This window comes from Papio anubis, chromosome 15, assembly GCF_008728515.1.
Source record: "Papio anubis isolate 15944 chromosome 15, Panubis1.0, whole genome shotgun sequence".
Classification (NCBI taxonomy): domain Eukaryota; kingdom Metazoa; phylum Chordata; class Mammalia; order Primates; family Cercopithecidae; genus Papio; species Papio anubis.
This window is the reverse complement of record NC_044990.1, coordinates 59,350,394-59,638,751: the sequence shown is the minus strand read 5'-3', so window position 1 is coordinate 59,638,751 and position 288,358 is coordinate 59,350,394. Positions and strand designations below refer to the sequence as shown.

Genomic DNA, 288,358 nt, shown 5'->3' with positions numbered 1-288,358 from the left:
TTTGCCTAGAAGTAGAAAACAGAGTTACAAAGAAAAGGTATCCTTCCGCCTTCAACCAAGGAGAGCAAAAATTAACCAGTGATGACACCTGTAGACCCTTATGGACCTGGAGATGGTACCAGAGGAATCTACCTTAATGGGCTTTGCTAACCAGTCTTTATCTGCCATTTATTTACCCTTCTCCAAAGTGACCACCTGTGAAAACTCAAAGTCCTCTTCCTTTGTCTTATTCCTTCTCTAAAAATTTACTATTCATTGTTGAGGATGCTATATAAGCTGGAATTCAAAGCCACCGTTTTAGAATTACTCATTCTCTGAGAGTCTCCCATGTGTATATGAAATATATGTGTTAATATACTTTGTTTGTTTGTTTGTTTTTGAAACAGAGTCTCTCTCTGTTGCCCAGAATGGAGTGCAGTGGCACAATCTTGGCTCACTGCAAGCTCCGCCTCCCAAATTCACACCATTCTCCTGCCTCAGCCTCCCGAGTAGCTGGGACTACAGGAGCCGCCACCACGCCTGGCTAATTTTTTGTATTTTTAGTAGAGACGGGGTTTCACCTTGTTAGCCAGGATGGTCTCGATCTCCTGACCTTGTGATCAGCCTCGGCCTCCCGGGATTACAGGCGTGAGCCATCGTGACCCGCCACTTGTTTTTCTCTTGTTAATCTGTCTTCTGTAATAGGGATGTGTTCCAACTATGAACTTTTGGGGGTTGAGGAAAAATCCCTACACCGTAATTACAGGAAATCAACTATACCAGCTATCTAAATTCTGAGTGTGCTTAGAGTCCGATACAGCTTCATTTGCATATATAGGCAGCTAGGCTGATTTGGCCAGAGGGTAGGCAGTAGCTCACCAACCCTGGATTGGAATAATCACCATCAACTTCTCCTCCCCTTGGAGCTAAGAAAGCACCAACGCTCTTTTCCTCTTCAAAATGTGGAAAATACAGATACCAGGACCTGTTAATTCATCTCTGAGGAACTTAACTTCATTTTCAAGGTTTTACCTTCAAAGAAGTCATTCGCCCACCTCTGACCAAAAGAGATATCATTATTTCCACTATTTAAACAACAGTTCTCTCTATCTTAGTAGATAACAGCAGAGCTTATTTTAGGACTAGGAAGAATATAGAAGCTATTCTTACTAATTCTGTGACTGCGACTTTATCCTGTCTTTCTCTGAAAACATCACAGCAAAACATTTTGTTTCATGTACTAATGATGTTCTGTGTGTTTGTGCACACACTGGGTGTGTGTGCTGCCCCCTTATTATTACAGTGTTTAACAATGCTCTCTTTCTACAAAGAGAAAGTTTAAGGTAGTGGCTGAAAAACGCCGGCTCAGAAAGAAGGACAACAGAAATTTCAAACTTGGCTCTTAGTTACTAACTAGCGATCTTGCTTATTTTATTGTGTGTACTTCAGTTTCCTGGTACATAAGTGGTAATTGTAGTAGTACCTATCTCATTCAGTCATTTCAGTGATTAAATGAGCAGGTACATGCAAAACTGTTAGTTCCGCATGCTCATTGTACTATAAGCTTTTGGTAAATGTCAGCTATGTTATTATTATTATATTTCTTAGTGATGAGAAATTGTCAAATCTTCTGAAGCTTTTCAGTGTCATAGGCTTTGAACCAAGACGGGCTTTTGTTTTTTCTATGACAAAGAGCTGCAGTAGCAAATCATTTTCGTTTTCATTTTTAATAAGTCTGAATAAGCGCTGACCAGCGTTTATTTCTCATGTTGCTTATGGCAGGCTCTTCAAATTTAAAATAAATTAAGTACTATAATTACTCCAAAACTTAGGTATTTAAGTTATAATCAATGTATAAAAATAAATTAAATTTCCAAGACAGGGCCGGGCGCGGTGGCTCAAGCCTGTAATCCCAGCACTTTGGGAGGCCGAGACGGGTGGATCACAAGGTCAGGAGATCGAGACCAGCCTGGCTAATACGGTGAAACCCCGTCTCTACTAAAAAATACAAAAAAAACTAGCCGGGTGAGGTGGCGGGCACCTGTAGTCCCATCTACTCGGGAGGCTGAGGCAGGAGAATGGCGTAGACCCGGGAGGCGGAGCTTGCAGTGAGCTGAGATGCGGCCACTGCACTCCAGCCTGGGCGACAGAGTGAGACTCCGTCTCAAAAAAAAATAAATAAAAAAAAATAATAAATTTCCAAGACAAATTTGTATGTATTTTTCTGAAGTAAATATATGCTTATTTGTAGGATGACTGATATTTTATTTATTTTTATTTATTTCTGAGACAAAATCTGGCTCTTTCACCCATGTTGGAGTGCAGTGGCATGATCTCAGCTCACTACAACCTCTGCTTCCTGGTTCAAGCAATTCTCATGCCTCAGCCTACTGAGTAAGTGGGACTACAGGCGCACACCACCACTCCTGGCTAATTTTTGGTATTTTTCACAAAGACGGGGTTTTGTCATGTTGACCAGGCTGGTCTCGAATTCCTGACCTCAAGTAATCCACCCCACTTAGCCTCTCAAAGTGCTGGGATTGCAGGAGTGAGCCACAGCACTTGGCCCTGATTTTTTATTTTAACCTCGAGTGCAGAGAATTGAATTAATTATTTTACTCAGTTTACATTATTAATTGATCTGTGAAAAATTACACGCACACACATATACAAGCACACACACACAAGCACACATTTCCCTCCCCACAGAGGCAATCAATTTCATGATTTAATATGCATGTTTTCATTTCCATATGTTCTTTTATAATGGACATTTTTTACTTCATTTTCATGCTCTTTTAATTTATGTAAATACTACAGTAGCAGAGATTCCTAATTTTCTACCAAAATTCATTATCCCCTTATTCAATAGTAATAGAAATATAAATTACATTTTTCAGAATTTTCTGCAGTTTGGTGTGTCCATGTGGAATGAAAGCAAAGTGATATGAAACATTTCCAGGTCTGAGCCTCAGAATACTAAATGTGTTGTTTTTCTTCCTTCCTACTCTGTGCTACACAGATGTGGGGGTGATGTGGTTTCAAGTAGGCGAGTTAACAGCAGCGCTCCAAGGCACTGGTCCTCAGAGTGTTCTTCCCAGGCACATGGCAGCAGCCTCACCTCAGAAACTGTCAGTTTCAGCATTGTGAATTCTCTGGCTGTGTACCAGACCTACTCAGTCAGAAACTCAGAGATGGGGCCCGCAATCCGGTTTACAACCTTATAGGTGATATTGATACTTGCTGCAGATTGAGAAGCAAGCAGCAGTAAGACAAAGGAGATGGGTCCCTAAATGACTGTTAATAGCAAAGACCAGCCAAGATTTTTCCTTAGAGTTTCAGATAGTAAATATCTTAGACTTGGGGTCTCTCTCTCCTCCTTCGCTACTTCCTCTTTTCCTTCTTCCTATCCTCCCTTTTCTACTCCTCCTGCTTCTTTCACTTCCTTTAACAACCATTTACAAAGTTAAAAACCATGCTTAGCTAGCATGCAGATTGTATAAAAATAGACCAATAAAGAATATAATAGCTATGATAACCTTGGGCATATCACACAAACGTTTGGGTCTTATTGTTAAAGCAGCTTAATCTGGAACCTGAGTTAGAAGGAAAGTGGAAGTGTACATTTTTTGTGTCTTTTATTCAACTCTTTTTACTCTGCTCTAAAATTCTAAGATTAATCTACTTTTTGTTTGCATATTTGGTACATGTCTCTCTATGTCTTTATGTAGTTTACTGATTCAACCTATAGTCAAGTGCTTCATGTTGTGCTCTTACCACATTTTGCTATGCCCTACCCAGCCATGAACACAGATCACTTCCCTAATACTATGTAAAATACAATCCTCTATATGTAGACATTCCTTTGGCTCCTATTTCCAGGAGTTGAATGTTTGGGTCATATATTTATTTGATTAGACTTTTCCAAATTGATCTATAAATGGACTGCACTAGTTCACCCGCCCACCTGAAGTGTGGGAGTGATTTCCTGTCTTGCATACAACCAGCTCTCTGCATTACCCGGCTTTCTCAGGCATGCCTATTACAAAGGTGTAAAGAGACACTGCATTGCATTATTTTTTAGGATGCTCACAAGCCAAAGCTCATCAGTGACTTTCAGTCACTTACAAACATTTATGATAATTCCTACTATATGTGATAAAAATAAGCAATTATAATTGAAGCAATGTGTTTTAAATAGAAGTTTTAAATGTATATATAATTGAAACAAAAATAGAAGACATAAAATTGACATTATATATGCCCCCAGTATATAAAAAATATATAAATACTTAAGTACAAACAAGGAATGCTTGTATCTGTCTTTTGGGGGAGATGGTCAACTAATACACACTTTCCATTAGTGAAGAAGAATAAGATCAAGTGATCTATTGTATAAGTAACTATAATGACTGTAATTAATAACATGTATTATACTCTTGAAAATTACTCAGACAGTAGATTTTAAGTATCTCACCACAATCAATAATCATGTGAGGTAATGTATATGTTAATTAGCTCAATTTAGCTATTGCAAAATGTATACGTATTTTAAAACTATGTTTTATGCAATAAATATATACAATATTTTGTCAGTTAAAACAAAGCAAAATTTAAAATTAACTTGGCAAAAATAATAAAAGATTTTATAATTGAAAAAAATGTTTGAAAGAAGTGACAAAAATGTAAAGGGAACATCTTTGAACACTAAATATGCTGTGAAAACTTTAGAAAGAATGTGGACATTGAAATGGACAATAGCGACATGCAGCATTATTTTATTTATTTAGAATAATTATGGCATAATTTATTATGTGTACATACCCTTATTTATATTATTGTTCCCTAATTGTCAAACATTTGCTTTAGCCACAATTTCTGCTATCATAAATCACAGTACAGGGGGTATAGCATCCTTATAAATGCCACCTTGCATATATCCATAAGTATATTTTTAGGAGTAATTTCTGGAAGTAGTATGTTAGGGTAAATGGTATACATATTTCTAATTTCTTATATACATACTGACAAATTGTTTTTGAAGCGGTTACTCCAATTTTTATTTCCATAAAGGGCAAATGACTACTCACAATAATATTTATTTTTAAAGGGGTTTATGTTACTTTTTTTTTGATTTCTATTTTAAAATATTTCTTACATTTCATGCATGCAAAAATATATGTAATATGTATGATAGCTAAAATAATTACTAACACAAATTCCAACTTTCAGTAACTACATTAATAATTTGAGAATTTCACTTACCTTTGAAATCCACTGGTGTTCCTTGCTTTGCTCTCTAGAGGTCTTAAAATTTTTGCTGTTGGCAGGGCGCAGTGGTTCATGCCTGTAATTCCAGCACTTTGGGAGGCCGAGGTGGGGGGATCACCTGAGGTCAGGAGTTCAAGGCCAACCTGGCCAACATGGTGAAACCCTGCCTCTACTAAAAATAAAAAAAGAAATTAGCCTGGTGTGGTGGCGTATGCCTGTAATCTTGGCTACTAGGGAGGGTGAGTCAGGAGAATTGCTCAAATTCAGGAGACAGAGGTTGCAGCGAGCCAAGATTGCACCACTGCACTCCAGCCTGGACAACAGAGCAAGACCCCATCTCCCCCCCAAAAAAATTGCTGTCATTTTCTTTGCATTTATTTTCATTTTTCTACATATATTATCTATGTATACACACAAACCCCACATATATGTACATATAAATATATAATCAATGTATTTTACAATATGTTTTTCATTTTACTGGTTTTTGAAACCTATATTAAAGGTTAAATGCTATATTTTTCTATTATATAATCTTTAGCTAAATATTATACTTGTTAATTTAAGTTATGCAACTACCTTCATTTATTTTGATTGCTGCATAATGTTACATTCTGGTGACAGTCCACAACTTATTTATTCATTATTTTTTAAACAACATTTTCCAGGTTAATTTTGTTATCTACTATTTTACTTGGAACAATTTTGTACATTGGACAAGAATTTTTCTGTGGTATATATATCACGGAATGAAATCACTAAATCATGCTGTGTGCATTAGCAAACTTCCTTCTCACAAGTAACTGGTAACTCCTTAACCAACTTCAAGCATTGTTTGTACTATTTCAGATCCAGTATTTTTAGAACCTTTTTCAGATTTATCTTACTATCAGTTACTTCTGAGAGTTATGCATTCTCTATACATTGGCTTATCCATTGGGATGTGGCCATTTCCTTATCATTTTCTAACATTGTAGGGGTAGCAGTCAATCTGAGATGCAGCACCCTTTATTTGAAATCTTGTCAATCACCATGAGTACCAGACATGTGAACAAAACGTACTTGTTTTTCTTTACTTCAAATGACTATTTTCTACTGCAAAAATAGAAATAAGGAACATTAGACTCTTCACGTGAGATTGTTCTTTTCTAAAGTGCACATACGCCATAGAGATAAGTTGTATGTCTGTATATGTACATATATATGGACATGTGTGTGTGTATGTGTGTGCGTCAGCTGGCCAAGGGGTTAATTTTGCGTCTGAACAGACCAGTGTTGCCAGATATGCTGCCAGATAAATGAAACTGTTCAGAATTATAAGGCAGTTAATATCCTACATTTGTCTAGCAATTTAAACTCCCTTAAATACCTGTTTTGAGTCACTTTAATGGTTATTTTGAAGGGTTCCACCTGCCACCCGTGAATTAAAAGAACAAATTATATTCATAAATAATCAGCAAATTTCCAAATCTAAACAAAGAGCTGATGCAGTAAGGGAGAGAAAGAAAGAGAAAAAGCAGAAATGGAGGAGAGAGAAGATCTAGGGAAAAGAAAACTGTAAATTATGTAATTAATATAAATTAGATTAGGGTTTTTGTTTGTATTCCCTTCCCAATTTAAATGCTTGTTTTGGAGGAAATTGTTTACTTCCCCCCTTTTTTCAGTCTCTTTTTTTCCCAATCGTGTAGCTATCTTGTGCAATTCATTCATTTAGGATTAAGCTTTCAAACTAAGATGCACTATTTTAAGGCATTTTTTTTTTAAAGAACTAGTCTAAAATCCTATGATTTTAAAGACAACTATTATTATCAAGTATATACTTTCTCTTCTTGTTTTATCCCCAGTTACACGGAAAAAAAAGTCTAATATCAAAATGAATTTGTACTAGGATTCCAAACGCTTAAAAAATGTTTAGCAGACACACTAGTTGAGAAAAAATAGTATTGTTACTAACCATGTATGTTCTACCAAGAAGTAATTGTTAGTTGCATCACTATCACCAATATTAAAAATATTAGAAGAACCTAATTCCAGTATATTAAAAATGTATTTCTTGAATTTGAAAATTTATTTAGAATTACATAAAGGGTTGCTTCTATTTAAAATTAAGAAAATAGATAAATCATTTATCATAGAGGTGCTTATTTTATCTATATATGAAGCAAAATCACCCTGACATGCTCTCTTCTTCAAGAGGTTAATTGTTTTGGAAATATGGGCTTAAGTGAGACATAAGCAGGAGTTGAAATGAACTTTAGAAGTTCACGTTGCAAGTACTCCAACAAGTGTATAATTCAATCTGCCTTATCTCAACTTCAAAGAAATGTTTATACCTCAACACCGTATTCAACCCATAGACCTTCATAATGTGAAGACACTGACAAAGTGAAATATTTTCAAATTCAAGTTAACTTTTAGCCATTAAGTCCCAAATTAAATAAGTCTTTCTTCTCATTTTAAGTCTGTTACAGTGAGTATATCATGTTAAATTGCTTGACCATGGGTGTCAATAACAATTCAATATTACGATAATGAATAGAATCTATTTTGTCAATTGCTTAAGACACAACTAGTGGTCACGTGCCTTTAGGAAATATAGTAACTGCTTAATATCATTTTATAATATATTATCAGTAATATATTAAATGATAATTAATTGACTTATGAGTTGTGGAAATACTATAATCAATAACTTTACGTACATAGGGGAAATAAACTGGCAAATTAAAGAAATATCCTTCCTTTAAATGTCCTCTCACCTTCTCTTAAAGAGTAATTTAAGAGAAGAAAGGAAATTTTTGGACATTAGCTCACATTAAATCCATGAAATAGCTCATTTCCGTTTGTGGAAATACAGAAAAATTCCTTCTTATAACAATTTGTTATTCAAAACCTTTGCAGTGATTACTTTTGAAAAATGATGGAAGACTGTGATTAATGTTAAATGAACTTCTATTATTCACCAGGTACTTTACATATGCACCAGAGTCAATACTTAACACAACTGCTTGAAGTAAGAACTGCTAAATTTGTTTTCCTGTGACGAAGTGGAAATTCATAAGGATTATAATATTTCATTGAATTGAAAACCAATCCTATTCATTGAAAGATATGTATCCCCTTACTGCCAGGAGAAACAGAAAATGCTGCCAAACATGACTGTAAGACTTATCTGTAGACTGGTACTGACTCAAAATTGTTATTATGGTAGGTTTTATGTGGGTAAAGGATCCTGGTAGGATGGGTTGGGTGCCCCATGGATTAATGCCAGGTAGTAAAGCACCTGTGTAAGGCAAATAAGTTGGTGAGCTGAATCTAGTCCCGGGCCTCTCTGACTCCAAAGCCCCTGATTCTTCCATTGAACCTCACAGCCTCAGCTAGCTTCACAAAACAGGATGCATTTGACATTTTCCTTTATGAGAACTCATCTTTTCCTTAATGGCACCAGCAGTCTTTGTAACCTTCATGTGGAGGAAATCAAAGTGCATGGCAGTGTATTAATCAGAAAAACGGATTGTGCTTGCCTCCTCCTGCCAATCACTTGATAAGGAAAAACAAATAGCAAAGATTAGATCACAGCCTGCTCAAACGCTCCGCACTTGAAATAAATACATTTCAGCTTTCGTGAAAGTCCATTATGCACTGTTTGACTTTGATTAGCAGGGGGCATTTCATAAAGTATGAAAGAAAGGTACAGCTAGGAAAAGAAGGAAGAAACGTGTGAGCATATGTACTCACTGTTTAGTTAAACAGCTGATTCACCCCAGTCAAAGAAAACAGCAAAGGCTCTGACAATTACGAATGTCCTTGGCAAAAGGATGAATTTATCTGCCTGTAAACGAGACATCGCTTGAAAAGGCAGTGTCTGCAGCAAACAGAACACCAGCAGAGCATGACTTTAAAGAACAATCCGTACTTGCTCTTACACAGGAGAGATCCACAATTGCAACTTGATTGTAATCCTCACCTGGGAAATCTGAAATCACCACCTGTTTTCTTTGGATGCTTGTGTGACACACTCCAGTTGCTTTCTACAGAATTTAGAACATTCATTTACTCCAGTGGATACACTTGGAGCTTTACTCAATTGGATTCATTTTCATTAAGCAACTGACTCACCAGACTTATTAGACCTATGCAATTCACTGTGTTTCATAGTCACATCTTTACTTCTAAGTATACAGTACAAACATTGCTTCTACTTAATGGCATATTTTCATACAAATGCTATAATTGCTTGCCCTTTGTTAAAAAAAACCAAGATATTAAATGTAAGAATAGTTTGTTACTATGCAGTCAGTTGTCCTAAGAATATTGGAGAAACAGAGCAAGTGAAATAACATCAACCACTCCAAGTTCTAATTCACTTCATATGAGCTCTTCTACATTAAATTCCAAACACGTTAATAGGAACTTTATTTTTTCTATTCAATATCCTAAAATATTGTATTGTAAGAATTAAAGTAATTTTTATAGACAAAAACCTAATAATGTAGACTTATGATTGTCTGGAATGTAAAATAACCTATGCTACTTTTAGCATTTTATCTCTTGCAATTGTGTGAGTCATCATCTGCTACTTAACCCAGTAAGACAAATGATACTATGAACTGCATTGCAGTGCCAGTAAAGACATACAGATCCACAAAACTAGGTATATTTGTAGTTATCTGAGCAAACAAGTTAGCTAGAAAGATAAGGAAAAGCCTAGTAACTTATTTCAACAATATAGGCAAAGTCTATCAGAGCCCTCACGCCTCTGAGGGTTTAATATAGCAGTATGCAGCACTTACAATCACATAAAATAGCTAAAATAAACTTTTTTTCTAAATTGAGAATATCACTTACAGAATTGTAATTTAAATTATGAAATTAAATGTTTAAAAAACATGCAAAGTGTTTCTAGGATTATATATTTGTAAAATGAGCACAAAACATAGCAATAAGCCAAAGGTACAAATGTTCAACATATTAAAAAAAAAACAAACAGTTTTATCCTGAGTTTGATATAATCAAATATATTTAACCATTTTTAATCTACCAGAGAATAAAGATTGATTATGGTTAAGCAAGACCTTTGTCAGCTCATACTATTGGGGAATTTTTAGGATAGTATGATTATTGTACAAACGCCTAAAAAAAATTCAACTTTAGATTTTGCTGAGTGATACTGCCATCTACTGGTTTAATGTGTTGCAATATTGTAATGACTGACATCTGAATGCATTGGGTTTTCCAGGTACACCTGACAGATGTAGATATTCCTGAAGGTAGATAGGTCATTTAAGCTAAGAAATAAATAGAATCCGACACTGTCATGAATTATGATTTTTAAAGATTATACAGAATAAAGGGAAACGCTTTAGGCAAAATCATTTTAGAGCTTTCACTAAATTACTTAAAGTATGCTGTATATCAAAGATCTCAGTGTTTAATCAATGTTCTGCACAATTGGTTTATTGAACGTAATTTGTGCTGCAAAATTCAACAAAAATCCAACAAAAACTTGGTATTTGAGACAGACAATAGAAAAAAATAGAAAATGGTTCTTAGCTTGAAGTTTGCAAATTGAACAAATATATACACTAAAGAAAATTTAGCTAAAGGTGTTTCAGATGCATATTTTAAGTAAAAAATGAAGGTAGGACTTTGGAGTAGAAGGGAATTTGAAAGAGGGCTTGCATTTGAAAAAGAACAGACAAATAAAATGTGAGGAAACCACAGCTGGAGGAAAGATTGTAAAAAGTGAAAACAACAGGAGAAGGAGGAGATTTTTCTGTTTTAGTTTTTGCACAGTAACCACAAATGCATCCTTAATTCTGAGAAATGCAATTCTTGATTCCTACAGTACTCAAGGTTAACATGCATACTGAGTACAGGAACATTTGTGTTCATTCTTAACATTCTTAACATAGTAAAATGTCTAGTTTGGTCAGTCACAGTGACAAAGCTTGACTTGCATCGATCCGACTCTGCTAAACTACCCAAATAAAACACTTTATATTAGTAAAAGGGGAAAAGAGATTGTTTGCTATACAATCATTGAGTTTTGGTGACTTTATGAAACTCTGTTTCCTTGTACTCCTTGTTAAATTTGATGCTTTGAGACGTAAATTATACGGGAATATCTATTAAAGAGTAATATATATTATTGTTCCTCCCAACTTATACAAATTTATCTCAAAGATTTAAGATGCTACAGCTCTGGAAAATTCCCAGGATTCCCCTAAGGGGAGGGAGTAGCAGGCAGCAGTGGAACAGCTCCCAACCCAACTCAATGAAAGAGGAAGTCTTTGATCTGATACACGTGTGAGTGTATACATATGTATGCACACTCACATGCACTCACATACATGCACATGTAATTTGCTCTATACATCCAATTTTCTTTGAAGACATACTCTGCTGCTGAAGATAATTTTGAAAAATGATCAATTTAAAAATTGGAAATATGAAAACCAGGATTTGAATAAAGAGAGGAAAAAAATTGGGAAGAACAGCTTGAGTAGAAGTAGGAAAAGGGAAAAGTAGAGGGAGAACACGGTATATTGTTTTACCTTTTTTGCAAGCAATGCATTAAATTATTCAGTGGCTCAATTTATGTTGATAAATTTATGAATTGTACATGTGGTATATTTCCCACATGTTGATATTCAGTATGTATAGTTATTTTTTTAATTTAATTTTTTTAAGTTTATGCCATGGTATGCCCTTGCAATTCTTTTACTGGGTATATATACCAAAGCAATGGTCAACATTTCCATTAAGGAGCATATAAAAGGATAGGCATTATATACTTGTTTAGTTGCTAGGGAGTTGAGGCAACCTGTGTGTCCTTCCTTGAGTAAGCTTATAGAAAGTGGTGGATGGATATCATAGAATACCGTGCAGAAGATACAGAAATGCTGATGGTTTTGGAAAATGCAGTTGAAATATAAAGTAATCTATAAAATAGCATTATGTATTCAAACTTAAAATACACATGCACAATAATACATTTTCTATAGAAATATGTAAATATAAGGATTTGCACAAAACAGTGAAAATGGGAATAAAAGGAAACAATCAAACAAGCATATAAACAAGTCAATAAATAACAAAAAGCCTTAGACTGATGGCAATAATGTGTATGTTCGAGGAGTATGATGAACTCAAGCTTTTGTACCTGAGGCTTAACTAGGACAAGAAGAAAGACTAGAATTTTACCCTTCAATAGGGCGAATGAAATAGGACTTGAACAGGTGTGGAACTTGAAATCAACCTCAAGTTGTTGTTGTTGTTTTTCTTTCTAGAATGGAAAATATTTAGGTCTCAAATTTCCTGATGACTTTCTATATGAATTGACCTTTTCTATTTACACATAAAGCCAGATCTTTTCTAATTCCAATTTTTCTTTCATTTTAATTCTATATCTGCAGTTTCCTTGCATATATCACAAAACAATTTGCACACACAAAAAAATTACTTTGAACTGGGAAAAGTGACAAAAGCAGTTTCCTGAATGAGGCAGCATCACATTTGGGAACTCAATGTAGTCTTTCTTCTAGTGTCACACATTTATCATGAGCACAAAGAAAATATTTCATCCATTCATCTACTGTTTTTATAATTTCATACAGAAAAAAGGATTAAGCAGAAAAGTATTCCAACTACAATTACATTCAAGACATGACAAGATTTTGTTTTTATGTATACTATACTAGCAACAAATGCGATAAACAGGATTTCGGGAATATGACAGATTTGTCTCTGCCTCTGTAACTGGCAAACCACATATTTTCAGCCATGGAAAATCAAGTCTTCAGTTTTACTTTCTCATTATTAAAAGTGAGACTCTTGGCCAGGCATGGTGTATCATACCTGTAATCTCAGCACTTTGGGAGGTTGAGGCCCATGGACCACTTGAGGCCAGGAGTCTGAGACCAGCCTGGTCAACATAATGAAACCTCATCTCTACTAAAAATACAAAAAATTAGCTGGGCATGGTAGTGTACCCCTGTAATCCCAGCTACTTAGGAGGCTGAGGCACAAGAATCACTTGAACCTCAGAGGCAGAGGTTGCAGTGAACTGAGATAGTGCCACTGGACTCCGGTCTGGGTGACAGAGCATGACTCTGTTTAAAATAAAAAAGAAAGAAAGAAAGAAAAAAAAGTGAGGCTATCATACTCAGCATATCTCTTATTCAGTGAAAGAAGAAAAAATATCAAATTTAAAACAAAAATATGACCATATTAAACTAACCACTTACTGGCTCAACATAATTGTTTCTTGCAAGTAGAATTTTGGAATAAGTAATTGTAAGATTTTTTTTTTCAGAGTTAGAGATATAGCTGTTTTCTAAAAATAAATTAGTTAACTAGTATGGGAAATTTTCAACATTGAGTTATTCTTATTAAAAATTGCTAAGCAAGAAGATCAGTATTCCTAATACTATATTTTATATTTTAGAGACAACCCTCAGTTTATCTAAGGATAAAATAATAAGCATATTTAGAGTATAATTTCATTTTAGGAGTAGCCGTTTTCTAAAATTAGTCATCTTTTGTGCTGGCTTTATTAGGGCCAGACTGTGGTTGTAGTTAATAATCAGGAATACAAATAATGCTGCTTCTCCACTGACCTGAGGAGAATTCACATGAAGCCAATTCTTCACACTCATTCCCCTCTTCAATAAAGTTACATAGCATAATGAAAAAGAAGAACAATAAAGGACAGAGCTATACCTATCTTAAAAACATTTGGTAGAAAGTACTACATTTGTTGTTCTGTCATGAGTAAGGTATCATGGCATTATATGCAAACTAATATCAACTTTTATTTTTAATGCGTTTAACATGTAGTACCTCATTGTGACTTCACAAAAACTATAGGTGATAGAAAAGAGACATTTTAAATTTTCATTGTATAGATATGGAAACTAACTCCAATAATTTGTAACTTTCTCAGTATTTCAAGAAATAAATCCTAAAATTAGAATTCAATTATATTTCTTCTGTCTCAAGAGACAAACCAGATTCTTTACATATGGTGCATGTCTTGCTATGCATAGTCAATGTAGTATAGCTCTGTGTCTCCACCCAAATCTCATCTCCAGTTGTAATTCCCATAGTCCCCACCTGTTGAGGGCAGGACCAGGTGGGAGGTGATGAAATCATGGGAGCACTTTTCCCCATGCTGTTCTCATGACAGCGAGTGAGTTCTCATGAGATCTGATGGTCTTATAAGGCAGTTTTCCCTTCTCTTGCTCACTTTCTCTGTCACCTACCACCATGTAAGATGTGCCCCTTCCCTTTTCACCATGATTGTAAGTTTCCTGAAGCTTCCCTAGCCATGTGGAACTGTTAGTCAATTAAACTTCTTTTCTTTATAAATAACCCAGTTTTAGTTATGGTATATCTTTATAATAGTGTGAAAATGAACTAATGCAATAGTCTTATGTTTAAATTAGTCATCATGAAATGAGAACAAATAATGAAAAAGAGTAAAAAGATATAGATAAGAACAGTAATTTGCTAAAATACATGAGATATCGCACAACTGAAATTAGACTTGATCATGAGGGCATGGAGGATCACAGCAGAATTTAAAGCACAAAAAATATGTAAAAGCTATATTTTAGGAAGCATAATCTGGCAGAATTATTATCGAACGGGTTGAAATGTTAAAGGCCTTAAAATCAGAGAGAACAAGAAACTAATGCAATCATCCTGGTGTGAGGTAAGAGTCTACCTTATGGTTAAGGCAGATCAATTAATGAGAAAGAAACAAAATCCAGACATATTTTAATTAAAAGCATGATGAAATCAGGGACTTGATGTAAGTAGGTTAAAAAATGAGGCAGGGATAAAATTATGTGTGAAAATATTATATTCAATTATTTTTATTGATAGGGCAATATTCTTAAAACAATGCTTTAGTTATATTTAAAAATGCTCATGTTTAAACTTTTCATTCAAAGAAGAGATGGACTGATAATAAGTGTCTCCGTTCAAAGGGCATTTTTCCTAATCAAAGATATGAGCATGTGAAATAATTATAAGTGGAATTTCATTAACATGAAACAGAGCAAAAAAAGAAGAGCCTTTTGGCAAATAAGGCATGCTCACTGGTGAGCATAGCAGTAGCCCACTGGTCAGCCATTGCTTTTGTAAACAAGTTTTTTTATTTAAGAAAGAGAAAATAAAATCATACATTTAATAAACAAATATGTCACTTAATACTTGGAGAAGGTTAATTTTCCTTGAATTAATCTGTGAATTAGTTTCCCACATGTTGATATTCAGTATGTCCCTAATTATCTAAAACATGCACAATAAATTACCATTTTGACCACTTCAGAGTGTAAAATTCAGTTATATAACCATCATTACCATCTAATTCAAGAAACTTTTGATATGGTTTGGATGTATCCTGACCCAAATCTCATATTGAATTCCCATATGTTGTGGGAGGGACCCAGTAGGAGGTAATTAAATCATGGGGGCAGGTCTTTCCCATGCTATTCTCCTGACAGTGAATAAATCTTATGAGATCTGATAATTTTATAAGGGGAGGCTTCCCTGCAAAATCTCTGTCTTTGCCTGTCACCATCCATGTAAGATGTGACTTGCTCCTCCTTGCCTTCCACCATGATTGTGAGGTTTACCCAGCCATGTGGAACTGTAAGTCCATTGAACCACCTTTTTTCCCCAGTCTTGGGTATGTCTTTATCAGTGTGTGAAAATGGACTAATACAGTAAATTGATACCAGTATAGTAGGGCGTTGCTGAAAAGACACCCAAAAATGTGAAAACAACTTTGGAACTGGATAACAGGCAGAGGTTGGAACAAATTAGAGGGCTCAGAAGAAGACAGGAACATGTGGGAAAGTTCGGAACTTCCTAGAGACTTGTTGAATGACTTTGCCCAAAATACTGATGGTGACATGAACAATGAAGTCCAGGTTGAGGTGGTCTCAGATGGAGATGAGGAACTTGTTGGGAGCAAAGGAGACTCCTGTTTGGTTTTAGCACAGAGACTGGAGGCTTTTTGCCCCTTCCCTGGAGGATCTGTGAAACTTTGAGCTTGAGAGAGATTATTTGGGATATCTGACAGAGGAAATTTCAAAGCAAAGCATTCAAGAGGCGACTTGTGTGCTGTTAAAGGCATTCAGTTTTATAAGGGAAAGAGCATAAAAGCCCAGAAAATTTGCAGCCTGACAATTTAATAGAAAAATAAAATCCCATTTTCTGAAGAGAAATTCAAGCCTGTTGTAGAACTTTGCATAAGTAAAGAGGAGCCCAATGTTAATCACCAAGACAATGAGGAAAATACCTCCAGGACATGTCAGAGGTCTTCAAGGCATCTCCTCCCATCACAGGCCCTGACGCCTAGGAGGAAAATACGATTTCATGGGCCAGACCCAGGGTCCTTCAGCTGTGTGCAGCCTGGGGACTGGGTGCCTTGCATCCCAGCTGCTCTAGCCATGGTTAAAAGAGGCCAACGTAGAGCTTTGGCTGTGGCTTCAGAGAGTGCAAGCCACAAGCCTTGACAGCTTCCATGTAGTGTTGAGCCTGGGAGTGCACAGAAGTCAATAATTGGGGTTTGGGAACTTCTGCCTAGATTTCAGAAGATGTGTGGAATTGCCCGGATGCTCAGGCAGAAATTTGCCGCACAGGTGAGGCCCTCATTGAAAACCCCTGCTAGGGCAGTGCAGAAAGGAAATGTGCAGAAGGGCAGTGCAGAAGGGAAATGTGGGATCATTGCCCCCACACAGAGTTCCTACTGGGGCACCACCTAGTGGAGCTGTGAGAAGAGGGCCACCCTCCTCCACACCCCAGAATGGTAGATCTACTGACAGCTGGCACCATTCTCCTGGAAAAGTCACAGACACTGAACACCAGCCTGTGAAAACAGCCAGGAGGGAGGCTGTACCCTGCAATGCCACAGGGAGGGAGCTGCCTAAGACCATAGGAACCCACTTCTTGTATCAGTGGACCTTGATGTGAGACATAGAGTTGAAGGAGATTATTATGGAGATTTAAGATTTGACTGCCCTGCTGGATTTCAAACTTCGTGGGGCCTGTAGTCCTTTTGTTTTGGCCAATTTCTCCCTTTCGGAATGACTGTATTTATCCAATGCATGTACCCTCATTGTATCTAGGAAGTAACTAACTTGCTGTTGATTTTACCAGCTCATAGGCAAAAGGGACTTGCCTTGTCTCAGATGAGACTTTGGACTTCGGACTTTTGAGTTAATGCTGAAATGAGTTAAGACTTTGGGGGACTATTGGGAAGGTATGATTGGTTTTGAAATGTGAGGACATGAGGTTTGGGAGGGGCCGGGGTAGAATGATAGGGTTTGGCTGTGTCCCTATCCAAATCTCATCTTGGCAAACATCACTCACTCCCAGGCAAACGTTTATCTGCTTGCAGTCCCTATGGATTTGCTAATTCTGGATATCTGACATAAAATAAATTGTACAGTATGTGGTCTTTTGTGTCTGGCTTTCTTCACTTAGGATAATGTTCTCAAGGTTCGCCCACGTTGCAACTTGTATTAGTGCTTTATTCTCTTTGTGGATAAATAATATTCGATTGTATAGATATGGCCTAATTTCTTTATCCATTTACCAACTGATCAACATTCAGGGTGTTTCCACCTTTCAGCTATGATGATAGCACTGCTATGAACATTTGTTAAGGCATTTATGTTTGAACACCTATTTTCAATTTGGAGGGTATATATTTAGAAATGGAATTGCTGGGACGTGGTAATTCTATGTTTAACTTATTGTGGAGCCAGTGAGCTCCTTTTCACAGTAGCTTCACCATTGTATAGTCCCCAAAACAATGTATGAGGGTTTCAATTTTTCCACATCTTTGCCAACACTTGTTATTTTTCAATTTTTGTTTGTTATAGCCATTTTACTGCATATACAATGGTGTATTTCTGTAGTTTTGATTTCTGTTTCCCTAATAAAGACATTGAGAATCCTCTTTGTGTTGGCCATCTATATATCTTCTTTGGAGAAAAGAAGACTTTGCTCATTTTTATTAGATTATTTATTTGTCTGTTGTTGAGCTATATGGATATTTTATGTACTCTGGTTACAAAACTTGTATTAGATGTATGACATGCAAATTTTTTTCTATTTTGTACAGTAGTCTTTTCATTCACTTTTCTTTTCTCTCTCTCTCTCTCTTTTTTTTTTTTTTTTGGTGACAGGGTCTTGCTCTGTCACACAGATTGGAGTGCAGTGATGCAATCATGGTTCGCTGAAGCCTCCAACTCCCGTGCTTAAGCAATCCTCCTGCCTCAGCTTCCCAAGTAGCTGAGACTACAGTCATGTACCCCCACACCTGGCTAATTTTCTTTTCTTTCTTCTTCTTCTTCTTCTTTTTTTTTTTGGTAGAAACAGGGTCTTGCTATGTTCCCCAGGCTGGTCTCCAATTCCTGGGCTCAAGTGATCCTCCCACCTCAGCCTCACAAAGCACTAATTACAAGTGTGCCCAGCCTTTTCATTCCCTTCATAGTGTCCTTCAATGTACAATTTTTAAAAGTTTTGATGAAGTCCAATTTTTTCTCTTTTGTTGTGTGTGGGTTTGTTATCACATTTAAGAAATCATTACCAATTCAAGATCATGAAGATCCACCCTATCTTTTCTGTAAAAGTTGTATTGTTTTAGCTCTTCTATATAGTTTGTCTATCCTTTTTGAATTAATTTTTGTATGTGGTGTGAAATTAGGGTCCAACTTCCATTTTTTTGCCTGTAGATATCCAGTTTTCCCTGCACCACTTGTTAGTCTATTCTTTCCTTGGTGAGTACTCATAGCATCTTATTGAAAATCAATTGACCATAGATGTATTTATAATAATAATATTTCTAAAAACAAAATAATAGATGTGTTTCTGAACTCTGAATTGTATTACATCGATCTGTATGCCTATCCTTATGCCAGTATCACCTTGTTTGGATTAATGTGGCTTTGCATAGGTTTTGAAATTGAGAAGTGTGAGTCCTTTAACTTTATTCTTTTTGGAGATCATTTTGACTGTTCAGAGTCCCTGTAAATTTAAGAATTAGCTTTTCCATTTCTGCAAATTGACATTGAAATTTAAATGGGACATGTATTCCATCTGTAGGTCATTTGAGGGAATATTGTCATATTAAAAATGTAAAATATTCTAAAAATGAACATAGAATGTCTTCCCACTTATTTGGCTCTTTTTAAATTGCTATAACCAGTGTTTTGTAGTTTTCAGTGTCTAAGCTTGACAGCTTTTAACATTTATTTTTATTTTATTCTTTTGGATGCAATTGTAAATGAAATTATTTCCCTAATGCGTTTTTTGCTTGTTCATTGCTGGTATATAGAAATAAGCCTCATTTCTGGTGTATTCTGTAACTTTACTGAATGTATTAGTGCCCATAGCTTTTTATGGATTCTTTAGGATTTTCTCCATATAAATTCATGTTATTATTAATACAGTTTTACTTTTTAATTTTCAATTTGAATGCCTTTTTTTTTTTTTTTTGAGATAGCGCTCCCTCTGGCACCCAGGCTGGAGTGCAGTGGTGCGATCTCTCACTGCAGCCTCGAACTCCTGGGCTAAAGCAATCCCCCAACCTATACCTTCTGAGTAACTGGGAACATAGGCTTGCACCACCATACCTGGCTAATTTTTGGATATTTTATAATTACAGGGTTTCACCATGTTGCCCAAGCTGCTCTCAAACTCCTGAGCTTAAGTGATCTGCCCACCTCAGCCTTCCAAAGTGCTGGGATTGCAGGCATGAGGCACTGGGCCCAGCCATAATTGCTTTTTATATATTGAATCTCTCTTGCATTCCTGGGATAAATGCTATTTGTTCATGGTGTATAATCTTTTAAAATATGCTGTTGGATTTGGTTTGCTAGTGTTTTATTGAGGATTTTAGAAGATTCAACTTTTGTTTAGATTAGAGGGTATCTGTGCAGGTTTCTTACACGGGTATATTGTATGATGCTGGGGTTTGGGATGTGGATAATCCCATCATCCAGGTAGTGAGCATAGTACCCAATAGGTAGTTTTTCAGCCCACTCCCCACCTCTTTCCTTCACCTTTCTAGTAGCCCTAAGTTTGTATTATTACAATCTTTATGTCTGTGTGTACTCAAAGTTTAGCTCCCACTTATGTGAGAACATGTGGTATTTGGTTTTCTGTTCCTGTGTTCATTCACTTAGGATAATGGCCTCCAGCTGCATCCACTTTGCTGCAAAGTACAGGAATTCATTTTTTTTTAATGGCTGCATAGTGTCCCATAGGGTATCTATATCATATTTTCTTTATTCAATCCACCATTGATAGGCACCTAGGTTAATCCGATGTCTTTGCTATTGTGAATAGGACTACAATTAATATATGAGTGCATTCATCTTTTTTGTTGAATGATTTATTTTCTTTTGGGTATATGTCAAGTAATGGGATTGCTGGATTAAATGGTAAACAAGTTTCCTCTCTATATTCATAAGGAAAACTGGTCTGTAATTTTGTTTTACAGTGCTATAGTATTATGTCTGGGTTTCTTAACAGTAATGCTAAACTGAGGGAATGAGCTTGAAAATGTTCTCTTACATTTTTTGGAATAGTTTAAGAATGATCGGTATGCGTGCCTTTGTAAGTTGTTTGGTAGAATTAATCAACAAAGCATATAGTCCTCGGAATTTCTTTCTTATGAGGTCACGAACAGATGTTAAGTTTGTTCATTTTAATGTTGGAGGTAGGGGCTACCAGCCTAGGAATGCAGAGAGACTTTGGAAACTTAAAATCCATGGAAGTGGATTCCTGCCTGGTGTCTCCAAAAGGAACAAAGCCCTGTGGATCCATTTTAGATTCTGACTTCTGGAGCTACATGAGAATAAATCTGTGTTGTTTTAAGCCATTATGTCTGTAGCAGAATGTTATAACATCATTAGGGAACTAATACAGCAGATATTCAATTATATTTCAAAATCATGAATTTCACTGCACAGTTTAGCCAATAATTTCTAGTACAATCATGCATCACCTAATGACAGGGAAATGCTCTGAGAAATAAGTCATTAGGTTATTTTGTTGTTGTGTGGACATCATAGAGTGTATTTACAGTAACCTAGATGGTATTGCCTACTCCACTCTCAGGCTATGTGGTAAAGCCTATTGCTCCTGGGCTACAAACCTGTATAGCATGTTTCTGTACTGAATACCATACACAACTGTACCACAATGGTAAGGATTTGTATATCTAAACATAGAAAAGGTACAGTAAAAATAAAGTATTATATTATCTTATGAGATCACCATCGTATATGCAGTTCACTGTTGACCTAAATGTCATTCGCAGCTCAGGACTCTACATTTTCATTAGAATTTTGGACCTAGTCATATCCTTGTCATCTGTGAGCTATAAAACTACTTTTCTCTTTCAATATTGTTTATGACTCTTTTCAAGGTTTATACCCTGAGTTGTCCTTTTTTCACAGTTATATATGCAAAGTATTGGCAGGTTATATTAGTCTGTTCTCACACTGCTGTAAAGAAATACCTCACACTGGGCAATTTATTTAAAAAAAGAGGTTTAATTGGCTCAAGGTTCTGCAGACTTTACAGGAATCATAGCAGCTTCTGCTTCTGGGGAGGCCTCAGGAAACTCACAATCATGGTGGAAGGCGAAGCGGAAGCAGGCAGGGAGGAGAAAGAGAAGAGGGAAGTGTCACACACTTTTAAACAACCAGGTATCATGAGAAACTCTATCAAGAGAACATCACCAAAAGGGGAAATCTGCCGTCATGATTTAATCACCTACGATCAGGCCTCATCTCCAACACTGAGGATTACATTCTGACATGAAATTTTGAATAGGGACATAGATCCAAACAATATCACAGATATATGTATAAATATCATATTATGTTCTCTGAAAAGCTATATATATGAGAGAGAAAGCAGCGTAGATAATACCATATAGAATCCATTTATGCAATGTTGCATTGTGTTCTGTATCTGTCAATGTTAAATTGAAATAATATATATTATAAATTTGTTCATTTTCTATTTGCATTGGGAAATTTAGTTTATAATCAGAAAATGCTTCATTAGAATTTAAAGAAGAAGGCAATTGGTTTTGTTTGATTTGTTCACAGATATATTCTCACTAATTAAAGTAGCTCCTGGAATATAGTAGACATTTCAAGGTGTATATTAAATGAATATTGCATATATATGTACACATGTATATTACTCATATAAATTTATACTTTTGAGCTTTTATAATTATAACCTCTTGCATAATAGAATAATTATCATAAGCAACTTAAATATCTTAAACTATATCACAGTTTTTAAGCAAAACTCATAAAATTTTATATGAATTTATTATAATTACTATCTATGTTGTTACATTAAATTATAATTTATTTAAACTGAAGTAGAACATTGTTTTTTTAAAGTAATATAAGTGGCAAAGTTAGATCCATAGTTAGAGCTTACAGTTATATTTTAATGGTAATTGCTTTAAAAGCTGATGTTAATCTATAGGAACAATATACTTCCAATAGGTTGACCTTTTAGGGAAATGTTTCAACTGAATAAACTGATCTGGGAGTACACATTTATTATAAAATGTTTCATATGATTTGCAAAACTAACATCATTTACATAGCAAGTTAATTAGTAAATAATTATAAAAAAAAGATTAATCAAAAGGACATGTTACTTATACTTGATGAGTATGAACTCAATATTGTGATTTATTCTTTAGAGAATTGATTGTATATCATAAGTCAAAATGATTTTAAATAAAATTCTTCTCTGCATGCAAAGTAAAAGCAATGAAATATAATGACTAATAGGCAAGTGTTTGGAGTGTATAAATATAATAGGAAAAATTGGAGTTTGCACAAAACCAATTTCAGGGATGAGATTAGAAAAATTTGATAAGCGCCGGGCGCGGTGGCTCAAGCCTGTAATCCCAGCACTTTGGGAGGCCGAGACGGGTGGATCACGAGGTCAGGAGATCAAGACCATCCTGGCGAACACGATGAAACCCCGTCTCTACTAAAAAATACAAAAAACTAGCCGGGCGAGATGGCGGGCGCCTGTAGTCCCAGCTACTCGGGAGGCTGAGGCAGGAGAATGGCGTGAACCCGGGAGGTGGAGCTTGCAGTGAGCTGAGATCCGGCCACTGCACTCCAGCCTGGGCGGCAGAGCGAGACTCCGTCTCAAAAAAAAAAAAAAAAAAAAAAAAAGAAAAATTTGATAAGCAAAAGACCGTATTGAATGGGAAATTTATAAAGGAGACAAATGACAGACTTGCCTTCTGACTTTTTTTTTTTTTTAACATTTTTACAGCAATGAAAGTGATCATGTAAAGGGGTTCTAAGAAAAAGACTGAATTCAACATTTGGCAAAGAAAGTTTTTTAATTATGAAAACATAAACCAAGTTTGTTAACAATTGCTGACCAATTTTTTGAAACGCCCTGCTCCATTATTTTTTGTGATGCCCTGCTTCATTTGCTTTCTTGCTATGTATTTCATAAGACGAGTTTTTAAAGCAAGGCTTCTGCCCTCCAACTTACGGATGTTTAGTAATCTGCCCCCACCCCTACTCCCAGCCTATGCCAGTATCAGTGCTAGGTGCAAAAAACAAAAGAATGCAAGAACAGAAAAAAATTCTTCCCTAAGAGACCAAGATATTTACTTAGAACTATTATTGACACTTATCTAATGATCAGTTATCAAGATAATCTCAGTGTTGCCAATGATAGTAAATTCTGAATTGTTTTTATAAGGAATGACTTCAAAAAATTTAAAATATTACCTTATTTCCATAACTCCAAAGATAATAAAACAAAATATATTTAGAATAATTTTATGGTCTATTCAAATCAATACAAATACTAGAAAGTTTTTTCTCATTATCTCTTTTTTTGTGGTTTCTGTACTGTTTTGCCTTTTACTTCCTATAAATTTTAAACGTTCTCCTTCTTTGGATAAATGTGAGTATACATATATATGTACATGTATATATAAATGCATATAAAATAAGTAATGCACATAAATGTATATAAATAACACATATATTGTTACCTTAAGACATATATCTTAAGATAATATATTATTTTAATAATATATGTATATATGTGCAGGTACTTATTTGTGTGTGTATATATGTATGTATGGGTGTACATAGACACATACATTATTTACATGTGTATATGCATTTTTATGTATATTATGTATATGTATGTATTTTATGTATATGTATATTTTATGCATATGTATTTTTATGCTTGCATACATGTTTAAATGCTCATTCGTTCATTTTAATATAGAGAGATTCAAAAGAAAAGTTGTAGAAACCATATAATTATAATGTAAAAAGCTATTCAAACTTTTAAAATAGTAATAATATAATAAGATAAATTGGTCAATTTTCAGAAGATAAAAAATTAACCTAAATAATGATAATGTTTGAATGTTGTGATTTTAATTTAGAAATAAACAGATTAGTTACCATTTTGGTCAAATAAATACATTTTATCATTGCAACATATTTGGTTAAGTATAATCTGTGTTTTTTCAGTACTTTAAAAATGTTAATTTTTAAAAAAAATGTATATTTTTTAATGTCTATTAGAAGTATAACATGTAAGCAGAAGGTTATAAACATTGAATAATTCTAAGAGAAATAAATCATTTAACAAGTTTTATCAAATAAAACAAGTAAATCTAACTTTGAAGTGTTGTCTTTTCCCTGAATTTACTCCTAAAAAATAACATATTTTCATAATTACTAGCAGATTAGAAAGACATTTAAATTTGCCCAATTCTAATCCTGAGGGAAGCCTAATGATAAAATAGGAATTATATATTATTTTGCCTTCTTGAATCCTATGTTAATCACATTGTCTAAAAGTAGAAAGAATATTATTGATAAGAAGATTAAATATGCATAAAATTAGTTTTTATGCTTTTAAAGTTGACAAGATTAAGTGTCATGTTTATGTAAACATAGATTATATTAATTATGAAGTGCATGCTTTGGACCGATTTTCTAGTCAAGAATGACTTTGCCTGTTAATAGGATGACAATCGTCTTTACTTCTTTTAAAGAGTCACTAAACCAAGTTGAATGAATTAATTAACAAAGCACAGACAATACAAAATGTTAAAAAGTCTATACATCTGTTCTTTAAAAATAGATCTCATTTATCTGAAAAGGGAATTAGGATAACTGAAAAATGTCCCTATTGAAAAGTCAACACTAATAATAGAATACACATATTTAAAGTTGACAGAATATTGTTAAAAGAAAATCATTCCAAATATAAAACATTGTTATGATTTCGTAGGGTAGTTTGTTCTATGAGAAGACTCATGAAATATGTCTGCCCTGATTTTTAAAAAGCCTTGAACACTTTTATTTCCTCCAGAAGGAAGGGGGATGAAGACTGACTCTCTCCAGCAACTTGGGGTCATTTCATTAACCAATGCCTCAAAGAATGTACCCAGCCCTATGAAATGATAGACAAAAGCTTCAGAATAGTATCACATATTTCTGAATGTTATTAGAGTGAAAATTACATTCTCAAATCATTATATGTTAAGCTTGTTTCTTTGTGTGTGCAAGTCTTGAATATAATTAAAAACAAATACAATCTTATTCTCTAAATACTATACTATTCTCTAAACTTCATTTTGTTCTCCTCCTTATTTCATCTTACCCACCAATATGGTAAGACCAGTTTCTCTAACTTACCTCCGAAAACTATTGATTCCAAAATTGTTTATTTGGAAATCATACTGGAAGCCTATTTTCTGAGTCATAATATTCTGAGTTTGACACAATATTTTTCTGTGGTGTTCTGAGTTTTGACATTCTATCATTCCTTTTCCAGGAAGTAATGATACCCCTGTTTTATCCTGATTAGACTTTCTTATCGGCCAGTCTAATCATCAAGGAATAGTTTGAGAGCCAGCACTTTCTCAAGGCAAACTGTTCCTCTAAAAGATTAATACATTCACTCAATCTCTGGCATTTTGAGTTATTGGAAAACCTATCCAAACTCTTGATATATTGACATAAACATGATTGGAAAAATGAGTGTGATAAGATATAGTGTTTTCATGGTTTTTTTTTTATATTTGAAGCAAAAGGTCACCACAGGATATGAATGATGTAGTCTTACTATCAGTTTTGTCAATCATTGTTAATATTTGTGTTAGGAAAATATTTTAGGACTACTCTGCCATATCTTCGGTAAACACTAAAATATCCCATTTACAAATTAATCCATGTGTGTCTTAAATAATGTAAGATCAAAATAATATTTCTGTTGCTTCTGGCCCTTGATCTCTTAAAGAAAGCACCCTTCTTCGTAACTATTTTCTCACTAAATCTATTAATTTTTGCTCATTTTAAGGTAGTGGGAGGTAATTCTATTCTAATACATGAACAACTTGATTTTAAAATTCTTAGGACACATATTAAAAGTCAAATTGGTATCATTTTATGCCGAAGGAAATGAAGTTGATATAACAACATAACTTAAACATTAATGTTAGATTCAATGACCCCATGCTGACTTTGGATTAGTGTAATTATAAAAACTTTTCAAGCAAATTAAATTTTTATTTTAATTGAATGGAATGAGCCCTTGGCGGCATGAACTTTTTCACTAAGATTTATTTCTTTAGTCTGTCCATCAATCTTAATTGTGATTGGAGGAGTTACTTCATAACCGAGAAGTTTTGTTTAATGATACGTAATTCGAATAAGAGTTTTTTTTTTTTTGCTTTATGGTTTGAAGGAGATTGTTATTAATAAAATTGAGTTCTCATTGTCATTTTTCTTATAGTAGTGGTTTATGACTGTTTTCTTCTATTTTCTGTTTATTTTGTAACATTATTTTTGTGAATCAGCAATAACATTTCAATGCAGATAGGATGAAGGCTTAAGGTCTCTTACTGGTGTGCTTAGTTCAAGATGCCCATTTTAGTATATATACAATAAAATGTAATTTTTTTAGATAGTGTTTTTTGGGGGGAGAATAGGGAAGGTGGTTATATGTTTTCTGATTTTGTGCATCTTTTTTATGTCTGCAAGAACATTACACACCATCTCTTCCTTCCCCTCACTCCCAAGCCTATCAAGGGGAATCTTGCCTCTTGAAGTCACACAGTCTCCCCATAAATTACATTCATAGAATAGCATCTCTTAACAATTCCACCTTAGTTCAATACACTTCCATTTCCAATCTTTTGATTACCTAGTAGTCAATGCTCATATTAGTGATTTTATTCCTATTTTTATTGTGTCACTTTTCTTTATACACACGTGGAAACAACTTTTATGGAATGTTTCAAGAAATACCTCAGGTTCGTTTCATCCAAATTATTTTTTATTGGTGGGAAGGTGCTTCTTTACAAGCTGTTGTAAACAAATAGTATTTTTATATAAATAAAATGATTTAAATACTACATAAATGTTTATCTAAAAAATAAATGAGGCCGGGCGCGGTGGCTCAAGCCTGTAATCCCAGCACTTTAGGAGGCTGAGACGGGCGGATCACGAGGTCAGGAGATGGAGACCATCCTGGCTAACACGGTGAAACCCCGTCTCTACTAAAAAATACAAAAAATGTTTGGGGGTGGGCGCCTGTAGTCCCAGCTACTCGGGAGTCTGAGGCAGGAGAATGGCGTAAACCTGGGAAGCGGAGCTTGCAGTGAGCTGAGATCCGGCAACTGCACTCCAGCCTGGGTGACAGAGCCAGACTCCGTCTCAAAATAAATAAATAAATAAATAAATAAATAAATAAATAAATGACAAAGCGTAACATTTGTACCACAGTACTTACCATAATAAAAAGTAAATAATGGAAAAACATAACACAAATGAATAATTTCAAGTAAGTAATTGAAAACCATAACAGGTACACTGTAATTATTATACCAACATATCTCTTATATTTGTACCAAAATAGAGCAACTATAAACACAATTGATATCATGAAACAATATTTTGTGTTTGTTTAGATCCAGTGTAGTTAATAACACCATCACACTGTTCTGTAATATTTTTGTTAATCCCATTAATTAGAAATTAATTCACATCTTCAAGAATGATATAAAGGATAATCCTCCTTAGTTAATGCCAAACAACATTAGAATCTCAAGTTTCTCCTAGTATTGTACCTATCTAACATGTACTTAAGAAAGGAAGAATCTGAGTCAGCATTAACCTATTCATTAATACCTAAGCATTTATTTTATTTATTTATCTATTTAATTAATTAATTAATTAATTTATTTATTTTTAAGATGGAGTTTCACTCTTGTTGCCCAGGCTGGAGTGCAATGGTGCGATCTTGGCTCACTGCAACCTCTACCTCCTGGGTTCAAGTGATTCTCCTGACTCAGCCTCCCGAGTAGCTGGGATTACAGGCATGTACCACCATGCCCGCTAATTTTGTATTTTTAGTAGAGTCGGGGTTTCTCCATGTTGGTCAGGCTGGTCGCGAACTCCCAACCTCAGGTGATCTGCCTGCCTTGGCCTCCCAAAATGCTGGGATTACAAGCGTGAGCCACCGTGCCTGGCCTGCTCCTAAGCGTTTATTTTTAACCAAGTGTTCCATACTTGGTGAAGGCAACATAGGGCTGATTAAATCATAAAGCTTGCTAAATGAGCTAATATTTTTCTTTTAGAGAAAAAATTGTGAAATGTTTCTAGATTAAATAAAAAGTTAAATTTGAATATGTATTAAAATAAATTATAGTAGAATAGGAAATAACACAAGTAAAGAGAATATGAACTTTACTAAGTAGCTTGAAGACTTTAAGTCATATCTTTTGGATATCAAGTCAAGGTTAACCATGACTTTAAAAAAATGATATATAATTATTAAACATATTTTGGGGTTCATGGGGTATTTTGATACCTGTATACAATGTGTAATAATCAAATCAGGGTAATTTGGATATGAATTTCCTCATGGATCTTTTCTTTGCATTGGGAATATTACAGTTTTTCTCTTCTAGCTATTTTGAAACATACAATAAATTAACAAGTGTTAATTATCATTTTCTCACTGTACTTTTGAATACTAGAACTTATTCATTCTATCTAACAGTATTTTTGTACCTCTTAACCAAACCTCTATCGATGCCTTCATTAATGGCAAGATATTATCAAGCCTCTAATATTTATCCATTCTTTCAGCCATTCATGCATTTATTTAGGGAAAAAAATATTATGTAACAGGTAAACTACAGTTTTGTTAGGAATCTAATAGTAATATCATAGTATGGTAAAAGTTATGAGAGATAAATGTATAGTGCAATGTTCTGCTAAGGGCTGGCACACTTAATTCAGATGGAGGCTCAGCAAAGGCAAGTCTTGGGCTAAGTCATAACCAAAAATTAGGAACTAGCCCTGGCAGGAGAGGTGGTAAGAAAAGATATGAAATTGCAAACAGGAAAAAGGTCAAGAGGCAGAAGTGAGAAGGAACATGATAAATCCAGGGAACTAACAATTATTTTGGCATGTCTTAAGAGCAGTGTACATATGATTAAGAAGATGGTAGTACTTTTATTCCTAAAGAAGACATTTGAATCATTTCCTACATATTTTTGAAATGAATTGATGTTTAATCTGTAACCTAATTTGCGTTTTGCATATATGACTTTGGTAACAGCATGAAGCGTTTGTTGGAGTACAAGTCAAGCACAGATCAATAGATAGTGCCTGAAAAGCAGATCTTTTACAAGGATGCTTTGCTCTGGTTATTTTAAGGCAGGCCACCAGCGCTTTGTGCTCCACCTTTCCTAGGTAATTTTACTTTGGAAGATTTATTCTCATTGTCAGAAATCGTATCTTGATTCGAGCCCTTTGCCCAATTCCCAAATTTCCCCTGACTTTGTCACTCAGGATAACTGTTGAGATAATCAGTTTGTTTTCTCTTAATGACAAAATATACAAGAATCTTAGAAAACAGTAGCCTTAATTAGTCACAGGTAATTTTTGGAAATCATAATCCTAGAGCAATAAATCCCTTCTTAAAATGTCTAAGCCTATTTGAAGATAGTGATTCATTTGTCTTTGTCAGACCAAAATGTTCAAATTCCTTAAAAATACAAAACAATTGGAAGTATTCAATTACAATGTGTTCACGTTACTTTGATACACCAACTTTCTTTTTCTTCCCCCTTTGAAAAAATTACTTAAGTTCCTTAAATGAATATTAGAGGTGAGCCATGGGCTACTAAAAATGATAATATACTTACTGTTATTATGTCTCATTTAATCTTCACAGCCGACTTGTAGATGGATAATAATATCTAACGAAGGAAGAAATCAAGGCTCCAAAAGAACAAGTGACTTTAATAATGCTCAGCTATTAAATTACAGAGCCAAGAACCAAACTCAGTTCTCTTTGATGACAAAGGCAATTTCATTTCTATTACTATTACATGTCTCTTACTGTTTCTCTAAGAACTCTACAGCAAAGCTTGTCTTGAAAATAGAAATTTAGATTTCTTCTTTATTTGACTGAATTATGTTTTCCTTCTTACTCTAAGAATACCTAATTGTTTCTTTTCTAAATCTAATCTGAAAAATGCGAAGGACATTCTAGAAACTAAAATTAAATTCTTGGCAGTACCTTTCAAGAACCATGTTTCTGAGAAGTCTAGATATTAGTTTAATTTATAGTCTGACCTTGGTGGGTTAAAACATAATGCTTTTTTCTACTTACTTCAGCTATGCTCTGCTGAGTATTCAATTCCTTTTCTTTAATAATGTACCAGAAATGTTCTTGTCTCTCCAAATGCACTTCCCACCCTTTCCCCACACTGATCTCTTCCCTAGGGAGTTGACCTGTATGGAATAAATAGAGATGTCTCTTAACCTCTGGCTTCCAGTCTGACTGGCTAATGCGAAGCCAGGCAGGAGATCAGAAGAGGAGAATTAGGTCAGCACATTTATTTTCCAGCTCACCTGTGACTGGAGGTCACAGGTCCTCTTATTATGATTTGGCCATATGACTCTCCTTTGAGATCCAGTAACCATTCTCTCCTTCAGGTTTAAGGAAGCTGCAGTCCTGCTGTTGCTAACTCTGACTACTGTACTATCCTTTGTGTCTTTTTTGATGACCTGTTCACACCCTTGTTAATAGCCCATTTATTGAATTCTCTTCCTGAAATCATACTAAATTGAGTATAACATCAATTTTCTCTTAGGCTCCTGAGTGATAAAATGACATGGCAGAAGATCTTACAACTTTCTGACTAGTTGCGTGTATTAAAATATTCTCTGTTACTCAGTTTCACTCCAAATCATTTTTTTTTTTGTCATGTTAGAGAAAGAGAAAAAATAAATGAGACAGGTCATCTTCTGAGGAAATATCATTAATTGCTGTTGGTTAACTATGTTTCCTGATTTCACAACAACCGGCTGCTATGAATGGCATCTGTACAATGGCACTCTGGTGGTGCAAAGGTTTCAGTATTTCAGGGATCCTGTGGTGAGATGGAGGAGTTTGCTACAGAAGGACATTTTCTTTGATTACACCTCTGACAACCTGTAGAAAGTGGTCACTCCAAACCCTCTTGCTTCTGAGATTGTCTGCCCCAGCAAAGTCCTCAATTTCTAAAATGTTGGGTTGATGCTCCTCCTACCCTGACTCTTCATTTGATTTGCAAGATGTGTGTGTGGAGAGAAACACTCAAACCCTCTGTGGGTGGTTCATGGTCACGGATGCCTTCTCTTGCTTCAGTCTTTTGCTGATAAAGACTACAGGAATGGGTACTGGCTAGTTAAGAAGAATTTAATATTTAATAAATCCCAACAAGGTATCTTCCCACAATAATTTTAAGTTTTTGTTTCTGAATGTGGGATATTTAAAACCACTTTGTTCCTTATTTTTAACTTTTATTTAAGTTCAGATTTTCAAACGCAGGTTTGTTACATAGGTAAACTTGTGTCATGGTGGTTTGTTGTACAGATTATTTCATCATCCATGGTTTGTTTTTTTTTTTTCAAGATCCAAAAGAATGAGTTTTTAATGGAGAGACTTTGGGTATTTAAGTAACTGAGGCAGGTATTTAGGTAATTGAGGTAGGTATTTTAGCAAAATAGCTTTGTCAATTGCCATGACAACTGGAGTCTTCCATTTGGATGGATCAGACACTGAGTTGCCAGTCCAGTGACACAAGTTCCAGGGCCCACCTTCCTGTAAGACTTTGACCTACAGGTTAGTCCACTAAATCTCTTTCAAACTCAGGGCACACTAACGCTCAGCATTTGATAGTTTAAATATCTCCGATGGCACATCTGCCCTGCCCCGTTCACGCTGGCCTGGTAGGTGAGCTTCTAAAACCAAGAAAATAGACCTGATTCTCAGCTGAAAGAGATATTGAGGAGCTGCCTAAGCCAGAGATAACGTGTTAGTTACATCTATTCCTTGGGTGACACTCTCATCCCAAGTCATGATTACCTCCCATGCTGCTTGGGATTGGAGAGGATCCAGGTTTTGGTGGGCTATTAACTTACATAATTTGGTAGAATCTCTGTAAGGAAAAAAAAAAACCTCAATATGAGAAATACAATTTAGGTATAAAAGTGAATATTTAAAATGAGAAAAGAAATCGCAACATGTTACAAATTTATAAATATTGAAAAATTGACAAATTTCATAAATACTATCTGGAACCGCCAGACTTCATCAGGAAAAGATGGACCAGTAACCAGGATGTCTGGTAGGCCGAGGTGGGCGAATCTCATCACCTAGGTTTAAGCCTAGTACCCATTAGTTATTTCTCCTGATCTTCTCCCTCCTCCCACGCTCCCCCCTCTGAAAGGCGCCAGTGTGTGTTATTCCCCTCTATGTGTCCATGTGTTCTCATCATTTAGCTCCTCCTCCTGAGAACATATAAGACTCACAATGAAAACAAAGTGGTTTTGTTTTGCTGCAGTATGGACTTAAGAGGCAAGAACCTGTCACTCCATCTCTGCATAATCCAATCAGATCACGCCTCATCATAACTTCCTATCTTCCCAATAGCTAACCTTTGTCTATCCAACCTTCCCCCCAGGCCCCAGCGCAGGGAGACAGCTTTTCCTCCTATTTCCTTGCCAGTTGACTTGCAATAAAACTTTTCTTTTCTCGGCTGGGCTCGGTGGCTCAACGCCTGTAATCCCAGCACTTTGGGAGTCCGAGGTGGGTGGATCACGAGGTCAGGAGATCGAGACCGTCCCGGCTAATATGGTGAAACCCTGTTTCTACTAAAAATACAAAATAGCCGGGGGTGATGGCGGGTGCGTGTAGTCCCAGCTACTGGGAGGCTGAGGCAGGAGAATGGAGTGAACCCGGGAGGTGGAGCTTGCAGTGAGCCAAGATCTGGCCACTGCACTCCAGCCTGGGTGACAAAGCAAGACTCCATCTCAAAAACAACAACAACAAAACCTTTCTTTTCTCAAAAGCCAGTGCCATTGTATTGACCTCTTTGTGTGGCGCAGGAACGAGCCCATTGTTTGCTCAGTAACATTCCCCTTATACAGTTACATCTACAAAAAATGAGTCTATCATTTATTGCAGTCTCTCAAGAGGCATGTGTTAGAGACAATACATGTATACTTCTTTCCAAATATCAGGTATGTAAAAATGGCATGCGATAGCCCTTTGAGTGTGGAGATAAATCACTTGAAGGGGTAAGAACACTTATAAAAACATTGGTAGTGTAATCTCAGTGACAGATGTATGAGAGCTTATTATACTTCTCTCTTTAACATATAGTTGCATTTGTTTGTAATAAATGGTTTTATAAGTGCTAAAAGTTCACAACAAATATATATTTCATTACAAACTATGGAACTGAAAGCCACATTAATAGTCTGTTTCCCACTGCACTTAGAACAACATCTAAACTTCTTAACTGACCTACCTGCCAAAGTCCAATGGTCACAATGTGCTACTACTATACTGGTAATTCTTTCTGCTTATTGACAAACCAAGTGATTTCTACCTGAGGTGATTTGACCTGCTTGGAATCCCTCGTCTTGAATGCTCTTCTGCTCATTCCTTACGTGGCTGGCCATTTGTCACCTTTCAGCTCTCATTTTTAAGTAGCAACTTTTCAGTGTGGCTTTCTGTGACCAACATATCCAAGAGAAGCTCCCGCCACCCAAATTATTTCATTTCAGAGCATCATTCTGCTTTGTTTATAATCCTCATCATGGCTTTTAATACCACCTTGTCAGATCTTCAAATGTATTAACTGCCCCTGCTGTTGTATTCAACTTTGAATCCCTACAGTGTCCGGTAAGTAGAAAGTGCTCAAAATGCTTGATAGGTGATGAAATCTAGTTTGAATAAATTGGAATGAAAAAACCTAGCTCTTTACTTTCAAATAATCAGTAGGGTGGGACTGTGGTGGACTCATAATTAAATTCCACTGTAAGATTATTTTTACCATCAAGTGCTAGTGAAATGTTCTCTAAGCTTTCCCATTTTAATGTTGAGAAAGTCTTATGCAAACATCATCATTACCTTTGAAATATTTTGTATTTGGTTAGATTCAATATCTTCACTATGAACCTTTTTGTGTGAGAAAATTAACTCCTATTTGGGTAACTGATTACTAGTCAATTACTCTATAAATTGAAGGTAAACAATTTTAGATCCAGTATAGTTGTTAATAAACCAATCACTGCTGTTTTATAATGTCTTTATTAATCCCATTAATTAAAAGTTAATTCACACCTTCAGGAAGCAAACACAAACAAAAGAATTCCCAACAGAATGCTCAATTGCAGTGTTAGCAAATACCAAAGAAATCAATCAAGACAGCAGTTTACTCACATCTTCATTTATACAGGTATAATCAACCACATTTCTTAATCCCTTTGTCAGGAAGAATAAATGTTCAATTTGTTTTCTAACCACTTGCTTAAGTACCAAACACCTGTACTGTGTAGATACAGCATTAATCATTCTACCATCCATTTATGTCCTCTCTCAGTTTCTTTATCTTGCCATTATAGTTCTCAGTTTACTTTTTTAAGACTTTTTCTATGACATAAGAAAGTCTGCACTTGATGCAAAGTACTTTATATAACCCTACTGAAACTGATGAGATCATACTCTTTTTCCTTAAGGAAGTGTTCAAACTCAGTTTTATGTGTATTGGATGCTTACATAATTAGGAATAATTTGGTTAATCTTCCACTAGTAAAAGAATTTGTTTAATTATTTGAAAATCTCACATCACACTCAAATTTACATGAATTTCTGCTGGAAGTAAAAGCAGGAATTTAATAGAGACAATTATGAGAAACTCAGGCCTATGACCTTGAAATAGTGGAGGAAAACAATCAGCTACAAAGAAGAAAACAAATGAGCTATAAAAAACAATGAGGAAAACAGGGAAATATAACATGTAAACAGAAGGAGCACAACGGAAGGTGAGAGGGAGAAACAAAATGAAATGAGTTGGGGGCACAAAATGTGGTATGGGAGAAGGGAAGAAGAGAGCATATTTCGATGTAAAGGTAATGCAGGGGATTGGAAACAAAAAAAATGTGTTATTAAATGGATCTGATCACAAACAAAAAGCAGAATTTGGAGAAGAGAAGAAGTAGAGAAAGGAGGTAGAAGCAAAAAAGAGTAGTAAGAGGAAAAAAATCTGAGAAAAACAGGGAAATTAAGCAAAGTATAAAGGGAGACTGAAAAAATAGAGAAGCTGTCCACCCTAAAGAATGGCTATTCATTAAGTAGAGCCATTATATGCTCTAAGATAAATAGTCATGTCCTTTCTTACTACAGGGATATGGTTTGACTGTTTCCCCATCCAGATCTCTCATCTTGAATTGCAATCCCCATAATCCCTACATGTCTAGGGAGAGACTTGATGGGAGGTGATTGGATCATAGGGTTGATTTTTCCTATGCTGCCCTCATGATAGTGAGTGAGTTCTCATGAGATCTGATGGTTTTATAAGCATCTGGCACTTCCCCTGTTTGCACTTCTCTCTCTTGCTGCCATATGAAGAAGGTCATTGCCTTCCTTTCTGCCATGACTATAAATTTCCTGAGGCCTCTCCAGCCACGTGGAACTGTGAGTCAATGAAACTTCTTTTCTTTATAAATTGCCCAGTCTTGGGTATTTCTTTATAGCAATGTGAAAACAGACTAATATATACAGAAATAAGTGAATCATAATCAGAAATTTCTAAAGGAGACTCACAAGCAATAAAATTAATGGAACATCCAGCTCATGTCTGTAATCCCAGCACTTTGGGAGGCTGAGGCGGGTGGATCACGAGGTCAGGAGATTGAGACCATCCTGGCTAACATGGTGAAATCCTGTCTGTACTAAAAAAAAAAAAAAAAAAAAAAACAACTAGCAGTGCGAGGTGGCAGGCACCTGTAGTCCCAGCTACTTGGGAGGCTGAGGCAGGAGGATGGCATGAACCCGGGAGGCGGAGCTTGCAGTGAGCCGAGATCTCGCCACTGCACTCTATCCTGGGTGACAGAGCAGGACTCTGTCTCAAAAAAAAAAAAAAAATGAAAAGAAAAAAGAAAAAAAAATTAATGGGAGATCCGGTAGAAAGAATATGCTTCCAATTACAGCCAATTGATGCCATGTAGAAACGGGGTCCTATATTTCCAGTTCTTCTTATCTTTGTATGTGGTACATACAAAGTATGTATGTGGGTATGTTTGACATTGTGTGCTACCTACTCCAAATCTGTTCTCTTTTTCCTTGTGAATTAAAAAAAAAAAGTATTCTGGAAAGACAGCAAGTATTTAACTCTAGTGGTTATTTCTGGTCTTTCTTTCAGCTAAGAATGTCTATGTGAATCAATTGTGAATCAAAAAGTAAATCAACTGTAGTGGGTTTTAGGACTATGACAACATTTTTGTTCTCTTCATAAAAGATGATCAATGTGACTAGCATCTTCTTTGTTCCTCTTCCTTACTTAAAGAATATGTGATCTTTGGAGCTTCAATATCCATCTTGAGACACTGGAATCAATACTGTTGAGTAGCTAAATCAATAGCAACAATATCTTCACTATGAACCTTTTTGTGGGAGAAAATTAACTCTTATTTGGGTAACTGATCACTAGTCAATTACTCTATAAACTGAAGGTAAACATATTGTAAATAAAGTAGTGGAAATGTAGATTACTTTGTAATTTACTTTAACATTTTCAGTGATACTCATATTTTAATGCTATCTTTGACACACTAAAGGTGCCTGCAGACCAGATCCTGACCACTGGCAAGAAAACTGACTTCTACATACTGACTCATTTTGGCAAATGAGCGAGAATTTACCACTCCAAGTTAATGTGTTACACTCAAAGTATTTGTTTGTGAAGAACTAAATTTATTCTAAAGAAATTTTATTTGGAAGTTTTGTCTTGGTCAATCATACAATTCCTTTATAATTAATATTATTCACATCTATAGAAACATGTTCTTGAAGTTTACCCCTTGCCCTTGATGTTGTCCATGCTGCCCCCTTTTTCTCTATCTCCTTTACGCTTATTTTCTCTGTGCCCTCTATGAAATTGAAGTTCAGATCTTATTTTAATCAGATTGTCACTTCCCAATAGAAAAGTGCCCAGGTGCTCCTATCTGCAAGTCCAGAGCCAGCAGAGATACACCTAGAAGACAGCAGGGTCATAGTATACAGAAGCAGGATGCAGAAGCAAAAGCAACAACCAGTCCTGTATGCAGAAAACCTGAAGGGAAACAAGGCTTTTTAAGAAAGGACCATTGATACAACAATGTGTTAAGGTGGAACATAAGTGCACATTCAAGAAAAGTAATATGGGCCAAGAAACAGAAAATGCCATCACAATAAAAAAGAATGTGGTAAAATAAGACTGTGGGACACTGAGAGGAATCCAAAGATGATACATGATGCACAAATAAAAAAGGAGTCAGAAATAGAAGTAAAACTAATTTCTAATTCAAACTGGCACATGAAATTTCATATCATTAAGACATTCAAAAGTTTAACTCTTTAGATGTTATTATGTACGTACACTCTATATTTACCATTTACTTAGGTCTATAATAAAATGCATATAGTTTTCACTTATTAATATGAGTTCATTATTATCTGTTTAATTGTTTCATGAATTCACGTTGAAAAACCCATATCTCAAATTTAAAATATAAATGCATGAATTGACAAAACTTAATGTATGTTTACAATAAATATTTTGGAACATATATAAGGAGAGATAGGCAAATAACATTCTTGCCAAAACACTACATTCACAATGCTTATTTCTTTTGGATGTTCTACTAGTAAAATAATTTTTGATTATATTAATTATATTTACATTTATTATATATAATTAGGTTTCTGTTGGTAATAAATACGCCTTTTTAAAATTTCTACACATCGCTCTGTCTCTTAAATTGCATGTTATCCATTCTGATTTGTTTTTCATATTGTTAGTATTACTTTTAACTGACAATACAATTTTTGGATGTTATTTTATAATTATACTGAACATATTATAGGATATAATTTTGTAGAAACTATAAATTTGTGGACGGTTTCCTCAACACAGATAAATTTTTATTTTCTTTCTGAACATTGGTTGGGTCATTTTAGTTACACGTTGAGGTTGGATAACACAGTGAGTTGTATTACTCTACAAAACTTATTCTGGTATTTTTCTCAAGCATAATGACACTTAATAGAAAATCTCTTTAATATGTGTGTTCTAAGCTGATAAGTACAGAAACCGTTCCCACGCCTTTACACTTGGCAGTATGTTTTCCTACTTGTTTATGATACACCATCACAGGTGAAAGCCAGACTGAACATTATTCCCTTTTTGTGCTTTGTCAAGCTATAAAAGCATACATATTTAGTATTTGTCCTCTACAGTTCTACTCTGTCCCCTGGAAATTATGCATACCCAGAATGTAATCAAGAGGTATATTTTCTCTAGTTTCAGAAAACTGTCATTTACATAAAAATTAGAAATTGAATTACAATATCTAAAAGAGCAATTCATTGTATTTGTTGCTTATTCTTTATCAATATTCTATAGGCCTTAAGGCCTTTCTTTTAGAGGTTTTCTGTGTTTCTGGGGCTGAATTTGCAACGCATTGCCAGTTGCTTTCTTCTATGAATCTGGCAGTTGAAGACATATATAAGGAGAGATAGGCAAATAACGTTCTTGCCAAAATACTACATTCACAATATTTATTTCTTTTGAGTATCCTACTAGTAAAATAATTTTTGATTATATTAATTATAATCAAATTATAATTTGAGTTTGGGGAAGAGAAAAATCTTCTGTTCTCTAGTCTAAGTCCGTATTATACCAATTGTAGAGCACAGATTTCAGCTTCCTTTATCGTTGCTAGCAACAGCCATTCCATGTCCCTCAGGGGTACTTACATCAGCCAACCATGTTGTTTTGTATTTCTGAGTTCCAGAACTTAGGTCTAAGCACCAACGGTTCTGTGGTTTTCCAGAGGTCTGAACCCTAACTATGTGGTATGCCCCTCAGACGTCTGATCACATAGCATAATGATCAGTTCCTGAAATCAATCCTGCTATGGTCTGAATGCTTGAGTCCCCTCATAATTCATATGTTGAAACCTAATCCCTAATGGGATGGTGTTAGGAGGTGGGAGCTTTGGGAGGTGATTAGATCATGAGAGTAGAGATCCTTTATGAGTGGGATTAGTGCACTTATAAAAGAGGCCTGAAGAGCTTTCTTGGCAATTCTGCCAAGTGAGGAGGCAGCAACATGACAACTTCCGGTGTCCCTCATCAGACACTAAATCTGCTAGTACCTTAATCTTTCACCTCCCAGGCACCAGAATTGTGAGAAATCAATTTCTATCTTTACAAGCTATCCAGTGTATCATATTTGTTATAGCAGCCCAAATCAATGAAGACAGGTTTATATTACTGTAAACACGTTTTTATATTCCCCTCAGCCTAGATATGGGAACTGCTTCCTGCAAGCAATATCTTTGTTACCTGAGCATCACCTTTTTTTACTTCCAATTTTGTTACATGTATAACTAATTCCCTGTTTGAAATTCTTTTTGTTTAAATAGTTAGTGTGGGTTCAATAGTCTTCAATGGACCCTGACTGCCAAAGTATTTGGTAGTGGGAACAGGTTTTATTCCTCACCCTCTAACACACTAAAGGGTCTCAGGTAGTTGCAATCTTTGCACATTAGATCCAATTAATATGATATCAGAAATGTAATGGGTCAGCATGTTATTCCATGGGATGCCAAGATGATCAAGATCTAGACTGACTAAAATGTGGTAGAAGGCAGAAAGGTTGGCATGACTCTGAGGCAAAACTATGAAGATACACATTTGTTGCTGCAAGGTGAGAACAAACATGTTGCTGGCACTGCACTGCCAATTGGTCTGAAATAAGGATCTGCAAACCAGAGCAACCAGACGGACCACATTCATCCCACTGTCTTTTTGCTTATGTGTTTGCTTTTAAATTTTATTGGAATCCTGTCATATTCATTTCTTTACATATTGCCTCTGGCTGATTTTATTAACGGTGGAGGGTGTCCAGGTTGTTGGCGCCTCGAATAAAGAATTGGACAAAACTTACAGACAAAGCAAGGAAGGGACTAAGGGATTTATCGAAAATAAAGTACACTCCACGGTGTGAGAGCAGGCCGAGCACAGGGGCTCGAAGGCCCCATTACAGAATTTTTTGAGACTTTAAATACCCCCTCGAGGATTCCATTGGTTATTTCAGGTACACCCTGTGTAAATGGAGAGAAATAAGTAAAGTTACAAAGTCATTTACGGCCCATGACCTATGGAGAGGATATTTCCTGTTATAGCTGAAGTGTAAACTGACTTTATGTTCCCACCCTCCAGACCCCATTTTCCTGCCACAGTTTTGTGCTACACAAAAGCTAAGTATTTGTGTTAGAGACAAAATGGTCTAGAAAGCCTAAAATATTTACTAGCTGTCCCTTTACAGAAAAACAAAAACAACAGCAACAAAATAAAACATCTCTGACCCTTTGTGTTAGTTTTCCACAGAACTCCGAGATTAAGGTGCATTGGTAGGGCCATGTTCCCCCTGAAAGCACTAGGAAAATGCCTGTTTCAGGCTTCTAATAGTTCCTTGGTTCGTGGCAGGATATCTCCAGTCTTCACATAGTGTTCTCCCTGTGTGTGTGTCTGGTCCAAATTTCCCCTAGAGGATTTCAATTATATTCCACCAAACTCCTGTATGAGCTCATGTTAACTCATCACATCTTCAATGATCCTATTTACAAATAAGATCACATTCTGAGGTATTGCCGGTTAGTACTTCAACACAGGAATTTCAGGGGGACACATTTCATCCCATGGCACTCCTGGTATAGAAAAAAATCATCTGCTAAATCATTAACCGAATGTCATGTGTTAGAGTATATAAGGACTTGTTTCCTTAATTTACCACAGCTGGAAAAGCAGCTGCAATTTACGTCTTCCCCAATGAAGTTCATGTTAATTCGTAATAATTTCTCAAGATCTTTTCTCGTATAGCATGGATAAAGGAGTTATTTATATAACATTGTGATAAGAACTACTAGCTCTGCATCTTTGAAGTCTTTTATAGTGACACTAATCTCTGCAAGACTCACAGGGAAGTAGTATTGCTCTTGGATTACAAACAAATAGGGAGAAACATTTTCATGGACTTGCATGTGGTTATTCTTACGATAATAATTCACCTCGCCAGTTAGAGAACTGAAGGTGGGTATTCTGTCAGTTACTGAATATAATTTTATTATTAGAAACTAAGTACACACTATAAGATATTTATGTAGATAAACTTGATTGAAGAAGAACTTGAATCAAGACTACTTATTTGGACTGACTTTCATAATCCCCAGTTTGACCAACGATCCTTAATGCCATTTTTGGTTACTGATGCTCTCACGGCCCAATAACGAGATGAAGATGAACTGGGAAGGAAGAGAGTTTTTATTTCTGTAATTGGTTGGAAAAGACCTGGAAAATATCACCAGACCAACTCAAAATTACAAAGTCTTTCAGAGCTTATCTACCTTCTAAGCTATATGTCTACGTGTAAGTGTGCGTTCATCTAAAGACAAAAGTCGTTAACTTCTTTTAATCTATAACTAAGATCTGAGTCCTCAAGACTGTCCTCTGGAGTCTCAGTAAATTTACTTAATCTAAATGGGTCCAGGTGCTGAGGTGATTACCCTTATCTTGTCTCCTGCTAAATCAGGGAGGTTTGGGGAATTCCTTCATACCCCCGGTAAACTTGTTTGTGGAGACCTGGGGATTTTCTTCAGATCCCTAATAAAAGTTGTTTAATCCCAAACGGGTTCTGTTAAGAATTCCTTCGTTATTTTGTCAGGTTTTAAGGCCCAGGAAAGACCTAGGCAAAACTCTTGGTGGGCTTTTGTTACATTCCAGCCGTTGTATAAGAACACTGCCTCTTTCAGTCTTTAATATTTCACTTAACCACTCAGAACTGAAACAGTTGTTATGGAAGCCTGCGTTAGTGAGACATGACCTGCCACAAAACCAGAATCAATGACTGGAAATCTACCAAATTTTCCCTTTCCGTGATACACAGTAAACACAGAAAAGACTGAAAGTCTTTTTAGAGAAAGACTGGAGGAAGATCTATAATTTATATTTTTGAAGGGACTCTGACAAGTGCTTCAATAAATAAGGTTTCTGTCCACCAAATCCAGAGTTTGTGTTACAAAAATCAAGTAATACTTTAACTGACTGCCATTCTACTCAAACTTAGGATTCTGTTATTAATTAGCATCTGTCAAAGATCCATGGGAGTCACAGAACTCCTGTTATGTCTTTGTTTCTGCTGTTTATTATAGAACATATTCCCCTTCTTTCTGCTTTAATATATAAATATTTTGTTGGGCTTGCACCCTTCCGGGATCCTTCATCATCACTGTAAAAAGAAAGCTCATCTCAGTGAATGATTCATTTCCATCATCTTCCCCAGCCTACAGAGGACTGCTGCCACAGTGCATTTTAATGATGTGTCTCTCTCCATTCTGGTCATGTATTATCGCTGCCTTAGGGAAGGGGATATCCTTTCAGGCCTCTTATACTATATAATGGGGAAGCAGATGGCACATGATACATCTATTCCAACACTCCTATTTTCCTAAGCTTTTGGATTTTTTCCCTCTACATTATGTTAGAGAATTTCTGATATTTCAGCCTCACTGAATGTTGGCAACCATTAAGCCCAGATTTCAGTCAGCAAAGCTAGCAAATTATTAGAGCAGATTTAACATATTAAATGCAGAGTCTCTGAGAAGTGCAGCTATATCAACACATTTGGCCCTGTCCAATGGTACATTCTGTACTCTTTCAAAAGACATCCTTAGAATTGATTCCCACACATATTCTGCAGGCTGGAATAATACAAATCAACAAAATCTGAGCCTTTTTGTTCTAGTAACACCATCTCTTTCTTTTATTCTAGTGACATCATCTATTCCTTTATTGTTTCCTCAGCTATACAAATGGTAGCTGCTTCCTACAGTTATTAATCTTTGAATTATTTCATTACCCCTTTCTTGCTATTTCAGATTTTTCAATCTCATCTGTGTAACTCACTTATGTATTAAATTCTCTCTCTTTGACATAGTTGCTATTTATGTTTACTGTCAAGACACAGACTAATTGAGTTACAGAATAATAGATTCAGATAGAAAACACTGAAATGAAAATATTTTGGAATATGCTAAAATAGTTTTGATTTTAGCGATATTGTTTTTAATTTTTACCTCTGGAATTCTCTGTATTGATAAGCAAATTAACTCAGCAATAGTTACCTATAGAAATGAAAATTGGTATCAACTAATTCAACTTTCCATCGTTTAGAAAGTTTCATACAATTCTAATTGAAAAAGTTTATTCTCCATTGTTAAAATATTTTTTAAATATTAGAAGCTTTAAAAATTCTCAAATTCTGCTTATTTATATTAATTTGAAATTTCTAATCATCACTTCTTAACCTATCCTTTGGATTTGAATAAATGATAATTAAATGACAGATATTTCTTTAAATGCTTGAACACAGCTATAGTCTAAGACCTTAATTCATTTCCATTCATAGCTCTCAATATTTTAGTGTCCCTTAATGAAAACTTTTAAAGAATTCAATCCATTGAATTGAAAATAAGTGTGTTATATAATGCTAGAAGTTTCTGATGACCACCCCTCCCACTTGTCCACCTGTTGAGAAATATTTTTTCCACTATCATCTCCCTTTTGGGTGATGAAAATGTTCTAGAACTAGACAATGTGATGGTTGCACAATACTGTGAATGTACCAATGTCAGGAGCTCAGCTGGGGGTGAGACAGAGTAGAGACAAGACTCATCCCCACCATCTCACACCCCACTGAGGGTATCTACTGCAATTGGTGGGGAGCAGGGCCCCCATGACCATCTGACGCTCACAACTTAAATCTTGCCTAAGGTGACATACCCACTGATTGCTAGACTTTGAGGAAGCTAAAATAAACAGCTCCCAACATAAAATTTACTTAAGAGAGTTAGCCCTATCTTCCCCATAGGCACAAGACCAGAAAGATCAACCTTTACCTTAGCTTCATTATAATACCAAGGATCACCCCCGGGGTGGAGATTTCACATGCTAATGAGACATGCAATGCCTGAAGAAGCCTGTCACCAAACTGGGCAGGTACCAGTCACTCACTGCCTCTATATACTTAAAAGTCACTCCTTTCTTGCTTTAACCTCTTCAAAATTACTCTCCATACTCTCTTTGGGGAGTCAGCCAGAGAATTCTTTCTGTCTTGTGCTGCCTCCATTAAGCCCAGACATCAACTCCAGTAAAGCCTTGTTGGGCAAAACTCTTTTTGCCTCACATTTATTTCTAACACATTGAGGGTCTGAGAACCTGTGGTCAGTACCTGAGAGACCTGACATGTCATGTGTCAAAGTTGTCCTTTTAGATAAGTCAAAATGAAATTAACAGCCAGGTCTGTTAATCCTTTCCTGAAATAGTGCACGGAAGAGGCTAACCCAGGGAAAGTTCCAGTTCTTACACAGTTCCATTTTTCCACATGTAACGGTGTCATAAAAGGGTTAGGTGGATCAGCACAGGCTTGGAGGTCATTTCACTGCCAAGGGAATGTAAACAAAAGGCCCCAGCTGCTTTATGGACTAGAGGCCAGAGGAAGTGGGAGGGGGAAGGGCTAAGAACGATAAATTGCTGAGTCCCCAGTCAGAGTGGGGAACACTGTCTTCAAATCTCCTGCACCCATAGTGAGATCTTAGTAGAGAAAGGCTTTTGTCCAATAAAGACCATAAAGAAAGGCTTTTTGTCCAATAAAGACCACCATCTGAACGGTGGCACCCGGGCTAGAATTGCAGCTATGCCTGAGTACGTGGCTGGCCTGGGGAGCCTGAGTCCTCGAGGAATACAGCTTTCTTCAGAGACGGCAGTGTGTTGTGCATGCACCAAGTCTGGTGTGGAGAGGGCAGCCTTTCTCCTTGAGGCCTGCCAGGTAAACCCTTCGTACTTGCCTATACTTGTGCCTAAAAAAAATTACAGGTAAGGATTTAGCCTGGAGTAAGGTTTTAGCTAACTGCCACTGAATTGTGCACTTTAAATAGTATATTTTCAGATATGTGCATTTTACCACAATCGAAAAAGCTTTAAAACATGGATTGCATTGATAATTTTTTTTATAAAAATATGGAGTTAGGTATAGAAAGAAAGAATTTCCCTTGGTAATTCTATTTTATAATAATAGAGAATTATAATACAATTGTATCATAATATATTTTTTCTGCATTATAATACAGAATCATCTAGATTTTCTGAAATCTAAGGTATTATATCTTATTTTGCGTTAATTATTTATTTATTTTTATTTACTTTTTTCTTTTTTGAGATGGAATTTTGCTCTCATTGCCCAGGCTGGAGTGCAATGGCGCTATCTTGGCTCACCGCAACCTCTGCCTCCTGGGTTCAGGCTATTCTCCTGCCTCAGCCTCCTGAGTAGCTGGCGTTACAGGCCTGTGCCACCAGGTCTGGCTAATTTTGTATTTTCAGTAGAGACGGGGTTTCTCCGTGTTAGTCAGGCTGGTCTCAAACTCCTGACCTCAAGTGATCTACCCGCCTCGGCCTCCCATAGTGCTGGGATTACAGGCGTGAGCCATATAAGATACATTCCACTTGATTAATCATGATGTTGTCAGTGAACCAAATTGAGTACAAAGTTAGCAGTTCTGTTTGCTCATTTTATTTGTTATCAACAAAGCCACTATTGGCATTTTGGTTGCATGATTCATCTATGCTGTGAAGAAATTTTCTGGGTCATGGAAAACAGTTTGCTTTCTTGACCTCCGTGGTTGAAATTCTGTTCCCTCTTTGCAGTCATTATTATAAACTCCAAAATTCACACATTTCCAAAAAATTCCTTTCACCCCTCATTCCCAGAGGAGGGGGGGAGGGTATTGCCTTCTTTCACCTGAGTAGCATTTATCTGCTAAAAGAAATCAGGAAGTAAATCCAATGTTTTGGTGTGATTTTATAAAAGTACAGCCATTCGACAGAATATTTTTATTATAGCTATTTATTTTCTTGACATAATTTTTTAATAGTGTAAGGAAAATGATATCACCTGTCTGACTAGTTGGCTTATTAAGAATGCTCATGTTATTAACATGTAGACTTCTGTCGAGTCATTTGCACTTTTGACAAATAGCATTACTACATTTACATTTGTTTAAAAATAATTCTAAATTAAAATAAAGTTAATCGTAGCTTTTTAAAATATGAAAAAATTTTACACTTATCTAGCTGATTTTAAAGATGACTGGTTTTAAATGGGGATCTATCTAATATTGCATTACATCTTTAAATCCAACCTATGCATTTCAAATAAATGTTATATTTGTATGTATATTGTATACATTGTGTAAAATCATTCGAATATTGCAAGTACTCTCCATGATTATATATCAGTCTTGTTTGTGTATATCCCCAAAGTGTTTTTAACTAATACCTACACTTCCTTGTGAGAAGCACCCTGTATCTACATCATTTTTATTTTTCTATATTAAAACTATGTTTTATACTCCATTGTATTTTACGGACCTGTTTCATCTCAGCATATTTTTTCTTTCTCCTCATATTTTACCTTAAGTTCTTTTTTAACGGTAGAGTTGATATTGCCAATCGATAACTTAAGGTTTTCATAAAAGACACTCTCTTAATACCCAGGGGCTCATCGCTCTGATATCACAAAAACAACATTCCACACACACACACACACACACAAATCCACTCATCGAGGCAGTGTAACTAGTCATTTCCTATATTATCCTTTATTTTTCAAAGTCATCACCATAAGTTTCTGACAGTACTTTAAAACTGTTTTAAAAGTTCAGTTAGAAGAAAAAATTTACAAAGCATAATATTAACATATATAATTTATATATTATATATATTATTTATATATATTTTAATTGTATATAATTTAATGGATATAATTTAATAAATATATTATATATAAATTATATATAATATAATAAATATATTTTATATATAAATTATATATAATATATTATACATATATTATATAATATATTATATAAATAATATAAATTTTATATAATATATAATATAAAATTTATATATTAATATATTATATATAATTTACATATAATACATATAAATAGACTTTGAACATTTGTAAATGTTTTGGATATAAAAAAATACTGAAGATGTAGTCATTTTGGGCAGCTGCATTCCATATTTAGGGAAAGTTATACACCGTTACATGTGGAAAAATGGAACAATGTAGGACTTGGAACTTTCCCTGGGTTGGCCTCTTTCATGTACTATTTCAACTTTGTAAATTTTTTCTTTTAACTGAACTTTTAAAACAGTTTTAAAATACTGTCAAGAAACTTATGGTGATGACTTTGAAAAATAAAGGATAATATAGGAAATGACTAGTTACACTGCCTCGGTGAGTGGATTTGTGTGTGTGTGTGTGTGTGTGTGTGTGTGTGGAATGTTGTTTTTGTGATATCAGAGCAATGAGCCCCTGGGTATTAAGAGAGTGTCTTTTATGAAAACCTTAAGTTATCGATTGGCAATATCAACTCCACTGTTTAAAAAGAACTTAAGGTAAAATATGAGGAGAAAGAAAAAAAAATGCTGAGATGAAACAGGTCCGTAAAATACAATGTAGTATAAAACATAGTTTTAATATAGAAAAATAAAAATGATGTAGATACAGGGTGCTTCTCACAAGGAAGTACAGGAATTAGCTAAAAATACTTTGGGGATATACACAAAGAAGACTCATATATAAACATTTATATATATTTATAGATAATATATATAATATATATAAATAGACTTTGAACATTTTTTTGTTTTACTGCTTTTAGAAAATAATCACATTATATAAATACATCATTACATATCTATTATATAATAAAGTTTTGTAAAAATGCATTTATTAGTGTGAGATATACTAGGAACATGCATAACATATCTCATTTTCTTTCAATATTTTAATAATATTTAACTTTTTTTGAAAAAAAATAGGGTATAACTTTCCCTAAATATGGAATGCAGCTGCCCAAAATGACTAGATCTTCAGTTTTTTTAATATCCAAAGGAGAAAATTCATCCAATATCTATCTGGCTCTTGTTTAAAAGTTTATGGCTACATAATTGTCAAGATTTTCTTTATCTGATGTCGTCTTTGTCTTATAAGAGTAATATAGGAAATGTATGATACATGAAACATGTTTAAGATTCAGGTTAGTTTCCCTCTTCTTAGAAACATAAAAACATAAGAAGATTTCTTATATTTAGGAAAGAAATAGCTAATTGTATACCATATGTAAATTTAATCAATATTTAATATTATATAATAAAGTGCATTGGCAAAACTTTGACAAATAATAATAATTTATACTTACAATATTGATGCCACTTTTTTTTTTTCCAAACGATGGGGAACTCCCTCTGTTTACCAGGATGTAGTGTAGTGGCAGGATCATAGCTCACTGCAGCCTGGAACTGCTGGACTCAAGGCATGCTCCCATCTAGGCAGCCCAAATAGCTAGGATTATAGGTATAAGCCACAGTGCCTGGCTATGGCTCTTTTTAAATTAATGATTTTTCTACAAGTTATATATCCTATGGAATACAATTTACCATTTTCTTAGCTGAAATGTAAGCATGTAATATTGAGAAGAGCCTGAATAACATTTATTTATTATACATAATAAAAAATATAACAAATTACATAGAGTAGATGTCAGCAATGCTATAGATATTTTACTTTTTCTCTCTTGTTTTGGTAATATTGTAATTATTATGCAAAAAGACCACAAAGTTAATGCAAGATGGTAACATTTTTTTCTTCTGAGCAAAGACATGTCCAGGTTAGCTTCATTTCTTCTGACTGCTGATAAAAGTTTCCTGAGATAACCACTTATTGAACTGATTCCAAGCGGTTAGATGGCTTTAATGAAGAACTTTTTCCTTAGCTGAAGCAAGCTAATAATCCTAATTTAGGTGTGCTCTTGCTGGTCTTTGACTGGTGGCCTTCCACAGAAAGTTCAGTGATACAGAACTTGAATACTGGCCTCTGACTTCGTGTCTTTGAATACTGCACTCATTCACACTGAACCATGAGAAACAGAATTCCTTCTCCTTTTAAGACACTACATTATAGTTTTCTATTAGTAAAGGTGGATTAATCTAACTTATTTGTGTGTGTGTGTATTTCAAATACAAACATATATTTTAAAAACCCAATGTGAGAGCAACTTGTTACTCCACAGAATTTCTAAAAAGAAAAAAAAGTAAAATAAATTACTTCAAAGTCTTTCTAATTCCGGATAACCTAACATTTCACTGTCAAAACAAAATGACATACAAACAGCAAAGTAAAGTTGAAAAAATGTTAGAAAGGAAAATGTTCTTATTTTGGAAAAGGTGTGTGATATAGAAAAATATAAAGAAAAGGATCACCTAAAGACAAATAATTTTAAATATTATTATTTATTAACATTCACTTTTTTCTCAGTGTATTTTACATGAACAAAATTATATTATTGTACAACTTTTAATTTTGTTTTCTTATAAGTATCATTTACTTTGAGTCATTTATTATATTTTGGTAGATATTACATAAGCATCTTTTTTGGTATTTCATAATATAATTTACACAGATTTGGCATAATCTACTTTGTAGTTCCTTCACTGTAATCTTTTGATTATTTCTAACTCATCATTATAAGTATACAAAAATTTTGCAAATAGGTTTTAATATAAAGTTTCTCAAGATAGAGGCTCAAGTGGTGAAATTTTTTAATACACACGTTATAGCTATTGTATCCTACCAAACTACTTTTCAAAATTGTTGCATCAATGTATATATGAAGTTGTATATGATAGCACCTATTTTACCATTCTTTAGATTTTATTGTTTTTCAGTGTTTAAAAATACAAAGACTTAAAGACACTTACTTTATGTTTTTTATTCACTTCCATATACTCTCATCCCCCATGTAATAACAAATACTTGAGTGAATACAATATTATTCTTATTTTATTTTTATTTACTTCATTATTAGTAAGTGTGTAGTTTAGCTCAATTTGTATGTCATTGGTATTTAACGTTTTCTTGAAACATATGCTGGTTTTTGCTCATTCAGATTGCAACATAAAGATAAAAGCACTTTCCTCTCTCCAGACAAGGGAACATGTAACAGTGAAGAAATTCACTGACCAGATTGCTAGGAAAAAAGTTAAAGGGGTTGTATATGCTAAAAAGAAAGGAAGTGACTCATTAAGAACAAAAAGAAAATATTCTAACTATGTGAGAATGAGTCCATAGGCCTGTGTCCACCTGGTTAAAGCAAGTACCATTGTTGATTGGTCAAGATTGTGTCTACAGTTAGGTCCAGAAAGAGTTTGGCACACTGAGGTCACAAAAATTCATGGTTCTTTATCAGTTATGTCTGCTAAGAACCAGTTGTGGTAAAATAAATGCTCTGGTTTGGAATCTTTTAAGCTAGTGCTAATGTAATTGGAAGATTTCTTCTATACAAAATAGAGACTTAATTTTTTTTTTAAATTGGCTTGAGATAGGTATACATAACTAAAGATCTTAATCTCCTATTTATTCATTAAACTTTATTGAAACACTTGGTTTTTTGTTTCTATTGATATAGAAAAATTTTGTCTGTGTGTTTGTGTGTGTGTTTCATTTTATGAGAAGGCAAAGCTATTTGTATTCTCCTATAATTTAAGTCTACTTCTTAAAGACTGTCAATGAAGTTCTTTCCCACTCACAAATTAAAAGAGACTAAAATCTCAGAGTTCAACCCATGTATTAGACCATTTTCATGCTGCTGATAAAGACATACCTGGGACTAGGCAATTTACAAAAGAAAGAGGTGCAATGGACTTGTAGTTGCATGTGGCTGAGGAGGCTTCACAATCATGGTGGAAGGTGAAAGGCATGTCTCACATGGCTGCAGACAAGAGAAGAGAGCTTGTGCATGGAAACTCCAGTTTATAAAACCATCAGAACTCATGAGAATCATTCACTATCATGATAACAGCACAGGACAGACCCAGCACCACAATTCAATTATCTCCCACTGTGTGCCTCCCACAACACTGGGGAATTATGGGAGTACAATTCAAGATGAGATTTGGGTGGGGACACAGCCAAATCATATCATTCCACTCATGGCTCCTGACAAATCTCATGTCCTCAGATTTCAAAACCAATCATGCCTTCTCAATAGTCCCCCAAAGTCTTAACTCATTTCGGCATTAACTCAAAAATCCACAGTCCAAAGTCTCATCTGAGACAAGGTAAGTCCCTTCCAACTATGAGCCTGTAAAATCAAAAGAAAGTCAGTTACTTTCTAGATACAATAGAGGTACAGGCAGTGGATAAACACACACATTCTAAATGCGAGAAATTGGCTGTAACAAAGGGGCTACACAGGCCCCATGCAAGTCCAAAATCTAGTGCAGCAGTTAAATCTTAAAGCTCCAAAATGATCTCCTTTGACTCCATGTTTCACTACCAGGTCAAGTTGATGCAAGAGGTAGGTTCCCATGGTCTTTGTCAAGAGGTAGGTGCCCCTGTGGCTTTGAAGGGTACTGCCTCCCTCCCATCTATTTTCACAGACTGGCATTGAGTGTCTGCAGCTTTTCCAGATGTGTGGTTCAAGCTGTCAGTACATCTATCATTCTAGGGTCTGGAGGAGGGTGGCCCTCTTCTCACAATTCCACTAGGTGGTACCCCAGAAGGGACTGTGTGTGGGGGCACTGACTCCACATTTTCTTTCTGCACTGCCCTAGCAGAGTTTCTACATGAGGGCCCCACTCCTGCAGCAAACTTCTGCCTGGGCATTCAGTTGGTTCCATACATCTTCTGAAATCTAGGCAGAAGTTCCCAAACTCCAATTCCTGACTTCTATGCACTCTCAGGCTCAACATCATGTGGAAGCTGCCATGGCTTGGGGCTTGCACTCTCTGAAGCCACACCCAAAGCTCTACATTTGTCCTGTTTAGCCACATCTGGAGTGACTGGGAGGTAGGGAACCAAACCTCTAGGCTGCATACTGCATGGGGACCCTGGGCCTGACCCACAAAACCATTATTTCCTCCTATGCCCCTGGGCCTGTGATGAGTCAGGCTGACGTGAAGGCCTCTGACATATCTTCCCTGGAGATATTTTCTGATTGTCTAGGGGATTCGCATTCAGCTCCTCATTACTTATGTAAATTTCTGCAGCTAGTTTGAATTTCTCCCCAGAAAATGGGGTTTTCTTTTCTATCAAATTGTCAGGCTGCAAATTTTCTGAATTTTTGTGCTCTGCTTCCCATATAAAACTGAATGCCTTTAGCAGCAACCAAGTCACCCCTCGAATACTTTGCCTCTTAGAAATTTCTTCTGCCAGATACATTAGATCATCTCTCAAGTTCAAAGTTCCACAAATCTCTAGGGCAGGTGCAAAATGCCACCAGTCTTTTTGCTAAAAACACAACAAGAGTCACCTTTGGTCCTTTTCCCAACAAGTTCCTCATCTCCATCTGAGACCACCTCAGCCTGCATTTCATAGTCCATATCATTATCAGCATTGTAGCCAAACCCATTCAACAGGTCTCTAGGGAGTTCCAAACTTTTCCACATCTTTCTGTGTTCTTCTGAGTCCTCCAGACTGTTCCAACCCCTGCCTACTACCCAGTTCCAAAATCACACATTTTCGGGTATCTTTACAGTAGCACCTCACTCTACTGGTACCAATTTACTGTTTTAGCCCATGTTCACACTGCTGAGAAAGACACACATGAGACTGGGCAATTTACAAAATAAAGAAGTTAAAGGGACTCACAGTTCCACATGGCTGGGGAGGCCTCACAATCACGGTGGAAGATGAAAGGCACGTTTCACGTGGCAGTAGACAAGAGAGAGAGCTTGTGCCAGTAAACTCCCCTTTATAAAACCATCAGATCTCATGAGACTCATTCACTATCATGAGAACAGCATGTTTCTCTGACCCCCATAATTCAATTATCTCCCACTTGTGTCCTCCTACAACATATGAGAATTATTGTAGTATAATTCAAGATGAGATTTGGGTGCAGACACAGAGCCAAACCATATCAAATCCCAAAAAAACCTGTTGCTTATCAGGATTGAGTGGACACACATGCATACACACATATACATAATTGTTTGAATTGGGCAAGATTGAAATGAGGGTGGCAAAGACCAATCTGGTTACTGGAAGAATAACTTTTTCCAATAATGGGGAGAGTGCTAGATTGGAGTTGTTTGTGTATCTAACTCCCATGACTATGAGCTATGAGTAGACAATTGGGATGAGGTTTTGATGAAAGTGAGGCCTTCCTTCAAATAACAGGCCTACTGGTTTATTCACCAATAATATGAAGTTATTTCATGAAAAAATCAAATGAAACTAATAAATAAAGTATATAAAAATCATATGCAAGTTCTCAGAATAGTGCCTGTATGTAATTGCTCACTTTAGTGTTGTACTTTTATCATTATTCTAGTTCAAAATTGATGCTTGACTAGTTCTTGGTTTTGTTTGCATTCAATTCCCCTGAGTGTTTCAGTTAGTTGAAATTTCTCAGTCTCTGATATACAGGTCATTTACTTCATTGATCTATATTGTCAGAAATTTTTGTATTGTTTAGTGATTTCTTAAAGCTTTATTTGCAAGTTTGGTTAGAGTACACAAGAGTTCATAAACTCCTGTCATTTTACCAGGAAGTTAAATTTTCTCAATTTAGTTTCTTATTATAAAGTTATACATGGAAATGTGAGAATTCTGAGACAGTGAAGAAGTTGAAAATTAAATAAATAATTCACACCTTTACCACTAGAAAGTAATCCTAAGAACAATTCAATTCACTTTTTAAAATTCTCTATTACAGATATAATTTATATAATGAAGTAATATGTAGTATTTTGTAAAATACTTTTTCCACTTTATCTAAACATTTATTTTTGTTATGAGGAAAAGTTCAGGTTTCTATTAAATGTTAAGATGCCTTAATTTCTCAGAATGTTGAGAACACAATAGATCTTATGGATACATCAATAACGAAATAAGAAACTTCATTCTTCTTTCTGCTCTTGCCTGTCCATCTTCCACATCTTCTTTACCTTGTTTAATTTTTCCTTCATCTTGATCAACTGCTAACACATGATATAATATACATACTCTACTGTTTATGGTTTCTCTCTCTCTTTTAAAAATAAGCTTACATTAGAATATTTTATTTTTTCATTGATATACCTTGACTGACAGAAACAAGGCTGACACTGAATAGACATTCAATAAACTTTGTTCAATAATTGAATGAATGGGTGATTTCAAACAATAGTAACCATATCATATTTTAGTTTCTTAAGCAAGAAACTGGAAATCTATTGAGATGATGGAATAGATGGGATACTAGCTAACCAAGTGTGGGAAAAGACAGAAAGCAAGGAAGTTTCTGCAGGCAAGAGGGAGAACACAGAAAATACAGTATCTGGAAGTGAAGATGGTCTGCTTTGGACTCTGCAGCCACTAACCTTGTTGCGCCAAAGTTATAACGGTTTATTTTCAAAGTAGCTCTTGCATTGTTGGCTAAAGAGTCAGAATTCTATTAAAGATTGTTAGGGGCCGGGCGCGGTGGCTCAAGCCTGTAATCCCAGCACTTTGGGAGGCCGAGACGGGTGAATCACGAGGTCAGGAGATCGAGACCATCCTGGCTAACACGGTGAAACCCCGTCTCTACTAAAAAATACAAAAAACTAGCCGGGCGCGGTGGCAGGCGCCTGTAGTCCCAGCTACTCGGGAGGCTGAGGCAGGAGAATGGCGTGAACCCGGGAGGCGGAGCTTGCAGTGAGCTGAGATCTGGCCACTGCACTCCAGCCTGGGCGACAGAGCCAGACTCTGTCTCAAAAAAAAAAAAAAAAAGATTGTTAGGATGGTGTCTTAGTTTGTTTAGTGTTGCTGTATAAAAGTTATGTTGATAATTTTTCTTTGAATCCTGGTAATTTATAACTTATGATATAATATATGTACTATATGTATTTACTCAGAAAAAAGGTTTATTTAGCTCGCTGTTCTCCTGCCTAGAAGTTTCAAGATTTGGCATAGGTGTGGGCCTCAGGCTGCTTCCGCTTATGTTGGAAGGCAAAGCAATTCATCATGTGAAGAGATTACATGGTGAAAGAGAGACTGGAAAGATGTGCTAAGCGATCTTTCAAAAATAGCTCTCATGGAAACTAAGAGTAATAACTCACTCACATTCCCTGTCCCCCATCCCAGGGCTGGAATCAATCTGTTTATGAGAAATCCACTCACATGACTCAAACATCTTCCATTAGGCCCTACCACCAACACTGGGGATCAAATTTCAACATGATGTTTTGGGGGCAAACATCCAATTACTCAAATTGGATACATTCAGTTTCATTGCCTAAAATCTGATTATATAAGTGGAAAGGAGAGGTGAAAACTTGATTTCCTTGGCTTCCAATGTGAGAGGCAGTCACCACAAATTGGCCTTAAGAATAAAAATCTGCAGGAGTATGTTCATTCCACTAAAAAAAAGTAACATTAAGAATGGACCAAATCCTGGGAAAAGCAAAATAATATAAAATCCAAAATAATACCTACATGTTCATTATAACTATTCACCATTGAAATACAAGATTTAAAAGCTATTTTTGAATATATATTTTAAGAGAATTAATATTTTCAACAGTAATTTCATTTATTCCTTTCCAATTTCAATGCTTTTTTGCCTAATTGCTCTGGCAAGGACATGCAGTACTTTGCTGAGTAAATGTGGCAAGAGTCGGCAACTTTGTCATCTTTCTGATCTTAAATGAAGAGTGTTTATTTTTTCACTGTTGTGTATGATGTTATGGGCAGACTTGTCATACATGACATTTATTATCTGGAGGTTAATTCTTTCTATGCCTTGTTTGTTGAGAGTTTTTATTATGAAATAGTGCTGAATTTTGTCAATTGCTTTTTGGACATCAATTGAGATGATTACATGATTTTTATGCTTCATTCTGTTAATGTGGTGTATCATATTAATTGGCTTGCGTATGCTGAATGATCCTTACTTCTCAGGAATAACTCCCGCTTAGTTGTGGTAGATGGTCCTTTTAATTTGATGTTAAATTTGTTTAGTTAGTGTTTTGTTGAGGGTTTTTGCATCTGTGTTTATCAGGGAGATTAGTCTGTAGTTTTCTTTTCTTGCGGTGTCTTTGGCTTTGGTATCAGGGTAATGCTGGCCACGTAAAATAACTTTGGAAATATTCCCTTCTCCTCAATTTTGTGGAAGCATTAATTGACATTAATTCTTTCTTAAACATTTGGTAGAATTTACCAGTGATACCATCTGATTCTGGACTTTACATTGTTAGGACATTGTAATAAATGTAAATTAATCATATATTTATTGTTTCCAGTTAAATCTTTTTACTTATTATGTGTTTGTTCAAATTTTCTATTTCTTCGTGATTCTGTCATTGTAGATTATGTTTCAAGAAATGAATCTATGTCTTCTGGGTTTTTGAATTTGTTGGTGTATAATCATTCACAGTAGTTTCTATAATACTTTTCATTTATGTATATAGTTTTAATGTCTACTCTTTTATTTCTAAGTATATTTATTTGAGCATTTTCTTCTTAGTATAATGTTCATTAATTTTGCTTATCATTTTAAAAAACCAACCTTAATTTTGTCAGTTTTAAAAATTGCTTTTCCACTCTCTATTTTTTTCTGTTCCAATCTTTATTATTTCCTTTCTTCTGCTAACTTTGTTTGGGTTGAATTGGTTTTTCTTTTAGTAGTTTCTTGAGGTATAAAAGTAGATTTTAAAATGACATGATATTATATGTAGAAATTCCTAAAGACTCCACAAGAAAATTCTTAGAACTAGTAAGCCAATTCATTAAAGCTGTAGAATAAAATATCAACATATATCTGGCATTTGAATAAATACCCAGTAGGAATAAGGACTACCCAGTAGTATTACAGCTCATGTCTATGATCTCAGTGCTTTGGGAGGCCAGGGTAGAAGGATTGCTTGAAGCCAGGAGTTCAAAACCAATCAGAGCAACATCGTGGGACCCTGTGTCTACTAAAAATAAAAATAAATATAAATCAACTGGGTGCAGTGGCGCATGCCTATAATCCCAGCCTCCTGGGAGGCTGAGGCTGGAAGATTGCTTCAGCTCAGGAGTTCAAGGGTGGAGTGAGCTAGAATCATGCCACTCCACTCCAACCTGAATGTCTTGTCTCAAAAATGAAAAATTATCAACATAAATCACAACTTGAAATAATATTGTTAAAATTATCATACTTCTCAAAGTGATCAACAGTTCCAGTGTAATTCCTATCACTATAACAATGACATATTTACAGAAATAGAAAAAAAATTCCTAAAATTTTAATTGAACCACAAAAGACCCCAAATGGCAAAAGCAATCCTGAGCAAAAGGTGGAGGCATTGCATTACCTGACTTCAAATTGTACTATAAATCTATAGTAATCAAAATGGGATAGTACTGACATAAGAACAGACACATATAACAATGCAACAGAATAGAAAATCCCAAATTCAGACATTTATAGTCAGCTCATTTTTAATAAAGGTTCCAATAATATACATTGGGAAAATGATAGCTTCTTCAATAAATGATGCCAGAAAAACTAGATATTCGTAGGCAGAAAAATGATACCAGACCCCTTCTAGTACCATATACAAAAATCAAGTCACAATGGATTAAAGACTTAAATCTAAGACCTAACACTGTGATACTACTAGAAGAAAACTTTGGGGAAACTCTCCAGGACATTTTGTCTGTGCAAAGATTTATTGAGTAAGATCACAAAAGAAAGCATAGGCAACCAAAGCAAAAATGGACAAGTGGGATCTCATCAAGCTAAAAAGCTTCTACACACCAAAGGAAACAACTGAAAAAGTGAAGAGATAACCTATGGCGTGGGAGGAAATATTTGCAAACTATTTATTCAACAAGGGATTTTAATATCCTGACTAGACAAGGAACTTAACGGAAAAAAAAATGTGATTAAAAAATGGGCAAAAGCTCTAAATAGACATTTCTCAAAAGAAGGTACAAAATGGCGAAATATATGAAAAAAATGCTCAGCACCACTAATCATCAGAGAAATGTAGATCAAAAGCACAGTGAGACATCATTTCAGTGCAGTTAGACTGACTTTCATCAAAAACAAAAGAAAATCAAATAAAAACAAGTGCCGGCGAGTATGCAGAGAAAAAGGGAATTCTTATTTATGGTCGGAATGAAGGTTAAATTGCTACTGCCATTATGGAAAACAGTTTAGAAGTTTAACAAAGAACCTAAAATAGAACTATGATATATGATCCAGCAATCTCACTACTGGGTATTTATTCAAAGGAAAGAGAGTCAGTATATCAAAAGATACCTGCACCCCCATAATTATTGCAGCACTATTCACAATAGCCAGGATATTAACCTAAATATTCATCACTAGATGAATGGATTTTTAAAATGTGGCATATATATACAATGGCATACTATCCAGCTATAAAAATAATGCAATTTTGTCATTCACAGCAACATAGATGAACCTGGAGGACATTATGTTAACTGAAATAAGTCAAGCACAGAGACATAAACAGTAGAATGTCTCACCCATATGTGGGAGCTAAAAAAATTGAGCTCATAAAAGTAGAGAGTAGAATTGTAATTGTTAGAGTCTGGGAAGGGAAGCAGGGTGGGGGAATAGGGAGAGGTTGGTTAATGCATAGGAGAAATAAGTTTTAGTGTTCTAAAGGACTGTCAGGTGACTACAATTGACAATAATTTATGATATATTTGCAAATAGCTAGAAGAGATGGTTTTGAATGTTCCCAACAATAATAAATAATATAAATATTTGAGATGATGGATATGCTAATTACCCTGATTTGATTATTACACATTATATACATGTATGAAAATATAATTATTATGTCAATTAAAAATTAAATTAAATTTTAAAAATCAACGCACAAAAATCAGATCTGTTTGTGTACACTAACCATGAAATATCCAAAAAAGAAATAAATCAATTTTATCTTTCATAAAAGAGATTTAAATACTTAGGAACAAACTTCACCAAGGAAGTGAAGGACTTCATCACTGAAAACTGAAAAAAAATCAATGAAAGAAATTAAAGACACAAATTAATGGAAAGACATTTTGTGTTCATAGGTGGAGGACCTAATATTGATGACATGTACACACTACCTAAAATTATCTATAGATTAAATGCTATTCCCATCAACATCCCAAATGACAATTTTTTTTACAGAAAGAGAACAATTTTAAAATTTATAAGTGACCACAAAAAAAATCAAAGTAGCTAGAACAATCTTGATAAAGAAGAGCAGAGTTGGAGAAATCATAGTTCTTTATTCAAAATATATTACAAGGCTACAGGAATTAAAACAGTATGGTACTGGCATAAACCTAGACACATATAACAATGAAACAGAACAGAAAGCCTAGAAATAAACTCACACATATACGGTCAATTGATCTTTGACAAGAGTGTCAATAGTGTACATTTAGGAAAGGACTGTTTTTATTTAAATATTGGGAAACTGGATGTCTACATGCAAAAGAATGAAATTGGACTCTATCTTACAACAGACAAAAATCTTAGCTCAAAATGGATTAAAGTCTTAAAAAAGTAATACTTCAAATTAAGACTATTAGAAGAAAACATAAAAGTCTCTGGACATTTGGCAATAACGTATTGGATATGACACCAAAAACACAGGTAGCAAAAGCAAAAATAGATGTCAGACCATATAAAACTAAAGGCTTCTGCACGACAAGGAAACATTCAACAGGATGAAAGTGCAACCCACATAATGAGAGAAAGTATTTGCAAATCATATATTTGATCAGGGGTATTCAAAATATGTAAGGAGCTCCTACAACTCAATAGCAAAAAATAAAAATACGAACTTAAAATACTAATAACCCAACCTTAAAAATGGGGAAAGGACTTCAATAGACATTTCTCCAAAGAATATTTACAAATAGCCAACTGGTATGCAAAAAGAGTGCTTAATGTCACTAATCATTAGGGAAATGCAAATCAAAACCACAAAAGGATATCACCTTACTCCTGTTAGGAGGGCCTTTTAAAAAAAAAACACACATGCAAGATAACAAGTGTTGGTGAGGCTGTGAAAAAAAGTGTAACACTTGTACACTATTGTCAGGAATGTAAAATGATGCAGCTGCTATGGAAAACAACAGGGAGGTTCCCCAAAAAATTGGAAATAGAACTACCATATGAACCATCAACCCTACCTGTACATATATAATATAAGTGAAATCAGGATCTTGAAGAAATAGCTTCACTCCATGTTAATTGCAGATTTATTCACAATAACTAAAATATGGAAACAACCCAAATGTTTATCAATGGATGAATAAAATAATTGTGACATAATCATACAATGGAATATTATTCAGCCTTAAAATGTAACGTTTTATTTATTGTATTGATCATTGCTTTCCCTAACATGTTAATCCACTCTAAGAAGGAAGTTCACATTGCTATTATATGTAGTCAATTCAATGAAATTCAAATATTTATGATGATATCTATTTGAAAATGAAGCATATAGCTTCATATTCATTACTTTTAGCTTTTAATGAAGGAGATCTTGGAGTCTAGGACACTGCATGTAGTATGACCAATTAAATTAGATTGTGTGTGTGTGTGTGTGTGTTTATTTTTAACGTGTGAGGTTCCTTTTTGTAAAAAAAATGCAGACTTTGTTCTTTGGCTTTTTTGACCACTTTTATCAAATTGTTTTTGAAATATTGTCTAATCCTATTTTGGTATCATAAATTTACAATTCATATACATCTATGAATATATTACATAGATATATACAATCATATATATATTGTTTCCTTGGCCCATGTCAAAATATATATATTTCTCTCCCAAACGTGTATATATACACATTTTAGAAATAAGTGTATTTATAACTGCAAATAATACATAATATATATGAAAAGTTTTATTTGAAAAAAATATATTTATTTCTAAAGCAGCAGGGTAGGTACAGCACCATTTTAATGTTATTCCCTTTGAAAAATTATTTAAAGAGCCCTGAAAATAATCCTTTCAGCTCTCCAAAAAACCCATTTCATTATCTTATTTTGTAACCAAAATGCATATTCGTAAAAATTTAATGCAGATAATGAAGCATAGCATTATACCCTGTCAATGAGGACACCAATCATATGCAAAAATATAAAATGAAAAGACTGCAGTTTAATGGACTACACAAAAATAACAGTCTTATCATTTGCACTTAGCCTGGTTTCCCAGGGAAACAAGAACTATAAAACTAGTGCTCTCATACTTTTGATAGAAAATAAAAGTTAAATGATAATTATAACTATTAGGCTATCAGTCATACTGTCAGTCTCTATAATGTTAATAAATTTGGCCTTTGCAGCCAATTTCAGAAAAGTTTGCAATGATCTGAGTCTTGATGCTGGGTAAGAATATAAAACATCAAGAAAATAGAAGCAAATTTAATACTGAGATGTATAAAGAGCAAGTGACAAGAAAATGTCAGGAACTTAGCATTTATTCTTATTTTAAGTATAGATGTAAAATTTTGTGACAAATTTTATGCATGCCCTTGTTTTGAAGTGTATGTGGGCCTTTATAAGATTTACAGGGAAAAGAACTTTAATAAAATACATTACTCTTCAACATATCATTTATTTCCCTATTGAAATACGCCCAGCAGGTTCATGGTAACTACTTGAGTAATAAATGTTCTCTAATATCTCTACTGGAGATCCCTCTGTCTTCTTGCCTTATCAGAAATTCTGCTGAAATTCTTGGCTACAGACACCATTCTTTCTCCTATTCATTTATTGTTCCCTTGGCCCACATCAAAACCACTTCCTGTCATGAATTTTCAACTAAGTACATGCCATCAAATAGTACCTTTTCATATCTTTATTGTGAAAAACCATATTTATTCCTGATTTTTAGCATAAGTAGATTAATTTTAAAACTGGCTTGGATTTTTCATCTTCAGAAACTTTTGGTAAGACTTCTCCTATCATCTTGTTAGTATGCTAACAATTACAATGATGAAAATCTAAAACTATCAGCTTTAAAGTTTTTCATTCTCATCATTCTCTATGCTTTTATTATAATTATATGTATATCCGTAAGAGTGAACCTACAAATTGCATTTTCGTGACAGTATGAGAAAGACTTGTCCAAAAACCTTGAATTCAGAAAGTGTGTTCTTGCTTAACAGAAGCATACATATTCTTCTGTCTCTAAGAGTTTGTATCACAATTGCAGGATTCGTGTATACTGAGATTTTGCTTGTGAAAATTACCTGTGAAAAGTAATTATTTTAACTTTGGAAATTATTATTTCAATTATTATTAAAATAGCCAAATGACAATTTTTAAAATGAAACATATTCTGAGATATGTGTCTCCATTCTGCAATAAGGTAATATTTATCTTATCTCTATTTTGGAAATAATAGTTAATGTGCTTTTGCTTTATGTATTTTTATTTTCTTAAGCAATTTAACACAATATTCAAGAGTTGAGCCTGGAGAATGTGGCATTTGCGTGACATGGTTCTCTTTGTTATTTTGGGGCCTTTATATTTGCCCTAACCACTCCTATTGACTCTTCTCATGATATTTAGTTTTCATTTTTATTTCTCTGATTAAATTCCACCTCCCTAGAGAGCCTTCCTCTGAATGCCTCTGCTTAATTATTATCTATCACAGCACAGTTCATGTCATTCATCATGCTATAACAGTTTGCCTGCACTTTCATAAGTCTGCATTGCCCATTAGAACGTGCAGATACATGAAAAAGATCTGGCCTCTTGGAACCTAGATCTATCCTGTCAAAGCACCATATCAATCTGTTGAGGGTCACTGGAGAACAATGACACCTTCCAGCACATGAAGGACATTCACTCACACATTTACTTAATAATATTTATACAGACCTCACTTTGCCCAAAAACCGACTGCACTATGGTCATGGCACGCAATGTAGACAGGGTGACACATGGTTTTTGAGGGGTAAAACTGAAAAGCCAAAAGGCAAATTTCACTAGAGTGTGACACGTGCTATGGAAGGGCAGGTATAACCCAAAGTGCAATGGGAGCAGGTACGGAGGGCCAGGAAAAGCTCCCTGAAGGAAGAGACCTGCAAGCTGAGGTGAGAAATACGGTAGCATTTATCTAGGTAATAAGAAAGAAGAAAGCTTTCTAAGTAGAGAGAAGTACATTTCCATAAACCTAGATGAAATTAACATGAAGTTGTATTTAGGAAATTCACAGTCGAGTATCACTATGGCCTAGTCACAGTTATACTTGAACATGAGCTTGAGTTTGAGGTTGCATGACAAAAGGTGAATTGTAAAGGCACCCCAACATCCAATCATGAAAAGTCCCATTAATCAAGTGGCATATCACATAAGGAGTGGAGATATTGTGTCTTTTATTGTCACCTACAAAAATTGTATGGGAATAATAGAAAATGGATAAAGAAAATGTGGTACATGCACACTATGGAATACAATGCAGCCATAAAAAAGACAAGATTGTGTCCTTTGCAGGGACAATGGATGCAGCTGGTGGCCATTATCCTTAGCAAACTAACACAGGAACAAAAAACCAAATACCACCTGTTCTCACTTATAAAATGGAGCTAAATGATGAGAACACATGGACACACAGAGGGGGATAACACACACTGGGGCCTATTGGCGGGTTCGGGGTGGGAGGAGGGAGAGGATCAGGAAAAATAACTAATGGGTACTAGGCTTAATACCTGGGTGATGAAATATCTATACAATGAACCCCTGTGACACAATTTTACCTATGTAACAAACCTGCACTTGTACCCCTGAACTTAAAATAAAAGTTAAAAAAAGAAAATGAAAGATGACTTGCGTGTTTTAGACCAAATCATTCAATTTAAAGACTATATCCTGAGAAAGAAAGCTGGATTTCTCATTCTGTTTCTCAGATACATACATTTTACTACTAGCTTTACAAAGAAAAGCTGAGAGCATCTCCAGATCTTAAGACGTAACATGTGAGAAGAGCAAGAAGGAGTTTTGGTATATTTCTTTAGCATTACGTAAAATGAGCTTTCTAAATTTTCTGTAACGTCCTATACATGATGAATAAAGGTCATTCCTACAAGATATTTCCTGATGTAGTTTAATGCAGGTTCACACACTGGCTGCCATATTTTTTCACAATCCTAGCCCATTCATTTCTATCCTTTCTCATGTGTAGTTCTGGGCACAGAAGTTCATTAACATTTGACTAGCATCTAGGTGTAAGCCATTTTACAACTTATATATAGTTTGAAAATGCTACTAGCTCCTGGAACCACCTTCTGATTTGTCAAATGAATACGCTGTTTGGTCGACATCCACGCCTAGTACAGGCATTGAGCTAGCATCAGAAGCCAGATTTCCTGAAGCCCAGTACAGTGTTCCTTTCTTCTGCTATAATCTCTTTCTCAGCAGCTGGATAATGTATGGGGGATGAGATGATAACCATTACACTTATTTTTCTTTATGTAAAAAGGAGATCGAGAAATTAAAGTAAGTTTTATAAGCTTTAGTGCAATTATCATTTTGGTTGTGATGATAGTAAATTGAGATTAAAATATTGTTCCATCTATCCTGGGATATATACAATTGTCTTTGAAAAATATAACAATCCATGGATTTGGTTAGCATACTTTTGTGATATTCAAACAGTTACATGATAAAACTACATCTGAAATGAAACAATTTAATGTAGAAATAAGATCAACCTGTTTATTTTCAATAAACATTCTTGCTATCTAAAATTGTCCACACGGTAAAAGCAGAGGAGATTTGTTCAGAATATAGCTTCTAATGAACTGATATAAAAACCATTAGTTTAGTTTGACATGTTTAGCATTGGTATTAGAGCAAAAAAAAAAAAAAAAAGGCTTTCTTTCTTTCTTTGCTTTAGTGTGATTTATTTTCAACTCCTCTTTATTTCGATTTTATATAACTGTAACAGTGTTCACACTTTTTGCTATATTTTATTTCAGAAACAATGGTTTTGCTAATTTAATGTTTAAAATAAAAGGACTAATAGGTATGTATTTATCTACTATATAAATTATAAAAGAATACTTTAAATCACAAATACGCCGGTACAGAGAATACAAGCTAATCTTTTTAGTCTGTGCATAAATCAAATAGGAAAATAGCCCACAGAAGCACATTGGGATTTTTTGAGGAAAATGCAGCCATCACATAAATGATATTAGAGAAGCTGGGATCATGATTGGGCGTTCTTAATTGGTTAATATGAAACTTTGAATTATCTCCAGGTCTTGTTACCTTTCTTTGGTGTTGCCTTTTATTAATCATGTAGGAATCCCTAGGGAATTAAATTTCTCTTTCATGTGCTGTTAGACTGTTTACAACAAAACATTTTTAAATAAATTATCAAGTTAATTCTCAATGTTTTTAAAAACTAAAAAATAATAGCCTTAATGTATAAACAATATTGCATAACGTTTTTGAGACAGGGTCTCATTTTGTCACCCAGGCTGGAGTGCAGTGGCACAATCATAGCTCACTGTAACCTAAACTTCTAGGCTCAAAGGATGCTCCCACCCCAGCGTCCCAAGTAGCCAGGAGTACAAGCACATACCACTGTGTCTGGCTACCTTTTTCTTTTAGTTTTTGTAAAGATAAGGTCTTGCCTTGTTGCCCAGATATTAAACTCCTGTGTTCAAGAAATCCTCCTGACTCAGCCTCCAAAGTGCTGGGATTATAGGTATGATCCACCGTACCCAGCCCAAGGTTTTAACTTAATATATAACATCATTGATTTTTAAGGCACAACATGATTTTATATATCACAAGAAATAGTATAATTGTAAGACCTACTGATTGTTACATGCATCTCACTTTTATATATGTTAAAATGTGGCCGGGCGCGGTGGCTCACGCCTGTAATCCCAGCACTTTGGGAGGCCGAGGCGGGCGGATCACGAGGTCAGGAGATCGAGACCATCCTGGCTAACATGGTGAAACCCCATCTCTACTAAAAATGCAAAAAATTAGCCGGGCGAGGCGGCGGGCGCCTGTAGTCCCAGCTACTCGGGAGGCTGAGGCAGGAGAATGGCGTGAACCCGGGAGGCGGAGCTTGCAGTGAGCCGAGATCGCGCCACTGCACTCCAGCCTGGGCGACAGAGCGAGACTCTGTCTCAAAAAAAAAAAAAAAAAAAAGTGAAAAAGGTGTTTTTAGGATTGATGACATAGGATATCTATTTGGTTAATTCAAATAAATAACAAAAGAGACATTTCTTCAGACTGTTTTGCAGTGATAATTTTGGAATGTTGAAAAGAGTCTCCAGTAAGTATATAAGATTGTAGCCAAGAGGCATGTCACCATTTGTTTGGTGGGATAGGAGCAAACATAAGCAATGGGCTGCATTTTATATTCTTTAGAGTACTAAACTTCATTATAGCAGTCAGCAATACAGGTATACTTTAGAAATAAAGAATCTGAACTCTACAATATCTGCATTAGTCAGATTAGACGATTTTTTTTTTTTTTTTTTTTTTACTGTGATATCATCCCACCAAAGCTCAATGGCTTAGCACATCAAAACTTAGTTCCTTGATTACCTAAAGTCCGATGAAACTTTTGGGGATCTACAAGGTAGTTCTTATCAACATAAAATAGTTTTCTTCAGATTTTGTGCTGTAAGTTCAATCTGTGGCCTCTGGAGTTACAGAAATGACACAGAGCTGATAAGCCACATTGGGGCATCAATCCTCTCCACCTTCTGTAGCCAGACTATTCATGCGACTCTTGACTAACTACAAGGGCAACTGGTAAATGTTGTGTAGCTCATGGATATTTAGTAATCACTAAATTTTCAGAATATTTCTCTAAAACTCTTTCTTCTAGCATATGCGTATTAGGAATGTTTTTACAAAACATTTCTTTAATTCTAACAATACTGAAATTGAAAGTGAGATGTTCTCTGTCATCATGAAAAAAAATATTTCCTTGGGTCTCTGGTAAATGAACCATTTGCTCCCACCATCTTGCTCAATTTAAAACCAAGTCATACTTCTATTATAAGTGTTAGGCAGAATAACATATATTGATTTACATTTTGGTTTTCTCCTGTCAAGACTATGTTCAATTTGAGACCAGGCTAGCTAGCTATAGTGTTGCCACAGCATTTGTATTGCCTACAGGAACAGTGTGTACTACAATGGACTCAGTATCATATGATAATGTATTTAATATGTGTCTATTCATAACTCTGGTCACATGTCTAGCATTCTTTTTTTGTTTTACTTTTTTAGAAAAATTAAATTTCAGTTCTCTTGATTCTTTGAATTTATATAAATGTATCCCAAATTGAAATAATTGTATTAAAGGGGTTAGACATTAACAATTATTATTTATATGTACCTGAACAAAATATGAGAAAATAATTGATTGACCAAATTCATCATAAAAGCAAGTAGCTATAATTAAGAAAATTGCAATTGTGTGGCAATGCAGAGATTTGAGAGGTCAGTATTGATAAAGTTGTGTCAACTTGAAAGCCTGGCATACACATTTTCCGGTTCTCAGTTTTTAATCACTTTTCAGTTCAAATATCACAAGATTTTTCAGGTCTTCTATTATAGATAATATAGGTGTTTTGTCTGTCAGTGAGACCTATTGGTATTTAATATGATTAATATCAACAAATAGATTGAGCACAGTTTTAATATATACTCAAATGAAATAAATGTGATCCTAATCTTCCATAGAACAAAAGAAATTCACTGTTACTTTGTATCATTAATTATAGACTTTGTACTGTCTATTGTGGACACATCAAAAATTTTGTTTAAAAATAATATAGACATTTCAATGTTTTACAGATATATTTTACAGAAATATCTCAAATACCTTATATACATGTGTTTTAATGTTGTATGATTTATCACAAATTTGATACCTGAGAACATTAATCTGTTTGTCTTTGAATTGTTGACGGAATCAGAGTTTCTATTACTGAATCAGTATAATAGCTGTAGCCAAATCTAAGAAATGGCATGCCCTTTGAATTCAAAACAAAAGCAATACCCTCAACATTTTAAGCTGCATTTTTAAAGTTTTGCTTTCTCTAATTGTACATACAGTATAACATTATTCATGAATAATAATCAAAACAAACATTTCCAAAGCACTCATATGAGTCAGGCATCATCCGTTTATCTACCAATCTTCACAGCAACTCTGTGGTATAGCTAGGTTTTATTATGGCTGTTTCACAGTGGAGGAAACTAAGGCTGGGAAAACATTGAGAATATTGCCCAACATCTGGGTCTTCATAACGTGAGCTTTTAAAAATTGTATGCATAAGATCTTTAGAGTGAAAATAAGTTGGTGTTTGGGTTTTCAGCCTCTTTCTGAACTATAGAGTTCTCTCCAGGCTACCTTGTATAAATTTGAGAGTTCAGCATCACTTTCCAATGAGACCCAAAGATTCAGGAGCTTAGAGTTGTGACTAGACCACTGATGGAGACATCAGAAATGTTTAACCCAACCTTGATCCTAGAGTCTTCACAAATGCTCACTGAAAAAAATTCCCAGGACAATGTAGACCTCTCATAACTTCTCCTTTGAAATATTAGTAAAGAACCTTCCCAACCTGACCCCTCTACCAGAAAGTTTACCCAAACAACAGGGGAGAAGAGAAAAGATATTTCAGAACACCAGAGATTGCTTGCTTTGCAGAAGGACAGGAGTAATGACATTGTTATTGTTATCTGTAGGGAAACAAAGGATGGTACTTGAGATATCCATTACTCAAGAGATTTTCTTCGTTTGAAAGAAAACTAACACACAATGAGCTTAAGGGTGTTAAGAATGAATGAAGAAGTAGACCATTTAAATGTGGCTGAAGTTCCTGTCTTTATCATGATGAGATTCTTTTGAAAATTCTAGAATAGGGAATTACGCCAAGTCAATTGAAGCATAAACCCTATTCTTGTATATTTCTTTCTTGCTGGTGATTTTATTCAGCAGGTTGAGAAAGCAGCACTATGATAGGAGAGGCTGTATACTCATAATTTTAATAACCTATGATAAATGATGTCTTTTTCTTATAGCATTTTTTCCTTCTTATCTTAATACCAGTAATTTATATGGGATCTGTATAGTTTGAATGTATTTTAGTAACTTCAATACACTTTAGCTCAACTTTTTGATTTGACCCAAAGGAGTACCAATAGGTCTCATGTACTCCCATGTGCTTTAGAAGGCGGGCCCAACACCAAGAATTTGAAGCAGGCTGGGCACAGTGGATCAGGTCTTTAATTGCAGCACTTTGGGAGGCCGAGGTGGGAGAATTTCTTGAGCTCAGGAGTTCAAGACCAGCCTGGGCAAATAGTGAGACCTTATCTCTACTAAAAAGACTTACAAAAAGTATCAGCTGGGCATGGTGGCATGTTCCTGTAGTCCCAGCTACTTGGGATACTGAGGCAGGATCGTTTGGGTCCAGGAGGTTGAGGTTGCAGTGAGCTGTGATCACACCACTTCAGTCCAGCCTGGGTGACAGATTGAGACCCAGTCTCAAAAAAACAAGACAACAGACCAGGCGTGATGGCTCATGCCTATAATCCCAGCACTTTGGGAGGCTGAGGTGGGTGGATCACTTGAGGCCAGGCCAACATAGTGAAACCCCATCTCTACTAAAAATGAAAGAATTAGCCAGGCATGGTGGCATGTGCTATAGTCCTAGCTACTCAGGAAACTGAGGTGAGGTGTTAAAATAGCTTAAACCCGGGAGGCTGAGGTTGCAGTGAGCAGAAATCTCACCACTGCACTCTAGCCTGGGTGACAGAGCGAGACTCCTCAAACACACAAACAGAAACAAAAACAAAACAAAATAAAAATGAAGGAAAGCAACCTGTGGGGAAATAATATAAATAAAACACTGGGTAGTTTGACAAGAGCATAATAATCAATTAGATTTTCTGATTTTCAAAAATTTGAATTGCAATAAAAGAAAATTCTGATGTGTTATGTTTTAAATTTTCAGTCACAAACAAATGTACAAAATAATAAAGTTGACATCTTTATTTACCTTTACAAACAATGAAGACAAAAGAGTTCTGATAAAACATTCAGGTAATAAAACCTGCTTATAATTTTGACCACATAATTCAATAGTAATCATTTAATATATAACACATAATAGTGGAAGGAAATAAGAAATATAGGCAAAAAAGAGAAGACAGGAAGAAAAACAGTTTCAGAATGAAAAGGAGAAACAAGCCACATGAATATGAGGGACCATGATAGATATACTGCAGAGTAAATTGTGCATACTTATTTACTTTTATATAATTTTATATTAAAATTATACATCAATTATTGATAACAATTATATTAGAAAACACAATGTGACTATATGTTCAATGATAAAAGTTACCCTTTCATTAGGAAATAGGTTAAAAATAGGAAATAGACATAGTGTAAAATAAGGATGGAATACAACATATCATAAAACACTAATCAAAATAAGCTGGAAGACATTATCAATGTTAGGAACAGGACAGTTCAGACAAGAAATATTTCCATGGAAATACCGAACATTACATAACCATAGAGGTAGATACACCATAAAGACATACTAATCCTTAATATGTATGCACCTTACAACCGAGATTCAAACATATGTAAAAAATAACTGAAAGATTTGTACAAATTTGTAACAATGCTGGAAAAACTTAACATTTCTCTTATAGCAATCAAAACACAAATAGACAGGATATCATTAGGTTGTGAAGACCAGAACTTCACTATCAAATGTCAGTTTGTCTGCATTGACGTTTATAGAACACTTCGCCAAATGAGATAAAAATATTCATTTTTTAAGTCACATAAAATATTAATAACCAAAACTTATTTTCTAGTACATAAAACAAATCTCAGATGTTGAAAATATTGAAAACATACAACTTATAGTCTCTACTCACGTTATTACCCCTGAAATCAGTCATAAAAAGTGTTTGAAAAATCTACAAATATTTGGAAACTAAACAACATACTTTAGTAAGATATTTCTACATAAATTTATGCGTCTATGAGGAGGAAAAATTTAAAAGTACTTTTAACTGAGTGAAATGAAAACAGAATTGTATCACTCAATGTCCAGAGAGCTATGGCAACATATCAAAATGTGTAGGATGCAGTTTTTGGAGAGAAACACACAGCATCATATGCTTGTATTAGAGAATATGAAAGCTTTTATATCAATGATCTAAAATTTGACTTAAAGTAGAAATGCAAAAGCAAAGTAAATCCAAACTAAATAAAAAAATAAATAAAAACAGAGACAATTAAAAAAATTTGAAACTGAAAGACAACAGAAATTTTTTAAAAGAAATGTATTTTTGATACAACCAATAATATTGATAAATTTATAGTCAGACTGATAACAAAGTGAGAAACAGAAGACACAAATTATCAAGTTAAAAATTATATCAGTATGCCACCACATAGAGAGATAAGTAAAAAGGTAACAAGTGTACATTATAAACAACTTTATGCCAAAAAATTGTAACTGAGATGAAATTGACATATTCCTTGAAAGATACAAATTACCAATATTTACTCAAAAAGGAAGAGGCAATCAGAATAGTACTATACCTATTAGAGAAATTAAACTCATTGTTAAAAAAATTAAACTCAAACGGTGAAAACTACAAGCCAAGATATGTTAACCAGCTATTAAAAATTTAAGAAAAACACACCAATTGTACCATAAAAACAATTTCAGAAAGTAGGAAAGGAGTGAATGCTTTCCAACCCATATTGTGATACTTGGAATATCCTGAAATCAAAACTAGTAAAGACTTACAGGGAAAGAAAACTGTAAACTAACATCCCTGACGAGCACAGATGCAAAATTTCTCAAAATATATGGGGAATTAAATATAATAATATACAAGAAAGATGATAAAGTAAGATTTACCCAATGAAAGTAAGATTGCATCAACATTTGAACAATGAAAATCAATCAAGGTAACTAACAATATCAAAAACAAAAACATAATTTGATTATCTTCAGAAATACGCAAAAAGCAATTGAGAAAACTCAATTTCCATTTATCATGAAAACTCGGAATAAAACATATCTTCCATAACCTTATTAATAGTATTTACAAAATATGTATAGCTAACACCGTAACATAATTGTGAAAGACAGTACTTTCACTAGGACCAGAAACGTGGCAAAGATGTTCACTTTCACCACTCCTGTTAAGCATTATATTGGAGATCAATGAAGAAAAAATCATCTTTTCATGAAACATCGAAGGTGAATCAGCACAGCTGTAGGGAATCATCCCATTGCTGAGGGAGCTCTCACCAAAAGGCTCCTGCAGTTTTTTGGCCTGAAGATCCTGGACTAGGAGAAGGGGAAATTCTAGGAGTTGAAAAGTACTGAGAATTGAGTAGAGTGGAGAAAAGTGTCTTCAAGCTACCTCCCTTTCTTATGATAAGTCCAGAGGTACCTGAGAGAGGGCCTCAATGGAACCCCAATTCCCCATAAAGATACTTCCAGATAGAAGCACCTAAGCTGGGAATGCAGCGGTGCCTGAATCCTCGACTTCCCCTTCCTGAAGAGTCTGAAATCGGTGGGCTATGCCCCAAGCCTGGTGTGGGGAGGGCAACTTTCCCCATGAAGCCTTCGTGGTGAAGTCTTTGTAATTGCCTGTGGTTGGGCCTGGAAAATAACCCTAGGTTTTTAGCCACAAGTCGGAATACTTACATTTCATTTAAAAAGTGTTATTTTTCCTATTGCTATTGGAACTTATTGTATTTATAAAGGAAATGAACATCTTCTCATTATTTCATAGACGTGATTCCAGTAATCTGTATAAGCATTATCTGTTTTGAAGAAACCCATCAGAAAAATTGTCAGACATGTAACATCACTGAAGGATCATTCTTAGATAACTGTGTTCAACTGACCCCTTGGTTATAATCTATTCAGGTTTTAATGGTCTTCTTAAAAAAATTTAGAAGTTGATATTTTATTAGGGTTTAATGAAGAAAAAAGGAGTCACTTTATATACCTCAAATGTCAGATGTTTTAATGCAGAGAATTAGAGACATGTGAAATATTTGAAAGAAAAGGCTAAGGGAATGAGGTACCTGGATCTGGCACTGACAACCTCAGCTTCTATACCACCAGCACAGATTTCCAAAGCTCACATAGAAGCCACTGAGAACCACCTGTCTGCCATCCTTGCATGCATCTGACTGTAACTGTCTTCAACAAACATGACTTTAACTGCTTTTCCATTTTCTGTATTTCATACAAGGGCCTCTTCTAGGACATAGATTGGCATAAGGGCAAAGGGCATATGAAAATGTACAACAGACACTGTGAGGTACACAGAAAAGGATCATCCAATGATAAAAAGAAACATGAAAGAAAGGTATGAGGCTTCATCAGAGAACTGGATAGTGGAGACAGTATAATGGGACTGCCCATAATTTTATGATTTTACATTCTTTACCCTTGGGTAGATTCTATGCCTGTGGGACTAATAAGCTTTGATTTAGGCATGACCTAAATGGTAAGAGGTCCAGGAAAAGCTGAAGCAGGAAAGGGAATGAATACACTCAGTTAACTACTACAATAAGAAAAAAAAAAAAAAATCCAACACTCAAAGCAACATTTTAACAGATGGTTAATCAACAATGTCATCTTCCTACCTGGAGAATAGTATCAGGGTTAATACATTCATAAATACATGAAAAATCAGTAGAGAAATTCAACCAATACCACTGTTACTTTAAAAAAAATGAGCTACTTTAGATACTATTTTGAAGATTAATATGGTACTTTGCCTAAAATTTTCATGCAGAATATAATTTTCAAAGGCATTTTTGTATTAAAAATCACATTGCTGAGTAGAAGAAATAAAGGAATGCGAAACAGTATATTTAATTTACTATAAATATTTAGATGATTAACATTACAGAATGGATTTCCTTTTCTTCTCTTGTATTAAAGCATCTATGCAGAGTTTTGGTCATTGTTTTATATGTTTAGTAGATTTTTGCCTTTCATGTAATTCCTCTAAAAATCTACGCCATGACATAGCTCTTTGTTTGTCAGGTCTATCAGGGTAATGCAAGTCAATTAAATTTCAGCAGAACATGTAATTACTGTTGGGAGTCCCTCTGCAAGATTTTCAATTTCTCTTTAGGGATTTAGAACTGAACAATGAATAATTTTGGTTTAATTAAAATTCAAGTGCCAAATCCCTCAAGGCTCATTTTACAGAGAGATCTGCCAATCAGTCAATTGACAGACTCATAAAACTCTTGCTCACTCTGTGACTATCTTTTCCCTCATGTTATAACCCCCCAGTGAAGGTCTTTTGTTTGCTGATATTTCATCCTACATATCTTGTAATTTGGCAATCTCATAATGAAAGAAGTGACATCCTATTCCAAAGTAATGACTTATGTACAGCAAGTTATACAGTCCCAATCTGCACTAGTCTCTCTTGCATGATGTAAGACGACAATGTGGCGATTTTCTTTCTTCTCTTAGTGTTACTATTACACCATTTACAGCAATACTTGAAAACTAAGTGACCTTCTCACTGAAACCAATGGTACACGTTGGAGAGCCTATTTATTCACTTTATCATTTGTTAAATATTTATTGATAAGCTACTATGTCACAGTCAACCTCTATCTGTTAAAAGTACAAAAGAGAGCAATATAAACATGTTTTCTGTTGTAGCAGGCCGAATAGGCAAGTGGGGAAAGCAAAAGATTTAATAAGAAAATACTACAACGTGAGACAGATATATTGACTAGGTAAGTAAAAGGTATGACTGGACAAAACTCAACCAAAAACATCAAAGAAAGTTTAAGTGATTCTGATCTGACACTTGCGTGAGTAGGAGGTAGCAAGGTAAGGAGTTTGTAGATGTGGGAGGATATGCCTTAGGCATGTGTAATCAGGGGCTGGGTCAAATGTGGGAAGAAAATTGTGGATACATTGTGGGGTGTAAAAATTATGAGTATGGGGGTTGGGAAAATTATCCAGGTGAAATAAATAGTGTGTGAGGTAGTGATTAGAGGAGGCACAACACTTTATAGAATTTAGATAAACTTCTTAGAGATTATCCACTACAAGGGGACTAGATTATTACAAATCAATAACTAAAACATTTTGTAAAGTAGAGTTTGTTTTAAGGAAAGGAAAAGGAATTCATAGTTTTTATAGAGAAAAGTGATAAAAATTAATCTGGAAGTCTTAATGATAATTTTTTCATACTCATAGAAAGTGTATTAAATTTTACTTGTGGAGTGACTAGCCAAATTCAGAACTTGAATATTGGCTGGATTGCTTCATCTGTAATTTTTACATTTGGAAAATAGCTTCACAATTTTCCTCCCACATTTGACCCAGCTCATGATTACACACACTACAAATTTAGACACATTAACAAATATTACTGTATCCCAGATGAGGAGTATAGTCCACTTAAGTACCAATCGACATAAACACAAATAAATTCATAGTTATAAAATCCATTGAATATTCAAGTTGGTAAATAATTTACAATATTTCATTTTTAGAGGAATAATCTAGGCTTCAAGTTGGGGGACCCACTTGAGTGCTGCCATCCAAATGGATAAGTGAGGGGCTCGTTCAAGAGAGTAAAGAATTGTCTATAGAGATTATAAAAAATGACAAAAAAGTGACACGAATGTCATCTGTGGTCAAGTTGTAAAGAGCATGAATATTACACTTGATGAGTCAGAATGGTCTTCAATATCAGCTAAAATTAATAACTACAGTATGTTGTCTTTTATATATAAGGAATAACTCCAATCTTTCTATATAAGTGTTTAGTTTAAGTATTAAAATAATATCCATCAACATCAAAAGAAAAGCTGTAGAGATAAGATTTGGCATAATCATGAGGAGTATCATCAAAGTAAAAACATATACACTCTTACAATAATGCCATATATACGAACAGAACCAGAAAAGAGCATTGTAGCTTCTAATGTGTCCAAGATATATGGCTTCAATAGAATAACAGCAGAAGAGCATAATGATTATAATAACTGAGAGGCACAAAGGCATTCTTCGAAGTGTGTTCTCTATGTGGCTAAAAGCTATTTGTTGATTTCTTTGATATCCGTAGTGCTGTGGGGAAGATTTTACATGGATTATTTCATTTATCTTCACAGCAACCTGAAGAAAGTATATTATAACCCATATTAGATAAATGAGGTTTCTGAGGTATAAAGTGGCTAAAAATCTTTCCCAAATTCTTACCAGTGTTGGAGGCAGGATTCTGAGCATGGTTTGAGCTAACCCACTCCCAGTATTTTATATATAAAACATTCTAAATATTTTACTTTTTAGTAAAATGAGAACGCCAGCTTATACTGGTTACTGAGAATACATTATTAAATTTCCGAGAATTTTCTAAGTGAATGGCATCATGTTGACAGTTTGAAATAATCCATGGTGGGGATATTTAAATGACAGAAATCTGAAAATATTATAAATCAGGGTCATTTTAAAAAGTTGGTTGTCAAACATTTACCAGTGCACCTATAGATACATTAAGCCAATCAGAAGAGAAGCAAACTGTGGTAGGGTCACAGACTGTGTTAAGATATATGTGTGAGGCAGTGCTCCTTTCACAGGGGCCCTAGCTGCAGGGGGTCTGTTCCTGCAGACCCTTGATTTGGCAATGGATGAATAAAGTACACTAACACAAAGATATTCTGCTTTGCCAGTCCAGTTGAGGGGCCCAGCTGCTTACAGGCTCCCTGCTAGCAGAGTCCTGTAAACAGTTGCGACTGGGCCCTGATCAGCTATTGAGTCTCACATGTATTCAGTAAGACGAATTAACAAAAGTTGTGAGTAAACACGAATTAACAAAAGTTGTGAGTAAACACCACTAGAGGGTAAAGATTAAAGGCCAGGTTCTGAGGCCTAAAGCAAACACTATTTGCTGGTAATAAACTTCTGCCAACCCCTGAGTAGGAGGCGGTAATGTACGCACGGTAGGACAAAGGTCAGTCTTAAGCCCATGTAAGTAAACAGGTTGGTAATATAAATTTCCCACATTCTTTTGTACTTGGACCCTAATCTTTCTGGCTGCTGCAAAGAGACCCTGGCTCTCTTCAGCCAAGCAATCTGAAGCTATGCAAACTTTTAGGCCTTCCAAGAGAGTTTTTGGCTATTACTATAACGATCTTTAATATTTTTTCCACCAGTTTGAACCACAACATATGTGTATATTCTGCAGTATGTTGAGAGATTATGTTTTGCTGTAATAAATAAAGCTTGAAAGATGAATTATGTAAACCACATAGAAAGGAAATAATTTAAGATGCAGATGTCTCAATAAGTACATGGTCTGTGTGTGTGTGTGTGTGTGTGTGCACGCGCGCACATGCATGTGAGCCCACATATGGTGGGGAAGCAAAGTTAGTTAACTGGAGGCAGAAAAATTTGGTTTGGTAATAAAAACCGTAAAGCAAATACATGCATCAGAGTTTATCAGAGTAAGGTTGTGATTGTGTTACTGGAGTGTCCTGAATATCACCAGAATATTTTTCCCTGCAAAATGTGCACAGAAGTAAAAAGAAAAGATCAAGAACCAAGGAAGGTGCTAAAAACAAAGGTATTGCACTCTTTGAGGCCGTAGCAGACCAGAAGGAAAGCTCTGGTCTGAGGAGCAGTTCAAGTATAGGCTTCCAGAAATTCAGCAAAAACTTCTGGCACAAAATCTGAATAGTGCTGGTCCTGAAGTCTGTTTACTGCTCCTTTTATTTTTTCTAACTTTTGGATTGTAGAAATTAAGAGTAAACATTCCATACAAAGTCTCCCTCGTTTCCACTAGCCCTGTAGCATCTTACTCATTTTACCTGTGAAAGAAGGCACCACAAAGTTGTAAGAGAATGAAGAATATTTACTATTATAAGAATCATCTATTTAAAGTAAAGTTTATAAAGCTAAAAGTTTAAAATAATCACTAGAGTTACTTGTTATCCAGATATATTTAGATTCAAAATTTACATGATGATTGTTAGAAAACTTTCAGTCATTTGATTAGAGATAATTAGTTTTAATCTATTAGACTGTCCCATGAAGAGTTGAACATAATTTGATTGTTCATACAGAAGAGTAATTTCTTCTTGCAGTAATTATTGACTCTTGATAATGATCAGTTATTAAAATAATTATTCCTCTTAAAAGACCCTACTGATCCAACCACTGATTACTATGGCATCCCTCTTCAGAGGAAGAGTTATTTAACAATTACTATTTCTCAATGACTCTGCATCTAGCTATACAACAAAAAAGTATAATAAGTTCTTATTTCAAATTCATGGAGAATATACATAGCATTAAGAACAGGAATGGCTGTCAAAATAGGTAATATTTATTTTCCTTTTCTTCTAAGAGTTAGAACACTTTTTTTTTTTAATCTGGCACTATATTTGAATAGAATTTTAGAACCTATTAGAAGCTTCCACATTCAGCAACTTGCTTAGTAATCATATCTATCCTATGAGATAGTAATGTAGATATCATAATAGTATATTTACAAATGAAGAAATTAAAAATTAAAAATATTAAGAAACTATTCCCCCAAAATCATTGCTATGGGACTATAAGTAAATATACCCACTTTTATGTAGTCATATGTTCCCTATTGTGTACCTTGAAGACTGGTGGCTTATGTCTGTACTTCCACTTCATGTACTATTTTTTAACATTTAGATATTATAGTTACAAAGAGAAAAAGGAGAACAGAAGGAAATGAGAAAAGAAAGGAAGACAATTAACAAATTAAAAAAAAGGAAATAATTAAAATTGGTTTATATAATAGATATTTCTATAACACAATATGCTGTTTGTCAATAGTTAAACGTCTTGTTGGAAAACTTTCTATATACGTTTCTTGGAACAGTTTCTGCGTGAGTTTAATCATAATGACTTTTTAAAAAGTTGTCGCAAGGCTAACATTTTGTGAAACAAAATTTGCTGAGTAGCACTTCTGTTTTTTTCTGAGAGCATTTCCCCAAGAACTGAGTAAATGAGAATTTACTCTACAACAATAGATAGATACACTTTGATCCAGAGGGAGTAGAAGATATACTGCATTACCCCCATGCGCTCTTTGGAAATGATATTATTCATTTCAGTGTTCAAACAAAGGGTAATTTGTAAAGGTTGCAGGCTCTGCAGAGTCGTTTTGTCAAATTGTTAAAGCTTTCTGATTTCTTTAGGGACTGTTTCAACTGTCACACCATTCAGGACACATCCAGAGGCCAGCTCATTTGACAGTGGTTTGGGGAAACATATTTGTCTGAATATCAATTTCCTGTCACTTTACATGCCATCTTTATAAATTATTGAAGCAATTATAAGAATGGAGAACACAGTGATTTTCAATGTGCCGTATTTGACTATAATAAGAGAGAGACTTTACAAAAGCAGTGATGCATTAAAGCTTGTATTATTTGGTCACTACTTCTTGAGCCATTTTCTTATAAATGTCCATCAGTCTGATAGACTTTTCCTCTAAAAGTGAAACATAATATCTGACATATTTTTGGTGGTTTAATGCTTCATAAAAATAAAAAAGAACGATTATTTTGCAGTAGTTTGATGTTACAGAGTAGAAAAATAAACCACCAACAAGTTAAATGACTCTCCAAAATCCCCTAGAAAATTAGTGGCAAAGACACAGCCGTAAGTGGAATTCCTGATTCTTAATGTAAGGCTGCTTTTCATCAGAACCTGGTAAATCCATTTTCAACTCAATGTTATTCAAAACACTTTAATTCTGATATGTAGTGGTTGAGACTAAGGGCTCTGGAGTGCATTTGCCTGGCGCCACTACTTGGAAGCTCGGACCTGGAGCAGGTGACAGAACTCATCTGCACCTCAGTTTCCTCATTTTCAAAACTGAGTTTTGAATGGAGCCGAACTCAGATCATTAAATAAATTAACATGAATTCTAATTTTAAGTGCATAGAACAATGTCTTGCCCATGATATTCAAAGTGTTAGCCATTATTACAATGTTTTGACTAGTGATTATTTATGGAACATAACAAACCACTCCAGAATTTAGTGGTTTAAAGTAATAATTTTTGTTCATGAATCTGCAATTTAAAGAGGTATTGCGGGTTTTTACTTGTCACTGCCTCTCATTGTGTCATCTGAGGAGCCTTGGATAGTGTAATTGTTATGGATTGTATTGCATTGTGCTCAGAGAACTTAGATTCTAATTTATTGATACTTTGTACTTCTTGATATTCCTTTTGTGGTTTAACACATGGTCAACGATTTTTGTTTGACTGTTTTTATGTGTCAAGTGTGGTTTTAAAAAATGTGTTCTCTATTTTTTGCAGAATTCTATGGATGTCTATTACATTAAGTGTTTATTGTGTTAGATCTCTGTATCTTAACTACTGTTTGATCTAGAAATTTTGAGAGAGTAAATTTAGAATACTGCACTTTTATACTTTTTTGACATGTTTTTCAGTTTAGATATTTTCACGTACAAAAAGATTCAGATTATATTTTTTTCCTAAATGTATAATTTTCCTACATTTTATCATTAAGGAAAAAATAATTTTATTTGTACATCTTATAATTAACATCATTCTTTGTTAGTGTTTTCCTGATATATATTCTATATTTTTACTTTATTTTTCTGTTTAATTACATGCTTTCTACATATATACTTAAAATTTATGTAACAGCTTTTTATAACCATCATAATCTCTGCTTTGAACAGGCAATTTTAATGTTTCAGTTTATTTTAGTTATAAATACAATGGAAAATATTTCTCTCATTTTGTGTTTTCTACTTGGTATGCTTTCCTTTTATTTTCCTCCTCATTCATTCTTCCATAAAATTTACCAGATTCTGTTGGTTACCTAATTTTCTTCTACAATTTTGAAATGTATTCATTTTTATATTACTTTTGCAGCAAAGCCTTTGAAATTTTAACAGATTTGTCACAGTGCAATGTTGTTATCTCTTTTCTACCAAAGAATAAATGCACAAAATAACATTATTCTGGTTTTTTCCATCCTCCATATTTCTTTGTTATTTTAGTTTTAGCTCGTTTTTGGTAATCCAGGAACAAATAATTTCTGTAAATTTATAATCAAAGTTTGCAGAATTTTACTTTGACAGATATTTATGAACATCTGCAATCACATACCAAAGTGAAAGAATAGTAAACTGAACCCATGCTCAGCAATCATCAGATCTTTATCAGTATTTTTTGTCCATTCTTCATCCCACCTTTTTCGCTGCAGTATTTTAAAGCAATTTCTACCAATCACATCATTTTACCGCAGACACTCAATTTTGCATAGCAAAGAGATGAAAATATTAGTATCACTCCTTTAAAGTTAATATTCAGAGTTTCTTTAAACAAAAAATTTCATTTAATTTCCTCCTGTAATATCTGATTACACATGGTAAATCTGCTTTTACATTGTGCTACTTCCTAATTTTTTGATGTATGCAATATACCCTTAATATTCTACTTCTAGGTGGACCAAATGTGTATATGATACATATTTGCTCCTTGACCTTGATTGATTTTTTTTTTTGTCTGTGGTTCTCAGGTCTTCCTTTAATAACTGAAAATGTACAGTCATTATCATCACAAATATTATCTTATTCTATCACTCTGTTCAGGATATCTTATCAGACTCTTTAAATCTGTTACCCAACGTTCTTAAACTGCTTCATTACTTTTATCTCTATCTTCATTAATTTTATCTCATAAAATAAAATTTATCACATAAAATTCTCAGCTGTATTCTGTGTTATTCTTTTGGCTCTTTTTTTTCATTTCTGTAAAAATCTCCTGAAGTTTATAAATTCATTAGTTCTTTATAAACCTTCACTTATTTTTTTCGGTGCATATTGCATCTTATGACAACATACATTCATAACAAGAAGTTTTCATTATTTTTCATCCAAATTTGTTTTTTTATTCATACTCTTTTTGCTGTTTTATGGTTTCTATTCTTTATCTTTTTATTCATTTAAATACATTTGTGTACCTTCCAAATTGTTGTGTTATCTCCTCACTCATAGGCGTTATTCTTTCATATGCTAAATCTTTCGCCTGCTAAATCTTTCTCGTGGTGGTTTGTTTCAGTGCATGTTTTATAAGTTTTGATACTGAGCTCACCATCTGTAAGCATTTACTTTCCTGTGGAGTCCAATGTGTGCTCTATAATTGAGGATTCAATAAATTTTTGACTTTTCCAAGGCTCCAGAGTTTTCACTATTGTGGGATCAGCTTTCATGATCAGTCTTCATAATTTAGAATTTAATTAAGACATGAGCATTTTAAAATTTCTTACAGAATAGACAACATTTTAAGCAACGATTTCTTTTGTCAGTCACAAATTTCTTGCCATATCACAGGCCAAAAGAGGATGTTGATCTAATCCCATTTTCATGACTAGCCATCTCATTGATGTTTCGACTTTATGCTAAAGGCTCAGGAGAAGTCTTTCCTGTATTAAAACCTGAATCATCCCATAGGACAAATATACTGTCTGATAGTCTTATTAGCTCTCAAATTGTTAGCTCTCACTTTGTGCACCAGTTTCAAGTTACTTCTTTTTCTCTGATGCCCAGCGACTCTGCTGTGTTTCATTCATGTCTGAACATGTATTTTAAACATCATAATGTTAATTTCAGTGTATTACTGTGTATATGTAGCAAGGGTAGGAAATATGTGACCCAATATTTTGTCTAAAATATCTATAATTGTATAATTTATTAACAATTCTCTTTTCAGGCCAGGTGAGGTGGCTCACGCCTGTAATCTCAGCACTTTTGGGAGGCTGAGACGGGCGGATCACAAGGTCAGGAGATTGAGATCATCCTGGCTAACACGGTGAAACCCCGTCTCTACTAAAAAACACAAAAAATTAGTGGGACGTGGTGGCGGGAGCCTGTAGTCCCAGCTACTTGGGAGGCTGAGGCAGGAGAATGGTGTGAACTCGGGAGGCAGAGCTTGCAGTGAGCCAAGATTGCGCCACTGCACTCCAGCCTGGGCGACAGAGCAAGACTCTGTCTCAAAAAACAAAAACAAAAACAAACAAACAAAAAACAGTTCTCTTTTCAAAATTAAGTGATTCAACAAACTTTCATCTAAGGTATTTTAAAAATAAAACATATTTATGCAGTTACCTTACTAATCCAGAACAACTCTGTCAGCATTACACATATTACATGGAAATTATTTGTGTTGGATGGTAGAAAAAATATGTATTATTAAGTGACTAATATTACTAACTGGAATGCAATTTTTTATTATTAAAAGAAACAGTCAAGGACATGCTCTCTTAGTGAAATAAAAGTGAACAAGAATCTAAATTACAAAATACAACAACTACTAGGCTTAGAATCAGGCAAGATCTGAGTTTGAATACCACCTCTGCAAGCAACAGTCTGATTCAGGATGCATCATTTTACTTCTGAAAATCTGCTATCTCATAGGGTTTTATGATAGGGTCATTATTAAAAGTATTCTAAAGTCTGTGAAGATCTATAAATATGTTAATCATTTTAACTACTAGATAGTATTTTATTTCACTGTGAATTTGTGGTAAAATAATTATGGCCAGAAATGCATATATCAAGAGGTTATGAATGGCTCATTAAGAAAAGAGAAAAAAAAAGAAAAGTGGAGAGAACAAAACAAATTATAAAAAGTGGCTAAAATACCTTTTATGAATGTATTTTAACTTTCTAGTTTTATTTTAAACACATAAGGGAATCTCATTTTGTATTAAAATTGTTTGCATAGCACTTTATAAAGTACCTTTACGTGGTTTACTAGTTTCCTACAGCTTCTGTAATAAAGTCCCACAAACTTTTTGGGTTAAAACAACAGAAATTTGTTTCTCTCACAGTTCTGAGTCTAGAAGTCTGAAAACAAGATGCCAGCACCCTCTCTGTGATGGCTCTAGGAGAATTTCTTTCAGGCATTTCCCTTAGCTTCCAGGATTACTGTAAATCTTTGGTGTTCCTTGGCTTGTAAATATATCACTGTAATATCTATATCTCCATCATCATATAGTGTGTTCTTGTGGATTTCTGTCTCTGTATCTCTTCTTCTTCTTCTTCTTCTTTTTCTTCTTCTTCTTTTTTTTTTTTTTTGCAAGGATAGCAGTCATTTGGAATTGGGGGATCAGCCTATTCCAGTATGACTTCATCTTGACTTTATCACATTTGCAAAGACGCTATTTCCAAATAAAGTCATATTCACAGGTACAATTTAGGGTTTGAACATATCTTTATCAGGGATACAATTTCACTGACAATACCTAGACATTAGAAAGAAAATAAGCATAAAATATGAACAACTCTATGCCCACAAATTTGGAAAGTTAGGAGTGAGGGAACAATTTATTGAAAGACACAAAATACCAAAACTCACTCAAGAAGAAAGAAATGATTTGAATAGCCTTATGTCAGGCGAAGAAATTAAGTTAATGCATATCTGAGTGCCGAGACAAGTGCTGACAAAAAGGATTCTTTGATTAATTTTACCAAATATTTAAGGATGAAATGGTTATTCTACATCAACTTTTTTCAAAAAACAGGAGCAACAGAGATTACTTTCCAACTCATCTTATGAGACCGGCTTTGTATTAACAGCAAAAACAGATAAATGTATTATAAGAAAGGAAACTATAGATCAATACTTCTCATGATCACAGACATAAAACAAGGGTAAAAAATGCTAGCAATCTCGGGAGGCTGAGGCAGGAGAATGGCGGGAACCCGGGAGGCGGAGCTTGCAGTGAGCTGAGATCCGGCCACTGCACTCCAGCCTGGGCGCCAGAGCGAGACTCCGTCTCAAAAAAAAAAAAAAAAAAAAAAAATGCTAGCAATCTGAGTCTGAAAATATGTAAAAGGATAATACACCACACTAAGTGGGGTTTAATTAATGAATGCAAGACTGGTTCAACATTTCAGTCAAGAAATGCAATTTATCATATTAACAGACTGGATAAGAAGAAAAAATGAAAAACCATATTGTTAGAGAAAAATCATTCAAAAAATACAACACATTCAAAAAACTACAGAGGGAATTTCCTTAATCTAATAAAAGACATGTAGGACAAACTTCCAGCTAATATCATAATTAATGGAGACAGACTGAAGACTTACTCCCCTAAGATCAGAAAGGAAGGATGGCCTCTCCCAAAACTTCTATCCACTATTGTACTGAAAGTCCTTACTAGTGTAGTTGATCATACAAAAATCAAAAATATACAGAGTAGAGAGGAGACCAAGAAATAAAACTCTTTATTCACAGAAGACAATATTGTCTATGTGGAGAAACCCCAAAGAATTAAAGAAAAAAATGCTGGAACTAAAACGCAAGCCTGACAAGATTGCATGATACAAAGACACAATGTGAATATATAAAAGTGAATTGCTATTTTATGAGAAATTGGAATTTGAAGTTAAAAAATCTATTTACAATAGCAATGGAAACCAAAATGCTTAAATTAAAATCTAATAAATATGTACAGTGCCTGAATTTGGAAAGCTACAAAATACTGATGAAAAAACTCAGAGAGATATTTCTGTTTATAGATTGAAAGACTCAATATTAAGATGTCAGTTCTTCTCAGCTTAAAATACAGGTTGAAGGCATTGTCAATGACAATTCCAACAATTTGTTTTATAGATACTGAAAAACTGATTCTAAAATATGTATTAAAAGCCAAAAATCTCTAATAACCATAAAAACACTGAAGATAAACTAATTTAGATTAATCATACCACCTGATTTTCAGCCTTACCAAATGGCTACAGTAAGGAGGACAATGTGATATTGGCAAAGGAATAGGAACATGGATCAATGAAACAGAATGGAGTATGCAGAAATAGAATTAAGCAAGCACAGTCAACTGAGTGTTTTTTATAAAGTGCAGGGCAATTTAATGGTTAAATTATAGTCTTTCAACACATAGTTCTTCAGTGCTTGGGTGTCCATATTTTAAGGAAAGAATCTAGATACATAGCTTACCACTTATAAATACATTAACTTGAATAAATCATAAATGTAAACAAAATCTATAGGACTGAGTTTGAAAATGAGTGATCAGATATAACCCAAAAGCATACCCATGATTTTTTTTTTTAAGAAATGATGCTTGACTTTTTTAAAATTAGAAAACATTTTTTCTTTTCTTTTCTTTTTTTTTTTTTTGAGACGGAGTTTCTCTCTTGTCACCCGGGCTGGAGTGCAATGGCGTGATCTCGGCTCACCCCAACCTATGCCTCCTGGGTTCAAGGATTCTCTTGCCTCAACCTACCGAGTAGCTGGGATTGTAGGCATGCGCCATCACGCCTGGCTAATTTTGTATTTTTAGTAGAGACGGGGTTTCTCCGTGTTGGTCAGGCTGGTCTGGAACTCCTGACCTCAGGTGATTCACCCTCCTCGGCCTCTCAAAGTGCTGGGATTACAGGCATGAGCCACTGCGCAGAAGACACTGTTAAGAGAATCGTTCATTAAATCACAGACTGGGAGAAAATATTTGCAAAGTACATAGCAGTTAAAGACTTTTATCCAAATTTACAAAGAACTCTTAAAAGTCAAAACAAAAAACATAACAAAACAAAACAAAAACAATGAATAAAGGACAAAAGATTAAAAGACATCTCACTAAAGAAGATACACAGTTGGCAAATAAGCATATAAAAAGATTTTATTTATTTATTTGTTTATTTAGAGACGGAGTCTCGCTCTGTCGCTCAGGCTGAAGTGCAGTGGTGCGATCTCGGCTTGCTACAAGCTCCGACTCTTGGGTTCACGTTCTCCTGCCTCAACCTTCGGAGTAGCTGGGACTACAGGCGCCCGCCCCCACGCCCTGCTAACTTTCTATATTTTTAGTAGAGATGAGATTTCACTGTGTTAGCCAGGATGGTCTCGATTTCTTGACCTCGTGATCTGCCCGCCTTGGCCTCCCAAAGTGTTGGGATTACAGGCGTGAGCCACCGCACCCAGCTGCATATAAAAAGATTTTTAACAAATTTTGTCATTAAGAAAATGCAAATTAAAACAAAAATAATGTATTACTCTACATCTATGACAATGGTTAAAATCCAAGAAACTAAAATTATTATCAATTTCTAACAGGAATACAGAAGAACTAGAACCCTTGTTCATTGCTACCAAGCATGCCAAATGACACAGTCACTTCGGAAGATAGTTGGCAATTTCTTGCAAAGGTAAAAATTATCTTACAACATAATCCAGCAATTGCATTTCTAGAAATTTACCCAATCAGAAAATTTATGTTCACACAAAAGTCTGCATTCTAAAACTTATATCAAATTTATTCATAAGCTCCAAACCTGGAAGCAACCAACATATTCTTTGATAGGTAACTGGCTAAACAAACTTTAGAATATTATTTAATGATCTAAAAGAATCAGCTATTAAACCACACATTGAAACCTCACACAATTTCATGACATTATGCAGAAACAAAAACAATTGATATAATAAACAAATAAGTGTTTAACAGAGGTTTTTGTATAGGCCAGTTGAGTAGATGACGTACAGTGTATTTTTTAGGGTAGTAAATGTATTGTGTATGAAACTGTAATGGTCAAAATTCACAGAATTTCACAGGACAAAGAGGAAGCGTTCATAGAGTGAAATAATAAAAAAAAAAATCATTCAAGGGGTTGGAAGGTTCAAGGATGGAATACAGACAATAGTAGAGAATCTAACACTGTAAGAAACACATGAAATAACCTCTTTTAAGGAGGTTGGGGAAGAAGGTTCTGACCAAACTATCTTTGGAAATAAGCGAACATTCAAAGACTAAAAGCAAAAAGATCCATACATAAGTTTCGGTAAAGTTGTCCCAGTGATGATTTCGGTTAACAGTCCTGAAACATACATATATAACAGAATTGACGTAAATGCATGATGGATAGTAGGAGCAAGTTTCTCACTTCTGGAATAGGAGATTACAGACAAGAAAGAGAGAAAAACTAGAATAAACCATGTAATACTGGATCAATTCATCCATAGAAACTATTATTGTAATGTAGATACAGATGATATCCACAGAAATTTTTATGAGTATATGTATATACATGAGTTTTATAAATTTCCTTGCTGTCATTTGGAAAGTCCTAGAATCAATAACACCTCAGTAGCAATTAACACATCCGGAGCCCAGATGCTGGTTTCTAATAACATTTGCTGAGAAAAGGAAGCTGAGCTCCTTAAAGAAGTGGTTCAATCTAGGGCTTCAGCAGGAATACACAAGATGAGCTTAGAGTATCTTGTAGTATCAGAAAGTAGGGAAGTACTCAAAAATTAAAAAATGTAATTACTGGGGTACTTCAAAGAAACAGAGGAGCCAACAGAAACAGTCGCAATGGCTAAATCCAGCCCAGTGAATGAGAGGGAGATACACACACACACACACACACAGAGAGAAAGAGAGAGGGAGAGATTCTACCTTCACAATGAGACACAGCATATCTTTCCATTCCTTAATAGTGGACTGTGTATAACGACTATGCTCCAACATGTACAGCATGGAAGGGCAGAGTGAAAGAGTATCTGAATAATTAAGAAAACTAACAAATATACTATCTCAGCTAGGTGATGAAATTTAACTTCAAAAGTGACAAATTAAACTGATGGCATGTATCCTTAATGTGATGTGATGAGATTGACACTTTATTTCAGTGGTTTTCTTCCCTCAAACTCATAATTTCAACCTAATCATCAGGAAACCACCAAACAAATCCCAACTGAGAAACATCAAAATATTCACCAATACTCCTCAAAACTTTCCAGGTCATCAAAAATAAGGAAAGTCTGAGAAAATAGTCATAGTCAGAAAAAGCCAAAGGAGAATGACAAGTGAAGGTAATGTGTATTCTGGATGGGATCCTAGAACAGAAAAGTGATATTTGGAGAAATTGAGGTAATCTAAAAAAAGTATGGACTTTTGTTAATAAAATGTATCCATATTTGTTTATTAATAGCGACAATTATACTTTATACTAAGCTTTGGATATATGTCTTTGCTATCTTTGTAACTTATTTCTGAACCTAAAACCATTTTAAATAAAATAAAATATAATTGTTTATTAAAATATATGTGTATGTGTATACACACAACCCTACATACACACACACACGAAGAAAGAGTTCTTTGTATTTATAAAGTGACTAAATGACACTACATTGTGGTTCTTACTCTAAATAATTTTAACCCATGAATACTGATGAAACAATAAAAATTATTGTTCCATATTAATATTTATTGTCTAATATGACAAAACAAGTATGACAGCATCACTTTTCACAGTCTCTTCCATTCCTGTACTGATTAAGGAGAATTATTTTTTGCTTTCTCTATTTGAAATCTTTGATGTGCAAAATCAAGATAATGTTTGAGGAGATAAGTTGAAGATTTCTAAGTCTCACTTAATGGATTCTTTAAGTAGGGCATATTTACTGGCAGGAAAACAAATGAAGAGATCCAGAAGTGATAGTTAAATAGATTGAAATACACACACACAAATACACACACACACACAGAGAAGAGAGAATTCTTTATATTTATGAAGGGACTAGATGACCTATATTGTGGTTCTTGCTCTAGATGATTTTAACCCATGATTATTGGTAAAACAATAAAAATCATTATTCTATATCAATATTTGTTGTTTCTAATATGACAAAACAATATTATTGCAAGACTTCTCAGTATCGTCTATTCCTGTACTGATTAAGGATAATTATTTTTCGCTTTCTCTGTAAACCTTTGATGTGCAAAATCAAGATAATGTTTGAAGAGATGAATTGAAGATTTCTAAGGCTCACTTGGTGAATTTATTTAAGTAGGGAATATTACTGAACAGAAAACAAATGAACAGATCTAGAAGTGTTAGTTGAATAGACTAAAAATTTAAAATTCAGTCCAGGCTGATATAGATGGAAAATTTAGAGGAGATTGAAAAGGAAAGAGAAATTTGGGGACCCTCTAGTATATGTAGTATATATAATATGAAGAAGAATTAAGAAGTTTCTCTGTGTTAAAAGCACATTTTTGGCATTTTGAATTTCTTCAATAGAGATGTAAAATCTTTTTCAATTACTTTTTGGTCTATTATACTTGCTTTAAGTATATCTATAATGAGAATAGATTCTAAATATCTCGACATTATATAAGTTATAGCTACTTTCAAACTTGTCTCGGCAAAGACTACTATCATGGGAGCAGAAATTTAGTAAAATTAGCTCATTGTTTCTAGGCTATAAAATTTTCTTAAAGGTCAGTTGTAAAACTGAATATTTTTCCTCTTTACAAGTCTCAGCAGTAATACAGTTATTTCAGTTTTGTGACAATGGCACGTGTCCATTTGTCTACATAGCAAGTAGTATGCACAGATTATCTTCTCAAATTCTGTATGTATTTTGTGATATATTTAATAATCTTACTGTCTTAATTCTACATGACTTTAATTTATAAGCTTTTAGGTTTAACATTATCTTATGTATTTGAACTGCTCGCTATCCCTAGAAATTAAGCTACAGGCCAATACACTTTACATAAATAATGGTAATTGACAGGATTAAAATAGGAAACTGGCAGGCCACAGTGGCTCACACTGGGAAGTCCAGTGCTTTGAGAAGCAAAGGTAGGAGGATTGCTTGAGCGCAGGAGTTCAAGACCAACTTGAGCAACATAATGAGGTCTTGCTTTTAAAATAAATAAATGAATAAATAATTAGCTGGGTGTGGTGATGTGCATCTGTAGTCCCAGCTACTCATAAGGCTCAGGTGGGAAGATGGCTGAAGCCTGAGATTGAGGCAACAGTGAGCCATTCACACCACTACATTGCAGCCTGAGTGACAGAGTGAGCCCCCATCTCAACAACAACAACAACAACAAAAGGCAACTAAATTGAAGTAACTGAATTAAAGTAAGTGAATTACTGTGTTAGTTTACTGTATCTTCTCTCATAGTAGGAAATAATGCATTCAGAATGATGGTTCAGCAAATGTACCATACAATAACCTTGTAATAATTAAGATAAGTAAAACAAATATTTAAAAACAACTGGAAAGTTGTATAAAGTTTTTATTTTAGTCATTCATCAATTCTCCCATTATAAGACTGTTGGTATTATATTTCTTGGTGAAAAAAAGGAAAGTAGAACCAGAAACTGTTAATTTAGATTAAAATATATTTTTATGAAAGAGTATTAAGTAATTCACAGAACTGGGTTTGATCTAGAACCAAGGGAAAAAAGTAGAGTCAAGATCCTATAACCAGAAAAATGTTCCCAGGGAATAGCTGCTGGCACTTTGGCCATTGGATAACTGGCTCTGAATCTCCACCGAAGCCACCTCAAATAAATCTTAAATGGCCCTGTACCTTTGACTATAACACAAGTGACCAATATTTATTGGTAGAAGTCTAATGATTAGACTCTGAGGATAAGTTGGACTTACGTGGCTGAGTAGAACAAAGTTATTTCAGCTCAATTACGTCTATACTGAAGGTTGTACAGAGGCTCATATTTTCATTTGCATTGGTATAGACAAAGACATCATGTGTGTGAATTGTCCCAAAAGACAGACTGACTCCTAGAATATATTTGAGAAACTCATAAACGTCTTTAAGAAGAAAAGACTTAGCTTTGCAACCCACAAGTGGATAAACAAGCCCAGTTTATAACTGTACCAACTTAGCACAACTTAGCAAGGCCTTTGCAGCACCTTACAATGCTTCCTTATCTCTTACCTAATGAAATATAGCAATATTGGGAAAACACTGGAATTGAAATTGGTGAGTGTAGGTGTATTTATCAGTTTCTCTCTCATTAACTGAGTGACCTTGGTAAAATTATCAGTGAGTTTCAATTTATATATATATATGTATGTGTATATATATGTGTATGTGTGTGTGTGTGTGTGTACATATTGTGTGTGTGTCTGTGTGTGTGTGTGTGTGTGTGAAGAGAGAGCATATATTCTTATAAGAATACCCTTCCTAGAGCGTATAAAACCGAACTGTACTCTGACCACCCTGGACACATGCTGTCAGGACTCCTGAGGCTGTGGCATGGGCATATGTCCTTAACCTTGGCAAAATAAACTTTCTAAATATATACTCTCTCTCTACTCTCTCTTTCTTTTCTGGCAGTGTTTTTCAAAGGATCAAATTAAATGAAATAATGTATCTGAAATGTTTTATGAACCCTAAAGCAATGTAAGTTATGTTTGTTAATTAATCATCACTCAGATCACTCAAAGATCCTTGTGAGATTTTCAAAGCACTGCAATTGATGAACAATAAATGATAATCATGATAAATAAATATAATAAAGAGCACTAAATTTATTACACTGTTCAGAATTCCTACAATGCCTACTTAGAATTATAACATTAAGCAAAAAAAATATAGAGCTTCATTATTCTCTGTATATAAAGTATCAAACTTATACTGAAGTAATAACCAGCAAGTAAAACAGATTTACTTCTTACAGAAATATAATTGGGCATTGATGGAGAATTTTTCCTCAAACCCAGGCATTTGTATCAGAGATATTTCTGTAAATTGAAGAAAAACGATTCTCTAAATTTAGCATCTGTTAAAGCCTATAAACAGTAAATAAAGAAAAGCTATCTTAGTAGTATCATAAACAACAGAGCATCACCATAACTTTAATGCAAGGAACAAAAAGAAAGTAATGGCATGGTGGTTTTAGAGCTATGTGGTCATTCTTCATGCAGGTAAGGTAACCCATTAACAATGCTTTGCATAAGGTAGTTTGCTAGGATCAGACTATTCTAGGACTACAGAGATCTACAGCTGTTTGCTGTAGACAAGAAAAGGCAGAATGGAAACAATGCAACTCAAGTCCACACTGACCTGAGCTAGCTTCATTGCTGGGAAAAATGCAGCCAAGAATCAAGGATAAAGACAGACCAGAAAACCAAAATAACAACCAAAACAAAGAGGATAAAAAATAGGATCATAGCAGACGGGAGTGGTGAATCGGGAAATTTATTTCAGAGCTAAAGTTTTGCTTAAGTTTTCTTTTAATATAGTTCCTAATATGTGATAGATAAGATTATTAGTTTGGAATTTTAAATATCCTGTAGAGAATCAGATTCTTGGCTTGAAGTTGGAAAAGCTGTTCACATCAGAATGTGCACTTCGTATTCCAATAAGAATATATATATTTTTTATACTTTATGTTCTAGGGTACATGTGCACAACGTGCAGGTTTGTTACATATGTATACATGTGCCATGTTGGTGTGCTGCACCCATTAACTCGTCATTTACATTAGGTATATCTCTAATGTTATCCCTTCCCCCTTCCCCTACCCCACAATAGGCCCCCATGTGTGATGTTCCCCTTCCTGTGTCAAAGTGTTCTCATTGTTCAATTCCCACCTATGAGTGAGAACATGCAGTGTTTGGTTTTCTGTTCTTGCGATAGTTTGCTGAGAATGATGGTTTCCAGCTGCATCCATGTCCCTACAAAGGACACAAACTCATCCTTTTTTATGGCTGCATAGTATTCCATGGTGTATATGTGCCACATTTTCTTAATCCAGTCTGTCATTGATGGACATTTGGGTTGGTTCCAAGTCTTTGCTATTGTGAATAGTGCCGCAATAAACATACGTGTGCATGTGTCTTCATAGCAGTGTGATTTATAATCCTTTGGGTATATACCCAGTAGTGGGATCCTGGGTCAAATAGTATTTCTAGTTCTAGATCCTTGAGGAATCACCACACAGTCTTCCACAGTGGTTGAACTAGTTTACAGTCCCACCAACACTGTAAAAGTGTTCCTATTTCTCCACATCCTCTCCAGCACCTGTTGTTTCCTGACTTTTTAATGATTGCCATTCTAACTGGTGTGAGATGGCATCTCATTGTGGTTTTGATTTGCATTTCTCTGATGGCCAGTGATGATGAGCATTTTTTCATGTGTCTGTTGGCTACATAAATGTCTTCTTTTGAGAAGTGTCTGTTCATATCCTTTGCCCACTTTTTGATGGGGTTGTTTGTTTTTTTCTTGTACATTTGTTTGAGTTCTTTGTAGGTTCTGGATATTAGCCCTTTGTCAGATGGGTAGATTGCAAACATTTCCTCCCATTCTGTAGGTTGCGTGTTCACTCTGATGGTAGTTTCTTTTGCAGCGCAGAAGCTCTTTAGTTTAATTAGATCCCATTTGTCAGTTTTGACTTTTGTTGCCATTGCTTTTGGTGATTTAGACATGAAGTCCTTGCCCATGCCTATGTCCTGAATGCTATTGCCTAGGTTTTCTACTAGGGTTTTTATGGTTTTAGGTCTAAGATTTAAGTCTCTAATCCATCCTGAATTAATTTTTGTATAAGTAGTAAGGAAGGGATCCAATTTCAGCTTTTATTTTAAGGCTTGTTTTATTTTAATGGCTGATCTATGTAATCACGGAGGCCAGTATGTACAGACAAAGGGGGAGCTTTTATTTATTGGTCTCTTCCTCCTTGGACAAAGTCTTGATGATCTCCTCCTTCTTGGCCTGGAGGCGTTCTTCATGGCGTTTGCCTGCTTCCTTTTTCTTAGACCTGCGGGCCTCAGCCTGGTCAGCCAGGAGCTTCTTGAGGGCCTTGTCTGCCTTCAGCTTGTGGATGTGTTCCATGAGAATATGTGGCCACAGCCGTGAGTATGCTCAGGCTTCAGAAGAGGCTCGCCTCTAGTGTCCTCCACTGTGGGAAGAAGAAGGTCTGGTTAGACACCAGTGAGACCAATGAAATAGCCAGTGCCAACTCCCGTCAGCAGATCCAGAAGCTGATCAAAGATGGGCTGATCAACTGCAAGCCTGTGACGGTCCATTCCTGGGCGCCATGACGGAAAAACACCTTGGCCCGCCTGAAGGGCAGGCACATGGGCATAGGTAAGAGGAAGGGTACCAGCCAATGCCCGAATGCCAAAGAAGGTCACGTGGATGAGGAGAATGAGGATTCTGCTCCGGTTGCTCAGAAGACACTGTGAGTCTAAGAAGATTGATCACCACGTGTATCACAGCCTGTACCTGAAGGTGAAGGGGAATGTGCTCAAGAATAGCTTAAAATAGGAGGACAGAATCACTAATTTATTGGTTATAGCCACTTGGTCAGTTTTGAAAAAATTATCATTTAGATGTGAAATATAGGCCAAATAATGAAATAAAAATAGAATATATTTGTTAGAAGAAACATGGTCAAATGAAGTATGAGAAACATGTCAAAATTATAAACTATGTGAAAGGAAAATAAATCTTGGGGCCCCCAAATCATGAAGCTAAAGAGAAAAGTCAAGGTGGGAACTGCTTAGGGCCAACCTGCCTCTCATTCTATTCAAAGTCACCCCTCTGCCCGCTGACATAAATACATATCTGAGTGCCTCCTTTGGAGGCTAATCAGAAACTCCAAAGAATGCAACCGTTTGTCTCTTATCTACCTGTGACCTGGAAGTCGCCTCCCCATTTCAAGTTTTCCCACCTTTGCTTCAAGTTGCCAGTCTTTCTAGATCAAGCTGATGTTCATCTTGCATATGTTGATTCCTGTCTTATGTCTCCCTAGAATGTATAAAACCAAACTGTGCTCTGACCACCTTGGGCACATGTTGTCAGGACTCCTGAGGCTGTGTCACGGGCACGTGTCCTCAACCTTGGCAAAGTCAACTTTCTCAGTTAACTGAGACCTGTCTCAAATTTTCGAGATTCACAACTAGAAAGTAGTAAAGCAATAATTGGACCAGTCATTTCAGCAGCAAGAAAGAAAACTATCCTTTTCTCAGCAAAATGTGGATCAATAATGTGGTACAGAAGAAATTCACTGGTAGTAAAAATGTTGCAAAAACTATGTAGAGAATTAACTACCAATGATAAAAAGAAATGATATATATCATAACACATTCTTTCTTAATATTTATACCTACCTTGAGAGCAAGTATTAATTTCTGCACTTGAAAGGTGAGGAAAATAAGGCTCAAAGAAAATATTTGCTTTCCCCAAAGCCAGATACATTAAAGTCACTCAGGATTTAAAACTTACATCTCTCATTTTCTTAAATCTTATCTTCTTTTCTTTTTTTGCCTTTATTTGATTTAACATATTTTTTAAAACATAAATTTTGTTGTGTATATTTGGGCTTTATAGCATAATGTTATGGGATACATAGAGATAGTAAAATGGTTATTATTGTGAAGAAATTAACACAGCTGTCATCTTATAGTTACTTTTTTGTGACAAGAGCAGCACAATCTAACTTAACAAAAATCTCTAACATAATACAATTGTATTAACCATACTTACAATGTTGCACATTAGCTCTCTAGACTTATTTATGCTACATATCTACTATTTTGACCTCCATCTCCTCATTTTCCCGCCCTTCCTCCCACCTTCCACTCCTGATAACCACTGTTTTATTGTCTATCTCTGTATATTTGAAATTCTTTGTTTCCCAGATTCCACATATATGTGAGATAATGCATTATCTTTGAGTTTCTGACTTATTTCACCTATAATGTCCTCCAGATTATCCACAGTGTGGCAAATGGCAGTATCTCCTTCATTTTTAAGGCTGAATAATATTTATTGATTATATATAGCACATTTTCTTTATCCGTTGGTCCATCTGTGATCATTTAAGTTGTTTCCATATCTTGGCTATCATGATTAATGCTGCAATGAACATGAAAGTACAGATATCTTTACCATAGTGATTTCATTTCCCTTGCATATATAAGCATAAGAAGGATTGCTGCGTCATATGGCAATTCTATTTTAAACCTCTTTAGGAATCTCCATGGTCTTTTTCATAAGGGCTGTACCAGTCTACCTTCCCACCAACAGCATATGAGGGTTCCCTTTTCTCCACAACCTTGCCAACATTTGTCTTCTCTTGTGTTTTTGTAATAGCCATCCTAATGGTGTGAGGTAATAGCTTATATTGGTTTTAATTTCCATGTGCCTTATGATTCATGAGGTTAAATGCCTTCCATAAACCTGCTGGCCATTTTTATGTCTTCTTTGCAGAAATGTCAGTTCATATCCTTAGCCCATTTTTAAACTAGGTTATTTGTTTTCCTGCTATTGAGTTTTAAGTGTTCTTTATAAATTTGTGATATTAGCCTCTTATTGTATACGTGATTTACAAATATTTTTTCTAAATCCATAGGATGCTTTTCATTTTGTGAATGATTTCCTTTGCTGTGGAGAAGCTTTTTAGTTTTATGTAGTCCTATTAATTTAGTTTTGCTTTTGCAGTCTGAGTTTTTTGTGTGATATCCAAAAAATCATTACCAAAGCCAATGTAAAGAACTTTCAAACAAAGATTGTTCCAAACAGTAATATGTAATTATTAGTAGTATTTTAACTAAGTTTTGGGAGAAATTGAGTGTGATGGCCTATCTACAGAAATAAGATTGGGAGAATATATCAGAGAGTACATCCATTTCAGGATAGTTATTGCTTTATTTATCAAATCCTAGAGATGAAAATAATACAGTCTATAATTATTTCAAGTCTCTGTATATGCCACATATTTTATATTTATTTGCTTTTCTTAAGTATCCTGAAAAGTTAATATTCTATGACCCATTTACATGTGAAAAAAAGTGAGTTTCAGAAATTAGGTAATTTTTTTCCTAAATCACAAGGCAGTGGTAATGGAGGATTCAAGATAGAAGAACCAGATAAAAATTAGCAAGAATGTAGAGGAAATCAATAACACCATCCATCAACAGTATCTAATTGACATTTACAGAACCCTACATGTTATAATAACAAAATATATAATCTTTTAAGCATTAATGAAACATATACTAAAACAGGTCATATTCTTGGCCATAAAACAAACTTCAACAAATTTAAAAATTATAGTCCTACAGAGCATGTTCTAACCACCATAAAATCAAACCAGCAATTGAAAAAAAAAAAGAAAGAAAAATCTCTAAACACTTGAAAATAAACAATATGCTTTTAAAAAATTATATGCATCAAATTAAGTAAAATAAACTAAAAATACAACATATCCAAATTGATGAGACACAATTTAAGCAGTGCTGAGAGGAAAATTGATAGTATTAAATGCTTACATTAGAAAATAGAAAATATCTCCAATAAATAATCTAAACTCCTATCTCACGAACCTAGAAAAAGAAGAGCAAAATAAGCCATGAGCAAGCAGAAGGAAGGAAACGATAAAAGAAAGAACAGACATAAATGAAATAAAAAACAGAAAAGTAATACATAAAATCAGTGAAACAAAAATCTGGATTTTTGAAAAGTTCAATAAAATTGAAAATATCTAGCACCGTTCATGAGAAATAAAATAAAAAGCTTACAAATTAGTAATATCAGAAATAAACAGGGGCTATAACTACAGACAAGTGCTGACATCAAAAGACGGATAAGAAAAGGTAATGAACAACTATATTACAGATTAAAGAACTGCAAGCCTCTCATACCTTATTTAAGAAAGAGTCTCGGTTGGGTGCAGTGGTTCACGCCTGTAATTCCAGCACATTGGGAGGCCAAAGCGGGCAGATCACCTGAGGTCAGGAGTTCGAGACCAGCCTGACCAACATGGAGAAACCCCATCTCTGCTAAAAATACAAAATTAGCCGGATGTGGCAGCATGCACCTGTAATCCCAGCTATATGGGAGGCTGAGGCAGGAGAATCGCTTGAACCCAGGAGGTGGAGGGGTTGTTGTGAGTGGGAATCATGCCACTGCACTCCAGCCTGGGCAACAAGAGCAAACTCCGTCTGAAAAAAAAAAAAAAAAAAAAAGGAAGAGTGTAAGTGTCCAGGAAATTATCCATTTCTTCTAGATTTTCTAGTTTATTTGCGTAGAGGTGTTTATAGTATTCTCTGATGGTAGTTTGTATTTCTGTGAGGTTGGTGGTGATATCCCCTTTATCATTTTTTATTGTGTCTATTTGATTCTTCTCTCTTTTCTTCTTTATTAGTCTTGCTAGTGGTCTGTCAATTTTGTTGATCTTTTCAAAAAACTAACTCCTGGATTCATTGATTTTTTGGAGGGTTTTTTGTGTCTCTATCTCCTTCAGTTCTGCTCTGATCTTAGTTATTTCTTGCCTTCTGCTAGCTTTTGGATGCGTTTGCTCTTGCTTCTCTAGTTCTTTTAATTGTGATGTTAGAGTGTCAATTTTAGATCTTTCCTGCTTTCTCTTGTGGGCATTTAGTGCTATAAATTTCCCTCTACACACTGCTTTAAATGTGTCCCAGAGATTCTGGTATGTTGTATCTTTGTTCTCATTGGTTTCAAAGAACATCTTTATTTCTGCCTTCATTTCGTTATGTACCCAGTAGTCATTCAGGAGCAGGTTGTTCAGTTTCCATGTAGTTGAGCGGTTTGGATTGAGTTTCTTACTTCTGAGTTCTAGTTTGATTGCACTGTGGTCTGAGAGACAGTTTGTTATAATTTCTGTTCTTGTACATTTGCTGAGGAGTACTTTACTTCCAATTATGTGGTCAATTTTGGAATAAGTGCGATGTGGTGCTGAGAAGAATGTATATTCTGTTGATTTGGGGTGGAGAGTTCTATAGATGTCTATTAGGTCTGCTTGCTGCAGAGATGAGTTCAATTCCTGGATATCCTTGTTAACTTTCTGTCTCGTTGATCTGTCTAATGTTGACAGTGGAGTGTTGAAGTCTCCCATTATTATTGTATGGGAGTCTAAGTCTCTTTGTAAGTCTCTAAGGACTTGCTTTATGAATCTGGGTGCTCCTGTATTGGGTGCATATATATTTAGGATAGTTAGCTCTTCCTGTTGAATTGATCCTTTTACCATTATGTAATGGCCTTCTTTGTCTCTTTTGATCTTTGATGGTTTACAGTCTGTTTTATCAGAGACTAGTATTGCAACCCCTGCTTTTTTTTGTTCTCCATTTGCTTGGTAAATCTTCCTCCATCCCTTTATTTTGAGCCTATGTATGTCTCTGCATGTGAGATGGGTCTCCTGAATACAGCAGACTGATGGGTCTTGACTCTTTATCCAGTTTGCCAGTCTGTGTCTTTTAATTGGAGCATTTAGTCCATTTACATTTAAGGTTAATATTGTTATGTGTGAACTTGATCCTGCCATTATGATATTAACTGGTTATTTTGCTCGTTAGTTGATGCAGTTTCTTCCCAGCCTAAATGGTCTTTACATTTTAGCATGGTTTTGCAATGGCTGGTACCGGTTGTTCCTTTCCATGTTTAGTGCTTCCTTCAGGGTCTCTTGTAAGGCAGGCCTGGTGGTGACAAAATCTCTAAGCATTTGCTTATCTGTAAAGGGTTTTATTTCTCCTTCATTTATGAAACTTAGTTTGGCTGGATATGAAATTCTGGGTTTAAAATTCTTTTCTTTAAGAATGTTGAATATTGGCCCCCACTCTCTTCTAGCTTGTAGAGTTTCTGCCAAGAGATCTGCTGTTAGTCTGATGGGCTTCCCTTTGTGGGTAACCCGACCTTTCTCTCTGGCTGCCCTTAAGATTTTTTCCTTCATTTCAACTTTGGTGATTCTGGCAATTATGTGTCTTGGAGTTGCTCTTCTCGAGGAGTATCTTTGTGGCGTTCTCTGTATTTCCTGGATTTGAATGTTGGCCTGCCCTACTAGGTTGGGGAAGTTCTCCTGGATGATATCCTGAAGAGTGTTTTCCAACTTGGTTCCATTTTCCCCCTCACTTTCAGGCACCCCAATCAGACATAGATTTGGTCTTTTTACATAATCCCATACTTCTTGCAGGCTTTGTTCATTTCTTCTTCTTCTTTTTTCTTTTGGTTTCTCTTCTCGCCTCATTTCATTCATTTGATCCTCAATCGCTGATACTCTTTCTTCCAGTTGATCGACTCGGTTACTGAAGACAAACCCACAGCCAATATCATACTGAATGGGCAAAAACTGGAAAAATTCCCTTTGAAAACTGGCATAAGACAGGGATGCCCTCTCTCACCACTCCTATTCAACATAGTGTTGGAAGTTCTGGCCAGGGCAATCAGGCAAGAGAAAGAAATCAAGGGTATTCAGTTAGGAAAAGAAGAAGTCAAATTGTCCCTCTTTGCAGATGACATGATTGTATATTTAGAAAACCCCATTGTCTCAGCCCCAAATCTCCTTAAGCTGATAAGCAACTTCAGCAAAGTCTCAGGTTACAAAATCAATGTGCAAAAATCACAAGCATTCTTATACACCAGTAACAGAAAAACAGAGAGCCAAACCATAAATGAACTCCCATTCACAATAGCTTCAAAGAGAATAAAATACCTAGGAATCCAACTGACAAGGGATGTAAAGGACCTCTTCAAGGAGAACTACAAACCACTGCTCAGTGAAATAAAAGAGGACACAAACAAATGGAAGAACATATCATGCTCATGGATAGGAAGAATCAATATCGTGAAAATAGCCATACTGCCCAAGGTTATTTATCGATTCAATGCCATCCCCATCAAGTTACCAATGAGTTTCTTCACATAATTGGAAAAAACTGCTTTAAAGTTCATATGGAACCAAAAAAGAGCCCGCATCTCCAAGACAATCCTAAGTCAAAAGAACAAAGCTGGAGGCATCACGCTACCTGACTTCAAACTATACTACAAGGCTACAGTAACCAAAACAGCATGGTACTGGTACCAAAACAGAGATATAGACCAATGGAACAGAACAGAGTCCTCAGAAAGAATGCCACACATCTACAGCCATCTGATCTTTGACAAACCTGAGAGAAACAAGAAATGGGGAAAGGATTCCCTATTTAATAAATGGTGCTAGGAAAATTGGCTAGCCATAAGTAGAAAGCTGAAACTGGATCCTTTCCTTACTCCTTATATGAAAATTAATTCAAGATGGATTAGAGACTTAAATGTTAGACCTAATACCATAAAAATCCTAGAGGAAAACCTAGGTAGTACCATTCAGGACATAGGCATGGGCAAAGACTTCATGTCTAAAACACCAAAAGCAACGGCAGCAAAAGCTAAAATTGACAAATGGGATCTCATTAAACTAAAGAGCTTCTGCACAGCAAAAGAAACTACCATCAGAGTGAACACGCAACCTACAGAATGGGAGAACATTTTTGCAATCTACCCATCTGACAAAGGGCTAATATCCAGAACCTACAAAGAACTCAAACAAATTTACAAGAAAAAAACAAACAACCCCATCAAAAAGTGGGCAAAGGATATGAACAGACATTTCTCAAAAGAAGACATTCATACAGCCAACAGACACATGAAAAAATGCTCATCATCACTGGCCATCAGAGAAATGCAAATCAAAACCACAATGAGATACCATCTCACACCAGTTAGAATGGCGATCATTAAAAAGTCAGGAAACAACAGGTGCTGGAGAGGATGTGGAGAAATAGGAACACTTTTACACTGTTGCTGGGATTGTAAACTAGTTTAACCATTATGGAAAACAGTATGGCGATTCCTCAAGGATCTAGAACTAGATGTACCATATGACCCAGCCATCCCATTACTGGGTATATACCCAAAGGATTATAAATCATGCTGCTATAAAGACACATGCACACGTATGTTTATTGCGGCACTATTCACAATAGCAAAGACTTGGAATCAACCCAAATGTCCATCAGTGACAGACTGGATTAAGAAAATGTGGCACATATACACCGTGGAATACTATGCAGCCATAAAAAAGGATGAGTTTGTGTCCTTTGTAGGGACATGGATGCAGCTGGAAACCATCATTCTTAGCAAACTATCACAAGAACAGAAAACTAAACACCGCATGTTCTCACTCATAGGTGGGAACTGAACAATGAGATCACTTGGACTCTGGAAGGGGAACATCACACACCGGGGCCTATCATGGGGAGGGGGGAGGGGGGAGGGATTGCATTGGGAGTTATACCTGATGTAAATGACGAGTTGATGGGTGCTGACGAGTTGATGGGTGCAGCACAGCAACATGGCACAAGTACACATATGTAACAAACCTGCACGTTATGCACATGTACCCTAGAACTTAAAGTATAATAATAAAAAAATAAAAATAAATAAATAAATAAATAAATAAATAAAAAGGGAATCGCTAAAAACCCAAAGACAACACGGAAGACATAAAAAGAATGTTAGAGGGAATTTTAGCCTTGTATACTACAGGTACAGTAAATATAACACCTCACATTCACAGGAATTCAAAACATATTTAAAAACCCTTTCCTAATTAGAGAACAGCATTTTATTATTCTGTTTAGAATGACAGGAGATGAATGCGGAGGGGAAAAAGCTCACTAGCTAGGATAGAAGATGAGATGAGCTTCTGCAAGAAGCTCTGCTTTCATTTCTCTCCTGGTATATTTTATTTATGAGGCATCATTAATACATATTAGGAGTCAGTTTTACACAAGATAATCTGAGGGGAAAAAAAAACTATTTCTTGAAGAAAGATGGCCTCATTTGTTATCCAGTGTTTTATTATTATTTTCTTGTCAGAGAACAAATTGAAAATTTTAGTCTATTTTCTCTTATACACAAAGATATAATCTTTATGCCACATTTTGAAATATCATGAAGTTACTTCCTTGATTCAAATTTCTCCTGAGCATGTCAGGTTGCTCAATTTTACTTCAATTATTTCAATAATTTAATATTTACTGGTTTGGGAAATAATACTTTAATTTCAAACCAAAGGAAATGCAATACTGCACAAATTTCTAGATGGTCAACACCAATCCAAAATGTTGCACTTAAATTATTTACTATAGAAATTGCTTTAACTCTTCCATGGCTTCTGGTACAGTCTTTAGGACTCTGTTGGTCACTCAACTCTTCAGAGTTCTTTGTAAAGTTCATTCACTATCATGTAGTCTTGGTCTTAACATAATGTCATCATTGACTAGGAATATACCTCTTCTCCTATATGATTTTATTCACTTATTTGAAACACTTCTAACATTGAAAAACTAGGCTCACATCCCAACATATTCACCCAGGAGACTCATATTTCTCTGAGAAGCGTCAGTAAACACGTATTCAATAACTTTAGTATTTATCATATTTAGGTGACATCTGTGTCTACTTGCACTTGATTTTGAGCTCCTTGAGGCTTGGTTCATATATTAGTCTCTACATTCTCAGTGCATAGTATAATACCTAACCTGTACTGAGACTCAATGAACAACAAGCATGTTAAAAAATAACCAGTAAATAAATGAATCAATGTGGGATTAACATGACATCCATCTCATTTATTCAGCGAAAAAGAATCACGCATGCTCCATATGGCAGGCAAAGGCTGATTGTACAAGTGTTAAAAAAAAAAAAAATCAGACATTTTTGTGTTGCATGTACTTTAATTGTATTTGCCTAAAAATGTTGTATCTATTATAATTTAAAGGTCAGCCAACATTTTAACTTTTTAAATGTAATTAAAAAGATGCTATTAATCATGTTCCTAGAGTCAATTTTCCACTCTTGGGATTGCAGCAGAAGACGCAAGGTCATTTGGGTATATGGTCCTGAAACATTTGATAGCAGAGTGGTTAATCTGTGAGTCTGAGATCTGGACTCTGCTATGTATTACCTGTAGGGCCTGGGGCAAATCAGTTCACCTTTCTATGTTTTTCTATGTTTTGATTTCCTCTTTAAAAATGGGGAATAATAATAAGACCTATATAAATGGTTGCCATCAAGCTTCAATAAGTGAATTTATGTGAGTAACAATGGAACAACACCTGGCACATGGTAAGCTCTTGACAAATGTACTCATTATTATTTTTATAAGACTATTTGTCACTAAATGAAAGCATTCTAGTATGACTACTTAATTGAAGTTTAATTTTATGGAGAAAAATGTAGTTTCCTCTTTCTATAAAATGTCTACCCAATAAGTGTGACCATCACTTGTATACATATCTTGCTCTCTTAAATTCCTGTTTCTTGAAAAAATGACTACAAAGATATATCTGAAAAAATATTGTTGCTTATTTTATTTTGGGCACAGAGGGTCACCGGATTTTATTTATGCATATGTTTTTGGATTTGGTCCTAAGACAATCTTCAAGGGTAAAGAAATACCAAGGTAGTGAGGCTTTTCATAAAAATGTACAGATGGAATTATTTTGCCTCTCCAAAACCCTAATTAATAAATTTAAATAAACTTTTTGCAGAAGAAGAATAAGCCATATTATAAAGAAGGGAAAAGATTCCATGAGGTACTTAATGTAGTAATGTATATACTATCCTCCACACCTCTTCACCAAATAAGTGTGTCAGTACAATTATTTCTCCATCCAAAGGCTTGTCTGGCATTACCCTTTCAATTGAATCTTAACATGTGTGCACAGATACACTTGTGCACACACACAAACACACAAATTTAATCAACCTGCCTTCTGAATTACCTGTTTACCCTGCAAAAGTTTTATATTATTAAGTGTAAGAAAATGTATTACTGTAGTGCTGTTATTCTCAGTCAAATAGGTTGGTTCATGTGCCATGCATCTTAGCACAAAAAATTGTGCCCAATAATGCTTTGTTGAGCCAAACCTAATTCAAAGTAAATAGAAAAGCTCGTATTGTAGAGATAGAAGTTCAAAGGTCAAGGCTATCTATATAGAGTGCAAGAGTCTGAGTTGGGTATGGCCTAATTTATGTATGGCTTCAGACATTAAAATTTCTTCCTACCCACTCTTGAAACAGCTTTGGGTTTCACAAAATATTCACTTTAAACTTGATCGTTAAAATTAATAATAGCATAATTCTAGTTCAGTCCTTTTAAAGCATAAAATTCTCAGACATTCTATGACAATGCAAAATGGAAAGAAATGGGAATAGAGAATCACAGGAGTTTTATGAGTAATGCCATGTTTCTTTATATTATTTTTATTAAAAATAATAGTTGTAAACACCTGTGAGCTAACAATGATAATGTCTAGATGCCTACAAATGTATCCCCCGAGGTGTCAATAAAATTTAATCATCAGATTATATTGGGGATCTACTGCTGGTCAATTTACTAGGGGACATATTATCACCAGGTGAGTTTTCTTAATTCTCAGTGATTCTAAATCAAATGTCAGCCTCTGTGCCTCTTCCTTAAAACAATTTAATTGTTCTTGCACTTATAACTGTCATCTGAGGCATAGTAAAAAGAAATTTCAACAGAGAAGTGACAATTAGAATATAGCGTGTCCTCAAGGATTTTATCCAGAGAGATTCCATTATGTAAATTGCTAACTGTCTTGCCTCTGAATTCAATTCCAAGGCACAAGGATATTCAAAATTAAATCAAGTTGGAGTTATAAAGTGAACTTCCAATACAACTGGCAACTTGAGATTTTTTCCTTCTCTTTCCAAATTCCAAATCTTAATTATTCTCTGTTGTCTTAAAACCTCTTGAGTTCAATATAATCATATATAATATGTGAGAATTGGCATATACTGACTGCAGGCAGAAAAAAAAAATGACTTTTCTACTCACTTTACATAAGATAATCTAATTATTTCTTGAAAAGAGCACATGTGATTGATGATACCTCTTAGGAAAATTTACTAATCTGGAGGAATGTATTTATGCTTTTATTCACAGCAGGGTTTTATATTAAAACATTAAAGAAAATGACAGGTTTGTAAACACTTTTTTCTAAAGATACTCTCTGATCTTTTCTCATCTGTTGTTTCAGGCTCTGCTTTTTAGAATCTCTTCTACAAAGATAAATGTATTGTCTTTGGTACAATCTCTCACTCGTTGTTTTTTACTTATGCCCCTTAGATTCTTGTATCTGTGTTGAAACCTATAGTTTGCAACAAAGAAATTTTTTACATGTGGAACGTAGAGGGTTTGAGAATTTACTAACACAAGAAGCAGGCAATTAATTCCTGAGAGGAATTTACATTGAACAAAATACATACTATTAAAAATAATCGCAAAAAACGTGATTATTCTTGCAACAACCTAATATGAATAATAAATCCAGCTTACTTTAATATAAATTTGTGTACTTATATATCTGTTTATATTTCAGATGGCCTCTAGATAGAAAAAGCGGGTGGTATCCTGAAGCCAGTTCATACAGCCTCACAGGAGCAAATTTTATGTTTCTCTTCCCAACTCCACATTCAGCAATGATACATTTGTTGCTTGAAATTGGTCATAGTTTGTGTATTTATACCACAGAAAGCTGCAAACAGCTTAAAATCGGCTTCGGAGAACAGTTGTTGAACATTTACCAGCACACCATTAGTGAAAGTATGGGTCAAAACTAACACCCCTATAAACATAATCTTGAAGTTTAATTCTACAGATACCCAGGCCTAACTTTTGAAGGAAAATAGAAGTTAATAAAGACGTGTAACCAATTGTTGTTAATTCTTACAATTTTCCTGCCTCAGCATCCATTTTGAGTACAAGTTTAACTTTCTCCTATGAGAGGCAGGGCTTGGTCACCATCGACAAAGTTTCCAGTTCTACACCACGCTCAAATGGCCCAAGCCTGCTAGCCAGAGATAAGAACTTAGAGGCATCTCTTCTGTCTAGTCCACTGGGCTCCTGCTTTCCTGCCAGCTCCTTTAAAGGAATCATTCAGACATTTGCACAAAGTGACCCACACCCTCCCTATTCCCATATATATTCAATGTTGCTATTTCTCTCTCTCTCTCCGTATGCTCCTGAAGGCTCTTCCTGACCCAGACAGATGAACGAATGCCCTCCTTACTGATTGTACTCTCTTTACTCAGGATGTGTAAGCACAAAGTCTTCGAGCTTGTTTTCTATTGTGGTGGTGTATTGAATGTGTGCCTTCTATTTGAAGAACTATGGGCTTCCCAAGGATGCTGAGGAGAACACAAAGGTAGGCTCCTAGAGCCAGAGTAATGGTCAGGCAGGCATAAACAGCACATGAGTCTGGGTAAGAGTCCCGGACCAGTATACTGACTAACCTCCATAATTTCATAAGACAAGTCCCAGTATACCTCCCAGTATAAATAAGTTTCCCGTGTGAGGGAACCTCGCGATCACAGGTCCAACAAATAGACATTAACCCATCCACCAGGTTAAAAATGTATCCCAAGGAAGTCCACTAAACACAAATGTTCCGCTCCCATATTTTCATTAGGGCAGGGTTGCTAGCTAATCTGGTATTGGAACCCCAATTTAACTGGGCATTCCGAAAATACTATTTTATTCAATCCATATTTTAAAGATGGAGGCTAGATGTTGTTTTCCTATTACTGGAATACAGAATATATCTACACTAAAATAGAATATTTAATTATTTATAGATATTTAAAGTCAATTGTTAATACCATTCCTTTAATGCATTTTAGTAACTGCACTGTTTATTGGGAATCATTGAGTTTAAATTCAATTATTAGAAATGTATCTGAAACAGTAATTTTTTAAAAAGATTGTTTTAAATATACGTATATTAGTGTGAAGATTTTGTTTTGTTCACTACTATATGTCTGTATCCTAGAATAAAGTCAGATAATAGAAAATGAATAGTCTTAAATAATCTGAATTTAAAATAAAAATCATACCCTCCATTTGAATGTTGATGTGAAGTTTTTTTATGTGTATCTCTATTGCTTATCTAAATGCTCTCAATATTCCTATGAATTATGCAATATCAGGTTCATTTTATAGATGCAAAAACAAATTACTTTTCTTGCTGCATCTTTGCACAGCTTCTTTTATCTTACTAATATTCATTCACTAACAACCTCTAACTAGAAGATGAGGTCTCTATCTTCACTACAATTATCTTAGTCTGGATCAAATCAAAAAGTCCAGAATTTGTAATTTCTACATTAAAAACCGTAGAGCTTATAATTTTCTTTCACCACAAATCAGTCATAGTATCTTGGACAGGACAGATACAGGCTTGTTCATCTTTAATCTAACCTCATTGTGAAAACTCTGACAATGCTCACTAAAATATGTTATGGAAATTTGAAATTTGAAAAAAGAAGATATACTGATCACATTTATCTAGAGAAACAGAACCAATAGAATGTGTATGTATGTATGTGTCTGTATATGTGTGTATGAAGATTTATTATAAGGACTTGTCTCATGAAATTATGGAGGCTAGTGAGTCAAAAATCTGCAGTGTGCAGGATGGGCTGGCAGGCCCAAGATTTGAGTTTTTAAGTAAACTTTTTATACAACCCAATGAAAACTTGTAAACATAAAAACTTCAGCTTTTGATTCAAGTGTCCAATGATAACGCCAAGGCTGGAGTGCTTAGGAAGTAAACATTCATTTAAGAAGTATTTCATTTAAGAAGTATTCCTTTAAGAAATATTTCAGACTGGGAACGGTGGCTCCGCCTGTAATCACAGCACTTTGGGTGGCCAAGGTGGGCGGATCATGAAGTCAGGAGTTTGAAACCAGCCTGGCCAATATGGTGAAATGCTGTCTCTACTAAAAATACAAATACTAGCCAGGCATTGTGGCGGGCACCTGTAGTCCCAGCTATTCAGGATTCTGAGGCAGGAGACTCGCTTGAACCCAGGAGGCAGAGGTTGCAGTGAGCCAAGATCGCACCACTGCACTCCAGCGTGGGTGACAGAGTGAGACTACGTCTCACAAAAAAAAAAAAAAAAAAAAAAAAAGAAGTATTGAGTAAACATTCATTTAAGAAGTATTTCTTAGGTACTTCCTGAATACATCCTAGGCAAGGGGTTTGTGGTAAGCATGCTCTAGATTTTTCTCATTTCTCTCAATAAGTTAAATAGATTTCAGATTCAAAATTATTTAGGTTGATTGAATATTTCATGGGGGAATTCGATTTTATGAAGATCTAGAATGCTTTAAATTTCATGAGAAGTCCTCAGAAATGCTTTATAATATGTATTCATTATTTTTATTATGGCTTCTTAACCTTGATGTGTTTAGGGACATTACTGTGCTATTTTTAAGAGCAGGTGCTTTGGAGTAGCACCCTTAGGTTCTAAGCATCGTCCCAGGCACTTGACACGCAATGGTAAATATGACAAACACTGCCATGGGCCTCAAAACTATTTTCCAACCATTACAGGTGACAATAGTCCTGACCTTCTCTGTGTCCCGCAGAACTAAATCTCTCTATTATATATTTTAGCACCGAAACCTACTTCAGGGGTGTTTTCTCTTCTGTGAATGTGCCTAACCACAATGCTAAACACAGAGTCTATTCAATACAAATTGACTAGTTGAATTGAATTAGGCATGAGGTGCATTTTCAGTGAAAGGCTTCCAATAAAGAGCAGCACTTACTATTTTCTGCCAGAAACAATATGTGGCACTGGTTGAAAGAAAAGATAAAGTGGTATATTTTCAGCTCGGATCACATATTTTCAGCTCGGATCAGTTAGTGGCAGTAATATTCTGTATGTAGTTTTTCCATATTTATTTCTCAGAATCATAAAAATAGGGTATTTTAACGCTGGACATTTCTCAGAGTTTGGTTATAGTTTTCTAAAGATGTTTTTAGAGGAGTATATGCTTTCTTGCTGTAACTCCTGTTTTGTGTTGACCTCGCACTATTGCAACAATACTTGCGTCTTTTTTTCCCATTAGTCAAATTTAAAAAATATTCACGGTTTTCATACACGCAGTGTGTGTTTGTGTGCGTGTGTCTGTCTCTGTGGATTATGACAATGTTGCATGCATGTCTTAGCATTTTATATTAGTATTCTATTTAACAACATATAAAATTTTCTATGTCAATATGAGTATTAATAAACATGACTTTTAAATGATTCTGTAATATTTCATCATACAAAGTCACTATATAAACAGGCTCCAAATGATTCAAATTTAAGTTACCAATTCTATCATCATCATAAAAGTGACCACCTAGGTAATGAATATTTGTGCTTCATTTCATTTTTTCTCTTCTCACGTATCTCTTTCTTTTTATCTCTTATGTATAACAGCAATAATAAAATACAAATTCATAACCCATGTTTGAGTAATGGATATGCTATTTGCAGGTGATGAGAAGCCACATTGTTCTTCACTCTATTCTTTCAATTTCTGGATCAAAGACCACAATTCACAGTGGAAGAGATTTTGGCATCCAGATGGGATGGCAACCAGGCCACAGGAAATGTTTTCTGACAACTTAGAGATTCACTTTTCGGAAATACGCCATGACCATTGCCTAGGGATCTGAAAACATGAGATGGTATTCTCAAGGTAAAAGCAACTCAACTCAAAATGTTGCTTTTCACATAAGAGAGAAAATGAAAATCAATTGCAGCTCTCTGTATAAAAAGAGAGCAAAGAATAACCATGCATGCTTCTGAAAGTTTTATCTTCTTGTAAGGATTAAAGTAAAAAAAAAGTATTTTCAAGGGTAACAATTAGTCTATATTTTGAGGTTCTAAAATCAATTTTTAACAAAGACTAGAAATAAAGAATTATATTGCCTCTAAGTGTAGATGAATCATACTTTATAAATACAGTAAGAATATTGAAGTTATTGGTACACTAAGAAAGTAATAAAATTAAATGTAACTGTGAATATCAATGTGTGTGTTAGTATATGAATTAAATAGCATTTAAACTCTCACCAAAGAAAGATGATAGATGATACATAGATAGATAGATACATAGATAGATATAGATAGATAGATAGATAAAGATAGAGAGATAGATAGATAGATAGATAAATAGATCCTCAAAGGGAATTTTACTGAATGCTTGTGTAGCTTAATTATAAGTAAGTAAAAATAATTGAATCTTAGAGTACATTGAATTTTAAAGCTGGAAAAGTTTTTAAGAATGAAATAATTTAGTTCCTTTGCTTCACCAGTATGAAAACTGAATTTAAAAAAATAAAAATCAATTTAGCTGATGCTTAAGCAATTTAAAAAGAGTAAAAACTTTCTTTGTTTAAATGAATCATAATTAAAATAACTTTTGAGACAATTTATTGATTGAAAGCTGAATGAGAATCATTGGCAATGTAGACATTACAAAAATCACAGGTCAGGAAGAGTACTGGCTTTTCTTTTAGGCCTATCTGGAGAATGTATCTAGCAAGTAAATATATATAAGGCATAAGAGTTTACCTGCATTTCTAATATGATAAAGTCAAGTGAAATGTGAAGATTTCAGAGGGCAGCCATAAATGTCATCATAAGTAGAGTTAGAACACAGATTAGGAACAATTTAAACAGTTAGAAAAGCTAATGCAAAGGTCATGCTACTCACAAACCATGAGGACTTCAATTTTCATGACATTTTCTCTAAGGATGTGAAGTTCACAATCTCCAAAGGACCATTTAAGTTCTATCTCATAAAACTGGAAGGCTTTCTTTTTTCACAGTCAATGACCAACTAATAAGACAAGTGATTAGAGAGAAAGCAGTCCTAAGAAACAGAGCAAACATAATAAAATTACTTGGCATTCTTAATTTGGAAACTCTACTAATTTAATCAGATCCAGCAAGTTTGATGAATACAAATATTGGAGCCTGAAGGAGATATACTGAATATCAGAATACTAGATTAATTAAATATAATGAATAATAGAAAACAAACTAAAACATCAGGCTGAAGCTACAGGAGGCAAATTCCAGTTATTTATTTATTGTCTTGATCAGGTTATTTAATTTTTCTGAGTTAAAATTTTCATATTTTGTAAACTAAAATAAATATATATTTATTTCAAGATTCCTGGGCATTAAAGTAACAGCATATATAAAAGTTCTTATATAGTTAATACATACTTATACATTTTAAAAATCATAGCCTAAAATATAGGTTATAAAATATTGCATGTGATTTGGATAAACAATTGAAAATTAAATACATAATGGAAACAAAATAAATATATCACTTTCATGCTTACATATGTGCAGAGACAAGCTTGGCTGGGAAGACCCTAACTCAGCAGTGCTAGAGGAATTAAAGACACACACAGAAATATAAAGGTGTGGAATGGGAAATCAGGGCTCTCACAGCCTTCAGAGCTGAGAGCCTCAAACAGAGATTTACTTACATATTTATTGACAGCAAGTCAGTGATACACATCATTTCTATAGATAATATATTAACTAAAAGTATTCCTTATGTGAAATAAAGGAATGGACTGAAATAAAGATGGGCTCTGGCTAGTTATCTACAGTAGGAGCATGTCCTTAATGCACAGATCACTCATACTATTGTTTGTGGTTTAAGAACACCTTTAAGCGGTTTTCTGCCCTGGGTGGGCCAGGTGTCCCTTGCCCTCATTCCGGTAAATCCACAACCTTCCAGTGTGGGCGTTATGGCCACCACGAACATGTCACAGTGCTGCAGAGATTTTGTTTATGGCCAGTTTTTGGGCCCATTTATGGCCAGATTTTGGGGGCCTATTCCCAACGCATATGTAAAATGAAGATGAGAATAGAGAATTGATATGGTTTGGCTGCATCTCTACCCAAATCTCATCTTTAATTGTTGCTCGCATAATCCTCATGTGTTGTGGGAGGGACCCAGCGGGAAGTAATTGAATCATGGGGGCAGGTGTTTCCCATTCTGTTCCCATGAGAGTGAATAATTCTCCTGGGATCTGATGGTTTTATAAAGGGCAGTTCCCCTGCCCATGTTCTCTTATCTGCTGCCATGTAAGATGTGCCTTTGCTCCTCCTTTGTCATCTGCCATGATTGTGAGGCCTAAAATATACGTTGTACAATATTGCATGTGATTTGGATAAATAATTGAAAATTAAATACATAAGGGAGACAAAATAAATATATCCTCCCCAGTCATGTGGAACTGTGAGTTCATTAAACCTCTTCCCTTTATAATTACCCAGTCTCCAGTATGTCATTATTAGTAGCATGAGAACAGACTAATACAAGAATTTTTCTTAATGTAATCAGAATCAAATGCTAAATCTTAGCTATCTGAATATTTAAAGTAAAAGCCTTCTTATCTTATTTGTTGAAATGATGTCTTTACCATATAATTTTATTTTTATAATTTGACTAGATATATTAGCACCTTGTATAGTATTTTTGCAAAATATGGCTTCATTTTCCATTTAACAAGTCCCAGTCTTTCTTAAGCAATAAGAACATTGGAATGAAGATAAGAATAAAGTAGAATTGCAATGCTACCTTTATACTTCCACAAAAGATGAAGAACAGTTCACATTTACATAAAATTATATTTTCATTGAATTAAGTTAAGAAGAGTTGAATAATATCTTCCTTCTGACATATGGGAGTACAACATTCCAGACCAAAAGCATTGCATTTTAAGTAGTTGTCTCTGGAACGCCTGCTTTCCAATAATTACCTTGATTCTAGTGAGAAATACTTGCTTATCTCCCTCCCAATTAATAATTATTGCCCTTGTTTTATTTGCATGTCCCAGGTACTGAAAAACTGAAATGATATATTTGACTCAGGAGGAAAATATTAAAAATAATTCCCTTGTTATAAGTTTTGGTGATGTTATTCTTTATATATCTCACACATTTATCATACTAGGACAGCTTTGACATTATTTCTTATTATTAAGTTTAATACCACTGTCTTATTTACTAAATCTTTTGTTTATCTGTCATACTTTGTGCTTCTATATTTTGGGCTCTATATAGGAAACCAGGGAAGATATAGATGTTCCACATAAAAATCAAATTCACATATGATGCCATCAGCGAAATACCAAAAATGGCTGCTTGGAAGCTGCAAATGCCATACAAATATTCTTATGGCAATGAGGCTAGAAATGGGGAAAAAGTGAGAGGCTTCCTCAGTTTCTAACTGTCTTAATTGAGAATCGCAACCACCCTGTGTGTTTGCAGAGGAAATAGAGACTTTGTAAGCTTCTTCAATCTATTGCTTAAGAACATGTGGAGAAAGGGAATACTGGACATTTGGAAGAGCTCACATAGTGTTGCTGAAACTCCATTTTAGACTGAGAACTGCTCTTAGACATATTTGTCCTGAAAGTTTGATGGGAACTTCTCTTGTCGAAAGTTGCGCTAAACTACCACAAGGGGTTTTTCTTAGAGTTCTTTCATCAGGGACCCTGTGACAAGTAATAAAAGCTGCAAAACAGAATGCCAAGCAATACTCTTAGGGTAAGATATGGTATGTTAAAGCCTGTTGGACTGTTTATAGGTTATTTGGTGAATGTAAATATATCAAACATTACTACACTTTTCTGTATGTGATCACTTAATTTTAAAAATATTGTACTTACTTGCTCCTTATCTCATTATATATGCCAATTTCAAAATATACCACATGAATGTATCCTGTTTTAACTGTAGAAAAGGGGAAAAATATTTTTCAACCAGACTGGCAAATACAACATAAATGTTTAAAATGTTTATCACAAAGGACATCTTTTACATTTAGAATACTACTCTGCCATCTAGGGGAAAACTAAGAATCTAACACCCAGTGGGAGAAAAATTCAACTAGAATGAATTCTTCATACTTAGAATGCAAAATTATGCCAAGTAAATAGTGTAAAAGGCCGGATCCGGTGGTTTACGCCTGTAATCCCAGCACTTTGGGAGGCCGAGGCAGGCAGATCATGAGGTCAGGAGTTCGAGACCAGCCTGGTCAGCATAGTGAAACTCACTCTCTACTAAAAATACGAAAAATTAGCCTGGCATGGTGGCACGTGCCTGTAGTCCCAGCTACTCAGGAGGCTGATGCAGGAGAATTGCTTGAACCCAGCAGGTGGAGGTTGCAGTGAGCCGAGATCGTGCCATTGCACTCCAGCCTGGCAACAGAGTAAGACTCCGTCTCAAAAAAAATTAAAATATATATATATACACACACACACATATACACACACACACACGCATATATATACATATATAGTGTAAAGTCACCATCAACAGTAAGATTTTTTACTAACCTTGTTAATGTAGATCATAGAGGTAATAACACCAAAAAGACAATATTTACAAAAATAAATCGACACGTGTTTAGCAGCAAAACGAGTAAAATGTGACTATATTGATCTTTGCTTCTTTTCGTTATACAGATGATATCTAATCTTCAAATAAATTGCATCTGAAAATTATTTGCTCTCTTTGTGTCTCATTTATAAAATTCTTTGGCCGCAAATGTAGTGTTGGAATGCAGTTTCTAACTGCTGATGCCTTTTTCTTTTTAGATGATTGACCTTTATGTTCAATGTCGTAAATATATTAAAGCCACTCTCCACACCTCCTTGCATATATAACAAGAGCAAAAGCACTGACTGTGCATTCACAGGTCACTTTCATAGAATGTTTAAATTTTTAAAAATATTTCTAATCCAGTATTGCTTTTTCTTAAGGAAGTGAAAGAGGTATTGCTTAAATAATTTTTCTGGGAATAGCAGTTTGCTGATTATATATGTATGTAATATGTCATCAAGAAATAGAGAGAATGTTACATATTATGTAATATATAATATAGCATATTATATAATACATAATCAAGAAATAGAAATCTCTCTCTCTCTCTCTATATATATATATATATACACAATCTATATATCATGTAGTCCCCCTCTATATATATATGGGGAGGGACTACGTAACGATATATAGATTGTAATGCATCACTAACTTTTGTTGTTGTTGCCATTGCTGTTTCTTGCCTATGTTCAGCTTAGCACATTCCCTTTGTGTACAATCTGTGATTTCAGGCACAAAAATAAAGGAAGGTGCATGAAAAAGTCACTTTTCATTATTATGGAGCGAATTTCTGTTAGGCAACAAGAAAACTCTCAGTAGCTTGTACTGAACTCCTGCTGTCTTTTAAAAGGTCTTTATGCAAATTGGCATTTTTATGTAGGTTACCTTGTGAAGAGAAGCTAATTCGGCGAAGGTCAATTTATCTCAAAGCAAGTGTGAAATGTGTAGTTTGTTGAATTGATCTATTATTTCATTTAATATTAAAATAAACCACAATTCAGTTCAGGTGAAAGCCAAACTGTTAAAATGACCATAACTCATGAATAAAATAAAATATGTACTTTTCAAAATAGTTAGATAATGAGATCTATTCCGTCATCAAATAAATGACTTTTTGGAAACTATTAACAAGAAAGAGTATATTATTGTTCTAAGAAAAATGTGGGCCAGGAGCGATGGCTCACGCCAGTAATTGCAGCACTTTGGGAGGCTGATGGGGGAGGATCAACTGAGGTCAGTAGTTCGAGACCAGCCTGGCCAGCATGGTGAAACCCCATCTCTATAAATATACAAAAATTAACCAGGCATGGTGGCGCCTGCCTGTAATCCCAGCTACTCAGGAGGTTGAGGTAGGAGAATTGCTTGAACCCAGGATGGGGAGGTTGCAGTGATCTGAGATCATGCTGCTGAACTCCACCCAGGGTGACAGAGTGAGACTTGGTCTCAAAAAAAAAAGATACAAAAATGTGTTTGCTTGTTTTTTCTATTAGTATCTCAGTACAGTTTCATTGTGCCCTTCTGAATTATTAAGGCTTAATATCTAAAATGATCTTTTCTGTCTTTCTAAAAAGACTCTTTAAATGTAAAATAGAATACAGATGCAAGAAAACTATAAACAGCAGTCACATGGCTTAGTAAATTATTATAAATTTTAATAATGTAAAAACTACAAAATCCAAGAAATATAACAAAGTCACAAACATAGAGACTCCTCATGGGCTCAGATTCAGTCTCAAAACCACCCTTTCCCTCAAGATCAGCCGGCATCCTGACTCGTATATTAGTCATTTCCTTTCATCTTATCAACATTTTATCCTCCAGGTGTGCTTCGCAAATTACAATTTAGTCTTGCCAACTTTATTTTATGTTTCAGTCTTTTTTAATCTACAGATTCCCTTCTGTCCTTTTTGTTTCCTTGTAACTTATCTGTTGAAAATCATGTGGTGTTTGACCTTTAGATTTTTTTGCAGTCTGGATTTTGCTGATTGCATACTCATTTCAGGATGTTCCTCTGTCATTTACACCTTTTGCAAATTGTCAGTTGGCCACAGAGTTTTCATCAGATTCGTTTTCAATTCCTTTGGCAAGACTATAGGTATTGTCTTGTCTTATCAAGAGGCATGTCTTGTGGTATAAACAGTGGTTGACCTTCCGTGACTAAATCAATTGCTGCCTAGTGAGTAGCAAATGGCAATAGTCAAATTAAAGGTAAAAATACAGTTCAACTACTGCCTGAGTCCACTTGGGCCACTATAACAAATAATCACAAACTAGAAATTTATTTCTCATAGTTCTGGAAGCTGGAATGTCCACGGCCAAGGCAGACTCAGTGTCTAATCAGAGCCCAGTTCCTGGCTTATAGACAGTGCCTTGTTTCTGTGTCCTTACATGGTGGAAGGGATGAGGAATGTCTCTCAGACCTCTTATAAGGGCATGAATCTTATTCACAAGGGGCCCAACCTATTACTTAATCATTGCCCAAAGGCCCCACCTCCTGAAACCATCCAACTTGGGAGTGAGGATTTCAAAACAGAGATTTTGGGGAGACAAGTATTCAGACCATAGCAACTACTATTTGGTTTCATAGTAATATAACTCCTTTGGAAGGACAGGATAAATCTTTTCCTTTTGTATCTTATTTTAAGGATAATGATTTGCTTCCCTATTATTTTCCTAAAATTGGCTAGCTATTATTATTAAGAAATTATAACTTTAAACATATTTGATGAATCTAAGTTAGTCTTATATATCATCACTTTTGGAGCTCAAATTGTAAAATGTTTGACAGTGGCAGCCTCTTCAATATGACACCTGAGTCTTTTTGACATAACCCTTAGCTATCTAAAAAAGAAAAGGCATGTCTATTACTGGACACAAAGATTATTTATCTCAATTTTTATTGTTTATATACATAACATGTCTGTAATCCAATAAAGAAATACACATATACACTATGAATATAAATCATCCACATTAAATAGATATCAAAAGAAGAAGATACATAAAGGGCCCAAATGTTGGAATTACTAGGAAAAAAAATACTTATAAATAACTTTTGCATTGTAAAGAATCTAGTGGAAAAGGTATCAAATATGCATGACCAGATATAGAATATTATAATATACAGAAATGGAAACTCTAAAAATGAGATTAATGAAAACACATGCATGTACACACACAAATAAACACACATGCATACATACGTGTAAGAAATGAAACTGTCCTCAGTGGGTTATCAGCAAATTGAACACAGCAGAGAAAAGAATCACTGAATTTGAAGACAATTGTTAAAAGTTATTCCAACTGAAATTTTTTAAAAAGTTGGAAAAAGAAACAGAACAAATACAAACTGATCTCAGAGAAATGAAAACTTATTTCCACACAAAATTCTGCTCATGAGGCCAGGCGCGGTGGCTCATGCCTGTAATCCCAGCACTTTGGGAGGCCCAGGTGGGCAGATCACCTGCAGTTAGGAGTTCAAGACCAATCTGACCAAATGGTGAAACTCCATCTCTACTAAAAATACAAAATTAGCTGGGCGTGGTGGCACATACCTTTAATCCCAGCTACTCAGGAGGCGGAGGCAGGAGAATCGATTAAACCTGGGAGGCAGAGGTTGCAGTGAGCTGAGATTGTGACACTGCACTCCAGCCTGGCGACACAGCAAGACTCTGTCCCAAAATAAAAAAAAATAATAATAATACCCAAAAATACGTAGTAGCACACGATTAATACATGCAACAACTTGGATGGATCTCAAGAACATTATTCTGGGTGAACAAAAGTTAATCTTAAAAAGTTGTGTGGCTTCATTTATATAACATTTTCAAAATAACAAAATCAGAGATATGGAGAACGTACTAGTGATTGATATGGATTAAGAAAGGGGTGAGAAGCAACTTTAAAAGAATAGCACAAACTATTGCCTTGCCAATTTCCAACTTTTTAAATTTATTTTTGATAGCAATTTATATATATATATTAATTTTATTATTACTCCATTTTTATGCCTTCGTATTTATTTATTTCTTCAAACATTTTAATATACTGTGCTGTACTTGTCATAGATTTTCTAGACTGAAATTTAATTCTCTTGTTTTTCTTCTTTATTTGGGAAGTGAAGTTTATGGATTTTCTTCTGTGGATTTTTCTAGATTGAATACACAGATTCTAGTATGTTGGACTATCTTCATTGCTATTTTCAATGTTTTGTAATTATGTATACTTGTGTCTCTCTTAGGCAGAAACATATATAAAGGCATGTTTTCTTTTTGCCATGTTGATGGGAGCTTTTTTTCCAGTTGTGTTTAATTTCTGATTTTATTGCATTTTGCTCCAATATTTTTATATGATTTTCATTTTTATAATTTATAGAATTATTTTAGTACAGCCTAAGATACAGTCAATAACAATATTATTTTTAATTTAGTTAAAAAGTCTATTCCCTAATAATAGAGGAGTTCAATATATGAGACTGTGTATATATGTGTGAATATATATATATATAGTGTATATGTGTATATATATACACACTTTCTACATAAAAAGAGTATAAAATATTTTGTGATCCTCAAAACTATTGGGAGAGTGATATCAGCACTCTCCTACTAAAATAGGAGAGTGATCCATTAGTAATGAATGTTACATAGCATTTCATTCCATAAATGTATGAAATATTATATATCCATTATGCTGATAATTTATGAGTTTTCAATTTGGGACTGTGATGAATAGAGCTGGTAACAGCAGCTAACTAAAGGCCATTAAATGAACATATTTATGTGCCTCTGCTGGGTTTAAACCTAAAAATGGAATTTCTGTGTCAGAGGGTATTCAGATGTTCATCTTTAACAGATACTGGCAAAGACTTTTTTAAGGTGTTTGTCAGATATTCTCTTTTCACCAATATTCTGTGACTTTTCTGGTTGCTAAATGTTTTTGCCAGTATTTTGTATTTAATTAAAAATATTTTAACAACAATAGGTAATATATTGTCTCCTATGAAATGCTTGTTCTTTTGTCTATTTCTGCTAGAATAATCTTTTTGAAATTGATTTATAATAAATCTTTATTTATATATTTACTAATATTTATAGTAATTTTTATATGCTATAGATAATAATACTTTGTTAAATATCTTTATTGTGAATATGTTTTCTCATATTTTGGGATACACGATTTCTTAAATGCAATGAAGTCTAATTTACTAGTTTCCAGGTTTTTTTTGAGTGCTCTCAGTGTCCTAGATAAAGATTTGTGCCTTTCTCTAAGGACATACAAATATCCTCCTGTGTATTCTTCTCAAAACTTTATTGGTTACCTGTGTACATTTAGATCTACAATTAATATGGATTGATTATGTTTATCCTTGCAATTAAAGATCAAGAGAAAATTATTTTCTATACAGTTTTCCAATTCATTTGGCATTATATAGTAACAAAATCAGTCGTTCATCACTGTATATATGAGGATCTACTTCTGGACATAATATACTTTTTAAAACATTGATAGACTTTATTGTTTAGAGCTGTTTCAGGTTTGTAGACAAAAATTAGTGGAAACTATAGTAAGCTGCTTTGTGCTTCCCTCACCTAACACTCCTTCCACACAGCTTCCCTTTTTATCAATATTTTGAAATACTATGGTACATTTCTTACAATCGATGAGAAAATATGATACATTACTATTAACGAAATTCCATAGTTTCCATTAGGGTTCACTCTTTGTATTGTACAAGCTATGGGCTTTGACAAAACCATAATGAGAAGTAACCACCATTATAGTATCATAACCACCTATTTATCCCTCCCTCCCTTCCCACCAACCACTGGAAACCACAGCTCTTACTGTTTTTATTATCTTTTCCAGAAAGACATATAGTTAGAATCAGTCTGGTATGTAGCCTTTTCAGATTAGCTACTTTTATTTAATACTTGACAATATTTATATGAGTATCCTCCATGTCTTTTTGTTACTCGATACTTCATTTTTTTATAACTGAATAAAATTCCATTGCAAGGATTACCAGTCCATTTATCCATTCACCTACAAGATTACATCTTGGTTGCTTCCAAATTGTGGCAATTAAGAAAAAATGCTATAACCATTAATGTGCAGGTTTTTGTGAGGACATATGTTTTAAGTAAATACTCATACCAAGAGTATGATTACTAGATCTTACCATAAGACGAGGTTTAGTTTTGTAAGAAACTGCAAATTGTCTTCCAAAGTGGCTGTACAATTTTAGTTTTCCACCAATAATAAATGACAGTTTCTTTTGCTCCACGTTCTTTTGTTTGGTTGTATTAGGATTTTAAATCTCCTTAATTATAAGATTGGGAATTAGTCAAACTATATGTCTTCTGGAAAAATAAACCTAGTAATATATGTTGATGATGAAAATAATAGTCTGGGGTACAGTAAATGACATTTTGTATGGCAAAAGTTAGCGCTGGCCTTCAGTCCTGCTCTGATACAAAGCCAAATAATATAGCAATTCTAATGTTAAAACTCTATGAATTACCTCCTTTCAGATTGTTCTGTGAAAACTGAGCTAGATACTCCTTTTCACAGATGGTGTCACCGGCCTGTACCCTATATGGCGATACGTGAAACAACTCGTTTCACTACGCTTGCAGATGATCAAGAACATCCGGCCTTACATCTAAATAGGAGGACCTAGAGTAGTTTACATTGAGGTCATGAAACAGCTGGGGAAGTCTCCCATGTGTACCTCTCCTGAGCATTTAATTAACTGTCTGCGATATCTGTAACCTCTTCAAAACAGTCTGCATAGTCATTTGGATAAACATTTAAAATATTCTACATTTATTAGTATTCTAATAAATAATTACAGCTACCACTGAATCTACAACATACATTTACTGGCACATAAAACAAATTGCAAAGTGTGATTGCTTATATATTCTTCTGAATAATATGAAAGAACCACTTAGAAACTATGGCACTTCACACCTATATGGTCAACTGTGTATACCTTAAAGGGTTTTCACATGGGATTTAGATTAAACATACCTGCACATGTGCATTAAATATAATAAATATAATAGGTATTATGTATAAGTATTTCATATGAATATTTTTGGATATTCATGTTTATAAGCTGTTACATTTGAAGTAAAATTCACTCCATACAGCTATGAAAAAATGTGTATTAAAAAATAAAGTATCTCAACTAGTTTCCTTTTTTAAAGCAGAATTCAAAGAAAATAATGTCCAATTCTGCCTATACTGATAGATGACATTAATGAGATAGTGCGTTTATTGTGTTATTCTCAGTGTCTGCAACTTCACTATAACATAAGGAGAAATTACCCAATCTTTTTTCATAAGGATGACAACTTGCACTTTGGCAAATAATGACTAAAATGACTTTGTACAAATATTTTTCATCCATAAGCCTTATTCTCAAAGTTATCGGGATTTAAATTAATCATTATTATGTTTTTATAATGTCACCTTTTAAGGAACTCAAGATTGATAGGTATAATTTGAAGGGCAGTGCGCCCCAAACATCTAAATACCCACTGCACATATCATGCTGACTGATATCTCACTATTAAAGATTTATTCCACTGGGATAGAGTTTTAAGAAATTTACATATTCAAAATATCCAAAGAAGAGGTAAATTTAAAAATTTGAAAGCTCACACTAAGTCTCTATTTTTACCAGTGGCTACCTGATCAGGCAGGAACTAGACAAAAGCTAGGTGAAAACAAGTTAGAGAGAAAGGGATAAGAGACAGCAGAAGCACTCACTTTCTATAGGGTCAGGAGAGGGTGCCAGAGCTCCACTGCTTATACTTTACATATGTAGGGACAGCCAATCTTGTATACATACTCACGAATCTGAGAGTATAACAACATTTTGCCAACCTAGCTCTTAACATTGATAAAGCATGGCTTCCTCTAAATTATTATCTCTTCAAATTTAAGTGTCTTGGTTTTATTTTGGAGCATCCTCTGCCAAAAGCAGATATTAATTCTATGACACTTAATTTGTAAAAAAGCTTAATGCACAATGGTCAAGGGCATTGGAAATACACAGATGTAGATTTCATATCTAGCTCCATCAAATGCAATGTGTGACACCATATTGACTTCAATTTCCTGGTTTCCAAATATAGAGAACAAAGACAATAACACTGGGTTGAATTGCTTGCAACTAATGTTTACAGTTTATGCATATAACATACTATTTCTCACACTGAAACATTTGATAACATTTTAAATATTCATAATTGTTTTATCCAATGTAAAATATTTATAATAGTTTCTCTCCTTACCTCAAGTTTATTGTAAAGATTTAATTAAATAAGCTATGAATAATGATGTCTGGTAAAATGTAAGATGCATATAAATGGGGTAAGTGTGTGTGCTAAACTAATACTACTGTCCCTTCATTAACTTAGGAGCACTGGACAATTAGACTATTTTATTAGACTTTGCTTATTTTATAGAGTATTGTAGGACAGTGCTTCTCTGAAGAACAGACATAATCTCTGCATTAATGGGAAATCTATAGTAGGAAGCAGTCATAAGCTTTTGGTTTTATTTTGGTTTTGCTTTGGTTTTTTGCTTTTATTACCTTTAGGACATGCTTCCTCAGTGCTCGAACTCCAAACTGAGTTAGTGTTAATGCATGGATTTGAGTCTTCCTTTCTCTATTCGGGTAAATGTGGCTCTCACTGCCTCTATATTACAACATGTCAGATAAGTTTATGTGTAATGTGTTTTGAAATTATTCACAAAAATTGGTTATCCCATCCTTTATATTCTATAAGTTTTAATATGGTATTTCCTTTTGCAATAATTGGCCCATGAGTCTTTTAAATAAACTTTTGCATAATTACAGCAACAGAAATACTATGAATTTTATAGAACATGCCATGCCATGGTCTTTTTATATTTATTTATTTATTTTTTATAAACAAGGTCGTATTTTGCCACACAGGCTGAAGTGCAGTGGCACGATCAAAACTCACTACAACTTCCTAGATCTCCTGGGCTCAAGTGATTCTCTCATTTCCACTTTCTAGGTAACTGGGACTAGAGGCATGTGCTACCAGTCCCAGCAAGTTTTTATTTTTTTTAAAATTTTTTGTAGAGACAATAGTTTCACCATGTTGCCCAAACTGATCTCAAGCCTCTGGGCTTAAAAAATCTGCCTGCCTCCACCTCCCAAACTGCTGGAATTATAGGTGTGAACCACTCATTGCACCCAGCCCGTGCCATGATCTTTAAATATCAATTGGCTGCATTCTCTGCACTAGAGTAAAAATATATATACAATTTTAAAAGGCTTAAGCTGCTATAACCCAAGAAGACCATGGTGCTTTTAAAGATACTTAATCAAAGGTCAAGAATAAGAAATGTTGAATGAAAGAAAAATTTATAATCACTTTTTTAATGTAAAATAATTTTTATGTTATTTATTTAATCATTAAAGAAGAATTGTGGTTTTGATAGTTTTAAAGGTTACAATCTTGTGGTTATAATTATCATAATTACCTAACCTTATGTATGTTAGGCAAACTTTAATGAAATTCATTTTGTCACAAATTCTTTACTGAATAAACTAATTTATTTAAAAAAATAAGGAACTTAGAAATTCCCAAGTAATCTTAGTTAATACAACTAAAAGATGGCCATATGGCATGGCTGCAATAGTCATAACCGTTTTCAAAAACTCAGTTATTTTCTAGATGGAACTGTGGCCTTAGATACAATTTCAGATCTATATTTAGCTAAAATGTTGCAAAATTGGGTAAGGACATATTCCTACACTTCTAAAGCAGGCTTTTGGCCATTTGCCTACTTTATTAGACTGTATTTATTGAGTCAGAGAACATACTAGAATTAAAGGCTAGAATTCACAGTTTTGGAAACCAAATATATGTTGTAGCAGGGAGAAATATTTCTGCCTTTGATCTGTGACCAATAAATCACAAGACAGCGCCCATCTTCAGATGAAATAGAATATTTGGCCACAGTCACTTTGATATCACTCTTACTAAAGTGTCATCACGCCAGCCCTGTCAAGTACTTAATTACAGAATTGCTTTTACCGGGAAATACACACAGTTGATATTTTTCACCATATTCATCTCAAGCCTTACCACCTTTTAAGGAAACTCTTAATGTCTACATTTTTATTAATTTGTGTAATTTAATTTTGAAGTTTTTTTAATTTGGAAAAAACATTCATCGTATTTTAGGACTGTGAGAACTGAATTTTGAGTATAAATCAGAGCAATCGTTTTGGAGAGCAATTTGGTAATATTTTGAATTTTGCTATCAGACAACATAAAATTTCACATGCACACACATACACTAATATATGAACAAATATTTTTCCAGTCCCTTTGCCTGATCAACAATTAATCATTTTGTTATGAAGATGCATATCCTCTTTTATGTAGAAGAAAGTTTCTTCTATTATTTAATTGATTATTCTTCTCCTCTTTATCTTCAATTTTTTCTGTATTTCCTAATTCATGTATATCAGACCTACTTCCATTCTCCAGCTTGCTCCTCTTGTAACTGATCTTTTTGCAAAATCATATTGTTTCTAAATTTAATAAAATATGGCTGGGCACGGTGGCTCATGCCTGTAATCCCAGCACTTTGGGAGACTGAGGCGGGCGGATCACCTGAGGTCGGGAGTTCGAGACATGGAGAAACCCCGTCTCTACTAAAAGTACAAAATTAGCTGGGGTGGTGGCTCACACCTGTAATCCTAGCTACTCGGGAGGCTGAGGCAGGAGAATCGCTTGAACCGGGGAGGTGGAATTTGCGGTGAGCTGAGACTGGGGCATTCCACTCCAGCCTGGGCAACGAGAACAAAAATCCATCGCAAAAAAAAGAAAAAAAAAAAAGAAAAAGAAAATATCTTGATCTCGATTTCTCTACTGTTTAATCTTACAATCATTGCCCCCTTGATAGTATTTTATTTTAATATGCTATTTTTGTTTGTCAGTTGAAAGCATATTCTCCAAACTCAATTTGTTTTCTTCATATTGATGACATTTGTTTTCAAATATTGTAGGCACTATGTACAACATACTGTAAGGAGACAGGATGCCTTTTACAAATTACCATATTCTTTTCAAAATTCTAAAATAATCCTTTTTTCTTTTCCAACCATGGAGTCATTTAATGTGCCTAATGATATTTCTGTATTCTCTCTTTTAATACATTCTTTTTGGAAGTTTAAATGTGTTCTGTCAGATATATTGCAGACCCTTCTTCAAATACCTGTATGACAGATAAAGGGAGAAGGAAGAAATTTGTGTTGACTCTGATTTTTTTTTGTATTCTGCTGATCCAGTTTGCCATAATGCGTGCAGGCTTAGTTAATCATGTGGGCAGCTGTAAACTAGGCCGGGGGCCTGAACTTTGTTGAGTTGTTCCAAGCAGGAACTCTGGTAACTGTAGATTCTGAGTCATGCTTAGGGGCACCTGCTCCCCTGTAACCACCACACTTGCTAGCTTGACAGCATCCTCAGTTTTTGCCAGATTGGGAGCTTAACAAGGATCAATGCCAAGTCAGAATTCTACTGGAGTGAACTGCCAGGCAAGGCAAGTATAGGGCACAAGACACCGTTGCTCAAGGTTTTGTTTGCTTTGCTCTGTGTTTCGGTACTAGCTCAAAGATAGTTGGTGCACAGTTCCTCTTTTCTAAAAGATACAATTGCCCTTTTACAAACCCCACTACAATGCCTACATTTTACTCGGGCCACATTTCATGCCAAGTGTTGGTTAGAGATGAGTTTTGTGCCCAGGACATCACGGAGGTAGCCCTGTCACCATTTTCTGAACAGCTCAGCTTGTTCCTACCAACAATCCCATTGCTTCATCTTGATCTAAGCTTCTGCAAATCAAACTCTGGGAGTTTTCTAGTGCTTTTGGATAATTTCATTTACTGTTTAAAAGCAAAATGAAACATAACACATATAAAAAATATTTTCTTTGTATTGGTAGCTCATATCTATTCATATCCTGTATAGATATCTCTAGTGCATTGTTGGCACTCTTCTGATTTAGGATTTTTATCCTTTTTATTATTTTGAAAAATTGCCCTTTATTATTACAGACATGATTTTGAAACAATGGAAATCTAAGAAGAAATTGCTCATTAATGTCTTCCAAAATAAAATTTCTGTTTTAATTTGGTCATAAGATCTTCCAGACCATGTCTTTGAATAATCAATTTTGACATATTTATATACCTACATACATATAATACTTAGGTATAATATTATGTGTTATCTCTCAAATATGCATAGCTATCCATACATACAGCCCTTTGTTTTTCTTCCCTCACATCATCCCTTATCCCCTGTCCTACCCACTACAGGGAGGCAAGATTAGCACTTTGGAGGTGGGGCCTTGTGGGAGGTGATTATATCATGGGGACAGAATTCTCCCTTTTTTAAGTTCTTTGAAAATTCTCCAAAGAATTTTCAAATTCTTTGAAATTAATTGAAATGATGAGATGAAGGAAGAGAAGAAGGGGGAGGGAGAACAGAGGTGAAACTTAAATCAAGTCAAAGTCCAAAACGGCATGGCGGTTTTGGAAAAAACTCAGGCATTGTCTGGCTTACTCAATTTCTGCTCTTTGTATTGCTTTTTCAGTGGATAAAATTTTATCACCAGCTCACCTCAGGATCTTCCAAACATACCATCATTTTTTTTCTTCCTTTTCTAGTTTTCTTCTTAAAAACTAATATTATTAGGGCTTTTATTTTATAGAAATGCCTACTTTATTTAAGAAATATCTATGAATACATTATAACATATGAGTCACTAGCTTTACATCTATTTAGGTTCGTAAATATTTTCAACTTACGTTTGTGTTTTCTAATGCTTATAGTTCATACAGTTACTTTTGGATTTCCAGAATGCTTTGGGTAATTTATTTGAAAAGCAGTGTCTTATAGATATAAGGAAACACCCCCAGATGGATTGAAGAAGCAAAAGTTAAAATGAACATTTGTCACATGGAACTGACTTCTTCAGTAGGCAAAGGCTGTGATGGCTGTACAATATTCCCCTTACTCTCTACTTCTATTTCCAAGTACTTAAATATCCTTAAAAAATATAAAGCTTTACTGGAAGGTGTGAAAATTTAATATGATTTGGATCTGTGTCCCCATCCAAATCTCATGTTGAGTTGTAATCCTCAGTGTCGGAGGTGGGGCCTGGTGGGAGGTGATTTTATCAAAGGGATGGAGTCCCCAAGAATGGTTTAGCACCATTCCCCTAGTGCTATTCTCCTGACAGAGTTCTCACAAGATCTGCTTGTTTAAAAGTGTGTAGCACCTCCCTTCTTCTCTCTCTTCTTCCTGCTCTGGTCATGGAAGACGTGCCTGCTCTTCCTTCGCCTTCTTCCATGACTTTTAAGTTTCCTGAGGCCTTCCCAGAAACCAAGCAGATGCCAGAATCACACTTCCTGTACAGCCTGTGGAACCATGAGCCAATTTAACTTCTTTTCTTTATAAATTACTCAGTCTCAGGTATTTATAGCAACGTGAGAATGGACTAATATATAATTCTATCAGAAATATCCTGCCTTACCTGTGCCTAATTTTGACCTTGATGGCTTTTGATCTACTTGAACAGAGTTCGTTATTGTGCTACTTCAGCACCTAAGAGATGCTATTGTTCCTTCCTGTTAGAGACCTATGATAAAGATTTCTCTGAAGCAAATGTACTTTTCCAGGAGTAATATTTAGCATAGTGTCCTCTCCTCCCCACTTGTAGAATATTCTTTATACAAGGATATCAAACAAGTAGTATATCAGAAAAGATTATCAAGTCTCATAGCTTTATGTTCAAAGTTATGTTTTAAGTCCAATAGATTAAGAAAGATACATTACCACTTCTTCTCTGAGCAAATCAAAGGAAGAAATATTTTATAGTTATTAAAATCACTATTTCTCTCTCTGTGTTGCTCTCTTTCTATTTCAGCCTTTCCCTCACTTTTATTCCTCTTTTAAGCCTGTTTTAATAATATTTAAGTAACTGCTCTGTCCTAGATAATGAAACTTGTCTAATATAGAAATTTTTGGAATGACTCATTTACTGTATTGGTTCACCTTGTGTGACAAGTATACTGAAGAGTTTATAAAGAATGACAACGTGGTGAATTGCTCTAATTGAATCAATGATCTAAATAGCCTTTTATATCTTAAATAATTCTGTTTAGCTCAAGCCATAAAAGTGACAATAATTTTAAGGGATATGCTATTGAAAATTGCTGTTCTCTTCAATATATTAAATCTTAACTTCAGGCCTAGAACTCTATTAATGAAAATATAATTTCAGCCTTACCAACGCATTCATGAAAGTGAATTGATCTTTATACAGTGTATTGAAAAAAATAATGGCATTTTTTTCTTACAAATGAAAGCTGTAGGTATGTTTGGAATTGTTTATTTCTTTTTTTGCTACTGCATTATGAGAAAAATGGTCCACAAATGCTAAAAAACCAAAAATCTAGTTTGGTGTACCTTGTTTCAGTAGTCTAAAAAAATTTATCAAACTTAATTGGAGATAACATTGGGATTAAAAACTAGCATGGCTTAACTTTATTTTTTAGTTAAGTATCTGGTATTTGTTCTTGGGGCATTACCTAACTACCTTTATATAAGTTAGGTATGCAGTACATAAGACATTTGTTAAAATTATAGATTCATGGAGCACACGTGCAGGTTCATTACATAGATATGTTGCATAATGCTGGGATTTGGGCTTCTACTGAACCTGCTGCCCAAATAGTTAACATTGGATCCAGTAGGTAGTTTTTCAACCCTTGCCCCACTCCCTCTCTCTTCCCTTTTGAAGTCCCCAGTATCTATTGTTTCTGCCTTTATGTCTATGAGCAACACAAAAAACTTAGGACCCTTTTTTGCAAATGATGGAAAATTTTATCAAAAGTGCCTTAAATAAGATGGAAATTTATTACCACGAAATTGAAATATTCAGCTCGTATTAATTTCAAGCACAGATAAACAGGAATGTTACAATTAGTAATTATTTTGTCTTTTTTATTCATCAGTAAAGTCTACATTTCATCTTTTTTTTCAGTATGTTCAGTTAAACAACCATCATCACTACCTAATTTTAGTATAATTTCATCACTACAGAAGGAAACCCCATACTCATTATGAATTACTCCTAGTCCCCACTTCTCCAGTCATAGGCAGCCAGTAGTGTACTTTCTGTCTCGACGGATTAGCCTAGTCTAGATTTTACTATAAATAGTATCATATAGTACATGGTCTTTTGTGATTGGTTTCTTTTACTTAGCATAATGTTCTTCAGGTACAACCATGTTGTCATATGCATCAGTATTTGATTCCTTTTTATATCCAAATAACATTTGTGGTATACTACAGTGTATATGGATATGCAACATATGTTAATCCTTTCTTCAGTTGATGCATATTTAAGTTGCTTCTATTTTGGGATTCTAAGTGGGCAGTCTTTTCACTTTCCAGATGGTGTTCTTAAAATGCAAAATTTTGTTATGTATTTGTCATGTACAACATGACAGTTTAAAGTACATATATATTATATAATAGTTTAATCTAGCTAATTAATAATGTTTGGCCTTAGCTAGTTATAGTTTTGGGATAATAATGCTTAACATCCACTGTCTATGCATTTTTCAAGAACACAATATATCATCATTAACTTTAGTCACCATACAGCCACCTTGTGCAACACATCTCTTGAACTTATTTCTTCTAACTGTAATTACGTATCCGTGGATCTACATCATCTAGTCACTCAATCCCTGCCAACAACCTCAACCTCTGGTGACCATGGTTTTACACTCTACTTCTATGACATCAACATTTTTAGATTCCACATTTAAATGAGCTCATGTGGAATCTGTCAATCTGTGCCTAGCTTAGTTCAATTAGCATAATGTCTTCCATGTTTTTCCATGTTGTTGCAAATGATTATGATGAAATCTAAAGTATTTATATATTTTCTTTGGTTACTTGTACTTTGGATGTCATATATAGAAAATCATTGTATAACCCAAGCTCACAGATTTGCTCCTATGTTTTCTTTTGATTTGTATAGTTTTACCTCTCACATTTAGGTCAACGGTCAGTTTTAAGTTCATTTTTATAGATAGTGTGAAGTAGAAGTCCAACTTCATTTTTTTTTTTTTTGCATGGATAACCAATTATTTCAGCCACATGGTTAAAAGACTATCACTCTCCCACTTGAGTTGCCTTGGTACCCTTGTCAAAAATACTTTTACTATGAACATAATGGTTTATTTTTTGATGCCATTTCTTTTCCATTGATGTAAATATCTCTTCTGCTCTAGTACCATACAGTCCTTATTACTGAAAATGTTTTACTAAGTTATGACATTAGGAGAAATATCTTCTACTTTTGTTCTAATTTTAAAGATTGTTTAAAATATTCTGCATCCTTTACATTTCTGTACAAAATTTAGTATTAGCTTCTAACATTCCACAGACATAAAAAATGAGAATTTCTTTGAGATTGTTTGAATCCACAATATGATTAGTTTGTGGAGTATTTCAATTTTAATGATATTAAGTTGACCAATCACTGAACATGGAATTGCTTTATGTTTGTTTAGATATTGTCTCACCTTCAACAATATTTTGTAATTTTCAGTGCACAAGCCTTGAATTTCTTTTGCTAAATCTATTTCTCTGTTTTATTTATTTTTTGATACTATAGGAAATGGAATTGTTTTCTTCACATAATTTTTATATTCTTCACTATTACTATAGGGAATTACTATTGTTTTTGTATGCTAATTATGTATTCTGTTGTCTTACTGAATTTACTAGTCATATTAGACATAATCAGCTGTGGGCGTGTTTGCTTATGCTTGTGTGTGTATTTCTTAGGATTTTATATATAGAAGGTCATCTTATTTATAAGTAGAGATAAATCATGACCTCTTCCTTTCCAAAATGATTTTCATTTTTAAAAAATTTTTATTATCTATTTTATTATTTTTAATTTTATGTGTACATAATAAGCATATATACTAATGGGGTAAATAAGATATTTTGATACAGACATGCAATGCATAATAATCACATCTGGATGAATGGAATATCCATTACCTCAAGCATTTATCCTTTGTGTTATAAATAATCCAATTATACTCTTTCAGTTATTTTAAAATATACAATAAAATTATTATTGACCACAGTAACAATGTTGTGCTAGTAAATACAAAGTCTTAGTCATTCTTTCTAACTATTTTCTTATACCCATTAACCATCCTCACCCCCTTGTCCCTCTCTTCCCGACCTCTGGTAACCATCCTTCTACTCTCTATCTTGATGAGCTCAATTGTTTTAATTTTTAGCTCCCACAAATCAATGAGAATGTGTGGAGATTGTCTTTCTGTGCCTGGCTTCTTTCACTTAACACAATGACCTCCAGTTCCATTCATGTTGTTGCAAATGACAGATCTTATTCTTTTTTTTTTTTTTTAATGACTGAATAGTGCTTCGTTGTGTATATGTACCGCATTTTATTTATCCATTAATCTGTTGATAGACATTTAGGTTGCTTCCAAATCTTAGCTATTGTGAACAATGCTGCAACAAACAAGGGAGTGCAGATGTCTCTTCAATCAACTGACTTTCTTTCTTTGGGTATATACTCAGCAGTGGGATTGCTGAATCATATGCTAGCTGTATTTTTAGTTTTTTCAGTAATACCCAAACTGTTCTCCATAGTGGTTGTACTAACTTACGTTTCCACCAACAGTGTACAAAGATTCACTTTTCTTCACATCTTTGCCAGCATTTGCTATTGCCTGCCTTTTGGATATAAGTCATTTTAACTGGGGAGAAAATATATCTCATTGTAGTTTTGATTGGCTTTTCTTTGATGATCAATGATGTTTAATACCTCTTCATATGCCTGTTTGCAATTTGTATGTCTTCCTTTGAGAAATGTCCATTCAATTCTTTTGACCCTAGTACCTTTTTCCTATGGAATTGTTTGAACTCCTTATATGTCTGGTTCTTAATTACTTGTCAGATGGGTGGTTTGCAGATATATCTCCCATTCTGTCTGTTGTCTCTTCACTTTGTTGATTGTCTCCTCTGCTATGCAAAAGCTTTTTAACTTGATGTAATTCCACTTGTCGATTTTTGCTTTGATTGCCTGTGCTTGTGGGGTATTACTCAAGAAATTTTGCCCAGATCAATGTCCTGGGGATCGTCCCCAAAGTTTTCTTGTAGTAGTTTCATAGTTTGAGGTTTTAAATTTAAGTCTTTAATCCACTTTAATTTCACATTTCTATATGGCAAGAGATAAGGATCTAGTTTCATTCTTTTGCATATTGATATCCAGTTTTTCTAGCACCATTTAATGAAGATGGTGTGTTTTCTTCAGCATAGGTTCTTGGCATCTTTGTCAAACATGAGTTTACTGTGAGTGTGTGGATTTGTTTCTGGGTTCTCTATTCTGTTTCATCAGCCTCTGTGTCTCTTTCTATGCCAGTACCATGCTGTTTTGATTACTATAGCTCTGTAGTATAATTTGAAGTCAGGTAATGTGATTCCTCCAGGTTTTTTTTCCCTCTCAAAATAGCTTTGGCTATCTAAATTTTAGGAATTTTTTTCTATTCCTTTGAAGAATGTCATTGGTATTTTGATAGGGATTGCATTGAATCTGTAGATTGCTTTGGGTAGTATGGACATTTTAATAATATTGATTATTCCAATCCATGAACATATAAAATTTATCAGTTTTGGGGAATCCTTTTCAATTTATTTCATCAGTGTTTTATAGTTTTCATTATAGAGGGTTTTTATGAGTTTGATTAAATTAATTCCTAGGTATTAAATTTATTTGCGGTTATTATAAATGGAATTACTTTCTTGTTTCTTTTTTCAAATTGCTCACTATTGGCATATAGAATTTCTGAATTATTGCATGCTAATTTTGCATTCTACAACTTTATTGCATTTGTTTTTCAGTTCTAACAAATGTTGTATGGAGTCTTTAGGTTTTTTCAAATACAAGATTATATCATCTGCAAACAAGGATAATTTGATGTCTTCCATCCACTTTGTATGTCCTTTCTTTCTTTCTTTTGTCTGACTGCTCTAGCTAGAACTTCCAGTACTATGTGAAATAACAGTAGGGAAAGTGGGCATCCTTGTTGTTTTCCAGATCTTAGGTGAAAGGCTCTCGATTTTTCCTCATTCAGCACAATACTAGCTGTTGATCTGTAATACATGGCTTTTATTATTTTGACGTATGCTCCTCTTATACCCAATTTTTTAAGGATTTTTATCATACTCTGATCTTTTCTTCTACTAAGAAGAAAATGCTGAATTTTATTAGATGCTTTTGTGGCATCAACTGAAATGACTGCATGATATTTATCATTCATTCTGTTGATATGATGTAGAATATTAATTGATTTGTGTATGTTGAACCATGTTTGCATTCCAGGGAAAATCCCACTTGGTCATGATAAATGATCTTTGTAATGTATTATTGAATTTACTTTGTTAATATTTTGTTGAAGATTTATACACCAATATTCATCAGAGATATTTTCCTGTCATTTTCTTTTTTATGATGTGTCTTTGTCTGCTTTTGCTAGCAGGGTAATACTGGCCTCGTAGCATGAGTTTGTAAGTATTTCCTCCTCCTCTATCTTTCAGAATAACTTGAGTAGGATTGGTATTAGTTCTTTAAATGTTTGCTAGAATTCAGCAGTGAAGACATCAAATCCCAGGCTTTTCTTTACTACCAGAATTTTTATTACAGCTTCCATCTCATTACTTGTTACTGGTCTATTCAAGTTTTCAATTTCTTCCTGGTTCAATCTTTCTAGGTAGTATGTATCTAAGAATCTGTCCATTTCTTCTAGATTTTCCAATTTATTGACATATAGTTACAAATAGTAGCCACAATGATTCTTTGATTTCCTGTAGTATCAGTTGTAATGTCTCCTCTTTCATTTCTAATTTTATTTCTTTGTATTTTCTCTCTTTTTTTCTTAGTCTAGCTAAAGGTTTTTCAGTTTTGTTTATCTTTTCAAAAGAGCAACTTTTTATGTCATTGATCTTTTGCATTGTCTTCTTCATCTCAAATTCATTTATTTCTGCTCTGATCTTTATTATTTCTTTTCTTCTACTAATTTTGGGCTAGTTTGTTGTTGCCTTTGTAGTCTTTAAGATGCATTATTAGATTGTTCATTTGATGCTTTTTTTCTTTTTTGATGTAGACATTTACAGCTATAAACTTTCCTCTTAGTCGTCCTTTTGCCGTATCACATTAGAACAGAAACTACAGAAATTCAAAGGTTTTAGTATGTTTTCATTATTATTTGTTGCAATAAATTTTTTCAATTTTTTCTTGATTTCTTCATTGACCCACTGATTATTCAGAAGCATATTGTTTGATTTCCATGTATTTTTATGGTTTCCAAAATTCCTCTTGTAATTAATTTCTAGTTTTATTGGGGTCAGAGAAGATGCTTGATGCTATTTCCATTGTTCTGAATGTTTTAAGACTTGTTTCATGACCTAACATATTAACACCCATACTTAGGGATGATACATATGATGAGGAAAACATTGTATACTCTGTAGCTGTTGGATGAAATATTTTTTAAATACCTATTAGATCCATTTGGCCTATAATGCAGATTAAGTCTAATGTTTCTTTGTTGATTTTCTGTCTGGAAGATCTTTCCATAGCTGAAAGTGGAGTGTTGAAGTCTCCAATAAATAGTGTATTGGGGCCTATCTCTCTCTTTAGCTATAATAATATTTGCTTTATATATCTGGATGCTTCACTGGAGCATGTTTTATAACCTAAATAATTAAATATTTTTTAAATGTGATATAATTTTACATGATTTTAATGGTGCTTATGTAATACAACTTGTGTAAGATATTTATGAATGGTTTTCAAAGCTTCTTGAATATTACAATATAGTATTCTTTACAAATGTTTGTTTGTAACTCTATCATACTGGGGTAGAATCCTAATAAAAGGATTGCAAAGTCAAAGGTCATGAACATTTTAAAGGCTTTTATACATATTTTCTGATCACCTTCTAGAAGATATTACCAGTTTGCTCTTCCTTCAGACAGTATGAGATTACTTTATTCCAAGTATGTGATAAAATTATTATTTAGACCATTGAACTAAATGCATGCTTAACTTCCAGTTCTTGCACATCCAGATGTGTGTTATTTTTGTCTAATAACAATCCTGAATTTAAAGTATAGTGTGATTTTCAATACACAAGTTTGGCAAACACTCACTTCTAAAGATGTATATTTTTTCGTGGATATAACTGAAAGGCAGCTGTAGATGAAAGAATTGAATGTGTTTGTTGGCAAAAGTGATTTTGCTATGTAACACTGGAAAACAATTGAGTTTTAAATGTGACTTACGCATGAAATTTAGTATCAGTCTCCAAAGGGAGCATCTAAGCCCTGCTTGGAAGAAGAGTATATATAATATAAGTTTGCTAGAAATACTAGTTGTGTTACTGATATACTAGTTGTGTTACTGATAATTATCATTTTTTTTTACATATTTGAGTTTATACCTATTAACTCATTTATGTGTTCTATTTTCCCATTTCTTCTTTTTTTTTTCATTCTTGTGAACTAATTTTATTTTATTTTAATATTTTTCTCCTCCTGGTTTGGAATAATGAACATTTCTAGTTTGAATGGTTATCTCAAGAACTACTGTATAAATAATTAACTTAGTAAGGCCTAAAACTAATCAATATCTGTAAAATAGTAGAAGGACTTTTGTCTTTATATAATAATACAAGGAAATTGTCTTTCAACCCCTTCTGATATGCTATTGTTGCTTTGTATTTTAGTTTTTCTTTTCAGTTTACATACGACAATCTAACTTTATTTTACCTTCAATATTTCTTTGGATTCTTGAACACATCTATATTTTTGTTCTCTCTATTCCTATTCTATCTAAAATCTTCCATTTTAAAATATTTCTCTGTGTTCTGAAATAGCATCTCTTAGAATTTCCTTTTTGAAGATACCATAATGCAAATACCCTAAGCTTGATCTAAAAGTAGTTTCATTCTTAAAAGATCTTTTATATGTCTAAAATTAAAGCTGGGCATTTCATTCCTCTAAAAATATTGAAGATGGTATTTCATTCTCATTTAACATTTTATGCTGCCATGAAATTGAATTGTCCTTTTAGTGGCTGTTGCTTCTATGGTAGTTAGTCTTATCTCTCAGGGTGTCTTTCTGATCTTTTCTTTTTTATCTGTGTTTTGCTTTTTTACTTTACTATTTCCAGATGTACATTTCTTTTCACTTATCTTGATCGTGATTGATTGAGATTTTAAAATCTGTTGAGTAGTATATGTATCAGAAAACTTTTAATGGGTCACCTTAGATCTCTTGGCTTCTGTCCATGAGATCCTCAGCAATTTTGTTTTCACTTCAGTAACTGATGTATATTTCAACTCTAGGTGATCTTCACCTATGTGTATAAACCCCACAGTTCTTTGCCTTGCACATGTCATATCTTCTGCCTCCTAAACTCTAAAATTCCCTGGTTCTGTTCAGCACCCTGATGCACAGTTAGCGTTTCAAAGGAGTAAGTTTTGGACAATGGGTTTAGGAGAAAATACGTTTTTCTTTCTAAGAACACCAGTTAGGACAGTTGTTAATAAATTCATCTTAAGCAATAGTTACTTTCAATAGGACTTGGGAGCAGAATAATTTAATGGACTGATAGTAACATGGACACCATTGGCTTTTAGAGGTGAGATGGTGATAATCTGTCATAAAGTGGCAGTAAAACTACTGAGGTTTTAACACGTTTAATTGGGAGAGGGTGCGGGCAGAAGCTGAGGTGTTGGAAAGAGCAGTGGTTGTTGTAGTTGACTTGTATGATGGCAATGATAATTATACGGATTTTGGAGATGGTTGGCTTCTGTAAATGACATTGAAATTTTTGCAAAATGAAAAAGCCGCTGGGCAACTTATTTCATACTGCCAAGTCAGTAGTTTTGAATCGAAACGTAATGACAATTGAAATGACATTGAAATTTTTGCAAAATGAAAAAGCCACTGGGCAACTCATTTCATACTGTGAAAAGTCAGTAGTTCTTATCCATGGATTTTAGGCAGACTGTAATATATTGTCTCTTACAGCCACAAAAAAGACTGCACTGAAATTTAGCCCTACATGTAGCCCTACAAAGCAGCCTAATTTTAATGGTTCCAAGAAGGATTGTACCACTAGAATAAATAGTAATTTTTTTTAAAAAAATCACATTCTGGAAAAAGTTGAAGAAGTTAATGCAACTTAACTTATTAAAAGACTTAAAAAATAGGTTGTCTCGCCTCCCTTTTGAAAACCAGATGGATTGTGGCAGATGACAATGGGCTATGATAATCCTAAACCACCCTGCTGGATGTTGTGTGTTTACTGGAGCAGATCAACATAGCCTTTATCATTTGTAATATTGTTATTGACCTAACACATGTATTCTCTTCAGTCCCCATCAATAAAAACAATAAAAACCTGTTTGTCTTTACAGGACAATGCATATTCTCTGTATTGCCCCAGGACAATATTTATTCTCTTGCTCTTTACCATAAATTAGTCTGTTGGGCGCATTATTATCTTGCATTCCACAGAATATTGTACTATTGAATTGGTGATATTTTACTAATTGTAATTATATTGGGCTGGAAGTAACAAGTATCCTAGAGGCTCTGTTTAGGCAAATGTTTTCCAGAGAGGAGATGAAAACCTGTGAAGAGTCAAGTTCTTTTACATCCACGAAGATGCTGTGGTCCAGTGGCCTGGAGTGTGCTTTCTGATATTAGGGGCAAGTTGTTGCACCTCACATTTATTATCTCTAAAAAACAGGTAGAGTACCTGAGCACCCATGTGCTGATTTTTCTAGGGATGAAGGTAAGATTCAGGCAAAATACTCTTCTAAATATAATTCTGCTAACGTTACAAATGGAGCAAAGAACTTTGATAAAAACCTGGCGTATACAATGAAGTAGTGTACCTTTTTGAAAGGACAGAAGAATGATCCTTAGTAGCCCAAGAACTAGTTTTACATAGCTATCACAGTTCACACATTATTGGTTCAATTTCATGAAACACTCTGACGTTTTGGATAAAGTAAAAACAACATTTTCACACCATGGTAATATAAAAATTCTAACTCTAATAAACCATACATTAAAATAAAAACAATTGTTTTATGTAATTGTTTTATCTTTGGAAAAGTGAGATATATCTCTGATATGTTTCCAAGGGATTTTTGCCAAAGTCATGCTATAACATTTTGTGCAATACATGGATAAGTATTTATTGAAAAGAAAATTTTCAACTGAATCATGATTTCTAGTGTTCAAACATTGTCATCACAAATCAAAAGAAAATAACATTATATGCTATACTTAATAAAATAGCTTAAGAGAATATGAATTTCCAAATATTTCCTTATGGTCTTTTTTGATAGGAATGCATCAACTTGATATTATTAAAATTAATTTTTGAGATTACCTATTATAGGACAAGTATTTTATTACTGACTTTTCTTGTTGAGATTCATTGGAATGGAAAAATTAAATAAGAAAATAATTCATGATTCAAGTCATTTTTTCTTTGAAGTTTCTCAAATTAATTGGGGGTAATTATGAAATAATTATGATACTTTAGAAGATAACGATGTCTCTGAATGAAGAATAGATTAGGATGGTGGAAGTGGGAACAGTAAGATCTGTCAGAAGGCATTGAAGTAGTTTATGTAGTTATGTAGTTATGTAGCAGGTATATAGTTATGTAGCAGGTGAAGTACTTTGGAAATGATATAAACAAGGACCGTAGTATGAAACGAAGAGAAGTGCATGAATTTAGCATATTTTCTGGATTTTAAGCTGTTAGAAATTGCTAATGAATTCAATCTGTGAGAGAGCTGAAGGTGAAAAAATATCAGGGATAATTAATAAATTTTTTATCTAATATGTAGTAAAGTATTATGTAATTATCGGGGGGACAACATTGGGAAAATAACAGCGTTACAAGGGTAGAAACCAAAATTTTTCTTTGAATATGTAAAGTTTGAGATACAGAGTGGTTATTTAAGTGGTGGTATCAAGAGACTGCTAAAAATATCTTCCACTTAAATTATGAGTCAGACCTGGCTGCTGAAATGTGTGAGTTGTCAATGTACAAATGTTATAAAAAACTAAGCTATTTTCCAATAGTGAAGGAATGTGGATAGAGAGGCAGAGATTAAGACTAAAGTTAAGGATACCCCAACACTGTAATTCACAAAAAAGAACAAAACACATTAAAGAAGACTAAGAAGGGGCCAGCAGATCAGAAAGAAACCCAGATAATGTGGCTTCAGAAAACAAAGAGAACACATTTGAAAACTAAGAAGTGGTGGCAAGAGGCAGAGTAAGATGGTTGATATGGTTTGGCCCTGTGCCCCCATCCAAATCTCATCTCAAATTGTAATCCCCATGTGTTATAGGAAGGGCAGGGTGGGTGGTGATTAGATCATGAGGGCAGATTTCTCCGTTGCCATTCTCATGATAGTGAGTTCTGACAAGATCTGATACTTTAAAAGTGTAGTACCTCCCCCTTCACTCTCTCTTTCCTATGCCATGTAAGACTTGCCTTGTTTCCCCTTCACCTTCCACCACGATTATAAGCTTCCTAAGGCCTCCCCAGTCATGCAGAACTGTGAATCAGTTAAACCTCTTTTCTTTATAAATTACCTAGTCTCAGGTATGTCTTTATAGCAGTGTGGGAACAGACTAATGCAATGGCTGAATAGAAGCCTCCATCGACGTTCCTCCCCACAAGAACACCAAATTTAACATCTATCTACACAAAAAAATACTTTCATGAGAACCAAAAATCAGGTAAGCAATCACAGTACCTGGGTGTAACTTCATATTGCTTAAAGAGGTACTGAAAAGGGTAGGAAAGACAGTCTTGAATTGCTGACATCACCCTTTCCCCATCCCTTGGTAGTGACCATATGGTGCTGACAGAAATTCTGTGCACTTGTGGGACTTTGCATGGGAATACAGTGCTGCCAACACTGGGCAGAACTCAGCTGATGCCCATGAAGGGAATATTTAGAACAGCCCTATCCAGAGGGGAATTGCTCATCCCAGTAGTCAGAACTTAAATACCAGCAATGCTGGCCACCATGGGCTAAATTAGTCTGGGGCCCTAAATAAACTTGAAAGGGAGTCTAGGCCACACGGACTGCAACTCCTAGGCATGTCCTAGTGCTGTGTTGTGCTTGGAGCCTGCGGACTTGGGAGTCACATGACCTAGTGAGACACAGCAAGGGTAGCCAAGGGAGTGTTTGTGCCACCCTTTCCTCAACCCAAGGCACCACAGCTCACAGCTGCAAAGGAGACTCCTTCCTTCTGCTTGAGGAAAGGTGAGATAAAATTAAGGAGGATTTTGTCTTGCAACTTGAAGAGCAGCTCAGCCACACTAGAACAGGGCAAAAAGCAGAGCTGCGAAGTCCACACCCCAGGCCCTAACTTCTGGAGAGTATTTCTAGATACACCATGGGCCAGAAGGGAGCCCACTGCCCTGAAGGGAGGAACCCAGTCCTAGCGGGATTTATCACTTCCCGACTACAAGCTGACTGAAGAGTCTTTGGGCCTTATGTGAATGTTAGCAGTACCCTGGCAGGCCTCCACAACGGCCTGTGGTGGTTGGACATGGAAAACCCTCCTCTGCCTGGGGAAAGGAGAGGGAAGAGTGGGGAAGGACTTTGTCTTGTGGTTTTGGTGCCGGCTCAGATGCACTAGAATAGAATAGCAGGTAGATTTCTTAGGTTTCCGACTCCAGGCCCTTGCTCCCAGACAGCGTCTCTGAACCTGCCTATAATCCCTTCTCTTCAAGAGAAGGGAATAAGACTGGCTGATGATAGAGCCTGCTGATACAGCCCTAGGACCTTAAGCAAACATAGGCAGTGGCCAGGTAGTAGTTATAGTGGGCTTGGTGTGAGATTCAGTTCTGTGCGGGCTTCAGGTCTGACAGAGTGCAGTTCCAGTGGTGCTGACCACTGAGGTGGTTGTGTCAACCCTCCCCCATCTCCAGGAAGCTCAGCTCACAGCAACTCTGTTTGGGAGAAAGTAGGAAAGAGAACAAGAGTCTCTGTCTGGTAATCAAGGGAATTCTTCTGGATCTTATCCAAGACCTCCAAGACCACCAAGGCAGTACCTCTACAATCTGCAAGAACCACAGCATTACCTACTGTGGGGTATCCCCTAATGCAGGTAAGGCTGCAGTGACCAAAAACTGAGATCACAACCCCCAAGTTCCTTCAAATACCTGGGAAGCCTACAAGCCCAGACTGCAAAGACTACAATAAATACCTAGCTTTTCAATGCCCACATACCAACAAACATCCACAAGCATCAAGACTATCCAGGAAAACATGACCTCACCAAAAGAAATAAGTAAGGTACCAGGGGCCAATCTTGGAGAAGCAGAAATGCGTGACCTTTCAGAGAGAGAATTCAAAATAGGTGTGCTGAGGAACTTTAAAGAAATTCAAGATAACACAGAGAAGTAATTCAGAATTCTATTAGAAAAATTTTATAAAGAGATTGAAATAATTAGAAAGAACCAAACAAAAATTCTGGAGTTGAAAATGCAGTTGACGGCCAGGTACAGTGTCTCATGCCTGTAATTCCAACAATTTGGGAGCCCAAGGCAGGTGAACTGCTTGAGCACAGAAGTTTGAGAACAACCTAAGTAACATGGTGAAGCTCTATCTCTACAAAAAAAAAAAAGAAAAAAAAAAGAAAAAAAAAAGAAAAAGAAAAAGAAAAAAAAGAAAAGAAAAAATTAGCCAGGCATGGTAGTACATGCCTGTAGTCCCAGCTACTTGGGAGGCTGAGCTGGGAGGATCACTTGAGCCTGAGAGGTAGAGGCTGCAATAAGCCATGATCATGCCACTGCACTCCAGCCTGAGTGAGACAGCAAGACCATTTCTCAAAGAAAAAAAAAACTTAAAAGAGAAAGAAAATGCAACTGACATGCTGAAGAATGCATCAGATTCTCTTAACAGGAGAATTGATCAAGCAGAAGAAATAAGTGAGCTTGAAGATAAACCATACAAAAATACACAGTCCGAGAAGACAAAACAAAAAGTAATACAACGGAATAAAGCACACCTGGAAGATCTAGAAAATGGCCTCAAAGGAGCAAATTTAAGAGTTATTGGCCTTAAAGAGGAGGTAGACAGCAAGGGCTAAAACTTATATTCAAAGGGACATAACAGAGAACTTCTCAAACCTAGAGAAAAATAACAGTGTTTGAGTCCAAGAAGGTTAAAGAACACCTAGCAAATGTAACACAAGGAAAACCAACTGAAGGCATTTAATAATCAAATCCCCAAAGGCTGAAGGATGGATCCTCAAAGCAGCAAGGGAAAAGAAACAAATAACATAAAATGGGGCTTCAATACAATTTACAGCAGACTTTTCAGTGAAAACCTTACAGACCAGGAGAGAGAGAAATGACATAAAATTCTGAAGGAAAAAACTTTTACCCTAGAATTTGTGTATCTGGGAAAAATATCCTTAAAATGTGAAGGCGAAATAAACACTTTCCCAAACAAATAAAAGCTAAGAGATTTGATCAACACCAGATCTGTACTACAAAAAAATTGCTAAAGAGACTTCTTCAATCTGGGGAAAAAGATGTGAATGAGCAATAAGAAATCTTCTGAAGGTGCAAAACTATCTGTGAATAGTGAGTACACAGAAAACACAGAATATTATAAAAATGTAAATGTGGTATTTAAATTACTGCTATCTTAAGTAGAAAGATGAAAAGATGAATTGATTAAAAATAATAACTACAATTTCCAATGCATAGACAGCATAGTAAGATATAAATAAAAACAACAAAAATATAAAAAATGAGGAGACAAACTTAAAGTTTAGAGGTTTTATTAGTTTTCTCTTTGCTTACATGGTAATTTGTGCAATCACTATTAAGTTGGCATCATTTTAAGATAATGGGCTATAAGATAAGTGCAAGTTTCAAATCTAAAAACATGTAATAGATAAACAAAAAATAAAAAGTCAGAAGTTAAAACACACCAGCAGAGAAAAATGCCTTCACTAAAAGGAAGACAGGAAAGAAAAAATACAAACGTAAAAGGAAGACAGGAAGGAAGGAAGGAAGGAAGGAGGGAAGGAAGGAAGAGAAGATTACAAAACAACCAGAAAACAAATAACAAAATGGCAGGAGTAAGTCCCTACTTATCAATAATAAAGATTAGTAAAAATGGACGAAATTATCAAATCAAAACACATTGAGTGGCCGAATGGAAAAAAAAAAAAAAATACACACAGAACAAGACCAAGTGATCTGTTGCTTACAATGACCACACTTCAGTTATAAAGACAAGCATAGACTGAAAATAAAAAAAATTGAGAACCATTCCATGCCCATGGAAAAAAAAAAGTAGTAGGAGTAGCTATGCTTATTTTAGACAAATAAATCTCAAGATAAAAAGTATAAGAAGAGACAAATAGGTCACTATAAAATGATAAAGGGGTCAATTCAGCAGGAGGATATAATTATGAATATATATCCACCAACACTGAAGCACAAGTATACCATTGTACCATTTTCTCCACATTCCCAACACTTGTTATCTTTTGTGTCTTTGATAACAGTCATGCTAAAACATGTGAGGAGATATCTCAGGGTGGTTTTGAGTTGCATTTCCCTGACGATTGGTGATGTTTAGCATCTTTTAATATACCTTTTGGCTATTTGTATGTTTTTTGGTTTGGTAGTTTTTTTAAGGTAAATGCATACTTAACATACAACCACCAGTTTCCCTCCTAGTTATCTACTCAGGAGAAATAAAAATATATGCTCATACAAAGACTGGTCTTTATTTCAGAGCAGTATTATTCATAATTGTCTAAAACTGGTCAGTAGATAAGTAAACTTTGATATATCCATACAAAGGAACACTACTAAACAGTTAAATGAAACAAACTACTAATACACACCACAACATAGATGAATCTCAAAAACATTATGCTAAGTAAAATAAGCCAAGCCCAAAAAGAATATATACTGTATATTCTCCTTAATATGAAATCCTAGAAAAGACCCAACTATAATCACGTTAAACAAAGTAGCATTTCAGATCAAAAGAGGCTACAGATATTGATGACAAAGGGGCATGAGGGAAGTTTTTAAGATGATGAAAATATTCTAAATCTTGATTGTGGTCATGATAACTTGACTGCACACATTTGTCAATCTCACTAAGCTGTGTACTTAGGAAAGATAATTTATTCCATAGAAATTTAATTCAATGAAGTTGATATAGTAGATTATTAGCACAGCATTTTCCTTTTATACATTTTGCCATTTATTTTCTTCTGTACTTATTCATTTTCTTTTGTGTTAAACTGAGTGATATAGTTTGGCTGTATCTCCACAAAAATCTCATAATGAATTGTGATTCCCACAATTCCCACATGTACTGGGAGGGACCCACTGGGAGGTAATTGAATCATCGGGGTGGGTCTTTCTTATGATAGTAAGTCTCATGAGATCTGCACAAGTTCTCTCTCTTTGCCTGCCACCATCCATGTAAGATGTGACTTGCTCCTCCTTGCCTTCCACCATATGAGGCCTCCCCAGCCATGTGGAACTGTATGTTCATTAAATCTCTTTTTCTTCCCAGTCTCAGGTATGTCATTATCAGATGCATGAAAATGGACTAATATGTTGTGGAACAAGCAAATTAAGACTATCTGCCTTTTGGCAATTAAAAGTCTGGTGCTGATAATAAAGAGTACAGTTTCATGGGTCTGCACAAAATACTAAGGGCACAGATGACAAAGTAAGAGGTAGGAATCCAGTAGTGGGAATGCATTCATATATGAAGCCTGTAAATATATTAAGTAATGTGAGGTCCTTAACTTTCTCTATTTTTTTTTTTAATCAAGTGAGTGGACAAATAATTGTGGTGGGTAAAAGAATCTCAAGAAGATACACTCAGAGTGAGTTTTAAAATGTCACTAGCAGACAAAACGGGTGGAATTCCTCGGGATAATCATTCTAAATACACAAGTATATTGCATATAATGGCTTTTGGGGAAAGCAAGCAGGATTAATTTGTCTTATTTAAAGCTTAAAAAATGCATAAGGGGAAAGTAAAAAGAATGACAGTATTACTGGTAAATGACTCAGATTAAGAAGGGCAGTCATGCATCTATGTTCAGTACTAATTTGGAAATGACAATGGCATTGGAATTAGATAGTAATAGCTTTGAATTTTTAGATTGTTTTGAACAATATATTTATTTTAATAATATTGATTCTTCCTATCCATGAGCATGGGATGTTTTTCCATTTGTCTGTGTCATTTACAATTTTTAAAATCAGTGTTTGTAGTTTTCCATGTAGAGGTTTTTCACCTCCTTGGTTAAATGAATTGCTTGGAATTTTTATTGTGGCTACTTTAAATGGGATTATATTCTTGATTTGGTTCTCAGCCTGAGCATTTTTGGTGTATATAAATACAGCTGATTTCTGTGCATTAATTTTGTTTTCTGAAAGTTTACTGAAATTATTCATCAGGTCTGGGAGGCTTTTGGAAGAATTCGTAATGTTTTCTAGGTAGATCTAGTCATCAGTAAACAGAGATAATTTGACCTCCTCGTTTCCAATTTGGATGCCTTTTATTTTTACCTCTTGCCTGATTGCTCTGGTTAATACTTCCAGTACTATGTTAAACAGGAGTGGTGAGACTGGACATCTTTGTCTTGTTCCAATTCTTAGAGAAAATGCTTTTGACATTTTCGCATTAAATGTGATACCGGCTGTGGGTTTGTCATGTACGGCTTTTATTATTTTGAGTTATGTTTCTTCAATGTCTAGTTTATTGAAGGTTTTTATCATGAAAGGATGTTGGATTTTATTAAAGGCTTTTTCTGTGTCTATTAAGATAATCATATGGTTTTGTTTTTAATTCTGTTTAGTGATGAATCAGATTTATTAATTTGTATTAAAACACCCCTGCAACCCCAGAATAAAACACACTTGATTATGATGAATTATGTTTTTGAAGTGCTGCTGGATTCAGTTTGCTAGTATTTTGTTGAAAATTTTTGGAGGTTGTTCATATGGGATTTCTGCCGGAGGTTTCCTCTTTTTTTCTTGGGTCCTTGCCAGATTTTTGGTATCAGGAAGTCTCTCTTTGTCAATTTTTTTGAACCCTTGCAGTAAGATGGGTACTAAACCTTTCTTGCATAGCTGGTAGAAGTCAGGTATGAGTCCATCCAATACAGGGCTCTTTTAGTGAGTAGATTTGTTATTAGTGACTCAACTTCATAGCTCATTATTGTTATGTTCAGAATTTACATTTCTTCCTGATTCAATCATAGGAGGTTGTATCTAGCAATTTATCCTTTTTCTCCCGGTTTTCTAGTTAGTGAACATAGTGTTCAATGATAGTCTTACATATATGTCTGTGGTATCAGTTGTAACATCATGGGTATCATTTCTGGTGCAGCTTATTAAAATATTCTCTCTTTTGTTCTTCATTAATCTAGGCAGTGGTCCATCAATTTTGTTTCTTCTTAGGCGTGCTAGTTCCTGTTTCTTCCTTCATAGTTGCTCATGAATGCCCACCTCAAGACTTTTATTTGTTCTCCCTCTACCTGAGAGATTCTTCCCCAAGTCTTCTTGTTGACTGACTACATCTCGTCTTTCAGAACACCCAATTCCATCTACCTTTTCAAAAAACCAACTTTACATTTTGTTGATACATCGTATGATTTATTTGGTCCCATTTCATTAAGTTCTGCCTTGATCTTTGTTATTTATTTTCCTATGCTACCTTTGGCTTTGGTTTGTTCTTGTTTCTCTAGTTCCTTGAAGTGCAATGTTACTTTTTTTGTGTTAATGTGAGATCTTTCCAGCTTCTTAATATAGACATTTAGCACTATGCACATTCCTCTTAACATTGCTTTTGCTGTATCCTGGAGGTTACTGTGTATATGCTGTGTATATATTTTCATTTGTTTCAAATTTTTTTTCTGATTTCTGCCCAATTTTGTTATTCACTCAAAAATCAGTCAGGAGCAACCTGTTTATTTTCCATGTCCTTGTGTAGTTTTGAGAGTTCCTCTTTGTATTGATTTCTACTTTTCCACACTGTTGTCTAAGAAAATACTCGATATGATTTTGATTCTTTTGAATTTATTGAGACTTGCTTTGTGACCAAGTAGATGGTCAATTTTGGAGAATGTTTCATGCATAGATGAGAAAAATGTATATTCTGCAGTTGGTGAGTAGAATGTTCTATAGCTATATATTAGGTCAATTTGGTCAAGAGTTTAATTTATGTCCAGAGTTTCTTTGTTAGTTTTCTACTTCAATGATCTGTTTAGTGTTGTCACTGGGGTGTTGAATTCCCACACTATAGTATATAGCTATCTATCTCTTTTTCTTAGGTCTAGTAGTGGTTCTTTAACAAATCTGTGTGCTCCAGTGATGGTTGTGTATATATTTAAGATAGTTATATGTTCTTGCTGAATTAACCCTTCTATCATTATATAATACCCTTCTTTGATTTGTTGTGTTTTGTTTTATTGTTGTTGATTTAAAGTCTGTTTTATACAGCAAAAAATAAAAATGCCTGGTCTTTTTGGTTTTCCATTTGCATAACATATTTTTCTCTTACTTTGAGCTTGTGGGTGTCATTATTCATTCGGGGTCCTTTGAGGGCAGCAGATGATTGGGTTTTTACTTTTATCCAATTTGCCAGTCTATATCTTTTAAGTGGAGCATTTAGGCCATTTACATTCAAAGTTAATATTGACACGTGAAGTTTTGTTCCTGTCATAGTATTTTTAGGTAGTTGCTTTGTAGTCTCAATAGTGTATTTGCTTTATAGGATATGTGTACTTTGTATTTATGAGTGCTTTTGTTGTAGCAAGTTCATCTTTTCATTTCCATATTTAGAACTACTCTGAGCATTTTTTGTAGCGCCAGTCTAGTTGTGACAATTGCCCTTAGCATTTCCTTGTATGGGAATGACTTGATTACTCATTTATTTATTAAGCTTAGTTTGGCAGGATATACAATTTTGGCTGGCATTATTTTTCTTTAAGGAGTCTAAAAGTAGGCTCACAATCTCTTTTGGCATGTAAGGTTTCTGCTGGGAAATCCACTGTTAGCCTTGATGGGTGTACCTTTATAGGTGATTTGACCCTTTTATCTAGCTGCCTTTAAGATTTTTTCTTTAGTGTTGACTTTGAATAGTCAGATGATCATGTGTCTTGGTGAAGTTTTTCTTGTACATTATCTTACAGGTATTCTCTAAATTTCTTGTATCTGGGTGTCTACCTTTCTGGGAAGACTAGGGAAATTTTCCTGAATTATTCTCTCAAATATTTTTTTTTCAATTTGCTTATTTTTTCTTCTCTCTCAGGAATGTTTTATAAGCTTTGGTCATAGCTTTCATCAACTTAGGTAATCCCATATTTCTCTAAAGCTTAGTTTAATTAAAAACGATTTTTTTCTTTATTTTTGTCTGACTAGGTTAATTCAAAAAACTGATCTTCAAGCTCTGAAAATTTTTCTTCTGCTTGGTCTAGTCTATTAGTAAAGCTTCCAACTATATTTTGAAATTTCTTTAGTAAATTTTTCAATTCCAGAATTTCTACTTGTTTTTCCATTAAATACAGCAGTCTCATCTTTTATATCCTGAATCATTTTTCTGGATTCTTTGCTTTGATTTTCAATTTTTTCTTGAAAAACCTTGAAACTCAGGTTTTTTGTTCTGCTAGTGTCTTCACACTGATTCCTTCTCATCTGAAGCAACAGTTGCTTTTATTTTTTTTATTTGCTATCATTTGAACGGAATTTTCTACATTTTATTCTTTTTTCCCTTGAGGATATGACTGCGGTGTGTATTGCGTATGATTATTTGGCTTCATTTTTGGGTGCTTTCAGGGGGCCACGTCTCTATATAGGTTTCTTTGTTGTGGATACCCTCTCTGTTGTGGTTTTCTCAGATGCTGCTTGTTGTAATGATGTATTGGACGTATGAGCTGATGCACTATCTTCTACAGGGCTGAGACTGCACAGGTCTCATAAAGCTTATCTCATTCACTAGCACTGGGCCCTTCTGACAGCAGCTTTTTATTGGTACAATTCAGTATTCCATGCAGTAGGTGTCACTTAAGAGTAAAAGCCACCCACTCTCCAGGACCCTGTTAATGAGGGGAGGAACCTACCCTAATAGGAGAAGAAGGGAATAAGCATATTGGGGTATGCTGAGATATTGGGGGCAGGGTTGAGGCACTGCACTAGCTGCTTATCCTGGGCAAGTAGGAACATGCTCTGCTTTCATATCAGGGCCCTGTTGCAGGGTTTGTGACCTTTAGTTCATATAATCATTGTCCTCTGCCTCCTATCTGTGACGAAGAACCAAAGAAATTCCCTTCTGGTGGCTACTACAAAATAGGTTTCAGGGCTAAGCCTCTTCCCCCAGTCCAGAGCAGACAAACAGCTCTGTGATTTGTCTGCCCTTTATGGCCAGGATAGTACTGCCTTATGTAATGAGCAGGAGATGGGCCCAACCCTTCACTCTGTTGTGTCTGCAACAGTGGATGGGGGCAACAGGAGATAACCCCTTTCTCATTTCTATTTCCAGCAGTCAATTCCACCCCCTTCATCAATTGACTCCATGTCCATGTTTCCTTTGTCCCAAGGGCAGATTGGAGGGCTGTGCTGCCCTCTTCCCTAAAGGCAGCCCACACTGAGGGCTAGATCTTTAAGGAACCCACAGCTCCTCAGGGATCTGCTGGCACCATATGGTTGTCAAAGTCAGAGCAGGTCATGGGCTATGTTTGTGAGGTATCTGGTGATGTGGCAACCTAAGGGCTGAAGTCCCCTGGGGAGAACAGTGGCCTATAGTACATGTACAACCAGTGTGGCACCTGCCAGTTCAATTTGTGTATGGGAATACCTGCACGAACTGACCACCCAATTTATTGTCCTTAGCAAGGTCCCATCACCACTAACATCCTTGTCTGGATTGTGAGAGCAGAGGGGCTCCCCAACACTTTGGAGGAGATCAGATTGTCACACAAGTGAGGAGACAAGAGAAGCCATGACTTACCCTTTTCATGGTCCAGGTTTCTAGGGAGACAATCTTTGCCAGTCTCTTGCTGCTTTCCTCTTTTGTGCCCCAGGTTGTTCCCATGGATGCTCCAACAGGTCCTTGCTCCATTCCCTCAGATTTCCATTTAAATCATGGCCATTCGCCTGTAACTTTGATCTTTCTGAGGAGAGCTAGCATCCAACATCCGTAGTCAGCCAACTTGAGAAAAAAAAAAAGAGAAAAAAACTATGAAAACTTTTAAGGTAAAAGTAATTTCATGATTAGCCTTCTTTGTGCTGGTTTTCATTTATTCTGAAATTAGTTTTAAAGCAACCCTTACACATACACACAAATAAAAAAGTATTTAACAGTGACAATCAGTGTAATATACTTTAGAAATATTTCCCTTCCAAAGACATAGCATGGATTTATTGAATGCCATTTGAGAAGATCCTTGAGAGTTTTATAATTTAAGTTTCAAGTAGGAATTACACTCTGTGTCTCTCAGCAATATTCATGACAGGTCTTACTGCAGAATGTCATTCAGTAAAATACTCTGCATGAGTTTGAATGTAATAATTTTACTCATAAAAAATCAATGCAATAAATCTACTGATTCAGCATTAAAATTTACCTCAAAAAAAGAAATAATTTGTCTTGTCAAAATACCATTTCACCACTAACTAGACACTTTTTCAAAGTCTCACTTTTCTAAAGGATTAGATAGAGCTCTCATCCCATAGGATAATCAGAAAGCTTGATAAATCAATGTTGTTTATATTCAAAGTATATTTGAGACTTCAGAGTTTATCAATTGCAAAGGAGAATTAAATGAATAATTTTTCAGTTAATGTTAACATAATTTGTGGAAATCATCCTACGCTCATATTATATGCAGTTTTTTAGGGGGTGGGGTTAGTATTAATTAAACTGTATATATAAAATTTGGGCTACATGCATTATCTCATTCAATCCCGACAACACCCATATCAAATAAATATTTTTTTCTTTTTCTCATGGATGTAGAAAGTGGAATTTATATACACTAATGAGTTAACTGTCTTAGTTTATCAAATATTTAATTTGTGCCAGGAACATTCCTAAGCATTTTATACATGTTACCTAATGTTATGGCTACAACCAGTTAGGGAAATACACATACAGACAGAGTGATAAACACACACGCAGAAAATACATTTTACATCAGAGAGTTACCTGACCAAGGACTACACTTCTTTTGCTTTTCTCTAAGACCAACCCAATGATAATTCCTTGACTTAACTATTTTTGTTTACTAATGTAAAGCAGAGATTAGGTGTTCAATAATTTTGGCTTGAAAATATGACAAATTAATAGGAGAATGAATGAACAAATATTGAATACTTCTATTTTACTTCCCATACAGTTAATATAATGTATTTTAAAATACTGACTTAAGAAATTTAATTAGAGAGCTCAATTTATTTGAGATATCCCTATGTTTTACAATCAAAACTGAGTAAAGAATTTTATAAATTATGAACTATGTAATCAAAAAGTTATTTTTGAATGTTAATTTGTGTGTGAGTACATATCTTTATCTGTTTTGGTTTACTCGTGCCTGCTTCCCCTGACACCATGATTTATAGTTATAAGTGCAAGTGAGATGTGAGTTGTTACATGTGCACACTGAGATTGACTGTGAAAATTGCATGTAGCTACGGATTAATACAGTCAGAGGTATGGGATTTTCTGTTCTTTTTGTACTCTACTAACAGATGGACCCACTGTTTTGCTGGAAAGTGGAGCCAATTTGTCTGGCTTTGAAGAAAACAGGAGAAAAGAAGATATAGTAGGGACACTTTAATGGTGAAGAAAGAGCAAGCCATTGACCCAGCTAATAAAAGTTATTGCTTATAAGTACCGCGCGCTAACTGATTGCGCCACTGGACGGGAAGGGGAACATCACACACCGGGGCCTATTGTGGGGAGGGAGGGGGGGAGGGATGGCATTGGGAGTTACACCTGATGTAAATGATGAGTTGATGGGTGCTGATGAGTTGATGGGTGCAGCACACCAACATGGCACATGTATACACACGTAACAAACCTGCACATTGTGCACATGTACCCTAGAACTTAAAGTACAATAAAAAAAAAGTTATTGCTAATATTAGTTTATCATGTATTAGATGCAAGTTTATACTGTTTATCACCATTTGATGTTTAAATTTTGTTTATTGGAGCTCAAAATTGAGGTGGAAGTAATGCTTTCTGAAAAAATGAATTTAAAACTTTTACATTGTGGAAAGAAAAAGAACTCTGCGGACCTATCAGTTTGCTGGGGCTGCCATTTGAAAATAAACCAATTCAGGTTGCTTGAACAACAAAAATTTACTTCTTCATAGATCTGGAGGCCAGAAGTCCAAGAGCAAGGTGTCAGCAGGGTTGGTTTCTTCAGAGACTTCGCTTCTTGGCTTGTAAATGGCTGTCTTCTCCTTGTGCCTTTACATGGTCTTTCTTCTGTCTGTGTCATTTTCTTCTAAGAATACCAGTCCTATTGGACTAGGCCCACATCAGTGACCTCATTTTACTTTAATCACCTTTTAAAAAATCTTATCTTTAAATGAGAAGCTGAATGTTAGAAACTCAATATATGAATTTGGGGAAAGGGACAATTCAACTCATAATAGGAGATGGTGTAAAGAATCACCTGGCTAAGTCATCTGATTTGTACTAATCATCTTTTGATGTAGACAGGTACCTCAGCCTTAGTACTGAGGAGGGCATGGGAGAGGCAATTTCATAGCATCCTGTCTCTGCAAATCCCTCTGGAGAAAACTGCAGAGAAATATATTCAATTTAGGGAGAAAATTGACAATACATTATATTATTATTGATTCGAATAAAATGGGACATAGAAATGCATGAAATATCTGGTGAAATATTTTAAATGCATAAAGAGTAATTTATATTGTGTTCTAATTTAATCTGGCTAAAATTATTACTAAAAATATTGAAAAAATCAGTTTGAAGGAAATGTATACAATCAAAATTTTGTGATAAAATTTTCATATCTACATATTTTTAGACAATGACATCTGTAATATTATTATAAATGTTTAGCAATTCCAAGCTTGAGGCAAACTCCACAGATAGATTAACTGTATTTCATTAGGTGATAGAAAAGGAGATCATCATAGATTGACAATATTTCATCCTACAGTTTTCTACATTTAAGCTCAAGAAGAATGCATCATAAATACAGTATGTTTTCTTAACACCTTATACTACTAGTAGCTTTCTTTTTTCTTTTTTTTTTTTTAGTCTAATCTTCATTCTATAAACTATTTTCAGTTGAGAATCTAATAAATACAAGTTGGAGAGATATATTAGCAAATTGTTCACTTTTAACTAAAACACTAGAGGGCACCCTTTCTTTCTGTTAGAACATGTCCTCTGCTGCTAAATTATATGCCATGGAAATATCATAAAGGATTGCTATGTAAAAATAATATTAATTTTATTTTGCATATTTATGGGCTCGCTTTTGTATTTAACCAGTAATAATTTTGCTGATCCCAAAAGTCACAGCGTATTATTTTAAATAATATGAAGATGATTTTTAATGGAAATGAATTATAAGCCAGAAATGTCAGTGTCACTGAGCTATTCAAGAGCCAGATGTCTCCCTAGTGTCACGATAGGGAACAAAAATAAGGCTGGGTTTGGCATGACTTGTGGTGTTTATTAAGTATAATTTATCGTAAATTTCTGTGTTTAGGATTAGGAATTATTTGTACTGAATACTGAATACCCTGAATGTGTATTCCTATCTTCTATGTTCTCAAATGAATAGCACACTACTGCTAGGTTAACCCAGTTTTAAACAGAATGTAAGCAAGACTGGGCCTAGAGGAAAGAACAGAAGTTGAAAATTCAGTGAGGACCCAGCAAATCATAATTGCCAATATTTATTTAGTGTCTGTTTTTGTCGATCACTTGTGTAAGCATTTTCATTACAATATTTAATTGATACTACATTGAGTCATTATTTACTATTTTCATTCTCATTTAATATAGAATAAAATATAGTATTATAAGAACAGATAAACTAACATGAAATGTGTCTTTGAATTCTGCTCTACCTCATCAGAAACCTAGGGCAAAAGGGAGCTGCTACAGCTGCAATTTTGGCTGGGCAACAAGACTTGCCACCAGGGTTAGCTTGTGCTGACCTGGTCTGCATGTGGTATTACTGGTTTACCAGCCTGCTTCCCTGAGATAGTGGTGCATCAAGACCCCGTCTGCTCTAACCCCAGGCTGAAATTCAGGCATTTGGAGCATCATTTGCCTAGACCATCAGCCTGAGGTGCCCCGCTCCTCCTGGACATAAATCAAGGTATAGTGGGGCCCTCTTTGCTCCATGCTTAGGCAGATCTCCAGGCATTTGAAGCAACCACTCAGCTGTATTAGCCCAACTCACCCCACCCTTCCTGGATGTAGATCGCAGTGAGTAGGGTTCTCTCTGTTCCATGTCCAGGCATACCTCCAGGCATCTAGAGCACTTGCTTGCCTGGATGACAGCCTCATCTTCTCCACCCTTCCTAGACATAGATCATAGATCATGGTTCAGGGAGGAGCTTTCTGCTTCATGCCCAGGCAGACCTCCAAGTATTTGGAGTAATCTTTCATCTGGTTCATCAGTCTCATATGCCCCACTCTTCCTGAGCTTACATCATGGTGCAGTGAGGTTCTCACGGCATCGTGGTGCAGTGAGCCCAGGCAGAGATCCAGGCATTCAGAGCACATACTCACTGGGATTGGCAGCCTCTCTCACCCTACTCTTCCTGTGCAGAAATCTTCTTGCATAGAGGCCCTCTCTACTCCAACCCAGGCCCATTTCTAGGCATCTAGAGCACCTGTTTGCCTCAAATAGTGGCCTGAGCTACCCCATACTTCCCGTGCAGAAATCCTGGTGCATGGAGGGGACTCTATCCTTGATATACAGGCAGATCTCCAGGCATCTGGTGCACTCACTATTCTAAAATTAGGAGTTGAGACCAGCCACCATCCCAATGGAGAGAACATGGGGCCAGAAAGGCTTCCTAGATCCACATTTAGACACATTTGTGGGTGCTTGGTGCCCACCCACTGAATTCTTCCTCAGTTTTGGTGCTTATGCTGGCAATTGGGGGACCTGTAGGTGAACCTGCCTAGGCCAGCCCTGCCTATCTTGGCCCCAGTCCCCCAAGACTAAGCAGAGAGCTAAGACCACTGTGTACTTCATGAATCAGCCCATTTCCTGAGGAAACAGAGAGGTTATCTAAATAACAAGATCAAGTATATCTCAGCCACATTGGCTGCAGCTGGCTATTACCTATAAGTACCATCTATTGACTTGTAGGTCAAACTGCACAGCCCAATATAAAACCTGGTGACAGACATGCATAGGGCTATAGAAACAAAGCCAAAAGACCCTGCTCAGTATTCTCAAGAGTCACATCCTATAGGGAAGAGGGAAAGGAATAGAAAAAAAATATATAGGGAATAAAACCAAAATAAAATATTCTACCTGTATGAAAATAATTACAAAATTGTAAATGTTAATGTCCCAAGATGAGAAGGAAACAGCACAAGAATTTGGGCACCATGAAAAAGCTAAATGTAATGACACACCAAAGGATTGCAGGAGCTCTCCAGCAATGTAATCAAAATGAAAACTGAGAAATTATAGATAAATATTTGAAGCATGGATTGCAAGGAAGCTCAAAAAGATCCAAGACAACACAAACAAAATTAACATGAAGAAACTTCTAAAGCAATCTAGTAAATGATGAAACAGATAAACATTCTAAAAAGAAATAAATCTGAGCATCTGGAACTGAAAAACTCACTTAAGGAATTTCAAAATACAATTGAGAGCTTTAGCAATAGACTGGACCAAGAAAAAGAAACAATTTAAGTGCCTGAAGACCAGTCTTTTTAACTAACACAGTCAGACCAAGAAAAATAAATAATTTAAGAGCTTGAAGACGAGTCTTTTTAACGAATACAATCAGACAAAAAATTTTTAAACAATTTTTTAAAATATACAAAGTCTTTGAGAAATTTGCGGTAATACAATGTATGCAAACCTAAAAATTATTTGGTATTGCTGGAAGAGAAGGAGAAAAACAAATACTGTGAACAAATAATCCAAAAAAATGTTCCAACTCTTCCTAGGGAGGTTGGTATCTAGGTGCAAGAAATCCAGAGAATACCTGCAAGATACTGTAGAAAACAAACATCACCAAGGTATACAGTCATCAGACTCTCTGAAGTCAATGTAAAAGAAAAATTCTTAAAGGCGGCTAGAGAAAAAGGTTAGATCATGTATAAAGGGAACCCCAACAGGCTAACGGTGGATTTATCAGTAGATATCTTACAATCCAGGAAGGATTGGGGGCCTATTTTCATCATTCTTTAAGAAAAATTTCATCCAAGAATTTTTATATCCTACCAAACTAAACTTCATAATCAAAAGAGAAATAGGACCTTTTCCCAACAATCAAGGGCTAAGGGAATTAGTTACCAAGAAAAAAGCCTTACAATAGATCCTTAAGGGAGTTCTAAATGTGAAAATAAAAGAATGAAACCTGCTATCACAAAACCATAGTAAAATACATAGCCCACAGACCCTATAAAGCAATGGCACAGTAGAAACTACAGAGGAACCAGTGACAACTTCATGATAGGATTAAAACCTCACATATCAATATTAACCTTGAATGTAAATACTCTAAATGCCTCCATTTAAAAGGCACACAGTGGCAAGATGGATAAAAATACAAGACCCATCCATCTTCTATTTTCAAAAGACCTGTCTCACATGGGTTGATGTAAACTGAGAAAAAAAGAAATCTACCACATAAAAAGAAAACAAGGCCGGGTGCAGTGGCTCACATCTGTAAACCCAGCAGTTTGGGAGACCAAGGCGGGTGGATCCCCTGAGGTCAGGAGTTTGAGACCAGCCTGACTAACATGGTGACACCCCATCTCTACTAAAAATACAAAATTAGTTGGGTGTGGCAGCCACCTGTAATCCCAGCTACTTGGGAGTCTGAGGCAGGAAAATTACTTGAACCCAGGAGGCGCAGGTTGCATTGAGCTGAGACCATGCCATTGCACTCCTGCCTGGGCAAAAAGAGTGAAACTCTATCTCAAAAGAAAAAAGAAAAAGAAAACAAAAATGAGCAGGGGTCACTATGACTATATCATACAAAACAGACTTTAATCCAATAATAAAAAATGATAAAGAATAGCATTATGTAATAATAAAGTGTTCAATTAACAAGAAGGCTTATCTATTCTAAATATATACACATCCAACATTGGAGCACCCAGATTTATAAAGTAAGTACTTCTAAACCCACAACAAGACATACACAACCTCACAATAATATTAAGGGACTTCAGTGCCCCACTGACAGTGTTAAAGAGTTCTTTAAGGCAGAAACTAACAAAGAAATTTTGGACTTATATTCAACATTTGGCTAATTGAACCTAACAGACTTCTACAGAGTACTTCACCTGTCAGACTCATCTGCACACAAAATATACTCCAAGATTGACCACACAGTCTCCCATAAAGCAAGCCTCAATAATGAAAGAAAGGAAGAAAGAAAGAAAAAGAAAGAAAGAAAGAAAGAAAGAAAGGAAGGAAGAAAGAAAGGAAGAAAGGAAGAAAGGAAGAAAGACCATGCCAACCACACTCTTGTACCACAGTGGAAGAAACATACAAACGAATACCAAGAAGATCTCTCAATACCACACAATTGCATGGAAATTAAACAACTTTCTCCTGAATGACTTTTAGGTGAACAACAAAGTAAGGCACAAATTAAGAAGTTATTTGAAATAACTGAAAACAGAGAAATGGCATACCAACATCTACGGACTGTAGGAAAAGCAGTGTTAAGAGGAAAGATTAAAGTATAAATCACCAATCTTAAAATGTTAGAAAGACCTCAAATTAATGATCTAAAGTCACACCTACAGGAACTAGAAAAAAACAGAACAAAGTAATCCCAAAGGTAGCAGAAAAAAAATCACTAAAGTCAGAGCAGAACTGAATGAAATTGAGACCCAAAATTTAAGGTCAGTGAAACCAAAGGTTGGTTCTTTGAAAGAATAAACAAGATCAATAGACTAATAACTAGATCACCACAAAGGAGAAAAGTTTAAAATAAGCATAATCAGAAACAACAAAGGTGGCATTACAACCTATCTCACAGAAATACAAAAGATGCTGAGACTGTTATGAACACCTATATGCACACAAACTAGAAAATATAGAGAAAGTAAATTCTCAGAAACACACAATTTCCCAAGATTGAACGGGAATGAAATTGAAACCCAACAGACCAAAATCAAGTTCTGAAACTGAAGCAGTATTTAAAAAAATCAATCAACAAAAGCCCTGTACCAGATGGATTCATAGCCAAATACTAAAGGACATGCAAAGAAGAGCTGGTACCAATTCTGTTAAAACTATTCAAAAAAATTTGAAGACGGACTATTTCCCAAGTTATCTAAAAAGCCAGCAACACCCTGATAGTAAAGCCTAGCAAAGACACAATAAAAAAAGAAAACAACTGTCCAATATCCTCGACGACCAAAGATGCAAAAATAATAAAATACTAGCAAACCGAACCCAACAGCACTCCTATTCAGTATATCACAGGAATACTGGCCAGAGAAATTTGTCAGAGCCATGAGGCCCCCTTTCCAGGCCCTAGTTCCTGGAAAATATTTCTAGACACATCCTGGCCATAAGGGAGCCCATTGCCTGCAGGAAGGAATCTAGTCCTGGCAGGACCCATCACCTACTTACTAAAGAGCCTTTGGGGTCTGAATAACCAGCAGTGATACTCATGTCATATGCTATGGGCTTTGGGTGAGACTCCACGACATGTAGGCTTCATGTGAGACTCAGCACAATCCCAGCTGTGTTGGCTACTAGGAGAGACGCCTTCTGCTGGAGAAAAGAAGAGGAAAAAATAAAGGGGACTTTGTTTTGCACCCTAGGTACCAGCTTGACCACAATAGGTCGGAACACAAAGTAGGCTCTTGGGGTCCTGAATTCAAGGCCTTGGCTCTTGGGTGGCATTTCTGGACCTGCCCTGGGACAGAGAGGAGTCCACTGCACTGAAGGGTGAGTCCTAGGCCTGACAGCATTCATCACAAGACGACTGAAGAGCACTTGGGGCTCAAGGGAACAGCTCTCATTGCCTTGCAGTACTACCCATAAGCCTGTGGTGTTGGTTCCCATAAGGTGAAGTGCCTCTCCTTGTGGAAAAAGGAGGAAAGAGTGAGAAGAATTCTTTCCCATAGTTGAGTACCAGCTCAGCGGCACTGTAATACACCAGGTAGACTTCTAAGCTGTATGACTTCAGTCCCTGGCTCCTAGAAGGTAATACTGGACTCACCCAGGGCCTAAGGGAACTTATCACCCTGAAGGAAAGGATAGAGGCCTGGCTTGCTTCACTACCTGCTGCTTGTGGAGACCCAGGGACGTAAGCGAACACAAGCAGTAGCCAGTAGTTGTTACAGCGGGTTTTGGCTGTGCTGCCGCCAGGTCAGACCTAACACAGTCCCAGAGGCTGAGGTTACAGAGGTGCTCATTTCATCCCACCCCAAACTCTGGATGGCTCAAAACAGAGAGAAAATCCATTTGTTTGGGAAAAAGTAAAGAAGGACAGGAAGCGTTTCTGCCTGGTGATACAGAGAATTTTTTTCAATTTTATCCAAGACCATCAAGCCGTTACCTCTATGATCCTGCAAGAACTACAGCATTACTGGGCTTGGAGTTTCCCCTAATGCAGATACAGCTTAGATCTCAACACCAAAGTCCTTCCAAATATCTGGAAAGCCTTCCCAAAAAGGACGGGTACAAACTAGCTGAGTCCGCTAAGTCTACAACACATATCTAACTCTTCGATGCCCAGACACTAAAAAAATTAACATGTATCAAAAACTTCCAGAAAAACGTGACTTCAACCAATAAATTATACAAGGCACCAGGGACCATCCTTTCAGATAGAGAATTCAAAATTACTGTCTTGAGAAAACTCAAAGAAATTCAAGATAACACAGAGAAGGAATTGAGAACTCTACCAATTACATTTAGCAAATAAATTGAAATAATGAAAAAGAATCAAGCAGAAATTATTGAGCTGATAAATACAATTCACATGCTATAGCATGTATCAGATTCTCTTAATACCAGAATTGTTTGAGCAGAAGAAAGAATGTATCAGATTCTCTTAATAGCAGAATTGTTTGAGCAGAAGAAAGAGCTTGAAGACAGGCTATTTAAAAATACATAGAGAACCCCCCCAAGAAAACACACACAATGAAGCCCACCTACAAGATGTAGAAAATAGACTCAAAAAGGCAAATCTAAGAGTTATTGGCCTTAAAGAGGAGGTAGAGAGAGAGGGCTAGAAAGTTTATTCAAAGAGACAATAACAGAGGAATCTCCAAACGTGGAGAAAGATACCGATATTGAAATACAAAAGGATTATTGACCACCAAGCAGATTTAACCCCAAGAAGACTACCTGAAGGCATTTAATAATCAAATCCCCAAAGATCAAGAATAAAGAAAGGGTCCTAAAACTAGCAAGATAAAATAAACAAATAACATATTATAAAGTTCCAATACAACTTAAGAAGACTTTTCAGTAGAAAAGTCTGAAAAGCCTTACAGGCCAGGAAAGAGTGCTGTGATATGTTTAAAATTCTGAAGGAAATCCACTTTTATCCTAGAACAGTACATGTGGTGAAACTTGCCTTCAAACATGAAGAAGAAATAACTTCCCCAGATAAACAAAAGCTGCGGAAATTCCTCAATACCAGGTGCATCATATAATGAATGCTAAAGGGAGTATTTCATCAGAAAGAAAAGAACATTAATCAGCAATAAGAAATTATCTGAAGGTACAAATCTCACTGGTAATAGTAAGTGCACAGACAAATACAGAATAATATAATACTTAATTCTAGTATGTAAAGTACTCTTTTTTTAAATTATACTTTAAGTTCTAGGGTACATGTGCACAACGTGCAGGTTTGTTACATATGTATACATGCGCCATGTTGGTGTGCTGCGCCCATTAACTCGTCATTTACATTAGGTATATCTCCTAGGGCTATCCCTCCCCCCTCCCCTCTCCCCACAATAGGACCCGGTGTGTGATGCTCCGCTTCCTGTGAACAATGAGATCATTTGGACACAGGAAGGGGAGTAAAGTACTCTTAAGTAGAAAGAATAAACATTGAACCGATCAAAAGTAATAACTACAATAACTTTTCAAGGCACAAATACTACAATAAGATATAAGTAAAAGAGGGCCAGGCGCGGTGACTCACACCTGTAATTCCAGCACTTTGGGAGGCTGAGACAGGTGGATCATGAGGTCAGGAGATCAACATCATCTTGGCTAACACGGTGAAACCCCATTTCCTCTAAAAATACAAAAAATTAGCCAGGCGTGGTGGCAGTGCCTGTAGTCCCAGCTACTCAGGAGGCTGAGGCAGGAAAATGGTGTGAACCTGGGAGGTGGAGCTTGCAATGAGCCGAGATCACACCACTGCACTGCAGCCTGGGTGACAGAGTGAGACTCCATCTCAAAAAAAAAAAAAAAAAAAAAAAAAAAGATATAAGTAAAAGCAACAAAAATCTAAAATGTGGGGGATATAGGATGTAGAATTTGTATTAGTTTTCTATTTGTTTATGCAAACAGTGTTAAGTTGTTATCAGCATACATTATGGGTTATATGATGGTCTTTACAAGCCTGATGGTAACAACAAATGTGAAAACATGCCAAGGATACAAAAAAAAAAAAAAAATAAAAAGCAAGACATCAAATTCTAACACCAGAGAAAAATCACCTTCACTAAATGGAAGACAGGAAGGAAAGAAAAAAGGAAGAAAAGACCAGAAAACAAATAGCAAAATGGCAGGAGTAATTCCTTACTTATAATCAATTACATCGAATGTAAATGGACTAAATTATCTGTATTAGTCCGTTTTCACACTGCTATAAAGACACTACCCAAGACTGAGTAATTTAATAAACAAAGGAGGTTTAATTGACTCACTGCTCCCGATGGCTGGGAAGGTCTCAGAGAATTTATAATCATGGCAGAAGGGGAAGCAGGCACCTTCTTCATAAGGTGGCAGGAGAGACAGAGAGAGTGTGTGTAGGAGGAAATGTCAAACTTATAAAACCATCATATCTCATGAGAACTCATGCATTATCATGAGAACACCATGGGGCAAACTGCCCCAGTGATCCAATCACCTCTCACCAGGTTTATCCCTCAACACCTGGGGATTACAATTCAAGATGAGATTTGGGTGGGGACACAAAGCTTAACCATATCATTCTGCCCCTAGCCCTTTCCAAATCTCATGCCTTTTCACATTTTAAAACCAATCATGCCTTCCCAACAGTCGCCCAAAGTCTTAACTCATTTCAGCATTTACTCAAAAGTCCACAGTCCAAAGTCTCATCTGAGACACGGCAAGTCTCTTCTGTCTATGAGCCTGTAAAATCAAAAGCAAGTTAGTTACTTCCTAGATACAATGGGGGTACAGGCACTGGGTAAATGCTCCCATGTCAAATAAGAGAAATCAGCCAAAACAAAGGCTACAGGCCCCACATGAGTTCAAAACCCAGTGGGGCAGTCATTAAATCTTAAAGCTTCAAAATAATCTCTTCTGATTCCATGACTCACATCCAGATCAAGATGATGCAAGAGATGGGCTCTCATGGCCCTGGGCAGCTCTGCCACTATGCCTTTACAGGGTACAGCCTCCACAGCTGCTTTCACAGCTGATTTCATGGCTGGCATTGAGCATCTGTGGCTTTTCCAGGTGCATGGTGCAAACTTTCAGTTCATCTATCATTCTGGGATCTGGAAGACAGTGGCCCTCTTCTCACGGCCCCACTAGGCAATGCCCTAGTGGGAAGTCTGTGTGGGGGCTCCAACCCCATATTTCCCTTCTGCACTGCCCTAGCAGAGGTTGCCCATGAAGGGTCCACCCCTGCAGCAGACTTCTGCCTGAACATCCAGGCATTTTTATACATCCTCTGAAATCTAGGGAGAGGTTCCCAAACCTTAATTTTTTACTTCTGTGTACCTGCAGGCGCAACACCATGTGGAAGCTACTAAGGCTTGGGAATTGTACCCTCTGAAGCAATGGTCGAAGCTGTACATTGGCCCCTTTTAGCCACGATTGGAGTTTAAGCAGCTGGGACACAGGGCACCATGTCCTGAGGTGGCACAGAGCAGCAGGGGCCCTGGGCTTGGCCCACAAAACCATTTTTCTCCCTAGTCCTCTGGGCCTGTGATAGGAAGGGCTGATTCCAAGATCTCTGACATGTCTGGAGACATTTTCTCCATTGTCTTGGCTATTAACATTTGGCTCCCCATTACCTATGCAAATTTCTTCAGCTGGTATGAATTTCTCCCCAAAAAATGGGTTTTTCTCTCTCTTGATTCATCAGGCTGCAAACTTTTATATTCTTCTTCCCTTTTAAGCATAAGTTTAAATTTCAGATTATTTATCTCAAGTTCAAAGTTCCACAGATCTCTAAGGCAGGGGCAAAATGCCACTAGTCACTACACTAAAACATAGCATGAGTGACCTTTACTGCAGTTCCCAGTGAGTTCCTAATCTTCATCTGAGACAACCTCAGCCTGGACTTCATCAACCATAACAGCATTTTGGTCAAAACCATTCAACAAGTCTCTAGGAATTTCCAAAATTTCCCACATCTTCCTGTCTTCCTCTGAGCCCTCCAAACTGTTCCAACTTCTGCCTGATACCCAGTTCCAAAGTCACTTTCACATTTTTGGGTACCCACTTTTCATAGCAGTACCCCACTTTCTGAGATACCAATTTACCGTATTAGTTCATTTTCACACTGCAATAAAAATACTATCCAGAATTGGGTAATTTATAAACAAAGGAGTTTTCATTGACTCACAGGTCCACCTGGCTGGAGAAGCCTCAGGACACTTACGATCATGGCAGAAGGGGAAGCTGGCACCTTCTTCACTATCTGATGGAAGAAACAGAGAGAGTGTGTATAGGAGGAAATGTCAAACACTTGTAAAATCATCAAATCTTATGAGAACTCACACATTATCACAAGAAAAGCATGGGAAAAACTACTTCTGTGACCCAGTTACCTCCCAGCAGGTCTCTCCCTCAACTCCTGGGAATTACGATCCAAGAAGAGATTTGGGTGGGAACACAGAACCTAACCATATCACTCTCCTATCAAGAAACATAGAGTGTTTAAATTGATTTTTTTTAAAAAAAGATACCCAGTGATCTGTTGCCTACATTTTACCTATGCATGCACACACGGACTGTACAAAGGGATGGAAAAAGATATTCCATGCCAGTGGAAACAAGATAAAGCAGGAGTAGCTACACTTATATCAGATGAAATAGATTTCAAAACAAAAAGTCCAGGAAACAAGAAGGTCACTATATAATGATAAAGGAGTCAATTTATCGAGAAAATAATAACAATTGTAACTATATATAGACCCAGTGCTAGAGCACCCAAATACATACAGCAAATATTATTAGAGCAAAAGAGAGAAATAGACCCCAATATGATAATAGCCAGAGACATCAACACCCCACTTTCAGCATTATACAGATCTTCCAGACAGAAAATCAACAAAGAAACATCAGACTTAATCTGCACTATAGTCCGAATTGGCCAAAAAGTTATTTACATAACATGCCATCCAATGGTGGCAGTATAGACACTGTTTCCTTAGCACATACATTATTCACAAGAATAGACCATATTTTAGCTCACAAAATAAGTCTTAAAACATTTTTAAAAATGAAATAATATCAAGCACTTTCTTTGACCACAATAGAGTAAAACTAAAAATCAATAACGAAAGGAATTTTGGAAACTATACAAACATATGCAAATTAAAAAATATGCTCCTGAATGACCAGTGATTATTTGTATTACAGTCTTTATTTCAAATTTATTTCCATTCTGATCTTTAGTATTTATTTTGTTCTACTTATTTTGAATTTGGTTTGCTCTTGCTTTTCTAGCTCTTTAAGATGCATCTTTAAGTTGTTTATTTGATGTTTTTCTTCCTTTTGATGAAGGAAGTTAAAACTACAATCTTCCATCTTAGTATTACTTTTTATTGTGTTCCATAAATTTTGGTATTTGTATTTTTATCATTTGTTTCAAGAAATTTTTTAATTTTTTTCTCAAGATAATAAAAGCCATACATAAGCCCCACAGCTAGTATTATACTGAATGGCGGAAAACCTGAAAGCCTTTCCAGTAAGATCTGGAACATGACAAGGATGTTCGCTGTCATCACTGTTCTTCAACATGGTCCTGGAAGTCCTACTTAGAGGAATCAGACAATAGAAAGATATAAAGGACAACTGAATTGGAGAAGAAGAAGTCAAATTATCCTTGTTTGCAGATGATATAATCTTATATTTGGAAAAACCTAAAGAATCCACTAAAGAAGTATTAGAACTAATAAATAAATTCAGTACAGTTGCAGAATACAAAACAACATACAAAAATCAGTAGCATTTCTATATGCCAAAAGCAAATAATCATAAAAAGAAATCAAGAAAATAATACCATATGATAGCTACAAGATAAAATATCTAGGAATTTATTTAAGCAAAGGAGTAAAAGATCTCCACAATGAAAACTATAAAATATTGATTTGATAAATTGAAGAAGTCACAAAGAAATGGAAATATATTCCCTGTTAATGGACTGTAAGACTTAATATTGTTAATAAAATGTTCATACTATCCAAAGCAACCTCAATAAAAATTTAATGCAATCTCAATAAAAATACCAATGACATTATTCTCAGAAATAGATAAAACAATTATAAAATGTATATGGAACCACAAATAGCTAAAGATATCCTAAGGGAAATATAATAAAACTGGAGGAATCACATTATCTGACTAAAAATTACCATACAGATCTATAGTAACTAAAACATCATGTTTCTGGCTTAATACACACATGGATCAGAAGAAGAGAACAGAGAACCCAGAGATGAATCCATATGTCTACTGTGAACTCATTTTTGACAAGGATGCTTTGTCAAAAGCATCTTTGTACTTTTTTGACAAAAAGTACATATATTGGAAAAAGTACATTCTCATCAATAACGTGCTAGGAAAACTAGAAATCCATATGCAATTAGATTCCAATCTCTCACCATTTGATCTTTGATACAAATATCAAGTCAAAATGGGTTAACGACTTAAATCTAAGATCTCAAACTATGAAACAACTAAAAGAAAGCTTTGGAGAAACTCATGAGGGCATTGGAGTGGGCAAAAATTTCTTAAGTAATACCCGCAATCACAAACAAAGTAAAAATGAACAAATGGCATTACATCATGTTAAAAAGCTTCTGTACAGCAAAGAAAGCCATTAACAAAGTGAAGAGACCACCCACAGAATGGGTACATATTTGTAAACTGCTTATCTGAGAAGGATTCTTAACCAGAACATATAAGGAGCTCAAACAACTCTATAGGAAAAAAGTCTAATAATCTGATTTAAAAATGGGCGAAAGATCTGAGTTGACGTTTCTCAAAAGTAGACATATAAATGGTGAACAGGTATATAATAAGGTGATCAATATCATTGACTATAAGATAAATGCAAATCAAAACTACTATTAGATATTATCTCACCCTTGTTAAAATGACTTTTATCCAAAAGTCAGACGATAACAAATGCTGGCAAGAATGTGGAGAAAAGAGAAACCTCATACACCATTAATAAGAAATGTAAAATATCACAACCCCTATGGAGGACAGTTTGGAGGTTCCTCAAAAAACAAAAAATTAGAGCTGCCATACAATGAAGTAATACCACTTTTAGGTACATAACCAGAAGAAAGAAATCAGGATATCAAAGAGATATCTGCACTCTGATATTTATTGCAACACTCTTTACAATATCCAAGATTCGGAAGCAACCTAAGTGTCCATCGACAGATGAATGGATAATGAAAATGTGGTACATATACACAATGGAGTACTATTTAGCTATAAAAAGTGAGATCCTGTCATTTGCAACAACATGGATGGAGCTGGAGGTCATTATGTTAAGTAAAATAAATAAGCCAGGCACAGAAATACAAAGTTTGCATGTTTCATTGATTGGTGGGAGCTAAAAATTAAAACAATTGAATTTATGGAGATAAAGAGTAGAGAAGTGGTTATCAGAAGCTAGGAAACCTAGTGGGCGTGGGGGATGGGGTTAGGGGAAGTAGGGCTGGTTAATGAGTACAAAAAATAGAGAAAATAAACACGATCTAGTATTTGATAGCAAAAGAGGATGACTATTGTCAATAATAATTTAATTGTACATTTAAAGGTAACTAAAAGAGTATAATTGGATTGTTTGTAACACAAAAAATAAATGCTGGAGGTTATGGATACCCTATTTACCCTGGTATGTTAATTATAAATTACATGCCTGTATTAAAATATCTCACATAATCCATAAATATATACACCTATTATGCACCCACAACAATAAAAAACAAACCACAAAGACATACTATCTCATACCATCATAATGGCTATTATTTAAAAGGCAAAAAACAACCCATGCTAGTGAGGCTGTGGAGAAGAGGGAATGCTCATTCACTGTTGTTGGGAATGTAAATTAGTCCAGTCACTGTGAAAAGCAATCTGGAGATTTCTTTAAAAACTATAAACATAACGATCTTTTGACTCAGCAATCCCATTAATCATTATATACCTCCTAAAAACCAAACTTTTCTCCCAAAAAGACACACATTCGCATGTCATCACCATACTATTCACAATAGCAAAGACATGGGATCAACGTAGGTGGCCATCAGTGGTGAATTGGATAAAGCAAATGTACTAAATATGCACTGTGGAATACTATGCAGCCATGAAAAGAACAAAATCATGTTCTTTGTAGCAAAATGGATGCAGCTGGAGGCCGTTATTCTAAGCAAATTACTGCAAGGACAGAAAATCAAATACTGCATGTTCTCAGTTATAACTGAGAGCTAAACATTGGGTAGTCATGGACGTAAAAATTGTAACGATGGATACATGGAACTATTAGATGAGGGAGAAGGACAAGGATTAGAAAACTAACTATTGGGCACTATGCTAAGCCTTTGGGTGATAAAATCATTGATAATCCAAACCTCAGCATCATACCATCATGCAATATACTCAGGTAACAAACCTGTGAATGTTCTCCTATAACTAAAATAAATCTGAGAAGGAAAAAGTGTGTCTTAGTCCATTGGTGTTGCTAAAACAAAATACCACACAGGCTGGGTAATTTATAAATAATATAATTTATTTCTCAAATTTCTGGATACTAGAAGTCCAAGATCAAGGCACTGGCAAGATTCATCTTGTGAAGGTTCAGACTCTGCTTCCAATATGGAGACTTGAACTATATTCTCACATGGCTTAAGGTCTAAGGGAAAAAAAACGCCTTGCCAGTTCCTTCCAATTTCTTTATTAGGTTTGAAAATACTACTAATTCCCTTCATGAGCACTCCATTATTTAATCACCTTCTAAAGGTTTTGCTTTTTAGTACTATCACATTGACAATTCAGTTTTAACATATGAACTTTAAGGGATGCATTAAAGCCTAGCAAAAGGTATTTGCACATTTTGGGAAACTACAAAGTTTTGATTTCATTTAGTTGTGATAATAAAAAGTCAGAATGTTTCTGTTTTTTTTTTTTTTCTTTTTAAGACACAGGTTCTCACCCTGTCACCAAGGGTGGCATGTATATGTGTGATCATGCCTCACTGTAACCTCAGACTCATGGGCTCAAGTGATCCTCTTGCCTTTGCCTCCTGAGTAAGTAGGACCACAGGCAAGTGCCACCTCACTCAGCTAATTATTATTTTTAATTTGTATGTTTGTTTGTGCGTGTGTGTGTACCTGGAGTCTCACTTTGTTGACCAGGCTGGTCTCAAACTCCTGGTCTCAGACAGACCTCCAGCCTTGGTCTCTCAAAGTACCGGAATTACAAGCATGAGTGACCATGCCCAGCAAGAATGGTTTCTTGCAGTTTTATCTGTAGGAACAGTGGTTATGTTGGTGTGTGGCATTGCAAACTATGAGGGCACAGTGATATATTTATTTTGAGTGGTTGGTAAACTTGAGAATATTCATTGATTACTAAGTCATTGATATAGTTTGGATATTTTGTCCTACCCAAATGTCATGTTGAATGATAACTCCCAATGCTGGAGGTAAGGCTTGGTAGGAGGTGTTTGGGTCATGGGAGACGATCCGTCATGGCTTGATTCTGTCTTCATGATTGTGAGTTCTCATGAGATCTGGTCATTTAAAAGTGTGGCACCTCCTCTACTCTCTCCTTGTTGCTCCTACTTTTGTCATGTGAAGTTTCTGTTCCCATTCCACCTTCTGCCATGAGTGAAAGCTCTCCTGAAGCAGATGCTATCATGCAAAATGACAACATTCTAAGAGAATTGAGTTGTATCATGTATGTGGCAGTATATGCTTTACATCAGCAACCAATATATGGAGATGTCTCTCCCATAAGCCAGAATGCACAGGAGTACATTGTTCTGAAAATCAAGATGTGGAAGTGGGTGAGTCTCAACTTTGAGTTGCACTGAATGCACATCTTAGTTTTCAATGGAAAAATGCTTCTATCTGACGCCATCAACAACTGCCTCTCCCTCCTAAAATCGCGGACCCATGAGTTCCCTCTGTTATCTCAAAAACTCTAACTTCATCAGAGAACACACACTCCTCACAGATTTGAGTTTCAGCTCTATAGTACCCCTTCTCTGAATTTTTGAGTTTTTAAACTTCCAAGCTCTTATCCTTGTTTCCTGAGTCTTAGCTCAGCTGCAGTTACTTCCTCTCTGCTACACTAGTGTTCGCTGCTTCTTCAATAGCCTAGTTAACAGCAACAGTATTCTTAGTTAATAATTCTTCATATAAAAACCTATCTAGTTGTTTCTGTCTCCTGACAGGGGTGGACCAGTGTTGATATATTGAATGCAACTCATTAAGCTATTTGGGAAATATAAAGTACTTGAAGACTATTTCACAGAAATAGGTATAATTTTAAACAGACCTTGCCTCTCAGGTGGGTAACATTTGAATATATATGTCTCATTTACTTTGTGTTGCTATAACATAATACCTAAGGCTGGTTAATATATAAAGAAAATAGGTTTGTTTGGCTCACAATTTTTGTGGCTGGAAAGTCCAAGAGCATGGTGCCAGCATCAGTTCAGATTCTAGTGAGGGCTGTTGTGCTGTGTCATAACATGGTAGAAGGTCAAAGGGAAAGTGGACACATATAGGGGGAAACCATGAGGGGCATCCTTTCTTTATAACTACCTGCTCTTGCAGGAACTAATCCACTCCCACGGATTAGTGCAGTCACTAACGAGTCCCTTAAGAGTGAGAGAAAGAGCAAAAAACTCATTCAGTACTTTAAGAGTGATGCCAAGCCATACATGAAAGTGGAACCCCGTGACCCAAATGCCTCCCATTAGGCAGGTCACACCTCTAAAGGTTTTACCTTGCCACATTGGTGCACTGGGTAATAAGGTTCCAACATGAGTTTGGTGGGGACACTCAAACTTTAGCTTATGATTACCTAAATATCCTGCCAATATCTAAATATTTCCTCCTGGTATACAGGAAATAAGAATTTCTCTCTTTGGAATTTATAAAAATTAGTTGGAATTGTAGTAACAAATTGTTAAGAGATAAGTACTCTGACAATTAACAAGTTAGCCTTACTAAGGCATAGATGTATTTCAAATTTAAAAAAATCACAGTTTACAATATTAAAAATTTGCACAGCATTAGAAACTAAAATGTCTTTCAGGACTTTAGTAAATGAATACAACTTTTATTACTGGATCTCTGCATTTTAAAATACATTCATTCTTGTATGCTTCATATGCTGCCAATAATGCAGTGGTATGAAACAAAAATTATGAAACCAGCATCCAAATTTCAAGAATTAGCATTGCCACTTTTCAGTTTGGTGTGGAGATGATTAATCTCTTCATAATAGTTTTTATCTCATAGGTTACAGTGGTAAATTAATGAGTTAAAATACACAAAAGAGGAAGAAGGGTTTAACAAAATGGCCAAATAGATCGCTCCAGTTATCATTCCTCTCCAGGAACATCAAATTGAACAAATATTGACACAAGAAAGCATCTTCATAAGCACCAAACAGTCAAAGGAAAAAAAGTATTAGACATTTTTCCTGGTAAGCCAGAAAATTTTCCCATCTTCCCCAAGTCCACGAAGGTTGTTTATCGAGGAGACGGCAAGATGCAGTGTTTCTGGGTTTACAGCACCCCATGGTGCAAAAATGGCTTCAGTGACTACAGGTTTAGGTTACAACACTCAATGCACTTTGAAAACAGGTTTGTTTGGCTCACAATTATGGTGGCTGGAAAGACCAAGAGCATGGTTACAGCATCTATTCAGCTTTGAAATAGAAGCTGAAAAGCTTCTATTCTTCCATTCTTCGAAATCCCTCCCAAAAAGGACAGGTATAAACAAGTTCAGACTATAATGATTAAAATAAATACCTAACTCATTGATACTCAGACATTGACAAATGTCCACAAGAATTAAGCACATCAGGAAAACATCAGTCTCACCAAATAGACTAAATAAGGAACCAGAGTCCAATCCCAGAGTGACATATATGTGACCTCTCAGTCAGGGAATTCAAAATAGTTTTCCTAAGGAAGCTCAATGAAATTCAAGATAACACAGAGAAGGAATTAAGAATCCTATGGCAGATATTTAACAAAGAAATTGAAATAATTTTTAAAAACCAGCAGAAATGCTGGAGCTGAACAATTCTATTGATAAACTGAAAAATGCGTCAGAGTCTCCCAGTAGCAGAATTGATCAAGCAGAAGAATTAGTGAGCTCAAAATCAGGTTATATGAAAATACAGAGTCAGAGGAGAAAGGGAAATTTGAAAAAGAAGGAAGAACACCAACAAGATATAGAAAATAGCCTCCAAAGGGCAAATCTAAGAGGTTTTTTTTTTTGTTTTTTTTTTTTTTTTTTTTTTTTACCTTAAAGTAGAGGTAGAGAGAGAGATTGGGGTAGAAGAGAGATTCTTGTGAAAGAAAGTCAAAGAACACAGAGAAGATTCAACCCAAATAAGACTATCTCAAGGTATATAACAATCAAACTTACAAAGGTCGAGGATAAAGAAAGGATCTCAAAAACAACAACAAAAAAGAAGCAAATAACACAAAGAAGACTTGTTTACATCTGGCAGCAGAATATTCAGTGAAAACATTACAGGCGAGGAGAAAGGGGGATGGTATATTCTAAGAACTGAAGGAAAAATTCTTCCAATATTACAGAGTTACAATATTTAATATTATATATATAATCCAGAATATTATATCCAGCAAAACTACCCTTCAAATGTGGAGAAATGCTTTACCAAACACACACACACACACAAAACCCATAAAAGCTTTAGAAGAGAAACTCCTAGTAGAAAATGTTATGTGAATGTCACCAACAGAATGTATGTTGTTAAATGAATAAATGTATAAATGAAAATCAGACTGCAGAGATTTTAAGAGTTGAATGTTAATCATGGAAATTAAAATTTCAGCAAGAAAGTGGGCCTCCTATAATGATGTTACCTACTTTCTCTGAATAGCACAATTTGATATCAACATAAAGATTTATTTTAGTAGAAAAATTTTAACATATCATAAAATTATTTGTCCTGCATTAGAATTATAAAATTTTGCTGCGTTTAAGTCAGATGTTTCCTCTAGTGTCTAAGAAGCACAATGAATTAATATTTCAAAGATTAGCCAGGTGTTCACATTCACAATAATCAACATAATATTTATCTTGATATAACATTATATGAAATTAGGGTAGCCGTAATTGCTGGCTGCAAGGAGGATTTGCAAGAATTTTATTAAAACTTCTAATCAATTGTACAAGAAAAGCTTAGGCAAACACTCTAGGTATAACTCAAGGAATTATATGACTATATATTGCACACTTATATGTTTTATATCTTAAAATATAATGATCTCTTATACGAAAATACGTGTTGCCACTTTGTGACATGATCTTTCCCATTCTTCCCAAGGCTGACTCATTTTGAGGGTTTTGTATATCACCGTCTTGCTAATTGTGTAAGTCCTACCTTGATCTAACTATAAAAGAATTGTGATATAGTTATTGCCAGGTATAACTAAATGCATAGTCATTGTGTATACCAATTAGTTTTAGTTCACAAGAACTACTATATACTTTTGCAAAGTGTTAAATTCTCATCTATTTCTGTTACTGCATAGTTTTGGAATTTGAGTGTATTCTAAATATAGTATTAATAGTGACTGAAGGAAATACCTTTTTTTTGAAGGAAGGTCTTAGAATTATCTACTATACCATAGGAATGAAAAAATAGCTAATGAATAATTGGGAAAATTACTTTTAAAAAACTATCTATGTAGAAATCAGTGAGTTTTAAGGACTTCCTAGATAAATACACTTAAGTGCATATAAATGCACCATCAGATTTAAGTATAGGCTTTTTGATATTTGACATCTCATGTGTCAACACTAAAGTTAAGGAAAAAAGAATTGAGAAAGTTAAGCACAAAGGTAAAAAATATTAGTAGCAAAATGTCCACTTATAAATTACAGCATAATAAAGATTCATGCTCAATTTAAAGTATCTTGTATTTTTAAAGATTAAAAAATGTAATTATATACCCAAATTTTGCTGCATAATTCTTCATGGGCCCCATATTCCTTGCAAGACCATTGCTTTTTTTCTGCAGATGATAGCAATAAATGTATCTTTAAAATATTTTACTTCATTATGGCCTTAGGGAGAACACTACACTGGATTTTCTGAAAGTATTATGCCCATGATTTCCAGGGCTTGCCATGTGCCTGGGAAATTTCTCCCTTTGGACTTTCCCTTTCCGTTCATTAACTCATTTCTACCACACCCCAGATCCCCGGCAGAGACACTGGGTCACAGAAACACAAATGCACCACCTCTTACTTTACTGTTAAAAACAGAATTTGAACCCGAGCAAGCCTTAAATATTTTATTTTTAAAGTAGAAAAGTGTCTCCGATTAGATTTACTTTTAATAAAATAATTTTTACTACTTCATTTTCTTTAAAATAAAATGTAAGGGGCAATACCAAAGAAAATACAACAAAGCAAAGATTTATAAATAATCTATGATTTTAAGACTGATAAATCTCTAAGGTATTTAATGCATATAATTATAACAATGCACCAAGAAGGGGAAACCTACAAAGTAACTTCGCGAAGGCTAATACGTTGATTGAGTTTGCAGCTGCAGTACTTGCTTAGGGTAGAAAACAGAGCAAATACTAAGCAAGGTGAAAGTTCCAAAATTTTTTAATGTCTATTTTATCAAATTGCACCACGATGTATTCTTTTTCCGTATAGCCTTTATATTCAGTAACTATTTCTACTTTTTATCCTAAAATAAAAATTACCCATTGTAGTAACAATGATGGTGGTGTATTTTATTTCACAAATAAAATAAAGACAGGCAAATTTTTTTCGTAAAAGATCAGGTTGTATATTTAAGTCTGTGTGACCATAAGACCATAAGGCCTCTCTCACAGCTAGTCAACTCTGCCATAATAGAGCAAAGGTAGATATAAGCAATTCATAAACAAAAGGATGTAGTAGTGTTCCAATAAAACTTTGTTTACAAAGATGACCAATGGACTGGATTCTGAACACAGCCATAGATGGCAGTCTCTGTGACTGATACTTAAGTGTCATATATTTGCAATTCTGCTAACATTTCATGAATGATTTAAAACTGCAAAATGGATCAAAATATTTTGTTTGCTGCAAGTTATTAGAATCCTTCAATCAAAAATATTTTATATTAGGATATGCTTATCTTCCTAATACATTACTGTTTTTTATATTCTAGGAACCGGTTATTTATAATATACATAAGCGGCATTAATATTAATTTTGCTACCAGTATAACAATGGAAATAATTCGTGAGCAAAAAAAGACACAAAAGATAATGCGATGTAGAGAATGTTTGAGCTAAAATAGGAAGAAATCATTGTAATTTATACCTCTCAAATTACAGTTAAAAAATGAGTCTGCTGGGCGCCGTGGCTCACGCCTGTAATCCCAGCACTTTGGGAAGCCGAGGTGGGCGGATCACGAGGTCAGGAGATCGAGACCATCGTGGATAACACGGTGAAACCCCGTCTCTACTAAAAATACAAAAAAATTAGCCGGGCGAGGTGGCGGGTGCCTGTAGTCCCAGCTACTTGGAAGGCTGAGGCAGGAGAACGGCGTGAACCCGGGAGGTGGAGCTTGCAGTGAGTCGAGATCGCGCCACTGCACTCCTAGTGTGGAAATATGTTGATGCCACTCAGAGTTGTTACAAAACCAAGATTTTTAAGTTCAGGGGTACATGTGCAGGTTTGTTATACAGATAAACTTGTGTCACAGGGGGGTTTTGTACAGGTTACTTCGTCACTCAGCTATTAAGCCTAGTACCCATTAATTAATTTTCCTGTTCCTCTCTCTCTTCCCACTTTCTATCCTCTGATAGACCACACTGTGTTTCCCTCAAAGTGTCCATGTGTTCTCATCATTTAGCTCCCACTTATAAGTGAGAACATGCAGTATTTGATTTTCTATTCCTGCATAAATATTGCTAAAGATTATGGCCTCCAGTTCCATCCATGTTTCTGCGAAGGACAAAATGTCATTCTTTTTGTGGCTGCATAGTATTCCATAGTGCATATGTATCACATTTTTAAAATTTAGTCTATCATTGGTGGACATTTTGGTTGATTCCATGTCTTTGCTATTGTGAGTAGTGCTGCAATGAACATACATGTGCATGTGTCCATAATAGAACAATTTATATTCCTCTGGGCATGTACCTAGTAGTGGGATTGCTGAGTTGAAGGGTTTTTCTGTTTTTAGTTCTTAGATGAATTGCCACAATCTTCCACAATTATTGAACTAATTTACACATCCACCAACAGTGTATAAGCATTCTTTTTACTCTGAAACCTTGCTAGCATCTGTTAGTTTCTGATTTTTTAATAATAGCCATTCTGACTGGCAGGAGATAGTATCTCATTGTGGTTTTGATTTGCATTTTTCTAATAATCAGTGATATTGGGCTTTTTTTTTAAATGATTGTTGGTCACATGTATGTCTTCTTTTGAAAAGTGTCTGTTCATGTTCTTTGCCCACTTTGTAATGGGGTGGTTTGATTTTTCTCTTGTAGATTTAAGTTCCTTATAGATGTTGGATATTAGATCTTTGTTAAATGCACATTTTGCAAGAATTTTCTCCCATTTTATCAGCTGTGTGTTTCACTTTTGACAGTGTCCTTTGCTGTGCAGAAGCTTTTTAGTTTAATTAGATCCCATTTGTCAAGTTTGCTTTTGTTGCAAAATTGCTTTTGTCTTCATCATGAAATCTTCACCCGTTCCTATGTCCTGAATGGTACTGCATAGGTTGTCTTCCAAGGTGCTATGGTTTGGCTGTGTCCCCACCCAAATCTCATCTTGAATTTCTATAATTCCCATGTGTTGTGGAAGGGACCCAGTGGGAGACAGTTGAATCATGAAGGTGTGTCTTTTCTGTGGTATTCTTATGATAGTGAGTAAGTCTCACAAGATCTAATGGTTTTATAAAGGGAGTTTCCCTGCAGAAGTTCTCTTCTCTTGTCTGCCACCACGTGAGACATGACTTTCACCTTCTGCCATGATGGTGAGGCCTCTCCAGCCATGTGGAACTGTGAGTCCATTAAACCTCTTTCTTTTGTAAATTGCCCAGTCTCGGGTATGTTTTTATCAACAGCATGAAAACAGACTAATACAGTAAATTGATACTGGGAATGGGGCACTGCTGAAAAGATACCCAAAAATATGTAATTGGCTTTGGAACAGGGTAACGGGCAGAGGTTGAAACAGTTTGGAGGGTTCAAAAGAAGACAGAAAAAGGTGGAAAAGTATGGAATACCCTAAAGACTTGTTGAATAGCTTTGACCAAAATACTGATAATAATATGGACAATGAAATCCAGGCTGAGGTGGACTCAGATGGAAATGAGGAACTTGTTGGGAACTGGAGCAAAGGTGACTCTTGTTATCTTTTAGCGAAGAGACTGGCAGCGTTTTGTCCCTGCCCTAGAGATATGTGGAACTTTGAGCTTGAGGGAGATGATTTAAGATTAACTGGTGGAAGAAATTTTGTTTGTTTGTTTGTTTTAAAGAACATCTTTATTTACGCCTTAATTTCGTTATTTACCCAGTAGTCATTCAGGAGCAGGTTGTTTGGTTTCCATGTATTTGTGTGGTTTTGAGTGAGTTTCTTAATCCTGAGTTCTAATTTGATTTCACTGTGGTCTGAGAGACCGTTTGTTATAATGAAATTTGCTTAGAAGAAATTTCTAAGCAAATATGCTTTGCTCCTAGTTAACACCCATGAGACAGCTAACTCAGATTTTCATAATCCTTATTCTTCTGCATTTAGGAAGATAGTGAAATGGATGGAGCAGTAGGGATGGAGCTCTTAGGGATCTGTGAGGCCTCCAAGCATAGAAATAAAGGAAAATCTGAAGTTTCTTAAAGAGAAATTCCAGGCACTTAGCTAGCCTTGAGACCTAAAACAGCAACTTGATAAGCAGGAAGGTAATAGTAGCTTAATACAGAGTTAGAATCACATGAATGTTGTGTTCCTTATAGAAACTAAAGAAAGCAGCCAGACGTGGTGGGCTTATGCCTGTAATCCCAGAACTGTGGGAGGCTGAGGTGGGTGAATCACTGGAGGTCAGGAGTTCAAGACCAGCCTGGCCAACATGGTGAAACCCCATCTCTACTAAAAATACAAAAATTAGCCGCACATGTTGGCGCACACCTGTAATCCCAGTTACTCCAGAGGCTGAGGCAGGAGAATTGCTTGAACACAGAAGGCAGAGGTTAAAGTGAGCGGAGATTGCACCACTGGACTCCAGCCTGGGCAACAGAGCAAGACTCTGTCTCAAAGAAAGAAAGAAAGAAACGAAAGAAAGCATCTTAACATAGATGTCCATGTGTTGTCTTCAGAAACTCAGACCGACACCAAATAGATCTATTGGCACATAGACCTCAGATGGGGGAAGCTGAAGACCAAACTCTGATCACAGTTCTTGGTTCTGAATTTCTTCCTGAGAGTCATGGATGAGGTCATGCCCATGAGCCGAAGCTAACATTCTTTTCTGCTTATCTCAAATTTTTAGACAAATCTTGACTTCCTTAACCAATTAAAATTGGAAAATCTTTGAATCCACTTATGATCTGTGGGCCTCCACTTCTAGATGTCCTTCCTTTTTAGGTCAAGCCAATGTAACCTTCATGTGTCAATTTATTACTTTGCCTGTAACCTCTGCCTCCCCTCTCCCCGACATTTAAAAATCCTTACCTGTAAGCCATCTGGGAGCTCAAGTCTTAAGCATGAGCTGCCCAATTTTCCCAGCTTGACGCCTTGCAATTAAACACCTTCCTTTTCCCACTGCAAACCTTGGTATGAATATCTGCTCTTCCTGGGCTCGGCTTGCAGACTCCAGTTTGGTTTGATAACAATAGTGAATGTGAAGCTATAAAGAAAGCACATGGGACATTGTCAGCTTCAATGTGATCACTCAGAGGTGCTCTGCCATTGCTCAAGAGCTATCAGTGGACAATTCCTTCCTTAGTGACTCCTCTCATTTGAGAATGAGGGTTTGTGTGTCGCATTCAACTGTTGTAAGAAAAAATAGCCCTTTCAACTTAGAGTTGGTAATATCCATGAATTAGAAAATAGTGAAATCTAATAATAAATAATACGTTAAATCTTTCAATAGATTTCTGTTTCAACTGTTCTCATCCCTATATGTCTTTTCTGTCCTCGTTTTCTTTGATTTATGGAATCTGTTTGTATCAACTTTTTTTCCCTTCTCTCTAAATAGCTTTTTCTTCTCCTAGTCTGACGATTATACTTTATTGTCATAATATACAATTCTTGTTACGAGCGAAACCTCATTTTATTTTTCCACTTACTCTGCAGCGATCTCGCATAGTTGGCTTTAGTATAAAGCTCCTGGCTAGTCACCCAGCCACTCCCCCACACAGCCAGCTATTCACAATTAGTACAAATCCCTCAATTCAATTTTATTCAATGCAGTTCAATTCAAAGCGGCTCAATTCAAGTCAGTTGAACTCATTCTACCACATGTTGGTGCCAATTCTAATTCTATCCTCTTCTCTCTCTTTTTGTTTTCTTTTCTTTCTTTTTTTCTGTGGATGATCAAAGCATACATGAGAAATAGACCTGGTAATTTGATCAATCATTCAGCTATCCTTTCTTTGCAGGGTGGATGTTTACAATTGTGTGCCACTCTTGACTATTTCCAGTTTTCCATACACATCTTATTTAATGCATCGATACTCCTTTCTTCAGTGCTTTAAGATTTATTTATTACTTCCAGAACTCTTCCCTTTTTAGAACTACTCAGTTAACTTCCCATTTTGACTCACACTGATTGTTTTTGTTTTACAAGAGCAGGAACTTCCATAATCATAAGATTTGTGATGGCATTACAAATTTACTAAATTTGTAAATTTGTAAATAAAGGACACTCACTTTTATAATATATCGTGACAGAGAATCTGTGATATATTTTTTAAAATTTCACAGCTTTAAAGCTCCTGAATTATTTCTACTCTTGTGTTTGTTATAATTTTTTCTAACATGTCTATTCTTCTTCCTCAAGTCTTTGTACATACATCTGATCATTTTACCTTTTTTTTTTTTTTTACTCTTTATAAATTGAGAGATTCTGTCCAATATCATTAACATTGTTATTTTGTGCTTTAGGCCAACTTTCTCCATTTTTAAAAACTAAGAATTACCCCTCCTCTATTTTTCTCTCATCAGTAAACTATTTTCTAATTGATACAGTCATTAAAGTTTATTTTGAGTCTTTAAATGATATTATATTTTATTTTCAGGTAATTTTGAATCTGGATGTGTCTCACAAATGTTATCAATATTAGCAAAATATGAATTTGCTGTTTACTCTGTTACTGCTTTATACTCTATATGATGGACACATCTAATATATATTTGTGTGATACGTTAGTAAGGAATATCAACAAATATTTACAAGGAAGCAATTGAATTCAGGGTAGTGATATTAAAGTGGATCGATAAGTTACAATCCACGCTTTACACAGTAAATGTCTTCTCCTGTCACTCTTTTCCAGGTAAGCGAATGGCATCACCATCAACTGAGTAGCTCTGGCTCAACCTTGGGATTGATACTTGATTCCTCTCAAGTTCTTATACTCAACTTCTTGTTCATTAGCTGCAAAATATATGCCAAATCCAGCAGTCTCTCACTAATAACTTCCTCCAATCTTTCCCTGGACTGCATGTGAACCTTCCAGGTAGTCTCTTTGTTTCTACTCTTAGTTAAAATAGTTCATTTGCAGTCAGAATAATGTCTCCAAACTGACATCAAATTATATCATTTTCTTCCAATGGCTTGCATAGTAATTAGGTTAAAAACAAAATTCCTTATAACGTCTTGCAAGGTCCTACAGGATTTGGCCTCATCCATTAGGACTTTATCTCTTTGAATTCTTCTTCTTATTTGCTTGGCTTCATCCACAAAGACGTTCTTTTTATTCCTCAAACACCCAATGCTCACTCCCTTTTTTGAGCTTTTGCTGTGACTTAATGATCCTAGGCCTAGAAAACCTACCTCTTAGGTGTTATTTGGGGTGTCTCTTTCTTTTCTAGAGCATTTTATTTATTTATTTATTTGCTGTGTCAAGCATTAGGGAGTCCATAAAACTCAATATTTTTCTCAACAGGATCTTTTAGTTTAGATATCTACCATAGCTTAGAGGTAGCAAAAGCCTAAGGCTTCAGAACTATGATTTTCTAGACTATAGTGAGGAATCTGGGATTAAGAGGATTTACCTCAAATGAGAAGCATATATTAATACAGTTTCTACAGTTCTCACATTTTTATTTGATGAGACTCAACTCTTAGATTTTGAGCTAGCAGAGATGTTCTCCTGCAAGAATGCCCTCTGAACCATGCCTCTAAGAAACAAGAACAAAAATCACAATGTCAGCACACTGATTTAATCATCTGTTCACTTTTTGCTGCCTTTATTTAACAGAGCCTTCTTGCCTTACTAAAATAACAATTCAGTTTGTTATGTGAATGTTGTACAGTTTTCCTGAACCATAGCTATCATGGGAAAAAATGCTTTAAATATAATATTAACCATTAAGGGGACGGATGAATGTGTAAAGAGTTTTATAAGATTGCACAACAAAATAACAAGAAGATTTTTAATGAATAAGAACAATGAAATTCTATGCCTCTGAGCCAAAAGGGAAAGTATATGAAGGATAACATTTAATAAGTACTTGACCCCATTATACTTGTTACTTTTAAGAGACTTAAACTCTCTGAACCTTGGTTTTTTCATGAATAAAGTGGGGATAAAATTTGACAGTTGTGAGGCCTCACAACAATAGAGACAGTGACAGGTTGAGTATTCTTAGCATTATTTCATGGGCCACAGAATAAGGTAATGTTGACCATAAACCTTTTCATGAATTAACTTTTTCTCTTTCTTTCTTTCTTTCCGTTTTCTTTATTTCTTCTTTCTTTCTTCTCTCTCTCTCTTTCTTTTTCTTTCTTCCTTCCTTCCTCTTTTTTTTTTTTTTTTTTGAGACAGAGTCTCACTGTGTTGCCCAGGCTGGAGTACAATGGTGTGATCTCCTCGGCTCATTGCAACCTCCGCCTCCCAGGTTCAAACGATTCTCCTGCCTCAGCCTCCCAAGTAGCTGGGATAACAGACGTGCACCACCACACCTGGTTAATTTTTGTATTTTTAGTAGAGATGGGGTTTCACCATGTTGGCCAGTCTAGTCTTAAACTCCTGACCCCAAGTGATTCACTCGCCTCGGCCTCCCAAAGTGCTGGGATTACAGGCATGAACCAACAACCAACCAATATTTCTAACTAATGTAGAATGACTGACTTGAACTAAAAACTATGATTTGGAAACTTAGTGAACATTTTTCCATCAGTTTCCAGTCTTACCATGATCTATTTTGGAATCTTTAGCTTTAAAACTCAAAGTTTTACTTTTTGGTGGCTAAAAATTTAAACAAAGGGCAGACATAAATAACTACATAGTACATCTTACTATTTGGTAAAAGGTTATTTACAAGAAAAATGCCATTTTAGATAGAAACAAGTTTTCTATTGGTGTTCTAATGGTGGTGTTTTAACATAGTTCATATGAATTTATAGAGCTGACAACTTTCTATAAAAATGCAATTAGCAACATAGTGTCTGGTGATCACTTTAAAGGCCTTCCATTCCTTCGTCCTCTGCATTATCCCTTCTGACAATATTTTTGAGTCAGTGTAACACATTTTATATGTGTGCATGTGTGTGTAAGTGAATTATATAAAGCATTATATATAAAGTCTGTGGGATAACATGTAGTGCCTCTTAAGCACTCATGAATGATATCTATCATTATTATTCTGATTCTAAGTCCTGTGATCATTCCATTATGGTTATTATTCTACTATTGATATCACAGATATAAAAATTTACCTAGTATCCCTATTTGCATAAATGCTCCAAATGAAATTTTTTTTCAAGTGGAGCCTTTTTTTATTTATACAACAAAATTTTTTCGTACTTTATTCTTTCAAACAGATTCAATTGCTTTAACATTAAGTCAAATGTTAAAGCAATTTTAGTTAGAAATCTTTTTCTTATTTTCTTGTGGTTAGGACTTGACAGTGAATACACCCGTTGTATGACTTAGAAAGCACATCACCAGAGCACGTGTTTTGAGTGCCCTCTAGTGGTCTTTCAATCAGTAACAGCCAACGTCACCACTATAGATTTTCCGCAGAAGCTCCTGTTTTTCCAATCAAGGAAATAATCTTCAAAGGGGACAAATAAACTGCCTTCTGTTACAATTCTTGGAAAAACTCAAATAAAGGAGAAATTTATCAAATCATTTTTTCAATTATAGAAAGTTATATTGCAATATTTTATTTTTTTTAACTGAATACTATTATGTAGAAATCGTAAACAGTGGTATAATAAATACGCTTTGCAGAAACTATAAACGTTGTTATAGGCCGGGCACGGTGGCTCACGCCTGTAATCCCAGCACTTTGGGAGGCCGAGGCGGGCGGATCACGAGGTCAGGAAATCGAGACCAACCTCGCCAACACGGTGAAACCCCGTCTCTACTAAGAATGCAAAAATTAGCTGGGCAGCTGGGCGTGGTGGTGTGTGCCTGTAATCCCAGCCAGTTGGGAGGCTGAGGCAGGAGAATCGCTTGAACCAGGGAGTCAGAGGTTGCAGTGAGCTGAGATGGTGCCACTGCACTCCAGCCTGGGCGACAGAGAGGGACTCCATCTCAAAATAAAAAATAAAAATAATAATAATTTTAAAAAGTTGTTATAAAGGCATTATTCTGTGGTCAAGCGTGGCGGCTTACACCTGTAATTCCAGAACTTTGGGAGACATAGGAGGGAGAATCACTTGAGCCCACCCAGGAGTTCGAGTCCAGCCTAGGGAAAAAGAGAGACCCCGTCTCTACAAAAAAAAAAAAAAAAAAAAAAGAAATTTAATTTGCCAAGCATGGTGGCACATGCCTGCAGTGTCAGCTACTTGGGAAGCTGAGGTGGGAGGATCATCGCTTGAGCCTGAGATGAGGCTGCAGTGAGCCGTGATTGCACCACTCTACTCCAGCCTGGGTGACAGAGCTAGACCCTGTCTCAAAAACTAATAAATAAATAATTAATTAAATACAAAGTTGTTATAAAGTTACCTTGTTAATAAAAGAAGTTCTATTTTCTTTGCCATTCCTCCATCATGGCTTTTGTTTTTCCCTTACTGCCTTTCTTTTAAAACTTCCTTATTAACCTTGTTTTACTATTTTTTACATACATTGAGTTATCTATTTAAGTGTATTTAAGCATTTAAAAGTGCCTGACACATTAATATCTTAATAAATGTTAAATAAATAAAATCCTAACTGAACGATAAATTATCTAGTTAAATGAGAGAACGTTTAAACTCAATCATGACTGTAAATAAATACCACCCATAGAACATTTTTATTAGCCATGGAATCTTCTAGTTCATCCTGAATTATGTATTGTATTATACTTTCAAAGTAAATACAAGAATTTTTGTTTGATAACTGAAGGGAACTAATAGGTGACCGTGTCTTCATACGTGTTGTTCTCTGAACACATTTTGTAGATGAGATTTAGTTCTTTTTTCTCATTTTAGAATTATATTTCAAATTGTGATTTAAATTCTTCTTTGAATCATATTATAATCAGGAAATGGTTTTCTGTGTTCAGCATGGTATTATATCATATATCGATATAGCATATTATATCGATAGACTCTATCGATATAATAAAATAAAGTCATAGAACTAGAGCTCCCAGGGGGCAAAATGGTTTTCAGGGAAGTGTTGGGATGTCCTACACAGGCTCACTGCCCAGTGCCACCTTTCGACTTTACTCCTGGCATTCCAGTGCAGTGCTCCTCAGCAGTCCCAGCTGTGGCTCAAGCAGGGTCAGGTGTGGTTTGGTTTGCCACTCCAGAGGGCACAAGCTGTAAACCTTTGCAGTGTCCACATGGTGCTAATTCTGCAGGTTCACAGAGCTTGCAAGCTGTGGGAAAATGGCTGCCTCCACCTAGATTTTAAAAGACGTGTCAGACAGCCTGAGGGCCCAGGAAGAAACCTGCCACAGAGATGGAGTCATCACAGAGTTCCCACTAGGGCAATGCCTAGTGTAGTCACAATGGTGGGGTTACCTCTAAGACCCCAGAACCGTAGAGCTACCAGCATGCAACTCCAGCATGGGAGAGCTGCTGCATGAGTGCACCCTGCAAAGCTTTGGGGGCTGGGCTTCATGAGCCATTGGGGGTTCAATGTGTCTTGGTGGTGGGACATGGAGTCAAGGAAGATTATTCTGGAACCTCAAGATTTAATGCTGTTTGTCCTGTTAATATTTGCACTTACTTGAGACCAGTTATCTTTTTTTGTTGTTGCTTATTTATTTATTTGTTTATTTATTTGGAATGGGAATGTCTATCTTATGCCTGCTCCACCATTGCAATTTGGAAATATAAGACTTACTTGATTTTACAGGCTCACAGCTGGAGGTAATTTTGCCTCAGGATAAATAGTGCTGTAACCACCCAAAAACAGTTTCTTCTCACCTGCTTCCCAGATACAGCCGATTTATTAAGACAGGGAAATTGCTATAGAGAAAGAATTTAATGCATGTAGAGTCAGCTAAATGGGAGATAGGAGTTTTCTTATTAGTCAAATCAGCCTTTCTGAAAATTTGAAGGCTAGGGTTTTTAAAAGATAGTTTGGTGGGCAGGGGGCTAGCAAAGCGGAATGCTGACTTGTTGGGTCGGGGATTAAATCACCGGGAGTCAAGCTGTCCTCTTGTGCTGAATCTGTTACTGGGTAGGGACCGCAAAACCAGAAGAGCGAGTTTACTGATCTGGGTGAAGCCAGCTGATCCATCACGACCCAGGGTCTGAAAACTACCTCAAACACCAATGTCAGGTTTTCTAATATTAATGTTAGCTATAGGAACAATTGGGGAGGTTAATGATCTTGTGGCCTCAGACTGCATAATTTTTAATATTGTGGCTAATTTGTTAGTTTTATAAACACAATCTGGTCTTGAGACCAGGAGAGGGTTTGTTTTGGGAAGGAGCTGTTATCATCTTTGTTTTGAAGTTTAAGTATAAACTAAATTCCTCCCGAAGTTAGTTTGGCCAATGCTTAGGAATGAACAAGGGTGGCTTGGAGGTTAAAGGCAAGATGGAGTCGGTTAGGTCAGATCTCTTTCCCTGTCATAATTTTCTCACTGTGATGACTTCTGTAGAGGTGGTTTCAGTGCCTTGAGTCTCACCCATATCTAATTTAGATGAAACTCTGGACTTTAGACTTACAAGTGATGTTGCAATGAGCTAAGATTTTTCGAGCTAATGGCGTGGAATGAATGTATTTTGTATGTGAGAAGAACATAAGTTTTGAGGGCCAGGAGCAGACAGCTATGGTTGTGTGTTTGTCTCTTCCAAAACTCATGTGAAAATGTAATTGCTGTTGTGATGATATTGGGAGGTATGACCTTTAAGAGGCATCTAGGTCATGAAGTCTCTTACCTCATGTACGAACTAATGCCATTATTGTGAGAGTGGGTTTTGCCCTATCTTGCTCTCTTTCTTGCCCTTTCTTTGTCCTTCTGTCATGCAATGCCTTCCACCACATTATGACACAGCAAGAAGGCCCTCACAAGGTGCCAGCACCTTGATATTGGACTTCCAGCCTACAGAACTGTGAGTCAATAAATTTCTGTTCATTATAAAGTAGTCAATCTCAGGTATTCTTTTATAGCAGTACAAAATGGACTAAGAGAGCTAATTTATTCAGTTAGGCAGAATTTATTCTGCTTATATGCAGGAGTAGCCAGGGACTCTCTCTTTATAAACATATCTTAAAGGATGGGTTATCCTGAAAAGCAGATATGAAGAATTGTGGAAAAGGTCTATCTCAACAGTTAGCTGTGGAGTGTATGATTTAATACAAATAAATACAACTGTAAATGTTCATATATAGTTCAGTTAGGCTTTTTTGTCGTTGTTTTGTTTTGTTTTTTTGAGATGGAGTCTAGCTGTGTCACCCAGGCTCTGTCTTGGCTCACTGCAACCTCCGCCTCCTAGGTTCAAGCAATTCTCTGCCTCAGCCTCCCGAGTAGCTGGGATTACAGGTGTCCACCACCACGCCCGGCTCATTTTTGTATTTTTAATAGAGATGGGGTTTCACCATCTTGGCCTGGCTGGTCTTGAACTCCTGACCTCGTGATCCACCCGCCTTGGCCTCCCAGAGCACTGGATTACATGCGTGAGCCACTGCACCTGGCCTATAGTTCAGTTTTTAAAATGCATTTGGACTTCAATTCCAAACTGAATGACTCATTTAAATATTGTTCACATTTTGTTGAATAATATTTTTAAAGCAATAACAACCGTATATCCAGTCGGCCTCCATTTACTTCTGAACTCAAGAAGAATAGCTCATGCCGTAAATGACAAAGAGCAGCACTTACAATTGGCAACATACTGAAGTCATTCACTCTCAGCTAAAAGATATGATCATTTCTAGTATAGCTTTTTACTTTTATTTTCTTTCTTTCTTCCTTTTTTCTTTCTTTTGTTCCTTTTTTTTTTCTAGAAACATTTTTAGCATATATCTAGCCAATCAACTAAATTTGCTACTCATGCTACTTTGCTAACATTCATCAAAACAGTAAATCCTACTTAGGTCTGATAATTTAATTTCTGAGGTATGCATGGTCCCTATCTTACAACAAAAGTATAATTTTTATTTTTAATAATGCATAAAAGCTGATAGGAGGTTATTGCTAATCTAGAGAGTTCCATCAGCTACAGGAAAATCATGGCCAACTTGCTTACTCATCTATGTAATCACTTAGAATTGTGGGTAAAATTTAATTTGTACAATTGTTTATTTGTTGAGCCGTATCTTTAATGCTTCATAGCTCCACCTAAGAATCCAGGTAGTTTTTGTAGATTTTTTTATTATATAGCTCTTAGAAAAGGGGAATCATGATTATAAAACAAAACTAAAAACAATCTACTTTTATGGAATAAAATGATTATTCTGAAAATATTCTATAAGAACAAAACAGATATTTAGTTATTTTCCAAAGAAGTCATGTAGAGCAGGGTTTTCAATACTCAGTCTCCTAAGGATTGTGATAGGAATTTAGAGTGGTGGTCTATGATGAAATCTTCCTGGTACCTCTTTACTTAAGTCTCCTTGAATGGAGCTTGAAATAATGCAATCTACACCTTTAAAAAATGAATCTTAGGACAAGTGCGGTGGCTCACGCCTGTAATCCCAGCCCTTTGGGAGGCCGACGTGGGCAGATCACCTGAGGTCAGGAGTTTAAGAGCAGTCTGGCCAACATGGTGAAACCCCATCTCTGCTAAAAATACAAAAATTAGCCTGGCATGGTGGTATGCCTGTACAGGTGGGTGCCTTTAATCCCATCTACTCCGGAGGCTGAGGCAGGAGAATTGCTTGAACCCAGGTGGCAGAGGTTGCAGTGAGCCGAGATCACATCATTGCACTCCAGCTTGGGTGACAAGAGCGAAACTCCATCTCAGAAAATAAATAAATAAATAAATAAATAAATAAATAAATAAAATAAATAAAGAAGGATCTTAGAGCTTTAATAAAATGATAGATTATATAACAATAGCCAACTCCAACTCTAATTCCAACAGTGCCAGTTTTTATATTACCTAATTGAGTCCTCACAATAATCCTATGAAGTAGGAAATAAGGAATACAGGGAAACAAAGGATTAGTAAGCCTAAGTCATTTCCCTGAGGTTACACAGCTGGTAAGTTATATAACCAGTGAGTCACATAACTCATTCTTGAGCACAATTAAGCCATCAACAAATATATAATTGTCTGAATGAAGATCTATGCTAATCAAAACAAAAAACTGTCAAATCTCCTCTTTTTATAACAGGGTACATGTATACATTGATTTTTTAAAATGGATTTAAAATACCCAGTACTTTAAAAGAGTATATTTCATGTCCAGAATGATGGTTTCGAAATGCAGAACTGCAGCCATCATGTTGTCTCTCTAACTGACAGTTGCCAGGGGTAATAATATAAATTCAACACAGTGAAAGACAAAATACATCATGCCATTAAGGAGATGATCTTACTCAGGTCATTGCAACAGAGAGATTCTTCATTAGCGGGGAACATCTCAAGGAAGAGATTGAAAACCTGGGATATTATAAAACAAGGGAATCATGAGCAAGATGGATAGAAATCTTATCTGAGTCACTTAAGGATATTGAAGTATATGTGGGAACAGTAGTTATTTGGGATAAGACATTTTGGAACATGAAAGGGGAAAGGGTGGGGGAATTTATCATCCTTTGCTGTTTTCCAATGGCAAGGGCTCAGGCAAACTCTAACATGGTCAACACAGTAACATAATCTTTCTGAACATTCTTGTTCTAGATATGCTTCTATATTTCCTCAAATTTTAACAACTGACCTGAAAAGCATTGATCACTGCATATTTTAAAGTACTAAGTTTTTCCTAAATTAATTTGCCACAGCAATAAATTTTTACAAATGCTTATCACCCCAAATTATTTAAATGTGTACTATAAGTTGAGCATACCAAATCCAAAAATCTGAAATCCAAAATGCTCTCAAATTTGAAACTTTTGAGCATCAACATGATACCACAAGTGGAAAATTTTACACCTGTCATTATGTGATGAGTTGCAGTCAAAATTCAGGTGCACAACACAAAGCTTACTTAGTGTCCCCAAGGGGGAAAAATAATCTTTCCAGCCTTCTTCATCTGTGATATATCTTTTACATTGACTTACCCCCCACGAAGCATGCACAAAGGTTAATAAAATGCCATGTGTGCAGGGTGAATATGTCAATGGCAGCCTCCACACAATGCCCTACATGGGGCCAAGATCCATGTGCATTACCCACTGCTCTGGCTTATTTCATTGCATGGTAAAAAGATTTTGCTGGAAATCTGTCCAAAGGGTCTGGATGATGCCCCTCTAGGTAAATGCACATGAGTACACGAATTTATGCTTGTCTATATCACAGAAAGTAAAGCTGTTGAATAGCTGACAGCAACGTGCATAAACAACTTTACAGAAAAAATTATGATACTGCATAACCATCACATGTGACCTAAGGAAACAGAAGGATAAACTGTTGAAGTTCTCTGGTGAAACTGATGAACAGAACTTAATGAAAAATAGGCCAGGGGTTCACGCCTGTAATCCCAGCACTTTGGGAGGCTGAGGCAGGTGGATCCCTTGAGGTCAGGAGTTCTCAAACCAGCTCACAACATAGTGAAACACTGTCTCTACCTGTACATAAAATTAGCTGTATGGTGCACACCTGTAATCCCAGCCACCAGGAGGCTGAGATAATGAGAATTGATTGAACCCAGGAGGCAGAGGTTGCAGTGAGCTGAGATTGTGCCACTGCACTCCAGCCTAGGCAACCGACTCAAGAGCAGTGAGTAATGCATATGGATCTTGGCCCCATGTAGGGCATTGTGTGGAGGCTGCCATTGACATATTCACCCTGCACACATGGCATTTTATTAATCTTTGTGTGTGTGTACTCAGCTGTGAACTGGTGGAGGCATACATCACAGATGAAGACATTTTCCCCCTGGGGACACTAAGTAAGCTTTGTGTTGTGCACCTGCATTTTGACTGCAACTCATCACATAACGACAGGTAAAATTTTCCACTTGTGGTATCATGTTGATGCTCAAAAGTTTCAAATTTGAGAGCATTTTGGATTTCAGATTTTTGGATTAGGTATGCTCAACTTAGACTCTGCTAAAGACTCTGTCAAAAACAAAAAAAGAAGTTAATGAAAAGTAGAAAAAAACTACATAAAGCTAAAAAATGAGACGAAGTATTAAAGGGGTGCATCCATCAGTGTGGCAGTAAACACATACAACTTAATGGTATGCTGATCATGAAACAAGCAAAGGTGTATCACAATGAACTGAAAATTGAAGGAAACTATAAATACTCAACAGGCTAGTTGCAAACATTTAAGAAAAAACATGGCATTAAATTTTTAGATGTGTGATAATAAAGCATCTGCTGATCATGAAGCAGCAGAGAAACTCATTGATTTGCCAAAGTCACTACTGATGAAAATATGACACAAGACCAAGTACATAACACTGATGAAACATCACTGTTTCGGTGTTCTTGCCCCAGAAAGACATTTACTACAGCTGATGAGACACCACTACAGGAATTAAAACTGCTAAGGATAGAATAACTGTACTGGGATGTGCTAATGCAGCAGGCAAGCATAAGTGTAAATTAGCTGTGTTTGGGAAGATCTTGCATCCTTGCTTTTTTCAAGGAGTAAGTTTCTTACCACTTCATTATTATGAGAGATTTTGTCATTCCTTGACAAATTTGTCTGCTCATTCTTTATCTGAAATACCCATTACAAGTTATATTTCCAAAAGTGACTTCATTCATTCAACCATGTAACCAAGGTATCTATAATCAATGACACATAAATATAAAAACCCCTTCTTGAGCAGCATGCTAGCAGTAATGAACAAAGGCAAGGGTGCAGAAGGCTTTCAAAGAAGTCAGCATTGTATTCATCAGAGTTCATGTCTATATCATATATATGTGTGTGTGTGTGTATATATATATATATATATATATATATGAATGAAAGGGTACTTATTAGAAGAGTTGGCCTATGTGATTGTGGAAGCTGAGAAGTCACATGACAAGCTTTCTGCAAGCTGAAGACCCCAGGATGCTAATTGCATGCATGAGTCCAAATCCAAATGCCTTGGAACAAGAAGAGCCAATGGTGTAATTCTCAGTCCAAACCATTGATTTAAGTCTTGGAGTCTAAAGGCTGCAGAACTGGAGTTGTTGTCCATGGACAGGAGAGGGAGAGTGTATCCCAGCTCTAGAAGACAGACCAACATATTTGCCTCTTCTCTGTTTTTCTTTTCTCCAGGCCCCCAGCAGATGGGATGGTGTCTGCCTATGTTGGGGACACATATTCCCCACCCAGTCCACACAGACTCACATGCTAATTTCCTCTGAAAACACCTTCATAAAGACACTCAAAAATAATGCTTTACCAGGTTTCTAGGTATTCCTTAAGTCAATTAATTGGATACCTAAAACTAAGTTTCACAAGCTTGAAGGATGCCATGTATGCTGTTGCCAATGCTTGGAACATGGTGACTAAAGACACAGTTGAGCATGCCTGGCACAACCACTGGCCTGTGACTACTTTCAGTGATAATAAAATATAAAATGTTGACTTTGAAGGATTCCACATGTCAAGAGAAAATAAAATTGTATCTGGCCTCCTTACATATGCAAAAACTACTCCTTCAGAGTCTGTTAGTAAGCTTGAAGAAGTGAACATTGAAGATGTTTTTAACATTAATAATGAAGTTCCCGTTGTTAATTCATTGACTAGTGAAATAACTGAAATGGTTCTGAATCAAGGAGATAGTGATAATAGTGATGATGAAGATGACCCCTTCAACACTGCAGAAATAGTGCCTGCAGATGATATAATGAAAATGTACAATGGACTCACTGAAGGACTAGAGCAGCCTGCATTCATAACTGAACAAGAAATCACTTCAGTTTTCAAAATGAAAGGAGCACTTTAAGACAAAAATGTTCGTTAATGAGGCAAATGACTCTGGAAATAACATAAAAGACGCATCTAGCAGAATGCCTCCTAATCCCTAGAGGACACATTTCCTGCTTCTGACGTTTCTTCTCATCTTGAAAAAAAAAAATACAGCGTACAGTAAACTTTTAATCAAAACACAGCATCAAAGGTGGAGACTGCCGTTGCTTGTTGTTGCTGTTGTTTAAAGAATGATGCAGGTATTCTGCTGATACTATTGTGCTGCTAAATTATTCTAAACATACTATTTTTTCACTATGTTAATATGTCTTTTTTACTGTTAAGTAATTATGTGTGAGTAAGTGTTAGAAAATTATTGCTTATCAATAGCATATAAAGTCAGAGTAAGCAATAATGGTGATGTCAAACAACCACAGACTGTCCACATGGGTGGCTGAGATAGTGACACCTTTGCTTTCTGATGGTTCAGTGTACACAAACTTTGTTTCATGCATGTAATGTTTTAAAATATTGTATAAAATACCTTCAGCCTAGTATAAGTATATGCATAAGCATACATATATATGAAACATACATATGAAACAAACATATATATGAAACATATATATGAACATATATATCAACATACATATGAAACAAACATATATATGAAACACAAATAAATTTTGTGTTTAGATTTGGGCCCTATTCCCAAGATATCTTATTATGTATATGCAAATATTCCAAAAATCCAAAACATCCTAAATTCAGAAGTGGTCTCACGCACTCAACTAGTATTTTATAATTTAAACAGAATTGCCTTAAAATACTCAAATCTACGGAAGAAATAAAAAGAAATGTAAGCATGAAAAGGGAAATTTGAGTATAAGGAGTCTTCTTTGTGTATAAAAAAATGCAACAGCAATACTGAAAAAAGTCTGCAAATCCAAAAGTCAGAAAATAATAAAAAGCAATATAAAACAATTTGCTTTAATACTTTCCAAGGAAATGACTATAAGAAATTTACTTGTAATCTATGTAATTTGGAATTTTTTTTTCATTTGTGGCTTGGTTTGGATTCAGTTCCAGCCATATTAATGGCCAAAAAAGCCACATTATATCTTAGGGATTAAAAGAACACTTTCATGTACAGACATAGGATAAGAACTTCATGAGACAGTTTGGGGCATGCAAATATGCAGAATGCTGTTTACTAATGGGCATTTTTATTAACTTAGAGGTATAAAGTTACAGTTTTCTTCTAGTTAGTTGGTTAATAAATACTTCCTGGCCCACAGAAATTAGTCTTAGGCAAGTATACAATAACTGAGGGCCATGCAGAAATTCCAATGGGCTTTTAAAGGTGGTCTATCTACCCCTATAATGATGAATATAACCAGCTACATAAAGATCTAGGGGTCCATGACTGAGTATAGAGCATGAACAAAAGAGCCAATCTAAAGCAGACTTTAATGTGGTAATGTTTATCTCTGGATTCTTTATGTTTCCTTTACCAGGATCTGGGACAAATTTCCCCCAAAATTTCTACTCTTGACGCTCTCTGTGTAAATGATTATACACTTACTCATGTCTACAGGTTATTTTTCTCTTTGCCATTCACCAGAAGTAACCCCTCTCAAAGTATTGATCTTTGGGTAACCATTACTGGTTTCATTTCTTGTTCAAACAGGTAATTGTTATGGCAGCTGAATTTATGTCTACACACAGACACTTTCTCTGTATTAAAGCTGTTGGCACATGTACCACTTCAAAGTCAAATCGCCTGAGGTTTGACATCCTCTACCATAGAGCAATGCCTGTCTTCTGCAGTGGTTTCACTGTCTCAGATTAAAAGCAATTCCTTCTTGTTTACAAGTTGAAATAGACCTAGTCTATGAAAGGTCTCTGTTTTTCCTCTATTATTTTCCACAATGTAATGAGAATACCCTGAAAATTGATTATATACAAATAACAAATGTTAAACCAATGATTTCTATTTCATACATGATTATTTGGAAATCTTAATTCGACCTAATGTCTAAGGCAAATACACATGCACAAAAACATGAATACATATAAATTAACTTGTGATAATTTTAAGTCCCTAAGTCTCAGGAACTAGAACACACACACACACACACACACACACACACACACACACACAGAGATATGTAGAGTCATGCATCACTTAACAATGAGGATAAATTTTAAGAAATATGTCTTTAGGCCCTTCCATCATTGTTTGACCATTATAGAGTACACACAGGCCTAGGTGGTATAACCTACTACATCCCGAGGCTATATGGTATAGCCTATTACTCCTAAGCTAAACTTGTACAGCATATTACTGTATTGAATAACAAAGACAATTGTAACACAATGGTAAATATTTGTGTATGTAAACATATTTAAACATAGACAAGATAATGTGCTGTGCTACAGAATATGGCATCTACAACATCACCAGGCAATAAAAAATTTTCAACTACACTATAGTCTTATGGAACCACTCTTGTGCATGGGGTTCATTGTTGACTGAAACGTCATTACAGTATATGACTGTATAGTACAGTTACACAATGGATAAGATTTCAGGGATTCATAAACATATTGTAATATTTTAAAATACAGGGTTTTTTTTATATAGGCCACTCAATTCCATAGATTGTTAAATTTTAAAAGTCTAGGAAATTTATCTCACTCTGACTTACTTGAGAGTATTTGATAATTCAACTGCTGATGTTTCTATAGACAGCTGTGTTTATTGTATCAAGTGAATCTAGCAAGTTGAAAACTTTCTGTTTCTAAATCAAAAAACGACCTATTTTATATAAATCTCCTCTGTGGAAACAGAGAACAGGAATTCTTTTAAGTGCTGTGTTACTCATCAATATGCAAAATGCAAAGTATTTTTGTAGTAAGATATGAAAAGTTTTTTTTAAAAAAATGCTGAATAAGTTGAGAATCTGAAAGGAATACCTCTTGAAAATCTGAATCAAACTTCATTTTAATATTGCCAATTTATTTAACAATTTCAGCCAAGTAAGACACAGTAGCATACTCTGAAGCTCATTTTTCTTCTTTTCTAGCTACTAACATTTCCATCCAACTTCTGCTGCTGAAAATAATAGATGACAAAGTTTCTTTCTTATCTAATTATAATTGAAAAATCCATTCATCACCCAGGTGTGGGAAAACTTGGCCCTGGGTACAGATCTTGGAGCACAGAGGAATTTGCCCTATAAGTCTCTTTCCTGTCTACTGCCCCTTAGGGATCCTATTCACAACCAGGTGGAAGAAAAGTTTACTTCTTCACAGGGCCCAGGGAATTCTTGCTCTTCCTCCCCATACATACTCCTAAGCATCACACTTTCATCAATAATACCAGATGCTGCCACTAATGACCTTGGGAAGAATTCCACTGGTAGTTTAAAAAACAACTTTTAAAATGAAAGAATCACAGAAACATGAAAGAATAAAAAAGAGAGAGAAAGAGATAGAAAGGGAGAGAATGAAAAAAAGAAAGTAAGAAATAGAGAAAAAGAGGAAGAAAGAAAGAGAAAAAGGTACAAAAATGACAGACGAAGACGGATGAGAAAAGGAAGTAAATTTGACAAAAGGTCATCCCATTTCTTATCATTGTCTCATGAGAATTACATCTGCCTGCATTTTCTCATTTTTTTAATAATTGAACTTGCAAAATTTTAGTTAGAGAAGCAAATATATAGAATTGTCATTTTAGTAAAGTACCTGGTTCTCTCAGTGTTTGTATAATAATTGAATTCTCTCTCTCCCTACATCCCTCTATCTCTGTCTCTGTGCACTCTACCTTTAACTTTATTGCAAATAGCAAAGTATTGATTCTTTTAAAAAGCCCAGCATCCTGTGTGAGAATGCCAATTGTAACACCGCATTAGCTCTGAAACCTCTTTGCTAATAGTGAATCTCTTTGGCAGTTGTTCCGGAACTGCTGACAAGACATACTGCTATCTCTTCAATTTCATCTTCCTCTTCTTTCCTCCCTTTGGGAGAAGAACATCTGTATGCCTTAGAGGGAGTTAAATATGTTAGGACAGATCTCTTGCCTTTCAGCCTACTAATAATTATTTTACTTTTTTCTCCCCAGCTCATTCTGTAGGGTTGGAGTTTTTTCTAGGGATCCTATATCAAAAGCCATATCTAGTCACAGAATTAATTCTCAGTCAAGACATATTTAGGGAGGCTCCACTTTATGTCAAGAAATGTGCTTAGTCATTGGATTTAAGAACTCAAGTCAAAGTCTTTTCATTTGGGGGAAAGTAATCTAACATTAGACTCAGAGTGTGGTTTTCATTTTTCAAGAGCCTTTTAAAATAGAAAATACAAAAATCACACTTATGCGTGCTTTCTAAAATAATCCTATCTGTTTGGTACGTATTCTTAAAACGAAATCCTGAAGTAAAATATGTAAGTATATTCTGACTGTGTGTTACCATTTGGAAACAAGGACTTTGAACATTGAAGTATTTTAAGCTTTGAAGAATGGAGTGCAGAATTTATATTTTGTGTTCGAACAAACAACCACGAGGTTTAAACTATAGAATTAGGCATAAGTGAGAAAGGTAGCAGAATAGTGAGTATGAACAGGAAAGGTAGATAAGATTTTTTAAAGAACGTACAACTGGACACTAGACCTTTCTTTGTGTCTCTGATTTCCAAAAGACAAGCAACACTCTCTGGTAAGGATAAGTGCTTTTCAGAAATATTTCTATGTTATTTCACCTTTCTGGACCTCTGGAAAATAAGGATTATGAATACTACAAGAATTAAATCTAATAGTACTTTAATCATTGAATCAACAATGTCTGACTTTATAGAATAATAACCTAGGTAGGGGAAAAGATATGAATTTTGGAGCCTGACTGACCAATAGATGGGAACATTTACCAATGATTCTGAGTCTCAATTTCTTCACCAGTAAAGCACCTAGAATTGAATGTGATAGAGTAGACTGGGGCTAAATCAGTATATTAGTAGAGAAAGGTTTTGAATAGCAGAGAAAGTCACTTTGTATCAGATCAAAGACTTTATTTTTAACTACTTAAAATTATAAATATAAATTCATATTGTGAAATCCCCCTTTTCACTTTTCTCTCACTTTTCAATACCATGGACTCATTCTTATAACTTAGAATTTTTCTTTCATTCTTTGTTTTCTTGTTTGCCGGCTTTAAATAATCCTGTAATTTCAGTTATCCTCATTCATGTAGGAAAATATTGTTCATTAAACTGTTGGTTAACTAAAATGAGGGTTTATGTCTCTTTTTACTTTTTTAGTTTAGTTATCCAACATTATTGTGTATATTAAACATTTCATAAATGCTAAATGAATGAATAAATTATATAATAATTCATTTTACTAGCTGGAAAATATATATTATCATTTCTGCATATATACAGAAAGCCATACCAAACTGCTATGCAGGAGAACAAGGGACAATCCTCAAATGGTGGAATTTCAGGTATAATTGAAATAAATGTTCTGGAGGGAAGATATACAAGGGACATCTCCAATTACATCAAACAAATCAAAGAAATAGTTTTAATATTGTCTTTGGATACAACTATAATTTTCCACTTATCAGTATCTAAGATTTAATTAGTTATGCATATAATGTTGGAATACATTATTTCAGTTTGCTTTGCTATATGCATTTGTTCATTTACCCATTGTCTATGTATCTTTCTTTTATTAATACCTATGAATGGAGCATTCACTATACAGAAAGACTCTTCCAGTTCTGGGGAAACAAGGGTGAATAATAATATCTTTATACTCTAAAGTGTCACTGAGATATTTAACGATATAAACATATAGTATGTTAAAATTAGCTGAGGAAATTAAGCATAATAGTAACATCTTGGTAAGTAACTTGAAGATGATATAATGAATCTTATGTGAGCCCATAAGTCAAATATAGTTTTTTTGTTTACTACTATTTCATTTATGTAATTTCTAGACCTCAGAGCTGCTTTTAGCTTTGAATTTTTATAAAAATTGTAACCACCTGTAGTAATATGTCTTAAGTATTCTGACCTAGTTATTTTACTTCTAGATCACTGCAATAACAAAATAAATAGATGATCACGATGAGGGGTTTATAAGCACAAGTCATATGTGCATTGTACTAAAGTACTATTCAACTTCATCCTCACTCTAGAACAAGGTGGGTGAAGCTGAAGACTCTGGCTGAAAAAATTTCTGGTTTCATAACAGGAAAGGATAGACTGACTGTTAGAGATTCTGATTCTTAGTGAATCTGCCTAGAAGTAACACTTACCTTCACATTCAGTTGTTCAGAGGAAATTACATGGCCAAGCCAGAGTACCAGTGTGAAGAAAGACAAGGCTTCCCAGGAGAGAGGCAGAATCTATTTCTGAATAATAATAAATCACCACAAGGAGCCTTTATACCCAAACAAATGAAGTATGACCCTGGCCTGGAATAGTATGATTGCAGAATACACAGACATCAGTAGACAGTATTAGCATATATTTTGTGGAAAGAATGAATAATTAGTAAATGAATTGAACTGAAAAGAAAAAGTAAGGTGACTCCTAAGTTTTATCTTTACACACCCACAGTAATGTTGTCATTTACTCAAATGGAGAAGTGCTAAGAGGGAAGCAAATTGGGATAGGAATATTCACGGATTCTGTTTTTGACATGCAATTAAAGAAGTCAAATAGTCCACATATACTGGCCTACTGTATATCCAGCACTGTGAAAAATTGAGACTATAGCAGTAAAGTACTCAGATAGAGTCTAGTATTTAAGTATTCAAGTTCAAGAATTGGTATAATTCAGTAAATAAACACATGATAAATAAACAAGTAATATGGGGTAAAGAATGACCCTATGGGGATGAAATAGCACTAAGAAATGGCCTTCTGAGGCCATTGCATTTGGAGTAAGATGTGAATGATGAGTAATCACTACATATGTAAATATATTCTGAACTAAAGGAAGAGATGAAGTAAAGGCCTTGAGATAAAAATGCACTTGACTATTTTGAGAGATGGAAGGCCATTATGACTAAATTATAGTGAATAAGGGAAGAAAGGTGAGAGATGAGAATCAAGCAATCAGATGGATGACTAATCCTCTAAGATCTTGTCACCATAGTAATAAATATGTATTTAATTACTGTTGAAATTGGAAGGTTTTATTAATCATAGGATAATCATAATCTGAGTTGAACGTTAGAAGGGTTACTCTGGCTACTGTGTGGAATACGGGTATTAGGAGTGCAAGGCTGGAGTCTTGCTGTCTGATGGAAGCTATCAGGCATAGCGCTTGGATTTTTTTTTTCTACCTGTACATTTTTAGGTAGAAGCAAAACTGTCTGATCTTCTCAAAGATGTAGAGAAACAATCTATAAAGTGGTAGAACAAGGAGGGATCTTCCTTTGCTAATCAATAAATCTTTTTATTAAACAGGTTAGAGCTGATTAAAATTATTACCAGAAGAGAATTTCTTTGTTTTGTAAATGTGTCCATTTTATTCACTAACTACCTGTTACAAATATATTGGTAATGTTAGAATAATTCCTTTCCATTGCATCAAGTTTAAAAGCTTTTCCAAAGCAAAGGATATGATCAACAAAGTGAAGAAACAACACGCAGAATGGAAGAAAATATTTGCAAACCACCTATCTGACAAGGGATTAATAACCAAAATATATAGGGAGCTCAAACAACTCTATAGAAAAAAATCTAATAATCTTCTCAAAAAAATGGCCAAAAGATTTGAATACACATTTCTCAAAAGAAAACATACAAATGACGAACAGGTATATGAAAAGGTGCTTAACATCATCAGTTATCGGGGAATTCCAAGTGAATATTAAAATGAGATATTATCTCACCCCAGTTAAAATGGCTTATATCCCAAAGATAGGCAATCCCAAATGCTGGCAAGAATTTAGAGAAAAGGAATCCTTTTACATTTTGGTGGAAATGTAAATTAGTACAACCACTATGGAGAACAGTTTGGAGCTTCCTCAAAAAGCTGAGAAAAGAGCTACCACATGATCCAGCAATACCACTGCTGTGTATATACCCAAAAGAAAGGAAATCAATACATCAAAGAGATATCTGCAATCCCGTGTTTGTTGCAGAACTGTTCACAATAACCCAGGGTTGAAAGCAACCTGAGTGTCCACCAGCAGACGAATGGATAAAGAAAATGTGGCATGTATACACAATGAAGTACTATTCAGCCATAAAAAAGAACGCTGTCCAGTCATTTGCAACACCATGGATGGAACTGGAGGTCATTATGTTAAGTGAAATAGGCCAGGCACAGAAAGACAAACACTGCATGTTCTCACTTACTTGTGGGATTTAAAAATCAAAACAATTGAATTCATGGAGATAGAGAGTAGAAGGATGATTACCAGAGGCTGGGAAGGGCAGTAGGGGGATTGGCAGGAGGTGGGGTTGGTTAATGTGTACAAAACAAAATAGAAAGAATGAATAAGACCTACAATTTGATAGCACAACAGGGTGACTATAGTCAATAATAACTTAATTGTACTTTCTAAAATAACTTAGAGTGTAATTGAATTGTTTGTGACTCAAAGGTTAAATGCTTAAGGGGATTGACACCGCATTCCCCATGATGTGCTTATGTCACATTGCATGCCTCTGTCAAAACATCTCATGTACTACATAACTATATATACCTATTAGTACCCACAAAAATTAAAAAAAATAATAAAAATAAATTTTAAAAGTTAAAAAATAATTGTCTTTGAAAAACAGGAAGAACACTTGGACACTCAGTGTATAACTAGCTGAGAAAAAAACGAAATAATGAAAGAACACTTATTAACCCAAAATAATGGAGGGAAGGAAAGCTAAAGTAACAAAATGAGTAGGACAGATATAATAAAATGACAAACTTGAAACCAACTACATTAGTGAATATATTAAACATAAATCGATCAAATATTTAATAAAAATAAAAATGCTTACACTAGATTAAAGACTAATATCCAAAAATATACTGGTCACAATAGAATATACCAAAAAGATTTTTTTAAGCTGAAACTCAATGGACGTTAGCGTTCAAACACGAGTCAAAGAAGTGGTGATGTTTTGGTAGTAGGATTCGGGCAACAAGTGATAGCAAACGTAAGAAAATACACTTTATAATGATAAATGACTTAATCCAATACAAATTTTAATAATTTAGCAATTGTGAACCATGATAATTGTAATAATGCAGCTAATGTTTAAGATCAGTACACACACAGGAAAAATTGACAGGCCTTAAAAAAGAAAGAGGAAAATACACAACCACTCTGGCATGATTTCATTTGTACACTTTGATTTCAGTATGACATACTGCAAAAGAAAAATTTGATAATAAATACCATAGTGGCTAGGCATGGTGGCTCATGCCTGTAATCCCAGCACTTTGGGAGGCCGAAGGGGTGGATCATGAGGTCAGGAATTCGAGACCAGCGTGGCCAAGAGACCAGCCTGGCCAATATGGTGAAACCCCGTCTCTACTAAAAATGCAAAAATTAGCCAGGTGTAGTGGTGGGCAGCTGTAATCCCAGCTACTCAGGACGCTGAGGCAGGAGAATTGCTTGAACCTGGGAGGCGGAGGTTGCAGTGAACCAAGATCGCGCCGTTGCACTCCAGCCTGGGCAACAGAGTGAGACTCTGACTCAAGAAAAATAAAAAATAAAAAATAAAAAATTCCATAGCATATTAGGGCAGGTGAGTGTGAATCTACTTACAGTACGGTGTAAATTGGAAAGGTAGACAGTCTCAGATTAGGAAGTCCTTGACGTACTATGCTATGATGAGGAGTTTCTACTTTTTCATAGAGGCTATGAAGCTCTAGAAAGGATTATTTGGCAGGAATGACATAATTATATTTGCTTTAAAAGATTACTCTCACGATAATATGAAAAAGGTATTGGAAGGGGCAATCCAGGAAGGATAAAAAACTAGTTATAGAGCTACTATAATAACTCTGAAATAAATCTGTTTTTAAAGCAGGAAAATAGTACCATCTGAGAAACAGAATTGACATGATCTAATTACTGATTGGATAATTGACTTGAGAGAGTATTTAGAATTTGAGTTTTCTGTTTTGGGTAGTCAGAGGGTAATACTATGGAATTGTCTGGGGAATACAAAAGAAAAGTCCAGATTGAAGAGAATGACTATAGTGATTTCAGTATAGGGTTTATTTTATTGAATCTGGCTTTTCTAGGCCTCATGACAGAGGCCTGGACTGGAAATTTGGGAGCTTTGATGTATACAAGAAATAACTGAGAAACAAAGTTCTTGGTTTCTTGGGAGTAGAGAAGAAAAAGGTGGGCTAATCTTTGACTCATTTAGAACGATGACCATAGCAATTCATACTCATGTAAACAACATTAAGTTTGCTTTTTTAAAAAAGTAGTTCATTGAATAAAAACATTTTCAACCGCTTATTTGAAAGATAATATAGTATATATATTTTAGGAAATAAGGAAGTAACTTTGCCTATATGTTTTTCTGATTTCAATTTACAGCTAAAGCCAAAATCAACACGCATACAGAAAAATACACACAAACATACATAAACACACACAAATTGAGCAAGTTAGCATTATAACACATTTTGAAAATATCCTATGAAGAATTGTGCATGTTTCTTAATGTTTCCATTTTAATGACATGAATTATAAGTATATTTATTTTCCTGTGATTTTTATTATTAAAGTTTAGTTTTTAAAAAGATACCGAAATCTATAAATATATTGACTCATTTGAATGTAGATCATTTTAGCTCACAGAATTTACTTCCCCAAGTTCTTATATATTACTTATAATTTCAAGGCAGAATTTAGTAAGTGGATAAATGGAGGTAGGGAATGTCTGGTAGCTGAACATGCTGTATATAAAATAGTAATAAGTGTCCATTTAGTGTTTAGCTGGATTCTACTCTATTCTGTTGCCATTAAAAAGTTAAGATAGTAGGGAAGAGAGTACACACATTCTCAGGATAGCAATACAATATATAAAAGGTTAGAGTGATTGAAAGGAAATTACGTAATACAATTTGAGTTAAATAAAGAATAAATCCTAGAAGTTAAATCTCTCAATTATCAATATCTTTTTAATTGTTCTTTATTTTTTGACTTTCAGTTTAACCAAATAAGCATATATCCTCATAATGAATGAAATGTGGATAGCTGACTTGCTAATTTAAGCTGGTAGATAGAAGGAAGAAATTAATACTATAAGTTTAAAAGTTCTTCATATTCCTCGAATATTTTCTGTATGCATTTTCCTATGCTTTACCTAGTTGGTACTTAAGCACAGGAAAGCTCAATTTATGTCACTAAAAATGTTACTGCTGGAGTATGCTGGACAATTCCACATTTTCCCCATTTGAGTTAATTCCTAGGACTTTTCCTATTTGTTGAATATATTATGTTCATACTTTCAGAAATATCAACATAAAAATTATTATAGTCTACAGGGATAACTGCTGCTTATGAAATATTGAATTAAATAAAAATAGGGTATTACTTTCAAATACTAATATTTTCCCAATTCCCATGTTCATGGATTTTCCCCAATTATTTCTAACACATGACATCTTTAACTTGGAAGATTACTTGAAATGTTTCAAATGTTTGTATAACATTACTACCGAGCACTTAAATTTTTCATGAAGTTATGAACTCTTAATCCTGAGAGTATAATGAAATATGTGCCATATTAATTTAACTTTATGTGCTTAAATAGGGGAATAAGAAAATAAAAAAATATAAAGATAGATAATTTAAATTGTATGCAGAATGACTTAGCAGTCCAAGATTTAGGAAAACGTTAAAGTTGAGATATTTCTTCTTTCTTCATCATCAAAAAATAAAATTCCTGTGGTAGAGAATCAGACACCATTTTTATAATGCAAGTTATATATCAGTTCCCCTCTTTGAGACTAACTTGGAATAGTTTACACAAATTAAGCGTCTTCAACTCAAGGCCATTTAAACATTTCAGTTCAGAAGGAAGTGAGATGGGCCTTCATGAATTAACCTCAGTAATATCTGCTGGAACACTTTCTAATGCTGGCTAAAGTGCATTCCTGTGTATTTCCACTTAAGCCATCTGCCAATCTTAATGCTTATTCCTGAGGGAGGAAAACTTCCAGAGCTATTTCTCATTTAATTTTCAAGGACATCCTGTTTAGGTACTTATCAAAAGAATAGGAGAATTGATGCCAAATACCACAAGCCCTAGTTTAGAAAACTTAATGGGTTGGAGACTGAAGTAATAACCTACATTTAAAAGGAACTGTAGCTTACTTCCTTTGTCTTTAGTAAATACTTAGACAGTATGGCTGTTATGCTGACATGCGTTTTTAAAATGACAGTACTTTGCTCTATAAGCATTAAGGGATTTCTAAGGCAAACAGTTGTTTACCTTTCCCGGGATGGTAACTAAATATTTTAGTGCACGAGAGCCATGATTCTCTGTGTTTCTAGATTGCAAGATAAAAGTGAAACATCTAATTCTTTCAGAAAAGAAATTATCTAACATAAAGATTTTTCTATTATATGTGTAGATAACAAAAGAACAAGCCAAATTAGATAGCTGTGCCCACTAATAATATGTTAAATTTAGTATGTTACACCCTTTCTTATCAACAGTAAATATTTAACTGTGAGATTTAATTTCACAATCTAACTCTGAAAATAACCTAATTCTCAATATTCCTGCTGTAAAATGCCATATAAGATCAACATAAACATATTTTGATTTTGAAAAACTTTGTATTTGAGTGACAAAAAGATTAGGGAAAAATGTATTTGCTTTTTATTACACCAAGGCAGTAAATTATAATTTGAATATATAATGTCTTTAGTGGAACAACAAGATAACACACTATCTTTTCTCCGTGTGCTGTATAAAGGGATTTTTGCGAGCAGGTTAATAAAAACTGAAATCAAATAATATTTTAAAAACACTTCTGATCAGACTGGGCAAATTTACCATTCCTTTTAGTTGGCACTAAAGCAAGACACCCAGTTAACTTTTTGCCATTACTTAATAATATAATTTTATCTACTGCATTGAGATACTCAACAAACCTTAATTGAACATATCTTCATGTTACATTTGTGCGTAGGTTGAATGTATAGCTACTTAAATGATGTCATTCCAAGGGCTCCTGTTCAAGGAAAATATTCTCAAATGTTCTGACTTAACATTATACCCTTAAGACTTATTTCTTTGATGCCTCAAGTCCTAAAGACTTTTGGGACTCCAAAAGCTTTCAACATATCTTTAATTTTTTTTTGGAGGGGGCGTTCATGTGGACAAGAGGAGGTTTTATTCAATAAGGAAGAGGGGTATTAATTAGATTTAGAAAGGGGATAGCCGAGTGATATGACCCAATTTGTACTTTTTTATACTTTTACTTTCGGTTCAGGGGTATATGTGCAGGTTTGTTACATAGGTAAACTTGCGTCATAGGAGTTTGTTGTACAGATTATTTCATCACCCAGGTATTAAGCCTAGAATCCATTAGTTATTTTTTCCTGATCCTCTCCCTCCTCCCACATTCCACCCTCCAATAGTCCCCAGTGTGTGTTGTTCCCTTCTCTGTGTCCATGTGTTCTCATCATTTAGCTCCCACTTACGGGTGAGAAGGTGCAGTGTTTCGTTTCTGCTACTGTTAATGCAGTTTGCAAAGGATAATGGCCTCCAGCTCCATTCATACCATTACATTTCTCTATTTACTAAAGAAATTAAGACTCAGAAAAGGCCTATGTTACACCAACAGGTTAAAGTTAGACTAAGTTGTGGGGCTTCTGACTCCTGGTCAGAAGTCAGACTCCTGGCTTTTTTTTTTTTTTTGGCATATCTCTAGCAATTAACATAGTCATGATTTAATTTTGCTTCCTTATAGAGGAGATTGATTGGAGTGGAGGAAACAGGTCAGGATATGGTTTTTCTAGTGAGTCAGCATCACAAGAGAAAGAAATTCAGAAATAAATCCTATTGAAACACACAATGAATCACAGGGAGAGGTACATCTGTTCAGAAGCTAATCACAAATGTAAGATAAATATAAAAAGTGTCAATTTCAAATGGATTACTGGTCAAACACCAAGAAAATTATGGGCGGTAAAGTGCAAATTTAGCATCAGATTAGGGATAATTTCAGAGCTAGCAATGACTTGCTAGCAATGACCAGCTTGTTGTCTCCCTCTAGTCTATTTTCAATGGGTATAAACCTATTGTAGTAAAGGTATTCTATGTATTAAATGTATGAGTAGGAACAGCCAGATTGTACATGGTTGGCATATGAACATATAAGAACAGATTTAAGATGGTTTAATGAAAGAGGCAGACAAAGGGCACAAGATTATACCAAGAAAACTTTCCTCCCTTTCAAAGATATCTATATATATTAAGGAAAATATTCTGAAAATCTTACATATATGCCAATTATTTTATACCTATGTAAACATTTTCCATTTACCTCTGAATTTCATTATGTTAACAGAGTTATGTGGGAAAATAGACTCTGGTGTATGATTATATTTGATTACTATTTGAACGATAGCATACTTTTAACATATGTATTCATCAGCAAGGAAATTACACAGTAGTTTAATTTTCTGTAGATTGCCTGATAAATATTGAACTCTTAGAGGAAAATTGATGCAAATTTTAGTGAAAGGTGACTACCAACTAAGAGTTAAGCTACTTTATAGTGACATTGTAATAGGACATTTAAATATGGTCTTTTTGAAGAGACGCGTGGTGCAATTGCCAAAAAGTTAAAATAAAGCTAACTCTTCCTTTAGTTTTTGCAGATATGTGAGTAGCTGCAAATCTCTGCTAAATGCAATTGACTTCATTTTACTTGATGAGTTCAATCTCACTACTAACTTGTCAGGGAAAGTGCAGAGACATTGCCTATGACTATGTATAATGTCCATCACTATTGAAAACATATTACATGGAATTTTGTTGGGAATAAAATAAATCAGGAATAACTTATGCTATTTTTTTCTTGCTCTGTCTTTTTTACTCTTTAACAACTCAAAATAACAGCTCACATTTCCAATGGTTGGAGATTTTGTTAGTATTGTTTAGCCTGAAGGAAATATAACTTCAGCTTTCCAAAGAGCATATATTTTAACTATAATGGTATAATATTTATCAGTTTTCTAAGTGTGATATTATTTGAGAACAACAAGAGGTTAAAATAATATCACAACTTGTATACAGCAATTACCTATATATTGGGAAATTAAAAGTGATTACTAGTAATATGAGCCTGTGCCATATTTCTTTATGTTTAGTGGAGAGTTCAAGTTTCTTAACTTTCTCTTGTTAAGTTTTAGTACATTTGTTATCTTGTAAAACTGTGATGAGGCTGAAATTTTCATGTAAAAGACTAAAGTTGTCATTAATATTGCTTATATTTAATTTTTTCAGAATCTATGGTTATATTTTTCAGAGGTATAATTGATTTTTCTATTTGACCATAAACTTTTTTTGTAAAGAAACAACTACTGGCTTTATGTTTTATTAATTCCATTACTTGATCCATTAATGCTTGATCTTATTTTTATTACCATTTAAGACTGTTTTAATGTTATTTTCTGGCATCCCTATCTAATACTTACTTTACACATTTGAATGCCTTTAGCTTCATTTGGGAGCACTTATGGCTATGAGTAGAGATATCAAAGTATTCTGAAGGCATTAAAATATATAAATACCAATTATTTTATTATATATCTCTTTCCTGCATGTATTATATGCAATATATATGTTTTCAATTGTATATGCAAACATTCATTTTCTTCTTTTTTAAACTTTCATCTTAAGTTCAAGGGTACATGTGCAGTTTTGTTACATAGATAAACTGTGTTGTGGGAGTATGTTGTACAGATTATTTAATTACCCAGGTAGTAAGCCTAGCATCCATTAGTTACTTTTTGTGACCCTCTCCCTCCACTCCTTGTTCTCACCCTCCACCATCTGACAGGCCTCAGTGTGTGTTGTTCCCCTCTACGTGTCCATGTGGTCTCATCATTTAGCTCCCACTAACATGCAGTATTTGATTTTCTGTTCTTGTGTTAGTTTGCTAAGGATAATGGCCTCCAGCTCCATTCATGTTCCTGCAAAGGACATGATCTCATTCTTTTTCATGGCTGCATAATATTCCATGGTGTATATGTACCACATTTTCTTTATCCAGTCTATCACTGATGGACATTTAAGTTGATTCCATGTTTTTGCTCTTGTGAATAGCATTGCAATGAACATTTGCATACATGTGTCTTTATGGTAGAATGCTTTATATTCCTCTGGGTATATGACCAGTAATGGGATTGCTAGGTCAAATGGCAGTTCTGCTTTTAGCTGCTTGAGGAATTGCCATACAGCTTTCCACAGTGGTTGAATTAATCTAAACTCCCACCAACAGCATGTAAGTGTTCTGTTTCTCCACAACCTCAACAGCATCTGCGATTTTTTCACTTATTAATTAGAGCCATTCTGATTGGTATGAGATGGTATCTCATTGTGGTTTTGATTTGCATTTCTCTAATGATCAGTGATATGGAACTTTTTTCATATGATTGTTGGTGGCATAAACATTCATTTTCTACATAGTCTAATTTTACTCCTGTTTTCACTGTAGGAATTATTGGAGGCTATGTTAAAATTTTTAACTGATTGAACTTTGTTAATAATTTTAACAATTCTAATTTGTAATATTATAGTCCAAAAATTTGGGCAGTGCTATTGAATTTATCACAACATTTATATGTGCATTATGATATGTTTATTTTTTACTGTTCTCTGGGTACTTGTAAAGGCTATATGTTCAGTCTTTATGATAGAATATTTTACATGCATTTATAAAATGTATTTGCATAATTCAGATAAACATTTAATTAATAATATTTTATAAGTATTAATGGTATTTTTTAGTTTTGTTAATAATTAACATTATTTAAACTTCATCACTTTTGTCTACTTGATCTATCTAAATAATGTACATTGCCCTCCTGGATACATCTGCAAATCCATCAACTTCTACTTTTTAAAACTTTTTCTTTTGTGATAATTGTAGTTTTACATTTATGATATGTTATATAGAGAGATCCTGTGTGCCTTTTACCTCATCCCTCTTAACAGTAACATCTTACAAGTCAGGATATTGACATTTACATAGACAAGATACAGAACATTTCTATTCACACAAGCTGCCCTTTAACTGTGACACCCACTTCCCTCTTATCATCACACCATCTTAATCCCTGGCAACTAACAATCTGTTTTCTATATCTATCATTTTTCTCATCTTAAGAACATTATACAAATGGGACCACATAGTATGTAACATTTTGGAGCTGACTTTTCTCATTCAGTATCATTCTTTATAGATGCACACAGGTTATCACATTGTATTGATAATTTGTTTATTTTGATTGATGAGTCATGTTTCATGATATGCATGTACCAGAGTTTTCGGGGTTATCTTTTAACTATTGATCTGTGGAAGGAAAACTGAATTTTTCCAGTTTTTAGCTATTATAAGTAAATCTAATACAAATATTTATGTAAAGCTTTTTGCATAAATGTTAGTTTTTATTTCTCTGAGATAAATGCCCAAGGGAATGATTATTGGGTAAAATGCTAATTGAATGTTTAGTTTTATAAGAACAGCCAAACTGTTACACAGAGTAGCTATAGTATTATATATTCCCACCAGCAATCTAGTTTCTTCCCATCCTCACCCACATCTGATGTTATTTTTTAAAAATTTTAGCCATTCTGATAGGTATTACTTTTTACTCACTTAAAACTTAAAGAAACAATTCACACTAAATCATTAATATAAATTTGGAATTTGAAGTCATAAACATAAAATCTCTAAGAAATATTTTGGACAGAAATAAAAAAATATTGCTGAGTAGTGGTCACATTCAATTTAGGGAAGAAGAAGAAGGAAGGAACCTGAAAAAGAAATGGAGAAATGACACAAAAATAAACAATTTGTCATGGAAGCAAATAAAATAGAAAGTTGTAGAAATTAGTGACTTTGTATTAATTTTGTATAATGCAGACTGCTTTTCTGTAGTGAGATGGAGTTTTTAATTTCCATTTCTCTACTGGCTAATGATGTTGAGCAACTTTTTATGTACTTACTAGCTATCTGTATGTACTCTTTGCTTTAACTATGTGTCAGGTCTTTTGCCCATTTTCTACCTGATTTTTCTTTTTTATACTATTGTCTTTTGACATGTCTTTATATATTCTAGTTACTATCCTTTTGTTGGATATATGGCTTGCAAATATTTTCTCCAAGTCTACAGCTTGTCTTTTTATCCACTTAAGAGAGTCTTTTGTAGAGCAAAAATATTTTAATTTTGATGCACTCAATTTATCAGTTTTTTTATTATGGATAATTAAGGGGGTCAAGTCTCAGAACCTTTCCCTCAGCCTAGATGATGATGACTATTTCCATTCTTTTTTCTAAAAATTTTTATGGTTTTATATTTTACATTTAATGGCCCTTTTTGAGATCAATTTAAATAAGATATGAAGTTTAGGTTGAGGTTTTTTTTTTAAAGCAAGAGGTGCCCAATGGCTCCAGCATCAACAGCATGCTTTTACTACCTACTTGATCTAGATTATCAATCACGTGTCCTATTCATAACATCAGTTCCTCTGTTTACATACTGTCTTGGCATCTAATCTACATGTGTGATCGGTGTTTGAAACTCAAATTTTCACACTTATACTAATAATTTCCACTGCAAACTCAGTTTTTTCTATACTTCTTATTGAGATTTTTGGCTCAACCATCCTCCAAGCAAATGGAATTACAATGTGGAAGGTAGTCTATGTATTTTTTTGACTGTCCCAATGTAAATCTCTTATGTGACATTTCCTATGGATTCTAATTCCAAAATAGCTCTTGAATCCATCTCCTTCTACTCATTTCTGTTTCCACTTTCAGAATACATGCATTATCTCAATTTCTGAATAGTTTTTTATTAAACTAGACTCAGACTAAGATACAAAGCTCACCCTCCCCATCCAATTCTTTCCTATAAAGAGTAACCAAAGTGAGCTTTTAAGTATCCCTTTTATTTAAACCTTGGCCTTTCCTTTCTCTTCAGTTTTATCTCTGGCTCTTTCTTAACCTTAACTCACATTCTACACATTTTAAGTTACTTGGTCCTGCTATGTACCTTGTAATCTTCTGCAGGTCTGTATGTTTGTAAACATTATTTACTCTCCTCTCTATCTGGAAATTATTCTTTTGGATTCAGTTCAACCATATATTTTTTATCTAAATGTTTCTGATTTTCACTCTCCATACTCTATAATTAGGGGCATCAGAAAGAATTTACCTCCTTTTTTCCCTTCACCTTTTCTACCTTTTACATTCAACTGCTATGCCATTTATCACGCTAAATTGGGATTATTTGTATATATTCATTTCTCCAATGCTATGGGTTATTTTTTAAGAGACTGTCTTTTTTACATTTGTGTCCTCTGTCTCACATAGCATGAGGAAAATAGTAAGTGTTAAATAAAAGTTTATTTAATGGTAGGGACTTAATTATTTTTTATTTGTGCTGACACTAGACAGGGGTAGATCTTTCTGAAGCTATCTTTAGTGATCTGACTTGTTACTAACTGATTCCATTCATAAGCTTTCCATGTTCATCACAGAGATTAAATATTAATTTTTTTAAAAAAATTATTATTCTGAGAATGTGCAATTCGGGTGTATAGGGATTTAAGTGCATCAACAAGTATATTGAGTGGGACATTAAATATTGTCAGATTTATTCCAACCTCTTTCAGATCAATTTCTTCCTCTGATTTCTATCTTTAGCATTTAGTTCAAGCCTATAGCACTTTGTGTAAATTATACTATAATTCATAGATTGTTCTCTCTACCTGTAGCTTCTCTCTCACTTCAGTTCTATTTTGTATTCAAAAACAAAGGAAATAATGAAGAAACAAGCTACCAAAATTTTGCTCAAAAATCTTTAATAGTTTATATTTCTCCAAAATGTAGTGTAATTTCTCAATCTCTTATTCATAATTGCAAATATACTAGTAGTCGTGAAAAGAAAAAAAATATGTATATGTTTGTGGCAAATTCATTTAAAAGTAATGCCTGACCTACATTGGATTTAGACTACTTAGTCATTTTTGTCCCACTCAGAAATAATATTTGTATGTTTTGTTGCAGATATAGTAGCATATTTGATCATAAGGTGCTGCCTCTAAGTTCATTTGTGTACCATACATTTAATATACTTCATATGTACCATATTAACAGCAGCCACAAAAATTAAACTAGAACAACGAAAGAAAGAAAGAAAGAGGAAAAGAAAGAAATGAAGGCAAGAAAGAAAATGACAAGAAACAAAAGAAAAAAGTTACAAAAGTAAAATATTATGGACATATAGTACCTCAAATGTCTAACATTCTAGACTGCCCACTTTCTGTCTTTCCTCCAGCACCATGTACTATGTTTATTCTTCCCACAGTTAGCAAATGCAGGGTATCCCAATGTAATTGTTTTATCTGAATTGGAGATTGTATATTTAAGTGATTCAATTTCAAATTTTTATTAATAATTCTAATAGTCACATTTGTCATTGAAACTGTTATCATTTTACAATTACTGATATTTAAACACTACACTTCAACAGTACTTGTGTATTATTTATCATTTTCCTGACAAATCTTTGTACCTCCACTTAGTGTTATTTCATATTTTGTATGAAATACAAAAACATATCTTTGAACCTCCAGTTCGTGCTATTTCAATGTTGCCTCTTCTGTGTATTCTTCTTCCAATGTCTCTGTATTGAATCCAACTGCAAGATTCTTCACTGCCAATTAAAATACCATAGTGAAATTTTTCATGACCATCATCACTGTAATATATTGAAAAGTATTCACTTTGTCATGGTAAAGTTACCTCTGATACTTTATCTTGGAAAAGTCATAACTTTTCAGTCAATGTGTACATTCATATAACACAGACATGGTATCTGATTTGCTTACTTCACTAAAATTCTGTTGGAATCAAATGATATTAAATATGTGATGCTACATTTTGAATTAAACCCTTTAACGTCTCTAAAAATTGAAAGTATTATTATCATTAGTTGGTCTTATTCTCTTTAACTCTTAGAAGATTCCTAACGTTCATGTATATTTAATTTTATTTTACTTAAAAGCAAGGGGCCGGGCACGGTGGCTCACACCTGTAATCCCAACACTTTGGAAGGCCAAGGCGGGCGGATCACGAGGTCAGGGATCGAGACCATCCTGGATAAGATGGTGAAACCCGTCTCCACTAAAAAAATACAAAAAATTAGCCGGGCGTAGTGGCGGGCGCCTGTAGTCCCAGCTACCCGGGAGGCTGAGGCAGGAGAATGACGTGAACTTAGGAGGCGGAGCTTGCAGTGAGCTGAGATCGTACCACTGCACTCCAGCCTGGGAGATAGAGCAAGACTCTGTCTTTAAAAAAAAAAAAAAAAAAGCAAGAAGCATATTATTATATGTCCCAAAAAATGTAGACCTAGAAACTAATAAATTTTAAAAGGTATTATACAAGAAAGTATATATGTATAAGTTTACTGGATAAATGAACAAGTCATCAAACAACAGCTTAATGTCCATATTTACAATATATTTATCTAACCCAGGGATCAGCAAAATTTTCTGTAATAGGGCCAGATCATAAAAGCAACAGATAACAAATATATTAGAATTTGCAGGCATGTAGTCCCTGTAGCAACTACTAAATTCTACTTTTGTAATGTGAAAGAATTTTAACACAACAGATAAATAAATGGTTATGCCTGTGCTTTAATAAAACTTTATGGACACTGCAATTTCAATTTCGTATGATTTTCATGTGTTTTGTTTTGTTTTGTTTTGTTTTGTTTTGAGACTGAGTCTCACTCTGTTGCCCAGGCTACAGTGTAGTGGCCCAATCTCAGCTCACTGCAACCTGCGCCTCCCAGGTTCGAGCAGTTCTCCCACCTCAGCCTCCCTAGTATCTGGGATTACAAGCATGTGCCACCACACCCAGCTACTTTTTGTATTTTTAGTAGAGACAAAGTTTCGCCATGTTGGCCAGGCTGCTCTCAAACTCCTGACCTCAAGTGATATGGCCCCCTTGGCCTCCCACAGTGTTGGGATTACAGGTGCAAGCTACTGCACCTGGCCAATTTTCATGTTTTGCAAAACTCCATTTTCCTTTTGTCTTCATTCATTTAAAAATTTCAAAAAATGTGTTAGTTTATAAGCTATACAAAACAGGTGGTAGATAAAATTTGATCTATGAGCCACAATTTGTTGATCCCTGATCATTTAACAAGTAACCTCTGACATTCATCAAATTTAAAAGTTTAATATATGAGATAATTTAATTGTTGAAATGATCACATTATCTATTGCTTGTTAAAAATGAATACAGAAATTATTCATTTACAAACATTAGGCAACAATTGATGGTATATGGGCTGCATGGAGAAGGAAATAGAAACCAAGAGAAATTTTTGGTTTATTTGTGAAAAAAGATTGAGACAATCATTAGGATGGCGTTATTTATAGATAATTTGGAATATAGAGTGTTTGAGACATTCTTTGGAAAAAATAAAAAGTTACAGCTCTACTTCTCTAAATTTTAGAGGTGTAGCCAAATCTTCTTGCAGTTACTAGAATTCTTACAGAAAATTTTTCCCTTACCATGTACAAACAGCCTGAAAAATAAAATGAAATGCTCTGAGAGATGTCTTCCATCAACAATATACACCCTGTTTTCCTTTATTATTTCCATTTTCCTCTCTTCTTTATCTTGTATTTTCTAATCCTCTCTAGCTTTGAGAAAGACAGGTATATTTTTGTTTAGCTTATACCCACATTCTTCTTCCTCTGCAGTAATTATTACATCATGTAAAAGCCATCTTTCAGAATTATTACGTTGAAAATGTATTGTTTGAAAACATCTTGGCAGTTATTTAATCTATTATTTATCTTCATTAACTAATGAACAAATACAATCTTGAAGAGTCCAATAAAATCTCAAATTAAATGTTGAGAATATGTTTAAAATAATATGATACAGGGTTTCTCTATTTTTCGTTTTTGGAGGATTTTTTTGGTTATTATTCTATCTATCAGAAATGTAACAAAAAGGAGGTTAAGCTCTGTTCATGCTTGAAAAAGAAAGAAACCATTTAAATCAACCAACTCTTCACATCAAATTACTAGAAGTTAATTGTTGGCAAAACACATCTTCTGATTATTATATTTCTTCAATCTTAATGTGCATACCCAAGTGGCTGGGCATCAAATACATTGATATACCAAAGTTAGATTCTAGTTAAATGGGACACAAACTAAGGAACAATTTTCAGCGATTCCATAGCTAATCATAGCATCTTATGCAATAGTATGTTTTACTTAGTCACAATAGCTAGATTTAAGAAACATAAAATTGGGACAAACCATAGTTCTTTGTTTTGTTTTTAAGTTTTGCTTTATAGAAAGAGAATATCAATTTTTAAAATATATATTCTGGAGTTATATTTATTTGATAAATGAAGATTATCTTTTTTCCTAACATTTTCATAGTTTATTCAAAAATTGTAAGATTGTGTCATGCTATGATTTAATATGTTGTTAGAGACAATGACATAATTAAAAAGACTATTTATGTTTTCTTTTACCATTCTGAATTAGGGATGTAATGTAAGTAATCATAGCAGAGAAGTCATTCAGAGATAATGGAAGTTTATAACTGATCAGGAAACAGGAAGAACAACTAAATGAGTAATCCTAAAAAGGTGTTAAGCCACAATTGTAAAAAACAGATTTATTTATCTATTAAATTACCTACTAACTTTGAAGCTGCATAACTGTTTAGCTGCTTTCTGACCAGGAAAATACAGATACATCAAAAATCTGCAGTCTTCTATAAGATCAACTTGATTGTTTATTAAACATCATGTCAAATATGCTAAGATTTTCTACAATGATATTTGAATTAAAAAAAAAAAACTTTAGAAAAAAATCACGTGAAAAATATTAGTGCAATTGTGAACTGGAATGTTAAATAAGCTCAACAACAAGGTTTTTTTCCCCTTAATTTCTTATTTTATATTTATGTTTTCCATTAAATATTTTTTAACTCATAGAATGAAATTGCCAGCATTCAGGAATTTTTTGAAAAGCTGCGTTAAAAATAATCTTTGCAATTATGTCAAATTAAAATGGTATCTTACATAAGAACAACAGTAGTTTTTGTTTTTCCTTTAGTTGTGTTCTCTATTAAATCCCAAAGAATGAAATTGCTATTGTCCTGGCAATTCTAGGCATCCTGAAGTTTGTTCCTATCAATTGGCCCTTTATACCTCTCACCAGAGGCCGGATGTTTGCAGTTGCTGGCAGTTGCTGTTTGAGACACTGTTAATGGCTAATAGACCGGCAGCACACATTGAAAGAGTGAGGCTCAGAGCCTGGGAAAGGTCCCAGCACTGAATGCCCTCACTGCTGCAGGGTAATTAGTGTATTATGTACAAGATTAGAAAATCAGTACTAAAGATATTCTATCTGACCCACTTCTTGAGAGTCATCAGAAATTATAAATGATTACCTATATTTTAAGAAAATTTAAATAATGTATAAATGGTTCCTCTTTATTAATCTAACTACATACATATTCTGCAACATTCAGTGCAATGCTCATTATTTCTATGAACCTCCCATTCTGAAATTTGAATATATGCAAAAATCCAATTTAAAAAAATAAATCAGCTTAGAGAACTGTTGGAAAAGCACAGCATTAGTTTATTTTCAGAGTATGAGAAAGGTTTTTTTGTTAATTATATAAACATAAAGATCATCATATTAAAAGAACCATTTATTGATAAATAGTAACTTCAAACATATTATTTAAACTAGGAACAGTAAAAGAAACATCAACATTTGTCTTTGGACAAAGTTGTTAAAATATAATTAAAACAGAAAAATCTTTTAGTTCTTCCCCCAGGCAAATTTAAAATTACTATGTGAAGGGAGGTCAGAGAAATATCTTATATTTGAAAAAATGCTAATGAAATTCTCTAGTTATCTTTTTACTGTTATTGACAAGAAATAAAAGTGTGGGTTGTTGTTGATCTTTATCTTCATTTCAGTGCTGGAAGGAAAAATAAAGAATGTTTTCTGGAAGAAAGTGGCTCTGCTTAAAGCATTAACATAGTTTTAATGTTATTACATGCTAGTTATGCTATTCATTATGAAAACAACGTTGACTTCTAAAATTGAGTGTTAAATATACTAGTGGAAAACTTGAATAAAAATAAAATTTCAAAATGTCATTGAAGACTGTTATTCTCAAAGATAAGATATACATATATTACCTGTTTTAGTAGAGAGATTATCTTGTCTGAAACTAATTGTTTCAAGTGTATTATGGTTTCTAGACTATAAACAGTGCTAAGTTCCCTGGTACTTGCATATGCAAATTGAAAGAAATATATGTGTATCAAAATTTTACCTTTTCTCATGTTTAGTAAAACATTTTCTATAAAGCATATATGTCTTTTAATAATAATAATAAACACATAGGTGTCACATGTTAAAGTGATAAAACTGTTGATGAAAAGAGGAGGAACTCAAATAGTCAAATTTAACATTTCATCACACTCGTCTTAATGAGGTTGCAGGATTGATTGTTAGTAAAAAGATAAGGACTGATTCAAAATCATGAGGTTTATCCAGTGGGCAAAAAGTCATTTGCCTTATACTTCCTCTAGGGATAATTGATTTTCCCTTTAATAGAATGTAACTTTTCAGTGGGAGGAGATCTAACTTTGATTATTTTATTGAAATTGCTTCACACATTTGTATTCAATTATTGATTCTCTACTAGATTCCAAAAATAAAGTATACAAATCATCTCCAAAGTCCTTACAGATTAAATAACTCTACAAAGTTAAATGGTGACATAAATATATAAAAAAGAAGATAAATTAAACATAATGATTTTACATTACAAGGAAAGCACACATTAAACAAAAATGCATATTCATCAGCATCCCTATATATTTAACACCATAGAGAATATTTTAAATTTATAATAAAAATACATAAACACATGAGTTTTTATAATAGTATCAAAAACTGAGTGAAACAAAGACTGAATTTAAGTAATTGTGCTCTCTTGTATTATTTAATTTTCTAATAGTTTCAAATTGGCTGAGACTCAAATGAATGCCATAATTAAGAATTGCTCACCTGAAAACAAATTCACTGGACTATTTTTACTTAAAAATAAACCTATTAAGTTGAAATTGCTTTACAAACCATTGGTCTAGTTTTATCATCATACTTTTTGCTAAAACATTTGTTCTATAGTCTAGATCAATTCTGAAGAGAAAAATAAATTTTGTAGAAAATATACAAAATTCTCTGATGTATGAAGAAATACAAGAACAATATTTTTCAATTGAAAAAGAACTACCTTCCATAAAATAATATGTATTCATTCATTCTTTACATTAAGAAACAAATTCAGTGCCTGTATTTTAGAGATGGACATAGGGGGCTGGGTGCGGTGGCTCATGCCAGCACTTTGGGAGGCCAACGTGGGTGGATCACCTGAGGTCGGGAATTCGAGATCAGCCTGTCCAATATGGTGAAATCCTGTCTCTACTAAGAAGTACAAAAATTAGCCAGGAATGGTGGCACATGCCTGTAACCCCAGCTACTCAGGAGGCTGAGGCAGGAGAATCACTTGAACCCAGGAGGTGGAGGTTGAAGTGAGCTGAGATTGTGCCACTGCACTCCAGCCTGGGTGAAAGAGCGAAACTTCATCTCAAAAAAAAAAAAAAAAAAAGAGAGATTGACATAGGAATTTTATACTGTTACATGAGTAGAAATGCACACTTTTTCCAATTTTAAGGTAATTTCAATGATTTCATAATTTATGAATATTATGTATATCAAAAAAATTATAAAGCATATTTTTTCTGCAGCAGTTCTCACATTGAACTAATAATAATAAGGAGGTTTTTGTAATGACTATATTTATTAGTTTACTTAATGCAGATATTAGGAAAAGAATAAATGTAGGGACTTTTCTTTAATGAAATTATTTTCTATATACCTGTCAGCAGGAATGATGATGATTGTAATCCATAATCCCTTTTGTCCACATGATAGTAGTGAAGAATATATATGACTAGCATTATTATTTCCATTTTCCAAGTTACTAAATGAAGGCTCATAGAAGGCATATGATTTAACCAACTTAGTAAATGAATTAACTTGAACCTGGGTTCTTTCATGTCAAAGTAATATATTCTTGAGTTAGTCAGTAAATCTTAAGTAGTATCAAATCTTAGGCCATGTCAAAATAGCACTGGATAAGATAACAGTGAGCTGAATTAAATACCTGAATAAATTAAAAGTAATCTACATTAATGTAATGGAAAATTGCTCAGAAAAGGGAATAAAAAGGCTTCGATTATCTCTTCAACAGTGTATATACAGCTGATGAAATAATCAGTAACCTAAAATATATGTCAAATGAAATGTCTCAAACTGAAATAAAACGAGAAAAATAATAAAAAAGGCACTGCATAGTATATAGGAACTCTGGGGTAATTTAAAAATATGCAAAATACATGTAATTCAGATAGAAGAGGAGAAGAAGGAGGAAGAAGAAGAGGAGGAGGAGGAAGAGGAAGAAGAAGAAGAAGAAGAAGAAGAAGAAGAAGAAGAAGAAGAAGAAGAAGAAGAAGAAGAAGAAGAAGGAGGAGGAGGAGGAGGAGGAGGAGGAGGAGGAGGAGGAGGAGGAGGAGGAGGAGGAGGAGGAGGGGAGGGGGAGGAGGAGGAAAAGAAGAAGAAGAAGGAGGAGAAGGAGGAAAAGGAGGAGGAGGAGGAGGAAGAGGAGGAGGAGGGAGGAAGAGGAAACAGAATGGAAGACATATTAAAATAATAATGTCTGAGAATATTCTAAAATTTATAACAGATGCCAATTCATATATCTGGGAAGCTGAGAGAATACCAAATGGGACAAGTATTTAAAAATATGCACATAGGCATATCATATTCAAAATGACAAAAATTAAGACAAAGAGAAAAATCTTGAAAGAAAGCAAGAACTAAATAAAGGAGGAAATGGATAAGGAGGAAAATGAATAAGAATTACAGAAAACTAATTGTCAGAAACAATGGAACCAAAAAAATAGAAAAAGTATCAAAAGAAAAGTATTATCAACCTAGAATTCTATACTCAGTGAAATTATTCTTCAAAATGAAGGAGAAACAAGAAGTTTCTTAGACAAATGGATTTTGAGAGAATTAAATGAAGGTAAAATAAAATAGTTATCTTATTCTTGATTGATCTCATAGATAATATTAGTAATAATATTAGTATTACTATATATTTTAATGCTCTATTGTCAGGTGCATACATGTTTAAAGTTGTTATATCTCCTTGAATAATTGGCCTCTTCATTATAATGTAATATTTCTTTTTATCACTGGTAATTTTTATTATTCAAAAGTTAGCTTTGTCTAAAATTAAAATTGCCTTCATTTATTTATTTTTTTCTGACACTTGTCCTTTCCTTATGTATATTTGTGCTTCTGGCCTATATTATTTTCTGTCTTCCTGAGAAGCTTTTCCAACATTTGTTGCAGTACTGCTAGCAATTAATTCTCTCAATATACATTTTGTTTATATAAAAAACTTCTTACTTCTCCTTCATTTTGAAGAAATAATTAGTCAAAATAATATTTCCAAATATGCACTGTGTCATTGCAAATATGGAAAAGTGAGATGAATGATAGGAATGTTACAAATAATAGGAGATGATAATTGGGAATAGTCTGTTTTAAAATAACTGCACCACCCATGAAGCAGTATACTGTTATTTAAAAGTAAACTTGGATTGTTTTAAATATATGTCAGCTTTAGTGTAACTACTACAAAAACATTTTAGATGTATAATTGATATGCTGAGGAGAAAGTGAAATCATATAGCATACTAAATAAAAAATGGAAAACAGCTGTAAAACAGGGGAAGAAAACAAAAGAAACAAAGGATAAGTGCAAATAATATAAAACAGTTACAGATATGACAGATGTTACAGCAACTATATCAATAATTACTTTAATTGTGAATGATCTAAACACACCAGTTAAAGACAGAGAATGAAAGAATGAATACAAATAATACACAAGTATATAAAGTCTGAAAACAAGTGACCTTAAAGGAACAGGAAGAAACTTTTTGAGCAGATGGGTAGGTTAGGTTCATGGCATTGAGAAATGATAGTTTGATAATTTTATGAATGTATACTTATCCCCAAACAAATTAAGTTGTATATATTATATAACAATACTTTTTCATATGCCAATTGTACTGTAATAAAGCAGTTTAAAAATAAGTTAAAAATAAATATTAAAGAGCCATTTTATATATACGGACAGACAGATTAAAAGTGAATGGATAATAAACCACATACCATGTTAATATCAATCAAAAATATCTGGCATAAGTGCATTGATTTTAGACAAAGCTAACTTTTGAATAATAAAAATTATCAGTGATGAAAAGAAATATTATGTTATAATAAAGAGGCCAGTTATCCAAGGAGATTTACCAACCTTAAATATGTATGCACCTAACAATAGAGGATAAAAGATACATGAGCCAAAACCTGACAGAATTTTAGAGAAAAATAGACAAACTCAGTATTATATCTGAAGATTTTGAACCCCTCTTTTAGTAATTGATACACGAAGGAGTCAGAAAATTGAAGAGAAAATAGTTGACCTGAAGAGCTCTACCAAGCAATTTGGTCTAATTGGCATTTATACAATACTGTATCCACTAAAGCAGGAAAATATTCTCATCAAGCTCATAAGGAACATTTACTAAAAGTGGTACAGACTATGCCATGAAACACATCTTAAAAAAGGTGAAAGAATAAAGTCATACAAAAGATATCTGCAGTCTACAAGGAAAATATATTTGAAATCAATAAGCAGAGGATAGTTGAAAAATTCCAACATATTTGCATATTAATAAAAAAATATGTAGGTAACAACCGGGTTAAAAGAGTCTAAAGAGACATTCTAGGAAGTGAGGCAGCCTGCTCAGTCAAGATCAGCTGGGAGCAGGGAGAGACTCCCCAATGCATTGAAAGGAGAGTTGTTTCACTACTTCTACTGCCATCACCAGTGCCACTCCCACTGTCCAGGGTCTTAAGAACCCACCCACCTGCCTGGCCCACTGCTGCCATTTCTGATACCCAAATAAGCCACCTGAAGGCCCCAAAATTGGTCCACTTGGACCCAGTAATGCAAGTACTAGTGTACACTACCTGGGTCCCAAGAACAGGCATGTTCAGCTCACTGCTGCCACCACTGGGGCCAAAAGACTGGCCTACTTGGTGACCTAGTCCCTAGCAAAACTTCATCATAGCCCCCACTAACAACAACACCCTAAGCCACTAAGATACTCATAGACATCACTGATGCTCCTTCTGGCAAATAAATCATACAGAGACTACACTACTGCACGCACCCAGAATCAAAACCAAAGTGCCCTGCTAAACCAACTTCACAGATATATCTTCAAAAAAAATGTTCTCCTCTATGAAAGCAAATTCAAAAAATTGGAAGAAGAGACTGATACACAAGACACACAGATATCGATATAAGAATACAGAAAAAGAAAAATCAAGGAAATATGACATCTCCAAAAGAATGCAATAATTCTTCAGCCACAGACACAAAGAAACATAAATTCATAAAATCCTGAGAGAATAAATCACAATGTTGATAGTAATGAAGCTCAGTAAGATAAAGAGAATTTCGAAAAACAATACAAAGAAATCAGTAAAGCAAATTTGAATATGAATGAGAAATTAACCAAAGAGATAGATACCATTAAAAAGTGCCAGACAGAAATTCTGGAATGAAATATTTATTATTCAATAAAATACAAAAATGTATCTGAAAGTTTTAACAGTAGTCTAAATTAAGCAGCAGAAAAAAATACCCAGAATGTAAATTTGTCTTTTGAAATAACCTAGTCAGACAAAAATTTAAACAAAAAGAATAAAAAAGGATAACCAAAGGTTTTGTGACACACAGGACACTACAAAACGGCCAAATACTTGAACAATCTGTATTCCAGAAGGCTAAGACAAAACAAAAGGGCAAGAAAACCTATTTCATGAAGTAATAGATGAAAATTTTTCAATTCTAGCAAGAGATTTAGACATCCAGATAGAAGAGTCTCAGAAATCCCTAAAGAAATAAAATGCAAAATGGTAATCTTCATGGCATATTATAGTCAAACCATCTAAAATGAAAGACATAAAGAGAATTCTAAAAACAGCAAGAAGAAATGTCTAATTTCCTATAAAGATACCCTCATCAGACTAAGAGTGGATTCCAAAGCAGAAACCTTACATGCCAGGAGAGAATGGGATGATATACTGAAAGTGTTGAAAGAAAAAAATTGCCAGCCAGTGTACTATACCCAACAAAATTATCCTTTATAAATGAAGTAGAAATAAAATTTTTCCCAGACAAGCAAAAGCTGATGGAATTAATCACCAATAGACCAGACCTGTAAGAAATTCTCAAAGGAGTCCTAAACATAAAGTAAAAGGATAAAATTTACTATCATAAAAACATGAAACTACAACACTCACTGGTAAAGCAAGAAAGAGAAAGGACTCAGATGGTACCACTATATAAAACCACCAAATCACAATGACAAACAATAAGAAAAAAAAAAAAGAGAGAGACAATGATACAGAACAATATCACAGGAAAGAAAACCCACAAATCAATAATAACCTTGAATGTTAGTGAATTAAATTATTCACGTAGATTGGCTGAATGGATTAAAAAACATCCAACTATATGCTGCCACAAGAAATGCACTTTACCTATAAAGACGCATATAGTCTAAAAGTAAAGAGATGGCAAAAAATATCCCACACCTATTGAAACCAGAAGTGAACAGGAGTAACTATACTTACATCAGATAAAACAGATTTTAGGTCAAAAACTGTTAAAAAGACAAATAAGGTCATTATATAACTATAACAGGATCAATCCAGCAAGGGGATATAACTATTCTAGGTATATATGCACCCAACACCTGAGCACCCATATTCATAAAGCAAATTGCACCATATCTAAAAAAAGTGATAAACTGCAATGCTATCATAGTTGGGGATGTCCACACCCCACTGTCAACATTAGACAAAACATCTAGACAGAAAGTCATCAAAGACACATTGAATTTAAACTACACTTTAGACGAAATGGACCTAATAAACATTTAAAAAACATTTTGTCAACAAATGCAGACTACACATTTTTCTCATCAGCACACAGAACATCCTCAAGGATAGAGCATATGTTAGACATAAAACAAGTTCCAGCAAATTAACAAAAATTAAAATTACATCAAGTATCTTCTCAGACCACAATGGAACAAAACTAGAAATCAATACCAAGGGTAACTTTGTAAATCATACAAATACTTGGAACAAAAACATGTTTCTGAATGATCACTGGGTCAATGAAGAAATGAAGATGGAAATCAAAAATATTTTTGGAAAAATTGAAAAAGGATACACAATATACCCAAACCTGTGGCATACAGCAAAAGCAGTGCTAAAAGGAAAGCTATAGCTTTCTATAGCTTTCTATTTCATTAAGAAGTAGAAAGATTTCCGCCCGGCGTGGTGGCTCACACCTGTAACCCCAGCACTTTGGGAGGCCAAGGCGGGTGGATCACGAGGTCAGGAGATCGAGACCATCCTGGATAACATGGTGAAACCCCATCTCTACTAAAAAATACAAAAACTTAGCCGGCCGTTGGCGGATGCCTGCCTGTAGTCCCAGCTACTCGGGAGGCTGAGGCAGGAGAATGTCGTGAATCCGGGAGGTGGAGCTTGCAGTGAGCAGAGATCGCCACTGCACTCTAGCCTGGGCGACATAGCCAAACTCCGTTTCAAAAAAAAAAAAAAAAGGAAGTAGAAAGATTTCAAGGAAACAATCTAATGATACACATCAAAGGAGTGTAAAAGCAAGAAAAAAATTCAATAATAAGATTCGATAATAAGGATAAAACAGAACTAAATGAAACAGAAATTTTTTAAAAAAATCCACCAATCCAACTAGTGGGTATTTATCCAAAGGAAAATAAATCAGTATATCAAAGGGAAACATGCACTTCCATGCTTATTGTAGCACTATTAACAGTAGCAAAGATAAGGAATTAACTTGTGTCTATCAACAGACAAATGGATAAAGAAAATGTGGTACATATATACAGTAAAATACTATTCAACCATAAAAACTTATGAAATCATGTCGTTTGCATCAGTATGGATGGAACTGGAGTTATTAAGTGAAATAACACAGGCACAGAAAGACAAATACTGCATGTTAGCATTTATATGTGGGAGTTTGAAAAGTTGACCACATTGAGGTAGAATGTGAAATGAATTATACCAGAAATGGGAAGGGTGTATACTGGGTGTAGCAGGGATGAAGACAGGATGCTTAACGGGTACAAACATATATATAGGTAGAAAGAATAAATTTGAATGTTTCAGAGCAGAGTCGGGTGACTATAGTTACCAACGATGTATTGCTGTTTTGTTTGTTTGTTTGTTTTCAAAATAGCTAGAGGAGGGGACCTGAAATGTATTCAACACATAGAAATTATAAATACTCAGGTGGTAGATTCTGTAGAGGTTCTGTATATAGAAAACTTCAAAGCTCTAATGAAAGAAATTAAAGATTTAGGTAAATGGATTGTGAATAGTGGGATCCAGGTTTCTCAGTCTTGTAGTGGCAATTCTGGAGTAAGGCAAGGAGAAAATGCTCAAATTATCAAAATGGTAATATATTAGAGTTGGAGATATTCTAAAAACTCATGGTTAGGTCAATATACCTACAGGGGTACATACTGTAGAAATATTTACACATATATGTGCATATACATGGATTAGTTGTTCTGTAAATTAGGAAAGTGACATGGTTTGAATCTCTGTCCCCATCCAAATCTCATGTTGAATTGTATTCCCCAGTGTTGAAGGTAGGACCTAGTGGGAAGTGACTGAATTATGATGGTGGAGTTCTCATGAATGTTTAAACACCATCCCCCTTGGTACAATAGAGTGAGTGAGTTCTCACGAGATCTGGTTGTTTAAAAGTTTGTAGCACCTCCTCTCTTGTTCTCTCTTCCTCTTGCTTCGGTCATGTCAGATGTGCCTGCTTCCCCTTTGCATTCTGCTCTGATTGAAAGTTTCCTGAGGCCTCCACAGTAACCATTATGTTTCCTTTAAAGCCTGTGGAACTGTGAGTGAATTAAACATCTTTTCTTTATTAATTACCTGGTCTCAGGTAATTCCTTATAGCAGTGCGAGTATGGACTAATACAGAACGCACAGAAGAAATGTTACCTGACTAGCAAAAAGCATACCTAGTACCCAATTCTTGATTTCCAATACTATTCTCCAATAAAAGGATCCTGAGTTATTTGGAGAAATAACTGATTCCAGAACTGAAGCACGAATGATACAAGATACTCTTGGAGCATCTCATAATGCCAGGAAGAAAGGTAGTGCTTAAAAATAAAGGAAAATAAATGAATAAATAAAAATAGCAACAACAGCAACAGCAGCAGCAAAGCCCACTACCCCTCCATTGATGGGTGTATGTCAAAGGGACATAGGAGAACACTGAAAAATTTCCCAATTCAGAGGAATTTGAGCAACAAAATAAAGCAGTATTAAATTATAACCCAGGGTATAAACACTAATGAGTTTATACAGATATCAATAAATTATTGAATGAATGAACAAATGGTAGTGATACGGTTTTGCTCTGTGTCCCCACCCAAATCTCATCTCAAATTGTAATCCCAATGTGTTGAGGGAGGGATCTGGTGGGAGGTGATTGGATCATGGGGTAGGTTTCCCCCATGTTTTTCTTTTTTTTTTTTTTTTTTTTGAGACGGAGTCTCACTCTGTTGCCCAGGCTGGAGTGCAGTGGCCGGATCTCTGCTCGCTGCAAGCTCCGCCTCCCGGGTTCACGCCATTCTCCTGCCTCAGCCTCCCGAGTAGCTGGGACTACAGGCGCCCGCCACTGCGCCCGGCTAATTTTTTCTATTTTTAGTAGAGATGGGGTTTCACCATGGTCTCGATCTCCTGACCTTGTGATCCGCCCGCCTCGGCCTCCCAAAGTGCTGGGATTACAGGCGTGAGCCACCGCGCCCGGCCTCCCCCATGTTTTTCTTGTGATCGAGATCTGATGGTTTTAAAAATGGCAGTTTCCCCTGTTTTCTCTCTCTCTCTCTCTCTCTCTCTCTCTCTCTCTCTCTCTCTCTCCTGCTACCATGTAAGGTGTGCCTTGCTTCCCTTTCTCCTTCCACCATGATTATAAGTTTCCTAAGGCCTTCCCAGCCATGCAGAACTATGAGTCAATTAAACCTCCTTTCTTTATAAATTACCCAGTCTCAAGTAGTATCTTTATGGCAGTGTGAAAACAGACTAATACAGGTAGTGAACAGACAAATCTCCCTTGCAGAAGAAATCTTAATAATGTAGCCACTCTGCCCACAAGGAGTAAATCTTCACTGATGAAGGGTAAGCTATCAATAGTGACTTTTTTTCAAAGATTTCAATTTAGAATTGAGGGAATAGAAAGAATAACCTTCCTGTGGAGAAACTGGGCAAACACAATCTCAGCCAGGTGATCAAAGTCAGTATCAACTATTGATAAGTTATGTTAATATGATGTACCCTTGATGTAATATGATAATAGTGGCAATTCTGTGATTTTTACTCCCCAAAATCCATACACCAGTCTGATAATGAAAGAAACATCAGAAAAATTTCAATCAAGAGATATTAAAAAAATACTTACACAAGACTCTCATGTTCATCAAAAACCTGGAAAGTCTGAGAAACTGACATAGCCAAGAGAAGATTAAGGAGATATGAAAACTGGATACCTAGGATGATATCTCAGATCATAAGCAGACATTAGATGTAAACTACAGAAATCTGAATAAATGATGGACTTTGATTAATAACAATTAATCACTATTGGTTCATTAATTGTGACAAGTTTACCATACAAAAATGTATAACATTATTAACATGAGAAACTTGTTGTGGGCTATATTGGAACTTTCTACATTGGGGGTCACCAACCCCCAAGCCTCAGACTGGTAGTGGTCCTGTTAGGAACTGGACTGCACAGCAGTAGGTGAGCAGTGGGTAAGCCTGTGTTACTGCCTGAGCTCCGCCTCCTGTCAGATCAGCGGCAGCTTTAGATTCTCGTAGGAGTGTGAACTCTGTTGTGAACTGTACATGCAAGGGATCTAGGTTGTGCACTCCTTATAAGAATCTAAAGCCTGATGATCTGAGGGGGAACAATTTCATTCTCAAACCACTCCACCACCTCTCCCATCCCCATCCCCACCTCCACCTCCAGTCTGTGGAAAAACTATCTTCCATGAAACTGGTCCCTGGTGCCAAAAACTTTGGGGACCATGCTCTACATGATTCTCAATTTTTCTTTAAATTTAAAATTGTTTTGAATAATAGAGCCTTAGTAATAAAATATACTCACCAATTACTATGATACAAATTACATTCTTTAGAAGTGTTTTGTTCTTCAAAGTAAATTAAACTAAAAATATTTTATATAGTACACATGATTCTTCTGACTCTGAAAGGGAAACAGGGATATCTAATGGCATATCAGGATCAAAAAACAAATATTGAAAAATATTAAAAGGAAAAGATCTGTCATACTGCAGCAGTTAGGCACAATGTGAGCACTCAGTTTGTTTTTATATAGTTTTACACAGTTGTCTCTGAGCCAAAGTGTTCTGGGAAAGTTTTAAAACTTTTCAAACTGTTTATAAACTGAACCAACAAAGTTGCCCAAGTCCATTCACAATTGATTCCTCAGTTCTTTTTTATAACTGAAGAACAGCTCTTTCACAAATGCAGTTTATCTTCCATAGCCTGTAAAAGGTGACGTCAGCTGCTTAGGTGGGCGTCTAAACAGTAGGATTCCAAGGTGTCTGGTAAATTCATCTTGGACATTCCAATATTAAATGAACAATATAGAGAAGAGAAAATTCAATTCGAAAGCATTAGCAAAAAGTGATTTTTTTCTGTTATTATTTAATCTCTACTTTATTTTGTGAAGATGAACTCTCGTATTTACTCAAGATTCAAAAAATTCTTGATAAGAATATGTAACTGATAAAAGAGGATGACTGGATTTCTTTATGGTTTCTTCTATTTCAGATTCGGAAATAAGATATGAGTCTTGTTTCAATAATGATTAGAGTTTATCTCCCTAATGCCTCTATCTGATTCCAATGGACCATAATTTTAAAGGAAAATTTTATGTGTGATTGTATTTTTTTCAGCAAGTGTCTATTTGGATGGTAGCAAGCCACATAGATAGTGGCGGTTATGACTCAGAAGAAGGGTGAAGAAGTTTCCCCACCAATTAGAAAAACAATAAGGCAACTGCTCATCAAATTTTCTCTGTGTTATATTATTCATCAGGGGAGTGGGAAAATCCCACAAACAAACCTTGATGAGTTACAAAATGATGACCCACTTTCTGCTTTATCTAAGGCCACTGTTTGCTTCTATACCTTCAAGAAAGCTGTTGATATTGCAGTTATTTTTAAAAACACACATGTTAAATGTACATATAACTAAACTCCATATATTGAAGCATCTATAGTAGATACTATAGTATATATAAATGCCAGTATATGTTTATATTCCGTAATGTATATTGCATGTTGTTATATACTATAAATATAACAATATATATAATTTATTGAAATACCTACAATCTAATTCTGCAGAATTTCTACATCTACTATGCACTTAATAAACTTTTATTTTATTCAAAATGTATCACATTTTATGTTTTGAAATTAATATTTGTTCTAATGGTATAATTCACATTTATAATGTTGAATAACATATAGAATATAAAACCAGTAATGCAAAAATGACTGAAACTCACCAAGATCCATGCAAAAATGAAAAGAAAGTAAAATAATTTTAAATTATTATAAGCATATATTTTCCCATGAGGGATTAAGGGAACTGTTGAGAATAATACTGCCCCTGTGGAATTATTGCTTCAATAGTGTGTGGCCTTGGACAGATTACAAAATTACTATTAGCTCTATTCTTCCTCAGTAAATTAGAGGTACACACTCTAAAATATTTTAAAAATTTAAATTTAAATTTAAAAATTTTCTAGTAAAGAATTCCATCAGAGGGTGTAAAAGTCTAGGTTATAATTAAATTTATTTTTATTATATCCAATTGCTATCAATGGAAGAGTATGCCACTTTTTGTAGAAACTTAGTATTTTAAAGGCCTAACTTCCACAGTATGAAGGCTTGCTATACAATAAAATGGTACTTATAAGGAAAATGTTATTTTCTAACTTCTCTCATTTTCTATTAAAGACCTTTTTCCCCATATAGGTTGAATGACTAGTGACTTTTGTGTTTTGAATGTTATTTTTGTTATTTCTCTGATGCTTCAACCAACTATTTGCTTTGTAATGCCTCTAATTTCCTGTATTACTCTAATAGGGAGCCATTTAAACTTATATAAAGTTTTAAATAACTTCAAATTTGGAAAGCTCTATTATCATTCATATTGGCAATGTGTAAGTTAAAATATCAACAGAAATAATGTTCAAGCACAAGTCAGTAACAAAACCTTTCTCCATATACATACATTTTGCATTGCAAGATGCCATGGGGTTTGGAGTCAGAGCAGAATGACTCTGAAAAATGGAAGTGAAGCGAGTGCTTGTACACTCCTATGTATTATAAATTATTTTCTTCTTAAATCAGACTTAATTGAAATAAAAAATGATTCCAAAAATGTGATAAACTCAAGATAATCAACAAAATCAAAGATTTTCATAGGCCAAAAGTATTTTTGTTTTGCTTTGCTTTTCAATTATCATATTTTAAATTTCATTTTGGTTTTAGCTTTTTATTCAACTAGTTTTAAACTAGAAACAATTTTAAATGAGGTAGAAGAATAGTACAAAGAAGTCTCATATACCCTAATCAAGATGCCTCATTAAAATTTTATCAACTGCCCAATTCTACATTTTATAACTAAAGGATCCAATTTTCCAATTTTTATTTATTTTCAGTTTTTATTTATTTATTTATTTTTGAACCTGGGCCTTGCTCTGTCACCCAGACTGGAGTATAGTAGTGCAATCATGGTTCACTGTCACCTCGACTTCCCAGGCTCTGATGATCCTCCTACTTCAGTCTCCCGAGTAGGTGGAGCCACTGGTGCTTGAGACCATGCCCTGATAATTTTTTTATTTTTTGTAGACACAGGGTTTTGTCATGTTGCCCAGTGCCTGCCTATTCTTTGCCTGGCTTATCCACATTTATTTATTTATTTGTCCTAGATTTGACCCGTCACACGTTTGTGACACTCACCTCCAAGCCTGGGAAGCCTAACCCCAAATATTGTACATCTTTCATGTATGTAGTGATGTGCTGGTCAGTGGTAATTTTAACAAAGGAAAAACTATATAGTCTTGCATTAACATAATATTTAGTGGTAAAAGATTCCTAACTCTTTAATAAAAATTTTCTGAATAAACCCATACAAACTGAATAAGTTTGACAGAAATTTTAATATACTTTATTGCTTTTCAGACCCATCTATTTTCAGTTATTATAGAATTTTATTTCCAATCTCTTCAAAACATCCCTGATTTTTAATCTTTGTCAATTTTCTGTAATATAAATATTCCCACCATAGCTGATTTCAAATTATCAACTTGAAGTCATTGAAAGCACAGTTGGGAAGAGATACACACAACTGACTTCTCACAAGTCAGTGGAACCAGCTCCAGGCCACAACTAATCCATAACCAATCTCTTGACCTTTTTGAGTGGCTATGTACTCAGCTACCTTCCTCGCCTTCTCGGGGGCTTTGACCCCATGATGTATTGTACTTGGCTTATTCAGGCTCACAGGAGCTGATTTTTAAGAATTTGTAAATGATACAAGATAGTTATTGAATTGTCAGTAGCTTGAAATCAGCTATGATTGGTGTATTGACATTACAGAAATTGGCAAATGCTACAAATCAGTGCTTTTTTTCAGATGTTTACTAGCACAGCACCATTCTGACTTCTGCAGAATTCCCTTCCTCACTTGGAATTGTCTTCTTCTTATTATTTTTCACTTAATTATTCAGGGAGAAATGGAGAAAGAGAGGGACAGAGGGAGGAAGTGAAGAAGAAAGGACAGCCATATCTATTTTTAAAAGGTTTTTATGGGAGCAGTCAAACTAACTATGTGAAGTTTTATTTCTCATATTGTATCTAACATAACTCATCCCTCCCTTAGGCAGGTTGCTCTTAAATTACATTATCTGAAGTATCGCAAATTTTTATACATATTTTCTTAAATTCTTGCATAAATAGAGATTCTTTTCTATTTTAACAATGTATTTGGTCATTTCAATTTTAAGGTAAGCCAAGATTGCCATATATTTTTGTGACAAGGATTTTGAAATGTATGTATACTGATCTACAAATATTTTCCTTTTGTGAAAAAGTTTATTGTGTATAATTCATAGCTTGACATATAATAACTTTTTTGGATTTTGTTTTCATAATACTTTGACCTTCTTCATGTGTGCATGTATCGGTGTGCCTGTGTGTATGAGCTGAATTGTTTTTCCAGGAACGTTAATAGAATAAAAATAACACTAATAATAATAGCTGCTTCGTATTAAGTATGTCAAACTTGTCAATAAACAATTTTCTTAATAAGCCCTAGTATAGATACTTACAGTATGCAAATTTACTTAATCTGTACAATGTCGAATAAATAGCAATTTTGACATTTAGCATAAAAACCAAGGATTGTAAAGTAGCTATTTAAAACCTCTACCTTCTCTGCTAGTCTATCTTTTTCAAATTAATTTTAGATATCATCTGTACAATTTTCTAAAGTCTTGCATATGCAAGAGTTTAATAGCTTTATCTTCTTTGTATTGATCTACTCCTGAACCACTAAAATATTATTTTAATTTTTAAACAATTTGACAGTTTTATACTTTTAGTGGAGCTGGTACCTACTCATTAATCTCATTTTACAGAAAAATTCGATTTTCTTATTTATTTACTCATTTAGATGCAATTCAAAATTACCTTAGTATTTAAGAAATTGTAAATTTTGGTGACTTCTTCGGCCCCCGCATTTGTGGACCGGAGAACATCACCCGAGAGCGCCGGTGCGACTTCCCTGGCCCCCCACACCTGAGGACCAGAGAACCTCGTCCGAGAGTGTATGCATATTTGCAATAAAAGACTGCCACTTTCTTATGTACTTTGGCCTCATGTTTAATTACTTAGCTCTCCTAAATTAAGTTACATTAAATTAAATCAAAACAGTTACTGCCAAATTAATTTAAATTAAAACAGTTGGTGCAGAAACCCGACCCAGGAGGAGACCCTTCCTCAACATCCCCTAAGGGTCTAACGAACCTCCTCCACAGCGAACCGGCTCCCAACCCAACCAGCCATGAACACCAAACAAGTGTTCCAGCTTTCCACTGGTGCCGCTCTGAGAATTTCTTCTTCGGTGAGTACTCCCCTTTGTTAACCATCTCCGTCCGTTTCCGTGTCCTTGGCCTAGAGTCGTACGTACGCCCAAGGACGTAGCCACCCTGTGGCGCAGTGAGGCCTTCAACCCGGAGACGTCCGTCTTGAAGTTCCTCAATTTTCCGTTAGTGGCTCCAGGAGCCCCCGGTCCCCAGCAGCGGCAAAGGACGCTTTGCCACTGCATGAGATCGGTTTCCATTTCTGGTGGTTAAACAATGGGAACCTCACAATTGAAAATCCCTACGAACACCCCTTTAGGGTGTCTCCTCCAAAACTTGGAAGCCTTACATCTAGCCCAAGATTTAAAACGAAAGCGGCTAATTTTCCTCTCCACTGTGGCATGCCAAAAACCCTGGAGGAGACCCCTCCTCAGGGCCCCCTAAGGTCCGAGGAGCCTCCTCCTTCACGCCGCGGACGGACCAGGACCTAGACATCGCTTTCCACACCTCCAAGTTTCCTAGGGGTGAGTATCTCTTGCCTCCCTCTCATACTCCTTGGCCAGAAGTCCTGCGCAGGCCCAAGGTTTTTTGGTCACCAGGTGACCCACAGGAGAGTTCCCAAAGGTAGAGACGTCTGCCCAAAGGAACTCCATTCCAGTCCATGTGAGACCCGTCCAGGACGGAGACGTCTGCCTGGAGGTAATCTCCATTCCGGCTCCAGGAGCCTCCCGGTCTCTAGTGGCTCCAAAGGACGCTTTGTAGCCAGGTAGAGTTCGGTTTCCGCCTATGGGTGAGAGAAAGGCAATGGGAAATCCCCAATCCAAAATACCTAGAGACACCCCTTTAGGGTGTCTTCTAACTAATCTCAAAACTTTACAATTACAGCAAGATCTTAAATGAAAGCGACTGATTTTACTCTCCACTGTGGCGTGGCCAGTCTCAACATTGAGACTGACAACCAGTCTCAACGGCCGCCTGAAGGCACTTTAGACCGTAACATTTTAATTAGATCGCTCTAATTTCTGCCAGAGGCTCGGAAAGTGGTCAGAAATTATCTATGTCCAAGGCTTTTAGGACTTGCGCTCTCGCCCAGACCTGTGCGCCCAGTGTTAAATGGCCCAGGTCTTGTTAGCCTAAACCCCTAAACCCGGCCCTTGGCCCCCACCTCAGCAACTGAGGAGGACTCCACCTCCATTTCAGATGGGGCCGACGGCAGGCGACCTCCCTCCCGACTTTCCAACCCCCCTCCCTATGGACTTCCTACCACCCCTCCCGACGCTCCTCCTTCAGCCACTCCTCTCACCCCTCCCTATGGAGCTCCAACTGCCCCGCCCGACACTCCTCCCTCAGCCACTCCTCTTACCTCTCCCATTTCCATCCACACTCGCTCCAAGACCGCGGTAGCGGCCCCCATTAATCAGCCCTCTACCAGTCAGCCTGCCTCAACCCCCTCTACCAGTCAGCCTGTCTTAACCTACCCTACTGGTCAGTCTGTTCCAACCTCCCCTGCTAGTTTGTTGCCCCCTCCCCCACCCCAAGAAGTTGCTGGAGCCAAAGGCGTGGTTAGAGTCCACATCCCCCTTTCCTTGGCTGACCTTTCCAAAACTGAAGAACGACTTGGCGACTTCTCAGCCAACCCCACCTAATATTCCAAAGAGTTTCGATACCTAGGCCAGAGCATATAACCTTACCTGGCATGACTTACATGTCATTCTTACTTCCACTCTTAACCCAGAGGAAAGAGTGCATTCTCGCAGCCGCCAGGCAACATGCAAATCAATGGCATTTAATCGACGCCACCGTCCTGTTAGGAGAGATGGCTGTCCCGTCCATAGAACCAGATTGAGATTACCAACCGCAGCAGCCTGGCCGCCGTAGGAAGGACATTATGGTTCAATGTCTCTTGGCCGGTATGCAGGCAGCCTCTAACAAAGTGGTCAATTTTGATAAACTAAAGGAAATCATCCAGCACCCAGATGAGAACCCAGCTTCCTTCCTACATCGCCTTACAGAGGCACTAGCCCAATTTACTCGGCTAGACCCCACCTCCACAGCCGGAGCAGCTGTCCTAGCCTCCTATTTTATCTCCCAGTCAGCCTCAGATATTCGAAAAAAGCAAAAAAAGGTTGAAGATGGGCCTCACACTCCCATACAGGAAAATTGGCCTTTAAAGTTTTTAACTCCAGAGAAGCAGCAGCTGAGGCCGCAGAGCTAGACAAGGAAAAAAGAAGGGCTGTGCTTCAGGCGCAAGCTCTAGTGGCTGCCCTCCAACTAGCGTTGCCCACTCTGCCGGTAGGGAAGACACAGGGCAAGTCTCCCAGGGGCTCCTGCTATAAATGCGGAGACCCAGGACACTGGGCAAACCAGTGTCCCCAGGCCAAGCCGGCCACTCTGTCTCGTCCATGCTTTAAGTGTGGCACAACTGGGCATTGGGAAAAAAGGTGTCCAAATCCTCGCCTGCCTACCACGCCATGCCCAACCTGCCAACAGGAAGGACACTGGAAGTCTGATTGCCCCGCCAGCAGGGCAGGCATTGCGCCTCAACGTGGTGCCTCTCCTCAAAGGCCGGAAGGCTCCTTCCAGCTCCTACACCTGGACGATGACTGACGGTGCCCACACTCGGAGACCCTGGTCACCCTCGCCGAGCCTAGGGTAACTCTACAGATAGCGGGTAAGCCAATTTCTTTTCTCATCAATACGGAGGCTACCTATTCTGTTTCGCCAACCTATGGAGGTCCTAGCCAGCCATCCACTATCTCAGTAGTTGGGGTAGACGGTAAACCGTCTAACCCTCGCCAGACCCCAGTGTTAAATTACTGCCTGGACTATGCATGCTTTGCCCACTCTTTCCTCATCATGCCCTCTTGTCCCACCCCCCTCTTGGGATGAAACATCTTAACCTAACTCAAAACATCTATTCCCCTTCCCTTTCTCCAGGTGGCCAGGTTCTACTCAAGGATCAACACCCTCCTCAAATTTTCTCGCTTCCTCACCATTCTTCATCTTAACTTAACTGACTTTTCCTTCATAAACCCCATAGATACCCTCCTTCCCGACCCATCTCCCAACCAGTAGGTTTCCCAACTTTTTACTCTCATAGAAGACCTAGCTTGGCAGGGTGCCCTTTGTGATTTCGGCAATGTTGAACTTACCCTCTACACCTTTGTCATCATTATTATGGTTCACTCTAATTCCCCTAGTTACTCCTACTAATCCTAACTTTGTATGGAGATTCTAAACCTGGTCTACAGACAACCAGATACACTCAGTCATGCAGGGCACTGCAGATTGTCCCCCCCCCCACCCCCACCCAGGGTTGTCACTCTGCCCTCTCCCTAAATAAAATGTGGACTCATTAGGCCAGGATGAAGGACAGATACAGGGAAGGAGAGGCTGTAACCAGAAGGCAGTAGAAAGCCCAGACCTCCCCAAGGGCCTCTGCTGCACTCAGTCCCTGTTGAGTCAGAGATAGGGAGAAGCCAGGAGGTAGGGGAGTTGGTGAGGGGAGCAGCCTTGGTGAGCAGGAGGTGGAGAGACAGAGAGAGAGACAGAGGTGGGGAGAGACAGAGATGACAGAGATCAGGAGAGACAGAGATGAAGAGAGACAGAGTGAGACAGAGATTCCTTTTTGCTACTCTACGCCAAACTCTTCATGGTGTAATTGCACATAAGCTCCCAGCAGGACCCAGACGGCCCCTGTTGGAGGCTACTTTTGGTGTAACCAAACTCTATCTAAAACTCTTAACCATACCTCCATCACCCAGTCCCTTTGCGTTCCGGTATCTTTAGTGCCTAGCTTAACCCTATATAGCAAAGGAGAATTGTCTGAACTAGCTTCCCAGCTCAGCTCCAGCAATAACATCCAAAAGCGGGCTGTTTTTCTTCCCTTAATTATCGGGGTTTCCCTAGCTTCAACAATTTAACGCCCCCTTAACCCCCGGACCACCGGTATGGCTACCGCCTGTAGTACAGCAGATGCTTCCATTCCTAATTCCCATACTAATCCTCTGCCTTATGTTATGTCTTGCTCCCATTCTAATAAAATTTCTCCGAGCCAAGGTTCAAGAGATCACCCGAGTCACCTTCAACCAAATGCTCCTGCATCCCTACACGCAACTGCCAACCTCAGACCCTAACTACGCCCTTTAACAGCAGGAAGCAGCCAGACAGACCACGGCGCCCTAAATTCTTATAATCAATAAGAGGTTGGACTGTTTGGGTGAAGGAGAAAGGACAAGATGGAGGAAGGTGAACAAGAAGGCATAATCCATGTTGCTTCCGGGTTCTTCCTCACCAACTTTCCCGTGCACGGGAAGATGCAGATCAACCGAGCATGCTCCAGGTGATGTCAATCCGAAGAGATCAAAACTTACCCGGCCACGCCTATGGAGACGCCCCTATCACGCCCTTATCCTGCCCACTGCCCTCCCCCTTCCAGTACCAATGCATAAAAGTCTGCCACTGGCAGGAGCCAGCGTGACTTCTTCGGCCCCCGCATTTGTGGACCGGAGAACATCACCCGAGAGCGCCGGCGCGACTTCCCTGGCCCCCCACACCTGAGGACCAGAGAACCTCGTCCGAGAGTGTATGCATATTTGCAATAAAAGACTGCCACTTTCTTATGTAAAAAAAAAAAAAAAAGAAATTGTAAATTTTAACTGTTTTTGCATTTTGCTTGGTTACTTTTCTAACATTGTTTTTATTTATATATATGTATCCGACTGCATGCATAATTTTGTTACTTTTTTCCTTAGATTTAAGCATACCCTGAACCATTGAAATGTCGATTTTAACTAGCAAAAAGTAATTTGTCACACCTTGTAATAATATTTGCATAATTAACCATAATTATTCCTCTACTTATTAGAAGACAGTTTCTTTTTTGCTATAAAGTAAGTGATGCTATATTAAAAAGTTTTTTATAATAAGTTTCTCTTCTTTAAATTATATCTTAGATTAGATTTTTCTGATTTGAGCTTTTGGATTTTGATGTTTTTAATGTATAGATACATTATGTTTTAAAACAAATTATTTTATAGTTCTACTAGCAATATTCAATGTGAGAGAGAATAAGATTCTTGTACCACACATATAGTGGCATAATATTATTTTGAGCTACATTCTAATTAAATATTATATTTCAAATCACAGGGAACCATTCATTTTTAAAGAGAAATAAGCCATTATTAAGGATAAAATGAACTTATAAAAATTCACAATTACCCAAGAAAAATTGGAAAAAGAAGAGGGAAAACAAAGAACAGATGGAATGAACAAAAAACAGCAAGCAACATAGTGGAGTCTAATTCAAACATATAGTCACATTAAATGAAATTAACAGATTAATTTTAATTAACAAAATCATAGAGAATACTTATCACTAATTTCCTTCCAAATAACTTTTTTTGTCAAAAGTTTAACTCTAATATACCCTTATGAAAAATAGTCTACATGAGGGAAGCATTATATAAAAATTCAATTGAGATTTCTAGATGCTCACATAAAAAGTAACTATTCTTTTGTTGCTGGATTCATTTGATTTTGGAGTTGTCTGGTGTTTGAGTTTTAACCACCCCAAATTTTTAATCTAATTTGTGTAAAGCCACCTCGTTTTGTATGATTTCCACTAAATTTGTAAATCAGCTAAAGTCCTCTTGAAATGTAACCTATAATTACTCAAATTCAGCATTTTATAGTAAAAATATATGATTTGATCATTCAAATGTACACTGCTCCACATTCTTACTACTGAGACAGCAGATTGATGGCCTATATGCCATATTTGCTTTTGTTTAAAATTTTAAATATTCCTTTAATTGTCCATAGGCTATATTTGGTTTTGAATTAAAAATATGAGGTTTTTAAATAAAATAATATTGAAATGAAAGAGTCATTCGATTCTTGAAGAACGTTGAGAAAATATTCTATGCTGACCCCTATTGAAAAACCTGAATTATCTGAACTATTGGCTTAGACATAAAATGTTTGTTTATTTATTTATTTATTTTTGAGACAAAGTCTTGCTCTGTAGCCCAGGCTAGAGTGCAGTGGCATGATCTCTGCTCACAGCAACCTCCGCCTCCTGGGTTCAAGCCCCAGCCTCAGCCTCCCGAGTAGCTGGTACTACAGGTATGCGCCACTATGCCCAGCTAATTTTTGTATTTTTAGTAGAGATGGGGTTTCACCGTGTTGTTCAGGCTGGTCTTGAACTCCTGACATCAGGTGACCCTCTTGCCTTGGCCTCCCAAAGTGCTGGGATTACAAGCATGAGCCACCATGCCCAGGAGATATCAAATAAAATAGAAAAAACTGAATTAAATGATAATGAAGAGCTGATTGAAGATAAAAGGTGTAAGCGCACAACAAATCATCATTTTACTTTTAATAAATTTATTAATTAGCATCATCATAGTTACCATCATAGATATGTCTATCAGACAATGTAACTTTATCAAAAAAATAATTGATCTGATCTCATACAGTTAATCCAATTTGTTCATTAAAAGAGCTGTTTTGAGCAGATGTGAAAGAACTAAAAGTAGTAGATTCAGAAAGTTGAAAGTAATTTTTCATGATTTTTGAACTTTAAGAAAGCAGTTGGGTAGAATCCAACCAGCACTCCAGTATATAAATTCTCTAGTTCTTTTGCTCAGAGAAAACCAGTTATTTAAAGATGTCAACAGGAGAAGAAAAAAAGAAACTATTTCTCACTCAACTATGGCATAGTTGCTACTACGTAATTTGAAATGACATTAAGACAATCCTAATTGCTCTTTCTTCTTTAACGAAAAACAGATTACAATTGACTGCTTGCAGAAAGTGCTTCCACATCCTCACCATAAAAACCATGTCTCAAAGCAACTTTGGGGAAAATGTAATGCTTTCCAACAGAACAAGTAACTCAGTCCTTAGAACATCAATAGTCCTTATTTTATCATGGGCATTTTATTCATTAATAGACTAGAAGTCAGTTGTATATATGAGTAAATATGAATTCAATGATTTTCCTCTGTATGCCTAAAAATGTAAATAAATAAATAAAAGAATAATATAATTCTTTACTCAATCCATACATTTTGAATATTCCAAGAAAAAGTAATTACTTTAAAAAAATTGTATAAATTTAAGGAGTCCAAGTATAGCTGTGTTACATGGATACATTGGACATTGGTGAAATGTAGGCTCTTACTGTAACCATCACCTAAATAATACACATACTCATTAAGTAATTTCTAGTCTTTCACCCAACCCCATCCTTCTGAGTCTTCAGTGTCTATTAATCCACACTCTATGTCCATGTGTACACATTGTTTAGCATCCACTTATAAGTGAGAACCTGCAGTATTGCACTTTCTGTTTCTGAGTTGTTCTATTTAAGATAACAGCCTCCAACTCTGTTCAGATTGCTGCGTGGACTCACACATAAGCAGGAGGAAAGGATGATTAATGTTCTGGGCAGGACAGAGTGGGACAGTGTGAAACTTCATCACACTACTCAGAAGGATGCCTAATTTAAAACTTATAAATTGTTCATTTGTGGAATTTTTCATTTAATAATTTTCAGATCACAGTTGATTGCAGGTAACTGAAACCACAGAAAGAGAAACCACAGATAAGAAGGGACTGCTATATGTAGATTTTTTAATTAAGGAAGAATTTAATATCTGATACAATAGGCAATCAATATGTGGAAGGATGAAAGAGTGGGGAGATATGGTATGGTCTTGACATTTATCTCACAAGAATATTGGTGAATAGCTCAGGAAGCAATGGTTATGTGCATTCAGGTGTTCTCATTTGTTTCTTCTACAACCATGAATCCCTTCTGCAGTATCTTCTGACCTATTTCTGTTATTCACACTAGACTTTGTCAAGATCAACATTGCTAGTGCCAATGCCAGTACAATAGTCATGAATAAGTTTTCATTACTTTATCAAAAATTACTCTAAACATAGTTATTAAAGTGTACAATTTTTCTAAAAATATGCTCCAACCCTTAAGTTATTAATATAAGCTGGTTCATAAATCTGTTGAAATCTGTGGACATCATCAAGATGAACATACTGTTGCTGACTTCCACCAAATTCTCTGTTGCAGAATGACTACAAATAAGAGGTAATATATTCTGTGGCAGAAGTGGGAATTTTATAAGCCTCAGTAGCTTTAGGCTAGCAACAAAAAAAATTTACTTATATATGAAATATTAATTTATCAATTAATATTTAATTAACTTTCTACTTATGTGTGACATATTAAACATCATGCTTTTATTTTTTTTTAATTGTCACCTTATAGGCATTCGGCATCATTTGCATTGTCTGGATAAGAATCAGCATTGTTAGTGTAGGCATAAAAATGAAAAAAAGAATATTTTATGTTTCACAGGTATGCTCTTTAGGATCAAAAGGAAAACCCTGAAGAAAAGTTGAGGATAGTAGCTAAACCCAAAACAAGCGATTAAAGGAGAATAGAGGCAGAAAAATCACCCATATCCATTCCTTGGGGAGAAGAGATGAAACCCTCGTTGAGGAGAAGAGAAGCTATGACCTTAGAAATATTATAAACCATAAAATTAAAGAGCTGGCCATTAGAGGGTCCCAAAGAGAGGACTGGGGTCAATGTTAGGAACTGTTGAGCATCTTCTCCACCCAGCCAGGACAAGAAAGTCCAGTGGAAGCCGACCAAGGCTTGCAGCTCATCTCTTACCCATCCAGTGTTGAAGAATCTCAGAGCCCCATTACTATTTCTTGTAGTTTTCCAACTGGAGCCACTCTTATACACTTAAATTACCCAACAAAAGGAGAACTTGCTTTTTCTCCGATATTCTGCTGATCTCCATCCAAGTACCTTACCTGAACTACTCACATCATTTTAGTGACTATGTCTAGTTCAGGATGAAAGATGGGAGAACGAGACTAATTGTCCCTTTAGCAGTCTAAATGAGGATGAAGGGAAGACCAGCACTGTCCCTTGCTAGAACAGTGGCAAAACCCATTCATATTTCTAATGTGTCTGTAAGATTTTCTCTTTCATTATTCAGGATTGACCTCAAAAACTGTGTCTACAGTAAAAAATTGTCCATGCACTGCTCTTTCTTAGTCTTATGAGACAAAATTATATGTGCTTATGTGAAAGATATTAAAGATATAGAAAGATAAAGAAAATATGTATATTTTAAAATAAATGTCCATAATTATCGTACATTTAAGCAAATTGCTAATTAATACACAGTAGATGTGACCTTAGTTAAATCTCTTAACTAAAATGAGACTGCTTCCTTATTTTATAATTGTTGAGGTTGTGAGGTTTGCAAGACAAGACATAATAAGTTGCAACATCCTTTACTGTTTAAAATTCTCCATCTATGATTCAGAAGGACAGCTTTTATGGAATCTTATGAAATTTTAAATTAGATTTTCATCATATCAATTTGATAAACCAAAATTTACATAACTGCTTTTTTTTTTTAAATCTTACAAGGTTTAAAACTTGAGTAGCAGTTTGAAAATACATAAAATAATAAAAGCCCTTTTGTCTTTTAATAACTTTATATAAAAACATTGCTTGTAGAAACAACACATTGCAATATTGGTGATTATAGCTGTTTTGACTGAACAGTATGAAGCATATCCTGTGCAATAGTTCTTGATTTAGTAAAAAAAGTTACAGTGGAATATTTAGTCTGCCCATATGTCCTGAGCTGTTCATTTCCTGTTACTTTGCTGGAGGCAGAAGCCAAAGACTCAGTTTTCCTGCCTTTGTCATACATCTGTTGGTTATTGCTATTTAAGCTGACTTGGTTCTTGATGACCACAAGGTGACTTACGATAGCTGTTTTTCCAAAAGGCATTAGCAGTAACACGTGTTTTTAAATGCATTCAATGTTGTTTGGAGACTTTTCAAATAACTTGGGAGCAATCAAATATAGACTGCACACATGTTGCTGTAAGTTAACGTAAATTTCTTTTTGAGAAAAAGGACATAGTTGGCCACAATCTATAAATTTCTTTGATTTAATGTTTTTATTAAAGTTATATTTCCTCACTGCATTTGGTTTTGGATGCAATTTATTTCACTCCATATACTCTCCAGTGCATGGCACTTAAATGTTTATATCAATAATGCAACATATCAAGCATTCATCAGAGAACCTTCGGTAGACAATGCACAATATTACCTGGATGACTTATTTCCACATACGCATTTGCTAAGTGGAATACCTACTTACAAAGGTACAATGATTAGAGGCCAGTGTTATATTCAGAATAAAATTAACTTATATCCCATTCACTTTTCAGTTATATCCCAGTATGTAAACTTTGATTTGTTAAAAGGAAACAATATTCGGAGAATTTTTTTCAGCATGGTAAGTTCATTCAGAATACAGTTAAGAATATTACTCTTTAGTTACGATCAAGACATTAAGTGTACTTTATTTTGTATGCGTGTGTATTTTGTCCCTATTATATGATCATTTTGCCATTAATTATAAACTGTGCATCGATATCTGTCCTTAGGGGTGTGGTTTCTTTTCAGGAAACATTATCCCCTCATTATCCAAGGTACAAGAAACTGAGTTTAGATTGAGTGTCCATAAATGACTACCAGGCCATCAAAGAAGCTACTACCTTTTCTGTAATTGAGCACTGGACAGTGAATTGGGAAGCTATCTTTTTAGCTGCCAGCCCCCAAAGCACACAGCTTCTGCCACAATCGGAAATCCTATAAAAGCAAAAAATCACCATGACCAGCTGCAGCAGCAGCTATTGTCACCAGCTGCAGACCATGCCACACCTTTTTGTCACCAGTTTCAGCTCTACCTCTTGTCACATACAAAGCTAGTGACTGGACTTCTGCTAATATTGCCAGAAAAAAAAAAATCAAGTATCTCTAGGATAGAATTCACTAGTCAAAATTTTACCAGCAGCAAAATAGTGACCTCTGCCTCACTTCTGCTTGCCAAAATTGATCAAGTTCATCTGGGTTAGCCAAATATGCATCATATCCAGAATTTAAAGAATGACTGAGAAATATGATTTTAACTTCATGGGCTTTGCTGGAGAGAACATATTGGAACGTGTTTTGAAGGGAAATAGAAAGCCAATCCCCTGTATTTAGAATGTAGTCTTATATGTACATAAAACACCATGACTCAATTTTCTCCATTTAATCTACAAGGAAACTGAAACAAAAGGAGTTCAAATAATTTGCATACAACCAAACCTTTATAATTTGCACTACGTTCTCAAATTTTATCTCCAGCTGACTTTCACTTTTAAAAATAACTTTGTTACTTCTCTATTTAAGATATTTAAATAGACAACTTTTAAAATAGATCTATTTAAGTAAATAGATAACTTTCAATAAACTCCACAGGTAATAACTGAGGTACTTTCCTATCTTGAATTACTAACCTGATTATAATGATTAGGATAATTCATCGGTCTTTTGTGTTTTTATATTTTTATTTAGCCTCTTTAAAAGACAACAATTATAGTATATTTATTAAAATGGGTTACTACATAAATTTGTTTCTCTTTTCGTATTCTAAATATAGGTGTTAAATATTTTATAGTTATATGTATGAAACAAAAAATTGGTTTTACTTTATTTTGGAACTCTGTTTCTTCCTTGTAGAATAAGGGTTAAAAATGAGCAATATGTTCATAATGGTAGAAATTAAATAAAAGATCTGCAAACTTGAAAAGATTAACATTTCATAAGAAGATAAGAAAGAACCATTATGGTATTTTAAAACATTGTAATTTCATCAATTATGCTCTCAGACAAATATTTTCTATACTTTCCTGTCTGGTGAAAGTTAACAAAGGAAAACATCTTGTTTGCTTTATATAACTTCATATTTTATTCCTGATATTTGTTCATAATAAGGTAAAGGTGTTGAGAAAAAGAACATTCACTAAGTTTGGCTACAGGTATCATAATCCCCACTGTCCTTAAAGTCTCTCCACAAATTGTTCAATAGTAAAAATAACCAAGATTTAGTATGATTATAGATCCTATTAATATTTAAATCTATTAATGCCTCTTCTTCCCTTTGCACTAGTCAGCAGCTTTTATCTAGACTAGTCCAATTCCTGTTTTAAAACTAGTGGTATGAACTGGCCATGGGCTTTATTTATTTATTTATTTTTCCTGGCATTTCAAAACTGAAGATGTAATCAGGGCTGTCTTATTTATTTTCACCTTATGGAAATTCAGCAGACCAATTTTTAAAAAAAGAAAGGAAAAAAGTGAAAGTATAACAGAATAACACACAAACCTATAAGTACTTAGCAATCATTCCATTAATTAGTATGAGATATAATTTCATCATCAAATTGTTTGATATTAAGTACTTTCCCTAGTTGGAGATAGTAACACACATCATAATACCCTGGCATGTCTTTAAATGGCTCTTTTATAGGCTTTATAATCTTCACTATGAGAATAATTTTCTTAAATGTTACAGATCTTTCAGTCCAGTTTGCTTTGACGTTTTCTTCTTTCAGTCTCTGTAAAAAGAAATCTGTTTATTTTCCCGTAGATACAATTTCAAGTATTAAGAAGTAAATATAACATTGACAAGGAAACTCTCAACCAGCAAGATTAAAATAATAATTTTCATAGTAGACATCTGCCATTTGGGGAGCAAATATTTGATAGGATCTCTGTGTGAGATCGTTGATATTTCTTCGTCGCTCATTTTTCATTCTATCCCATCTAAAGAGCAGGTGGATTTCCTTTGGTGTAATCCTCACCTCCATTTGTATGGGATGGTAAATGTTTCCACTATAGATGCCAAAGAACAAGATAGATCTTTTCTTTCACTTAGAACAGAGCCAGAGTCAATCAGATAGGGAGGGTCAGCCAATTATATGCTCTCTTCGGTCTTTGAATATTTAGCAATTCACATACCAACTAATGTTTAGATTTCTTTTCATAAGCTTGGAGCCCTAACAAGCTTCTTTCTACTATGAAAAAATTTTGCTGTTGTTTTGTTGTTGTTGTTATTGTTTTTAGCTTTTATTTTAAGGTTGAGGGTACATGTGAAGGTAAACTTGCGTCGTGGGGATTTGTTGTACAGATTATTTCATCACCCAGGAATTAAGCCCAGTATCCAATAGTTATCTTTTATGCTCCTCCCTCCTACCACCCTCCACCCTCAAGTACACCCCAGTGTCTGTTGTTTCCTTCTTTGTGTTCATAAGTTCTCATCATTTAGCTCCCACTTATAAGTTAGAACATATAGTATTTGGTTTTATATTCCTGCATTAGTTTGCTAACAATAATAGCCTCCAGCTTCATCCATGTCCCTGCAAAATACATATCTCATTCTTTTTATGGTTGCATAGTATTCCATGGTGTATATGTACCACACTTTCTTTATTTTATCTGTCACTGATGAGCATTTAGGTTGATTCCATGTATTTGCTATAGTGCGAATAGCGTTACATTGAACATTCACATGCATGTGGCCTTATGGTAGAATGATTTATACTGGGGTATATATCTAGTAATGGGATTGCTGGGTCATAAGGCAGTTCTGCTTTTAGCTCTTTCAGCAATCACCATACTTCTTTCCAAAAAGGTTGAACTAGTTTACATTCCTACCAACTTTGTATAAATGTTCCTTCTCTTCACAACCTCATCAGCATCTGTTATTTTTTGACTTTTTAATAATAGACTCTCTGACCAGGGTTAGATAGTATCCCATTGAGGTTTTGATTTGCATTTCTCTAATGATTAGTGATATTGACCTTTTTAATATGCTTTTTAGCCACAGGTATGTCTTTTTTTTTTTTTTTTTTTTTTCTTTTTTGAGATGAAGTCTCATCACTCTGTCACCTAGGCTGGAGTGCACTGGCGTGATCATGGCTCACTGCAACCTTTGCCTCCTGAGTTCAAGCAATTCTCCTGCCTTAGCCTCCTGAGTAGTTGGGACTACAGGCACGCACCACCACACCCAGCTAATTTTTGTATTTTTCGTAGAGACACGGTTTCACCATGTTGGCTATGATGGTCTCGATCTCTTGAACTCGTGATCTGCCTGCCTCGACCTCCTAAAGTGTTGGGATTACAGGCGTGAGTCACCGCACCTGGCCATGTATGTCTTCTTTTGAAAAGTGTCTGTTCATATCCTTTGTCTACTTTATAATGGTTTTTTTACTCTTGTAAATTTAAGTTCTTTATAGATGCTGAATATTAGACCTTTGTCAGATGCTTAGTTCGCAAAATTGTCTGATCTTATGTACGTTATCTGTTTTTCCTGTTGATAGTTTCTTTGGCTGTGTAGAAGCTCTTAAGTTTAATTAGATCCTACTTACAATTTTTGCTTTTGGTATATTTGTCATGAAATCTTTGCCTGTTCCTATGTCCAGGATGGTATTGCCTAGGTTGTCTTCCAGAGTTTGTATATTTCTGAGTTTTACATTTCAGTCTTTAATCGATCTTTTGTTGATTTTTGTATATGGTATGAGGAAGGGGTCCAGCTTCAGTCTCTTCACATGGCTCACCAGTTATCCTAGCAACATTTATTGAATAGGGACTCTTCCTCATTGCTTTTGTCAACTTTGTCAAAGATTGAATGGTCATAGGTGTGCAGTCATGTTTCTGGGCCGTCATTTCTGTTCCATTGGTCTATATGCCTGTTTTTGTATTAGTACCATGCTGTTTTAATTACTGTTGCCCTGTAATATAGTTTGAAGTTAGGCAACATGATGCCTTTAGCTTTGTTCTTTTTGCTTAAGATTGCTTTGGCTATTCAGGCTCTTTTTTGGTTCCATATGCATTTTAAAATAGTTTTTTTTTTCCAGTTCTGTGAACAATGTCATTAGCAGTTTGATAGTAGTAGCATCAAATCTGTAAAACGCTTTGGGCAGTATGTCCATTTTAATGATATTGATTCTTCCTATCCATGAGATTGGAATATTTTTTGATTTGTTTGTTTCTTCTATGATATCTTTGAGCAGTGTTTTGTAATTTTCATTGTAGAGATCTTTCATCTGTGTGGTTAGCTATATTCCTAGGTATTTTATTTTTGTGTGTGTGGCAATTGTGAATGGGATTGTTTTTCTGATTTGCCTCTTGGCTTGGCTGTTGCTGGTGTATAGAAATGCTAGTGATTTTTGTACATTGATTTTGTATCCTGAAACCTTGCTGAGGTTGTTCATCAGCTGATGGAGCTTAAGGGCCAAGACTATGTGGTTTTATATTAATATATATAGAATTATGTTATCTGCAAGCAAAGATACTTTGACTTCCTCTCTTCCTATTTGTCCTTTATTTCTTTCCATTGCCTGATTGTTCTGGCTAAGACTTACAATACTATGTTCAATAGGAATGGTGAGGGAGGGCATCCTTGCCTTGAGTAGGGTTTCAAAGGGAATGCTTCCAACTTTTAGCCATTTACTATGATATTGGCTGTGGGTTTGTATGACAGGATTTTTTGAATATCCTATTGTTCTCTCCACTTAGTTTTTGTTCTTGCCTCTGGTTTTATGGTCATTGATTAAATTTTTTTAGAACTCAACTATCTTCTCTTTTTTTTCCCCAAAATGTTAGCCAAAGTCAGCTTAAACTTGCAACCAAACAACCTTAAATGAATCAGAAATGACTGTAAGAGAATGGGATATAGGCAACAGACTCTCAGAAAAATGTGCCATATCTGCAATTATCTGTTCAAGTGTAAGTGAAAGAATGGTTTATTGTTTCGTTTATTTTCTAGAATGAAAATTAATAGAACAAAGTACAATAGTGAAGAAATTGAATATTTGGAATCAAAGGACCACAAGATAAGATAGCAACTTATAGCAGGCAGTGGTGAATATCCCGAAGTTGAGCAACATATGTCCCTAAAGGCACAGATAAGAAGTCAGTAAACATGCTGAAAAGGTACCTTAAGCCTCATAGTATGAAGCTGAGATTGATGAAAACAAAAGGAAATCTGATTATTATCAAAAGGCTTGCCATATTATAGTATTAGTTAATTTTAGAGCCTACAATATTACTACCTTGATTGAGAAAGACTGAGATAATTGAAATGAGTATATACATGAAAATTCAAGAGAGTATGAGTGACACAATTTTCTAATCATTTAAAAGTACACACCAAAAAATCTCTGCAATAGAGTGAGAGAGGTGGAGAGTATTAGGAGGGATGACTGGAGGACAAATTTTGCATGCTTTGTAAGAAAATATTTTTGATTTTGTGAATGAGATGGTTTTGAGCAAACAAATAACACTACTGACTCACTCTTTAATAGGATTGCTTTTGATGTTCTGTTGCAATACATAAAAGGAGAGACAGACTGAAAGTAGGAAGACCAGTTAGGAGAACTCATGAAACATGCAACAGTGGTTTGAATTAATTTAACAGCAATAAAACTAGTGAAAAATGGTTACGCCATAATGTATTTTAAAGACAAAATCAGTTGCTGTTGAGTTGATACATATGAGTTTTGAGTAAATGAGGATGATCCCAAGGTTTTGGGCCTGGGAAACAACCTGAACAGAATAGTCTGCAGCTAGAAATGAGGAATTCTGCTAGATGAGCAGCTTCTGCTGGTGAGTAAGTGGTACTTTAAGGTTCCATGTTGGGCTTGCTAATTTTGTAGTACTCCAGACAATCACATGACCAAGACAAATAGGCAGAAGTTTCAAGATGGAGATATAAATGCAGGAGTCATTAGTATATAGATCATGCAATCCTAATAACAAAATCACTTCAGGACTAAGTCTCTACAACTATCCATACACAGCAGTTAATTATGTAACAGTTAAGTTTATGTTCATCTATATGAATTTGAAATCCTCTACTGTGGTCAGAAACCAATTTATGTCTTTTGAGTAACAAGAAGTCACCAGGTAGCACATTCCCACACAGATTTGGGCACTTGAGGAAATCTGAAGAACCAGACTCCTTGCCTCACAAAAGTTACTCTTATCGTGTGACTTTTGTCTCCATGGTTACAAGATGATAATTTCCATTTCAGCCTCATATTGAATTCCAGGCAAGAGAAGAAGAAAGAAGGGTGGGACCAAATTCAAGAAAGCAAAACTTTCTCAAAAATACCTACCAGACTTTGATAAATGTCATTCACTATATATATGTATTATTTGGCCATGCGTAATGATAAAAGAATTTTTAAAAATGTGATAGTTTAGATAGAATTCACATATTGAAGAAAAGTAGGAGGCTAGTTGCTGTATGAACAACTGGAAATATTGTCAAAAAACACAGTGAATTTTAAAGTGAGTCAGAGGAAGTCATACTCTCTTGGAAATGGCAATCAGAATCATTTGGAATGGTTTTCCATACTATATACACATTAACTTATTCATTATATTTGAGTTATTGTTCTAGATGGAACCTTTTTTTTTTTTGAAATAGTAGTCATTCCTAAGGCATACAGAAGCATCACATATATTAAAACCATTAGACTAGATTTCAAATCTTTACAAACACAAAAATATATAGTTAGTATATTAAATAGAGTGACAGATTGTGCTTTTTAGACACTTTCACTGTAATAGATGCCATGGTAACCAGTCTCTACCTGTTATATATTACTTCCATTCCATCATTTATGTTCTTGATGAAAGCATATTTTTGCACTGTCATTATGTGCCCTGTGAGTATATGATATATTAATATATCCCCACCCAGCTACAGAAGGATTTCCCAACCTTATATTAGAAAAGGCAGCACCTTGGTTCTTAGAAAAGAAAAAAAAATCAAACCATCTATTCTTCTAAATTACATAATCTCTTTGAACCGGCTTTCTTACAACATTCACAGGCACATGCACCATAGAAACACAAACTGTAGTTAACCTTTAGATTCTAAGGAGAAGAACTATCATAATTGTAAAGGGAAATGCATCTTGTAGAAACTCATATCTGTGAAACAAAAGAGAGTGTATTGTGTTTTTAAAGTAGATTTTATTTCCACCAATGACTCATTAAATGATCTACTTCCCAAAGAGGATATGAAGTTTCATTGGTTAAGAAAAAAATGGAAATCTCCTTTCTAGTGCATAGAACTGTGATATTCCAAGTTGTTTTATAGAAATGAAGTACAGAATGGGAGAAAATTTTTGCAATCCATCCATCTGACAAAGGGCTAATATCCAGAATCTACAAGGAACTTAAACAAATTTACAAGAAAAAAACAACCCCATGAAAAAGTGGGTGAAGGATATGAACAGACACTTCTCAAAAGAAGATATTGAGGCAGCCAACAAACCTATGAAAAAAGAGCTAATCATCACTGGTCATTAAAGAAATGCAAATCAAAACCACAATGAGATACCAACTCACACCTGTTAGAATGGTAATCATTAAAAATTCAGGAAACAACAGATGGTAGAGAGGATGTGGTGAAACAGGAACACTTTTACACTGTTGGTGGGAGGGTATATTAGTTCAACCATTGTGGAAGATGGTGTGGTGATTCCTCAAGGATCAAGAACCAGAAATACCATTTGACGCAGCAATTCCATTACTGGGTATATACCCAAAGGATTATAAATCATTGTACTATAAAGACACATGCACACGTATGTTTACTGCAGCACTATTTACAATAGCAGAGACTTGTTCCCATTGACGGGAACAAAAGCCCATCAGTGACAGACTGGATAAAGAAAATGTGGCACATATATACCATGGAATACTATGCAGTCACAAAAAAGGATAAGTTCATGTCCTTTGTAGGGACATGGATGTAGCTGGAAACCATCATTCTCAGCAAACTAACACAGGAACAGAAAACCAAACACTGTATGTTTTCACGCATAAGTGGGAGGTGAACAATGAGAACACACGGACACAGGGAGCAGAACATCACACACTAGGGCCTGCAAGGGGTTGGGGGCTAGAGGGAGGGATAGCATTAGGAGAAATACCTAATGTAGATGACGGGTTGATGGGTGCAGCAAACCACCATGGCACGTGTATACCTATGTAACAAACCTGCACATTCTGCACATGTATCCCAGAAGTTAAAGTATAATATTTTTAAAAATGAAATGAAGTGGCTTTACACATTTGACAGATATGTGCCAGGCACTGGAAATACACAGTCCGACTACAGTTTTGAAAGAATACAATTTCTAATCTCATACTTTTTGAAATGAAAAGTGTTTATCCTGGATGAAATTTTTTCCTGATACAAAATAATCTGTATTACTTTTAACACACTTAATTGTTGTGACAAAATTCTTCATTGTTTTTCTGTATTCTATTCACATTGATAGCAGAAGTTATGGTTAATAAAAATAGTAAATATTTTTGAGCACTTAGTCTTGTATTACATATACATGGGTTATACATGAACATGTATGATTTCATTTCAACCTCCAAAATCCCCTCTGAGATAGACATGGTTGTTGTCTCCTTTTTACAAATGTGGACACTAAGGCTGAAAATCATGAAGATACTGATTCTTGATGACACAGTAATAGGTGCATCTTGTATAAGAAACACTCCTTCTCATCAGAACCCTGGCTTTTAACCACTTCACTTCTATTTTCAACCTATTTTTTTGTTGTATTTATTGTTATTGTTACATTGTGTTTCTTAGCAAACAAGCTTAATTTCTGCCACCACAGACCATTAGTTCATTGTGTCAGCTTACTACATGGCAAAAATGGAGCTAAGTGCAATGCCCAACAATGCTTAAGATAAAACCTGCCTGTGCACCTTCTGAGTGGGGAGAAAGGCAAGAATAAAGACAGTCGTGACTGATGCAAGTCCTTATGGGTTACATTTGTCCTGGTCTATCAGAGGGCACAAAATCCAGACTTGGACAAGTTCAGGATGGCTCAATGGAGGAATGATGTCTAAAGTAACACATGAGAAAAGAGTTGGCATTTCCCAGAACTCCTCCTTATGCAGGATGCAGAAAGTTTTCCTCCACACATATAACCTGTCTTATAAATTATTTCATTTATTATTACTTCATTTGTACTTCTTTGGTATATGTGTGACCTATTATAAGGCTTGATTTCCAGAAATCAACATTAATTTCAACTCTTTCTTCCAAAATGTAATCTCAGTCTGCAAGAGTCCCTGTTATAAGGGAGTAATATGACATTGTGAATACAAAACCCTTTGCCTGCATCCCCTTTCCCTAGAATCTCTTCCTAACTTGTTTCTTCTTCTCTCTTAAACCTCCTAAACAGACTCAACATTCCAGTTCCTATGTCCATGCAGGCATGTTCAAAATGAAGTTCAAAATGATTTACCAAATCTATTTTTGAATATCATGTAATTCAAGCCCCATATTGTGCAATATTACCAGAGTAATAGATTAAAATATAAATATCTTAGTGCTGTGTCAATCTCTGCACATATGTTAAAAGCTACTTTCAAAGACATGTTCTGTCACTTTATTTTTTTTCCTATAACCTTGGATGGAGATATTGTTGTCTCCCATGGAAAATCCATTCAACATTTCTTTATGTTCCTGATACACTAATAACTAACTTTATTTTCCTCATTCTAACACATTTAGTGAAATTACCCCATTACCCCTTAATACATGTCAAAATCTCTCTGAAGCTTTCTATAAAAGTAAAGTTAAAGCTAAAAGGGATCTTAAAGTGCATTTAGACTAGATTATTTTTATTTTAGGCTAGTATATTTTATTTTGCAGATGAGAACAGTGTGATTTAAAAATTAAATAATTTATTCATAGTACCAAAGCTTTTACATGGCAGACCTAGAGCTGAAAGTAACTTCTTAATTTTCTGATACAGTAAAATATTCATACTACTGGACCTTCTTCCCAACTTGTAAAATAAAGAGAAGGATTGATTTCTCACATACAGTTCCTGGATTTCTGTCTCACTGATGATATTTTTTAATGCAATACTTTTGGCTCTATATTTAATTCTTATGGGAAGTTATCTTTGGATAATATCTGGTCAACTAAACATGAGATAAAAACAACAAAAAAATGGAATAAATAATCTTGCTACCATTTACAATGACATTTTAAGACAACACTGGATATAAATAATTGTTTCATTGCAGTTTTGTTCAGAATTTTGATTCCATTTAATAGGTTTAGAGAAAGTGAATGTGTGTTACACATTTTAGACTATGTTAATATTCATGAACTCTATTGCAATTACCGTTTGAGTACTTTTTCTTATTATAATAATGTGCCTAAATTTATTATAATTTACTTTACTCTCAAACTTACATGTGTCTAAAATATTTCCTCAGAATAATAAGAAAACTGAATTGAGAGGTATTATATATTGTTAGATAAGTCACTTACTTTTCTCAGTCTGAGTGCATTAGTTCTCACATTGATATAAAGACATACCTGAGACTGGGTAATTTAAAAAGAAAAATGGTTTAATCTGCTCACAGTTCTGCAGACTGCACAGACTTCTGCTTCTGGAGAGGCCTCAGGAAACTCACAATCATGGCAGAAGATGAAGCGGAAGCAGGTACATCTTCGCATGGCTAGCAGGAGAGAGAAAAGGGAAAAGGAAGGTGCTGCACACTTTCAAACAATTAGATCTCATAAGAATTCTATCATGAAAACAACAAAGTGGAAGTCTACCGCCATGTCTCAATCACTTCCCACTAGGCCCCTCCTTCAACACTGGGAATTACAACTGGACATGAGATTTGAGTGGGGACACAGAGCTAAGCCATATCACACAGTTATGTCATTTATTTAAAATAATAATAATAATTCATAAACTTGTGTGAGGATTAAGCAACAATGTAAGTGCATGTTAATTTATGAACATATACAGAAAATATCAGGACTTATTCCTGAACAGCTGCTTTCCCCAAAATTCTGTATCCACACAAGGAACTACACAATTCTACACATTATTTTCTTCACTCTAGAATGTAATGTTAACACCTGGAAAGCCTCCTTTCTCCATCTTCTGAAAAAGAATTCAGAAGTTCCATCACTTTAGTCCAATAGCACATTATCTAGTCCTTTATTTAGGCAATCCTTTAATTATTTCTGTGTGTATTTCTCTCTTTGGATTAAGAGCTTCATAATGACTTATTTATATTGTCTTTGTGTGTGTGTTTCAATGTAAGACTGCAAGAAGTAGGTGCCTAAAGCAGACATTATAGGTGATCTAACAACATATTTATAACTTCTCACTTCTTGCAGATGCAACTTTGTATTTAGAGCCTTTTCTATCATTTATATTCTGAAGTTAATATTTATTTCAATATCCATTTTACTTAATTATAGTCACAGTTCCATTTCACCCATTAAAGCAAACAAAAACAGTAGTAGAACTAAGGAAAGGCACAATAAATTTCTTTTTTTTTCCTTCTGATCCAGAACAACTCTTTACTTTATACATTAGTACATTCTCTGGTCTTAAGTCCCTATAAAAATTCTGTAAGCTATGGAGAGACTTTTGAAGAGTGATCAATGCAAGTTGGTATAGCAATCCAAAAGATTGGAATAGAGTACATAAAAAGGAGGTTATCATATTTTTCATCAATATGCTATTTAACTTTGGAATGTTATTTCTAAATTTTATAACTCTAAATACTGTTAATATATCAGTCAAATTATCCTTAGTCATATGAATAGTTATAGCACATTCACATATTCACTGCTACCTCCACTTTGTTCTTTACACATATTCTCATTTAATCTTCACAACTACCCTATGAGTTACATGCTACATTATTCTCATTTTACTGATGAGAAACTAGCACTGAAGGAAGTTGGAAAAACTGACCAAATCCACGTGGCTGTAAGTGATAAAACTGGATGGAGCCAATATTTAACTCCAGTCTCTGATTCCACATTTCAAGCTCTCAATCACCATTTTTTATTTTCTTAAATATCAGTATAAAAAAACCATGTTGATTAAATGTTTTGAGAAACTTATAAAATATATACAATCTTTTAAAATAAGGTATTTTGACTTACATTTTCTAAAAATTTAGGCTTGGCCAGGTACAGTCTGTAGTGCAGCCAGCACTTTGGGAGGCCACGGCAGGCAGATTGCTTGAGTCCAGTAGTTAAAGATCAGTCTGGGCTACATGGTGAAACCCTGTCTCTACAAAAAAAATACAAAAACTAGCCAGATGTGGTGATGTGCAACTGTAGTCCCAGCTACTCAGGAGTTTGAGGTCGGAGGATTGCTTGAGCATGAGAGATCGAGGCTAGAGTGAGCCATGATTGCACCACTGCATTCCAGCCTGGGTGACAGACCAAGGTCCTATCTCAAAAAATAATAAATAGATAAATAAATACATAACTTTAATCTTCCCTCAGATGGCCTTCTACACATCTACTTGTGTTGAAGGTTCGTTCACTTTAATGTAACACAAAGTATGAAAATGGAAAATCTACAGCAAAAAGTAATGAAGTCTTGGCTTAGTTATTTGTTCAAAACTTCTACTTTTAACTTTTTTAAAATTATGTTTTAAAACACTTTACTCAGCATCCCAAGATCATCATCTCTAGCTGTGGTTCACAGTAACATGGGGTTTAACAATCAAAAGAAGTTTATTGATCAGCTATTTCAATCTTCCTCTTTTTTGCCATGGAAGGAAGCAAAACCCTAGAGAGGTGGTGAGCACACTGAGAAGTATAGGAGCTGTGACTGGACCCCAACTTCCCTGCTCAAGGACAGTGTGGATCTGAGATGCTGTCACTCTGGCTTCCCCTGAGAGATGATGGGCAGCCTCACTGAGAGTACTGAGCACTCAACACTAGCAAGCACTTGGTATTTCAGACAAGCCCCCCATTCCACATTTTCATGAAGGAGCCTCAGGTTTGAAATGCTGCATTCTGAAAAATAACAGTAAAAGTTGGAAACCAAAAGGGTAGGAAGTAACACTGATAATAAGCAGGAATGATACATTTTAAAAACAGTGTTTATTTGTAATAAGTTCTAGAGTTTTCAAAAACCTTTCGCTTTTCCTAACATTTAACAAAATTCTATACCAAACCAACGAATTAAATAGAACACATATTTTTATACCACTTGTTTTTAACAAATGAGAAAATTAGGACTTTCTCCAGATATCACAACCAATAAGTCACTTGACCCCTAAAATGACTGTGTTTACTTCCTGTTCACCTCATAAATTTCTACTTCATATTCAGTTGCTCAAGACACAGAAATTTAGTGATCCTTCTTAACTTGAGACCTTAAAGGAAGTGCTAGAATATTAAAGCCTCCAATTATTAAATATTTCCTGAGGTACTATGCAGCTATTCATAATAGCTGCCTACTTGTTAATTTTGCTGCTTACTATCCTCCTTTCACAGATAAGATTATTTAATGTGGGTACATATTTCTTTCAAATATGCATTCCTAGTGATGGCAAAAATAAAAAATACATAGTTATGGAAAAAATACCAAAAGAGTAATAAAAATTGAGTTTCTTATGACTTAGTAAACTAGGGAAATACCACATTTTATGCTAATTGACAAAATAGGGCATTTAAAAATTGCTGTTTTCTTAGACATGTAGCGATGTGCTTTCTAATGAAAAGAGAATGATTAACTCCATCTTTAATTGTCCAACCATTCTGCAACTGTCTTCTATCTTAGCCTCTAGGAGAAATGGCTCTACATGAATGAACAATACTCTGGCTTTAGAAGTTAAACTGAATATTTTTAATATATAAGGGAAGTTGGAAATAGAAACAGTAATGCTTTTTATTTACTTCACTGGACTTTTCAAGCTTTAGTTTGTGTCTCTATATCAAGTAACAAAGTAAGGCCAGAAAAATGAGAACTGCACAGTAGCATCAGAAAGGCAGCCCAAGTCAAACATACTTGAACCTTGATGCCAGCCATCTGGTGGACTATTCAAGGTTGTTTTGGGGAAGGGAGCTGTTAAACACCCATCATTTCCTGGCTTTATGACTCTGGCAAAGTCAGCATCTCAGTTTCTTAGTTTCCATTCTCTTGAACAAAATCTAAGATGGTGACATAAGAGGGCTTTCACACTGCCATTTTTTTGATGACAGACCTACTGCCTCTGAGAAGCTCTGTAGGCACAGAGACTGGAACACAAATAACTTCATTTGACAACCAGTTCAACTACTTACCACTGTAAGTTGCAGCTGTAAGTTGCAGCTCAGTATCTAGAACATGGAGTCTATTCACCACAATGTAAATACATGACTAAAATGTGGGAAAGTATAAATGAAAATAACTAAACCCTCAGACATACTCAGAATATATGCTTTCCATTTTATTTCTCTAACACAATGAATACATTTGTGAAAGTGAAGCTATTCTATTTCTCTTCATATCATTTTTCTATCTACCTAAAAGGACTGTTGTTAAAATAAAAAGAGATAATACACACAAAGTGCATAGCACAAAGCTTGAAAACACAGCAGATTTCCAGTAAGTGGTAGTTTGTCTTCCCATTGCTTGAGAAGAAAGTTCAAGCTATTCAGAATGCTTGTTTAATCTATTTTCCCTGTATTCACTCTTTCTTGCAGTCCCATAAAAAGTCTCTCAAATCCTAGAGTCTTTACCATTCTGAATCCATTCATGTATCTGGGATTTTCCATTATTGCTCACTTCATATAAAACACTGCCAATGCAACTCACACCACTGGCATAAAGGTGTGCCTGACTCAAGCTCCTTGTTCTTTACATTTCTATGCTCCTCATATGTCTATGATATTTACCTGGCACTCCCTTTACCATTCAATTTGGGCTTGTACATTATTTGCTATATGAAGGTGTTTGTTTTCCCCCTGAAAGTAGGTATGCCATGTCTTACTATTCTATCTCACACAACAAAATTGCTTTTAAAACTAGGTATGGGTATAAGTGAAATTATTATTACCATCACTACTATCACCACTACTACCACAGTCACTATGTAGTTCAGATAGCTTTTCTACATCACTTATGATGTAGAATATTTATAAGAATTCAAAATTAAATGTATGCCTTAGGTAACACTGAGCTATCACAAAGAATATCTAAAGATTTTTATAAAACATGAATTTATTTGAAAAAAAATTTTTAGGTTCATAAAAGCAAAACTTCAGACACTAGACCATGTTCCTGAGTAAACAAAGTATCCTTTTCTCATCTTTGTTTACAGCAAGCAATTCTAGACTAAACTTTGTTGACTAGGAAGATGTTGATGGTCTTTTGCTGTACACAAATCATACATTTATTATAAACACAATGAGGGAGGTAGGAAGTAACATCACCAAAAACTACACATAAAAGTAGACTGACCACTACATATTTTGACAAAGCAGATAATTAGATTAACAAATGTTAAAGACAGTTTTACATCTAATGAGATAGTCTAAATTATAGAGAATATAACATCATTTCTGACTTTGCAATATCAAATGATACACAGATTTAATTCTCAACCAGAAACAGAAGCTCATGGAAGTTCTGCTTTAAAAAATAACGACTATGTTTGTATATATAATTAGTAAATGACCTATAGTACTATCTAGAGTCATTTGAGTTTTAATATTTTGAAGCTAAGGAAAGGAGTTAGTTTGTACAAGGTTTGACCTGACAGAATGAGGTAAAAGGAATGCTATTGTGAAATCCAGATACACATTTGAATTTTGCACAAAATTAAGACAAGTTTGAGAAAGAGATTAATCATGGCTTTATACTTTAAAAATGCACACACTTAAAAGAATTTGCTGTTGCTCAATATTTGTAAGAAAAAAAGATGCAAAATATACTTTACTATGAACAATATTATATAGAGGTCTTATAGGTAAACACAAATATGAATGAATAAATCTACATGATTGCTAGTGCACTAAAAGGAAACACAATCTTAAAACCCAGAAAGATATCTAATACATTAATATTTTTGAAGGATTTATTATTATTTTGGTAATGTGGACAAACTCAAATTATTCATCACCGCTGTAGCACACATCAAAATATTAAATTGTTTGACTTTTTGTGGATTATGTGCCAATTTTGGTATCAACATTTTTTTTCACAAAAGTAATGCAAATAGGCATTGATGTCAGTGACCTAATGTCCCTGTCTTGACCATTTATTTAAAAAAACACCTTTTTCCAGGTTACCTACAAAACAGAGTTCATGACTCTTTCCCTAAAAAATAAAAATGCTGCAAGTTTTTCTGTTACCAAAGACTGAGAAGCATCCAGGGTTTCTTTCTTGTTTTTAATGGTGAAATTGTTCAATATTAACCTGACTTTTTCAAACCCCCATACAGCTGATATTACACATACAATTTAAAAAAGGAGAGCAAGCCTAAAGAAAAAATAAGAGAAAAAGAAAAAAGAAATAAGAGAGATGTTACAGTTTAACATAATTTGAAACACAAAGTAAATATTAGAACACGTCTTTCTATTAAAAATGTGCTATATTTTACATGCATATTATTTTAAGAGGACATCTATTACATATGCAAACCAGAGAAGTACAGGTTGATCAGTCACAGAGACTGGTTTCATACAATTTCCCCACCTTCAAAAACTACCTAGAGAGAGAAAAAAATTACCTCCTTAATGTTTCAGCTTATGAAATTTAATGTCGATATTTCAAACTTAGTAATCTAATAAATTAAGGAGAATTTATGACCAAAGAGAACGTCAATACAGGGTCTTTTAGATTAAGATACAAGCTAGTGGTTAGCCAAATACATAAATTTTAAAAGATACTGTCAAATCACTGTTTTAATTATCATATTATGTAAAGTAAAACAAACCAGTAAAACAGCAGGGTAAATAATTATGCAAAATCATCTAACATAAGCTAATTCATTACTCAATTCTGTTAATCATACCACAGTCAAACATTATTACAATTTTTGCAAACAATAAATAGTTTTCTCTTTGCTTTCAAGTTAGCTCTTGATTTTAGAAAATTAGAGTTCTCTTGTTTCGTAAGTTTGTGTAAATGCTATAGAAATTTAAAATTTCCAACTGGGTGCGATGGCTCATGCCTGTAATCCCAGTATATTAGGAGGCTGAGACAGTGGATCACGTGAGCCCAGGACTTCAAGACCAGCCTGGGCAACACGGCGAAATCCCACTTCCACACACACACACACACACACACACACGCACAAAGAAAATTAGCTGGGGATGGTGGTGCACACCTGTAGTCCCAGCTACTCGGGAAGCGGAGATTGGAGGATTGCTTGAGCCCAGGAGGTGGAGGCTGCAGAGAGCCAAGAATGCACCATTGTTTGCACTCCAGCCTGGGTGAGGGCAAAAGACTGAGACTCCGTCTCAATAAATAAATAAATAAATAAATAAAGTAAAAAATAAATTTTCCTAGCAAATAAATTTTTTAATTCCAAAGTATTCTTAAAATGTTCCAGGCATCACACTATGATAATATGTCTGATGTGAAATGCAAAAGGATGAGGTTTACATGATAAAATTATTTTCAATTCTTTTTTCTATTTTTAAAAATTATTTAAAATTTCTTAAAATTAAATTTGCATTTTTAAATTTAATTTTATTAAAATTAACATATCTCAAGAAATATATTAATGAAGAAACATTTTCCAGAAACCAAGAAAGCAGCATTCCAAGTAGAAGAAAGTGAGCTGTTTTTGACAAACCTGATGAAAATTAACATTTTGTCTAAGCAATTTTTGAAAAGCATGTCTAAATAAAACAAAATAGGATCTCTAGAGTATTTTAGAAACTAACAGTTACAAAAAATCAATTCACTATTGAGACATATTACAATATACCATTTTCATAAATGTGTCAGTACATGCATATTTTTCTCTTCCACTAAAGTTACTCAAGTTAGTAACAATAGAAAACTAGCAGATTTATGCTGAAACTTCCTCATGCTTTTCTACACACTACCTGGTAACACCACCCAGTAACAATCTACACCAAGCTTTAGGAAATTAGATTAAAGGTGTTGACAACTGGATAAATCATCTCCAAATAATTGAGACATAGTATTATTTTTTTAAAAAAGGAAAGAAAATGAAAACCTATTAAACATCTGTCCACAATCAACAAACCTGTAGCCAAGTAAAACGTCATGGCATTTATTTCCTTGCTGCTCATCTATGTCTTTTGGACAGTGATACAAATATTCACATGTGTTTTACTTGTTTGCTTAGCTAGATATTGAATAGCATTTAGAGGCAAATAAATACATTTAGAAATAATGTTTAAAAATTATTATATAATTGAATATACAAGTTGCTTTTGTGATTTTTTGGTCAAACATAAAATCGATGAAGAAAAGTGTGCAAACTAGAATAATTTTTATCTTGTTGTTTGAGAAAAATTGAGACTCCACCATTGCTGCAGTAAGAGGAATTTTAACATGTTGTCACTGAGCCAAAGCAATGCCGGAACAGCTCTGTCTGTAGTCTCAGGCCAGGGAACATTTTCCATTCTATAACTCATTCCCCAGATGCGTGATCATACCTCATACACACAGAAAATAGAACAATAAGCCCTTAAATATGCTTGCGGGCAGTTTTTCACAAGGACAAGATTACAAGAGAACATGCCTGCTTAAAGAATTATTCCTTTGTTTTCCCCACTTGTTCTCAAATTATCCATTTCCAATAGCACTAAAATGTGTGGAAAATATCCCTCAGATGGTCAATTTATTTGGAAATCATTTTACCTGTGTTTGGACACTAAGTTTTCACAGGCTCAAAATTCAAGTGTGCTTTAGTATGTTGTATTGTTTTGTATTTTTTTTCCTCCACGCGCATTTTTTTTTTTTTTTTTTTTTGCTGGTGGGACACTCCTCCGCCCGCAAATGGGAGCTTTCTATCTATTGTTGTTGTATAGCTAACTGTGAGTCCAAAGAAGAAAATGTCTTTTCCTATAACTTCTGAAGTTAATGCTGTAAAAATGAATAACTTTTTCACAGTCTCATGGGGAGACTGTGCTCTCAGGGCCATCCAGGCATTCTGGGACTTTTGTCAATGGGTTTCTGGAAAGGATGCTTATGAAATAATTCAGATCGACATCCAGGGTTCTTAGAGCAGGCTCCACTTAGACTAGCAGAAATCATTTTTGCCAAGGAAGACTATTTTCTAGATTTATAAAAAGCTTTATAAAGAACATTTTGTTGTAACAGTGACTAATAAAATGTAAAAACCAAAAAGAACCCAGCATCTGCAATAAAGAGCTATACCTTTTGGGAAATTTTGAATGTAACTGAGGATCAACCATGTTGTACGATTATGTGATTTCTACTCACATAGAACACAAAGTGAATGCTGCCCTTCTTCAGCTGTGCAACACGTTGATACTAAACTACATTTTCAGCAAGTAATTTGCAAATAAATAGCAGTAGTTTCCTCTCAATCACTGTGGTTTTTTATACATTGAAGGGTCTTGAAAATGTATATACTCTTCCAAGTTATGAGGGACACCATTACATTTTGAAGTCAAAACGCCACATTTCAGTAAAGTTTCCAGTCACTTAAAGTTATTATTGACAGGGATATATATATATAGAGAGAGTAATAACAAAAAATTTTGTGATTATATATTAACATGAGTGCACTTAGTATCATATACTATTCAATGAAAATAGCTTTAAAATGCTGTCTAGGATATAAGCAGGTGTATATATAATGACCATAGGGCCCGGAGGACAAATAGATTTTGCCATGATGGAAATTGAGCTCAGGTAAGTCATCTAAAGGATTTAAAATTTTTTCACTTTGTTCCTCAGGATTCAGATTGTGGTCAAACTAATTAAATATGCTGATAAAAATAAATGTTTACGCAAATTAATTATCAAAAAACTATAAATAATCAAAATGGCCCAAAATGGCCCATCAAACCCCATTGACAGTCTCTGACTCTAAGACATTTATATTTAAAATATAAATCAGAGAAGCTTAAAGGCTGAAGTCTAGTGTCAAAGTCATCTAAGTGGTTAAACATAGATATCCTCTAGGTTACATCAATGCCTACTCTGACATGCCTATGAGCAATAATTCTCTCACTTCACTAACCCCATCTATAACATAGGAATGACGATGAAAGTGCTTTGGCCAGAACACAAATTCTAAACCACTCAGCAAGACATTGTTTTCTTTTTGAACAGGTTCCAGCAGATATTTTTAGTTTTAATTCTCTCCACTCCCCCAAAATCCATGATTGAGATAACCATAAGTTCTGGTTTGTATAGGACAGTTTCTGGTTTCACCTATTGTCCTGATGTTGTTGTTAATGATGCTCCGTTTAATTCCTAAAAGCTTCCCCACTTAAATAATAAAGTTGTAGCTGCTTTGTTAAGGTATGATTGATGTTCTAAAGCCGTAAATATTTAGCATATACAATATAATGTGTTTGGAGATAGGTGTATACCTGTGAGGCCATCAGACCATTGTCATTATCAATGCCATAATCTTATCCAGTATCTTCACAAATTTCCCCCAGCCCCATTTATTGCTGTTTCTAAAAACAAATTTATTTTTTTCTTTTTGGGGTATGAGCACTTGACATAAGATCTACCTTCTTAGCAAATTTTAAAGCATTTAATACAATATTATTAATTATAATATTGCTAATCACCAGGCATGTAATCTATGTTGTACAGATTGTCAGATGTTTATTTTACATAACTGAAACTTTGTACCTTCTCACTCACACCCCCATTTCTCCTTCCTTCTAGTCCCCTGTAATCACCATTCTACTCTCTGCTTCTATGTGTTTCATCACTTTAGATTCCACGTATAAGAGAAGCCATGCAGTATTTGTCTCTCTGTACCTGGCTTATTTCACTTAGCATAATGTCCTCCAGATTAATTCATGTTGTCAGAAATGGCATAGTTTCTTTTTTAAGTAGATAATAAATTACTTTGGAACAATATATCTCACACCCCACCTTGATTATTTTTACCTTTGTGGTTTTGCATGTTCTGTTTCGACCCTTTTCTCTGTGGAATTCTTTCTGATGTCCTTAACCATCCTACTCTTCAAATCAAAGTCGAGCTGTGAATTAGAGGACATTGGTGAATAGGTGATGTTTGTGTTTGCCCAGTGCTGCCCCCCAGCCTTCTTCTGTAATAGCATCCAAAATATCCTTTGTGGGTCTTTGCTTTCCTCAGTCCATGTGACCTTGTCTCCAGATACAGGGCTTAGCATATGATCCAAGCCTGACCATCTGGAACATCCAGGCTTTAATGATTAGTCTGGGCTGGGCATGTGATCCAGATACCAACAAACAGGGTAGTCCCAGGATTCCCAGCAGCCATCTGACCACACCAAGGGAAAACCTACTTTGGAGCAATTCTTCCCTAAGGGTAATCTTTGGACCAGCAGCACCATGACTTGTTAGGTATGAAAATTCTCAGGCCCGACTCTAGACATATTGAAACAAAAACTCTGGAAATGGAATGCTTGTATTTTTGCTGATGTGACTTTACTTAGAGACTCTCTCTGCTTACTATGTTTTTTCCCCTTTGCTGGAATTTTTAGTTTGGTTCTTTCTTTCAGAACCACATCAAACATTTTCTTTTTCGGGAAACCATTCTTAATTTTTTTAATTATTGTCTTCAACTTTCATTTTTACTTTATACGTGCAATTTTTAATCTTTAACGTGAGATGTCCTGCAACAGTGTTATTTATATGCATACCTCATTTACCCCATCAGCTTAAAGTTACCCAAAAAACAAAAGACAGGCTTTTCCATGATTGAATCTGCAATCATAGATATTGATGAATGAACAGATGAATGATTATCTCTTGTTTAAAAGATTAAGGTGGATGGATTAATAGAAGAGCTCAAAACAACTTTTTCTGGCACAAAGTATTTTAAAAGTCTTAGTGTTCTTTTTTAATGTTCCTTAGAGATTAATAATTTATAAGACTACTTAATGCATTTAGCTTCTGAAAAATGGTTTATATTTTTAGGTTATTAGATAATGGAGTTTTATCTTGATATCCATTTCACATCAATGGTTACGACATTATGGGCCTTTCAGAAGCTGAAACAGAAAGAGAGTTGGACAAGAAATTGTTAAAACTGAAGTTGACTCCAAGAATAAGCTATTTTATGCATGGACATAGCACCCAACTCCTCTGTACCTCAGTGTCTCCTCAGCAAATTAACACATCTCTATATCCGTATTATCAAGTGGCTAATGAACAAGGCAAGCTACCACATATGTTGAAATTTAGGTGACTGAATAAAGAAATATATACACATACCTATGTGTACACACACACACATACATGCACAATAGTTGTATAGTTTACCTAGAATTGGATATATCTGGGGTTGCATTAAATATTGGAATTGAATTCTATTGATAATTGAATAAATATGTCACAGAGTTGCAGTGATTATGATAAAGTTAGATGCAGCAGTTTAGAATATTGAGTGAGAAGTCCTCTTTCTAACAATCAAACTGTTTTGCTTAAATTAAAAACAACCTATAATCCCAGCTGCTAGGGAGGCTGAGGAACAGAATTGCTTGAACCCGGGAGGCAGAGGTTGCAGAGCCGAGATCACGCAACTACACTCCAGCATGGGCGACAGAGTGAGATTATGTCTCAATTGAAAAAAAAAAAAAAAAAAAAAGAAAGAAAGAAAGAAAGAAAAAGGAACAGGAATCAAAATAAAAAGGATTGGAAACCATTGAGAATCAAAAGTATTGTGTGGGTTACATACCAAAAGTTGCACTCTGTCTAAAATTATCAAAGGATCCAGGGCATCTTTCTCTGGGTGAACTGGACCAATCAATAGAAATGTGCTTTCATACATGTTGGTATATATTAGGAAGTAAGAAGTATTTGGAAATTAGCTTACATATTGCAGATATAAATGAATTGAGATATTAAACTTGAATGATGATCTTGTGAATTAACAGCTGGTGGTAAAAAAACATGAGGCCAGGTGCGATGGCTCACACCTGTTAACACAGCATTTTGGGAGGCCGAGGTCAGAGGTTTGCTTTTACCCAGGAGTTTGAGATTAGCCTGGGCAACATAGTAAGACCTTGTCTCTCTCTAAAACAAAACAAAACAAAACAAAACACCCTTAAAAATAGCCGAGCATGGTGGAGCATGCCAGTAGTCCCAGGTACTTGAGAAGCTGAGGTGGGAGGATTGCTTGAGCCTAGGAGGTCAAGGCTTCAGTGAGCCATGTTTTTGCCACTGCTGCACCCCATCCTGGGCAACAGGGTGAGACTCTGTATCACAACAAAATAAACAAAACACGAGAAACTCTTAAAGAAGTAATATAAATATGCCAAGCAGAGATGTCAGCTTCAATTAAGAAAAGGCTTAGGAAGAAAGCTAAATGTCTGACTTTGACTATTTATATGGAAAAAACATATCAGGCCTAGGAATGGGAAAACATAGCCTCCACTTTATTTTTCTCATTTCACATTCATTTATCATTCATTCTTAAGTATTTATTGAATGCTAATATTGCATCAGGCACCTTGTTAAGAAGTGGGGAGGCAGTAATGAAGGATATGGAAATTCTATGCCCTCAATAAAGTTAATATGTTATTAAATGTTCACTTTTTAAAAAGATCTTATTTTTTTAGAGAAGTTTTAGATTTACAACAAAATTAAGGGGAATATACTGAGATTTACGATATACCCACTCCCTGAACACATGCATAGTCTTCCCCACTATCAACATTTCCCCAATAGAGTGCTACATTTATTATAATTGATAAATCTACATTGATGCATCATAACCACCCCTTGTCCATAGTTTACATTAGGCTTCACTCTTGCAGTTGTGTATTCCATAGGTTTGGAAAAATGAATAATGGCATGCATCTATCATAATAGTATCATAAGTGTATGTTCAATGCCCTAAAAATTATCCTGTGCCCTACTTATTTATCCCCATCCTCCCAAAACTGAAGGCCACTAATCTTTTCATTGTTTTCAAAGTAGTGCTTCTTCCAGAGTGTCATATATTTGGAATTATACAGTATGTAGCCTTTTCATATTGGTGTCTTTCACTTGGTAATGTGTATTTAAGATTCCTCCCTATGTTTTCATAGCTTGATAGCTCATTTCTTTTTAAACCTGTATAGCATTCCAGTGTCTGGATGTGCCAGACTTTTTTTATCCATTCACCTACTGAAAGATATCATGGTTGATTCTAAGGTTTAGCAATTATGAATAAAACTTCTGTAAACATTCATGATCCGATTTTTATGTGGACATGTTTTTAGTTATTTGGGAGTAGATTTGAAGGAGTTCAATTGCTGTGTCATACAACAAGAGTATGTTTTATTTTGCAAAAATCTGCCATTTTCTTCCAAAAATGAATGTACTATTTTGCATTCCTACCAGCAAAAAATAAGAGTTCTTGAGAGTCTACATCCTTGGCAGCATTTGGTGTTATCAGCATTCTGGGGTTTGGCCATTCTATTAGGTATGTAGTGGTATCTCATTGCTGTTTAAATTTGTGTTTCCATAATGTGATATGATGTGGGCAATATTTTCATATGCTTATTTTTCATCTGCATATCTTCTTTGATGATGTGTCTGTTAAGGTCTTTGACCCATTTTATAATCAGGTTGTTTGTTTTCTTATTGTTGAGTTTCAAGATTTCTTTGCATATTTTGAATAGCAGTCTTTTATCATATGTCTTCTAAAAATATTTTCTTCCAATCTGTGGCTTGTCTTCTCATTCTGTTGACATTGTCTTTCACAGAAGTTTTAATTTTAATGAAGTTTACCTTATCAATTATTTATCAATTATGTAGACATTTACTTGTTCCAGCACTATTTGTTTTACAAAACTATCTTTGCTCTGTTGTACTGCCTTTCATCTTTACCAAAGTATATTTAACTCTGTTTCCTTTAGTCTATTTCTGGACTGTCCTGTTCCACTGATCTATTTGTCTCTTCTTTCTCTAGTACTATATGTCTCAATTACTATAGCTTTCTAACCTGCCTTAAAGTTGGGTAGTGTCAGTCCTCCAGCTTTGTTCTTCCCTTTCAATGTTGTGTTGGCTATTCTGGGTCTTTTGCTTTCCATATAAACTTTAGAATCTGTTGACATCCACAAGATAACTTGTTGACATTTTTCTTAGGATTGAGTTGAAACTAAAGATCAAGTCGAGAAGAAATGACATTTTAACAATATGAATTCTTCATATCTATAAATATGGAATATTCCTATATTTATTTAGTTCTTCGATTTCCTTCATTAGAATTCTGTAGTTTTCCTTATACAGATCTTGTGTATATTTGTTAGATTTTTACCTAAGTATTTCATTTTAGGGGATACTAATATAAATGAAATCATGTTTTTAATTTCAAATTCCACTGGTCTGCTGCTAGTATGTAGGAAAGTAATTAACTTTCATATATTAACCTTGTACCCTACAACCCTGCTATAATTGCTTACTAGCTCAAGAAGTTTGGGGGTCAGTCAGTTCTTTCGGATTTTCTTCATGCACAATCTTATCATCTGTGGACACAGATAATTTAATTTTTTCTTCTAATATGTACACTTTTATTTCCTTTTCTTAACTTTATTAGCTAGGATGAATGTTTAGTTTTTGAGTTTTAATATTCTCTTAATTAATAAAGATTGTAGAACTACTAAAATCAAGATCGTGGACTCCATTTAGCTATATTATGAACAAATTGCCCTGCATTTACAAGGGAAACCTAATTAGTATGGGCTGCAAAATCCATGATCTTCTGCTTGTCTCTCAACTCAGTATCCCCTTTTTGCACTTCTCCTAACTGCATGCAATAGGCTAGTTACAACAAACTTCATGTCATTTATCGAATTATTTCACTGTGTGATTTTCTACCTGAGATTGGTAAAGACAACATGTATTATTATCTAGCCAGTAAAATAAAGCAAAAAGAAAAGAAATAAGCCACTATTCACAAATGATTGTACACAGAAAATAAAAACAATTCTATAAATAACCTATGTGAATTAGTATGTGAACCTGACAAGGTGAACAAGTATGATAAAAGGATTCCTATATACCCTACCAAAAATTAGAAAATTAAATTTTGAAAAATGTCATTTAAAACCATACATAATTAGAAACTAGGTATCTAATTGTTATCTAATAAACAATGTGTCATATCTGTCCAAAGAAAACTAAAATTAACTTTGCTACATAAGGTACAGTATAATTGAATAAAGAAATACGCAATGTTCATGAATTGAAGGATTCAATGATGTAAAAATGCCTATCATTCCCACACTGGTCTGTGAAGTCAATGCAATCTGAATCACTTTAACAGAATTTTTTTTGTATATGAAAATTTACCAGTTGTTTGATATATTCAGTTTGGCAAAATGTATCAGGCTATACACATATAATTTATTGCACATGTGCTGTACTTTAGTATTTTACAATCTAAGATATATATATTTCTGAGAAAGAAATGAATTTATTTCATTCACAATTACTTTTCTCTATGGAAATTTTTTTCCAAATACCTGAGAACATGGTCTCAACTGTGTATATGTTTGTTGCTGCAGCATTTACACAAGGTGTGGACTATAACCTTCTTTTTAGTCCTGCTCTGGAATGAGATCTGGTGAGATATACTTTCTGGCATTTATAAATGAGAATAAAAGGAACTTTTAATACAAACTTGTCCTGAAAGAGTTATTAATCTGTTAAAATCTCATAAGTCATATGTTCCCATTCTATATAATATTTTTCCCATTTTTAAAACAGTTCATCCTATAAATTATCACATTAAATAACTAAAACTTGTACAACTTGAACTCCTTGGAGAATTTTAGGCAAGTAAACAAGATAATAGATGTTTTAGAAAATTAGTCAAAACTTAGCCCAGATATTAGCTGAGGTTACCTTGTCCTTTGAGATTTAGATCAAGCTGACTCAAGTCAGTATGACAAGTGTTATGAAATACCCAACATTCTAAGTAAGGTTTCTCTCAGTTTCCTGGGGTATTATTGTGTTTTCACTCTGATTTCCTGCTTCCCTTGTGCTCAACACCTTTTGTGTCTTGCATACTAAGACTGTTCCCTTTTATCTAATCTGCATTTTCCAGTCTTTTTGTGTGCTGCATGAATTTGCATCCAAATAAAGGACTAATTTTTATTTTTAATGATTAATAGTGACTTGTGGTTAAAATGTGTATTGAGCTTTAAAAATCATCTAAATCTGTCTCTGTTTCTCTCAAAAGGCTACTGGAACTCAATCTAGGACAGTCAGATAATCAGATGCCCTGAAACAATATAATACTAATAATGCTTAATATGGTTTTTTTTTTTTCTTTGAGACAAGAGTCTCGCTTTGTCACCCAGGCTGGAGTACAGTGGCACCATCTCCACTCACTGCAAGCTCTGCCTCCCGGGTTCAGGCCATTCTCCTGCCTCAGCCTCCGGAGTAGCTGGGACTACAGGCGCCCACCACCACGCCCGGCTAATGTTTTGTATTTTTAGTAGAGACGGGGTTTCATCTTGTTAGCCAGGATGGTCTTGGTCTCCTGACTTCATGACCCGCCCACCTTGGCCTCCCAAAGTGCAGGCGTGAGACACCGCGACCGGCCCGGTTTTTCATCGACATTCCGAGTATCTCTAATAATTTAGAATGGTAGTAAGTACCATTTACAAAGAAAACAAAATTCCAGTTCCTTTTATATTCAATACCTGATATAATTATATTCACGTAACTAGTAAATTTATCACTTAATTTAAGCTGTTATTTCAGGTAATTTGTATTCTTAAATGAATCTCTAACATAAAAATTTATATAATGAAATGTGTAGATACTTTGGTTAGAATTCTGATCAAACACCAAAGAAAAATCTGTAAAACTCAGCCCAATGCTTGATCTCCAGGTTTACATATATATAAAACTCCAGAAGGTGAAGGACATCCAACCTAAAATTTAGTAAAGCATAACCACCTTCCTTAGACACAGAGTCTTCTACAAATGTCTAAAGGTCCTGTTCCATGCTTTAAAATTATCAAATTAGTACAGGCAGGAGGCAGACAAAGGTCTAGGCACATAGAGAAGGTTCCCTAGAGAATCTCCAACCCACCTTCCAGATATCTATACACCAGATATTTTGTATAGATAAGGGAACCTGCACAGAGGGCTTGCCTGGGCATGCCCACCATAGACTGGAGGCCCACATGCACTGCGGGAATGGGGCGGAGTCACCAGGAATTTGTACCCTATGCAGGGGAGAAGCCTGGCCTCTTCAGCTCATGTGGTGGCCCTGGTATTCATTTTGGGAGTTGGAAACTTGCTTACAGGACCCCCTGTCTTTGCTGAGAGCTTTCCTTTCACTTAATAAATTCCACACTCATAACCCTTCAATGCGTCCACATGCCTAATTCTTCCTGGTCATGAGAAAAGAACCCAGATTAGCTGAGCTAAGGAGCAAAAAATTCTGCATCAGTTGCATCCTGAGGTATTGCAAGATATGGGAAAATACACTGCATCTCACAAAGTAATACATTTAAGATCTTAAAAATAATAAATACCACAATTTAATTGATTACTTTATGACCTACCCATGTATACTAACATGTTCAGCAGACTATTCTTGTTGAAGTCCCTCTTAGAAAGGTTCTCCCGAGAATGGTATCTTAAAAAAATATATATATATATATATGACTCCTTTTATTCCTCCTTCACCTCCTCCTACTTCTTATTTTTCTTTCAATTGTTCAATTTTTTCCAGGAATAACAGAAATCAGTAATTAGCAAATATAGGATACTATTTAACCAAGCTTTCTCAAGCAAACATGTAACAAAATATTAACAGACATAGACCTCTGCTGACAGCATTCTAAAACCTCTAGTGCTTAACAAATTCAGATAAGTTCTTCAAGATCTAGATTTTGGGAAATCCCACAGCAGCTACAGAAGAAACATGTAGCTACATTATATACAACGAACCCATTACTACAGCACAGACTGACTTAAAACACACCTTGTTCAGCTCCAAATTGTTGGTTAGCTTTTGTAACTTATTCAATTGAATACTGTTTAAAAATAACAGCGGCAAGAAAGCAGCTTTCTATTGTTTACACAGAAACATTCTAATATATGAGTGTGGAAAGTTTCACCATAAAGGGATGTAAAATTATACCATGAGTCACCAAAAGAAAGCTGATGAAGCTTTCTTAATACTTGAAAAAATAGGCTTTTAGGCACAATCTTTATTTAAAACAAGAAGAGTCACTTCATAATGATAATGTTTTGCCACTTCTCCAGGAAGATAATAATATGCACTTATCTGTACTTAATAATAGGGATTTAAATTATACAAGCCAGAATTTAATAGAACTTAAAGGAGAGATAGACAAATTCACAATAAGAGTAAAAATTGTTATTGAATAATTGCAGAGTATGTAAAGAGCAAATTGATAAAGACAAAATTTTAAAAATGTATTTCCTTGATATAGACATAGAATGCTACCTACCAAAAACATAACATAGCAAAGCATTATTTTAGGTACATATGTAGGAAACATTTTGCAAAAATTGATAAAAAGGATGATCATATGGTATACAATACAGAACACCTTTAAAAATAGCAAAATATTGAAATAACAGGGAGTTTTCTCTCCGATTATAATTTAATTCTACTTGAAATCAAAAGAAAAATATTAGAAAATGTTCATATGTATTTAATATGAAAAGTCATTTTCTAAATAACCTACATATCAGAAAAGACATCTTAGAAGACAATAAGAAAGTTTTGAAATAAATTACTGTAAAACTGTACACACCAATATCGGATCTATGTATTGAAACAGTAACTTATAGGAGCACTTAGAGCAGGGGTGTCCAATGTTTTGGCTTCTCTGGGCTACACTGGAAGAAGAAGAATTGTCCTGGGCCACACATACAATATACTAGCACTAACAATAGCTGATGAGCTAAAAAAAAATTGCAAAAAAAAAAAATCTCAAAATGTTTTAAGAAAGTTTATGGGTTTGTGTTGGGCTGCATTCAAAGTCATCCTGGGACTTGTGTTGGGCAGCTTAACTTAGAGTCTTAAATGCATACTAAAAGAGAAGAAAGGCTAACACCAAGATGCTAAGCATCTATCTTAATATTAGTATTTTACAGAAAGGATACTGAAATAAAAGAAAACACCAAAAGAAGGTAATATCAGAAGAGAAATTAAATAAATAGAAAATAAAACAAACAGGCACGGTGGCTCACACCTATAATCCCATCATTTTAGGAGGCTGAGGCTGGCAGATCGCTTGAGCTCAGGAGTTTGAGACTAGCCTGGATGTGTCCAGAATTGGTTCCTTCCAGTGGGTTCTTGGTCTTGCTGACTTCAAGAATGAAGCTGCAGACCCTCGCGGTGAGTGTTATAGTTCTTAAAGGCAGTGTGTCTGGAGTTTGTTCCTTCAGATGTTCAGATGTGTCTGGAGTTTCTTCCTTCCAGTGGGTTCATGGTCTCACTGACTTCAGGAGTGAAGCTGCAGACCTTCACAGTGAGTGTTACAGCTCTTAAAGGTGGTGGCGTGTTTGGAGTTATTTGTTCCTCCCAGTGGGTTCATGGTCTCGCTGACTTCAGGAGTGAAGCCACAGACCCTTGTGGTGAGTGTTACAGCTCATAAAGGTGGTGTGGACCCAAAGAGTGAGCAGCAGCAAGATTTATTGTGAAGAGCGAAAGAACAAAGCTTCCACAGCCTGGAAGGGGACCCGAGCAGGTTACTGCTGCTGGCTGGGGTGGCCAGCTTCTATTTCCTTATTTATCCCTGCCCACATCCTGCTGATTGGTCCATTTTACGGATCACTGATGGGTCCATTTTACAGAGTGCTGATTGGTCCATTTTACAGAGTGTTGATTGGTGAATTTACAATCCTTCAGCTGGACACAGAGCACTGATTGGTGCATTTACAATCCTCTAGGTAGATAGAAAAGTTCTCCAAGTCACCACTCAACCCAAGAAGTCCAGCTGGTTTCATCTCTTAATCCTCCCTCTAAACAGGACATCCCAACTGCAGTTGGGAATTGGGTGATGACCACTCTAGCTACTTCCTGCTGGATAGGGGCAAAGAAGGGTTCCTGCAGTTGTAGTGTCCTGCAGAAGGGAACTCTTTAGGTCAGTGAAAGGGCCAGCAGGTTGGTCCAGGGGTCCTTGGTAGAAGTTGTTAGTGGAGCTCATTTGGGGTTCCATTTGTAAGACCATCTGCAGCTTGACTTAAATGTTAGACCTAAAACCATAAAAACCCTAGAAGAAAACCTAGGTAATACCATTCAGGACATAGGCATGGGCAAGGACTTCATGTCTAAAACACCAAAAGCAATGGCCACAAAAGCCAAAATTGACAAATGGGATCTAATTAAACTAAAGAGCTTCTGCACAGCAAAAGAAACTACCATCAGCGTGAACAGGCAACCTACAGAATGGGAGAAAATTTTTGCAATCTACTCATCTGACAAAGGGCTAATATCCAGAACCTACAAAGAACTCAAACAAAGTTACAAGAAAAAAACAACCCCATCAAAAAGTGGGCAAAGGATATGAACAGACACTTCTCAAAAGAAGACATTCATTCAGCCAACAGACACATGAAAAAATGCTCGTTATCACTGGCCATCAGAGAAATGCAAATCAAAACCACAATGAGATACCATCTCACACCAGTTAGAATGGCAATCATTAAAAAGTCAAGAAACAACAGGTGCTGGAGAGGATGTGGAGAAATAGGAACCCTTTTACACTGTTGGTGGGACTGTAAACTAATTCAACCATTGTGGAAAACAGTGTGGTAATTCCTCAAGGATCTAGAACTAGAAATACCATTTGACCCAGCCATTCCATTACTCGGTATATTCCCAAAGGATTATAAATCATGCTGCTATAAAGACACACATATGTTTGTTGTGTATGACAAACATATGCACATGTATGTTTGTTGCGGCACTATTCACAATAGCAACGACTTAGAATCAACCCAAATGTCCATCAGTGACAGACTGGATGAAGAAAATGTGGCACATATACACCATGGAATACTATGCAGTCATAAAAAATGATGAGTTCATGTCCTTTGTAGGGACATGGATGCAGCTGGAAACCATTATTCTCAGCAAACTATCACAAGAACAGAAAACCAAACACCGCATGTTCTCACTCACAGGTGGGAATTGAACAATGAGATCACTTGGACACAGGAAGGGGAGCATCACACACCGGGGCCTATTGTGGGGAGGGGAGGGGGGAGGGATAGAATTAGGAGATATACCTAATGTAAATGATGAGTTAATGGGTGCAGCACATCAACATGGCACATGTATACGTATGTAACAAACCTGCACATTGTGCACATGTACCCTAGAACTTAAAGTATAATCATAAAAAAAATTAAAATACAGGACCCAAAGGCGAGTAATAGCAAGATGGCTGTCATGGGACCTAGAAAGGGGAGAAGCCATGTCGCCAAACTCCAGAGGTTGGTATAAAAGTTTGAAAGGTGTTGTCTGATTTCAGAAGCCTTTTCCTGTAAATGCCAGGTGGCATCTCATACTATCCCTGACTGGTTAGTGTAAAAACAACACTCTTCCCCTAAGAAAGTGCAGAGTTCTCCTTTGTCAGCAGTGAGGAGGTCTAGGCCTTGGCAGTTTTGGGGAGTCACTGCTGCCAAATAGTCTATTTGGGATTGTAGAGTAAGGATAGATTCTGTTATTTCTGGTAAACTGTCTGAGAAATCCTTTGAGAGTGTGTGGCAGTAGGATAATATGTGTTACACTGTTAACTTTTAGCAAACTTTACTTTTGTTGAAAACCTTGTAAGTTTGGGATTTCAATTATTCTTTGCTATTAATAAGACCTCGTTCAGTCCATATTAACTTAGAATTGGTATAGATGGCTCCTTCCTGATTCTGTAAGTACTTTAACGTTTGGCTGAGTGCAAACAGCTGGCACATTTGAGCAGACTAATTATTGGGCAATTTTCCTAAGTCTGCTTCTACAAGAGTTTCCTTATCACTTACTGAATACCCATTGTGTCTTTTTCCCTTAATCGCCTGGGGGCAACCATCTATCATCCTGTCCTGAAGGGAGTTCCTCCTAGGTCTGGTCAGACCTTTGTATGGTAATTCATTAAGATGTAGATCCCCTGTTAGGAAACCTGCTGGGTTAATGATTTTTGATAGGAAGGCTATGGGTTGCCAGTGGCCTCAGTGCTTTCCAGCTATGCTGTTGTTTACACTGACAACAAGGTGGTATTGGAGCATTATAGGGTTACAAAGAAGACCTTCAGTTATCAGTTATAGGTTTTAAATTTACCCTGGCTTTTAAAGGAATAGGGTACACTGTTTTTTCTTTACTATTTATATCTCTTTCTCTCTCTTTGACTTCTTCTTTGTCTGTCTCTTCCTTTCTCTCCCTTCTCTCTTTGATGTCTTCTTTGTTTCTGTCTCCTTCTCTTTGACTTCCTGTCTTTCTCTTTCTGTCTCTTTTCTTTGTCTCTCTGCTGGTCTTTCCCTGCCTCTGTCAGCCGCTTTTGCCGCTGTTGCCACCTCCTTGGGTTTTTGCACTGCATGTAATAACTCCATGATTTCCTTGTGGTATTTAATGGGGGTTCCCCCAGAGGTTAGCAACTCCCTTTCTTTCCATATTGCAGCATGGGCATGTAGGATTAAATAAGCATACTTACTATCTGTAGCAAACTCTCCCAATTACAACTGAGGAGGTGGGAGAAACACCTGGTTACAGGCTGTCCCAGGATTCCTCAGATGGTAACGGACCTTGAGGACAGCTGTCCAGGAAAGGAGATTAACACTGAGAAAGCCACGCCAGTGTCCAGGAGGAAGTCAATTTCCTGGTCCTCAATGGTTAAACGTACCTGGGGCTCAATGAGAGTGATGCCATGAGCTGTCACCTGCCCCGGGCACCCTCAGTCCTGTTGTTGGATCTGGTTGGGGGCTTCTGGCCCAGAGAAACTTTGTCCTCTGGCACAGTGCACCTTCCAGTGATTGTCTCAGCATAGTGGACATGGGCGAGGGGGCAGCTTGTTTCTTGTTGGACAATCTTTTTTAACGTGTCATTGCAAACCACACTGATAACAAGCCCTACCAGGTAATTGGCCTGCTCCATTTTCTGTCCTCTCTGAACCACCAAGGTTGGTTTGTCTGAGGGCCATAACTAAGGCTGCGGCCTTTCTCTGATCTCGCTTTTCCTTTTGGCCCCGTTCCTCTTGGTCTCTATTATAGAACACTAAGGTTGCCAGGTTTAAAAATGCCTCCAGATTTTGTTCGGGGCCCAGGGCTCGCTTTTGGAGCTTTCTCCTGATATCTGCAGCTGCTTGGGTAAGAAACATATCTTTTAGGATCAATTGACCCTCAAGTGAGTCAGGTGACAGGGGAATATATTTCTTAAAGCCTCCCATAGCTGCTCAAGGAAGGCAGAAGATTTTCTTCCTTTCCATGAGTTATGGCAGGCATCACTGAATAATTCATGGGCTTCTTCCTAATTCTCCTTAGTCCTTCTATAACACAGGTCAACAGATGCAACTCCAGTCCCCATGATCTGAGTCAAGATCCCTGTGGGGATCCATACTGGGGATGGCTTGCTGACCAGTAGGGAATTTGTCCCTTTCTTTGGCTGTCATTCTGTCATTTACTTGACTAAGATACCAGGTATCTCCAAACTCTCAGGTTGCAGCTAAAGCTGCATTCTTTTCATTGAAGGCCAAGATTTGATCTAATAGTATGACATCTATCCAAGTGAGGTCAAAGGTTTGCCCTAGACCCTGTAGGACATCTATATACCTATCAGGATCATCTGAAAGCTTTCCCAGTTCTGCCTTGATCTGCTTTAAATCAGAGAGGGAGAAGGGACATGTATCTGGGTTGGGTCAAATTCTCCTCCCCCTACAGTTTGAAGGGGACATAACTGATAGCCTGGGGGTTTTTGTGGTCCTATGGAGATTTCTTTGCTTGTTTCATTCTGGGCAGGGGAGATTAGAGGAGGCTTATCATTAATAGGAAGGGGAGCTATGGGAGGTTAGGATATGGGGGTAAGCTGAGAGGTCCTCCTGTGGGATGTAAATTGCAAGCTTTGCATAGTTGTGGATTCACTTTCAATGAAAAGAAAGCTTGGACATAAAGTATTTCACTCCATTGGCCTTCCCTCTTACAGAAAAGGTCAAGCAGCAGGATAGTATTGTAATTTATGCTTCCCTCAGATGGCCATTTTTCCCCATCAGAGAGAGAATATTGGGGCCAAGCCATAGTGCAGAAAAAAATGAGCTGCATCTTTTTCAGGATTTGTGGGTCAAATTGGTCCCAATGGCTTAGGATGCATTTCAAGGGTGAGCCTGTTGGTGCCTGAGTATTTTCCATTTGAAAGAAAAAACTGCCCATGGTTTTGGTTTGTTTTGTTCCACAGCTCCCCCTCCCCACCCCGCCACCCTGCCCAAGAACCCACAACAGTCCCTGGACCCTGCTGATCAGAATAGTTGTGCTCACTGACACAGCAGCAGAAACACCTCTTGCCCAAGAACCCTCAATGGTCCCTGGACCCTGCTGATCTGAATAGTTGCACTCACCGACGCAGCAGCAGAAACACTAGTTTTCCTCCTAGACCACAAGGAGGACCAAGGAATGTCAGATTTAGTGGCCCTTACTGACACATTCTTGAAAACATGTTAGAGTCCCAGGCATTCTCCTGCTAGTATCTGGACCTTTCCCCGGTCCTATAAAGATGTTATGCCCCAAAAATGAAGTGGGGAGCCATACCCTGAGGGAGGGAATGGATCTCTAGGGTTGGAAGAGTGACACCTTTTGTCCTCACTTCTCATCATGTGAATAGGAAGGCTATCATTTCTGAAGCTCCCCATATCCTAGCTTCAGGAATAGCTTTTTTTAGGCCTGCTTGTCTGAGGAGGGATCCTCAGACAATTTTTGCTTTTGGCAAAAATTATGTCTTTCTGATTGGTGAGCCCAGGTCCCTAAAGAAGGGAATGGAGTCCTGGAGTTTATATTAGAAATCATTCTTATAGGAGAAACTAGAAAAGCACCAGAGACAGGGAGTGGATTTTAGAAGCAGGACTAGTCTCAGAGAAGAGAGGCAGGAGGGAGTTTGTCTGACAGGCATTAGCACCCAAGAGGCAAGGGTGAGGATAGATAGGATAGATGGGCAAGCCTTGCTAGGGTGACGTGACTTTGAGAGTTCTGTTCATGGCCGCAGGGTCAACAAACTTGTTGTCGGGACCCTGGGACTGAATGGCTTTCCTCTCTGTCGACCCTCAGCTCAGCCCAGAAGTACAGGAAAAGTGGAAGATGGTTGCAGGCAAACCAATGCTCCCAACTCCAAAGAGTCGGGGGTTGTTAGACAGCCCTTTCCCAGAAAGCCTGATACCTGTGTTTTTAGTCCAGTGGCCACGCTAGTCACTTTTAACTACATGACAGGTGCCCGGTATTTAGCCAGTGAATTCTAAGGAAAAATAGGATAGAATAGCAAGCGAAAGGGGTCCGACGGCACTCACCGCTTGGTGATTGTCCCTTCGTGGTCACCAAAATGTGTCTGGAATTGCTTCCTTCCGGTAGGTTCTTGGTTTTGCTGACTTCAAGAATGAAGCTGCGGACCTTCGCGGTGAGTGTTACAGTTCTTAAAGGTGGTGTGTCTGGAGTTTGTTCCTTCAGATGTTCAGATGTATCTGGAGTTTCTTCCTTCCAGTGGGTTCATGGTCTCACTGACTTCAGGAGTGAAGCTGCAGACCTTCACAGTGAGTGTTACAGCTCTTAAAGGTGGCATGTCCAGAGTTGTTTGTTCCTCCTAGTGGGTTCACGGTCTCGCTGACTTCAGGTGTGAAGCCACAGACCCTCGTGGTGAGTGTTACAGCCATAAAGGTAATGCAGACCCAAAGAGTGAGCAGCAGCAAAATTTATTGTGAAGAGTGAAAGAACAAAGCTTCCACAGCCTGGAAGGGGACCCGAGCGGGTTGCCACTGGTGGCTGGCGTGGCCAGCTTTTATTCTCTTATTTGTCCTTGCCCACTTCCTGCTGATTGGTCCAGTTTACAGAGTGCTGATTGGTCCACTTTACAGAATGCTGATTGGTGCATTTAAAATCCTTCAGTTAGACACAGAGCACTGATTGGTGCATTTACAATCCTCTAGCTAGACAGAAAAGTTCTCTAAGTCCCCACTCGACCCAGAAAGTCCAGCTGGCTTCACCTCTCATGGGCAACATGGTGAAACCATGTCTCTATAAAAAGTACAAAAATTAGCTAGGCATGGAGGCACACACCTGTAGTCTCAGCTACTCGGGAGTTTGATGTGGGAGGATGGCTTGAGCCAGGGAGGCAGAGGTTGCAGTGAGCGGAGATCATGCCACTGCACTTCATCCTGGGCAACAAGGTGAGACCCTGTCTCCAAAAAATAAAAATTAATAAAAGTTAAGAAAAAAAAAATAAACAGAGAATCAAGATGGCAAAAACTGTTCCTTAGAACATAATAAAAGTAATAAATCTGTGGGAAGACATATAGATAAACGTTTTAAAACAGAAATACAAGTTACAAATAACCAATATCAATATTATTCAGGCATTTAAAGGATAATGAGATAATATTATAAATAAACATATGCCAACAAATTTGAAATAAATTGCTAGGCAAGTACAACTTTAAAAATGAAATGAAAAAGAAAAACTGAATAGTCCTACAAATTCAATAATCATTCTACTATTTGACCATCTAACTTATCTTTAAATTGTTTTGTAACAGGCATTTTTTAGTCAGACTCATAAATAACATCCATGTGTATGTGTATAGTTTATGTAATTTGACATTTAATGAAAAAAACAGAAGAATAAAGACTAAAGAAACCCATGAAAAGAATGTAAATGATACTTCTGGGGCTCTGAGAATAATACCCCAAAATGAAGGCCTCAAAAGTAGCCTCAGAAGCAGTTTCTCTCTGACCTTCTCTTGCCCTCCTGTCTCCTGTCTGTCACCCCTCATCCATCCCCGAGGCAAGTCATAGAAACGAAAACCACTTTTCCCTAAAGTTAGCTATAAAGCCTAAAAATATTACTCTGAATTTTCCCCACATTTCTGTGTAACAGCTGGCCATAAAGAAGTTAAGACCCTCATTTCAGAGGAGTCCTACCCCATGTCTGGGAGGAAGAAATTCTGTACAGAGAGGCCAAGAAGAACCTGAACAAACAGGCCCTGCTAGAATTTTTGAGTCTATCACAGATAGCTCCTGTCCTTTTCTGTTCAATCACACTTGTGCATGGCTGTGCTGTCCCTGCTTCATTGAACCAAAGCATAAAATTGGATATCTTCCCCCATATCTCTGGGTCTTCATTCTGGAGGCTCCCATGTCACAGAAAACTATAATCAAATAAATGTGTGATGTGTTCTCTAACGTGTCTTCTGTTATAGACATGTTGGCCATGGCTCTTATGATGAAGAAGAAAAAGATCACCCTTTTTCTGCCCCTACAATACCATAATCAACAAAAGAAATAATGTCATGAGATGCATGTTGTGCAATATTTTTAGTGGTATGAATTTACAAACTGTGAGCCTGCAAATGGAAAACTTGCCATAAAATGCATTAACTATAAAACTTTGACGTGGGTGGTTCTCATGTGATGTTGCCCATCTGTTCATGAAGCAAAGAAAATCCTTAAAAATCCTTTTAAATAATAAATGTTCTGCAAGACAAAATAGAAATAGTAAATGAAACCCTTTGTAAGGCTGAATTCTTAAAGGTAGATTTATCTAAACTCAAGTTATAAATCTACGTATTTTATAAAAATATATAAGCATTTTAAAAATATTTAAGTACACCCAGACTTTACTTCATTATGTGTGTATGCACTGAGGTTGCTGTATGCAGTAGTATAAAAAGAAGAGGGGGTGGATCTAATTGATGTAAAATAATAAACATGCATAAATTAATTTTAAATGAGAATTTGATATATAATATACATTTATGTAAAAAATAAGAAGTGTTATAGTAATTTGTAGATTTTGATTATGAATATACAAATAAAAAAGCCCAAATCATCTATACATACATATGTGAATTCCTATGTTTGTCAGATCAAGAGGAAAGTTATGGAGGGATAAACAAGTCTATTAGCATTAACTTGATGAGGAAAAGAAGACTAAAAGGGGTGGGGGAGTCAATCAGATAGAAGATGATTAAATTATGAGTGCCTGTGGTTTATTTCCTTTTTTAAATTTTATATTTTTCACTTAATACAAACATTGTATGTTAATTTAGTCAGGCCATGTTATCATATATTTCATGTTAAATGTGATATAAATATCTTTTAAAGGAATTGTCTTTAAATTCAGACTGCACTGAATTTCTGTTGGACTCTACCACTTACAAGCTATGTCCTTTGGCAAGTAAGTAAATCCTTGTGTCTATGTTTCCTCATCAGTGAAATAAGCATAAGAATAGTGACCACATCAGATTGTAAAGGAGTTAAAAGAGAAGACGTGAAGGTGTGTGAAAATTACACAAAATAAAGCATGATACCTAGTAATCACTCACTAATCAGCAGTAAATTTTATTCCCCTCTCATAGAGGAGAAAGCCCTTAAAGATCACCTAATCAATTGAAATCTCATAGGCAGCTATCAACCTAATTCTCAGACCAGATTCTGATCAATTTGAGAAATAAAACAAAGATGAAAGCCAAAAATAAAACAAAAATAAAAGCCAAAAATATCCTATTACACAGATAAAATGTGGTTACATAACTTGTTATAAGAGTCAAATAACCTACTCTTATGCTAAGGAGACTATCCCTAGACTGAAATTTGGGGTAGCCAAACACAGGGAATTTTGTCTATAGATTTAACATGTTTATTTTGCTGTTTAGAATGAACAGAGAAAGAAGCATTAAAGCTATCAAATATCA

The 288,358-nt window shown here is 35.3% G+C and overlaps 1 long non-coding RNA gene and 1 pseudogene across 3 annotated transcripts; one reads left to right on the top strand and one right to left on the bottom strand.

Annotated features, from left to right (window-relative positions):
• The first annotated feature begins 95,818 nt into the window (after positions 1-95,818).
• LOC116270524 lies at positions 95,819-96,227 on the top strand (annotated as a pseudogene).
• Positions 96,228-110,719: 14,492 nt separating this feature from the next.
• On the bottom strand, positions 110,720-285,133 carry LOC108582922. 3 transcript variants are annotated; one of them, XR_004178762.1, is made up of 3 exons: positions 181,861-184,216; positions 153,280-153,480; positions 110,720-113,484 (listed from the first exon to the last, which is right to left on the bottom strand). It is a non-coding gene; the product is annotated as an uncharacterized LOC108582922 (long non-coding RNA). The 3 variants fall into 3 exon arrangements; XR_002518447.2 differs by lacking the exon at positions 110,720-113,484 and adding an exon at positions 284,963-285,133 and having other exon boundaries at positions 151,719-153,480; positions 181,861-182,035; XR_004178761.1 differs by lacking the exon at positions 110,720-113,484 and adding an exon at positions 167,283-167,357 and having other exon boundaries at positions 151,719-153,480.
• Between the last annotated feature and the right edge of the window lie 3,225 nt (positions 285,134-288,358).